We start from the raw sequence: 288,358 nt of genomic DNA on the forward strand, positions 1-288,358 counted from the left end.
CTGAGCGGTACCAACGAGACAGGAATAAAATTTTAATCTGGTCAGTTATCAGTCCTGAGATCAGGACCTTTGTCCATGAAAAAGGATGATGTTCTTGTTACCTGTCTCTCCTAATTTTAATGTTATTAAAATTAGCCAGAAAAAAGGTAAAATACATAACAGCTTGGCTTGTCTCTCCTTGTACCTCAAAGTAATCATGCAGCTGAGGAAAAAAAAGGAAAAATAATGTGAGGATCCTTGCTATTATACATTAATTTTGACAATAAATATGGAATATACTTCTGAGTGTATATCTGGCTGCTGAAACTTGGTGCCTTTTTCAGTGAACCCCACCATGTTCTAGCAAAAATGTTATGGTAAAGAAAACTTTTCAATAGAGAAATAAGACAAAAGCAAATACATTTATCATATTTTTAAACCCATTATGGTAAGTTTTGGAAATCTGAAATTAAACAAGTGAGGCCAGAATTTGAAATATTTGATTTAATGACTGCACAATTTTAATACATAAAAATAGATACTTAGTAATGAACAACTTTAAACAAGCCAGTTTTCTTTTGTACAGTACAAAACAATAATGGAGATAAAAAAAATTTTCTGGGTTACAAGGCAAGACAAAAGAACAACAAAACATCACTGAGGAAAAGTTTTAGAATTATCGGAGACTTATTTCATAAATACAGTGCAATGCTTCAATTTAACAAATACAAAATGTACTATTTATCAACATCAGGAAATATATAAAATGTCATTGAATGACTATCTTATTTAAAAACTGATGCAAATACAATAGCCTTTATAGAATTCTGAGGTAATATTACACAGTAAGTCAAAAAAGCTTCAATAAATAAAATTAAACCCAAGGCAAAGTGCTATTCAGTGAAAATAAGATAAAGCTTTTGTTTCAACAATAATAGATAGTTATTAAAAGTGGGCTTAAGCCATACAAAAATATTTTGGCTAATTTGCCATGTTTTCAGATCAACTGTATAGCTATTTATTCATTAGCCAAACTTCCATGAATCCAATTCTACAGAGAGGGGAAAGGGCGGAGGTGTTTGTTTCCAGATATCTTACTTCCATCCACATTCAGCTGCCAGAAATTTAACATTGTTTGAAGATAGCTAGCTCATTCAGTGCAATGGTGAAAGTTTCATTTATATCTTAACATCTGAAGTCCTACAAATTAAAGTTTATTTAAAAAATCTCAGTTCAGAAGAAACAATGTAAAATGCACAAGTTTCAAGTGCTGCTTTTGACATTCTCAGTGCTAACCTAGGTTTGCTCCAGACTGAAGTCTATGGAAATTTTGTTACAGGTTTTAAGGAGACCACAATGAATACAGTGCCAAATATTTTAAAATATCCTACTATTTATCTCTGCTTTAATTAAAGAGTAAAATCACCAGTAGTCACTCTAGGAAATAGTATAAAAGAGAATTTAAACTCAGCTATTGAAGAAAATCCACAACAGCTTTGAAACTACAGATTAGACACATTAGCAGGTCCATCATGTGTAAATCTGTTGGTTGTATGTAAATAATACAGAGAGGAAAAATAAGAGTAACATTTTACTCTTGTTGCAAGTAAGTAATTGAGTACAGACACTACAAGATATTAAATATCCATGGCCCAGCATAAGTCCATGGGGAAAGCTGAGAATTAGATGTCGAGGTGTCTTGAATCATCTGGGTCTCATGCAGCTGGAGAGAAAAATCTATAGAACACAGAGTAGCTATTAATATTAAAAAAAAAATACTATTGTGCTGATAAATTCTTTCCATTTAATGTCTAAATCCCAGACTTATAATTACATCTGCATTTTAGAACCAGTTTCCTTCCCAGCATCTAATTTACTAGCTCAGAGAAGGCATACCAAGAATTGTTTTCATGTACTTTGTGCAGCGAAAACCACAAAACACTGTCCTTAAATGCTGGCCTTCGAGATCATGAAAGCTTGAACATTCTTCTGAAATGTTATTGCATTCACTTTTGTCATAGCTTACTTAAGACTTTCAACAAAGTTGCTGAAAAAAAAATGATAGCATGATACACTATATCAGATTTCCACCTGTCATGGATTTCATTCTTTTCCTGAAGTATTTCACCATATGTGGAACTTATTTGCAGTATTTAGTTTTGTTTACTATAACGCTACAGTAGATCTGGTTAGTTTGCTGTCAAGGAATGAACATGCAAGTTGCTTAATACCTGTTATTTGTACCTGAATCCCCTCAAGCTGAAAAAATACTTTTTAACACCCTTATACAGTCAGGCCTGTTGATATGTAAAAGCTGAATATAGAACATCTAAAACCTCTTATTCATAAAAAATACTTTTAGGTAAATGGCACTATCAAACCCTTGTTTGTTCACAGGCCGTTATTTACATGCTGCTTAGATAGCCTGTTTCGTTGAGGAGGAAAATCAGAGTATTAAAACTGCATACATTTAAAAAATACTAAAATTCCTATTTGACTTTCTGAAAATATGGCTACATGCTGTATGTTAATTTTGTTTCTGCTGTTCATGTTAAATGAAAACATTCTACCACTGGGATTAGCTAAGAAAGAAATATTCTGTGTATTATCTCCCAGTGCGATACCTGTGATGTAAAGCATTTATGATTAATGATAAAGTGCTATTAAGAAAAAACAGAAACAAACTGTAACTTAGAAATCATCCCAGTCAGGTTCTGTTTATCAAATAGACTAGTTTTTTTCACAAAAAAAAAGCTACTTTCTGTGGCAAAGCAAGCAGTAAATGTATTGCCATTTGGAAAAAAAAACAACATACACTTAATATTTAATAATAATAATAAAAAAAATCTAAGTTGGGTAAGACTGCCACAGTATCAAGAGACATAACAAAAAGCTTAAAGGCACAATTAGAAGAGAGTGAATGCTACATAAAGATGCTGTTCTTGAAGTATTTTATTCTAGACCAAAACCCTCTGCATTTGAAATTCCAATGATCAACTTTTGCTTCAGTTCCTTCTTGTTCTTATAAGGAGGGAGACAAAGCTGGTTGAAGCAGGTATGTGCCACAGGTAACCTAAAGTAATAAAAAAAACCCCAACAAAATGCATTTAATAATAATGCAGTAGGAGCAGAACACTGCCAACTGCTTACACATTTTCAGTTAAACATTATTTAAATAAGAAGTCATAGAAACCCTGTAAAAGTAACATTTATCCTAATGCTGCTGGTTCAGGTTCTGTTGAACCCAAGTAACACCACTGTTGGTCACATGCACCTCAGGTTAATTTGTCTGCAGCTCCCCCTCCCCTTTCTTTTTTGTTAAGTTGGGAACATTTCCTTCCAGATTTTGCAAACTCCAGATACCATATGACTTAAAAATTAGTTTTTCTCTAAATACAAAATCTGGGTATAATCAGAATCCACAACATGAAGCAGGAAGGTGAGTCTTGGATTAGGTATAGAGACACCTAGATAAACCACAGTCATGGTAAGGATACTGAACTCAACGTTCAGCCTGGTAAAATTCATCCTTACAGACAAGTGTCAGTGCAGAGCACCGAGGAGCTGATTGAAGCCCTGGAAAAACAACAGTTCACAAGTTTTAGTCTTAGCTGCACAAAAACTTTTAATTATGAGTTTCTTCTGAGAGCTGAGTTTGAGTATCTGCTGCGGGTATCTCATAGGACTGTCTGACTGGAAACAAACTCTCCTCCTAGCTGGAAGGACTTAGTTTGATAAGTACTGTTCTTCAGTAGTAGCAGCATTTGTTTTGCCATCAGTATGAGATGCCACTAACATCCTGCCTCATAGCCACAGGCAATAAGCAGCTATGGGATCTTCTTGCCCTTTATATCCTTAAGTGACACGCAGGACAGCACTGAGGATATAGACCTGTTCTACAACTGATTACTTGGGGTGAGAGAGAAGACAGACAAGGAGCTAAAGCTCAACCTGAAATTTGGAATTAACCTAACTGAAAAAATTTCTAAAACTTGGACACTTAAAAGCTACATTCTTGTATGAGACTGAAAAACTCTACTTTTGTTTTCACTGAAGTCCTTAGCCTTTTGAACAGCAGCAGCTTGGCCTTTGGTCATTAGCAAGCATTTTTGAAAGGGGGCAGAATTCTCCCAGATCTGGAAGCTAATTCCCTCTCCCTGCCCTTTATACCAGCAAGAAAAGATCTGTTAAACAGAGTGGGGACATGTGCTTCAGAATTTGGAAAGTTGGGAAACTGGATATTAATTTGGCAATTCTTACTGCTACTCTATTCTTTGATCCTACTGTGGGAACGATGCATTGCCAACACGTCCGTGTTCCTCGCTGCACAGGCAGACTGATTGCAGCAATTATCTTGCAAAACACAGACCTGCGTAATTTCAAAATGCACGCTATTTCAAAACACACTCCCATTTTTAAGAAAAAGAACAATTTATAAGAGAATGAACTTAAACAGAGAATCAACGTTGACTATTTTTCTTCATTTTTCATCAGATCCTCATGTTCCTTTAACATGTTACTGGAAACAGTTATTATTTATTCATTGAATAAAGCATTAGAAATATCACATACTTTCTCCAATCTGGAGAAGGAAAATACCAGCTGTAATGTGTAATGCAGTATGTGGAATTTCTCAAGTCGACTCAATACAAAATAAAACACTACCAGAAACATAAGAAGTTGTAATAAACAATTCAACCTTCACAATGAAATGATAAGGCTGCTTAGTTCCTATTTCTTATGAGCAACCTCTGTAACAGCCATATACTTACCCAACAAAGACCCTAAAGGAATGCTACATCTTCTCCAGTCATAGATGTTACAATATTTATTAAGGCCATAAAGAAAGAATGTGTTTTCTGGAACTGCTATACATAATGACAAACAAACTCAATGAATTCAGAAAGATTCATAATGATTCACAGATATATTCATTAGCTCATCTGTCATGTTAAGAACAATTAAACAAATACTTTATTTTAACTCATAACATGCAAGGAATCTCTATAAGAATTCTTGGCCTCAAGTGTAAATATTGGCTGGAGAATCAATTTTATGTTAGAGGGTCACTTGCAAAATTTATGCAATAAATAAATGGGTATAACAACATTGTGAAGACAAACTAAAGGAGCCTATGCAGCTTCTTCCTTATACATTAGCTTGTCCTTCTTTAATAAGACATTCAAGTGTTATAAGGGCTCTCAGGAAATAATTCCACAAAAAAATTTAAAAATCCAGAAAACTACTTACCAATTAGTGGACGTTTCACTCTTTGAAATCTTGAAATTCAAATCAGCCATTCCTCCCACAGGTACTCTATCACTTCCTGTAGCAAAATGCAGCAGCTTCTTCTGAAGGTCAAGAGAAAATGCAAGTACTACATCCCAAAAGTACCTATGTTCAAGGCATAAGGAGAAGAATACGATGTAAGATGAAGTATCATGACAAAACAGCGAGGAATAATAATACAACCACAAGTACTATAAGATGGAAGTCACTTATTGAGAATTTAAATTATGCACTATACAGGACATCAGTAGTATCCTAATACGCAAGGTTAAATAAATTCCTAAGGACTTGACAAGTGCAATGTTTTATCAATTTTGGAATGGTGTTTTCTCAAATGATGCCCAAACCCACTTTTCTATAAAAAAATAAATGCCTTCTACTCTCTAATATAAATTCCTTAGTATCAAATACAGTTAGAAGTTTAAAAGAATTTTAAAGACTGGATAAGAAAGACTCAGATTTCACTATACAGGATCTGAAGCTACTATTTTTAAACTATTTCAATTTCAATTGATCATAACCTTTTAAAAGCATTCAGCAAGACTTGATGCCTTTAAGGACCTAACTCTTCCTACTTAGAGATAATTTAATGGTGTCTTTGTCTTGTTTGGAAATAATTTATTAAAATTTCAGTAATTCTCAGATTATCCTTGAAGAGATTATTCCAAACAGTCTCCCATTCTATGATGTTCTTAAAGTCAGTAATTAAAATGAAAAAATCTAAGCCTACCTTATAGTAAGATCAGTTTTTTGGTAGCCCTCATATTGGGTACTTCGCTGTAAAGCAGACATATCCAGCTCGGGACTGCCACAGACAAGAATTTCAACCTCTTCTGGACGAAGTAGCTGCCAGAAATTAAGGATAAAATATTTAATTTTTTTTAAAGATGAGAAATAATGCTACTAGATTATTTTTTTCTTTTGGCATTAAATTATCAGGATCTCATTAGATATACAGCTATAACTTAGATACATCCTGTTTCAGAGAGCAACAAAGTCTTCATTACTTTGAAGAATCTCTCACTACTGTATATAGTAAAAATGAATTTAATAGATAATAAGGTTTTAGCATATTTTTGTTGCTCATTTCTTTTGCACTCTTACATTTATTACACTGACTTCTTTGTCATCTGAAAATTACAAACAGGTCAGGAAGAAAAATAAGTTTGTACATTGGGAATTCAGAGGGATGGTCTTGATCTCAATTTTGGTTACAACTTCCATTTCGTTGACACTGAAGAGTCTCAGTGTAGGTTGATGAGTGGCAGTGGCTGACAGAACTCAGCTCTTAGCTGTACACATTGCTGTGCAAAGCAAATACACATAACAATAAACCATGTTTAACAATCACTAAACTTACACCTGTGGAACCTATTTATTCAGGTGCTACAAAATCACTAAACAACACCTAAATATGTCATGGCATTTAAATGGATTTTCATTCTCCTTTCAGAACCTTCCCTGCAATCAGTAACATCTGATTTTGCTGCAAGTGTGTCATACTTGGCTAATTCCAGAGAAATTAAGAAAATCTCATGAAAAAAAAAAAAAAAAAGGTGGTATAAATTACAAAAGGCATTCCAACAGCCAAACAGGACTGGATATGAAAGAATGTTTAAACTCAACTACACTCTGTTTTCTTCTTGCAAAAAGTAATTGATGTTTTCAGAGAAGTCACTCAAGACACAGCAGGCATAGTTACTCTGCTGCTTACAACTACAGGAAATACAGAAAATCCTTGTAAATGTTCACACAAGAGCCTGTGAAGTGTTGCTGAATGCAGAATGCATATTGATAAACTTCACTTGTGGAGCTTTATTTATCTGTTTCCAATAGAACACTGTAGAGAACAGTTGCTTATCTGTTCCTTCTGCTTACAGAATCATAGAACCACAGAATGGTTTGGGTCAGAAGGGACCCTAGAGATCATCTAGTTCCAATTCCTCTGCACGGGCAGCAGCACCTCCCACTAGACCAGGTTGCTCTACATTGATTAATCAAGATTCCTCATGAATCCTAAAATCATCCACTGTAATTTGTTTAATTTAGGTAAGTCAGTAACATATTTGAAACGGAAGAGTTATGTTTCATTTTTTTCTTACCAGTAATGCATACGAAGCACAGACACTATGAAATCCATAATAGAAAGCTGCAAATTGTTTGTAGATTGTTTTGTTGAGAAGAAAATCAACATAGAGCTGCACATACTCTAAAGAAAAAAAACATTTTGTTACATCATGATAACTTTTAATTATCCTTTTTTGTGCTCTCTCAAATTGAGTGTACTGAATTAAGAAAAATGAATGAATTTCATTTTAGATACAATTAAATTGGTAGGCATACCAGAAAGGACTACAGTAATTTCAGATTCATGCTTTGTTAAAGAAAAGCTAGATTTATAAGAAGGAAAAAAAGGATAAACTTTAATCTACCAAACTGTGCAGTTAATATGTATTGAAGTACCTTTCCTATTCTGATTTGTGACTGCAATTTTATCTCCATTTGGCTTTAAGTTGTAAGATTTTATAACACCAAATTCTTCCTGAAAAACCTGAAGAAAAAGAGGAGCCAAGGTCAGTACTGGAAAATACATTCATATACTGAAAAATCAAAAAGCTTGTATTTATTGTGTCATGTGTTTCCCCAGTCTCTTTCTTTAGAACATGCTATAATTCTGATGGTTGTGGCATTTAAAAAAGCTAAATGTTATAATTTTCAACAAATTGCTCAAGAAATTGGTTTTTAAAGTAGAAAAATTGACCCTATTACCGAGTGGCATATTGAACAAACCTGCAGGTTCCAAAGCCACAGTTTTGCATACAAGAGAACAATTTAAGAGCATCAGATACAATTAAGAAGGTATTTGTTCCACTATAGCTCACTAGGAATTCAAAAGTAGCTGCTTTTCAAAAATTCTCACATGGTCTGACAATAATATAATTCAAAGCTGAGGAAAAGAAGGTCAATATGAGTCCAGTACACATTTATAAACCAGCATGAAATTTTACTAGCCAGCATCTGTTATGAAACAATGCATAAATTAAAAAAGTCTTTCTTGATTGAAGTAGCAATTAGACATAAAGCTATGGCAAAACTATCCTAAATTGAACAATCTATCATTCAATTGAGATTTCCTGGACAAAGCGTATAAAGCAGATAAAACCAGCACAGTAAGCTCTGACTAACCTCTGGGTTAGACAGAACAGAGATTGGTATGCAGCCAGGTGAGTTCCACGACCCAGGTCACCGTTTGCAAGGTGATGGTGTCAGAGCAAGCAAAGAGCTGGAAATGCACAAGCAGGTGGCCACGCAACCCCAGCAGGCAGCACCTAGACCCACCTGCGCCGCCAAGGGACAACAGCTTAACGCCCTGTAACAGAGAGAGCCTCTGTGTCCCCTGACCCCCAGGACTAGGCTGGTTCTTGAAGCAAACTTCAAAGCCCATGTAATTACATCCCAAAAAATTGGTAATCACATGGTGGTAAGACCACTCCATTGCAGAAACATTGGTAAAAATTACCGAATGAGTTAAGAGAATCACTTACAATTGTGTATTTAATTACCTGAAAGGTTGAGTAAAAATCCTCTTCAACATTGCCTTCATAGAATAGAAGTTCACTTAGTCCATGGGCCAGTTCCTACAATATGAGTAAAAACTCTTTACTCAGTCTACAAAATTAAGTGATGTACGTTGCAAGGACATGCTAGTATCATCATTTAATACAGAAAGTATCTTAGAAAAAACTGTATTTATGCAACATGCATACACAACAACACCACAGCTTAATTAATATGCATACTTATTGTTATTTCAGTATAAACTGTTATGTTTCTTTTTTTTTTTATGTTTTCTGTCTTAGAGACAGAAAGTGTCTCTAGAATGCTCATATCAGATTTCGGTATTCTAAATTTAAGTAGATCAACAGAAACTCTGGTATGCTAGAAAACATGGAGAATTTATGTTTTCAACAGAAAGAAACTTTATCAGCCTGTGCTGAAAAAAAGGCTGTTTTCAAACAGTTTATAACTCAAGCATTAAATATAAGTAAAACAGGTTTGAAATCGGTAATTTAGTCTCTTAAAAACCCATAATACTTACTGGCATGATCTGAAACAGGTCATCTAATGTAACATCACAGATGCCTACAAGTGTGTTATGATCACAGGGAACAATGGGAGGACTCAATAATTTCTTGTAACAGCAAGGTGGGAACCGAATATCCAAGGTGATGCTATTATATACAGCAAGTCCCATAAGCTATACATGTCAAATGTTAAGGGCAAACTCCACACAACCTTTAGAGCTAATGTTCTAAATAATTTGGAAAAAATATTTTTAAATTTTATTCAGCATACTCAAATACATGCTAAACAATCAGAAGAAATATAATTTATTTAATTTTTTTTGGACTGGTAATTTTAAATGCAGGTTTTTTATAACAATTAATTAGTAAAATGGTCAAATGATGCATATTGACAGAACACTTGAGTTTTCCTTATAATATTCTATACAAGCATTTATAGAATAAATTGTTCCAATGTATTGTTATGAAAAAACTTTTAAAAAAGAACTGTAGGTATATGTTTTTAATAAAAAAATTCTAGAAAGAAATCAAGATAAGAATTTTTCTTTTACAGAAATCTAAAAGTAGAAAGACAAACCTGCACTGGCACTGCAGCTCATCAGCTAGCACATTTAAGTATCTGGCGAAACAAATTTGAAATTATACCAAAAATTAGAAGAAACCAGTTCAGGATTCAACTTCTCACTAGAACAGAATACTTCAGTTGGAATGATCATCTGGCCCAACTGCAATCAGTAAAATGAGGACATCATAATCTCATTTTAGTGAGCTTATAAGCATATATTATCATTAACCATTTGTCTGAGTACTTAAGAAGTGAGCACAACAGAAAACTCAAGAAATGCTCAAGATAGCATGTGGTTTCTGTTCAGTAAAAAAGGCCCTATACTGATCAATGAGTACTTAAAATATGAGTGATACAGGGTCATTTATTTTTACTGAATAAAACTCAAAGGTGTTAAGCATATAAAAAATTACAATTTATACACAGATAAAAATTGCATGTGTAATCTTAATTCTAGTATTTTCTGACTGTATGATGTACCATGTACCCACATAACACCATTTTCTTATTTTTAATTTACTTGCTTGAATAGCATTCTTTTTTTATACATTTAAGATGAAACACACTTGTATATACAACATCTGAATGAGCTCTAATCAATGCCTTATTTCATCCTCACACCAGCTCTTTAAATGGCTGTTTGTTTAGCACTGTCTAGCAGACATAAAAGGATACAGCTCCAACCAACCGGAATTCAGAATAGTTATCACACTTAAAGCTGCTGAACCAATGGCAATGCGAGTCCTTGTGGTAGGTGAACATGCCTGCAGAACAGGAATGGTGGACTTTACAAAGCCTGAGCTTCAATAACAAGTTGCACAAACCCTCACCTTTCTGACACACGCACCCTTAGAAGTGCTGCTAGCAATGCCCATATCCCCACGCTTGTCCTCAGCTCTGTCTTCCCACCCACAGCCAGAGCCTGCAGGAGCTTGGGCAAGTACCACCAAGGACAGCACCAAGCCAAAGCAGGTCTGTTGGGTGCTGGTGCAACACATTCTTCCACGCCTCTAATCACAGATATTCTGCACTGTCTCTGCCCAATGTGTTTTTTCACTGTATGTTATCAGCAACTTTGTCTAACCAAAAATCGTCTACCGGCAATGTAAACCCACTTCTTCTTCCCTTCCTAGGTCAATATCAGATGACAATTTTTAAAAATGCTGGCATGAATCCCATGATACAAATACTATAAGCTTTACCTTAGAACAGAAACCCATAAAAGATTTATCTTACATGTACCCTAGCCACATATTTTCTGCCAAAAAATTGTATGACAGAAGTTAAAAAAAAAAAAACCCAAACCACAAATACAAAAAGATACCCACTGGTCTAAATGACCAGGTGGATCATAATAAAACAATGACTACATTCTAGTTTGGTTGCTATTTGCATCAGATCCAGATCGTTCTGTTTTAAAGAGCAAAACAACATAAAAATTTATGTAAGAAACCACTGAACAGCTTTAAGATGCCTCAGAGAAGCAAGACACAATCTAGTTACAGTGTGCGCTAAGAGTGAAATTAACTTCAGCAATGCACAAGTTAATTGGATAAAATATGATGACTGGTTTGAATTTGTTGGGGTAGAATGGGCTGACAGTTCACTATTGTTTCCACAGTCTGTGTACAAACCAAAGCACTGATTAATTCTGAGGACTTCTTGTACGCAGTAGCTCCCCACATTCATGTTTGAAGATGAAGCTGGAGAAAAGATTTAAATGAAAAATCAAACTCCTTTTGATTAAAAAAAATAAAAATGCAATGAATGCCTCATAGTCATCTAGTTCTTATGAAAAATTACATGTAAAATTATGCTTTCATATTCCCCCCCTCCACTCTCCTGAACTAAATTTATCTATTGAACTATAGCTCAAAAAGGTGCTCAAAAGGTTTTGACAGTGCCTTTACCAGAAGCAAGAGAACAGTTGTATGTAAGGCACAGCACGGTTCACATACTGAAAAATGGCAGTGATGCTAGAACAAAATCCCATTTATTGTCTGCACTGAGATGAAGAAAGCATCACAACACACATTAGGAGGGCAGAGCTAGTTTGGAGTTCTTTAGTTTCAGGGATTAAACCTGGAGCATGAGCTAACGTGGAAAGGGTAATAAGTGATTTTTTTCCTATATTTTTCCTTTCAAGCTTCTGACATTCATTATTTATGACACAAACATTAAAGACAGCAGAGCATACAGTCCCTTTCCAAGGTACAAGAGCATTTCTGAACTCTTCCCACTCTTTGCTGGTAGTCATATGAATGAAAGAATTTACGCTTTAAAGCAAGGAAGCCTGCCTGAGCTGGTGAGAAACATTACACTCAGATGTTTCCAAACTCATCAGTTACGAAGCTCTGCTGACAACACATTTTGCAACAGAACTGTCAAACTTATGGAACACTTTCTCCAGGATAAATTGTTTCCTAATTAAGGTTGTTACCACAAAATGTCATCTCTCTACACAGACCCCTTTTTACTAGAAAAAGGCTATAAGCAAGCAGTGATCTCTGCAGATTTGAGGACATATTTATGTCTTAAAACTCTGGACCTTTAGAATGAGTCCTATAAACAATGGAGGATCATGGACCTAAGGGACATGAACACTTCCAGGCAAACACAGACCAGCTATTGCATTTTATCAATGACTATCAGGTGTTATGCTGAAGTCTCTGAAAATCAATATTTCTAATTTAAAAGCCAGCCTGGGAACACTTTAACCTATTATAACATCAGTAATATATCCATACAAAGCTGAGGAAAGCTGACTCATTTGATAAATATTAGACTGGGATGGAAAAAAGCCTCCCAGATCCACCTACAGCAATGTAAAAGATGAAGATTGAATTGCTTGTTTATGAATGCTTATTCATGTCTTCCAATCTCCTACTTACTCAAAAAAAATCTTCCTTTTTTTTTCTCTCCTTTGGACCTGCAAATATCATTATGGGCTCACAGGCCTGGAAACAGCAGAGGCAGGCTACTTCGTTCAGTCTCACATCTGCCTGTACTGTCTCTGCACCTGACTGAAGGACCTCTCTCTTCTGAGAGCATCTCAGATCACTTAAATCATACTGGTCACAGATACTCCAAACAGAATAGATGATGCCAAAGATTCAAGAATGAACTAGCTGCTGCCTATACTAATCACAGAAATGGTGCTAGAACTAGCAGGCGCTATCACTGCAACTATTAGTGCAAATGGAAAACAGTGACACACAGGAGGACACACACAGTTAGCAGTTTGCCAGAACTGAGCAGCACAATAACAACATTCAACTGTAGCTAAGGAAAACCAGGAAAACTTCCTAGGAAGCAATCTAGAAATTGCTTCCTAAACTAGCAATTGAGACAGTTGATTGTAATGTAAAAACAGAAAATGCAGCATGCCCAGAAAAAGGCAAGGATGCAGGTGACAAACAAATACATTTGGCCTTATCTCCACTCCAATATTGGCTATGCCATCTATTTCAGAGGCTACTGTGTGTCTTTTTCTGTTTGGAAACAGGAATATCATATTCCAAGTACAACCAAACTACATATTAAGCTAAAAGGAAGAAAGTTATTATTAAATTACATATACTTGTGTGAATTCTAGAAAATTTTGAAGGGCAGACAACGGTCAGTGTTTCAATGGTTTGCATAGCTTTTGCTTATTCTTCTTAGATTGTTACTAAGTCTAGCAATACGCTAACACTCAGGAGAGAAACAGAAACAATCCTGTCAATCCCATTTTATTTATACCAGATTATTGTTGTCCTGCTCCATAAAATAGTTGATAGCCTCCTCCCATCTGCCCAAAGGTAAATCAAGATTCTCTCTTTGGATAGCAATATAAACACTGTATATAATAACACATATATCAGAGGAAGAACTTCAAGGAAAACTTACTGCTTGTCTTGAATTCCTCTGCTTTGTATCCAACATACTCACTAGCAATGAGCAACCATAAACATTGAGTTGCCAGTTTCTGAAAATAAGATTTAGCATTGCTAAAGTCTTAAAAAGCTGAATCTTAATTCTAAACCTCTCCATTGATCAGAGATTAATTCACTGTCTATTTTTGTCATACCACTGAAGCAGAAATCTCAGTTTCTCAACAATGTCTGAGCCTCCTTGTCAAAACTAAGATCTTCAAAACTCTTTGGGTACTTCCCACTCCCTTCCACCTTCCTCAATAACAACACTTCTTCTCATCTATATTCAGTTCTAATTTGCCCACTTTTATTTTTTCATAAGTTAGTAACTCTTCTGCCTAATGCTGGATTAAGGAAGAATTCTTATCCATCACCATTTTGATAATTTAAAACGAACAAATTTTCACATTATATTTTAGAACATTTAGGAGGACTCACCGTAATCTGGGTGAAAAATCTGGCGAATCAGAAGAAGAAACCATTCTTTTGTCAGGCCACCCATATCAAGCCCAGCTTCCCCTACAAATGTGACTTTCAACTTTTTTTTCAGATCTGTCCTTTTCCGTGATAGCTATTGCAAAATACATAGGAAAGAAGAATAGGGAGATTTAACATTTTATCAATACCTCTAGACACATCTGTCTTTACTGATCCTGCTTTCTTGATACAAATTACTAGTTTAATCTCCTACAAATAGGTCAACACTATATTAAAACAATGATTGAATTGCAGAAACAAGATGATGGTGACTACTTGGCATCATCAAGTGCCTTGCACATGGTGCCAGTCTCTAGGCTTGGAAAAAAGTTAGATAGTATGCAAACAGACTTCTAATAAGCTACTAGACACAGTGAACTGAGTTTGTCTGGAATACTTTGGACCCATAAATTTTTTCACCTACACAGAGGACATTCTGCCAGGACAAAATGATAGATTAAAAAAAATAATAATGTGGACATCCTTTGGAGATACTTAGAAAGGTGGTAGCTAAAATTGTCAACATTTGGACATTGTTCTGTTCAGCATAAGATGCCTGCCAGCAAGTATCAATTGTTTTGTAAAGCTGTTCTTTAGACAATGGTAACAGGCTCTCTTCATTCCTTTATCCTAAGGGACAGCATTTCATTCACGTATGCAAAAGACCTGCAAAGAATTAGATTACTGCCTTTCACATCTAGCAGTGATCTTTGAGATTAAGTCCCTATCCAATTTTTCTTGAAATCGTTACTTGATGGCCAGCTCCAGAGGAAAAAAAAATAATATTTAAACCAGTGAGGAAGATGTATGTACTAAAATAATGTCCATGTTGCTAGCTTCTCAAGTAGATTACTGTTGCATGAATTTTATAAGTATTTGTATTATTTGACACAAACTATTAGCTGAAGTGATTTTCCTTTGCAAGTTATTTTCTTAGATTTGGAACACAATTAAAACATCTTTCCCTCACCTTCTACTCCCCACACTTTTGACAATATGAATAATCTAATACATTCTTATTCATCCCTGAGATGGGCAGAAGAGCATTTCAGAAACAAATAGAATATTTTGATTATCAGAACTTTTGAAGTTGCTCTTGGTTATTTCAGTATGGTAAATAAAAACATACAATGCCTGACAGAAAGCAGTATGACCACTCATATTTATAATATGTTGGGAGAAAAGGCCGTAACAGACAGAATCTAATCTAGGAAAAACAAGTTTAAACTTCTGTTTTCTGAACCGGAACAATCAGAACTTGTTTATTCTTGTTTTGTTTTCACCACTTGGACTTACTATTCAGTACCATTGGGCTGTTTGTAGTGTTGAGAAAGAGCAGACAACTAGATTTCAATGAATAATGTTAATTAGCAAGCTTCAGTGGATACTGTAGAATTGCCTATTTTAATGGACACAACTGTTTCATTTTTAAAAAAGGAAAAAATACACTAAAGAACATGAGGAATCAGTTAAAAATCAAGATAAGTTAAGAAAAGAAAGCCTAAAGTAAATGTTATAGAGAAGTTAGTGAAGGAAAATAAAAATATTCCAAGAATTAGAACAGAACAAACTCATTATTGATTAGTCACTTACTATTCACATTCCTCGCATGGAACAAAGGCCTACATAACCTGATAATTATGCACTGCTTTCTTAAGACAAAAATTGCAAACACACATACACACTGCATGGCATGCAAACATGTTCATTATGGACTTAGCTGTGGAGGAGTATGAGGACAGAAAATGAAGTTCAGAACGTCTAATCTGTTCTGCAGCACTGCTATTGTGACAGCAATTCAGTTATTTTTATTTAGTATTATACAGTTATATTCCTGATCTCTTAGTGCTGAAAGATTTAAATATGACTTACAAGCTGAAATCTCAGTGCAGTAGCTACTCTGCATCAACACACCATTTAATTACAGATTGTGTTACCTCATCAAGTGAATCACTAACAAGGTGCGTCCTCCTCACTTTCACATTTAGGAACAACATATTCATGTCAGGTTTCTGTCTTCGAGAAACTTTATCTACAAGGCTTTGCTATTTAAATGAAAAAAAACAACGTAACACATGCACCATCTGCATTTAAAAAATAAAGCACCACACTTGTTAAATGTAAAAAGTCCTTACTATCTTGCATTAAATACACTACCCTAATATGATGGCTGCTTCAATATCTTCCAAGAGATGGAAAGCAATTTTGTTTTACTGTAGATAGCTTTTACATAGTATTTGAACCAACTTATCAGGAAGTTTAACACGAAGGCAGCAGTTGTTCTGCAAGCTTTCACACTCTCCAAACAGTTAAAAAAATACCCAATAAGTTTCTGGAGTTGAGCTTTACTTCACTATTCACTAGACGTACCCAGCAAGACAGGAAAGGACAGTGCTAGTGCTGCCACACTGAGCACAGAGGAACCAAGAACCACCTAGCACCTGAAGGAAGTTATGGCTGAACAAGGCAGACAACATTTCAAAACAAGAGACTGCCCAGAAGCAGTACCTCTTCTGTGACTTGTGTGCCATACAGCTGCATTTTGGTCTTCCATGACAACTTATCTTCACAGAATAAAATAAAGAACATTCCCAAATTCTCATGGAATTTTTTCTTCCCTCCTAATTTAACATGCTAGCACACTATGCTGGATTCTCAAAAAAGAAAAAAAAACAAACAACTTTTTGTCCACAACACTGGTATTTAGAAGCATCCTGAAACTAAGCACATTAAAATAAAAAATATTGGGAGGGTCTAGCATGGACATCTGCAGACTAGTAACAGTAAAATGGCTCAAGTTATTTTCCAGGGTAGTCCAAAATACTAGACGTGTGATGGAAGGCTGTATGTAATACTAGTCTAACAAAAACCTATAAACATATATATACACACATTATATTTATATATAAAAAATGCCAACGGATGAGACACAAACTTTTATCACTATATGACTTACCCGTGCAATACTTATCATCTGTTGTTCTGAGTCCCTTTGAATAATAACTTTTTTTGCTGCTATGGAAATAATAAAAGGGTATTGACAGAAAGAAAACCTAACAAAAGAAAAAAGGCAAATTATTCAATTTCTAGTATCTAGCATATTATTTTATTTCAAAGAATACTGGAGTGAATCTTTGCATTATTATTCAGTAACTACCTTCCCTCCAGTGATAGTAATTTGCTAATAGTTGGGTTTTTGTGTTGTATACATAGATACTCAGTTTAGCAGAACAAACTGTTATTTGCAAATGCTACTAGAAATCTTAATTAGTAATAATACTTATCCTCAGTAAAGCTCTTTGTTGTTGTTTATTACCAATAGGTCTAATAAAAACAAGTAATCATCTGCTTTAAATACTAAATTTTAATTGCTACACTGAGTTACAGAAAACAATAATATCTCCTTATTTAACACAGGAAAAACAGCTAACTCAGTGCAGCATTCCTAGGCACACAGGAGAAATAGTTCTGGTTTGGCTTTTTGGAGCAGGATTGATTTTCAAAGGAACTGATTTTCCACAGGTCTTTCAGATTCGATTCAGGGTTACAAGTGTTTAGGACTTCTAAAACACGTGATTCCAGCCACATTCCACTGCAATCAAATAACACAAATAATTTTGAAAAACTTCAGAAATCATTGAGACAGAAGACTTTTTTGTTACTGGTTATTCTTGTAAGTTTTTTGTTGGTTTAGCTCATGCAGCTCCTAGCAGAAGTTCATATTTAAATACCTGGAGCTTCTGACTCTATGTTTGAATGGTTTTAAAGTGAAAGAGGGAAGATATAGCTTAGACATCAGGAGGAACTTCTTCACTGTGAGGGTAGTAAGGTGCTGGAATAGGTTGCCCAGGGAGGCTGTAGAAGCCCCCTCCCCCTGGAGGTGTTCAAGGCCAGATTGGATGACACTTTGTCCAGCCTGGTCTAGTGGGAGGTGTTCCTGCTTATGGAAGAGAGGTGGGAACCTGATGATCTTTAAGGTCCCTTCCAACCTTAATAATTCTATGATTTTACACCTTTTTCTCCATTTGCAAAGGCAGAAGGAGATTTATTACAGTCAATCTCACACCCATGCATAGCAAGAAATAGTAGCTACACTATTTTGTCCCAAGAAAGTACAGTATTTAATGTGGCTATACATACACATAAAGGGTATGCATACCATATGAACACACATAAAGGGTATGTATACCATATGTACACACTATATATACACTATACGTAAGATAGATACAGTGTAGATATGGTGCTTTGAAATACTACTTAACAAGAAACAACCAGTTACTCCTCTCACCTGTGAGAATTCCCATAACATTGCCAGTTATGATATTCTTCCATAAGATCAATATGATCAAGTGTAGAATTATAGAACTCAGTATATGAAATAATGGGAGGACTGATCAGACTATTTGCAGCATCTACAAAGAAAACACAAACGTCTTTTAAAACACTGCCTGCCATCAGCACATCTATACCATCTAGACTAACCAGTACAAAAATTACTCCACCAAATAAAGAAAACCAATTCACATTTAGGCTGCCCATCATTATGTAGTATTCATATAATGTCAAGCAGCTAACACACTTTCTCTATTTGCACTTAAATACAATTCAGTTTTGATCAATCAGACAAAGTAGCCCATTTTGAATTACTAAATATTCCTTTTCCCAGGATTATGGAGTGAGCAACTCTTTCAGAGATAACTAGATAACACGTCTTGGGTTTAGATACAGTTAAGCTTATGTGTCTAAACTGTTGCTCTGGAATGCTTTTAAGGAAAAGTTTCAAGCTGACAGCAAAGTTAAAACATTCACTTTCCAGTTTTAATTTTCACTTGGTGGCTTAATTTTCTCCAGAAAAGGAGGAAGGGTTTTTACCCCTCAAGAAAAGGGGACTGACCTTCAGTCTGTTTCCATAGCAAACGCCTTAATCACTAAGCTATCGGAGATGAGGAAAAGGTTTGTGTTCACAATGGTAAAATTTGCTGGGCTCTAAGTTGAACTCGATGGGGATTTACTTTTTCTTTAAGCTGTAGTTTTGAACTTTAGAGGCATATGCATTGCCTAAATTATTTTAGATGCTAAATACTTCTGTGGGGGGTAAGCCAGTTACAGAAGAAATTCTGGCAATTAGACATTTAAAACACCTTCTTCTATAAATCTAAGGGAAACTTTAACCATTGTTAACTTCTGTAGATTGTTTGCACATACGATCTTCAGTTGTTGCTACAGGAAAATGATGCATAGCAATTACCCTCTACTGGAAAGCAAGTACAAAGACTTGACAATGAAATATGTTTCTTGTTGCTTACTACTTTTTGGTATTTTTTTGAATGTGCCATCATCTTTGTCAGTCTTCCCAAGAAGATGAGAGGTATAAACTATCCACCTCCCTATGTGTGTATATATATACACAGAAACATACATACATATACATGCACATACATATGCACACAAAGTTCAAGAAGAATACCTACTAAATAAAGCCAGGACTTTGGTTGCTGATGGGATCCACCAGGTACATTTCACCATAGGTGGAAACTCTTCAGGTTTTGCAGGAAACAGGCGTAAAGAAATAAATTGCAGTAACCTGTCCACCAGCTGCTTGAACCTCTTCTGTGAAATCCTAAATAAAAAATGCTGCAGTTACTCTCACAAGATCACTGTCCACACTACAGTTTATATTAACACATTTCAATGCTATTTTTTTTGTAAAAAATGCTTTTTTCCTATAGTTAAAAAATTTTCCAAATATAAACTTTGAAAAGCATGCTTTTAAATACTGGTACACAACAATGTTCTTCAGTGAACCCCTAACTATGCTTTTTAATGACTGTGATTTTATAAATAATGCAATAGAATTGTTACTTCTTCTTGACTTCTAGTAAATAAAAAGAAAACAAAACTCCTTAGCTATTCCACTCCACAGTCTGAGTACTGAGGAATTATGTTTTTCATTTTTTTTTTTATTTTGAGATACTCGGTTCAATTGAACAAACAGTGGAATGTACTTCATATACTTGTGAGTACACATTTCAAATATAGTGCTGTGTCACTTCCATGATATCACAACTGCACACACACATGTAGATATATTAAAGCATCCTTTTCTAAATAAGGGTTCTCCCATTTTAATGGTTTAGATTTCTAATATATGTTTTAAGAATTAAAACATCAATATGCCTACCACATCCTTAACCAAGAGAGTAAACCTGATTTGTATAACTAGACATACTACAGGATGTGGGGAGAGAAATATAATTTCTACCCTTGCAAAGAAGAAAATCCTTTACTAACAAATTCCACAGGAGACAAGGAAATTGTAAATATGGCCAAACTTTTTTTCTTACCCCAGACTGAACATTTTTGCACAGTCATTATAACGAGGGCAACCTGCATACCAACTTAAAAGCTGCTCTTTGGGCAGTGACTCCCATATGACTTTATTAGTAAGGTGCTATTCAGAGTTATTTCAATTAATTATGCATCTAACTATACACACTCTCACCACCTCTATTACACTACAAAGCAGGGACTCAATTTCATGTGTGGTTTTTATGAAATACAGTAAAGCTCCAGTATCTTTTGGTAATTATGCAAGATAAACCTTTATTTAAACAAAGGTCATACAGATGTTTGAATTAATAATACTATTTAAACACATACCTAAAAAAATAACAAGCATAACTTACTTTGCATGTGTTATGGAAAAATAACTTACAAAAGTTATTTTGCAATTAAGGGTTGTTTTTTTTTTGCATAAAGATATTCTGTTTTCTTATGGTATATCCAGCTTGCATCTATAAATCAGTATCACTTAGTGGACTATGTCCAAATGTACTTGGAAAACAATGAAAACAATCTCTTTAGTCAATTAAATTAATTTCACATAATTTATAACACAGTCAACATCCATGGAAATACAGTAACAATTTTAATCCTAAAAATGAAATGTTTAGGGTTTTATTTTTTTTTTACTTTTTAGACCAGTGCACTAGGAAATGATGGTCAGCTTCTGTTAAGGCTGCTATCTGTCTTAGCAAGTGAGCATAGATGACATAAGTAGATGTGTTACTAAATTGAGGATTCTGAAAAAGATTAAAAAGATGTGTTAGGTTAATAAAATGCATGAAGGGAAAAAAGTCATTAGGATTTCTTCTTGTTGCTAATACAATTAAGCAGGAAAGGAATTTACAACATCACTGTGACAGTCATAAAGCTATGAAAAAAAATATTCACAACTTCCACTTAAATTAAAAAAAACACACTATCTTCTGTCTTGTAAAAATATGAAATTTTGTTTTGTTTGTTTCAAAAGAAAGTCCACAGGTAATTAAGGCAGTACTAGAAATATACCCCATAAATTACACTCCTCCAAGTGATACGCTTTCCATCTCAGTAATAAGGGTTCTAATAGCTCCTGTCTTCCTGAATGTCAATCCAAACTTATTTTCCGTCTTACTTAAGAGATTACATATTCTCACTTTTCAGCAGGATAAATTCCTTTTAATTCACAGCTAACATACCACCCCAGAGAAAAAACTATTGTCTAAAAAAATTAAATTACTATCAGATCTTCTCAAGTAACAGCAGAAACCTCTCCTTACATGGAGAGGTTTTCCTACACTGGCAAAATTTAAAGGGGAAACTTCTTACAGCTGCAAATCAGCTACAGTAGCAAAGGTAATAGGTTAACAGACAGGTATCAGACAACACAGCCAATCAGACTGGAGAGAGTCTGCTGGACAAAATGCAGCACTGGAGAAAGCTACAGCAATATCAGAAAGTGCATGTAGTGAAACTTTCTGGGAAGATCAGAATTAAGAATACCAATAAAACAAACCTGGGAACAAGAAAGGAAGAAATATGAATAATTTTCTAAAACATTTGTCCTTTCAACCCACAGCATGATAGGAAACAATTATATGCCTGCTAGTTCAAAGTTTTAATCCATGCAGCCTTTCCCCAACAACTATGTTCCATTAAGCTCCCATTCCCCTCATGCGTACTCTACATTTCTTTTGTATTTTAATACATTGTTATAACAGGAAATGAAATGTGAAGTATCTCAGCTACACAAAGTATCTTGTTTGCATAGTATACTGGTTTATAGATTATAAGTTAAGCATACACATACTTAAATAAAAATATTGTATTTTTCTTACCTGTAAAAGTATACAGTATGCTCTAAGATCATCTTTTGTTCGTGGCCTATGAATGAATGAAATAATAAGCAGAACCACATGTATACATCATACACACGCAAGAGTGATGAAATCATGCACCCTATGATTTAACTTTGCGTTCCAAAACATATTTAATATCATATTTAAGGACCTTTACTGCTCTCAGAAGTTGAAAAAGACAAAGATCCAAACTACTCTCTAAAGGTGTTAAGCTATGTTAGCATAAGGATTTTGTGGCAGAACACAAGAGAAACTAGGTTTGAAAGGGGAGTGGGATGTAACCGGACTTGCTAGTGAGACTCCTGGGTGTAGCAGCCCAGCATTTGTGGGGCAATGTGCTAGTATTTCTGACAATCAGAAGCCCTACCACCACTCAAGGGTGAAAACCAAGAGCTCGACTCCCTCCCTAGAATGCTTCTACACCAATGCACACAGTATGGGGAATCAGCAGGAGGAGCTGGAGATCTGTGTTAGGTCACGGGGCTATGAATCCCAGACCATGGATGTAAGAGAGGAGGTCTGGAGGAAGGATGACTCTCCACCTGTCTTATGAGGAAACGCTGAGAGACCTGGGGCTGTTTAGTCTAGAGAAGAGACTAAGAGAGAGGGGATCTTATTAATGTATATAAATATCTGAAGGCTAGGTGTCAAGGAGGGGCAAATCTCTTTTCAGTCCTGCCCTGTGGTAGGACAAGAGGCAATGGATGCAAGCTAGAGCAGAGGAACTTCCACCTCAACAGGAAGACCAACTTCTTTGCTGTAAGGGTTATAGAGCACTGAAACAGGCTGCCCAGAGAGGTTTCAGAGTCTCATTCTCTGGAGACTTTCAAGACCTGTCTGTATGCACTTCTGAGTGACCTGCCGTCGATTCTGTGGTGGTCCTGCTCTGGCAGGGGGTTGGACTAGACGGTCTCCAGAGGTCCCTTCCAACCCCTAACGTTCTGTGATTCTGTGAGGGCCAAAAATAAAAAAAGAGCAGAAGTGAAGAGTAAGAGGTGTTCTAAAGAGAGAAGTCCATGCTGCTGTCTATCTTGAGTGACACCACAGAAGATTTTATTTTCCCCATCTGAGATATTTCCTGCCAGAATGCTCTGTACACTTCTACCACTGCAGCCTCTGTACTTCTTGCTGTTTATTTGATTTGAGGCTTTTAGATAACCACAAACAGGCATGTAGCACAGCAAAGGCATTATAAGGTGGAGAAAGGACAAGACAAGGGTCACAGGTGATTCATAACAAGGTGATCTCTCTTGCTAGATCTTTTTGTGAATCGAAGTATGTATTTCACTTCTATTACTTCTTGCTAAATTGTTGTAATCTTCCAAACTCATGCCTTTGGGCTATCTCTTTCTGCATCCTGCACTGCCTTTTCTATGCCATTGCCACACATGAACAACATTGTGAAGTAAACTTGGGTCAAGGAATTATCTAGGTTAAAACATCCTAATTGCTGTTGTGGTGTGAGCAGGGAAAGTATGTTTTACTCTAATAAATTCCTTAATTCATCTCACAATTCAGATGCCAGAAAGATCACCCTGGTAACAAGCAACTGAGATTTTTTGGGGAATGTATAGCTAGGTCTGGTTCTGCTTCTCAGAGACTCAGTTTCAGCTTATAAAATTCATGATACACTTCAGCAGATTTGCATGCCAAAAGCAGACAAGTTCTTATGAGTCAAGTAAATTGTATCAGAACATTTGCTTTCTTTGGCTGAAACAATAAAGACAAAAAGTATACCAGTCCTAAGTGCTGGCACAGCACTTAATGCAAGCATTTATTATAATTACCCTTTCCATTCTTGTAGCAGACCATTAATTATTCCTTTTAGGACTGACTTCTGAACATCTTGAGGCTATGGAAAAAGGAGAGGAAAAAATAGTTTCTGATGTAATTATACATATTCTATACAAGATACTGTATGAACAAGCAAGTTTGTTTTGGTTGTGATTCAAGCCAGGTAAGTATCTGCTATGATGCTGAGCTAGGTATCTTTCCTCTCAGACTACTAGCTGAGGCCTGGAGTTGTGCCAACTTATACAACGTGAATATAATTTTTAAAATATTCCCACCCTTTGTTTAGTAGGCTCAGCACCTACTTTTTGCTACCCCCATCTTCACATTTTTCTTATTTCCCACCATGCAGTGTCCTATCACATAAATGTCATATCTTGCAAGCAGTCTTTGAGGTGTAACACAGTATCAACTGTGCATTACTAGTAGCAAAATTTTCCTCCTCTTTCACTAGAGCAGTTTTCATTATTCTATGGCAATTCTTGTGGGACCATTTTAATTATGTTTTGAGAGGTTCTTCAGAAATCATGCCTATCTGAGAAAAACTTTTGGCATAAATTGCTTCTTAGCATATTTCTTTGCTGAAATAATTGTTATAATGTTTTAAAACATGGATTCTTGTCTTCTACTTACAGTATTTAATAAGGCATCATAGACAACGTTCACAAATTTTGCATTGATTCCAGAGTCCTCAGTGGTATTAAATGGAGAATTGGTATCTTTCTGCAAGTTAGATAATGCATAAAAAAATTTTGGGTTTGAAAAGTTTCAAATATCTTTGCTATCTTTGAAAATAAAGGTTGAAAGTTTTAAACAAAAATGCAAACAAACCAGATATAATTATTTCCCCTATCAAAATGTAAGAATCTAAGTTGCTTTTATCAATATTTGAAACACGAGGCTAAACAATAGTAAACCTAGACATTGTCAATATTCATGTAACTCCATTACTTTGTTGTTCTATTTAAAAAATGCAGGAGGGTTTCAAATAATAAATTACATTGAATTTTCATCTTCCGTCCTTGCTGTCGATCCATCATCACACAACAGCAACGATCGTAAGCATTCAGTATTTGCTAAGTAACTAGAAGTCACAGGTTACTTTGTCTCAGTCAGGCCCTACTGTCCATATTAAATATCATAAGAACAGTTCTGTAACAGGCAGGAAATAGAAGTTTAGAATTAATTCAGAATTATTTAACAGACAAATACGATCTTTCCCCACAAAACCAGACTATGCCACCACAACACACAAACAGCTATACTACTTGAGCATATACTACACTTTTTTTTAGGGACAAGGGGTTTCTGTTTCCAGATTTGCATGGGCCTTTGCATTAGCTGCATTATCTTGAAAGTTTTTAAACTGTAGTTTGTGTAGAAAGTAACTACACAGTCATAGTGTCACAAAATGAAGTACATACACTTGAAATATAGTTGCCTAAACTGGAATGAAAAAAATAAATGCAATAACAGATTGTCTAACAAAGGCAGGTGAATTAATGACAAAATTACCTTAGTGGCCTTTAGCAGCTAGCTGCAAGCCTTTAACTGATGTTTTTGCAAACACTTTGAAGACACAAAGCTGTGTAAGTACTAAGCAGTATTATGAATTATTTTCTACCTTAAATGCAGCATTTATCTCCAGGAATGAATCAAATGTTGTAGAATAAAAATCACGTACAGCTTTCCAGTCTCCTGATGACTTAGCCTTTTCCACATCATCCCTAGAAAGATTATATTAAAATATTGTTAATATAAGAGTTCTGTCTTTCCAATAACTTAGACTTTAGACTGCAATGTAACTCCAAGTTTTCCTCCCTAAGAACACTCAGAAGACAGACAAGTATAATATCAGAACCTTTCTAACATCTTCCTTGTCATGGTATTACAGAAGAACAAAAGCAGTTTGTGTTTCATACACCTGAAAAATATATCTTATTCAAAAAGTTAATTGATGGTGTCACAGTTCAGTATGTTAATACAAATAATTGGCAGGACAGAATTATGCATATACACTGACATGATAAATTTTCTGAGACTAACTTATTTAAGTAAGCAGGCTCCTAAAGTAGTGAAAATCACTATCATTTGTACGAAATTGTATTACTCATCAAATTCTCAAATAAAACTTGTACATATTCTTTAAAGGAACAACAAAATTTGTGGATTTACTCTTAAAGTTCTTTTAAGTATTACTCCTTAAAGTATCTGTATAAGAAGTCTTGCGTAATATCATACCTAAAAAAAAAACAACACAAAAAACCACAACAAAACAAAGAAGACAACACAAAACCCTAATCAGCATTTTACATAGAATTTTATTTTAGCTATCTACAATGCTGGTGATACAAATCCCACTTTGCTCCCCTCTGATAATTTCTTTGTATTAGATATCTTAAAAAGTCACCAGTAAGACATAAGAAAGATGCTAATGACTTTGTAATACTTTACTTGAAAGAATAAATTATTGATAACTACATAATTAGGCAGCAGTCAATAGATACAAAAACGTGAATATGGAAAACAATTCAGCTCTTCAGATCACCTACATACCAAGAAAGGATCAACTCTTGTCAATTTTTTTTCTATACGTGTTTCCTTTTCCACCAAATACACACACTGACTAATCAAAAAACATTTCTTTTCCTCACTGCATGCTCAGAATTTTAAACATGGAAAAGAGCAATGAAGAGTACATGCTCATACGTCTCTGGGAGCAACTGTGATTTTTATTCCCCCATCTGTCTGAAAAAAAAAGAAAGAAAGAAAGAAAGAAAGAAAAAAAAGACTCAAGCTTATTCCTAGGAATATATCTACTCATCTCCTGACCAAGATTATCCTACTCTAGAACACTCAGGTTTACTACAGCAGCATAATGCTACTCTACCAGTGCTAAGGCTAAAAAAAAAAAAAAAAAAGCCACAAGCTTTATTCCCAACAAATTGGTAAAAACCCATCTAAGAACACACCCACTTTCACTGCCAGTATATGTTCACATATTGTAGGTGGAATCCCAAAGTAGAACTTTGTGGTGTAGATCTGACATCAGGGAAACAGAGTTAAAAACAATCCAGGTGATTTACCTGTGGATTTCTGCTAGCCTAGCTAAGCTGAACGAGCATGTACTGAGTATCAAACTGTGGTGGAAGAAATTAAATGCAGATACAGTTTTGGTTAAGGGTCTGTGCTGATCTGGAAAAACAGAAGTGGAACACAAGACACTGTTTCGCATAAATTTTACTGTCCTTCTAGCTAAATCAGTGCTAAGGGGCAGTGTTTGCAGACAAGCTTTAATCTTAAAACTCTTTTTACTTAGACAAACTTAAAGCATAGTGCTTCTCATGGAGATGCACTAAAATAACTTACACTGCTTAAAATTGTGCTCACATAAGTAGCAAGTGTACTTTAAAAAAATAATAAGTTTTTGACACAAAACTAATATTAAAAATTATTGCTTTTTAATGTAATGCATAAAGAAAGGTTATCTGCACTTTCAGGCAAAGCTAGAAATAGTGCAGTTGACATAACCACTGCTCCAGGTCCTCAAATATGATGGTTTTTTCAGCAAAATTATGCTGTTTCCTAAAATGACAGTGCAAACATCACAGTTTTGTGGAACATAGTTATGGTACTTAATACATCACATTTAAATACATGTGTTTTAAAAGTCATTAAGTATTTAAGTGTCTGATATGCAGTGTTTCACACAAGATTGAATATGACCAGTACCTCAATAGATAGGACACACCATAATTGGCAGTACAAACAAAATACCTAAGACTGAAGGGGATTTTCCAGCCTACAGAAACCCATATGTATGTTTTTCCAAAACTAAACATCCACTGAATGTCAGTAATGGAATTTCTGTCTCTTAAGTACAAGCTTTGCCATTTTTTGAACAGAACATTTCAAGCTAGAGAAAGTATTTTGATAATTTTCACAGTAACAGAGTTATCAACCCCACCATCACAACCAGACTAACTACTATTACTATTCAGTCTTACTGAATTGTTCCTCCATTTGAGATTAACAAAATCAAATGTATGAATTATGATAAAATTAATGCCAGCATAACTTACTGAAAATCTTTCACAGTTTTGGTTCGGATGGGAAGGGAAGGTTCAGGAGGAATTGGTGCTTTCAGCTCTTGGGGTAGTGTATCTATAGAGATGCGCTGCTTTTGTCGTACATCGAGGCAAATAGGTGGTAGGTCTCTCACTTATTAAAAAAACACCAAACAATAAATATGATGCAATCATAAATAACAAGCTGTTAGCTATTAAAATATACATAAATAGGAATATATAGAGATACATAGGAGAAAAAAAACCCAAACAATAAAAAAACACCTCACACTGTCAGAGTCTACATCTTTAAACTCTACCCATTCAAGTGCTTTTCTTACCATGTGTTCATCCCAGACAGGATGGAAGCTTCCTCTAATTGAAGGGAAATAAAACCCTATAAACAAATCCCAATATCCCTAGTTCATAACCAAGGCTTTGTGAACAAAGTGTTTCCTTCTGCCAACAGAGGCAGAAAATTGGCCTGTCCATCACCTTTCTAAAGCTTTCTGGGTAACAGGAGTGTCTACTATTGTATAAATGATCTTGAACTGCTGGATAAAGTTACAAGCAAATTATTTTTCTGTTACATAAACAAAGTAAAGCAAGAGAGATTTTCACAACTGAATTGCACGCATGCTGCTGACAAAGAAAAAAAAAAAAAGCAGTACTATTCCAAATCATTATTAGGGAAAGCAGCAAAATAATGTACTTAAAGATGATGCACTGGTGTTATATCCATAATAATGCATCAGTATACCTACAGCAGCATTCACATCACAACAAGAAAACCTCAAGTTCATATATAATTTCATTTTTAGAAATGAGTGCTGCAGTATTTTCATTAAGCTAAGTGACTTCGAAAGTCAGATGCATAATGAAAGTGCCTATTCTGAAAATGACATCTACCTGAACCTATGAGGAACTCAAGCTAAGCAAGTTAGAAGACCATTAAAAAAACCAAACAACCCAACCTCAAAGGATGTAATGGAATTAGAAATACCCAGGGTAATATTTGCTCTTTGAAAGACAAACTGATCAGCCCATAACTAGTAGCTATTAGTCACAAATAGTAGCATTGTCCAGTGTTGTATTTACAATATATATTATAAATATTGTAATATACAATCTGCAACACTGGTGCTCCCTACAACTATGAAAAATCTCAAGCATAAACACACCAAAGTCCAACTGTTTTCTGATGTACAAGGACAAGTCTTTAGTAATTTTTTCCTACACTGTGATACAGAATTTTAGCTAGAACTGACTGAGGATTGTCTACAGCCTTCTAAAAAAATTAAATCTTTCTAATAAATTAAATGGGAAATGCAAGTTTTCTGTCTTGCAGAGAACTACTGCTGAAATGGTAGCAGGTTTAAACATTTCTTCTCAATAAATTTGGCTGCCTATTCTAAGTACAAATAGCTGTGCTTTAATTGCTGGGTCAACAATTAAATGAACGACAGATGCTCTCTATCAACCTCTCTCCCTTCCCAGAAAGGGAAAGACAATAAGGAAGAGAGACACTTTAGAAACTAAACTACACAGCTTTAATGAAAACAACAAAAGCCAGGACATGGGTCTTCTATTTGACTCATAATTGATCTGAGAACATTGTATAAAGTTTGTGTGGCATGATTTTGACACTAGGAGTCTGCAGGTGTGGCCTTTGTCAGAGGGGGAAGGTGTTTTGAGTTTGTTTCTGTTTTGTTTATCTGGCAAAAAATAATATAATCAAGTCTGTTTTGCCTGTGACAAAAATGGGCAAGTGGACTCCTTGTCTTCATCTCAAGCCATGAGTTTTTCATCTAATTTTCTCCCTGTTTTCTGTTTAGGAGCAGGAGCAATAGAGCAGCTTGGTGGTCATCTGGCAGCCTGACAAAGTAAACCCACCAAAACCATGAAAAAATATTCAAATGCAGTATACACAAACATCCATTTTTCTAACAGTACCTTCAATAACATCCTTAAAATGCTTTTTTTAGTTTGATTTATACTGCACTTTCTAAAAAGCGTTTATAAGAATTATGATGTACATTTGGAATAAAAGACATTGTATAATGTAACAGTCAAAATACAAACATATTAAACCAAAATCCTCCATGAATTGTCTAACTACCCTCCAAGCCTCTTCACTACAGTTCCAAGAACAATGTTTTTGTCTGTGGTTTTTTTTTTTATTTTTTAATTTTTTTTTAATTAAACATCAAAGTAGTATCACTACTCTGCTTATCACAGCAGGGAAACAGTTGCTAACAAAACCTCCAAAACCCAAAGACAGATTCATTTCACTCAAGCTAATGACAGACACTGTCACTAAGACTTAACTCAGCCACAATGCATCAGATGATAACAGATCAGAGCTGTCTTAAATCCCACAAGTATGGCATTGATTATAGATAGGGAACCTTGCCCACTCTCACAGCTGGAATTTAAAGCTTTTTAAAGAGAAGAGTAGTAATTTAAAAAACAAAGTGGACACATAGATGCTAAATTAACTCAAGCCAAAGTGCACAGCAATTCTGCCAAGCAAGCACTCTGCTATTGCATATGGGTCTTGGAAAGCAGGATGGAATGACTTAAAAGAAACAAAGACTGTGTCTTATTTTTATACTGTGAGAAAGACAAGTCATTTTAATTTAGCTCTTATTCTGTCTTCTCAATTTAAAATGGATTAAACATTGAATTATAACCAGCTGAATACACTGAAATGAGAAAAATATTCTCTCCACATCTGCAGAAGAGACAGCTGCTGACAGAAGCTGCTTCTCATTTCAGCAAATTGAGGCTGCAGGTGCTAAGCTGGTAACTCACACCCTGTCAGTGATGCAATTTTCTTTGAAATATATGTAGTTTAAATTAGATATACTAAATAGTAGAGATACTAATAGTATGTTTAATAAATACTGTCAACTTCAGTATGTTTTGCCATAATTCAGGTTTATTTGTAAATAGATTTGCTCAGCTGACATTGAAAAATATTAATTAGGATCTGTCACTTCAGTTCAATTGAGGAGAAACTTGAGACTTTATGTATTGAGATGTTAAGCAGCAAAAAGACACTATTATAAGATGAAAAAAAACCCCAGTCATTTCTGGCTGTTTGCCCAGTTACATCAAGTAAAAAGGATCAGCAATGCATGACTGCTTAGGGAATGATCAAAAACTTTGAGGAAGAAAATCTCACTGATACAAAGGAGAACTTTCTACTACAAGGAAATTTAGGGTGAATGAATTTAGAACAGCAGTTATTTGCAGGGTGACCAACACCTCTACCGGGAGAAAAAAATTTTCAAAGTAGGCAAAGCAAACAAATCTTACTTGGATTTGTAATATTATAAAAGAACTAAAGCAATCCAGTGTACATTCAGACTTCATACCAGATCATTGCTGCATAAGACTTGCTATATAAATTCAGTATTGTGGCAGCTATATAGCAAACAAACATTGCTTTAGCTTTCATGCTGTATTTACTAGCATCACCTTTTCCACACTTGTTTTTCAACAAAATTAACATTCTTTGAACTCAAGCCTAAAGTATTACCAGTACACATACATACACACACATATTCAGAAAGATATCTCATATATCAAATGAAAAAAAACATGAAACACGCATCATTTGTTAATTCCAGAATAGCAAAAGAAGCATTTTTAGCTGAGAAGTTTGCTTCAAGGATTATTCTTTCCACAGAATACACATATCTCCTCCAAACGTTTTGAACATGCCTTGCACTGTTACTAAAAATAATGTTTTTATACAGAGAGGTTACCCTGACCCTGAAATTATCAGATGTAACAAGAACTGAGGGCACTTCAAGAGACAGAGGTGTTTAGAGTTTACAGTTTTTGTCAGATACACAAAAAAAAAAGAAGAAAAAAAAAAAAAAGAAGAGTGAGAGGGCAAAGGAGACTGATTTCTTTGGTTTAGTGAAATGAGTTCTGAGAAAGGGTACCGTATTTTTCACATTGCTTGGCCCAATGCTAGATTTAATTTTTCTTTTTCCTAAGTTTTATTAAACAGCAGGCCTTCATATCGTAAGATTATATTAAGCAACCATTCAGACAGGAGCTGGACAGGAAATAATTAAGTCTTAAATAATGAAAGATAGTAGCTCGGAGTCTATGAATTAGCTACATGCGTGTTTCTGTTAAAAAGGCTAGCAGCTGAGTATTTAATATTGTTTTCCTCAGAAGCTGAAAGTGACCTCTTGGCAATGTTACCAAGAAAGACAAAACATTGTTTCTTTGAGAACTTTCAGATTGCAACAATGTTGCAATTGTTTATACACAATTCACTTACAAAGAATTTCCTTAAACATACATCGAGGCCATCAAAGGCCACCTGAATACTGTTCTTCCAGCTCTGTTAGCTCCACCTTAAAGCATTTTTTAAGAATCAGCAGAGCTCTGACCTGCTTTGCAGCATCTTCTTGCCTTACTCCAAGTATTGCTTTCAAGAACACCACTGCTACTTTAACTCCAGTAAATTGTGCAGCAGTGGGAGAATTCTTCACTGGCTGTCTCCAGCCACTTTCATTTCCTTTGTGTAGTACAAATTGACTAGAGCAAAGTACAAAATCCTGTCCGAGTTGTCATTGACATGTAATTGCCTTTTGTTTCAGCAATTGCCTTTGTTAGTATTATTATTTTTAAAGTAGAAAGTGCCTCCCTCCTACATAATAAAAATGGCTAAAAAAGAAAAAAAAAAGAAAAAAAAAAAAGAAAAAAAAAGAAAAAAAAAAAGAAAAAAAAAAAGAAAAAAAAAAGAAAAAAAAAAAAGAAAAAAGAAAAAAGGCCTTGCATTGACTTTTACTTTTGTGGTATAGCTAGCAAGGATACAAAGATCATTTTAGTAAGGAAACAAGTGCAAATATAAGCCATCTTTTTTCTTCACAACCTTGAAACTGAGAATACTTTTCCATAGTTTTGTTTCAAACTCACACTACTGAGATTTCTTAAGTAACACAGTCTCTTTCTTTATGGTCTCAAATTCATTGAGCACTATAAAGGCTAAGAAAACCACAGATAAATAAGGCTGAGATGGACCTGCTAAGAGGCAATATCAGTACAAACCTGACAAATGTTTGTACAACCTTTTATCGAAAGTCCCAAATTACTGAAATTCCATATCCTAGATTAAAAAAAAATAATGAAAAATTCCAGGTCTAACCACAATGTCATCTCATCAGCTTTCATGATTCTAACATGCCATACTGAATACACAACTCTACTTCCTACCTTTTCATCAATTATCATTACCCCATCATATCACAACAACCTTCCCTCATGCCTTTAAAGCTCTTCAGAACTCACCAACCTTTGTCTGTGAATTTTGTGTCATCACTAACCTTCATTAAAAACCAGCAACTGTCTCCCTTAAAAGCCTCTCACCCCTACCATCCTTCAGATGGCAATAGAAAAATCTCCACAAAGTTCTGACACGATTTCTGGAGAAACTGCCATCTGACTGCAGACAGACAAACAGAATCTGCAGACGAACCACTGCATCTGAAACATTTTTTAAAACTACAGATTATTCTTTTATCCTTCAGGCCTATTTGTTTTACTTAACCAACTTTACAGAGGGTAGACTATCATAAACATCACTGCCTATACACTGTACAGCATAGCATAATTTAATGAAACCTAGATTTCTAGATTTTCTGGCACTACCACAATACGAATATTGGCAGAACACCAAGGACCTTCTTAAATTGGTAACTAAGTAACACAGGCCTTTTATTCTCTTACCGTTTTTGATGTTGGGTATAACATGCTGTGTAGGTGAATTCTTGTTTCCGATGCCTTCTTTCTTTTGGTTGATAGTTGTGATTAAATTGCTGAAAGTGGAAAACTGATTTTTGGCTCCTCTCTCCAACCCCTGTAATGAAGATGACGGCATGCTGTATAGGGCTAATACATTATAGCAAGAGTAATCTGATTCATGAGGTATTGCAAAGAATAAATATCTTTCATCTTGAAATCAGATTGGTAATACCTAATTAAGACATAAATAATGATTCTGCAAGTTTGTTTCAAAATGAATCAGGAGAGACACCATAAAATTCCTTTCCACTACATTCAACAACTCAAGTATTAATTTTAAGGATACGGTGACATCCTTGGATTACTGCAAGGAAAACACAATGTGATAATGCTTTCAATGATACTCTAACTTTCTGTATCCTACTTTCTAAGTACTTTTATATTCCTTATCACATCCAACTCAGTTTAAACAGCTAAAAGTGTCACATTCTTTTTTCCAAAGAACCCTAATACACTGAAGTAGTTTAGACAAATTTCCAAAAGATTTGAAATGTGGGGCCAAAAATGCTATGTGAGCTAACCTGCTAATAGAATTTAAATACTAGCTACTTCAGTAAAAAACTCCTAATTATTCAAAATTGTCAGTATCAACTGCCACTGAAAAAAGGCTAGCCAATAAACATTTGTTAAAACAGGAGTCTGCACAAGCCTTTGCTAAGAAGTGTTGAGGGTTAATATGTTTTCACAGTAAACAAAAGCTTCCAAAGGATCGTGTCAATCAGCCTGTTTGACACCGAGTGCTATTAAAGATATTTACTTCTGAGAATTTGCAAAGCATAGGTGGGTTAAGGGGCTTCCTCAAGACAACAGAAGTTGCGTGATGGAGATTCTAATTTCCATCTCAGCTTCAAGTCATCAGCTAGTACTAGGCAAAATATCAACTCAAGAAAACATACACACTCTCCTGCACATCATTATTTTCAGCCTCAGATTAACCTAAATATTCAGTTGCTTGATATCTGGTATTTGTGTCCTCAGTTAGAAAAAAAAATAAAATTAAAAAGGCAAATCAAAACTGTAATTCCCTAAATAAGAATAAAAATTCTAGAATAATTAACATTAAAAAAAAAAAAAGGTACATTTCCATTTCCTTTTAAGAGTAGTAAATTTGGACTAAGACATGCAGCCAGAATTTTGAGGAAAGCACTTCACTTCCACCACAACATCCTGAAATACCACCAGAAGGATAACAACACAGCCATGCCACAGTGTATGCAAGCTGGGACACTGCCAGGAACTTAAAATAACTGTGGCACAAACACATTTTTCCATGGTTTATAACTCAGCAAATTATAAACTTGAACAATCCACAGAACTTCTTGCTTTTAAAATACCAAGTTTAAATTTCTAGCTCCAAATTCCTTGTATGCAACAAACATTCAAAAATAAGATGTAATTATCTCTATAATTCTATTTTATTCTATAACCTTTGAAATAGGATTAAGAAGTTTCTTGAAGAATCAATCAATCAGGGCGCGTGACTGGAGAAAAACAGAGCCTGAACAAACATGCCAAGACATGACTGACTGGAAGAGAACTTTTAAACAAATCCAGATCCAAGAGTAATCTGGCATGTTACAAAATGTATGCTCCAGCTAGAAAACCTCTGGAGCTTCTACTAGTCTAATAATGATTAATAGGGAATAGATATCACAGAAAATTGAGAAGAGGAGCTTTTATAAAACTGACTATTGTGACAGCCTTTTTGACTGACTCAGCTTTCTAGGTTTTACTCCAATCATCCCACTGAAACACTACAGTTGAACAGTTATTAAAAAAGGTGGTTCTTAATGCCACCTCCCTCAGTAGTCATCAGAAAGGACAAAAGTTGCACATACTATTTAAACTCCAACATCCTGCTCCAAGTGCACTTCCAATGATATTAAACAAACAAATGGACAAAGGCTTTATTGGAAAGCCCTGGGGGGATACTGGGAAACTACATGCTCATTAATGAGGATCTCTGACATCTCCTGGGAGAGTAATCTAGGACAAGTGTACAGAACCTTGCTATACAAAATTTTGTAGGAGGTCAGTGAGCCTCTAGAGCATAAGACTACACACATACACACATACTGTCAGCAGAAAACTGAACCAGCACATAAAGAATAAGTATATTTAGATGGAGTAAGTGGATCAAAATAATCTTTTTTTTTTTTTTTTTTTTTTTTTTTTTTTTTTTTTAAGAGCATATTAATAACTCACAGCTCTGCTGGCTTCTTAGTGGAAGTTTTCCAGAGCATTAAGCCCACCATAAGACAGGAGAGGTACTAGCATTATACTTGATAAATCTATATTTTTCATTATTGAAGTTAAATTAGCTGGTGAAAATAAGTCAAACTGTTTCCAAAGAGCAAATTCAGAGTGCTTTCTGAAAAGAGACAAAAGACCATCTAGAAGAGTTTCTCAAAAATCCTACTCTTTAGCCGTAACATAACTCTCTCAAGACCCACATATATGCTGCAAGCAATGGCCAGTGAGGAGTAAAATGTTTTCTTCTCTGTGCAGGAAGACATGGAGGACACTTAGATTACCTAAAGGCAGCTGCCAATGCAACAGTCTATGCAAGGAGTAGGATTTTCCCTTCTATTCATATCTTGGAAGATGTAACATAAGACTGGTTTTGCTTTACAGAAGCCTCTACTTGTTCCTGATTACTGATTACTTGCCCCCTGATTAGGGGGCAAGTTGTTTAGCTTCCTCCAAGTTTCTTTTCAGAATCTGAATGCTCACCTCCAAACCAGCACATCCTTAAAAATAATAATAATTTTAAAAAAAATAATAAAAAGGTAACCATTCTTCCACAATTCCACATGGCCCCTGGCTAGGAAAAGTCATTATATGAATGATAATAGCAACACTAACAAAATCCCTTTATTCCAATTTGCAGCCAGCTTAAACTCCAGATGACACGTTTCAGGCACATTCTCTTAGGAGAAAAAGGATACCATGTTTATCTACTGACTCACTAAAATTCTGATCCTTTCCACAGCTATTGTGAAAACCAGCAACTGTTTAAAAGACGTGTCACATCTTCATGTTGCCTTAGAGGAAGCCCTAGTCATGCCACATCAGTTGCACAAACCTATGGTGGGTCTTTAGTGCACTGAAGAAAATGTCTGTTACACCATATCCAGGGAGATGTTCTGAGACAATAATATCTGAGGCACACTTCACAGAGAAACAAGGTATAGTATCTATATCACCATAGTCATCATAGGATAGCCATAAATTTAGAAAAAATAGGCAGAAGGAGCATGAAAATTAAAGTCATCTGAAGTATCACTTTATTTGTATCAGACATCTATTTTTAAGGAAGGCAATTTTAATGGGGGAAAAAAACATGAATAAGCAAATTATTATTATTTTTTTTTTAAAAAGACAATTATCCCCCTTCTACCAGTACTACAAACTCTTCCCCAGTTTATGGCAGAGCTGAGAACATATTTCTCTCTTTAGAAGTATTTGAGAGGATTTGATTAATTGAGAACTTTAATAGAGGAACTTGTATTAAAATCATTCTATAAGTGATGAATCTCACAACATACTTCACAAAGCCCTGGAATTAGATGTGTAGGTTGGAAACAACTAGGGTTTAGCAGACCAAAAGTCCAATACTTTATAGCAACTCACAAAGGTATTGCAAAAGCATACCTGCATATCCTATTTGATATATCTGAATAAAAAAACCTGCATTCTATTGCAAACAGAGAAATCCAGGACTATGGAAACACCTGTTACATCTGTCCACAAAACTGTCCCTCTGCACATACTATTAAAACCCAATTACATGATGTGCAGCTCTTTGTAAATCCAAGATCCCATGTGCATTCACCAATCATACCTACCCAGATTTGAGGTCCACTTCAGCAGGTCAACTCAGACAACTTATGTGTTCAGAGGACACATCTGAAGGACATTCAGCTGCCAACAAGTTCTCCTGATTCTTTAAGGCAGTGGGAATTCTACAAGGTTGCTCGGTTGCACATGTTTTTTGTTAGCTGAATTAAGCCTGACTCATTCTAGACCAGCTCTTTTATCTTTTTAGAATAAAAAAGAGACTAAAGGACTGGGCATCTGCCATTCAAAGTTTGAAAATGGAGATTTTCAAAGGCAAAAATAAATCCTGGGCACTTGTCCATTACAGATTTATCCCACCAAATCTGTATTTGAATCACAAGAACAAACACATTTTTCCACATTCAGACAGATTTGCAAAACTGAAAGTCTTTCTAAAGACTAGAATGTTGTAGGCAAAACACAAAATTGGCAGATTTGCTGAAAGGAGTTTGCAGTTAGCCTACAATTACTTGGCTTATCATTACAATTATTTCATGACAGTCATAAATGTTAGACGCTCAGTCCTTTAAACACAAATTTTGAAAAATGAGAATTTCCAGTAAGTCGAATACTTATCAGAACTGTTGAATTAAAATCTCATAATTCTATTAATTATTACAGCATTGGTAAAATTTTTGCTGTGTTGCTGGACTGAAGTTACAGCAAGCTTTAACACTCAGCTATGTAAGATATATAACTCATGCCAGGAAAATTTTGTGTTTCATAATATTGTATGGTCAGCAAAAAAAAAATCGTAACTCCAGTAAAATTAAAAATCTCAAACGAGGTTTCCAAGATTAAATTATTCTGTCAAATACCCTTCTTGCAGGTTTTTTTAACCCATGTTAACTTATCCTTCAACAATGGAAATGTTTGTCCTCTTTCCTTCAACACAATTAGAAACCGCAAAAGACCTTTTAAGAAAAAGTTAAAAATACAGAAGTATTTTCGAGGTAGCTCTCTTGCCATGAAGTGTATTAAGAGCTGAAACACTCCACCCCCGAAAACCCTTAGCGAACATTCCCAGTGCTGCAAACCCTCAGTCATGACTAACCCAAAGAGCAGACCGTTGTAAAATGTTAAAGAACTATAAGTAGCTGGAGAATTTATAGCTTCAATATGTCACTGCTTACATATGCTCTCGTTATTTTTAAGAAACTTGAATGAAAGCCTCTCAACGGAACAGAACATGAAAGAAAACGAGCGTGATGCTCCCCCCCCCCCCTCGAGAATAAGGCAGTAGAGAAAACGACAGCGAGGACCGCAAAGCCGGTCCCGCAGCCCGGGGCTGTGCGGCCACCGCCCGGGCGCTGAGGGGTCGTCCAGCCCCGCCGGGGACCGCACACCTACCCCGGCAGCCGCGCTGGACGCCGACGGGATGGGCGGCACTTTCTCTCTCTCCTTTTCTTTCTCCCCTTCTTCCTCCTCTTCTTCCTCCTCCTCGCCGCCCTCTTCGGCTGCCGGGGGCACCGCGCCGCCCTGGCTCAGCTCCGCGCCCGGCGGGAGCCCCGCACCGGGACCGGCTGGGATGTCGGCGGCAGCCGTGGCGGCCGGCGGGCTCTGCAGCGACATGGCCCCGCTCCCAGCCGCCCCGCGCCGCTCTCCTCACGGCAGACCCTCAGCCCCCGCCGGCACCCGAGCCCCCGCGCCCTCTTCTCAGCCTCCCTCCCTCCGAGGAGTCCCCGCGGGCACTCCCAGCGCCGGCGCTCCGCTCCACGCGGGGCCGCCGCGGCACTGCAGCAGCCGGGCTGCTCCCGGGCGCTCAGACACCCCCGCACGGCGGGGCGGAGCGCGGCCCTGCCGCCCCCGCCGCGGCCCCGGCGGGAGGGGAGTGCGGGACGCGGCGCAGCGGGGGCGGCCAGCGCCCGGGCCCCCGGCTCCCGCGCCCTCAGCACCGCGCCCCCTGCGGGCCGCGGCGGGAAGAGCGGCCGCCATGTTGACCGGCGGCGCATGGAAACGCGCCTGGCGACCGGGGCGGGGGCAGCGGAGGACACGGCTGCGGGAACTCCGGGGCGCAGGAGCAGCCGCGGGGCTGGCCGGGCGTGCGGGAAGGGGTGCTGAGCGTGCGGGAAGGGGTGCTGAGCGCTGAGCTGCGCGCTCTAGCAGCGCTGCTCGGGGCTGAGAGCTGCGCGGCGGGCGCGCTCCCGCGGGCGCTTGGCGGGCCGGGGTGAGGGGCAGCCGCAGGCGCGGGGGGTGGCCGGGGCTTTGGGCAGCACCCACCTCTGGCACCCCGCGAGGAGGTGCTTCTGCCGACCGGCACGTCGCGCCTCCCGGCCAAGTCCTGCTCTCCGCATCCCTCTCGTGCGGGGAGCAGCCTCCTGCCGGGGCCGCGGGGTCAGGCCGGGCAGGGCCGTGGCAACAAGCAATACATGTAAAAATGCTGTGAAGGGAGCTCGGGGTGTGTACCGGCACGGCACTCCCGCTCCTGCCCCACGCCGGCCGGTGTTCCGTGTTGCACCGCTGGGAGGGACGGGGCTGTTAGTGGCACATCTGACATCCCCCGTCACCTCCTGGTATCTTAATCACGGCTTCCAGTCACACTCTTAACGAGGAAAATCGGGAAATGAAGTGTAAAAACTTCGACCTGTCTCTGTGTCACTGGCATGGCCACTGTGGTGCCAGCGCCCGTGCACTAGCAAGTCTTGGCCCTTTGGTTTGGTCTTGGGAAGACTAGCATGATACCTGCTACCAGAGCCCATATGGTAGCCCAGGCTTGCTTAAGCTTTGCTGTTGTATTAAAAAAAAAAATCTTTAGAAGATGTGCTGTGATGAACTGCTTGCAACACAACACCTAGGCTAGAAGTTACACAGCGTTTTTCTGTACTGACCTGCCACTTGGCTTGGTATGCAAAGGCATGGGAGTCCTGTGTGCGAGGGATGCCAGGCTTGTGGACCCTAAGCTACATAAGTTTAAGTCCTTCAAACTTCAGCTCCCAGATGAAACAAGTTTTTTTCAGATCACTCTAGTTTTGTGTCTGGATAATAGCTCGCCTCTCAGCTCTGGGATCAAAGGAGGGCGAATAGTGTTACAGACCATGTGAAACAAACCTTCAGAACTGTTTTCCTGATGGAGGTAAACCATGTGATAGTTTTTCTCAGCACTGGCATTACACAAGTAGCTCTTGCAGGTTGGAGCTGTGGGAAAGATCTCTGTAAGCTGCATAAAAGCAAGGGCATAATAGGTACTGCAGTGCTAATCTAATACATTGAAAAATTATTTCCCTTTTTGAAGGAACCGGCTGACCTGGACTTTATTAGGTTTCAATAAGAAATTGCTTTGTCTCCTTACCGAGTTAAATATGAGAGCTGGTTTTCCAAAATGTCCACTCCTCACTCTGCCTCCTTCCCAGTTGCTCTCAGCAGTTTGCATGAATGAGCAGCCTACTGCACTTAACCAAACCCCCCCAAACACTCACTCGTCTTTTTCCATTCTGTGCCAAGAAATAACATAATGATAGTAATTGCAACAACTTCAGAACAAGCTACATACACAGTGGCAGTCGCCAAATGGAAGTAATTGGCACAGCTGTTTTGTGGAGCTGTGCCAGCCTGAAACATGGAAGGATCTTCTCCCTTGAGCCTGCAGTGAGAGATGAAGCAGGGAATGTAGGAAAGCAAGTATACAAATGAAGTCATAATGTGTTTTGTGGGGTTTTTTTTGTTATTTTTTTTTCAGTTCTATTCAATAGCTTCAAAAACTGAAACAGCCTTTTAACAAGATTATTTCACAAAAAGCTAATGCAACATCAGAGACCTGAATTTTTACTTTCCATACTGTCCTGTGCTATTTGAAGCTGAAATGTTTTGTTGAACTAAATTAATTCAGTTGAATATTTTGACCCATGAAAATTATGAAAATAGGTACAAAAGTATTGTATCATCACTATTATTACTATTATTATTGTTATTATTATTATTATAAGTAAAAGGACCACATACTGAAAACTGAAGGGGGAGCAAACACATTTTCCTCCTTCTAACAAAGGCAGCATACATCTGGTGCCTTGGGTTTGTAACTAAAAGTATTTCGGTATCATTCATAGATCCACAGGGCAGTCAAAGATGTAACCACAGCTGGGAAGGGGGAGTTTAAACTGGCTTTCAATTTGCTAGTAGCAGGGAAGAATGCTAACTCAGTACAGCAGTGCTGCATGTAATGAGGCAATGCATGTATACTCTGAAATCATTTGTTGCCAAAGTGATAAACCAGGATAGCAGGCAATGGAACAGTAAGAAAAGAGGATAAAGACAGTCTGTCTTTTAGCAGACATGATTTGTGTTAAAAATGTTAAATGTTAAAAATGTTAAATGTTAAAAATTTTGCAAAATTTAACAGAAGTTTGCAACTGCCATTTTATAAGCCTTCATGAATTTGTTGGTCAGATGACCTTGGAACCTTGACAAAGGGCTATGCACACTCAATACCTTTATATTGAAAGTGTTTGCAGTTTTTTTTTTTGTTAAATCACCTTTCATAATATTTCCAGTTCTTTCTTTGAAGGTGAGAATGCTTTTGCTTACCCCAGTGGATGTTTTCCATCCTCAACTGTTATTATGTTCCCTCTTTTATCATTCAAAGCCCTTTTTCTTGGTTTTTAAACTCTTCTGAGCTTCTTAAAAACCTTAAATCCCATGGTGCCACCAGCTACTTCACAGTATTTTTTGGCAAGTGGAGGAAAGGTAAAGTTCAATCAAAAGCCATGGTCTGTGCCAAGTACATGCTGCCTGGGCCTACACATCCACCCTGGTTCCTGGATGAGTTTGCAGCCTGTGCTGGACCCCATGCTGGCCTGGCATGCTGCTGGCTCAGATGAGCATACGTGCACCTCAGTAACTCCCCTGAGTGATGATGGGGGGGACACAGGCAGTATGTGACTCAGAACATATTTTCTTGTACCTCTAGGAGAACAGTCCTGCCTGTGCAGAGTGCTGATCCTTTAAACCAGAAGACGACTTTCTTGAAAAGTTATTTTAAAATTGTTTACCAAGATATTTCTTCTAACCAATGAGTTTGAGTTGTCAGGAAGGGGAAAAAGTCAATGGTACATCTCTATGCAATGACGTGGCCAGGCACAGACCGCCACTAGGAATGACAGATGGAAACAAACCAAATGCTAACATTTGCTCACAAAGGATTAGTAAGCGCTTAAAAGTAATAAATGCACTCACAGAGACTGGCATTTGGAAGTGAGACACAAATTAAAAAAAAAAAAAACAACAAACAGAAAAGGACTAAATTCCCTGGTTGGTATTTTCATGACAAATAATCAAGTGTACCTCTCATGCTCCTCTACAGTCCGAAGTCAAAATGCAGCTGTAGCCAAGATCAGCCCTGGTTTAATTCAGTAACATTATGGATGGTTTTGGCCCATTATATATTTTCCCTGGCCCTCCAGTGCTTTACTAGTGTTTGCAATCAAAGAGTACCAAAGATCCCGGGTGCAAATTAGCACTTAAGGAGTTGAAGTGACCTGTGTCCTTTAGAAAATGTAGGCTGAATTTCCTGTTCAGTTGGTGATAAACTCTCATCACACAACTAAGTGGTGTCTCTGTCTTTTATTGAGTAGTAATGTTTCTTTCTCCTCATACTGTTTGAAGATCTTGTACACTTCCCAGTACAAAATATTTGGACCACTTAACAAATGTGTGTGCTGTGAGACAGACCCTGAGTGGGCACAAGGTGAAGTACAGGATGGTTGAAACATTGGAAGAGGAAGTAAAGGCTGAGACAACCCATTTCCTCTCTATGGGAGTAGGAGAGAAATAAAAGGTTGGGAGTTTTCCAAGACAGCAGGTTTTCAGCAAAACATTTCTGTTTCAACAGAAAGACCTGATTCATTGAAATGGAAATGTTTTACAAAGAAGCATCTTTTTATCAGTGACCTTTTAGTAGAACTCAGGCAAAATGCCATCAAAATCCACCAGTTACTCTGCTGATTCAGTTGGAGAGCCTGCCACACTTGCCATGTGAATCATCAAAATCAGTGACTGACTGACTTCTGTACTCCCCAGCCAGCTAACTCCTGAGCTGCTTTACTTTCCTGTGCTGCCTGCCCACACATCCCATTAGGGAAGATGGAAGTTCATATCTGCCCACAAGTCATGACTGTTCTGAGACTGAGCAGCCTCAGAGCTTGTAAGGGTTGACCCCAGTGTCCACTGACCTCCCCTACTAGCAGCTGTCTCTTTCCTTTGTAATTGAACTAAGGTATTAATTTGGGAAATTTTGTCTTAAAGGATCCAAATTATTGTGAAACCATCTGCCGTCACTGACAAGCTAGTCCAATTATGCTTGTTATTCCTACTGAGAATAGGAAATTATTTCAAACTTACTTGTCTTTCAGTCCCTGGATCATATGACTTGATCAATGAGAGAGAAAAGCTCCCTCTTTTCCTGAAGCACATGTGTAAGGTCCACACAAACTCACCTGAGCTAAGTCTACAATATTTACCCAATGACTAAGATTAGATGAAGTAATCTATAGCTCTCACATACTCTTTGAATCTCTTTCAGTACTTGGAAAGCCCCATTTTTTAAAGAGTTTATAAACATTTAGAAAGGTGGTGCAAAAAACTCCCCAGCTAATTCATCTGAGGCACTTACATGCAAGTTTCCCAGTTGTTGTTTTGTCTTGGCAGGTACTCAGTTGTATCTTTTGCTTTGGCAAATGGTAAACTTTTGATTGAAGATAGATCATCACATGGAATGCAACTTGCTTGGGTATTCCAAGTACAGAGAAGGAAGAGGTAACCAGCAGTTCAGTCTTACTTGCATCATTATATTTCCATTTTGGGTTCCTTGTCATCATTAAACATCTGTACCAGCTAACTGTAAAAGGCTCATGGACACTGGTGCCTAGGCCACAGCTGATTTTTCAGGTTAGCAATTAACTCTTTTTTTGTTTGCCTGAAAAAGCTGAGTATTATTTTACCCCTTGCCATGGAACAGGACCTTTGTATTGAAAGAAATTAGTAGCCTCTATTTTAGAAACTCCATGTCTATTTCAGGGATATCCTGAGTGAGGTTATCTGTGATAAATCAATGCAAACGCTAGAATCACAGGGAGACATGGCAAGAGAAAAAGTCACCAGGTGAAGAGAATGAACTTAGTGATCACGGAACTTCAACTCAGGCTTCTGTTTCTTGTCTCCAGAAAGTTGGTGTTGGTGATTCAGTCTTTAAGCTTCAGTTTACCTCACTTAAACTCTTACAAGATATGACAGTAGCATGATCTTCCCAAAGGTATAGCAAGGGACAGAAGTTAAGGCTAGGAGATAACCCTCTTTTTTTGGTCATGTCTGATGTAGAAATTATTTTAAAATGAGATAGAGGCAGATATTAGACACAGAATTTTACCCGATTTCTATTCAAACTGGAAATAAGAAACAAGTACGCCATGCTAAAGAAGGTTCAAAAGAGGCACCAGTATATAATGTTGAATTCTGAAAGTTGATTCTGTACCTTGTCATCATATGACCTATAAAATCGTAAAAGACTAAGATTTCTGTTTAGCATGGCTTTGCAAACCTTTGCTTAATTATGGATTAAGGAAATTGCCTGATTTCTTTCAAAAGAGACCATTCTTGAGATGCAATGACAGCGACAGAGAAAATGTCAATAATTTCGGTAAGAAGCGCATCCTCCGGAGGGCTGAGCCGCAAGGCGCGGTGCCGGTGAGGGCGGCGGTACCCGGGGCTGCAGCTCCCTCCAGCGCCGGCCCGGCGGCGGTTCCAGCCGGGAACGGAGGCGAGGAGCCGGGCTCGGCTGAAACAGCATCTCTCACGGCTGTGCTCTCGGTTCCTAGCATTTGGGAATTACTTATTAGCTCACAGACATGTTTCACGTATTTCACATGTTTCCTAGATAATAAGCGTGGGATCAGATCACGTGTACAATGACTTGCATAAGTATCTTGGAAAATGACTGGGCAAATGGCATAGGCAAAATTAATCTCTCATGTTAGTTTGGGCCACATTAAGCTGAGTGCTTGAACATTGTTCAGAATTTCACATCTTTAATGCAATATGTGATATTCCTTTTTTAATGTCCAAATGGGATGGGTACAATGCCTGCTCCTTCCAATATCTTGGTTAGCTAACTCTCATCATGTTTCCTACTTATGGCTAAATTTTATAAATAGGAGAGATGTCTGAACAATTTACAGAGGTCTTGAATCTCCCAAGGAGGGAGATTTATGATAGCAGATTTATGATGGTAATTAAAATCAGAGGGTTGGGGCAGTTGCTGTTTCTACTCATGCTGATGAATCTGCTCCTTTCCTGCCACACTTTTCAGGCTGATCTCTAAGGTATGCCAGCTCTCCCTTTTATCTGTTGCTACAAGACTATGGGAACCCAAAGTGGAGGGGGGGGGGGGCCCTCCCACAGTGCTAGTGGGCCTTTTCCTGCAGAAGAATAAGCCTTGAGGGCAATTTTCCCCAAGTCCTGTTTCTCGTGTGCAGCTGCAGCCAGGTGTGGATCTACCTGCAGATCTGTAGCATGGGCACTGATGTGCCCCAGCCAAGCACCTGGCTGAGCAGTAGCTGGTGGGTTCTGTGTCAAAAAAGCAGGTACCTGACTTTCCTAGGCTCAGCTTTCCCTCTTCCAGGGCTGCTTTACTTTTCCTTTTTCCCCTACTCAAGGTAAGTTGTTTGAGAAAGTCAGCTCTTTCAAATCATGTCCCAGGGCTTTCTCCCCTGCCTCCTATAAGCATCATCAGTTCCAAACCCAACTCTTCCCAACACTTTCAGAAGATTTTCTTACCTTTCCCACACTGCTATTGGTTGCAGTCTTCCCCTTGAACACGGCTCTAAACCCATTAGTTGTCTTTCAACATCTTGCCTAGAGTAGCTGTGAGAGAGTGCAGTGATAGGACCACCTTGCTGTGCTGTGGCAGCCACAGACCAAAACCACAGAAAGGAGAGAAAAACTCCTGACAAGACCCCAAACTGTGCTGTGGTGTCAGCATAGGCCCATTACGCATACATACTTAGATGTTCACCATACCTCTGAGGTGCACTGCTGAGGTTTCATAGCAGCTTCGGGGGAAGACAGCAGTTTCAGGACATAATCTTCAGTCAGCATGGACTCTGACACCAGAAACTCCCTGTGTGCCACCAACAGGCAGCGAGGGACATGAGCCATAATTATCTAGGAGCTCCAGAGGCACTCGTGGGGTGGGAGGGATGTGTGGTGTGCTGTGAGGCATGGATGCCATTCAAACACCCTGAACGACTGGCACATGGCTGCAGGCAGGGCACTCCAGTGCAGGTTGTGCTAGCATATTCCCCAAAGGCCTTTAAAAGAAATGCAAAAATGTAAGTAAATAAGATCTATATGTGTTTTATGAATACCAACTAGCTTCTTTTACATAAATAATCATACTCACTTAAAAATTGCTCCTTCCTAAGCAGTGTCTGCTCTAATAAAACCTCCTTGTCCAACATAAAGCACAAAACCCTCCTCTAGGTGTGTGTGAGACAAAAGGAGTGATGCAAATACAACTAATGTAGTGGCAACTGAATTTACTTAATAAATGAAAAAACAATGTTGTTTGATTCTGCTGTCTTCAGAGGCAAGGCTTGGTTTAAGTAATAGGATTGATATATCTGACTTCTTCCTTAAGAATTATTTTTTAAGAAAAGTTTTCCCCTTGTACTTTTCCCATGTGTTATAAAAAATGAATGTTCCACCATTGTTCATAAAGATCATCACCTCTATGTAACGTCTAATGAGCCACACTCACTAGAGCCCCCAAGACTTATTAAGGCACTAGAGAACACTGGAAAAAAAAAAAAAAAAGGGCAGGGGAAAAGTCTTGCAGAGTTTCCTGTGCACCCTCTGTCAAGCAGAAGAGGCAATAAGGAGACGTGTGAATCCTCCCCCATACCACAAAGCCTGGGCAGAGGCAAACAGAGGTGCCCACTCCTGCAGGATGTGGAGGGGAAGCCAGGTGAGGAGGGCCCTGCTCACTCCAAGAGGCTGAGCTCGCAGGAGGAACCAGCTGTGCTTATTGCACAGTCTCTGACATTTTCAGCTGATATTGCAGAATTTACTGTTATTGAATATAGAGGTGCCTGATTTGCTGGAGAGCACTGCAGGAGTACAGGCTCCTTCCCAAGACAGTGGTGCCAAGTTATAATGTCATTTGTATTCAGCCAAGTAGTTCTATTTATAATCTTTCAGGTGACCCAATCGCATACTTGGTAAAACATTTCTAAAGAAGGAGATTACTTTCTATATTTCCAGGGTATGAAGTCGTGTACTATATAAATATCTCAGCTTAACTACCCTCTACTTTGAATGTCAGTTAGGATCAGGTTAGTGTTTATACACTCCTGATTTTTAACAGTTTTATTCAGGATTTTTCAAATTTGCATCAAGCTGAAACTTGGAAAGTAATCTGTCAGCACAGATGCTAGTTTTATTCAAAAAATGGAGTATGTTCAAGCTTTTAAAGATGTCAAATGGTTTATTTATGCAGTGGCTGTGGATGCTGTAGTTTTCTGGCTCTTTTAACTATATCAAAGCTTACTGTACTGCCTCTCTCCCTCCTCCATTCTCCAGTACTACGGTCCTGAACAGTGAGGAATAAGAAGCGAAGTAATTGCAATGGAGTAATAATCCAAAGACAGTGTGCCCTGGAACCAGACATAAGCAACAGTAATTTTTGGCGGAAGAGAACTATCCTTACCAAGTCACCATAAAGAAAAAATGTTGAGACAACACTTGAAGTGAACATGTTACCCAATATAATGGTAATGAAAGAGAAGATGAAATCCTCAGCACTGTGGAGGGTCCCTAACACTCCCATTTAGTCAAGGAAGAAACTCCTCTCTGTGATTACAGTGACCTCCTCCTTTGCAGTAATCACCACAGAGGTTAGCTCTTCATCCACTGTAACATTTATTAAATATGTGTATCAAAGTCTAAAGCATTGCAATTCAGAAGACCTGCCATAGTATAGATCACTTATGTTCAATGATCTACAACACTCTGAATAATAAAAACCTGCCCCTTATAGACTAAGCCAAACCAAACATATATCCAAAGATGAACCCATTTGCTCCATTTCGCACAGGCAAGAAATGCCCTCTTCCATATCCTGAAGTGTATAAACCTGAGTTCTGGCAGAACACAAAATAAAACCAGATTATAAAACGTGGGACATTTCATGTTGAACATCCTGCCAGCAGCTGCAGGACAAAGCAGATCAATGTAAACATAACATACACTCTGTTGTGTTTCTTTTGTAAGTACCCTGAGACATAGGATGGGAGAGAGAACAAAGCTAGGGAGGTCCTGCCTATCAGAGATCTGTCTCCAGCACAAGTTTCCATTTGTAACAAATGGAGGCAAAATAAACATGCAAGCATGTTTAAATGTAAATAGTGTCTCATTATATAAAGTGTTTTTGCTTATTTTCTATGTTTTAAGAATACTTAGAGGATGCAAAGGTTCTGATCAGGTTTCTACTGCCCTTCCTCGTTTAACATGGTTGTCAGACTCATAGCAATATTTTTTTTTTTTTTCCCAGTGAGCAATTTACTCTTGGTAGAAGCACTTGTGCCAATACAAGTTAATGTGCATGACTGCTTCTTTATTTTGCCTCTTTTGAGGAGACATCTTCCATCTGTTTATAAAACAAAGAGAATTTGCCACAATGCCACAATAGTTACAGACAAATATTGCTAAGTTTAGATCCCTGTATTCCATTGAATCCAACTAGACCCAAATATGAATAAAGAACTGGCACAAGATTAAAAGCTTGAAGCATTTGCTCATACATAATACAATATGTCCACTACTCAATCATATTTTTTCCCCTGAAGAGTGGTAGAATTTCAACATTCATTTGCTCTAACTCTTTTAAAATGTTTTAAATCTGTAAATTCTCCTTGAATATTTAATCCATATAATGTTCAGCTGCATCAAAATAGCCAAGAGTTAACAACACACACCTACAGCACTCACGACATTTTAGTCCTTCCTGTCAGAATGAAGCAAAGTAAAGAACCTGAGGTAATTTCTTTGAGTTTCAAACAGCTGTGGATAAGAACTAATTTATGGTCAGGTTTTGAAATCATGCCAGCAGGAGGTTGCTCTTCAAACAAATGCTCCAGTATACTATTAGGAAGGTCACATATCTCATATCATCATTTGATGGGAACTTGTCAGAAAATCTCCTCCTCTCCTGCTACAGCTGTCCTTGTGAAATAGCAAACATGTTTTCTGGTTGTTATATGTACTGTGAATTATTTCTCTAAAAGCTTGTTTACAGGAAACTCAGGGATCTATTTTTTTAACTCTGCAGACCTGGAGGTTGAACAAAAAAATGTTTGTTAAAAAAAAACACAACAGCCCTCAGTGTGATACAAATCTGGATTTTTTTAATAATTTAAAAATGTTAAATTTATTTTACAAATAAAACCCCCCAACAAGCCTAAGCCCACAGTGGATTCTTCTTTATCGATCCTCTGTTATTGAAATATAGAGATTTAATTATTTCTTAATGTGCATAAAAATCACAGAATCACCAAGGCTGGAAAAGACCTTTAAGATCATCAAGTCCAGCCTATGACCTAACACCACCACACTGGCTAGACCATGGCACTAAGTGCCACATCCAGCATTTCCTGAAACACATCCAGGGATGGTGCCTCCACCACTTCCCTAGGTAGTTCATTGCAATGTCTAATAACCCTCTCTGTGAGGAAGTACTTCCTAATATCCAACCTAAACCTCCCCTGGAGCAGCTTGAGGCCGTGCCCTCTTGTCTTGTTGCTAGTTGCCTGGAAAGAGAGTCCAGCCCCCACCTGACTACAACCTCCTTTCAGGTAGTTGAAGAGAGTGATAAGGTCCCCCCCGAGTCTCCTTTTCTCCAGGCTAAACAACCCCAGCTCCCTCAGCCTATCCGTATAAGACTTTCCCTGTAGTCCCTTCACCAGCCTCGTTGCTCTCCTCTGGACCTGTTCCAGCACCTCAATATCCCTCTTGAAGTGAGGGGCCCAGAAGTGTACACAGTACTTGAGGTGAGGCCTCATCAGTGTTGTGTAGAGGGGGATTTTTATGGTCAAGTGGAGAGCTGGTTGTGCTTAAGCCAGGAAAAAAAAAAAGAAAGGTTGGTAAATCATTCATGAAAAGATGAAAAGGGCCAGCAGGAGGGTGTGGGCTCAGCAGTTGCTTGGTGCAGTGCCTGAAGGTCAGGCACCAGCTCCAAGGCTCGAACTCACCACACTGATGAAGGTACTGTACAGGAAAGTGTGAGTGAATCAACTCCTGGGGAGGCTCAAACAGGGCACCCCTGGGATTCTCAGCCCAAATTCATTTCTGGTGCCTGGCTGCCTACAGCACAGAAGGGGAATGTGCATGTAGATTATATTTTGCAAGAACTGCCCAAAAGAGGTACAGTGAATATTTTTTGCTTGTGGTGTGATTTGACACATGACATACCACAGCAACCTTCCAGGGAAAAGAATGTGATCTTAGAATGTATCTGATATAATTAAGGATGTATGACTTAAGTACCAGCTCATGGCAGCAGTCTGAAGTGATACCATTGGACTGAGATACAACATTGTGGTTCTGCTTCCCATTTAGGGAATTGAAATATGTGCTAAAAATACTGGTGGGCACACAGAAATGTAGAGTGTTATCACATGCAGAGGGAGAGATGGAATGTCAGTCCCAGTAGAAGTCACCACAGAAGAGGGAAAATGTAGCACTGAGTGCTTTAAGGTAACCCTTTTTGTGTTGCCAGTAGGATATGCTAGGTCTGGGTTGCCATTCTTTACCCCTCCCTCTTTTCTGTCCCTCACAGGAGGAGAAATTACCTGTTTAGAAGTGTATACATAAATAAAACATATATAGATAAGCATTTGGACCATATTAAGTGTCAGTTTTCTGCCACTCACCATATCTATATAGCTACTGAAGATGTTGTTTTCCTCCTTGTGTTTTGTCATGGGAATACACATTTAATGTTTAGCTGTGTTTAAATGTCTCTCATCTCTAGGGAAACATGGGAGGAAATGCTTGATATGCAAGGACCATGGTGACTCATCCTCCCCCCCCAAACCCACTCTGTGCCCTGTCTCTGCTATCCCAACTCTGGGTGGCACACAATGACTGTGGTTTAAGAGAGCAGTCAGAAGACAAGAGTTGCTCTGACAACATTTTTAGAAAAAGCATCCGTGACCCTGTTCAAAATTGTGGTTTCAGACAGCAGCATCTGCTAAATTACTTAAGTCGATACATGCAGGTTCTACAACGATAAGAGAGGAAGCAGAGAAATTCATGCATTTACTTGTGAAGGAGAATAAGGCAATAAACAAAATGTTCTGGATAAGCAACAAATTAACCAAAGTGATTAGATTTCAGCGTTAGAGAGCTGTAGAGCCATCTCCTGCCCATTTTACCCTTATGAGCATTTTCATTAACAACAATCTGCTTTTTAGTAAATTGCCAGTTATAATAAAATGATTAAACTTTTTCTGTTGCTTCTTTGTTGTTACACATTTTAACAATTCTTCTCATAACCATTAAAACTTGGGTTTTTCTACTCTCACTCAGGTTGCAAAATTCTCTTCATATTACTGTTAAACCACTCAATTTCCCTCTTCTGTCTGACTGTGAATAGAGCATCCATAGAAGAGGTAGAGGAAAAGTAAATATGTCCAGAACAGGTGCAGGAGAAGGATGATGCAACCGTCTGTTCATGCTGCCCACAGAAGCAATGTGGCACCTCAGGGCCATGAGCATGGATCCAGAAAGTAGGACTGAGAGAATTCCATGCCAAAACATTTACAACATCTGATATATGGAAGAGAGATGCTGAGTGTACGGAACTGTATGTCTTGCTGAACATAATACCATGTAAACACCAGCAGAGTTAGATTTACACATGGCCATAATTTCTTTGCTATAAAATCAGATGTGCCTTGTAATTACATCTAAAAGGTGTGCTCCCAAAATTAATCCCAAACCAGTACAAATAATAGGGATTTGTAAGGCTAATAAATAATTTTGAAAAGTTAGTCACAATTTTCTGATAATGTAAGTACCATTTTTAGTGAAGTACTCAGTGCCATATATGAAGTTTTTTAAAAAATATTTTACATTTTGTCATATTTTTAGGTTTATCATTACTCTATTCTACATAAATAAAGGGATGGTTATGCATATATTGGCTTAGATCAGTGAGTTTTCTGTAAGAGATATTTTTGTGTATTTTCTTTTATGCTATTCTTTTATACTATTCATAAGGCTACTCAGGAGAACAGCTAGCTAAAAAATCATCATAATTAATATGCACATGTACAATGCTCGGTCTGTGAAACTGAGCTGGCAGAATTTTTTATGAAGTTATGGGTAACATCTCTGTGCTGAACAATACATTTAGGAAGTGGCTGGCAGTTTTTATTCTGCCCATGAGAAGTGACACTCCAGAAGACTCCCTTTGTGGCCATTCTTCTCAGGAGTTTTACTGAGAGGGCAACTGGCTCAGCAATGCAACAGCTCTGAAGGGAGGGATTTTCCTCTACTGCCCCTGTGAGAGGGGAAAAGTGAGGTAAAATGATATTAATGTGGATTTTTTTATCCACATTTCCAAAAGTCACACTTGAGAAGCTAGCCGTGTTGTGTAAAGGCAGTATTCATCCCTGGTTCTGAAGCCCCTAAATCTGTTGTGCTGAATGTTGTACACAACTGGAATGAAAACACAGGCCCAAAGGAAGCTGGCAATCTATGCATGATACAACAGATGATAAATGAATGCTAACGGATGGAAATAATTGTGCTACAAGCTGCTTAGTGATTTGAAGAATTAGTTTGCAGGGAAGGTGAGAGGGAGTAAAAACTTACTGTCTTCTAGCAAAAAGATTGTTTCCAAATAGAAAGACTTTGCTCAGCATCTTTTTACAGTCTAGTTGGGGATTCCTCTTGACACTGATGGCTATCTCGTGAGTTTGAAGTATTTAATTTTCCATTTTGTATTTGTTTGATGAACTGTCGTGGGACTCTCTTGGATGGCCACAAAGTTGCAATCCCTAGATTATGGAGGGACCCTTAAATCTTAGGAGACTGTCCTAAGATTGAATCTGGTCCCACTAGAGCTCGTTGTACACAGTAGTGGTGCTGTGCAGGCAAAAATCTGGCACCTCTGGCTCTGGTGTAGATTTCTAAGACAAGAAACCAGGCTGCTGCTAGTATCCATGGGTTGTGGCAAATGCATCCCAAACAGAAAAATAGTCTCTTGGGTCTTTGCACCAAGGCTAACAGAGTCCCAATTCAAACCAGAGCTCCATAATACAAGTAAGGATTATTAATGGTAACAGACTGCTGTGCAACTGAAAACAGGTCAAGGACACAAGATGTCCTTGCCTCAGTCTCAGTAGTTTTCCATTTGCTCACGATGTAAATGTCTCCAGTGACTATCTGACTGATCTCTTGGCTTGTTCTAGTCTTGTGGGCAAAGCATTAGCAGTGATGGACTCGGGGTTCATGTGAGCTCAGCTCACGTGGTAAGTCAGACTCCAGACTCCCAGTCTGTGGGAGTAACACCACTGATGGCACTACCTTAAGGACAGTTATAGCACTGTGACCTTTATTCCCTGCTGTATAAACTGAGGTTCATTTAATCTAAGCAATTCTGCTTAAACTTTGTTGGCACAGTGACATTTCTGCTGAAAGATGCTTGAAAAAGGAGAGAAAAAGTGAGTAAAGTGAAATGAAACCAAACTGTACCTGGTATGAACCTTGTTTTCCTTTTCAAAGTGAAATGAAATGTATGTGATCTAATGAAAAATGATAAGATTCTTTTGAAATATATATAAAATGTTTCATTTTAGTAAGAAAAAATGCTGAAATATTTTTTTGCTACCAAGCAGACATGTGGATGACATTGGCTGACAACCTGTTACAACACAGTAGTACAAAGTGATTATTTTTTCAAACATTGTCACAGTGCATGTTGGGTTCTTCTTTCAGTTGAGATCTTACTATTAAAAAGTCAGTCAACTGAGAAGAATTTCTCATGTTTTGAGTGGTGATAAATCCTCCAGAACAGTGTTAACCAACACCTCAGGCAGTTTTTCTTGTTTGTGTTACCCTATATCCCACAATACAAATTGCTGAATTGGAAGAAGAGGCTTAGGTACACATTTCAAACATTTCCTTCCTGATTTTGGTTGGTATCATATGAGTACGTGAGAGAAACAACAAGAGATTCATCAATAATATAAGCAGTAAGCTACATCTCAGGTTTTAAGTTAAAAAAGAAACAAAAACAAAACAACCCTTCCCCCGGCTTATTCCCATGTAACTTCAACAGATTTTGTGAGAAGTCTTGGAACAATTTCTCTTTTCAACACTTCTAATTTAAGTTACTTACTAGAAATGAATATTTCATGGCATATCAGGACTCTGTTCTTCAAAGCTTAATCTCTTCAGTGCTAATTATTTTTAAAAGACCTATACTAAAGGCAAATCCTGTCACTTCTCTATATTGTCTGCATTAACACTACAAAACCAGCTTCATAAGACAGTTAAAGTTTTCATTTCTAGTATTGCCTCATTTTCACTTTTCAGTGTCTCCCACATAAAGAAGTGACACAGTTTGAAGATGCAGGGTTTGGAAACCCTGCAGTTAACCAGATACAACCTCATTAATAAAAAAAGCAAGAGTACTAAAATTTAATCCCTTCTTCTCAAGACAAAGACACCTTCCATTCCTGTACTGGAAATTCCCATAGTAGTATCCGTACACAAAGTAACATTTCACTCTCCTGGTCAGTTTGAAATAGTATGTATTGCCTGAGCAAAGAAGCAAGGTCTGCTTAGACACCTTCATGCTTGGAGTTAAGAAACAGAGTTGCCACTAGACCTGTACTTATTTCGCAATCTGATTTGCCCAGAGGTAATAAAATAACCCCTCCCCAAACCCAACACTTATGTCATATGCTCAAATGGAAAAACATGCCATACAAAGCTGAAATCTTTTCCATGCATCTTGGCCAATGTCAAGGCAATCCTGTGTACAGCCTGTCACCTGGGGTGTCAGTGTTTCAGACAGACTTTCAGAAGCTCTTGCCATCATCCCTTAATGCATTGTGCACACTGAGGAAAACACAGGTAAGGCAAAGTCCAAGCTCTTAATCTCACCCTTTGAAGTTCCCTCTTCTGTTTCTCATCCTCAACCTTCAGCAGCCCATCTCTAGTTATCTGCAATTAGGAAGGAGAGTCTTCCTTTGCCTTGGCTTCTGCCTGACTCTCTAAGTCTAGCCGAGCATTCCAGGTGGGCCCTCAGATTGAGATCTTGAATAACAAAAGCTGGTCACTTGCTGGCATAATCCTGCAGGTGAAAGCATTAAGGGCTGGTTGCTGCTCTGTGTTGTCAAAGCAGCATAAAGTAAGACCAGGGCAGCCGAAGAGCAGTGAATCACAGAATCATAGAATGGTTAAGGTTGAAAGGGACCTTAAAGATCTTCAGGTAGTGGTATGGTAGGAGTGACAGTGACAGTAATTTATCCAGAGTATTCATTGTGTTTCTGAGCAGCCCAAAGCTGGCAAAACATCTCAAAGGAGGAAAGAGTCAGTTTCAAGCTTCAGAAACTTTCAGACTTTTTGTCCTTCCACCTCTGAGCTGAATGACCTAGATCAATTTTGACTTTCTAGAACTGGTACTCAGAAGAACCACCCTTCACTGCTTCAAATATTGAGGCAGCTTTCCCCCCAGTACCTACATATGGCCCTTCCTGATCCACACCAAGTTTTATGAGGAATAAGTACAAGGCTTTGTAAGCCTTTCCCAGATGCCTGGCATCCTTATTTGTAGTAATCAGACACATGAAACTAATAATTCAATTCCAGTTTTATGAAGTGCAGGTTTCTATAACGATGGAGTTATCATCGCAAAACAACCTGCTGTTAATTATCAGACCCTATGGGTTTTGAGAAGTTTGTTAGTTTTAGAAGTGGACCTTAACTAATTCCTGTTCCTTGACAATTACTAGAGTGACTTTAGCCTCTTAAACACTTAACAAACATGATGAAACAGTAAACGAACTAAGATGAAAAGACATGCTGTGGGATTAGCTCTGCATTTGAACTGAGCTCTTAATGTATTATTTAGCAAATACAAGGATAAATGCTTGTAAGGTCATTCTTTTGAAATAGCAAAGTAAGTATGATGATTCGGGGAGACATAGTGTGAATAGGATTGAGTCATAAAGAAAAATCCCTCATTACATTATAGGTGAAAAAAAAACAGGGAATTTTTCATACACCCATACAATTCATTGCAACAATTTCTGCAACAAAGCTGAAATGTTATCTGCAGGTGGCCATTGGGGTGCAAACTTAATGTTTGTTTTTATGAATCATCCTGGCATGCACAGATGATCTTCAAATGCGAAAGAGTGCTCCTCTATTTCACTATCCTACAACACTACACTACAACACTATACTACATCATTATACTACAACACAATTGCAGTAGTCCTACAGCATTTGACCACATTGTTTGTGTTCCAGGGCCATGTCTGTGTAATATCTGTGTTCACAGTTATTTAGCTTTTACCCTGGCTCTTCCCAATTTTTCCTCTGTTTTATCCCACTTCTCTTGAGCTTGTGACCATACAAACTATATGAACAATTGTACTTATGTCAGGCTAGTCACCTCGTTGGATCTGTCAGGATCTCACTAGGCTGATAAACTGCAGCTCTATAGCTGTTGTCAGACATAACAAGGATATCCACTGGTGTCAGTGGAGGTATTTGTGAAACAAAGCACCTCTGAAAGGGAATAAGAGTATCTCAGAGTTGATCTGCTTGCTATGAATGTGGAATTTAGGAGGCAACAACAGGTAGAAATATTTAAAAGTCTTTTTGCATAATTAAATACTTATTTTGGGATTGTGAACTACAGGAAAACTGGGACCATAAATATGTTAACTCGATAAAGACTAGATTAATGAAAATTACTCTTCATGTGAAAGCTGAAACACAACAATGAAAAAGTGTATATTCCAGCAGAAAAATCCACCACTATTTACCTCTTTCATAGTTTATGCTAAGCCTATCATAATACTTAAATAAACTGGAAAGGAGAACATTCTTTTTTTGCAACTGTTAAAAATTACGTATGCTGTTAAGTTTGCCACCAGTTTTGGCAGCAAGTCCTTTCTCCTTCAAACTCTTGTGTACATACTTTCTACTCTTTTGTAATAGGAACTTTTAAAAGTCATTGATTTGGCTTGTTTTGCACGGGAATGGTGAAATATGGACAAGGTGGAGAGCAGCATTTGAAAGACATTGTTTGCAAGGTTGTGCAAATGCCTGAAAAGTGCATTCACTCTGGGAAAGACTGAAATAACCAAGGATAATAAGGAGATAATGGTCACACAGCTGCAGCTACAAAGTCTTACCTGGCATGTGGCTGAGTTTGTGTGCTGGCAAAAAGTACACCAGTGTTGTACATCAGCAGAAGCTTCAGGGGACTAGGTACAAATATATCAGTGGTCAGCATGCTTGCCTATAGCCTCTGTTGCTCGGGATATGAGGCCAAGAAACCTGTGGCCTGGTTCAACATGGGGAAGAGCTGTATCAGTGCTCTGTTTTATTAGGGCTCTTTTATCTTGCAGAATGGTTGCTCTAATCTCCTGGTCTGTAAAATGCTGACAAAACAGACCTTCCCTGCTCCCCTTAGCTGTTATTAGGGAAACTTAAACTGCCAGGCTCTTAGGTACTACTCACCAAAGAAAGGTAGATTTTTTTTTTTCTCTACTTCACATAGACAGAGAAACCTTCTGAACAATGGAAGCCTGACATTCAAGCACTCATGGGACATCCAGGTCAAGTTCTTGTTCCCTGTTAGGCAGAGCCTTTGCTTCACCCTTGGTCTGCTACTTTGTTGGTGCATGAGCCCTCAGCACTAGGCTGCTGGCCGTTCTGGAGCATTTCTCTCTCAGAGGGAGAGCTTTCTCTTTCTTACACACAACCAAAAATGGGATTTAAGCACTTCATATGTCTGGAGAGTCTGTGCTGGGATGCACTGGTTGGAGGGGGCAAGTTAGATCCCACGGACAGGAACAGTGATGCTGATCTGAACCAAAACACAGCCTAAATAAATGATTGTTGTTGCGCAGTTTGGACACATGGCTGACAAAAAACAGCCAGATGCAATTCAAAGATAATATTCAGGTGGAGTCCCACTTCCCTATGTTAAGGAAATGTGTGTTAATCCTGGTACTAATCCAATACTGAGCTATGGCATTAGGACGCATGGATCAAGTAGGAGAATGTCTGCTGCGACCATTAGGGTTGATTATTCACAATACAAGGACTTTGAGTAGCAGATGTAGAAAAAAGAAGAGGAAACTCAGGCCCTGCATCTCTGCTTCAAGCCTGTGATAGTTCCAACATATCCAAGCAATGCTGACAAAGTGTTTTGAAGACATTATTGAAACAATAAATTTGGGAGCACTGCATTTCAGGCTTCTTCAGGAGGATAGAAAGACATCCCTTTCCAAGCAAAGCCTGGGATAAAATTACATCAGATGCCATACCAGTCTTCAGCTGCCCTGAGCAGGCCAATAAAATAGGAAACTTTTTTTTTCCTGTCTTATGTTACAGCTTTCTCCCAGAAAACCTCAGATTGTTTTGGGGTTTGGTACTGATTTATTTTCCAGAAAACCTCAGATTTTTTTTTTATTTGGTGCCAATTCTAATGTCACTTTTTAACAACATGAAATAATTTGTCATTTGCAAAAAAAAACACAACACAGTTAAAATTGAGAATGTCATTAATCTTACTAGAAAAAAAAAAAGTTTCAAATTACATGAGATTGAAATATGTTCTGAAAAGTTGCCAAAGGGTCTTAAAAATGCAGTAGGAGGAGAGAGATGCCATCCCCTTAGTCGTCTCTTCCCACCCACAGGATGACTACATGAAATAGCAAAATAATCAGTTTAGGAGGGGTCAGAAAGGAGGTGTGGGGGGTGGAGGAATAGAGCAGAGGACCCAGCAAAGCCAGTATTCCCACCTCTCTGTGTTTCATTTCATTCTACAAAGCCAAAGATTGTTTACTTTATAAAACGAAAGCAAGTCCTGCCCTGTTTTGTTGGAAAGTGTTGATCTTTTTATACTAGTTATCTGCGCAGGCACATAGAAAATTTCAGATAAATCCTTGTAACGGGCTATTTTTTACTGTAAGGTGAAACAAATGGTTGAGGTATTTATTTCTTGAAAGAATAATAAATGAGTTTCGGCTCTGCATTTGCGGTCATTAGTTGGTGACAGTAATCAAAAATTATTACCTTGTAAATTGTTTCCATTGCCCATCTAGTTCATGTGTTAGAGGGAGGCAAAAGTGAGCAGGGCCACAGCAGTCAGTGGATTTCTCAGGTTGGCAGCCAACACTAGCACTATTAGTGTTATGTCTTTCTTTCTATGGTGGATGTGCACTGGAGATCTCCATCAGCTTTTGCAGCGTGAGTGGTGGCCTGCATCTTGTATCATAGCAGCTCCAAAGGGCTGACATGATTGTCTCTACTTTCATGTGTTCCCATCTTTGCTGCTAAGCCACAAGCCAGCTAATAGATTTATCAACCATCTGCAGAGGATTAGATGGACATCACTTGACTAAGGTTTCACAGCAAGCCCAGGCAGCTCATGGTGGCAGTGGCTCTGGCATGTGCTGAACTGCAGGGTGCCATGGTTCCAGCAAAGATCAGAGTGTATTTATGCATCCAGGCTTTACAAACCAGCCTTCAGTCACCATTCAGACACAAGGGACTTAAATGGATTTTGGCAGCTGGATCCAGTCCCCATATGCGTTACAATCTGGATGGGTCCAGACTGTAACTAAACCACTGCAAGTGAGTGGTGGAGACCTGGGGAACTGTGCCTGAGACAGGGACCCTCCATCACAGCAAACCCTGTGCCAAGAACTGCAGCAATGCAAGAAGAGAAGCATTCACTACCTATAAGGTGCTAGTTCTGTGGTTCATACAGTAAGAAAGGTTTTATTAACATAAAATTTGGCCCCTGCTCTCGGACATAAAATTTACAAAGCTGTAAAGCAAGGTGTCCAGTACTGTAGAAACCACATCAGAGATGAAAACTACCAAAGCGGGCTTTAGCTAGCTACACTGGAACTCTTTCCTAATTTGAAAGCCTTTGTCTAGGGAAATCTGCTGAGTTGTCAGGTGACAACAAGTTTACCTAGAACAGAATTTCTAGAATTTGGATGCTTAGTACAAAAATAAAGAAATAGTATTACAAACCTATCTTATGCTAAATACCTCTCTTTATCATTCACGGATTTTTAGATTTAATTTTTCTGTTTTCTAATGCTTGGCTTCCATTATGGTAGGAATTATACTACTGTCATTTGGTCAACTCTAGCAGCAATTACTTTCATTAAAATTGATGGAAGCAAGATTGGATCCAAACCTATTTACAGCAAAGCCAATGAACCAACCCAAACAAGCCCCATACCCTGTGATTTATTAACCATTTTCTCTGATGCAGCTTGTGCACAGCTCTGTGAGAACCATGCAAATTCTTTGCAAGGCTGAAGAAGGCAACTGCCAGATGGAAGACACTTCATTTTGGATCTACTCTGAGTCTTTCCAGGTCACTCAAACTTTAGCAACTGTTTAAGGAACTGTCTTCAGGTTCTCTGACTATGATCTGTTCTTTTCAGACCAAACATGGACATTCAAAAATTTAATCAGTTTTCCAACCAACACTGCAAAGGATTAAAAAAGAAAAATGTCCTTTATTCCCTACCCGGTGAAGGGAAAACCCACAATGAGGAACTGAAAAACAATACTCTGCTTTTATACAGAAATTCCAAGAAAAGAGGAGAAGAGAAACAAGTATAACGAAAACCCAAAGAGTGGTCACTAAGAAGGATGAAACATTATAGAGTTTTCAAGCTTGTCTTAAGCAGATAAACAGGCTGTAAGGAATTTTTGTTAGTGTTACAAATTTGACTGGAAGCAGAATTCTGTCACAGTAATGAAGCTGCTACTGCAAATATTTTAAAATGGAGAAATAATCTTTTAGTAGCTAATAAAAGCATACATATCTAAAGAAATGGTGTATTATCCAGGTCAGCATTATGTTTCACCTCTCATTTCCTTCTTTTCACACCTTCAGAACATTTCTTTCTTGCTGAAGGCTATAATCCTTGAGAGAGGAGGCAGGGAAGCTCTGCACAAGTGTAATAGTCTAAACCTGTCTTTTTTCTGCAGGTCAAGACCTAAAAATCTAATGATTTACCAGACAACACCTCTGCTTGAGGCCTTCTTGCAGCTTTTATTAATTAAAAATACATGTCTTTGATACAAAGTGAGATCTCCATGAGGTGAGAGGCATTGCATTCTTGAGTATATTTAACAGAGAGCAACATAATACCTGCAATTTAGGGCTCTTCTATATTACTTATATCTTTAGTGGCACGAATTTAGAAAGTATTAAAAGGTCTAATGACTATAAAACTGACATATGTTACAGCAAGCAAAAAAACCACCACAACAAAGGGAGATTATTCATTCTCTCTGGAATCTGTCTAAGGAAGTTATGGGTAACTCTTGCACTCTTTGGCTTTGGGGAAAGTCTAGAGCAGGAAGTATTGTGGGATGTCCCCAGGGAAAATTAAAGAAGCAAAAGCTACAAAGTAAGGGAAAAATCTAGATAAGAGAACTGATATAAATCCTTAGGAGAAAATAATCTCCTATTGGACTAGTAGTGTAGAAAAGGACTATGTTCTTTCTGGAATTAACAGTTTATTGCAGAAAAACATTAAACTCTACAGCACTGATGGGTTGCCTCAGAGCAGTTGTAGGGACCTCGTCATCAAAAAAGAAGAGAGAGGTGTTTTCTTTTTTTATTCTGCTATTTTGTTAGTTATGGCTATAACAGCACTTTAGACAACAGAAAAAAATTGCTAAACCACTTGGGGAAGCTGTCAGCATTTTGTAATTGACTATCATTTTGTGATTTATACAAAATGAGTGGGATTCAACACAGTGGGACTCCAAAACTTGCTCTCCTCATCACTGATTCCAGAGATGCTCCTGTAGTGGTGCTGGGAAAATCTACACTTACTCCTGGAAAGATTCTGTACTGACAACTGCAGTTTCAGCAAACATTCAAAGTAGTTATAGGGCCTTGTGTCTGACATTTTTGTGTAAAAGCAGAAGTTACCTGGTTAAGTCTATTATGGAACAGTATAGTCAGTTGTTTTCTGAGTACTCAGCAATTCCTCTTGTGTTTGCAAAATTAGATCAGGGAACAGACAACAAAATAATTTGTTAGCTTCAACAAAACTATCTATTTTAAGCTGGAGGTAAATATCAAGATAGCTTCTTGCCTTAACATTTTGGGCCAGGGTACAGTGAATGGTGGAAATCAGGCTAAGGTTCAACAATGCTGTAGTTCCCAGTGACTGACCATCTGACCTTGGGCTGAGCTGCCCCATGGTCAGACTCCAGCCCTTACACCCCAGCAAGGTTTCTGCTCCACAGACCTGCAGGTGGGTGCAAGTGACCAGCTGCCCTGCAGCTACAAGTTTTAAACATAACTTCAGCTATGGAAACCAACACCTTTGCTTGTATAAAGCACCAGACTCTGCTCAATTTTGCAAAAAGTTGTGTTTATCATGTTAAGTTTCTTTAGGGAAGATGGAGACTAAAATTAGTCTCCTTGAAGCTGTTTCTTCTGCTGCTGCAGCTTTTATAAGTATAGAATTTACTGGTGTAAAAAACCTAGACATCTGCCAAATGCCAAAATTCCACTGTCCAGTGTTTTATATCTATGTTTGCTTCAGTGTCATTCAAACTCCCGAGCTGACTGGTCCAAGTAATCTCAATAATCATTGCTTAAAAATATTACAGCAGCTCCTGGGGAAGTTCCCACATGAAAAATCCACTGCTGAAAGATGAGGATGGAAGAGGTTCTGTTAGAAATTCTACCTTCTGCATACACATCTTTAGGATTTTATGTGGACTGAAGCACACAAAGAAATAGCTTTGACCCACAGATGGCGATGAACACAATCTGTGCTTTCCAAAAGATAGAAAATTACATATTTAGACTCAAAGAAATGTCAACATATAGCTTAAGGAAAGAGGCTGTTTATGTTGAAACAGTATAATCAATTTAGCATGAAAAAAAGTGATCAGATTGGTATCTACCCATTTGTCAGGCTCCTGAGCATCCCAGGAAAGTGCAGACTCTGAGAAGAAAACTGCATCATCCTAATAAGGCAGAGCTGCCTGCTGGCAACATAGTCTGCATGCCTTCTATATGAACTAATGCAAACCATCAGGAGAGCTGCTTCTGTGCAGCTGAGGAGCTGTATCATCTTTCCATCAATAACAAAGTATGATCATCTCTGCAGGATTATTTGTGCTGAGTTGCACACAAATGCTTTGCTCCTATGCGTGCTCCATGAAAATCTCATGTTACAAGAAAAGCCACTTACTGATGTCCTGGGTTACCTTCTGCATCTCCTTCAATAGGAAAGTGCAGTGAAAAAAGCCCACAGTTATCATGACTGAATAGGAAGCATTTTTTCTGCAGAGGGAATATAAAATTATAGCAAAGGTTTGATTTATTTTTGACTCCATAATAAAATGATATTGCTTCTCAGTTTGACTTGTCAGGACCTTCCCTTGCTTAGATTTAACTTGATATGACTGAATCCTTTAGAAATTATAGCTTTGTAACAGAAGACAACAGCTCAGAAGAAGGGCACCTATCCAAACAGCCATGCCTTGGCCCAATGCTGAGTGGAGGTGGCAGGGTGCCTGCTGAGGTAGGAGCTGCTGCTCCCTTATTCTGAAGGAATATCTCTATTTCTTGATATATTTATAACATTCATATCCACTACTATAAATGCATTTCAGGAAGAGCCAGATCTCCCTACTGACATCAAGAGAAGTAACTGAAAACAGGCCAATAACAATTTTTGTATTTTAAAGCAGGCTCTGTGGCTGTGCAGGAAGGAGGAGATTTCTTTTTAAAAGCACAAATAAAATTAAAATAATTAGAAAGAAGAAGGTATGCAAATAATGACCAAATTATTAATGTTTTGGTGTAACTTCCATATTTTGTTGCCAAAAAAATTATATATCCTTCCTGCAGCAAGATTTCCATCTGAATTATTAGGAGATTTGCTTGATTAAGGACTGCAAGATCTGGCTTTTGCTCCAAAACCTCATTTTGATCTGTCAGCACTGTGGGCTTTTCTCATTCAATCAGAAATACCCAATATATGAAAATGAACACTCACCGACATCTACTTCATCTCACTGTTTTCTCTCAATAATTATTAAGGTCTATTCAAAACATGGAGACGTTTAGTAAAGGAGCTAAGTTAAAGGAAGCAGTGACTTCTTGTGCTTGCAATCATAAAGCATGGCTCTACTGGCCTCCTAATTGCTCTCTATGCCCTCTTTACACATCTCTTCCTGAAATAGTGTATTAATGGCTTGAAAGAGAAAGAGAAATTGTGGTAAGGGTAGGAGAATGTGCTGTAGGGCTCTCAGGTAAATAAACAGTGCAATTGAAAAGATTTTGATTGAACACGGGTATTTATCTCTGAGCAGAAGAAAGCATGAGCTTATTCAGCTTGCATTTTCTATGAGGTGTTTTAGTTTTATTTACAGTGAGGGACCACATCCCTCCTCCAGGACACTGGCACAGCCCTGTGTCATCTGCTGATCTGTGGAGTGTTGTCCCGGTGCAGAGATGTCCCGGCACAGAGATGTCCTAGGCCCTGGTTTTGTTTATAATCACTGGGGGTTCACTAAACTTTGATTACACTTAATTTTCAGTTCAGAAGAGATGCTCTCATTTGCTTCATTCAGGAAATGAAGATGGCCCTGACATTCACACACAGAATGAAACCTCCACCACAAACCTGCCAGTTACTGTAAGCAAGTCCTTTAATAGCAAACTTCTGCAAAATATAAGATACACAAGAGATGCAACAGACCAAGCACAAATACACCTCTATAGCTAATAACACAGAAAAGAATTTTATTTTTTTAAAATTTTGCTTTTAAAAACTCTTCTAATGAATGCATATACCAAGGAAAATTATTACGGATCTTTGATGTGCCATCTCTTAAAGATATGCCTTTTCTTTACCAACAAACACCACACATCAAACCTACCTGTGACAAGAGACAAGCTGGGTCTGACTAGGCATCACTTACAAGGTCTCCTATTTCACTTGTAATTCTTTAACAGTTTCAATTTCCTAGTCATATGGCTTCAACAGAGGGCAAATTTCCTGCACGAAGTATGGTTTCCAGGACAAATTTCCACATTGCTGGTTCATGTTGAGCTTTTCATCGACCAGCTACACCAGGTCCTTCTCCTCAAGGCTGTTCTCAATCCATTCTCTCCCGAGCCTGTATTTGTGCTTGAGGTTACCCCAACCCAGGTGCAGGACCTTGCACTTAGCCTTGTGAACTTCATGAGGTTGGCATGAGCCCACCTCTCAAGGTCCCTCTGGATGCCCTCACTTCCCTATTGACTGTTGTTAATTTCCATACAACCAACATCTTCTGCGGGTTAAAAGAGTTCCCTATTTCACCTCTCTGTCCAAATCAGACAAGACAATATCAAATGTCACACCAGACAGAAACTGTCATTTATGGCCAACTTTGCACTTTCCTCCTTTGGATAAAGGATTTCATTCCTCTGCACCAGACTCTGTCAGCACACACCAAACAACAGTGATGTATCCCTCAGTTCAAGAAGGACAGGGATCTGCTTGAGAGAGTCCAGCGCAGAGCTACAAAGCTGATTAAGGGAGTAGAACATCTCCCTTATGAGGAGAGGCTGAGGGAGCTGGGTCTCTTTAGCTTGGAGAAAAGGAGACTGAGGGGTGACCTCATCAATGTTTACAAATACGTAAGGGGTGAGTGTCAGGGAGATGGAGTTAGGCTTTTCTCAGTGATGACCAGTGATAGGACAAGGGGTAATGGATGGAAATTGGAGCATAGGAGGTTCAAGGTGAATATACGAAAAATTTTTTTTACTGTGAGAGTGACAGAGCACTGGAACAGGCTGCCCAGAGAGGTTGTGGAGTCTCCTTCACTGGAGACATTCAAAACCCACCTGGATGCGTTCTTGTGTGATGTGCTCTAGGTGACCCTGCTCTAGCAGGGGGGGTTGGACTAGATGATCTTTCGAGGTCCCTTCCAACCCCTAAGATTCTATGATTCTATGATTCTATGATCTAAGTGTTGATACACAAGGACCTACAGCTGAGCAACCTATTCACATGGTAAACTAAATTCAGGGCCTTATTCTGCTCACCCAGCCTGAAGAAATGCTCTGTCATCCTTCCACTTCTTACACTCTTGCTATGCCATCCAGAAAGCCTGGCTACTCCAAAGTGCCCACTCTTTTGCAAAAGAAAATGGAAGACACTAGAAAACGGAAGTACAAGAAAAGAAACCTCCTTAAAACCAGGAAAGGTGGGGGTTTTTATATTATTTTGAAGGGGACTGGCCACAGAGGAAAACTTTCTTCTTCCTCCATGTTGCTTGAGTTCTCTAAGCATGCTCTGAGTCCAGGCTCTGGTAGGGAGGGAGCTCACTTCTCTGTAACATTAGTTGTAGTGCAGGATTTACTAGACTGAACAGCTTCATACTGGTTGAGAGGTAGTTTTCTCATTTCATCACTGTCTTCACTCCCTTAAGTTTCTATTTGCTCTCTCTGTGTCACTATGATGAGAGAATACTGAGTCCAGTCCCAACCAATCATTCTGAATAGGTATTTTAACATTGTTGTGGTTAATTAACTTGTCAGATAGCAATCCAGAAGTAGTAGGATACAGAGGTCCCTTAGGCATGCTGCATATTTTATCTTTGCTGTATCTCTGATTACCATAATAGCTGTGATTTGAATACCGAGATTCACGTTTTTACACCTCGCTCTTTCCTTGCCAGTCCTAACTTCCATTTCAGCCTCCTCTCAGCAATGGAAAGGCCTGCCAATGCAACAGGAGAGAGCCAACGCTGATCCCTCTGTCAGTAACATGTCCTGGCTGAGTGTGTCCAGACTAAAAATTCATTATAGCCAAACTTACATATCCTCAAAAGTAACTTGTGTCACTAAGTACTAAAATGAATAGAATTCTCATCAGAAGCTTCTTGAACAGATAACCTTTAGATTAATGGAGAAATTTGAAGCAGGTGAAAAACTAGCTTTTCCTTATACTGGAGGGCATTTCTTATTTTTACTTGCACAAATAATACCTGAACTCTCAAAATGCTCATCCTTTCAGAGACCTGACAGGGCCTTTGCAATGAGGGGCTTCAGATCAACAGAGCTGGTGAGGAAAAAAATAAATATACAAATCAACATCAGAAAGGACTTCAGTAGAAATCAATGCCAGACTCAGGTGCCCTGAGCTGTGCCATCTTACACATCCAGAGCTGTCCTAACTCAGAGCAGTGGAGCTCTGCTTCAACCTGCTCTACAAATCCAGAGGCAGAGCTTTAGCTCAGCCAGGTGTCAGAAATCAGTCATGGTGCAGCTGGTTTCCAAGTCTCAGAGATGCAGAAAGGTGCCATGGTGGCTCCCATATTCTTGTAGATCAGAAGATGATGAGGGGTCCTCCTAATTTGTTATCAGTCTGACACCTAGCTGCTTCTGGCTGTGGGCAAGGAAGCTGTGGTTCATACCAGAATGTCTTTGCCACTCTGTGACAGCTTCATCTGCCATGAGGCAACACTGTCCCACCAGCTGAATTCATTATACTGCTCAAGGAAGGACTCACCATGCACAGGACACCCCAGTGCAAGCCAAGAGTCCTAGTTATGCTCTCTGCTGCCAGAAATGCTTGCGTATTTTATTGCTCAGGTGCCAAACACAACTCATTTTGGGGGCAGGAACCACAGCTCACAACTCCCATCTTCCCCATGAGTGCCCTAAGCACTAGCCTACAGTCCTGCAGCTTTTTCTGTTTGTTTATATTCATGCTTTCTCTCCTTTTAATTAATTTTGATTTGGTGGCACACGTTCAAAAGGAGAGGGGAAGGGTGTTCTTCCAGGATAAGTAGTTGCCTTGAAAATAGGATGTGTATTTGAATTCTCTCAGGTTGAGAAAGGAATTGAATGTAAATCCTCTGCTTTCTCTGCAAGGGCAGGAACCACTCTTGGCTATGCGAAAGGTGCACATCCAGCACAGCCAGAAAGCCATACCCTGCTCCTTGGAGGAATGGACCTTGGAACTGTCCCCAAAGCAGCGCCAGGACCAGTCTCCTGCAGGAAGGCTTCTTCCTGAAGCTTGAAGCCCATAGTAGGACATTTCACTCAAATTACCCAGGCAACTTCTTGCCGATCACACAGACTTTGCATGACCCTTTCCTCAGGCTTTCTGGCTGCTAATCTAAAAGGCTAGGAAGAAAAGTTATTTTGCTTAAAAATTGGTGTGGTAATAACGGTGAATCCCAGATTAAGGCAATACATACAAGTGCTATACTGACCTTACAGTTTGGATTAAATGGTTTTATATCTGATTTAGTTACTTTTTTGGAGAAAAGTGCTTTGCCCCCATAACTTCTTTTTGAGCAATGTTAGTATTGGGTTGATAGAGCAAGTCAAACTGCAAAAAAGGTTGTCTCAGGGCATTAGCTTTCAGAAAAAATGCAAGCATACATTCACAACCTGGATTCAGATTACTTGCTGAGTTTTGTAGGATACAGTGAGGGTGTCAAATGATGACCACTTTGGGTCACAGCAAAGGCCAAGGAGCTGGTGAGGCTGTGACCCTGCCAGTCCTTTAAGCCCTCCCAGTTCTGTGTGCAAAAGGTCAAAGACAACTGAACAGTTATCATGCTGTGCCATGTTGATTCAATACACAAACGTGTCTTTTCACTTCAGCTTTTCCTGTGCTTTGATAAAATAATAATAATAATAATAATAATAATAATAATAATAATAATAATAATAATAATAATATCAATGAAATTAAATTAAATTGTGTCTGTCCAAAAGAGAAGCCTGTTACTTTTTGCTGCTTTTCAATTAATTTACATTAACAGGATTTTTAGAAGTTCAACATACCACCGCTGTCCTGTAACAATTCTTCACAGTGTAAGATTCACTGCCTTATTTTCCTTCTTGGCCCAGAGTGAATTATTCAGCATTGCATGTTTCACAGTGTGAGTCATAAATGTTGAAATTGATTACACAGAGGCACTGGAGTAGTGTCTCATTTTGCTTGCTTAAAAGATCCACTGAAATTTGTTGAGACATTTACAACTCCCATGAAACTGAGGCTTCTCACTGGAAACTTTTTATTTTTCTCACCCATAGCCAGGACAGGAACTCTGGGGACACAAAACACATTCAGAACTAACAAGAACACTGAAAATCCCAGATATGATCCGAGAAGTGAATATGTGATGAATATTGCTTAAGCTGACTTCTAGCAGCGAACAGGTATTACCAGTATGCAGGCATATGATAATTCTCAGTACTGTGTAACCTCAGTGGCAGTCCCTGTTCCTCTGCCTACAAAGAATTTTAGAATTTAATAAAGTTTTCATTTACTGAAATTACTTCTTTTAACTCTCTAACACCCCTTTTGGTAGCAGAAGGTGGCAGTTGGATCCTCCCAAGCCTTTCTCCAGGATAAACAAACCTACGCTCCTTAGCTCTATTCTCCACAGACGTATGCTCAGCCTCCTCCTCAGCTCTCCATTTTAAAGGCTTACCACTGAATTAATCTATTTGTCAATAAATGCTCTTGTTTAAAGCAAAAAAATTGGTACTGAAATGGGGGCTCCAGACCAGATCAAGGAAGCTAATGGAACAACATCAGCAGCCCACTCATTAGACCTCCTACATAACCAGGGCTGGGCAGAATTTCCTGCAATGTGTTCCTCTTCCCCAACATCACAATGCAAATTAGAATACATCTAATTAAGACATAGAAGAAGCTTCAGGTAGAAGAAAATAAACTAATTCACATTTCACTGGGACATGAGGGTGTTACATCCATCTCTATTAAGAAAACACAGCAAAGATAACAACGCTCTGCAGTTCAGGGCCAGAACACAACCCCTACTGTAACAGAGGGTTTACATTTTATTATCATAGAACCATAGAAAGATTCATCTTTTAAAGAGCTGCCAAAACTCTCACTGGCCAGAACAAGTCATCTAGGGAATCATATTTTAAAAAGGTTTTGCCTTTGTGACAACCCCATCCCCTAATGAAGGACCATCCCTCAGGTGCCCCAGTACAGTTTACTCTGGGGCATCTTGCTCTGTGCCTGTGTCACACCTTGCAATTCTCCCTTTGTTGGTTGTATTTGCAGCACCATATTTTAATACTGCTCTGATGAGCTGGTTCCCTGTAATAACCTTTGGAACTTACCTTGTTGAAAAATTATACAGCAAAACCACTCCAGAGATAAGAGTTTTAAGGTGGGCTGGAAAAAATTCCCTGTAACAGATGAGACTCAGGAGTTTTTCGTTTGCTTAAATGCAGTATTTGTTTTTTCTGGCACTAGTGGGGAAAGAAAGAAATGCTGGGATCAGACAGAGAAAAGGAAAAGTATTTTTGAAAGATTGTGTCCTGGCTGTCCCTCAATTGCACAAGTTTCATGGAGAGGAGCACGGATGAGAGGCAGAGCTGCGCCTACCAAGAGAGAAGAGGAGGGCACATGCTGACAATAGGGCACAGCCAGATCTCCTGGTCCCTCCTGGTGTTGCACATTTGCTCTGCAAAGCCCCAGATACATGGAGGCCTTACTTACTGCATGCATTTTCAAAAGGGGAGTCTTACTGGTGTTATGGATGTCTATACCGTACAGTAAGGTGGGGAGGGATCTTCAGTGGAAGTGAGTAAATCTTTGTTGTAAACTATATCTTCCAGGCCAAGGCCTCAGAGGATTCCCAGCTGTTAGTGTAGCCTCAAGGGCTCCCCAGGACATAGCAGTCCTAAGCATGGTGGTCCCCATAGCTCTCCTGGAGTGGCTGCTTGACCCCACAACACCTTACTGCAATCCCTCTCTGGTGCTGAGCCATTTTGGTTTTAACTCTGGCAGGGAAGGTTTCTGTTGCATCAGTGCAGAGCTATTCTGTTCCACAGGCAGCCTCCCAGTCTAATGCATGAGTTTTAAAACCTCACTTAGTAAATATCAGATTTCATAGTTTCATTTACCATTTCCCAACCCAGTCCCAGCGCTAAGAACAAAAGCAATATTGGAACTTGGCATTTTTCATCAGATTGCTGCTGGTCATCACCCCCCTTCCACCTCTCCCAAGGCTTCTAAATAACAAGCATCACCATTGCCCCAGAAATCACTTCAAGCCCACATCGACATGAAGCCAGGCAGGGCTGTGGCACCTCTTCGGGAACACAAGAGAAAATGAGACCCAAAACACCCACAAACTGGTATAAGGTAGAAACTTTTTCAGGCTGCTCCAGGGTTTAAAGAGGCAGCTGCCAGGACAAAAGACTATGGAAGATGTCCTCTACAAGACTCACAGTAAATGAGAAAGGTCAGTGGTGACAAAGCTGCTCGAGAGATGGTAACTGTAGCTAATTAGATGGGCTGCTGCATAGCTGTCTGAAACTGAAGGAGTTCTCTGTGAGATATTTTAATTCTGGGCCCTTGCCAACCTTGTGTATTATGCCAGTGTAGTTCATACAACATAAAGATATTAATTTTCCCTTTCTTTCCTTATTCATACCTAAAATGTATCATTGTGTTTTCCATTAGGTCTTTTTTTCCTAGAAAAAAACAGTAGGTGAAGGTACATAGAAGATAGAGCTTCAAACTCTTACATGCCCAGCACAAGTGGGCATGTGAAAATTCAAAAATATTTTGCAGGTGGACAATTATTTCAGTATAAATTTTTTCATTAGGAAAAAGTTTCAGCATTTAAAATAGCCAGTTCAAACATTCTCCTAATTGATTTTTCCAGTTTAAAATTAAACAAAATTCCTGTTAGAGTAATTTTAGCTTCGCAGCTCAAAATCAGCTTCTCTGCTCCTTTGTTAGCACGTCTCTGTTCTTTCCCTGCTGGAGATAATCTGAGGGATTTGCATGCTATTTTCTCACTGACTCATTTTCCAAATATGGACATTTAACAAATATTATTTCTGCAGGCAGCCATCCCCTTCAGATCCTTCATAAAGGAAATTACTCAATCAATAAAGTTAATTTTTACTGCCCCCCCAAAGCAGCCACCCACCCCAGCAGATGTTCAGAAACAGACTAAAACACAGCCAGAAACCCACTCAGATCCAAACATTTCTTGCCAACGTCCTCCTGCAGCTAAGGTTTAAATTCATACTTCATCTATACCATGAAGCAATGCAGAGAGCAAGAGCATGTTCTGCTGCTTTAATTAGCTAACTGGAATTAATAAACAGTAGTGATGAGCTCTGGTCCATTCTCACTGTGCTTATGGTCAACCCACTTCTACTATAAACATTGTTTTCATGTTGAAACACATTCAAAGGTGATATGTGATTCTGTGATTAACTCTAACTAGGTGTCCCCTGTGTACCACACAAATTACTACAGTTCCACACTGAAAAGGTAGCAAAGACTTACTTGGAGATCCTGAGGAAATCCTGCATCTGTGTTACTTCAGCTTACATATGGGTGCCTGTGATGAGACTCTCAAAACTTGTTGATTTATTCACTTACTAAAATACCTCTCCTGTCTCTGCAGCATTGGTGGGGTCTCACTACCCTGGGCACTGCAGGGCACTATTTAGGTTACAGGTGTTGCCACTTAAGAGGCAAAATTAGCCTATCTCCCAGGGGTTAGTTATCTGCTGTGTGTCTTCTGAGCGGAAAGGTGGAGAGGGCAAATCCACTAACACCCCTGTGAGTCAGGGCAGATGCCAGGTGGGGGGTGCTGCAGCTGCCCTGGGACCACCTCTGGGTTTATCCACCTCACACAGGTGGTATGGGGATTTTCAAGAGTAGGAGCTACCTAGGGAGGATAACCTGTGCTTTGGTGTTTTGCTAATAGGGAAGGAGTGGCTGAGGACTATGACAGCTTTGCATTCAGACCTGAGCAGCTCCACGTACCTTTGAGCACTGGTTTGGCAACAATTTCCATGCTGCTGACACAATCATAGAATCATAGAATGGTTTGGGTGGGAAGCAATCTTAAAGATCACCTAGTTCCAACCTCCTTGCATGGGCAGGGACACCTCCCACTAGACCAGGTTTCTCAAAGCTCCATCCAACTTGGCCTTGAATACTTCCAGAGAGGGGTATCCACAACCTCTCTGGGCAACCTGTTTCGGTGTCTCACCACCCTCACACTAAATAATTCCTTCCTAACATCTAACCTAAATCTACTCTTTTCCAGCTTAAACCCATTACCCATTGTCCTATTACTACACACCCTGGTTAAAAGCCTCTCCCCAGCTTTCCTGTAGGCCCCCTTCAGGTACTGGAAGGCTGCTATAAGGTCTTCTCAGAGCCTGCTCTTCTCCAGGCTGAACAGCTCCAACTGACTCAGCCTGTCCTCGTAGGAGAGGTGCTCCAGCCCTCTGATCATCTTCATGGCCCTCTTCTGGGCTCACTCCAAGAGCACTTCCTGTGGTGGGAGGCTCCAGAACTGGACCCAGTACTCTAGGTGGGGTCTCACAAGAGCAGAGGAGAGGGGCAGAATCACCTCCCCTCGACCTGTTGGCCACACTTCTTTTGATGCCATCCAGGACATGGTTGGCTTTCTAGGCTGCATGTGCACACTGCCAGTTCATGTTGAGCTCTTCATCAACCAACACCCCCAAGTCCTTCTTCTCAAGGCTGTTCTCAATCCATTCTCCACCCAACCTGTATTTGTGCTCGGGATTGCCCCAACCCAGCTGCGGAACCTTGCACTTAGACTTGTTGAACTTCATGAACAACCAGCACCAGGAGAGCCAGTCGCAAAGAAATTAACCACTGTAATTTCAAGTAGAGCTGTTGCTATTAAAAGGACAAAGATGATTTACGGATAAACAGAAGAAAATCTTCTGTAACAGCTCATAAATCAGTGCCTGATTTGATAGGAGATCTAGCCTGAAAGGTTGGAAAGTGGTAACACCACACAGCCAGCTTCTCAGATACAACTTCAGGTGCAGAGCAAGTGGAATAATCATTGCTGCTGGAAAAATTAATGGCAAAAGCTCATGGCTTCACGAGCTCATTGGCTGCTTGAACTGAATTGATACCAAAAGTTTGTGAGCAAAATTGTTTTGCAATTTGAATACTTGTGACATGTTTCATGTATAAGGAGCTTAAAATGTGGAAGCCCAGCACGTTCCTACCAGCAGCTCCTGAATATAAATAGCTGCTTTGGTCTCTTTGTTCTGCTTATTGCAGAGCTGCAGAGTATCAGCTCAATTTACCTCAGTTTTTTTTCTACATAACTACCCAGCATAAATGCTATCAGAAGAGCTGCATCACCTGTTGAAAATATATCCTGGAGATGCAGGACATTTTTAGAAATCTTTACCACATGAAAGAGCTAGAGCTGCAAAGTCATGCTTGATGTCTCACCCTGCCTGGGTACAGAGTCACTCTATTTAACTAGCAACAACAGGGCTGATTACAGACTGCACACAGATGGAGCTTTCTAACCTTAAGATATCTCTCTACACCTCCTCCCCAGCTATAACAGCTGATCTACAGCAGCTGTCTCCTACATTTAAACTTAGTTTTTGCCTAACCACTGCAAAGGTGTTATTTACAGTTCAAAATCCTGATTTGGACACATCTGAACCCAGGGAGCAGCTACTCCAGACTGATCATTAACAGCAGTAAATTCTATGCTAAGAGCTTACAGCTCAACTATTGTCTTTGTACAGGAAAAAAGGTCAGATATTAGTTAACATAGAGACCATGTACAAAACCAGCTTTTTAAAAAAAAAAACCCTAAATCTGCTTTCCTTAGCTTCTACTTTGATGTACAATGCAATGAGCCACATTGCTCTGCTGAGAGCAGTCTGCTGTGTTGCTTTTCCTCATTCTTACTCAGAATTGCTTCAACATCTGGGCATTCCTGGCTTATTCACATACTCATGAAAGTCAGGGAAAATCTTCTTGCCACCTCTCTGTGAATTTTGCAGAAGCACAACTGGACCATCTAAAGTGCTGCTTGGAAGGGATCTATTACACTTGGAGCACCCTTAATGCAACCTTCATGGGTCATCATCACCAAAACTGGATTTTTCCTTCTTTTCTAAACATTACTGATGCATGTAGAGACACAGAATTAGTTCAGCTTCAGTTCCTCAAATTAAAAATGTATATGTGCCTTGTGGTCAGTTGCATTAGAGGTACTTGTACTTCAGGCTTTTAGAGATGTGTATAATATATCCTCTCCTAATGTGGCAGAAAACACCTTTGACTCACAGAATAAATGGAAACAATTGTTATCCTCTGAGTGGACTACATTTAGATAAGTTCTCTTAGCAACAGGCTACAACTCACTGTGCTTTTGCTCTTGGGACATGGTATCTTTTCTTAGAAGCTATTAATAGTATGAAGCACTATCTAATGCTTACTTTCTCACAGAAGTGCTTTATTTATAGTCACAACTGTACACTTCTTACCACATTATTTTCCACCACTACCATTTCCAAATAAATATTCTTATTCCAGTGGTTGCTTGTGGGCAAATAAAAGTAGACCAAGCAATATAACTGCTTCATAACGGGTGGCTTTCCTTTCTGAAGACTTACACTCGTGAAGTATTTAGCAACAAGAAACCTGTGAGTCCACAGAATGAGTCTTGCGCTGGGTTTCCCAGTGTCAGGTTGATGCCTACAACATGGAGCCTCCTATCTTCTGCCATAGCTAGGACAATTTTCTGCCTGTAACTCTATCGTAAGGCTCTGGGATGCTCTTCTGCTTTTTGCAAGGTCAAATTCTTCAGTAACTCAATGCTAACAGTCACTGAACTATGTCTAAGTTTCCTAGTAGTACATGTCATACCTGCTGGTCACCTATTTTAATCTAAGGCATTGCTTGTTAAGAAGAAGGATGATATTAATAATGTATTTGTTGGTGAAAGGTAGTATACTTTGAAATACAGTTGTTTATATATACCCCATGGACAAACATATTGTATACAGTGAAGCAGGGTGTAAAAGAAGCCTGGCTAGCAACAAGCCGAGCTGGTACCTCAGCTCAAACCCCACAGCCACTGCTTGTCTGCTGCCAGTTTCCACACTTATTGCACAGAGCTGCTAATAGCTTGAAGCCTGCTGTCCCAGCACAGTTCTGGGGCGTGTACTCAGCTGCTTGCCTCATTGCAGCTCTGTGAGGTGGCTGCCTGGTATTCCCCACTGTTGGCATGCCAAGCAATTTCCTCCGCGTGGTGCTACCTGTGATGCGACATCTCTGGAAATTCTTGGCCCCACCTGCTGTTGTGCGATTGAGCGAGCTGAGAACTAGGAGGGCTGAAGACACAATGCCTTACAAGCTTTGCAACTTTGGCCTGAGCCACTCTCCTCCTGTGACTAGTAGTAGATGACTTCAGAATAAAGAAAATTAATACACAGCCCTCTCCCTTGGAAAGGCAACTAGTCTCTCCTACCATATCTGTGCCCTTACCAAAATCCAACAGATATTACAGGGAACTTAAAAGGATTTAGCTTCCCTTCAGAATCTTTAAGCAATGATTTTTAGTTTCCCCATGTTAGGAAATAACCTATATTAAGGTTCATATTGATAAAGCATCTTACTCCCTTCCTTGATGAAATATTTTTTTTACTCCTGTGAATTTGTTCACCATTGAATAGGTCTTGGTCAGGAGCTGCAGGCAGAAATAGGAGTGTTTCAAAGTGGGATGCAGATGTTAAGTGACACACCACATGCAGTCACTGAAAGGGTTTTCTAGACACTTTCCTGCAAAGCGTGGGGACAGACCCAAATAGACTTCAGTGTGAATTCTGATTTCATGTTACTGTTACCTTGAAAACTTATCTTGCAGTTGCAGCTGAATGTGGTATTAGTTTATTGTGCTAAGTTGTTCTATTCAACTTCCACCTATGGACATGTTGCCATGGCAAAGTCACTTCTGCATGTTATGTTTTAGATACACTTTGGTTTCCTCTGATATGGTAGCCATCTATTTTCTGAATGATTTTCTTGCTTTAGATACGATCTGTAAAACAAATCAAGAACATGGTACCAGCAGGACAATTACTGTTTCCACAATAGCATCACTAAAATTCTATGTACATGTGCTGCATGTTACATGTGAGTACTTTTTAAGCACATGCCTATGTTTTGGATCAAGCATCTACGTAACACGTCTTTGGTTTCATGCTATTATGCTGCAACATAATTTCTTGTGGCTTTCATATCAAGTATAGAAAATTAAATTATAGCAGCCTTTGGTTGAAAATAAGAAAAGTGCAGATTTTATCCTTCATAGTATAACTTCTCTAAATAAATCATAGCATTATTTATTTATTTGTTCTTGTATTAACAAAAATTTTCACTAGCCTGTCACAGTCACCAAACATTTTTTATTTTATGTCTGTAAGTAAATTTTGAAAAGTGAGATTAGATGGGCAATGCTTTGAACACGCACACTCATCCTATCAAAGTATTAGCCAGAGATGTCTTCAAAATAGCAATTACTCAGAAAAAGAAAAACAAGTTACATATGGCTTACCTGAAGGAGATTTGCAAGGTTCTTATTGGTAAGGTACTCTGGAAGCACCTTTTCACTCTGGCAACCAGCAGAACATGAAAAGAGGGGTAGGTTGACTGCTGCAGGTTACAGAACTATTTATCAGTATAGATCCATGCCTTTTTTCTCTTTTTCCAGGGTTTTTCATTACCAGAGAACAACAATCTGAGCTGAACCTTTGCAGAAACAGAAAGGGTCTAGAAGAAATCCAGGAAACTGCTGTTTAACGTTATAATGCAACCAACGCTGGAGATGAACAAAGAATACATAGAAAAATACAGGTGCTATTCTGGATGCTGGTTGCTTCCATGGGGGTACCCACAGGGAATATGTCCCTTTCCTTTTTAATAGATTCAAATACATTCCAGAACTTAAGAGAATATGAATCACAGAATGACAGATTCACTTAGATTGGAAAAGACCTTCAAGATCATCGAGTCCAACCATTATCCCTGCTCTACCAAGTCATGCGCTAAGCCATATCCCTAAGCTGTCCAGATACCCAACTCTGGATGCTGTGCCATAGAAAATCTATAGAACTATTTAATATATGTAGTATAAAACCTAAGACATAGTCTCTACCCAATAGTGGTAGGTTTCACAATAAACAGTCGGAAATCCATTATTTGCAGTCATGCTAGCTCTTCTTAGACGTACACTAGAAATGTCATTTTTTGCAATGATAAAATTTGTTTACATCAAGGCTGGTGACAGTCAAATTGTTCACATGAACCAGATTCAAGTTACTGTGTTGAATTTTGTGAGTCCTATATAATTAGGCAAGTAGCGTCTTACATTGCAAGGAAATAGTTTATTTCTTAACATGAGTCACAGATTATCTGTCTCAGAAGAGACCATTAGATCTGCTGTTCAAAGCCATGTTTCTGCTGGGAGTTCTTAATGAGTAATAAGGTAGTTTAAAAATTCAACATAATAAACTAACAAAATGCAGGAGCAGCAGCAAACTTCCTGAGCCCACCCTTTAAGATCTTCAGAAATCTTGCTGGGTGCAGTATAAAGCCAAGATGAGCATATGGTGCAGTCTCTTTATATTTGCATCACTTTTAGTAGTTTAGAGGGAGGAGCATGGGAATAAAAGACCTTTTAGAAAGTAGTTAAGGCAAAATCATATCACTTTGAGAAAGACATAGACAGAAAAATTAGAGGAAGAATACTGGTTAGTAACCAGCTCTGCCAGTTCTACAGATGTGCTGGAACATTAAAGTCTACAGAGGCTACTGGCAACAAGACTGGAAGTCTGCAGGAGCACTGATACATACATGTTGTGCATCTTCAAACATCAAAGGATGAAATACAATCCAAGGAATTTGAAGTGTCTCTAAAACAGGCATTAAGTACAGTTCTTCTTCAGAATAGGTTCATTATTGTAATTATTTTCCATATAAAAAACTGCACTTAGTGTAGTTATTTGTGTACTGCAGGAAAGGATGGAACTTCACCTATAAATAGTTTAGAAAAGATACAGTGTTTTTGAATGTAAGAATGTTTTCTCTTCCTGTGTTAGTTTAATGGGATAGATGCCAATGCTTTTATGAATTATGAATGCAGCAGTCTTCATTCCAAATGAAGATGCTGGAAGTCTGCCACTGGAACGAGGTACTCATGTTACATACTGCCAGCAAATTTCTGTTTCTTTAATGAAAACTAAATTACTAAATCACTTTTCTTTTGGAAAACATTACTCTTGCCTATAATGATGTTGCATAGCATATTCTTCTCTAGAATGAAAGAGAAAAAAATAATCAGGATAGAAAGCAGTTTGAATCACAGTTCTAAGATGGAAACTCGTATGCTCTGCCCCTGATGTAAATAGCTGTTTGCATACCACCTACCTTCCTCCTCCAATAAAACATAATCTGGGTTTATGACTGATCAGGCATTTGTTACTAGTCCTATGCATGTTTCCCCACCCCCCCAATGATTATATTTTTTAGCTACCCGAGACAAAGTCATTATTTAGATTAATTTAATAATCAACGTTGTAATGGAAATCTTATTTGAGGAAACATTGCTTCCTACTTAGGAGTGGAATTTTGCACTTGAATACAATTCAATTTCTGTTTCATAAAGAATGGAGCAGCATTATGTAGAAGCAATATGTAAAGATTGCTTTTCTGTCCCTTGAGTGACACTAAGTCTCAAGAACACCTTTAGAAGAAGGGAAAGTATTAGTCTATGACCTTTGACAAATCTGGAGGTGAAATATTCAACATGAAAAAGGTTCAAAGAAAGCCAGGGAGGCTGCACTGCTCCTGCTGCACAGGTTACATGGCAGCCAATGGAGCCACACGACTGCTCTTTGCCTCTGTATCAGCAAACTGCAACACTTCTCACAAATCCTAGAGCAAATGAATTTCATTTAATCAGACATATAAGTTCCAATATGCTGTATACACCTTCACATTTTGTCTTCACAAGGAATTGTTACCTTCAGCTAACATCCAGAAGAATTTTACTAGAGGATGCAAAATATTTTTCATCTTGGTGAATTTCAGTTTAATCAGCAATCATTTCTATCACTTCAAAATCTGAACCACATTTCAGGTCTCATGCCGTGGTAATGCAGGTTTCACAGTAGCACCTCAGATAAAAGGTACGAGTTTTCCTGAGTAACAGCTCCCCCTCCATTGTTTGTCTTTGCAGTAACTCAGTATATAGCATGAAGTCTGTTAGTTCACACCACTGGCTCATTTATAAGGATATCCTCTAGTTTCCAATTTGCATGCACTTTCATTTTACATTACCTTAGAGTTAAAAAAACCCAAAAGCATAATAAAGGGTTATCAGAAGGAAGTGCACAGGACAATAAATACTACTGAAAACCACGTTAACTCAGGAAAACTTCAAAAAGGGAGAGAACAAAAAGGAAAAATTGAAGCTGACATGATAACAAGGAGTGAAATAAGGTTTTAAAAAATTGATAGAAGCTCTATGGGATTTAAAGCACTGAAATGTACTTTTTTTTTTTTTTTTTTTAAAGAAGGCACCACAAACACACAGTCACACTTGGTACCACTTGGCTATATTTTACAATTGGGATGCCAAATCCAGTCAACTTTGGTGTCAGGCAGGCTTTGCATCCATGAAAATTAGTGGTAACTCTCTCTGTGATGTTGGCAAGAAGAAAATTAGGCCATGTAAGTAACTTCTGATTTTTCTGTAAGGCAAAATATTACTGAATTCATGTTTTTACTTTGCATTTCTGTTAATTGTATGCTTGCATGATCAAGATATAAAGCTAAAGTAAATGCTTTAATCCAAAAATTACAAACTAGAGAGAAGTCAGATAAAACCAGAGATTTTTTTATTGCACAAAATAAATTATATAGAAACAATGCAACAAAACAACTCGTATTGTAGGCTGCACAACAGATGTTACAACATGAATATATTTATTGCTTTGAGAAAGGAGCAATTCAGTGCTAGTAAGCAGGTTAGTTATACTTCTTGCTCATCTAGATTTTTCATAAAATTAATCCAACTGGGCTAGAGGCATCTTTCAGGATACAGGTCAGACCAAAGTGTCATTTGTTATCTGCTGTTACAAAGGTGCTGTGACCATTTTTGGCATTAGCATGAAGTGCTCAATTTAACATCACTGGTACTGAGCCATACAGGTAGTTACATAATTAGAAATATAATTACGTAACAGATATATTTATACACAAGATTCTAAAAGGCTCTTTTACCAGATTTGCACGAGCTGTGGTTCTAAAATAAATCTTGCCTACAAATGTCGATGGAGCTTTGAACAGACACAATTCACTCTGCACCAAGAGGCAGGACCACGGGATTTTGCCAAAAGCCCCTTTTTCACCAACACTTCCCTCATGTAATTGCTCACTAGCGCTTATTCAGAGGTGTCTCATTTTTTTCCAGGGCCACATTTGGCTTCTAAGGATTTTAGCACAGATTAAAAATGACATTCCTTTGTAGAACTGGGTGAAATTTACAGTGCTTTTTAAAGTACTTCAAGACACAAAATATTTGGTTAAAAGATACAAGACTGTAATACTGGTGTTGTAGATCAAATGGATTTAAGTTTTTAACATGCTGCTTTGTGGACTTGGAGATGTCAGTCCCCAATGACTTCATATGGAAATTAGCTCTTAACAAAAATACTAAAAAGGACAATATTCAAATAATAAAACAGATCACTTGCAGATCTTTGTGAAATGTGCATGCTAATGAGACAGTGCCATTACAAGTGTTCATAATCTGAGGGAAATTCTCCCAATTTGACAATTAGGTATTTCCTCAGCTGAGTTTGTAACACTGAATTCTGCTGCTAGTGCACATACTCAGTGTTGCAAATCTTATTTGTTTTGGGGAAGGTTAATATAGTAAGATCAAATTTAAACAATATTAGCCACCCATGAAAGGAAATTCAGTGAGGAAGCAGGAACTCTGGGTCATTCCAAGTTTTAGCTTCAAGGATAATTAAAGAAAGCAGCTCCACAGAGGTCAAGCAGAAGAGCTTAACTCAGCACTAGGCCCACAGAGTAGAACCCTATAGAATTCCACTGAAATAAGTAACCAGATTTTGGAATGTACACTAATAACTACAAATAAATGTGGTCAACACTCTACTGTACTTTAATAAATCTTTGTGCTTTCCCACCCCCCCCCCCAAATCTGTGTTTATCCACTGTGTTGAATCAAAATACAGTTAAGAGTGAGGTTTCAAATAGCTGAAAAATATTACAAGAAGTTATTCTGAATTTAAAAGATGTTATTCCTACAAATGCTCAGAAACTTCAGTGACGCAATCATGTTCCATGCATGAACCCAGAAGTAGTTTCTGTTGCAGAAAAGTAAGTATGAAACTTGACTAATCTGACATACTTCTTCATCAGGGAAACTAGTTTTTAAATACTCTACATAAAATTTTGTCACTGTTTTGTAAAAACGTTTATAAGCATAACAATATACGACTGAATAAACAATGGTGCCCCAAAGCATCCATTCAAACATCACAAAAAATAATAGTAATTTTATAATTATTCTGAAGTACAAATGTTGTAAGGCAGAATGAAGCTAATATCAAAAATGAAAAACAGCACCACCAGTCTGTTTTGCAATCAGCTTTCTGATCAGATAGAAAATGTATTATCAGTCAGATATAATTGATTGAGCTAAGAAATGCATTTAGCCCAGCTGTACTAACTATACAGCTTCACACAGAATAAACATTCCATAAATCAACAGAAAATGAATTTGAGCACAAAAAATAAAAATATGTGATTCTCTAAGCAGCATTTTGTTTTCTCTTTTTTCAAAACATTAACATAGATAGATATTGGACTGATTATATATCTACAAGTGCTTTTCCTTTACAAAAATACATAAATTCTTAATAGTAGGATAGACTGTCATTAACAATGACCTGTGTTTTTTCACTTCAATTTGAATGATTTATAAGCTAAATTTAACAACCACAAAAAGGTTTATTTGTAATATGATGTTATCACTTTTGACAAAAAGCTTAAAACATTTTATATTTTAAAACAAATTAGCAACATAATATCACAATATGTTCTATGAGCTTCTAAGTACTGTGAGGGCTGTTATATCAAAAAATGGTAACTACTGATCAAATGCAAGGAAGCATTAAAACATTATGACTGCTCACCATAGGCTCCTTTCTTATCATAACTTGGATCACAGCTTATATAAGGACACTTAGGCCCCCATCCCAAAAAAAAAATCCAGTAAGAGTAACTATGTATCACCTATTCAGTAGCCTGGAACATCCAACAATTCAGGCTTTGCATTTTTTTTTGTAAATGCAAAACATTTTATTTTCAATAGTTAAGTCTGCAATAAGGGAAAAAATGATGCACTGCTTCATGTTTGTCCTAAGCTTGTATTTAAGAAAAAATATAAAAATGATCACTACAATTTTAGAATGAATGTTTCAGTCAGCTAAATAATTAAATTGTCCTATTACTTTCCAGCTTCTTTAATCACTATCCTGGAAAAAGAAACAGAGATATTTGGATTTCTTTATTCTTTCTATTTTATACTGCACAAGTAAAGTAATTGACTTCTTGCTAACCAATGGTCTCTCATCAAGGACAGCAATGCCATTTGCTAAAAAAATATCTATAAAAATCTGTAAAACATACTCATACTCAATATCTTCTCATTATCCTCCAAGTCTGTCCTTTTCACCCTCCAAATTATCACTGAACTACGACTAGAAAACACAAAAGTAGCTTGGTGAATATTTTGTGCTTTGGAAGGTTTACAGGATTGACAGCAGGCTGAAGTTTGTTATGAGTTCACAGGCCAGGTATAGCAGACACATCAGTAATGCAAGTCTTTGTGCTTTTCTTCAGGAACATGAGCTGACTCAAAGAGCTACTCTAGGTCTGTTAACCTTTATGCTACTCCTGTTGTTTTTTTCCTTTTCTGTTTTGTTTTGGAAACTGTTAGGTGTGCCAAATCCTTTAGCTTGGTAACACAACTACTACCAGTTCAGCTCTGCTTGACTGATTCCAGGTGTAACTCTTGACCACTGCACTCCAGGAAAGTGTCAGTGCCTTATTCCAAATCAGTTTCTGGGTGGCTTACCTTTGGTATTAAATAGGTCTAACTATCAGGCAATCAGACTATCAATAAAAATAGTTTATTTTTAAAAACAAACTTTTTTCATGAACAAACTAAATCTCTGACAACAAAGCATAATTTTAAATCAATTAGTATGTGATGTTTTTCAGTAAAAAGGGAGCATGTTTCACAACAGCAACACTGTTTACTATACTCAATATAATACAAAACAGAATTTTAGGAGCAGAATAGCATCATGAAATATGTGCCTTGCACTTTGATAATAAACTTCTTTATTACAACTTCATTTGGAATGCAAACCTCAGTATCTTAACTAGCAGGACAAATGTGTTATTGTTGCAGCAATTATGAATATTGTATAGCCACCTACTCTCAACTCGTACTTTGCTTTCCACTCAGTATCATGAAGAAAAAAGGAAAATGCACAGTAACTACTTTTGTTCACCTCATCCTGCCAACTGTTACATTATTAACCTTGTTAGAAGCATTTGCTATAAATACACATAAAATTTACTTCAAAGAAAAGTATGCCTAATGTTTCAGATAAACATGAAAAGTCAAGCTAATGTCTCTCTTTGGTAAAAATTAATGTAATGACAAAAAATTCCACTTGTAGACATCTTTCCTTCCAGAATGTCCCTCCATCCTGAGCCTACAGAACTGGGTCTCTTTATAAAAGTACAAAAGATAGCATGGATGTTTTCATTCATCTATAGAGCCTTTCCATTTCACTGCCACAGTCCAGAACTGAACAGCTTTAAATTGCTCCCTAGAGAAAGAAAAGACATCCTTCCTCAACTGCAGTAGAAAGATACCTGATTTCAGAAGACTTAGGGCACATACCTTGGATGGAAGAATCTGTCAGGAATTTATTAATTAATCAATTTCCTATTCTGGAATCTCACGGTTTAATCTGATCTAGAGACAGTGTAGACAATAATCTAAAAAAAATTAAAGCAGATCTACCTGTTGAATATCTTTATGAAGAAAAATATATTACCATAATAAGATCATCTTTTGGAGGACATTCCTGTAGAAGGATGCTTCAGCTGAGGTCTGAAGGCAAGACTACCCATACGTGATAAAACTAGTGGTAAATGAGCAGTTGGAAGCTTTTCACGTTTCCTTTAGGGTGAATCAATCCTCTTGTGTCTTCAAATTAATTCTGGAACATGCTCCAGTAGACTGCAATCCTTTCTGAAACAAGTGTCTTCAGCTGAGCACTCAGAGGAAGCATTATCTTGTTCAAACCAGTTATAAAGAATTCCAAATGCAGAACTGTGAAAACTTTGCTGAAATCCATGAATGCTGCCTGATGAATGAAACCTGTGAGCTGATTCCACAGGTGAAATTTCTCATTTTTAACTCTACAATGTTTCTACTTGTTGGGCATGAAATGGGGTGGGGATGGGACTGGGCAAAAGATGAGTAAGAACCTAGAATTAGTTACAAGACAGAGGGTGCCTGAACAGACATTTTAAGTGAGCACAGTAAATGAATATAACACAGGATGATATAAAATGAGAGGGGAATATCCTGCATGATCTATGCATTTTTGATGGAAGTAAACAGATGTCTTCAACCTGTCTAGGATAAGAAGAAGAAACTGGACTAAGCTCTTGATTTAAACATCTCTGTTTACATATTTGCTGTGGATAGGCATATAAGTCTTAGCTGCCTTCAGTCTTTTCTGGGATAAAAATATGTTTGATCAGTCCATGTAACTGACCAGTATTTTATGTAGCATAAGTAGGGCTCAGTCAGTTCATTTTGAGACTTCAGACTGGCTTTGAATACCTATCTGTTCTCTAGTCTTTCTACCTGACATAGTATCAGGCTGAGCTGGATGCTACTCCTTTCCTTTCAAGTTCTCCCAAGAACATTTTTTTCTGAGAAGTCAATGCCTCTTTGTGTCTTCAGTGATAAGAAAATGTAAAAAAAAGCCCCTCAAATGGAACTATAAAACTCCGTTACTGGTTCAACTAAAGGACTGAACCTTGGCCTATTTTGTTGCTTTAAAAAGCAGTAGAGAAGGAAAGACTATTTACTTCTCTCACAAACTCATGTCTAACAATTATCCATGGGAGAGATGAGATGGAACTCTGGATCACTTCTTTATCGGCAGAAGAGAACAAGAGCCTAGCTTGTATCTGAAGGGAATGTGACCAAACTCTTTTCTCCTCCAGATATACTGGAACTGTTTTTGTTAACTGCAGAAAAGTCAAGTCAAATTGTTGGAAACTGGAGGAATAATGGACAAAGACCCAGAATTCAAGGGTTCCTCATGCATAAAATGAAAGAGTTTCAATATAAAAGTAATTGATATATTTCCTACTGAGATAGGTGTTTTTCTTTTAAAATTTTAAATTGTCCACCAGAACACAATTCTTTTTCTGCTTGTTTACCATGAAATAAAGCTTCTCGATATAGCATGCTTATGAAATATTCTTGCTGAAAATATTAAGACCATAGATAAAATACAGAAGCAAATATTACCCTACAAAATGCAAATAATGGGCTTAAAAGGTATTCTGTATCAATAATCAGGCACTTTGCTTTATATAGCATTTTCAGTAAAGTAAAAATAATACTTTTTATAAATGTTTTTTGCAGAATAATTGCAAGCTAGCTGGGTATGCACAATATTCCAGCACTGCATACTCCTAGGACCCAAACACCAGTTTTCATGTGAACAGTACCTAATATAGTGATGAGTCACTTAGATGATTGTAGCCATCTTATTTGGTATTTCATCCAAATAAAAATATGTTTATAGGCCTAGGCCCTTAGCTATGGGCAGTGTAACAATGCATGATGGAAGATACATTTCTTGATTAATCATGTAATTCCATATTGTTTGAAAGATTACAGGATCTTGTTTGTAAGTTCTAGCTTATAGCTTGGTACTAGACAAATGCAGCATACAGCTATGCTCAAAGAAAAGTAGCTTATGACTTTTATTAATGAGTTACTTAGAATTAAAAGGAGACACAAGTTTTTAATTTTTAGGGGGAAAGCCAGCAAGATTAGGTAGTAGTGCAGAATTGTTTAGGTCTTATTACTCTGCAGCTAGGTACTGCCAATATGGGAAAGCCATAGAAATACAGTGGCAGCAACACTTATTTTATATTCCTTTTCTTTACAAACATGCAGTGGTGAAACTGTCAGGGAAATGCTCATAAAGTGTGACTCTACAGTCATCTGCTCTAGGGTGGCATATGGTGCAGTTTTAACAGAATGTTTAGGTACTCATTTCACTCTACCCCTCTTTGGCACACAAGAATCTGTACACACATTCTTATATTCCTATGCTGATCAGATATTCTTAATTGGCACAAATTAATTAAATATGCATATCTGTAGACACATGGCACGTATGTACTACATGGGAGAGAAATTTCCTGTGAAGAAGGCAATGCCTGTGTTATACAAGCTGCCCACTTAAGATACGTATTTCCCTGGCACTTAAATGCTACAAAACCTATTAAACTATAACAGCACTGAGGTGCTGTGCCATCAAATCAGAAATACATAAAGTGTAGGTGGCTAGATCAAATGCATCTAATGCCATGATTCTCAGCTGGGAACATTCAATCATATCTGTCAGCATTTTCCAATATTAAAATGAAAATTTGCCTTCTGTAACATAGCTTTAAGTTGCATTAAGAAGATCATTAATTAAATCAATGTTCAATTCTGATCAAGAGAATTCATGGTTTTCTGAACTGCGAATATACACAGTCATTAAACAGTCAAATATTGTATTAGTTGCCACTCAGAAGCCAACACAAAGTAGTCCTATTTCAGGGGTCCTGTTAGGTGGATGCAAACTACTGAATAAGATAACTTAAAATGGATTAAAAATAATGTGATCTACTCTTTTTAGAACAACTCTGTTCAAATTTGTCAAAACAGCAAGCACAATGGTTAAAAAAAAATAATAAAAATTGTCCTCTGAACCAAACAGAAGTTATGCTTAAAAATAGTATCATTAGTTTTGTGATAAACTGAAGCAGGCGCTTTACATCAAGTGAATCTACAGTGAAAATTCTGATATAAAAACACATGAAAGATATAAAACTGTAAGGTGTCTTTGTATGTGCATGTAAATATTTACAAATAATATCCTATTTCTTCCATACAAAACAAGTATGTATACTAAAGAGAAGAATGATTTGCAACTAGAATGCATGCTCTGCTCTTCCAAGCTGCTCCATGAGGAGGACCTCTCTATAAACAAAGAATCTATTTTTCCCTAGAGACTCTGCAGAGGAGAAGGGCCCTCCCTACATCTTGTTTCTGTCAAGTAGCACATCATAGGGTGGGCAAACAGATGACTGCTTCATGCAGCCACCGTGTGCAGCCCTTCCCATCTACAGTGTGGGCAAACCAGTGCCCTTATCAGTCAGCACATGGTGCCTGCAGAAAGAAGCAGCAGGTTTCTAAACATTTTTCTTCCCCAGGTTCACTGGCATCTGCACAATATGTGCAACCTTGACCTGCAATGGCAGGTTTCCTAATTGGACTGCTACTGATGGCATCTTGTTTCTGCATGTCATCTGGGCTTTGGAGTGCACTGGTAGAATTCAACCCAACTGTACATGGATTCCTCAAGTCATCAATGTTAGAACTCCTGCTAACTTTAAAGGGGCCAGATTTAATCCACAACATGCTTATTTCTCCTACAGAAACCTACTAATGCATACAAACATAAATTTACAAAGGAGTTACAGCCTTGCATCTATCTTTTATATTTGATCCCATGATAGAATTTTCACTTTGTCTTATTTAAGAATGACTAGCTCACTCTATAGTAGCTTCTGAAAAATCTATTTGCTTCCTCTTTCATGTATGCAAAAAACATAGGAAAGTATATAGTTATTTAAAAAACTAGCAGGTGTCTATTAAGAAGAAATTATATCAAGATACTGAGCTGTAAGTATCTCCATGGAATCTGAAGTGAAAAACTCAACTGACTTTTAAGCAGAGCAAAGACAATGGAAGACTACAGAAAACAAATCCATTACTGTGCTCCCTGCAACATTACCAGAATCACCAATAAACCTTCTATGCTAGAACCACTATGCTTGCAATACCTAAGGCAACAATCACTTTTTATCCACCACTACCAGGTCTTAGAAAAAAAATAATAAAAAATGACCTGAACGATTATTTTGGTCAGACTGCTTATTTTCAGTATTGCATTACCTCTAATTTTATGGATCTAGTTTTATGACATGACTTCAACTAATGAAAGTTTCTGTAATGCATTCTAAATTCCAGATAGTCACAAGACACCTATCATGTAATTAAAGATATATTTTTTTTTAACTCAGCATATTATATACCTCCAACCAATCTGAAAAGGAAATGTTTACTATGAAGGGCAATAATTATGTAACATTTTGCCTTGCTTGTATTCTTAGAGTGAAACTTAGTTGTTTCATAGACATTTACATTATTTTAAATGTTGTTTATAAGGAGGTTTTATTAGAAGAAATGTAATCTGACCAGAAGCCATTTTCAAAAAATAGCTAGTATTCCAAATTCCAATCTTTAGGGAAACCATAGAAAAGTGCAATCACAAAGGCAGCAATGCTTTTAAGCAATATTAGCATAATCTAGCTATAAGATTTAAAATCGCTGTCTTCAATTACCATGTTCTACATCTCTTGTTAAATGTAATTAATCTTTGTTCACTGCAAAAGGACTGTTGCTCACTCATGAGTGAGCTATACCTGGAACCATGAGAAGCTTATCAAGAAAAAAGGTAGTGGCCCAATCACCACTTTTCTAAATATATTTTCTATACAAAATATTTTCAAGGTTTAATCCTTAGTTATTTGTACAGTACTCTATGAATTAAACAACAATATTCAGTAAAATAGTAAGTGTGTGAAACTTCAACACAGCATGGAATGAGCACTCTGCCATTTTGCTAGTGTAATCAATATGAGGACCAGAAAAATTTTCTAACACACAAGCAAAAATATTCCATAGTTTTTGAATCTTGACTTGTACACTTCATGATTTTGGCTATGATTTGCAGCACACTTGTGAGATACACAAATATCTTATGCACATTTCAGTAGCAGAATGGCACTTGGCTTGCTCTAATAGAAACAACAGAGATGCAACTGACAATTTTAAGAAAGACAATGTCCTTATTTGCATGCTGAAAATCTGGTTGTGTCCCCCTAATCCAGGCACATCCATTCATTGTGCAATCTGTCGATGGGTAAACAAATAGTGCAGGATTCATCTCAGTGGGATCTGGCCCTTTGGTCTAACCGAAGTCAATTCTAGGTCGATACTGAAGTACCATAGGGTAAGACTAAAAAGAAAAGCAACAGAAAAACAACAACAAAAAACAGACAAGAAAACATGAGAAGATAATTCATTAAAAAATCAAGGAAAACACTGTTAAAGATTGCCATAAGAATAGCCAGAACTTATCCCTAAGACACATGTATGTAACAATCAGTTTCATGTATATGATATAATTCTATACATTTAAACAGTTAAATCCATACCTGTACTTCAAATCTATAATTAATCTCTAAGTCAGTCAGTTGCAATTATTCATCATTAATCTAAAATTCCTGTATCTGTTTTTACATATTGCATTATTTGTTTTATGACATACACACTTGGAATGCTCAGACAACTCTTATTTCTGTTGCTGTGTTTGAGAAAAGGCAATTTTGAAATTTCACACTTTCTAAACCAATGTCAATTTACAGGTGATGTATTTAATTTTATTTTCATGTATGTGGAGGCACCATAGCTATACTAGTAGTCAGCACTACTTAAAGGGAGCCAGGCTACTCAGGTATTTAAAAATAAATAAAACAGGAAAAAAAAAAAATCATAAAACAGGTTAAATTGCTGTCAACTGATTTATTTTTGAGAGATGAGAGCTAACATCTCTCCCAAATCCAAACTCCTCAACTTCAGATCTAGTGATAGATTTTTCTTAGTTGCTACTGGAGAAGGAAAAAAAACCAAAACTGCTTGGATTCCTGAACTGGACAAAACTGTTGTGGAACGGGAGGCAAGAGTGGGTGGGTTTCCACAAAGTGCCATGTTGCTGGAAGCGTTGTTTTACTAAATGTCTTATTTTTTCAGTCTTTCAGTAATTAATTTAAGTCTGATGTTTTCCTCTTAACTTCATTAGGATACTGGATGTTTATTATAGGAGAAAACGCAGGAAAATCTTCCTGTCTAAGAAGCTCTATGGCCATAACTACCTCTGCCACAGAGCAGAATGTCACAGCTAATTTAAAGGTGTTTTTCTTACAAGTCTGGAAACACAAAGAATTATTACAGGAGTTATCACTAAAACCAGAAATACTTTACTGCATCCCTCAAATGCAATACAGATGAACTTAAGCAACCAAAGGAGAAAGATACAACTGCAGAGACAGATTAATAAACTTGCCATGCCATGGTAGTGAAATGATCACCAAAACTAAATGTGATCATACTTGCTTGGAGTTTACAAACTGGAGTGCAGACAGCACTGGGTTTATGACAACATAAACCCAGAGGTATTCAACAGTAGCAGGAGCATTTTGGAGAGAAGACAGGGAGCACCATATGTAGCTTGCAAGTGCAATTAACAAACATATAGTTGTAGAATCTTAAGTGACTTGGTTGCAGATTCTTTTTTATAGAATTACCACCGCATTAATCAAATGCTATTTCACGTATTTTTCATTTTGATTACATAAATTGTCTCTAAAAGTACCTAACTCTAACTGGAAGTGCACACAGGCAGAGACAGAGCAATCACCTGGCTAAAATGGCTATGTAAGCCAGTAAGGCTTAGTGTTTTAACAAACAAAATTACAAAGCAACTATACAAACAGAATGCACTATGCCGGAACAATTCTAATTACTGAAGCAGACATGAATGCAGTAGGTCACTGTCATCCATAATGGGGAGTGACCCTCTATCATTAACTTTAACTTTTTGGTTAAGCAAAAATATTATTTTAAACTTCCAAAGTAACTTTCAGAAATTAGTCCAAATCAAAATTCACAATGAGGAAACTGAAATACTGTTTCACACAGGTATGAACTAGATTGATCAATGAAATTTACAAATCAACTCAGTTTGTGGATTCTGGTGGCTCTGGTTAGCTTTATACTAGAGATAAAGCATGATTTTATTTCCAATTTTAAAAGATGTGAAAGGAATACACTATTAGAAAAATCAAACATTCCTTTACTCCTTTAAAAAGAGCATATGAATTGCCATAAAGAGATTAAACTAATCTAGTCTCTTTTGATTCACACCCTTCAGTTTTGACCCCTTGTCAGTGACTGCCCAATGCTACTAGTTAGAAGGATGAGACAGGAAGAGGCAGATAACCTTCCAGGCTGATACAGTCTGATATCTCTAACAAAAAGATGCATGAACTAATGTAAAGGAAAAGAAATCCCTAAACCTTTTGAATGGATTCTATTTATCCATTCAATAAAGCTTTCTCTGAAGGAACGAAAAGGCTCAAACCTCACTCATAGTTTTAGCACTTTGTAGTGAGGAATTATAAAAATTCCAAAAGTTGGAATACAACTGAAGTGCTGACAGGACCTTAACGACTGTCGTATGTACAGTCGTGAGTGCCTCTTACCTGATAAAAAGTGCCATCCTGTGAGCAGGCTTGCGAAGATGAGCAGTTCTGACACCGAAACTGCGAAGGAGATGATTTTCTGATCAGATAAGAGGCATCCACAGCTGGACATATACATTTACCATTTAATGTTTGTTTGTTTGTTTTTTAATTTATTTAATTTAATTTTTTAAATGTAAAACTTAAAATTAATTTACTTATTTTAAACAGGAAAGACTTCTGTAATGAATAAATGGATAATTTCCCTTCATTGCTCTAGTTCTTGTAGGGTCAACAGGTGTGCCATAAAACCTCATGATGAATGGTACCAAAGATGGAGATAACGGATTTACTTAACCATTGAAATTTCTGTGTTATAACAAGACCCAACAAAGTTAAGGAGAATAAAATCATAGAAGTCCAAATGTTACTGGATTTATTGCCAGCACAATATAATTTTTTACAGGTTTTAGTTTGTCATCTCCGACTTCAGGGAAGTGATTTAAAACTACATAAAGGAAAAGATGAACACACATCTGATCACACTATGCTTATGTAAACACAACTAACAATTTCAGTCAGGAGTTGTCAACTTTTAGATTCACTTAAAGTTAAAAAAAACAGTTCTGAGATTTTAAAACTATTTTAATGAGTACAAATAATGACATTTTTGTCAAGATGAGAGCTACTCTTGCTTCCTAAGCAATACAACTCCCAAAAGTCCATTTTTGGAGGCAGAGGCTGCAGGATTAAAAGTCATGAAAGAATTCCGTTCTCAGTGTTGCCACAACGCTTCCAAATACTACAGCCAATGTTAACAAAAATATAAGATGGCAAACCAAACAAACACCCACTAGTTTTGGCAATATTGGAAAAAGTCCTACTTAAAGCTCCCTTATTGGTACAACACTGGAGATTCAGCAATCATAAGATTTCAGTGCAATATTACTTTCAAAATGAACAAATACTTGCCTATATACATTAACTCCTCTAGTTCCTATAAATATTTATCCTTAATCCCTCTCCTTCAGATTAAGGTAAAACTTTAAGAAACTTGTGAATTGTTAATTCCCCAGTGTGCTTAATCCTCTGTGTTCTCTGTGCCCCAGTGCTTTTTATTCTGACTACTAGGGAGCTTACAAAAAAACAAAACAAAACAAAAAAAAAAGAAAAAAGAAAGAAAAAAGTACAGAAAGTTTGGAATTTTTTATGGATCAGCACATTAATGTCAAGTGCTTAATCTTAGCTGCACTCCAATGTAGTCTCCACTGGTAGTGACAGACAACAAATCTGCATATACTACACGGCAATAAAGATTGAAGAACAATCAACAGCCAAACACAAATTAATGCATAAATGAAAGAGAAGAAATGGAAATATGACTTTTAACAACAACAAAAAAATTATATATATACAAGACAATATAAGGGCTACCAAATCATACTGAATATCAGACCTGAAAGAAATGTCTTTTAGTAAGTTAAATATTGTGATCTAAAATATACACATGCAGCAAGGAAAACTCATTTAGCTGTGTCATCTGGATGATACATGTTATACATCATATCTAAAAATAGGGTGCAACATGAACAGAAACAGTAAAAATACAATTAGATTTCAAAAATAATTTTTCAGTGCCACTTTCAGTTTATTGTCTGAATAAAACAAGTTTCTTAATAAGGAACTGCTGGATGCAGATGCTCCAACTACTGTAACTCAAAAGGTCACTAAAAGCAAATTTGCAGAAAAAAGCAAGCACTTGGGTTTTCAGATACTTGACTTAAAACTCAGAGCAGAACTTGCATGTAAACTTTGTTTACCTGTTATTTTAAGGTTTCAGATTCTACATAATATACATGCTGCAAGGTTTCACGCATAGGGTTTAACAAGAAATCTAGAAAACATGTAAAATTAATTTTTAGATAATGTTTTTTTTGAAGGGTCAGAGAATATATTTTTGACCAAGCTGTGAAAGCATTTATCCTCTCTATAAAGAATATACCAAAACATAATGTATTAATAATGTAATAACATTTACGTTTTCGCCTCTTAGTCTCCATCTTGTCATATAGATGAATTCCATGGTGTGATCCTTCCCCATGATTTCTCCATTGCATAGTACATCCAGCTTAAAATACAATAGAAAAAACAGTAAGACAAAGGGATGCATAATTTTAATGTCTGAGCTTTGAAGAGAATCTTTGAGGGTTAATCCCTCAACTCCTGTCACTATACAGTAATTCTATATGACCTTTATATCAGATTTGGATAAATACAATGTGCTGACAACATGCTACTTTGTGCAGTAGTATACCATTTTTTTTTCACTTTTGTGTTTTCATTTAAGATGTGGACAGAAGAAAGTCTGCTAAACTAGGTAGGAAATAATTAGCAGAAAACACTCCCTATATTTTTACCAAGACTACACAGTATCTCTTTGAAGAGATGTATCTAGAAGGGTCTTCTTGCTGGGTCAATGCTCTTCAAAATGCTAAAGTAATTTTTAACAGTTACTTTAAAAATAACTATAAATGACTAGGAAAATGCACTTCTGAGTACTCTAACATGAGTGCTGATTAACTGAAGGTAAAAGGAAAAGTAATGACCTTGTGGAAAATTACTCCTTTTAGCATACTTCTACCCTCCATGCGAAACCTTTGAAAGGTCTTTCATGACTGTAGCCATAATGCTGTTCTGATTTTTAGACGAAAAAAATGTCAGAATTTTGAGGTAAGCAGATACTATGTAACACAAGTCATTAAGATGCCAGAGACACATTAAAATAACATAATAAACAATACCAAATGCATCAAAATGATACTGTGACAAGCTCTCATGTAGAGCTCTGCAGTCACTTGGGCACCTAACTTAACACAGCCCTATTTCTGAGCAAAGTTGCTATTTGTGCTAAAGGCAGCCTGCAGTTCGTGCAGTCACTGAATCCTGTAAGAGAACTGGCTACAGAAATAGCTTGTGCTGAGGTCAAAATTCATGTATCCCTAGGAAAAGGGAAACAGAGTTAGGAGTCTCACACTTCCCAGCTCCATCCTGCATCACAACTTCCATCACATTAGGAAATCCCTCTGGGAGCAGTCTTGGCCAAGATCAAATCGCTCATACAACGAATACCCTCTTTCCATTAAACTCCACCTAATTCCAGAGAGTGTGCAAAAAAAAATTATCTGCATTTTGAAAGATTCAAATGGTAATATTCTTAATTTCTTCATAAGTACCGGATGGTTTCTTACATCTAAATAAAATGAAACTGCAAAGCAATTTAGTGTATGTCTAGTGGAGCTCTCCTTTTCCCCAGCAGCTACTCATTGTATTAAGTGACTTTTTGTTAGTCACATGGAAAGATAAAACCTTTTTTTTTTTTTAATATAAAAATATCAAAACCTAACGTAAAGGTGAGCAAGAAACTGAAGTTACTAGAATTGCGTGAGTTCCTTGATTAGCAACTTTAGTCACTGTGATAAAATCACAGAATCACAGAATGATGCCTTCTCATTTAAGGGCAGAAAACATGATTTGGAATATTGAACTGTACTTAGTGGTTGGGCTAAAAAAATGATCCTTAAGTTCAAAAATTATTACATTTCACATAAACCTAATACTTTACAGGGAAATAAAAAGACAAGCATCGCTCTTTCAAATGTACCTCATAAGAACTTGGAAGTTTTAATTTTAAGCTGAGAAACTTTTTGATAGTTCCCACAGTCACTCGAGTAGAACAGCGGATAAATTTCTTCATTAAACCCTAAAGCAACAACAACAAAATAGAAAAAAACATTTTAGAAATTCTGGAGCATGTAAGAAATCTTCAGAGCAAGAACAGCTATAATTAGTATTTTTTTTAAACCAGTAACTAATTTTACTGTACTCTCTTCTAATTCATAATCGTACCATAGCTTCACAAACAAGTTCATTTGCCCCACCTTTGTTTCAAAAGAAATCTCCAAAAGACACAGTAGGGAGAAAAGAAAGAAACCCAATCCACCAAAAGCCCAAGAAGAACTTAAATGATCTCACTGTCTCTGTAGTAACAATGAGGCTCAAACAGATGCTACATTTCTTAGAATTCCTTCAGTCCATGAGAGAGAAAGGAAGTTAAAACATCTTCAAATAGTCTAAGTAAAATACAGGGTAGCTACAAACCTGAGATGTATTCTATTATCACAGATTCTGTTATCCAGAACCTAATAGTTTTGATTCAACAGGAAAGCTGAAAACCTGAGACTCCTGTGTGCTGACAGATACATATATAGCGCATACACAGACAGTGATAACACATACATGTTTTCTCGCTGAATCAAAACTTTCTTACTGTATGAGAACTTGCAAAATTATACATGTAACATAGCACACAGAAAGCATAAGTTGAGTTTTATTAGACAAACTGTAATTTTTTTAAAATTCTTGAATTTGTAATTTAATAAAATATTATTCAACTCCAAGAGGATTTCTGAACACTTTCTTCTAGACTTGATATCGCTAGGTAATCTTCCTTTCAGCAACAGAAAACTAATATCCCTAATTCTTAAAACAGAAGTTAGCAGGTATTACTCTACACATTTTACAGATGTAAGACAACATGTCAGTGTTTACATCTCAGAGGATCTGGATCCCAGTCATTCAGTGCACAAGGTATCTGAAAACTAGCTTCTTGCTGGCATGGTAAGACAGAGATCCTGCAAGTGTGAGGTTGCTTACCTACAGCTAGCTTTTTAAGCACATTTGTGGTATGCTGTAATCTGTTGTGTAATGCAGTTATGTATCACCAGGGCTGTAGACTATAAAAGTATAATCCACTAAAACAAAATAAAATCCACTGTCATAGGAGGAGCTTGGTATGGAATAATATTTTTTGCAAAATTCCAAGATGCATTGAAATGCCTCAAACAAAAGGACTAAGTAAGAGTGGAAGTGGAGGCAGGTGATCACATTAAAGTCAATTGTTAATCGTTATAAAATTGTTTGCTTCCTGTAAGATGCTACTCTGCCAATAGTAAAAACATACAGATTATCTTTACTACTCACTTTGACCACATTATCTCCTGACTGTCCATTGTTGCGTAAACAGTCAAGGCAGATAGCAATCTGTGGGTCACTCCTGTGATAGTCTTTATCTTCTTCATTTTCATCACACTCTTCATCTAATTTGGGTTTATCAGCTTTTGGAATTTCATCTGTAAAACATGAAGATCATATTATTTAAGTATAAAATAATTAAAAGTCGCAGTAGCAACAAACACATTTAAAGTAATGCTTCATTTTCAAGAGCGTATTTTTTCACAGAATCACAGAATATTATGGGTTGGAAGGGTCTTCTGGAGATCATTAAGTTCAATCCCCCTGCCAGAGCAGGACCACCTAGGGCAAGTCACACAGAAACACATCCAGACAGGTCTTGAAAGTCTCCAGAGAAAGAGACTCCACAACCTCTCTGGGCAGCCTGTTCCAGTGCTCAGTAACCCTCACAGTTAAGAAGTTTTTCCTCATGTTGAGGAAAAACTCATCCATTGCCCCTCATCCTATCACAGGGCATGACTGAAAAGAGATTGGCCCCTCCTTCCTGACACCCACCCTTCAGATATTTCTATGCATTAATAAGATCCCCTCTCAGTCTTCTCTTCTCTAGACTAAACAGCCCCAGGTGTCTCAGCCTTTCCTCATAAGACAGGTGTTCCAGACCCTCAATCATCCTCATAGCCCTATGTTGGATTCTCTCAAGTAAATCCCTGTCCCTCTTGAACTGGGAGCCCAGAACTGGACACAATGCTCCAGGTGGGGTCTCACTAGGGCAGAGTAGTGGGGGAGGAGAACCTCCCTCAACCTGCTCTTCAAATTAACTTAATAAAATTTTAATTCCTAAGTTGGTGGATTTACAAATCTCTGAAAATAAAGTTTTAATATTGAAATTTCAATGTAATATGCAAACAGCAGGTTTCTGTGTCACAGCAATTAATTACACTGATGGCCCACCAATGGCTATGGCTGTCTACTCCTGTTTGTGCAAAGTGATGAAAACCCTGCAACTGCACATGCATCGAGATCACTCAGCCATGTAAACCTACTCAATTGTGTGGCACTTCACTGCCAAAAAAAAAATGCTTTTAAATAAACAGTGGAATAGCTAATCCCAACACTTGTATATCAAAGTAACATAGGTAAGCAATTCATACTGCTTGATGCAATAACCCAGTGGACACCTGGAATGTTATCATGAAGTAAACTTAGGGAAGATAAAGCTGAACATTATCCTCTTTTAACCTGGTCTAAGTAATGTCATTATAAAGATGTCAGACATCGTTTCTCCAAAAGAATTTTAGAACTAAATACCATAAAAGTATTTACCATTAAATTATGGGAAGAAAACAACCAGAAGAATAAATTGGTTAAAAGCATGTTACATTCTACAAATTTGCAAATTCTTTGTTACTTTTTTTGTGTGTATCAGAAAACAGCTTTGTAAACAGCCAATGACTGTCTATATTTAATACAAAAATTCTAAGTATTTTAAAAAAGAATAGTACAACAATATGTTGCAATAAACTAATATAATTTCATCAAAACTGTCCTGAAGTTCTTAATTTAATTAAGTAACACAGAAAAGAACCTTGTCCCTTATCGCAGATGCCTAAATGCAAATCAACAAAACTAGTGAGAAAGCAAAATGAAATGTTATGAACGTGAAAAGAAGGTATTATGAACAGTTGAGTGCAGAAGTGTACTGCAAGAGAGTTACTTGACAGTGATCCCTTTCTAAAAATAGCTATTTCTTTAGCTTACCAGAGCCTTTCAAAAATTTTTCAAAATGCCCAAATCTCAGAGGCTGTGTTATCAAAACCTTGATGTCAAATTAAAGGGGCACAAAACCAATTGGATGCAGTCCTCCCTTAGCACTTCTACATCGAGCTCTCAAACTTCATGGGTCAGACAGAAAAATAAACGAGAAGCATTTTGGAATCTGTATAAAACAACTGTTTAGTACATGTAGAAAGCTGTTTAACTACTTTTCATAACTATTCTTGACGATGTCCTACTTAATTAAAGGCTGGTCAAATTTAGTAACAGAAAATAATTGCAAAAAACTCAAGTAGTTCTGCATTTTGCTGTATTAACAAAATGAAAAATTCCAGTGGAAAAATCACTTGAGTGTAGAAAGTGAGAGCTTAGGGAAATGCAAATAAAAATAGTGGTAAAACAGCTAATGTTTGTATAACCACTGGTCAATAGCTGAGCAGCAGTACCAGAAGGCCCAGACTACATTTAGATACATTTGTTACGAGTTTCTGTTTTGCTTAACATACAGATGAGAGAAGAAAAAAATCATCACCTTGTCCATTTTCTTGAGGTTTGTTTTTCTTCCAAAATTCGATCTCTCGCTGCAGTTCCTCTAGTTAATATCAAAGAACAGTAATGTGAATTTTTAGCTCAATGCTACAGGTGTATCATTAGAAATAACCATATTCTCTCCATCAACCCAAACAAGTACCCAAAACCAAATTACAAACTTACGTTCTCGAAGTCCAGGCACCAGCTTAAATATAATTTCTTCTAAGGTGTTATCCAGCCTTTCAAAGGGAAAAAATATATTTCACATTAAGTAGAAACCAGCATTTTAAATATTTTAAACCTTTAACAAAAATTTTTGAATAATAACATGAACTGCATATTTATGGTAAATAATACATCCTGCAAAAACCCAACTGATTTTAACTTGAGCGACAACATGCATTAAAGCTTTTCTCAACCACCTCTTAAATGGATTTCTTTCAGAAATAACCAAAGAATTTCTTTTTTGTGTATAAACACAAAGTTAATGAGGAAAAATATTATACTTTAAAATTTTTATTATTTTTATTTGTGTTACATGCAAACAATTGTGTTACTAATAGGAACAAACTGGAAACTTTGTATCCAATTTTAAGGTCCTGGTCATGAGTAGTAAGCATGAAACTTATAACCTCCGTTACCATATTAAGTGTTCAAGCGCTTTGGTGATGAGGCTGTTGCAAAAAACTGAACAGACTATTCCCTACTCATTACAACACAGACAAGCCAATATTGGCAGGATAAATAGACCACAGAGAATCCATGCTGCTCTGACTAGACAGTTCTCAGTATCCAACATAATCCACTTAAACCATTTAAATCTGCCATGGGTTTGACTACAAGGCAACCATATGCAGCACAGGCATGTCCTCTGACATTCTGATATTAGTGCTAGAGATAGCTATTACAGTCCCTTCCAGAGGACACAGGGCATTTACCTTTGTTGCTTAAGCTAAAATAATTTTCTTCCCTTCGACCTGAATTTTTTTTCTAGTTACGCTTTCTCTCCCTGTCTCACTTATCCTTCAGATTCCTCTGTCTCTCATTCTCTTTCCTTTTCCTTTCTCTTACAATAATTGTATTTGGTATATTTTTAATTGCCTTAATTTTTCATCTCAATATATCTTTTGCTCTCTCAATATATTTGCATATATACACACACCTATGTGTATTTATAAATAACACACTACAGGCCTCTTATAAAACATATGACTGTTCTCTATCTTTTGTTCACTAGCAGCGGCAAAGTAAGAAGAAGATTGAATGATTCTACTGTTGAGGAATGCCTAAAAGCCATTTTAATAGATAACAATTATCTTCTTGTATAAATACATGAGTATTCCAGGTTCTCTTCTGTACAGAATTTGCATTTGTAATGGAAAGTTTACAATTAGACCTATTACACAATCAGCTTGTTTTGAGACTAATTCCCTGTGTTATCTGTCAGTTAATGGAGATAGTCAAACCGTAAGAATATTTTTGTTTAAGCCACAACCACAATCCTTTTTGTAATTGCTTCTTCTTACAAGGACAAAAAGATTTCAGCAGGTGAAAAAGACCTCTCCTAAAACAAAGAAGTGCAGAGAGTACTTCCTCACAGTAGGAAAACAAAATCATGGGATGTCTGAGCACTTAGCTTCTGATAGATGACAATATGTCTACCTTTTTTAAATGTTACACTGTCTCTTCTAGTCTCTCCTACCAATATCTAATGCAACTGGACATTACTGCTTTCGGGAACTTGGGAACTTGTCTTGGAAATTGAATTAATTTCACATTGTAAGAAAGCTCCAATCTTCACAACTTACTCATTATGAGAAAAGAAATAAGGACTTCAAAAGATAGCATCACTACCTTAATTCAAAGTCCCACTAACCATTCCTCAGGATTGTATTGTACATGCTGTTTTCCACATTTATTTTTCAGAATTTCCACTTAGCACTTTCTAATTTTTTTTCCGTGGCCCAAAACAAAAGTCACTGGTGATGCTAACATGCAAGAAAACCAGTACCCTTAGCAAATCTATTATGCCAGCAGTAAGAACTGGCTTCATACTCTAGGAAAATTATTTTCTTTCAAAAACTAAACAAAAAAACTATTTTAGCCTTATGAAGCATAAATACCAATCAATACGTTAAAAAATGCATAAAAAAATAATACTTCTCTGATCTTTAAGTACAAGGAAACTAAACTTAAACCATAGGGGAAAAAGCAGGAAAAAGATCCTTGATCTCAGATGCATTTTACAGTGTTCCCACTATCCACACTTATGAGCACTCTAACAAAGATTGGTATTTCTGTGACTCACATCAAACCTATTTCAAAATGAAACTACTTGACAACTCCCGAGTTGGTCTCAGTCATTTAATATTATACTTCCTGTTAATTCTGAAACAAGTATATTAATATTTTAGACATACCTCTTTCCACCCCCACATTTTCCAACCTTTGAACCAGAACACATAGAAAGGAGAGCCAAGCATTTATGTCAACTTCATATAGTTTGTTTTTTCACCTATTCTATAATATTGAATGAACTATATGATCAAAGCTACACTCTGATAATTGCTGATTATCTGAAATGAAGCAAATGGAAACTCACTCAGGAAAACTTGCATCCCAAAAGGCATGTTACCAAGGAAAAAAAAGAAGCTTTCCTTAATGGTATAACCAATGCAGACCCTACTGAATACTGATGATGCACAATTCTGCTAAATCAGGAAAGGGAACATTTTCCTTAGATTTTCATTTTAGAGCTCCATGTTGAATTTCTGACTTAGGCTTATAGTTTCAACAAACCCTAAGTCCTGCCAACTACAAGATACACCTATAAAACTCAAATAGTTAGAAGTTACTCAGAATTGAGTTTACAAAGTAGTTTATAAAGTTTATCTGTAACGTCTCAGTTAAAAATACTATCTTGAGTGTTCAACACCATTTCTCATAAAATGACTGCATTCTTAAGCAATGATGGGGCTGGTCTCTGCAGTCAGAGTATAAGAGATGTGTTAAGTTATGCAGGCAACATCCAAAGAAGATAATTCCATTACACTGCTCATGTGATCTCCTGAATATTAGTTTAGCAAATGTTTAAAACTATTTCATAAAATACAACCAGCAAGCTACTAGCTATATGCAGTTTGTTGGCAAATAAACCCAAAGACTCTAAAAAGGAGCTTCAGGAAATAATTTGCAGAGAAAATAGCTCTTCCCACATTTTTGGCTTGTGGTCTCAGCTTTTCTCACCCTTCTATCATTTCCTGCTTAAAGCATACTATTCATTTATTAAACATCCACTAGATGTTTCAGAAAATGCATTTTTCAGCTCCTATGAAATGACCCTGTCAGAAGAAAATAAATGTTTCTAAACTGCTTATTAGTAGTCTTAAGGAAGTCCGTAAAGCATCTCCTGTTAGGGCTGACAGAGTGCCTCAGACACTGACAGGAGATCAGAGAAATACTTATGGTAAGTAAACATCTACATAAACCCTTTTAGCCCTTCTCTTCCAGAAAATATTCAGATGATAAAGACTTCAGCTAATAACACCCTTTAGTGTTGCTGAATTTAATCTCTTTCACCTGTTCTCCTGGGATATAACTAAAGGACAGGAATTGCCATGCACACACAAATCACTCAAAAATCAAAGCAAACTATGACAAACTGTAGCAAACACAATGGCATTAGAAAATAAGACCAACTCTAGTAAATTCCAGAAGTAAGTACTTCTTTTAACATTGATGTAAGAATATTTCTTCCTAAGTTCACAACAGTATCACAAACCAATAATATTGGGGGGTGAATGGGGAGAGTGGAGGGAATGTTGGGAGTCATGGCAAGGAGTGGCTTCATCATTTAAGGAAAACATGAAGTTCTTCCACTTGTGATGACATTTCTTGATTTCTTTGGACTCTGTTTCAAGATAACATTGCTAAAGGAGAATCCAAAATGTCAAGAAAAAAAATTGTTAAAAAGTATGTACTGTTGTGATATAAAAAACGCAACTTCTCAAGCAAGGGTATTTTTAGTGTCGAAACTTTTTCATTAGTGTTTTTTCATTCATCTGACAGCAGATTTCAATTCAGATCGATAGATCTATCCCCTGGAAAACACTGTTATTTGAATGGTTCATTTTCTACATTGCTCTAAGAAGGAAAAATAAAAAGACGTATGCAGTCTGGAATGGCCTAAGTCATTTGAAAAAAGAAACTCTAGAATTTAATTTCATGTCAAGACTAACAGGTATCTAGTTAATTTGTTTGTTTCATAGAGGTACTAAAATATTTATTTTAATTTGTTCAATATACTTAGTCTTTCTGTGTCTTTCCCTTATCTTTCCTCCTTTGACTACGTCTGGAAAAAACCAACCAAATTTCCAATTTCTTGGGAGATGTGAAATTGACAAAATCTTATGCCAAGAGCAGTTGGTATATGTACTATGCAAATAAGAAAAAAACTTAATTACATTTCAGGATAACGATGTTAAGATTATTTTTTAAACTTCTTGTGTTTCCGTTTCAGCAAATGTAATGCAATGTCATCTTACCTTAACATTTCTAGTGGATTGGTCTCGTGCACTTGGTTCCCACACCTGGGACAGTCATTGCTGTCTTCAAAGTGTTGAACAATACAAGTCTTACAAACTGAGGGACAAAAAAAAAAAATCAACTTAGATCAAGATCCAAATAACACTGCTTGAATGTGACCTTATGATATCAGTTAACTACTTCATCCATCAAACAATATTATTTTAAAGCAAACACCTACAATGTATCTTATCCTCTTCTCATTCCCCAGAGCCATAGCCTGTTGTGCTCTGCCAAGACACCGAGTTCAGCAGAACAGGTTAGACAACCACTGCTTTGAAGTATGCAGTGTTTTTGCTACTTATAATTCTCCAAGCATCATAAAATACAAAACTCATACCATGTAACACATGTAATGAGAAGGTTCTGAAAATGTGCATGTTGGGGAGCTGCAGCCCAGCAGAGCCAATTGTCACTTCAGATGATTTGAAAATGACTTATGCAGATATATTTTCTTTCCAACAGTGTTGCTGGCAAATGAAAATACTGTTGTAAATGCTTCTTGTAATAGAAAAGTCCATAGAAACTGTACACAGGTTCAAAGTGGCTATGCACCTTCAATAGCAAAGACAGAACTTAAGAGTAAACATTTAATACTTGAATCTTAAAACAAAGTAACAGGATCATGGGCCATGACAAGCATGAAGAAAACCAGAACAACAATGTGAACTCAAAATCCAATAAACTGGAATTAAACTAAACAAGGTGCTACACTACTCTTGCTTCCAAATTATTAATTGCAGATTGTAGATTTTACTGCCATTAATATGAAAATGGAACCCAAGCAGATGAGAACAAATCTGCCTGCTATTATTACTGCATTACAACATTCTGGATGGAGATGACCTCTATCCTCTGTTTATTATTACTTCACATAAACTTAAATAAGAACTGCAAATTCATCAGTAAATGGACTGAAAAAATAAACGGACTGCTCCAATAGCAACGTGCTCTTGGCTGAAGCACTGTAATTTCTTTCATCAATCACCTAAAGAAATAAGAATACCTCTAAAACAAGCTAGTAAATCCTAATTCTATGACAACTGTTAAGTGATCTTGAAAAGCCTTTAACAATTGTCACCTCACAAGCAAAGTCTGCACTTCTCTTTGCCTTAGTATGCTCAGAAGAGTTACTACACATCCACTGACGCTGTAACACACACACATTAAACGTCTGTGTAGGTGTTTTTCCCAACTGCTTTAAAACATCAACTTCAGGACATTAAGTTCGCAGCTTTGGTTGAAATGATAACAAACTTTCCCCCTTCAGTCTGGCAGGCAGGATTCAGAGCTCTCTGGCTGGTTTTTGGTGTGCTCCCCATGCAAAATGGCTTCACTGGTGCAGGATGCTGGGCAGGTTTCACGTGATCTGGCAAAATGAGCTCAGGAAGGACACGAGTTCTGCCAAACAAGTGCAGTTTGTAGGGCACAGTGCTGTCTTCTGCACATGGGGACTCCAAAGCAGCCAAGAACACGGATGCTATGACAGCACCGTCTGGCCCTCGGGATATGAGCAAATTTTTTCTTAACCTTAAGTTGTGAGGCATTTACCGCTGGCTTACAGTTGTAAGAATCTCTAATCACAGAACTCTTATTGTATTGCAGATCTTTTAAAATTTGTTAATTAACTTTTGTTAAAAGTCTAATTATTCAACTTAATTGATTTTTGCACGTGCATTACCTAACACTTCCACAGTGTAATAAGTCTAGTACAAAGCAGCAAATGTGATATTCTATACCTAAAACATATCTGCATTTTCCTATGTACTTTTTAGAACTAATACTCTGAAATCCAAGCATTTTGCTGCCGCACCCACTGAATACAAAGAATTTAATCACCTACATAGAAGATGAACAGAGCACTTAGGAAAATACTTAAAACACAAGTCCTGGTAAGTTTTAAAATATATGTAGTTAAGATTTCTGTAATTTCTCTTCATTAATATGACTGAGAATCTCCTCTAGAACTGAAAATAACAGAAGTTATCCTTAAAATTGAAAAGATTCTCAGCTCAAAGATCTTAAGATGCACATGTTCAACCTGAGGGCAAACACCACAAGGTGGAATTCTTTAGCCAATAAGTAGCTCTTCAGCCATTCCAGTTTCTGTAACTATCTGAACTATCTTTCCTTCTGTCACCCACTTGAAATACAAAGAAGCACAGGAAGCAACTGACAGTACAGTCCAGTTCCTTCACTAATCAAAACCCAGCCACGTACACACAACGATATAACAGGGATTAAGTTCAGACAGTAAAATACATACAAGGATCATCTCTTCAAGAATATCAATCACCATTCTCTTTCACATACTGGCTGGATAAGGGCTAGAGGCTTCTGATTTCAACTAGCTATGCCAAGATGAAACAGAGGTGGGATTTTTCCATTTCTTCACCTGTGTCTCTCATAGACATTTTAAACTGTGTTACTTGCTTTAGATATCACAAATATATTATTTTTTAAATTCAAAATGGTTTAAGTTCTGTGTGATTTGCGAGTAAAAAGACAAGAAGGGAGCACGCCGAGCCCAGCGGTACCAGCCGAGAGAGAGCAGGAGAGAGGAAGCTGTGCCTCATCCCATCTCTGCTATTAGAGGTGAAGTGCTGTTTTTACCCCATCTTTTGGAAGATGCTCACATGGTATGATTCTTGCGGTGCCCTACACAGGGACAGGAGTTGGACTCGATGATCCTGATGGGTCCCTTCCAACTCAGCATATTCTATGATTCTATGATTCTAAGAACACGACATTGCTCACTAAAGAGTGTAACAAATCTGCTCTGCAGTATTTCCCTGATTCTAAGCACAACTTCCAGCACATACAAAGGTAACAGAGTCTAGCCTCATTTCAGGTGCAAAGCCCTGAAAGGGAAGGAGTGTTCTATAGTATAGTTGTTGTATAGTAACATGTAATATTACATGCTACATACAGTAACATATAATAACAAAAAAAGACCCTCTCAAGAGGGTGCATCCCCTGAGGTCAGGAAGTGCCACAAGTGGGTATCAGTCACAGGTGAAGAAGCAGCTTCACTTTTCCAAGTTCTATTTTTTGAGCAGATATTGAAGTAAGATATAATACTCTGCAAAAACATGTACTAAGGAATAAACAGAAACCCTACAGGTGTGCAGACCCAAGTTACTTGCAAGCAACCACTAACACCATTCAAATGCACATACAGAATTTGAATACCTGGCTAAACAACCTAATGTAATATCCTTACAAAAAATTCTTCCTTATCTTCAGCCCCTAATTACTGTACCTTTACTTTTTGATACTACAAGTAGTCCTGAAGAAGTTAAAAAAAAAAAAAAAAGAGAAAAAGCTCCAGATAAATCACAAGCATGTCATATCATTTGAATTTTTTAAAAAACAGCAGTAAATAACACTAATTAATATGAAATCCTGATATAAGTGTTCATGAGAAAGCTAGAATTTAGTGAGCTTTTCTTTCTGAAATAACCCATCTTGGGTTCCTGTCACTCATTACTGTGTTCTTCAGAAGAAGTAAAAAATAAGCCACTCATAAAAGGGCCCTACTCTAAACACGTGAGTGGAAAATCAAAACAGAATAAAATGTGGCACTAAGCCATGATGGATAATGTTCTTAAATTGATATCAATACATATTGTAATCACTGTAAAAAATAAAAAACATTTCAAACACAAGACTGCGTGCAGACATAGGGGTTAAACTGCATTTAGATTTATTTAACCAACCCAGAGATTTTTAGAAATAAAAGTCTAGAAAAGCGAATATTGCCATAAATGGAAGTAGTTCACATTGTTGAAATTTGTATTTTCCTCCATTAATGGAAGAGATGCCTTATTCCTATTAAAAAACAACAATAACCACAACAAAAACCTCAGGACATTTTTGGGGTATGATTCTTCTGTATTATTGAAGAAGATAGCATCAAAGCAATTCAATGCACAGATACTAGGGTCTGCACAAAGTAAACCAAACTCTACACATACCCATGAAGTGGGATGAGCCTGAACCTTACCCATTCCCACCAGCCCTGCTATGATTCTCCCTGGGAGGACCAGGTCTGACAGGAAGACTGGATCTCTCTCTGAGAGAAGTAGTTTAGAAAGCAAGGGGGTCCAATCCAAATCTCTCTGTGTTGTCCATTCTGGGTCATGACAGCTCTTCTTGGTAGTGGCAACCAGTATCACAAGGAGCAACAGTCACAAGTTGTTGTTTCATAGGATATTCAGAAAACTTCTTCATTACATAAATACCGTAGCACTAGAAATTGTTATTAAGAGAGGCTGTGGAGACTCCATGCTTGGAAATTTACAACTCAGCTGTACAAAGCCATAGCTTGACCTGAGGTAATGCTGGCCACTAACCTGTCTCATGCACGAAGTTGGCCTAGACAACCTTCAGATGTCCTTCCAACCAACATTTCTATGATTGTGTGAACAGTCTCCTATATTTTAGGACACTAAAGAATGTTCCTGAGGAAAGTTTATTTTCCAAGTTTTGTATGAACACACTGTAAGAAACAACTGAGTGACTCAGAATTCAGATGATGGGACATAGTCTATCTAGGACATACTAGGACATAGACCTAGACTGTTCAACAACTAGTTCTTGACTATTAAACAAGATCTCAGTACAGAAGACAAAACCATCCATTGCAAGTAGTAAAAAAGAAATTAAGTACTGCATTTTCAGAATAATTAATTATTTTGCAGTAATATAAGCACTTCCTTCCCAACAGATATGGAAGTTTGCACTGCTGATGCCCAAGCTGCTCTTACTCTTCCCAGTAAATGGTGGAGTTGTCTCTCTAACATTTCCAAAAACCCCATCAGAAACTTCTCTTATTAAAAGGCACATATTTCTCAGATCAGAACTTTACTTAACATTTTTCAGCAAACGCAGAATATGTGAATTAACTGCTGATTTGGCTACTAATGATCACATTAGTTCCTCTATGATCACTGGAGAACATCTATGTCAATACATGCTTTTCATCTTGTTCAGATTCATACATTGTACCTCCAGTATCTAATGAATTTATGCTGCTTCTTAAACCATTAATATCTGCAGATTTTGATCATCTGTACAAGTATGTTTTGAGCTAAGGCAATTAGTAGTACAATACAAATACCAAAGGACAGTTAGAATCATTGTATTTTGTGCTAATTTTCTAGATATGACTGAAAAACCACACCTGCACTTAAAAAAAAAAAAGAAAAAGAAAAAAAGAAAGTTTAAGTCTTTTCTAAAAGCCAACAGGCAAAATAATTTATCAGAATATCTTCCTGAATTCTGCCACACACAGATCCTCTTTTCCTCTACAGATATAAGACTTCCATATCACCACTTGAAGTTTCTTGTCTTCCTTCCCAACACTGTAAGCTTCACATTTTGGCAACTGACGTTTGCTTTCAAGGAACAACACCTTCTTTCCTGCAGTTCTACTTAATGAACTAAACATGTGGCAGCTTTTCTGTGAGGAGACTTGTGCAACTATATGGGAGCTCAATAAAATTCACATGTATTAATCTGGGGACTGCTGTATCGGTGAAGAGCTCACAAGCTACAAGTGAAAAAAAAGAAACAGATGCTGCTAAGAAAAATACACTCCTTCTGCCATCATTGTTTTGTAATCGGAGCAAAAGTAAATAAACAAATGAATTATCTAAACAGAAAGATACTATAATAAAAACAAATTTTCTTCCTAAGTCTGAGCTGATTTCTGATGCAATGTTTTTCCCCTCATCCCAGCCTTTTAGAAGTTACTGCTGTTTGTCAAACTTCAACTGTAAAAAAATTAGCTACTGCTGGAATTTTCTCTATTTTCTCTAAAGGGAAAGATAATTTAATAATAGCTAATATACCTCTCTCCTTCCTGTTTTATTTAAAATATTCCTTATAAAGACACTTCACCTAACTTCTTCCCTCCTAAACTTAGATCCCGTTACCACATAACCCAAACCAGAAGAAGAATACCACAAAGCACATTATAATCCTTAGCTGATAACAGACTTGGAAAAAGTCAGTTAAGCATTAGTTTATGTAAAAACTTACTCTAAAATTAATATTATTATAATGGTAAACCTTGTACTGTGAACAACACATAGGAATGATTTCCTTCAGTTGTCTATGTGCTTGGTATAATAGGGACATAACACCATAATGTAAAAATGAAGATAAAAACAACTGGAAGCAAAATGCCGTGCAGAAATTACATGAAATGCTAAGATCAGGCTTTTAACCAATTTAAACTTTTATTAAAGGTTTTTAAATGAGAAATGTACCAGAAAACACACAGTTTCCCTTACTCTTCCTTTAGAAGAATACAAATTTTATTTGGAAAGACACCAAATTCTCAAGAAGGTCCAAGCAAAATATCTTCAATTCAGAAATAAATATAAAAATAAAGTGTGAAGTTAATTTTGCTTGTGGAAGTTGGATGACCAAGTGTGACAGGACCATTCATACCTTTAACATCACTCACGCACCCCAGTGTTTTGGAATTATTAGGAGCATAACAAAACCTGAATATTTTTTCCTGGGTCAGTTTCACTGAGAGATCTACTCCCTAAATAAATATTTTGCCAACTTTCAAGTGTTTGTATGCATTGTGCCATGGCACACATAACACAGAGATGTGAGCCAGTACTGCCCCAACTGGTGTATCCATCATGCACACTGTGAACAGGTATGCTGCCTTCAGTTTCAAAAGCATACTTATATTATCAAAATACCACACCTGACCTAACAATCTTACTTCTGCTCAGTCAGCCCACAGTGACACGTTTGGTGCCAGAGGCAGCACAATCACCACTACCTCGGGGGAAAGAAAAGGGGCACCTTTACTCTGCAAGGTGTTACGCAGAGTCCACGTGCACTCAAGATGACCCAGATGGCAGACCAGTGTCTAGGAAAACCCATCAGGAACTGCACAGCATTTAATGCAACACTTCAGAAGTAAAGAAAAACCAGCACAGAGATCATACTAAGCATGTAACGCTTCAAGGAAGTATCACCTGTGATGGACGGAATATTTTGCAAAGTCGTACTTACAGGTATGGAGGCACTCAGTCACTGTAGTCGGCTTGATGAGATAGCCTTTACAGATATAGCAGGTGATGTGAGGATTGAAATCTTTCACCAAGTGCTTCCTCTGAGTAGCCATTCGTGGGGCAGGCAATGCTGGCAGCGTGCTCGGGGCCAGAGGAGCGAGTCTGAGAGGCGTCAATGCCCGTGGTTCACAAGAGCTGCGGCGCTGCCCTGTGCAGCTGGACTTTTCCAGGCATTTGCTCTGAATTCTGCAGGACTCACAGGAACATGGCTCGTAACTCCTGCTCCTGTGCCAGGCGAGTCATTTTCCTACCTGCAACACACGTGGAAAGAGAGAGGTGTGTAAACCCGGCGGCACAGAGACGATGCCCCGGAGGACAAGTGTCGCCATGAACTTGGCCGGGGCACCCGGGTCGCTCCTGACATGACAGCAGCTGCGCCGGGCGCTCAGCCGCCGCGCCCCGAGGCCGCGCCCCTGCCCCGCCGGGCTCCGGCCGGCAGCGGTGACAGGTGCAGGGGCCGCGGGCCGGCCCCGCCGGGCGCTCCGCAGGCCTCGGAGGGCCCCGCGGCGAGCAGCCCGGGGCAGCAGGGAGCAGCCCGGGGCAGCAGGGAGCGGCAGCAGCGAGCAGCCCGGGGCAGCAGAGAGCGGCGGGCGGGGCAGCTCGGCGGCGGCCCGGCTCGCTTCCGCCGCTCGCCCGACTCCCGTCCCTCCCCCACGGCACCCGCGGCGCCTCCAGCCCCCGCCTCGGACCCCATCGTACCTGGCGCAGCCCAGCGGCCTCGGGCGGGCGGCCGCCCAGCGAAAGAGAAAGGGAAACGGCGTGTGCCTCCCGCCCCCTCCGAGCCCTCCCTCCTCCCCTCCCCGCCAGGCTGCCGCGGCCGGTCCCGGGGCGGGCGGGACGGGCGCGCAGGCGCTGCTCCCCGCCGAGCCCTTTGCGCCGCGGCCCGCAGCGCCGCGCCGGGGCGGGAGCCGCTGGGAGCCCCGGGGGTCGCGGCGGCCGTGGAGGCGGAGGCGGAGGGCAGGCGGAGGGCAGGCGGAGGGCAGGCGGGAGCGGAGCGGAGGCGCTGCCGGGCACAGGTGAGCGCAGGAGCGGTGGCCGCGCAGCCCGAGCCCCCAGCCCGCTGCGCGACGCTCGCCCCGCCGCGGCCCTTGCACCGTTTGCTTGGAATTGACTTCAGTTTATGCTCGTGGAAGGATGAAACTTATCCCATTTTTCCATCCCTCAAGAGGAAATAACTAAAGAACTGGACTAAGTTAGGCCCAAATCCTGTAAACAGTTGTACAGCAACATCCCTTTCATCTTACTGTTTCCCCCAACACTGGACACTTCTAAGATTCTGCTTGACAAGGTGCTGGGCAATCTCATCTAAACCATGTTCCTCCCGAGAAAGGCTGGACCAGATGATCCTTGAGGTCCCTTCCAGCCTAGCATTCCATGATTCTACGTTACACTTGTGCTTCTCTCTAACTGGGGTTCATGAGTCAGAGAGTGATCAGGCATGAGTGAAAAGCTGTCTCTGAAATGCACCGTATTACCAGGAAATTATCCATAAAACTAAAGCTGCCTTAATGGTATTTTTCAGTTGCACTACTTCGAGAAAATTTCTTCTACTCTCCTTTTAACAATAATAACTGTTACAATTAAAGTTACAGTGAAATGGTGAATGCATGACAAACCTGACATACAGGAATTCAACAGAACATGCATAATTTTTCCTGATGAAATGTTCATCCTGTATGAAATTATTTCTCCACAACATGAACAAAAGTTGTTAAAGTTAAAAATATTTTGAAGCAGCATGTGGTATAGTTTAACAAAAATATGTGTTTTGATGGTTTTGGCTTTCTATCTTCCATATATATGGTCTTCTATAGTTGTTAACTATCGTTTGTATTATTATACCACAAAGACCACACTGCTGAGTCAAAGGTTAGAGAACGCTAAACTCTTTAACAGAGAAGGCAGACAACATAGACTATTTATATATCTCATGGGACTGTTTTAATTAGGAGTCACATTCTGTCAAGTTTAGCAGAAGCTGACATTTTTCAGAATGAATGTGAGTGGCCCGGCTTGAACGTGGACCAAGCATGACACTGCCCCATTAAACTTACATACATGCATTTATACAAGCAACTGCTGATGCTCTCCTGGCTGTTTCAAAATGACTGTGTCTGGTAAGATTTGTTTTAAAAATAAACTGGGTTCTAAGTGAGATTTTCAAATCATAGTTTATCAAGTGTCCCTATTGAAAAATACTTTTTTATAAATCAATTTATCAGCTGTGCTCATGTTTACACAACAATGGATACACAGTGCTCTATTCAACCACATTAAAAACACAGTTGCAGAATTTATTCTACTGTGTAGCCCATACCATAATAAGTGCACAGCAGTTGTGATACTTGCAAACATCCACAACTGGTTTAGATTTCCACAAGCCATACTGAAGTCCCTCTTTTAGGACTACCAGTTCCATGCCAGGTAAGTATTCCTACTTTATATAATGAGGAAGCAAATAATATTAAAAAATGCTTAAGATTTCAGTATCATTTCAAAATTAGTTAATTCCTAACATTGCATACAACAGGTTTATTTAAAAAATACAGGGTCATATAAGTGATATGAGCATTTTGATCTACGTATAGCAATTAAAAGGTAACAGAGGAATAGTGTTTGATTTAAACAAAGTGGTTATTTTCATGTTAGGAGAGAAACAGAATTAACAAAATAAGCTGAGCTGGTCACAGTAAATCTATATAATTTATCAGTGACAGCAAATGTATTACAGAGAGGGTATGTATAGCCCTCAACTCCATGATGAAAATACAGCTGCTCTCATTTTTCCATGTCTCTTAAAACTTCTTACTTTTCCTATTGACTGACTTGTACTTGGCAGTACTAAGGGTGTCCTCTAATGCAGTATTTACTTTTTAAAAAAAAAAAAAACAACCAACAACACTATGTCCTTTTTCACATATATGAGCTTGTCTAACACTAGAAAATAAAGACGGCTTTCTAAGTGTTATCAAAGTAAAGGAGTAGTTTGTTGAAATCCCAGAAGAACTACTGGATCATCCTAATGTGCAACAGAGTAATTCTTTAGATTTAATACTAATAAGATGCATTTTTTTAAAGAAACAGCCAGGGTATGCAAGATGTTGTGACCTACAAGCATTTCATTAATTTCACTCACTAATGCAGCTCAAACATTTTTGAAAAATAACAATGTTTGATGTCAGTTCTCAAGTAAATTACAGAGAGAAGATAAACATAGGTCAATACAGGCAAGTCCTCAGTAACATTTGAAAGGAGTAATTCTAATCCTGCAAGTTGACTCACATGAGTAAAATCTTACAGCCCTATAGAGCTACACTGCAGTCTGTTTTTAGCTAGGTCTCCAATTACCCTCTGGTTATCTTAAGAGTTACTTCTGTTTTGTAGATAGAAGAATTACGGGGACACACGTGGACTGGGAAAATAATGAAAATAAAATCCACATGTCTCTTAGACATTGTGGAACAATCTGAATTATAATTAAAGGGAAGCCACAGCATTCACCTTCAATGAATACTGTTTCTCTAGACAGCTGATGGAAATGCCACTTTATGACTTCTAAAATCTTGAAGGCTTCACAGATTGCTTAGGTTGGAATAGCCCTTCTAACATCATCCAGTCCAACCCTTCCACTCAAGCAGGGTCAGCTAGAGCAGGTTGTCCAGAACTGTGTCTAGTTGGGTTTTGAATATCTCCAGAGGTGGAGACTGCACTACCTCTTTGGGCAATCTGTTCTAGTTTTGACCACTCCCCTAGTAAACAGTTTTCTTGACATCAGATGGCATTTCACGTGTTTCAGCTTGTGCTCATTATCCCTTGTCCTGACAGTGGGCACTACTGAGAACAGTTTTGACTTCCTCATTTTCATTCCCTCCCATCAAGCATATAAATATATATGCTGATGTATATACTATTAGTGCAGCTTTGTTGAACTATTTTCAAGCAGAATTTAAAAAGAAATTGTAAAGTAACTACCTATGGGTTTTATAATAATTGGCTTCTGATAAAGGAGAGGGAATCAAATTAATGACTTTTCCAAGGGAAAGATGAGCAGAGCTGTATTCATAGAATCATAGAATGGCTAGGGTTGGAAGGGACCTTAAAGATCATCTGGTTCCTTGGAACACTAAAATACTAATCATCCAGAGCACACACTTTCTCTTCCCAACTACAGAAACACAGAAAACAACCAAGAAGCAAGACCATAGCAGTGGAAGAAAGAGACTGGCACTGCAAGGAAAAAAAAAAAAAAAAAATCACAACTGTGAAATAAAGTTAACTCACTTGATGGAAACAATTTATGTTTAGCTACTTGTATGCAGAGGTTGAAGTGAAAAAATACCTGGTTTTGAACATATTATTAGCTGACCGTTAAACATACTGAGGGAAGATCTTGTGACCAGCTTGGCATGCCTGTGAATAACAGATTTAAGAGCTGTGGTTACAGTCTTCATGGATTTTCTTAAAAAGTAATTTCCTTGTGTTGCCCTGATTATTTTGTCACTATTTCGTATTTTTCTTCTGAAGAATAGCTTCCATAGGCATGATGGTATGCATGAGACACAAACATCTCCAGGCACTTCCCAGAGAAAGTGAGACTAAGTTCTAAAATATCAGTGACCATTTTCTCTCTTCACTTAGTGTAGTGTCCAGCTGTGCAAACTGTGACCAGCTGTTGCTTTCTAGCTTTTTGTTTTGGGTTTGGTTTAGTGTTGTGGGTTTTTGGGTTTTTTTGGTGTTTTTTTTAGTTGGTTTGGGTTTTGGGTTTTGGTTTGGTTGTTTTTTTGTTTGTTTTTGTTTGTTTGTTTGTTTGTTTTCTGGGGGGGTGTATTTTTTTGTTTGTTTTTAAAGCACAGTAAAGGTACAGTATAAGCTGCCATGTAGCTAAGCTGATTCTTATAAGAATTCTTCATATGAGGATGACCTAATTGATGTTATTTTGGCTTCAAAGGCAAAACGTCTTCACTATAGTGTAGTCATTGCATTATGCCAAAACAACTTTTTTTCTCTTCTTCATACTTAATTGATTTTTGGTGACATGGTGAAGAGGGTTTGCCTTTGAATCATCAGAAATTGGTCACAGGGAGTGATGCAGTAGCAGGAAGTATATGAGATGCACAACCCAGATGCTTCTGTGCCTCCATTTGCCTATGTGCTTGGTTTCAAAACAATGATCTGCAGTGGAGTTAGGATCTGTAGGCAACTAAAATACTGGTGGTATCCTCAACCTCTCCTGATTTTTTCTTATGGCATGCTTTAGTTTCCAGCATACACTTTGGTCTTGTGTACTACATCACCTTTAGTTTTTTACAGGATATTGAAAAAAATGTTTTGTGATTTTGTAGTTTGTTCCAGAAGTTGAAATGGACCAGGCATTATTTCATAGTTGCCTGCAATTGTGGGGAACCACAGGGAGTGACCAAAATAGTCTTTTAGAGTCCTATGTTTTATATAAATTTATAGCAATTCTGTATAAGTACTTAGAGCAAGTAAGAGTCACACATTTTAGTTACAGCTTATAGAAGATGCATAATTTGAAACAAAACACCTTAGTTCTAAGTCAACTGCTCTCCATGCACCACAAAGATTTTGCATCCTAACTTTTTTCATCTCTGGCCAGTTATTTCACTTACAATCCATAGTTTGTTAGACTTTCTCTGAACTCATGAAAATCACAACTTTGTTGCCATTTCTATTATTGTATAATCTCTAATACTTAACTACTTTAACTTTATTGCTATCAAATTGTATGCTTCTGCCAGTTCAGTTTCCTTTTACTCTGCTTTATACAACAGTATCACCTGCTTATTCTTTGGCTTTTCCAGAGAAAATCTACTTGGGAATTAATGCTATTTCAAGTCTCCTTGCTACTGCACAATGGAAAAAATAAATCAATCAGTGACAATCAGAGCCACATTACAAGAAAAATTCCAGTGGGGTAACATAGGCCAGCCTGAATATTGGTGTTGTCTGCATGGGCAAGCCTGTGTCTCCTCCATAGATTTCCAGGATCTGTTGGTCATGGGGCAAACACTTTGCCAACTCTATCTATGTATTCATCCAAGGGAAAAATGCCTCTATAATAGTATAGTAATAGGTTTCAAGTTTTCTAATTGGGTCTCAATGAAGTCTATGTTTTTCCATAAGACACCATAAGGGCTACTTGCTATAATTAATTTTTCTAAATATATATAATTATTTTTTTAAATAATTGTTTGTCAGCATTATATTGCATTAGATACAAATATATGTTAAATAATATATAAATATATATAATACATTTTTTCACTCTTCTTTTTTTTTGCCTGGAAAGATCAAAATCACTTATTGTATGTGTATGTCAACATACACAGCTCAGCTAAACAATAATGCAAACTGTTCAAATAGTTTTATAAGAGTGTCATCTTTCAAACTCTGGGAAATGGAAAACAAACTATAAGAACCCTCCAATAACTCCTGCTAAAATTGTTACTAACAGATTTTGTTTCTTACAGTTAAGAACAGACAGAAATGCAAATGAAATTGTATAACACATGTCAAACAGCTTCACAATTATGCAATCAACTCCACTGCAAATTAAAAACAAGACCTGCTACTAGTTTTTAAGTCAAAACAAATTTAAAACTCCAATAAGCTCAAAAAAAGCAATCCTCAAGAATACCCCTTATGATGGCAGAACCAGCAAACAGAGACTTTAAGGGAAATAGAAAAGTAGCAACCAAATTACCTTATCTTTTACAAGACAAATTAATGACATTCACAATGTCTTGAGGAGTTAACTACCCTACTTCAATCAATTTTCAACAGTTCTGTTTCCAGCCCTCTCAAGAATAAAACCTTTAACTTAATAACACAATGTTGGATGAACTCCATTTCAGTTGAACTGCAAGGCAAGACTCTCATTTATGTCACTTTGTCTGCCAGTTGAAACAGAAGACTTATTTGGAGGAAACCTAATATAGATACTTGTGAATTTAATTTTTAACTTGTAAATAAATAAAGAATGTTTTTTCTGGATAAACTAAGAGAAAACAGAGCACAGATGAAGATACTCCAACCTTTGTGTCACCTCTTCATGTGATCTTTTTTGACAGCAATTTACCATTTATATAGACAAACTCTGTGCAGCAACGTGTTTTATGTGATCCAGTCCATCCAATCATATGACCACAGTCACAGTTGAATTTGCCTACTGAGTTAGAGAAAAGACATAGTCTCTGCCTTTCCCAGACAGTAAGCAAAAATGTAAGTTCTTTATGTATTTTGGATGTTTGTAACAGTTCACACTAACAAATGAGAATCACTGCGAATAACATTTTCCTGAAAGCATTATCTTGAAATATTAATAATTTTATCCAATATACTAATGGAAAAAGATTAAGCAAAACTGATACTTTTGCTTCTTGATTTGAATAATATGCCAGATTGAGGAAGAGACAAGCTCAGGATTCTAGCCAGAAGCTGTTCTCAATTGAACTATCACTCCTCAGCTCATAACTTGGCATCAGACACCAGATCTGCAGTCATATTAGCTTAGGAAGTTGACAATGCTGGTTTCCCAACTTAAGTCCCATGACTGCAGTAAATCAGAAACATTTGCATAAGCGGTGCCTATGTCTGACATCATAACTGAGTTTTCCAAAGAAAAGATGTGAAAAGCAATTCTCAAGTATGCAAAAAAAAGTTTGCATTTTTTTTCCCAATTACAAAATCATGGCCTTCAGACTTTGTGTGCCTATAAACAGCATATTCTGAGTTGAACATTTAATCAGGTTGAGCAGAAAATTAACAAAAAGTTGTGAGGCTATGTTTACCATCCCTTCATCCTGAGCTTCCTTGTTGTAATGCTTGGAGTCTGGCACAGTGCTAATGAGATCATGTGGCTTTTAGCTGAGTAGGCTACAGCAGTTTGGATTCCCCCTTTTTAGGATTTGGGACAGAAAAGAGCTGAGTCCCTCCCAGAATACAAAGAATATACACAATTGTGCTTTTTAAAAGCTGCACTGTCTGTAGAAGTTTGTTCTTACATTATTAACTTGTCCAATCTCATGAATTAGACAGGATCATTAACTACTTTAATAGAAAATTCTGTAGGAAGAAAATGATGGTACGAAACATAGGTAACACTCCAGAAGATTACATGATTTTGAGTCTAAGAAATCAATTCTTAAGCACACTAGTACAGGCTTGTAGAGATGCAGTTGTTTGAGTAAAACAAAATAATGTGTGTCTTGGTCCTTAAATATCTAATAGCACTTACTGAAAATGTCTGGCGACTGTTCAAATTGGATTTTTCTATTAAGATTCTTGCTTTGTATTTAAAAAAAAACAACAACCACATCTTTATTTCCTCTTCAAAAGGCGGCCATATAGCAAGAATAACATTTTTGCTAAATTCACTACATTCTCCTGCAGGGGTATCTCTACTTAAATGGCAAGTGAACTATGTTTACATTAATATTTAGGCCCTGATTCTATAAACACTATCATTCATGCTTCACTTTGCGTGGTCATAGTCCATGCAAGTCTAGCATCCAGCTCATTAGAGTGGGCTACTATTCACTTGCATCAAGCCTAGTATGTCACTCTATGCAGCACTATACGTACGCATCTAAGTCACCTTCTTACATTTTATAAAAGTGTATAAAAATGCATAATTCATTACTATTGTTTCATACCTCGCTGCTATTTCTAATCTGTATTGCAAGAGTTCTTAACCCTATAATTGCTGACAAACACTAAGAGATTCTAAGATAAGATTTATGCCAAATATAATACCTCAGCTTGAGGTTGCCAGGTGTTTGTTGTTTTTTTTTACACTATCAACACATAAAAAAAACCCCCAACCCAAACCCTTTTCACTTTCACAGTCTTTCATAATAATTGGTAATGAACTGTGCTGCCTGTTAAAGACATTTCAAGAATCTTTTTCTAAATTAGATAATAAACAGCACTGTAAGATATCATACAATATATGACCTTTCTATATTACTACAAGCTGTACACAAGTCCTGGTTGAGCCAGGATGAAGCCAATTTTCTTTTTACTGGCTTTTTTCTTCAGTCAACTCTCTGCTAAGTTAAGCAGCACATTTGATGAAACTAGCAGCAAGTTTTCCAGCTAGTGAACTGGTAACACTCAGTGTTTATAGTTACTGCTGAGAGAGCAAGGACACTTCACTCTACTTGTTGGATTTGCTACTTTGGACACTTCTAAAGCAGAAGGCTTGTATCTGCAACCCTCCCATGGGGAGAAGCAGACTAGACAGATGGCAAAACTGGCCAAACAAAGTGTTCCATCCATATATTTATGTAGGACTTGGTATAAAATCAGGGATCATGGAAGTCAAGGCCCTTTTTTCCCTTCTTATTCCCTTCTCTTCCATTCATAGCAGGCATCCAGGGAGGACTCCGTCTGTCCATCACCATTGATCCCCAGGCCCATGCATTCCTGACCCTTGTAACTCTCCCCTCAGCTCCTGTTTTGCTCTGCTGCTTTCTCCAGGACATTTTGGAACCGCTCACAGCTCAGAAGAGTGCCCTGGGAGTTGCTGGGGGTGGGGGGAGACAACAGGGATTTGCACATTCCTGTACATACTTGTATATGTTTGTACATATTTTCTTTTATCATTAGTATTTAATTAAAGCTGTGTAGTTTAGTTTTCAATCTGGAAAGTCTCTCTCCTTGTTCTCTCCTTTCCCTACCTGGGTAGAAGGGAGAGGGGATCGAGAGCATTATTGTAATTCATTTAATTGCTGATCCTGACTCAAGCTGTGACAACACACTTTGCTGACCTTTTTTAGATGTGACTTTTCTTCAGTGCAGTGATAAGTTTAGGTGAAACCTAGCTTTAAGCCTCTAGAATCTATCAATTTGCATGGCAAATCTCACTCCATTCCCTAATCTAATACCCTTGGTAGGCTTTTAAGAATAAAAGGCATAATACTCTTAAAATTATTTCCCTTAATCCCAAATGCATACATGGAAATATGAATTTTTGACAAGGCATTTGCCTTATGAGAACTTGTTGATACATATAATATTTAGCCTGCTCCTATCATCATCATGCTATTTAATAATTCACATTTAAATACGAGACCTTAGTTGCCACAGCTCAGTAGGAATAACATGAAGGAGATTTACATTTTCCTGCTGAGAAATCTGGAATGCTGTCTAGTGTTTTAATCTTGTGTCTTTTAAACTTGTCAGAAACACTGATGACTTCATAACCCTCTATCAGTCAGGAATACTAAAATATGTATTTTGGGGCTATATCTCCCACTAAGCAGCTACTTACCAAAATCATGAAAGAAACCACTGTTTCAAAATACATCAAAAAAAGATACCTTCAAACACAGAGTGCCAATTTACACTTTTATCCAGTATATTGTAAATGTCTACAAATTTCTTCATTGCATCAACTGGTCTCTGCATTTGAACCAGTGAAGCAATTCCCTCCCCCCCTTTATTTTTAAAATACATCATGAATAGTGAAAAAAATGCAAGAACAGTTGAAAACCCTCAAGGTGAGGTTTTGAAACTGCTTCCTATAAAGTCCTATTTTATGTTAGTGTCTCTCATTCAGTAAGGACAAACTAATTAATTTTAGTACAGACTCAGTAATAGTCCTGAAAATGACAATTTTTGGTGTAATTAATGTGGTGCTAACACCACCACATAACAAAGACTGTTATAAATAAGATAAATGGAAAGTATGTTGTTTTGCTGCAGACACATTACATACGTTCACTTAAATTAATTAGTCCAGCTGTCAGTCAGTCACTACTGGAGTACCCCAAGGGTTGAGAGTGGAGCTAGTACTGCTTAACATAATCATTAATGACTTGGTGATGGGACAATTTTCAGATGATGCAAAACTGGGTAGTTAATACACCAGGTAGTTGTGCCACCCTCACAGGGACAACAAAGGGCTTGAGAAATGGGCCTTCAGGAGTCTTGTGAAGTTCAACAAAGGGAAATGCAAAGTCTTGTACTTTCAAGGAATAGCTTTTTCACCAGTACATGCTTGGAGCTGACAGGATTGAAAGCAGGTTTGCAGACGATGACCTGGGTGTCCTGGTAGGCATGAAATAAAAAATGAGCCAGCAATGCATACAGGCAGTAAAGAAGGCCAACAGCCACCTGGACTGCATTTTGAAGAGTATTATCAGAAACTCAAGAGAGGTGGTGAGACACATCTAGAATGCTGATCTCCAGAGATCCTTTCCAACCTCAATGATTCTGGGATTCTGTGAAATACTAACCAGAATTACTCAATAGGTTTGGAATATGCTCATTATATGCAGCTGTAGGCTGTGAACAAAAGAGTTAGTAATTCCAGTTGAGTCTGAACTGTATCAGAGGTTTATGCCATGGTGAATGCTGGTGTCTTGTCTCATGGCTATGACATTGGTCCCTGATGAGTGTGCAGGATGGATACTAGGGATACAGCCAAGTATGCACTGACTCTGTAACCTCCTTGTCTTCATTGTCCTACGGGATCCACTGTGGTGAGTATCATAACTAAACAAAAGCTACTGGGTTATTCTAAAAATCATTACAGATTAGCATCATTATATTACACAGCAGCTCTATGTTCATTCCCATTTGCTCCATGGCATGTTTAAAAACTTTAAATTCTGAAGAAGTTATTGTATAATATCTGCTTCTATGGGTTGCTACGTTTCTTAGAGGTACCAGATTTTAACTCAGCATCTGCTTAACAAATTTACCTCCTAGCTACTAGGAAATATAATTGTGTTTTCGAAGTACTAGTTTTGGGGTAGAGCTGTAACTCCATTTTACTTATGTAACAAGAGTCTAAATCCTTTGTGAAGAGGAATCTCACACTGCAGAATATGTCCTTCCATAGTACAGAACTCTACTCAATCAACTCAGTTTTATATTCAGTGCACTACTTGGCTTTTGAACACCTATAGCCCAATTGTCATATAAGAAAATGTATTTTCAGAAGTGGGTAATTCATGCAGGACATGGGCTCTCTATTAGAGGTGGTTCAGGACAAGAATGAGGGTAACTAACTGCATGTAGGGTCTGGCCTATGTACCACCACTATCCAACCCTAGAGAAATCTGTGCAAATCTTTATTGACTCATAGTTTAATTGTGTTTATTTCTTGATTTTCTTAAAGGATCAAGGAAATCATCTTCCTCGGGAATTCTGGAGCAACTGTCAAGTAAAATTCTCCAGCAAACAGCTCTGTTGAGCAAAGCAGCCACAGAAGCATGTCTTCTGGTCTTCTGTGGGTAAAGGAGGAATCTATCTATTTTGGAACAGGGAGGGCCAAGGGAAGAGAGAGGATGGAGAAAGCTTGCCTCTACAGGAGAATAAACCAGAAGAGAATCTAAAGGTTGACTGCAGAATTTTAATGAAGACGTAAAAGAAAAGCTGATCAAAACAGAACAAATTTTTGAAAGCAAAAAGCAGATCTCCTCTTTAATGTAGCAAACTCCAGTAATTATGGGAGGGAACATACTGAACATCCAGCATACATGAGCATAACCTAGCCACAGAAGAGTCTAGGACAAGCTGGGTGCCATTTACTGAAACACCTGACACTATTTTTATTGCTATTTAACAAAGCTGGCTAGATTACACTTAGAGCAAATATATCCATTCAGCTGATACACCTCCAGCTGTAGTGGAAACATACAGTTAGAGTCCATCTGGTCTAAAGACTCTCCAGTCTAAACTGTGTGAAGAAAAGGATGCATTACTAAGCCTGTTTTACACAAAGTAAAATATTTCTAGCTGGTTTCCTAATAAATTTCTGATGTCAGCCACACAGAGAGACATGACTGCCTACAAATTAAATTTCCAGCCCTCAAATTCTAATACAATGTATTAATCACAATATTATTCTTAATCTGAATGTTAATTTGATGTGCATTTAAACCAGACACCTGATGTCTGAAGTGAGAGATATTATCTTTTTTTAAATAGGCATATTGAACACATAACCTACATATTGCCTCCCATTGCTTTTGATATTAGCTCCTGAAAATAATCATGGTAACTGCAGTTGGTTTTAGAACAGAATTTGCAAGGAATGAAAAAAGGTAAGTATCAAATTTTTAGCATATGGAAGCAAGTATAACATTTTGCAAGCTAAAATATTTGAAGATAAAAAGCTGGATTCTTCAGAATTTCTTACCTTTTATCGTACATGTCTGTGTATTTATAGCCATAGAATTTTATACACTTGCAAAATGAGAGTGGAACAGAACATTGTGTTTTAATTGCATTTTTGCATTCCGTTCTAAGCAAGAATAAAGGACCACTTAAGATGACAAAGAATCAGACCCATCAACTCATCTTTCTCATATTAACAAACATCTCATGAATGTGAATATTGCTGTCTACATAGCCTAACCCCACACAATACCTCCATGACTTCCTGGAACAAATTATTTTTGTCTGTATGATCTAATTAAATGTACTTTTACATCTGCTGTGATGAAGAGGTTGTTGGTTAATACACATCTAATACTGCTAGTGTGTTTTACAGCTACACATTCACTACTAAAAAGGAAATAAAAATGCAGTTAACGCTCATTTCCAAAGCAGCAGTTAATATTAACAATTGCTGAAACAGAAATACTGTCTCACTTTGTATTTGAAATTAACTGAAAGTATTTTTAGTTGCAAATAAAATAATGCTATTACAAATGCAAGCACACACATATTATACTCTGCAGTAAGGTTTAAAGATAAATCTCCATCACTGCACTCTTCACAGCATAGTTAGAAGTGTATTTGTAAACCACTCTTATTCCACACATGCACAAGTACCATGATCTTCCAGTAACTAGGAGAGAAGATGTAAAATAAAGGATGCCACTGGAGTCCACAGTGGATTGATAACATTTGGAGAACAAAGTGTCACTTCATTTAACTCCCATAAGCATTCCTATGTGAGAAAATTCCAGCACTATATTATCTAATAAAAAACATGCTGGATGCATGTGGATACTATGAAGAACAGAAGTGGTGTTCTGGTCTACTGCTATATTACCCCTCCTAGTCTTAAAGCCACAAAGATTGCATTAAAATCCCACGGAAGTTTCATTATCTTAGGTTAGATTGTGATAACCACTGCATGGGTAGAACATGCTCTTGAAAATGCCAAATTTCCACTTTTTCTATTACTTGCCTCACACCTCCCAAAGCCAGGATGGTTAGATAATATAAGTACCTTCTACTCTAGTAAAGTACTTCCAAAGCATTTGAATGAAGTCTTGACTTCACAGTGGAGTCAACGACTCATTTCACTAATGACACGTGAGCAGAGATGAGGAAAGAATAAGGTTTTCAAATAGTCAACATTGTTATGGAAAGAAAACGGCTCATGTGAGGAATACTAGACTGCTTACATCCCTGCAGACTCCATGTCAACAAAAATATCCACAACCTTTTCGCTGTATTCCCAGAACAGCACTGCTGATTAACCTGCAGAACTCTCAGTAGACTCCAGCAAAAGACTTTGTTTGGCTATAGACTAATGACAAATGTGATCTTCCAGATCTCATTTCTCTATAGAAGGAATGCATTATGTTAGACAGGAGTAGGTGGAAACATAAGTCATTTAGGCAAAACATCCAAGGCTCCTGCACAAGAAAATAAACATTATTTTCAGAAAACTGAGCATTATGCAATGCACACAACTGTACAAGCAGTCTGCTTTCTGCAGTAAAAGGAATGAAACAGAACACTCACTGATGTAAGCACAAACTTGTGTCCAAGACAAATCTTTTTTTTTAATTCATTCAAGTCTTGAGCAACTTCAGTGGGACACACCGCTTAAATACATACCTTGGATATCTTTGTGGATTCCCTTCTCACTCAGAGTTACAAATATTCATCATCTCCCCCCCCCCATGACAATTATACAAGGTGTTCAAAAGCACTAAGGATATTTATAAAAAACTGTCTTGTTCCTTTCTGACAAATATTTTGTTATTTAGATGCTAGCTATAGCATCCTGCAAAATAAGTGTACTGGGCCTGGCTAGGAGAGAGTTAACTTTCTTCATAGCAGCTCATATTGTGCTGTGTTTAAGATTTGTGACCAAAACAGTTCTGATAACATACTAATGTCCTACCTATGGCTGAAGAGTTTTCACAGCATCAAGGCCTTCTCTCTTTCTCACTACACACTGCAACGAACACTGCAGGGCACGCAATAAGTTAGGAGAAGACACGACCAGGCAGGTGACCTAAACTAACTGAAGAGATATTCCATGCCATATAACATCATGCTCAGCCACAAAATGGGAAAAAAGAGGGCTTTAAGAGGTTAGCTGTCTTTTGCTTAGGACTTGGCTGGGAATCAGTCTGCCTGTGGGAGGTGAAGAGCCATTGCTTTTGTTTTTTTTCCTTCCTTCTTCTTCCACTTATCCTTCGCTTATTAAGCCATGTTTTTTTTAATATTGACCTCCAAGTTTTCTTGCTTTTATTCTTCCTTTACTCTTCCCCCATTCCACAGAGGGTGTCAAGGGGTCAGCAAGCAACTCGTGGCCCTTATATGCCTACAAGGGCTTAATCCACAAAAATAACATCATCAAAATCGGTAATGTCCAAGCTTTCTGTTGTATTGTCCAGTGATGTGTGAGTAGGTATTGAGCATTTATGCACACCTGTGACACAACTAAGCCTGTATGTGTATTACAACCAGGTGTATGCTGTCCTTTTTGCCCTTAGCCCAGTACAGATGTACAATTGTATGACATGAACAACACCTCTGAGTGATGGAAAGAATGTGGGAGTAGACTGGGTGCCAGATTAACTATTTACCTAGGCAGTATCAAACTCAGTCTGTAGTTTGCTTATAGGTCAATCAACTATATGAGAATAATTCTGTGTAACACTATACATTCATTATGTGTTGTTAACATGCTTTGAACATACTTACTCCAAAATAAACCCAAGAAGTCTACTGAAACATGGCCATCTACTGCAGTTGCTTCTCTCCTTGGGGAGAGGATGTATCAAAAGCATGTGACAGACATCAGGCACATTGTGTAACACACTGCTTGGAAGATGTTTCATTTATATGGCAATAAACACAGTGTAAGGAGCCATACATACAGAATAATGATGTGATCTCATAACAGATAGATATTTATATCAAGATAGTGACTTTCTTTTTTCAGAATGGGAATATATGAGATACAAACAACAGTATTTTGGGGTGCCATCTCACTGATACTTGTTATGTTCACTGCATTCATAGTGAAGCACCAAATGTATTACTAAATATTTTTAATGTCCTCTCACTGAGCATGAAAACGCTGTATTACATCAAAAAATAAAAACCTCTTAGCAATAGATTTTTCTACAGAAATTTATGGGTAATGTACTGGCTGTAAGTTAGAAGTCATTGCAAGCAATACTCCCTGTTGACTTTAGGGAGATTTGAACTTGTGGCTTTTGGCTCTTAAAATAAAGGCTGCATCACTGTCACACCTGAAAAATGCTTTGAATACTGAAGTGGACTGCAGATCTAGTGTAATACACTTCTTATAGCAAACTGAGTCTCTTTATGGAGGCTTAAAGATTATTGCATATCTGAGGCAAAGCTCTTTCTTGCACAACTCTGGAATAGAGTACAAAGATGATCAAGAATATGCTTATTAACAAGGATGTTTATCAATTATAACAAAATATTTATTTTCTAGCAGTGATACGAAATAATCTGAAGAAAAGAAGCCTCAAAGACAGGAATCCTGATTTCTTAGTATTCCTAAGCATCTCTTATTTCTACCTTCACAATGCACATCCTTGCCTTACCTTAGGGAAAGCAAGTGCATACACTTTCACACAATATTTATTTTCCCTAACCTTATTATTTGCAAAATAAATACGAGATGTTCACCCAACTCTGGCTTTCTTCTTTCAGAAAGAACTCTTCTGGAACACTGATCTTAGACCATACCACACCTCAGCTAGTTTGCTTTTATTAGTTGTTAAAACAACATATTTTCTGTTTGTTTTTAAAGAACATAAAAATATAAATGGAGACGGGTTTAATAAAGAACAAATAGGGAACATTATTTTTACAGAAAACCAAATGGCCAAGCTGATATCTAGCCTACTTTGAGACCAACGTGTTATGCAAATATAGTACATAGCTCTCCCTTGTATCCAAGGGCTATCTTTTGCAGAGCTACAGGACTAACCACTGCTTTACTTTCCGTATACCTTTTGAATACTAGCCAAAGTAAGATAAAGGTAAAAGGTCATTTAAACTTTAAATAGCCTGGTATTTTACAATGGACCCTGTCATGCTTTTATAAAAGTGCTGACAAAACACACTAGATATGCTGTTCTTGGAAACGTCTCATCAGTCTAATAGCATCCTATTGCCTTCTTCATATACATATTCCCCTATTCTGCTTTTACTGAATTTGCAACCTGAATTCTGGAAAATTTCAGGCAATTGCATGCAGAATGTTCTCTGCCAGGGCTGTGTAGAATTAAACATCCAAATGTTACAGTAAAGACTGCCTGTACAACCTTTACTCTAACACATATTAATTCAAAAAGACCACTGTGATCATCTAGTCTGAGCTGCATTAAAATAACAACAAACCATAGGACTGACTTACTTGTATTCATTCCCACCTGAAGTTTAACAGATCACTTTAACTAAATAATTCTTCTTAATTTTCAAGATACCAGCACCAAGGAATCTACCACAACCACGAGTAGTTCCAGTTAGCAAAATAATAATAATAAAACCTTATTTGTAGTCTGAATTAGTCTGTCCTTTATTACCACATTTGCTAAGACACAGTAATTATATTTTCCTTTAATCTGCAAGACTGAACAATCTGTTTTTTTAAATATCAGTTACTTTATCTCAAATGTTTCCATTTATTTTACAACAGACAGTACTAAGGAATGACTTGATTACTGGCTGGAAGTGCCACCTTAGCTTTACTTTAACTAATCTGTGCTTCTTGTCTTTCTTGATAAAGCATGTGACTCAACTCCTGTATCTTTCTTTTAGGTCTTCTACATAACCTTCTCAACTTCTCTGCACCTCCTTGAAGTGCAATCACCAGAACCAAGTTCAGTATTTGAGTAGTGATCACAGGAGTAACAATCACAGAAGCAATGTAATTCAACGGCTGCTTGATATTCCACTTGCCCATTCATCCAAGACTACCTTCATTCTTTTCTCTCCCTTTGACACTGGCAGTTGATTATATCATGACCCTTCAGAACTCTTTCAGAAGTCTGTGCTTTGTGAGGGAAGAATAAGGCACTCTGTAAATAAAACCTACAAATAGTTTCTACTTTGTGATAACTTCTTTGCTATTTATCCTATTCTTCTATTTTATTATCTCAGATCTTTGAGAGACCTGAAATACACCCATAGAACCCATAGTATGAGACTTCTATTTGAACTCATCTGCTATCAGGGAGCTTCATTACATTTATATGGCGTATATAGATTTTAGAGTTACCCCCATGGGTTTGTTTTGTTGATTTTTTTTTCCTGCTATTTCTCTTATGAACACCTAAATACCTCATACTTATTTCTGTAGTTTTGAGCGAGGAAAGGAGTTGGTAAAATACGAATGCCTAGCCCCCCATAAGCATTCTTTGGGTTCCACCTCTTTTGTGATTCTTTTTAGATTCACACTTAAGCTGCACTCCAGTCTAACATTTGAATTAAATGTCTATTGTAGGGAAATAATGATTGTATTACTTTAAGAATATTGTCAGATTATATCTCAGGTTCATTTCTGCTGATGCACTGTTCTTATTCAAGGTTTTGTGTCATCTAGTTAAACAACTTCTGTAATCAGTTTCTCCTCTTTGCTCTCTGTCCTTTCTTGTGGTCACCCTGAACATGGAGCTAACAAACTTCTACCCACTGTATTTTATACCAGCTGAAAGTACTTAGCAACAGTGAAATCATAACTTGAATTTCAGTTCAGTGGGCACTAAATGGGTGCTTTTGTATAACAGCACCTAGGATTTGCACCTAGAAAAGATACATGGCGACACTGCAGTCTTCTTACAAAGAGAAAGCTTTTGACATTGTACTAGTAAATCTATCTACATAAGACTAAAAACAATCAAGCCATTTCTCTAGGATTAGATGACTGATTCCAGCCAGTCAACTTGTAATGCAAGTATACATGGTTTTAGCCTGACAAGTTTTTAGCTAGCCGAATTCTGGAAATAATGGCTGGTCAAAAAAAAGCAAATTTAATAATATAAAAGTGAAAAAAAGCAATTAAAGTTTTCTAAATTTAAATAAGCTTTATTTGCCTTTAAACATAATCTGATTTCAAGGGAAAGACCTTTTTGTTTCTTGTTTCATACAATTTCATAGATCTAAATTCAGAATTTCCACAAATAAGTATGAGTTGTGGCCCCTTAAATGAGCAGGAACATTTGCCAGTGCCTTCAGTGGGAATATGGAGTCAGAACTACACCAAGGTATTCTCTAGGTGAATACTGATACACTGTTATTTAAATGTACAGAAAATTTAAACAACTTCAGTATTAAGAAAATTAATTGCCTTTTGACTCCATATTTTGGAGATGGAAGAATGCATCTCAAGAGTATGTACATATGGTTTTCTTGATGATATATTAAGGAGGAAAAATATCACACTCAAAATCTTTTGTAACAGTGGCAAAAGAATCTAGTACTAGAGAGTTGCCCTGACTTTGTGGCTAGTTTTCATACAAACAAGTTTTCTTATGTATAAGATACTTCAACATTTGGATAAAGCATGAAAAGTATCTTAGTGGATACCATGTAAAACAGACTAGGAACTATACTAGTCTGAACTGATTTAAACATAATTTTTCTGGGAAGAAGTAATCTTCGGCCAGCACAGACTCAGTGGAACTATTTTATACACTATACTCTATACTAAGTGAGGTTTGTCTTCCAGATCAGACAGTGACCTGAATTCCAAGAAAAAAATGTTAATGTCATACCAGAACTTGGACTCTAGATTCTTCTCCACAATCCTGTGTTTTCTTCTCAGTGTATGTGAATTTCTTCTTATTCTGAAATGTATCTTCTACCTGGAGTTTCAATCAGTTCCTTGTGCTTGTAATATAAACAGGAATATGCAAAGGGGAAAAAAACAAACAAAAAGATACAATGAAAAGATAAAACCCAGAATATGCAACCTTGCTAGAAACAGAAGTGTTGCAGAGAAAAACATAAGACCTAAACATGAAAAGACTGCAAACATATGTTTACATAGACAGGAATTCCAGCCCCCCCCCAACTGAAAATATTTAGCACCTACTTGCTCACAGGAAAACAACTTTGAAAAAGGCTCTTAGTCACTAAGAGCAGTAGTCTCCTGTGCAGGTAACTGTAATCCAATTCACTCCTGCAGGGAGCTCCTAACTACAAAGGTACTTAAAACTGGTATCCCGCAAAGATCTGATCTACTGCCTTTTCTCTAGAGAAGGAATACAGTCTAATCATCTCCTCCTGCATCTGTGCATGGTCGAAAATATAGCACAAGCTGCTAAAGCAACTATTTTACTAGAGCTCTCTTTCTATGTTAGTAGCACTCAGAAAAGTTCTGGAGCTCCTGCTCTATGACCTGCTTCTGGGTATACTATGCTGATTAATTTTTGTACATGGTCAGACAAGAGCAGCAACTGCATAGTCAGCAGTTGGTTTTCCCTGCCCTGTTTAGTTATATAATTTACATGGAATCACTGCTTTTCTGTATTTGGTATAGGTCCAGGGATGACTGGTGCATACAGAGCTGAATTACTTCCTAGTGTGTTGCTCATATTAACATGATAAAGTAAGCAATGATGGGTTATCAGGTTTATTTGGCCATTATTTAAAACCAGTGTAGCTCACAAGATAGGTAGAAATGAGTGATTAAAAAGACACCATAGTTTAGCAGCTAAATTAACATTTGAGATGCAATGAAACACTTGATGTAACGCTACTCTCAGATACCTGACGGAATAGTCACAACCATTAATGCCAAAGTTTTAAAACTCACTTTTAGAGCAATACCACACTAAGTTGTCTGATATACTCTGACCTACAAATTGCTCCTGAAGTGCAAGCTTCTGAGTCATTTATCCATACTGGATGCTCAGCAACGTTTATGCTTTTCTTACTGGTAGGAAGGCACAGGAATTGACATTTCACTGTCAATTTCAAGGAATGTGTAGGTTTATTGCCATGAACAAGGTAAATCTCACACGCTCCAATAAGCAGTATCAATAACATCCCAGTAACTGAGGTATAAAATAAGAGAAGGTTCTTCTTTATCCAGGAATAAGTATCATGGACTTCTCTCTATTAATGCTACAGTTATGCTAGCTCTTTCCTAAACTCTGCCCATCTCTTCCCGCAATACCATATTCAGAACTCGTCCATAAGATCACAGTGACAGTTTCCTAAAATAATTTTGTGTTTTAATAAAGTATTTTAATGAATCTTGTTTGCTTTAATGACAAGAAAAATTGCAAGCTGGGTCTACTAGCAGCCAGATACGTGTGTTTTGCAAGTTAACTAGAAACCATATTCTGGTGTTACCATGGCACTGAGTCACAGCTAATATACTCTGTTTTGATTATATTAATATCTGCACTAACCATAGGCAGATATTTTCTCAGTTTCTTAAAGCTCAGGCGGCAGCAGCTTGTGTAAGAAGCTTAAACCACATAGATATGCCTCCAATGAATATTTAGCTTAAGGAATATAATAAAATCTTTGTTACCTCCAAGCAGCACACTCAAGTGTGTTATGGGAAAATATACCTGCATGACTAGCGCCTCTCCCTGAACCCTATTTGTCTATTAGATTCCTTTATCTAAGTACAAAATCTTTAGGCAAAACCAATCTTTTACGCATCTCAGAAACAAAACTCAACAGAACTCCGGATCTAGATGGGGCCTTCAAAGATTAGTGTAACTTTAGTAAAAATTACAGATTTCAACAGAGCTGAAGAAAAAATCTATGCCTTTGCATACATGAGTGGTAACACCGGTTTTAATACTATGAGTGTGTATTTTTTACCAATCAAACTAGTATAAAAGGCAGCTATGCTTTTTTACTCCCAGGTGTTTGGTATCACACACATGCATATCCGTTAATTACCCTAGTATTTCAGTGATCCCCAAATATTTTTAAAAAGAGACACTTCTCCACAATCCATTCAACAAGACAACACTGCTAGCCGTAACTTACAGACACAGAAACAGGAGAAAAACCTAGGTCAAAACCCTCTCAAGTACTCTTTAGTTTCATACTTTTACTTACATATATGTAAGTTTTAAAGTTCATTTTTTCAGGACACTCAGGACTCAGCAGCAAACAGCTCAGTTTCACCTGATTTAAGCTGTGCTGGTGATGTCAGAAAACTGACAAACTAGTGTGTCACCTGTGTCTAAATATGAATGGCTGTATGTGAAACCCTGACCTATATTACCTACCCAGATTAAAACAGTCATTCAGCATCCAGGGGAGGTAGAAACTACTCCTCCAAGGTGGCATTCTGCTTCCCTAAGCTGAGACCATTCTTTGTCTTCTTGCATTCCTCTGTGTCCATTCTACACTCTGCTGCAGACAATTCCTACTGATACATCCCCAAACACTTTACACCCATGCAGTGAATAAGGGGGTGCTGGGGAGAAAACCTTTTAAGAACAGAATTGAAGAGCACTACAATGGAAAAATTATGGTCACATCAACAGCTTAAAATAAGGAATGTCTTGACATTTTAGCCCTTTAGCCTTAAAATAGCTATATTAAAACAGTCTAATTTTTATACTTAACCATGCAAGACACCCCCTTTGAAAATATACAATAAAATGACATGGTAGGCAGCTACTATCACCAGTAGGAAATAAAGGAAATCTCTTTTTAGTCAGAGCATTACCTGTCAATAGTATCATATATTACACCCAAAAATGATGGAAACTGTAAATTCAAAGCCCAAATGTTCAGCAGTCATTTGCAAATATTCTTAATATAGCAAAGGTGATCAAGAAATCTAAGTATAGGAAACTAGATGGGGGAGAAGGGGACTCTCCACTGCCAAGAAAGAAATCAGATGCAGAGTCTGCACCTAGCAGTCTAGAACCAGAGAACACTGAACTTCCTCCAGCAACCCGTGCGCACATGATCCAAATCCACCTCTAGTGCAGGAGCCTAGTAAGTATCCAAAAAAGGAAAACCAGAGATTATGTTAAATAAGTATTGAAAAATTACTTTATTGAAGTTCTATTCATGTTGTTCTTCTGCCAATGTAATTACACACACATTAGCAAGACCTCTAGGTATCAGATTGAATTTCATGAGAATGTTTTTAATCAGAAAATTCACCTCTCACTTCTCAGTCCTGATCACCAAATCAAACCTGGAAACAAGGAATCAGATATCTTCTACACATAAAAAATTACAAACTTACTTACGATACAGCCTTTACCACAAGATGACAATCCAGCAAAAGGCCTCAGTGCTTTGGTGGTAATAACACATTTTCTTTCTGCCTCTGATGGAGCACTACTTCACAACTCCTCCCTATACTAATACCCCTTTTGTTTTTCAGGTGATTTGAGTGATATTATTATTATTACAATTCAACTCAAAGCAACCCTTCCAAATTTGTCCTACACCTACAGTTAACTGAACAGCAGAGCTGATCTAATGGACCAGTTGTACCAGGGAAGCACCACTGTGGAGTTTTTGATGCACCTATAAGTCCATTTAACACACTAGCCCCAAAGAAAACTTGTTTTTATTAGATTTTTGCTAGATTAGTTAAGCCTAATTTATTTGGGAGTTCAATGACTGCCAGGGGTCAGCATAAGAGGTAGTAGCAGCACTTCCATCATTCAATAGCAGTATCTATAGGTGTCTTCTGAAACTGCACCCTTAGTTCAAGGTTTGCTGCTATTGTTGGAGACCTAAAGAAGAGCTTGTATGCTCAATAGTATGTGTTTCCCTATCAGTTGATGTAATAAAAGCTATTATATCCTCAGAAGCCAGATGTTATAGAAAAGCTCCTCTGTTAAAAGTTTGTCACAGGTTTCATCCAGCTTCACACCAAATTCATTGGAAAAGCTCCTTTGAAATTAATGGGAATTTTCAATTGTAGACTAGTCCCATGTACATTTACATTCTAAATTTTCAGAAATGAATATTCAAAAGTTACACATCATTAGTAGATTTTAAATGCTTGTCTGTGTGAGACACGAACTGTCACTGAGTACATTATTTCAAATACATCAATTTGCATTCTGTGATCACTGTCCACACAAAACACTTGTCAATTTTGGTAAATATGTATTTGGGATGAAAGCATGAAAGTTTATTTTATCTATGATATACAAAAAGAGTTAAGATGGAAAGCTGATAAACATTGGTTTGATTAAGCAGCTCTTCAAAATCACTTTGTATGCAGGGAAATTCTACAGTTAGAATCAACCAAGAGTACTTAGTCAAAATAGCATTTATATCATAAAAAGGATCTCTTGTCTCTGCAGCTAGTGCTGATGATTCTTCAAAAAAGTAAATAACAACTTTATAAAACCAGGAGAGAAAGAAACATCTTTAACTTCATTCAATCCACACATTGGCTATTTAAGAGCTGATCTTCCATCTGAAAAAAAAGAACTGTGCTTTCATTATGAAATTAATCAAGAACCTGGTTTCTTACATGCTCTATTCTTCTTCTTGAGGGAGGAAATATGTACAATTGCACTTGCTTTAATTAGTGCTGATGACTCTCAAGACTTTTTTTTTTTTTTTTTTTTTGTGGCAGAGAGTCTATCTTTCTGTCAGATCTGATCAGCAGCACCTAGTACTGAAAATTGTCTTCAGAATATTTTGGTTTTGGTTTCTATTACTTTAATTTGCTCTGTTAGTTCACAAAGATTTGAATAGATGTAACACAATGCAAACAGTAATCTGAAAAATTTAAGAAACTTACGTAAACAGATAATCCCACCACATTCTACATCTGAAAGAAAAGTGATAATTTCTATTTCAGAAACTTTGAACACATACTGGAATAATCTAATAAAGAGACTTTGCAATGCATATTAAATAAATTAGGCAGTAATATTTTACTAGTATTGTTAAAAAGTAGAACCAGAACTGTGAAGTACAATATAAAGTCTGCTATAGAATGGAATTCCAGTGCCTTTTTTTTCTTCTACGTAGAGTTTCAGATTCAGGAAATTAGTATCTTCTTATAGGTCACAGAATCACAGAATTTTTTGAGTTGGAAGGGACCTTAAAGATCATCGAGTTCCAATACCCCTGCATGGGCAGGGACACCTCCCACTAGATCAGGCTGCTCAGAGCCCCATCCAGCCTGCCCTTGAACACCTCCAGGGATGGAGCCCCACAACATCCCTGTGCAGCCTGTTCCAGTGTCTCACTACCCTTGCAATGAAGAATTTATGCCTGATCTCTAACCTAAATCTCTCTTCTTTCAGCCTAAAACCCTTACCCCTTGTCCTCTCACTGCAAGCCCCGTAAAAAGACCATCCCCAGCTTTTCTGTAGGCCCCCTCCAGGTACTGGAAGGCCACTATGAGGTTCCCCAGAGTGCTCTCTTTTTCAGGCTGAACAACCCCAACTCCCTCAGCCTGTCCTCATAAGAGAGGTGCTCCATTCCTCGGATCATTTTTGTGGTCCTTCTCTGGACACGTTCCAACAGGTCCACATCTTTCTTGTGCTGGGGGCACCAGAGCTGGACCCAGTATTCTAGGTGAGGTCTCACCAGGGCAGAGTAGAGGGGCAGAATCACCTCTCTGAATCTACTGGCCACGCTTCTTTTGATACAGCCCACTGGGTTGGCCTTCTAGGCTGCAACGGCACATCGGTGGCTCATGTCCAGCTTTTGATCCACTAGTACCCCCAGGTCCTTTTCCACAGGGCTGCTCTCAAGTGTCACCTCCCCCAGCCTGTATTAATATCTTGGGTTACGTCAGCCCAGCTGCAGGATCCTGCACTTGGCCTTGTTGAACCTCATGAAGTTCACCTGGGCCCACTTCTCTAGCTTGTCCAGGTCCCTCTGGAAGGCATCCCATCCTTCTGGCATATCGACCGCACCACCAAGCTTGATGTCATCAGCAAACTTGCTGAGGGTGCTCTCAATGCCACTGTCAATATCATTAATGAAGATATTAAACAACCCTGGGCCCAGCACTGACCCCTGAGGAACACCACTTGTCACTGTTTTCCATTTGGACTTACAGACGTTGACCACTACCCTCTGGACGTGACCATATTGCCAGTTCCTTATCCAATAAACAGTTCACCCATCAAACCCATATCTCTCCAATTCAGTGAGAAGGATGTTGTGGGGGACCATGTCAAAGGCCTTGCAGAAGTCCAGATAGATGACATTCACTGCTTTTCCCTGGTCAACTGATGTAGTCACTTTGTTGTAGAAAGCCACTAGGTTGGTCAGGCAGGATTTGCCCCTGGTAAAGCTGTGCTGGCTGTCCTGGATCACCTCCTTGTCCTCCACATGCCTTAGCATGTCTTCTAGGAGGATCTGTTCCATCGTCTTCCCAGGCACAGAGGTGAGGCTGATAGGTCAGTAATTCCCAGGGTCCTCCTTTCTACCCTTTTTAAATATTGGTGTAACATGTCCTTTCTTCCAATCACCAGGGACTTTACCTGACTGTCATGACTTTTCAAATATCATGGACAGTGGTTTGGCAACTTCATCTGTATGTTTTGGCTACATGACAAAATCACAAATATTTATTTTATTCGGTTTTTTGTTTGTTTGTTTGTTTGTTTTTTTAAGAAGAACCAGAAGATACCATGAAAATAACAACCAATCTGTCCCTTATGGAAGTTCATGACACTTGAGAATTCCTGTGAGATTTTTTTCCTGTTAAACTAAGTTAAAACAAAACTGAAGTCTTATTTTTCTCAGGGCTTAATTTTGCTCTTGGTAGCATTCATGGTCTCCCTTACTCGAGCTTCACATGAGTCACAGAAATATGAATTTAGAATTATTCCTCTCTTTCACTCGTACTGTTCTTTATTTGGAGTAATATTTTATTTACAGTGTTGGCATTTGGACAAACATTCTATTAAAACTGCAAAGGAATTGTTTTGGATTTTGTTTGCACTGGGACCAAAACACAGTAAAGATTCAGGCAAAAAACATCTAAAATGAAAGCTATTATTTATTACTTATTTCCATAGAGACCAGAAGCCAAATCAGCCAGGATAGTGAAGTGCCGCAAATTTTACAACCATGGAATGAATGACAAACTGCTCCCGAAGACCTCATAACACAAAACCTAAGCTGTAACAGGTGAACTAAATAAACGCACAGGGTGGAGTTCAGAAGACAAAAATAATAAACTGGATGTAAGCAATTCCATGGCAATTACAAACTATGAACCTCCCTGCTGCTTTCAGATTGTATTCACTTGATGCGATCCCTGAGCACAGAACCATACATTTTTCTGAGGAAGCAGATAACTGCCAGAAAGTTGCCAGAAACAATGTATCTTTGTCAGAAAATAATTTTGTAACTCTGCCATCAATAATATACATAGAATGAATCACACCCATGAATCAGGAAAAAAACACAGCATCACCATTTAGGTCCCAACACTATTTCTTGCTACATCTCTGTAAGTGATTTAGTGTGTAGGAAGGGTTTTTTTTATAAGAATTTGCTTTGAGTAGAAGTGGTATGACTACAAAGGGGTTTTCCTCCTTGTTAAAAGAGCCAATACTGAAGCTCTGTGCACCAGGGCTCACCGCAGGAACCCGGTTTGCAGTGTAGTCCTGGCTCTTCAGCAGTCATTGCTCAATGGAACGTGTGACACGTTTTAACAACAAACTAGTACCAACTCAACTGCCAGTGAAGACTCCACGTGGGAGAGCAGTTCTTGAACCATAGCAGGCTGCAACAACCTAAAGCCTGGTGTTTGACTCTTTGTGATACATCAGTCAGTAATATAACAGCATCTTAAGGAAGTGAAGATCCTCCCAATAACTTTTATGGTCATCTTTAACCTCTTCTGAGAAAGTAAGTCTTCTTATCTTCTTCTAATTAGGTCTTTTCTTAAAATAGGATTATTATGGCAAACCAGCAGGCTATTTTTTAAACCTCAAAACATAAAAAACAGTGACAAACATAGGAAGAAAATTATTCCATAACAGGAAATAAATGACCGCTGCAGCATAGAAAATTACCAGTTTGGCCAGATGTCAGGAAAACTGCTGAAAAATGCATGAATTCAACTATTAATCATGGGATAAATGGTTTCAGCTTTAGGTAACCCGTCAAAATTATTAGTTTCATATGTAAGAACAGTGACAGCTGTTGATACCACAGTGGACAAGTAACAACTTGTATCTTTCATTGCAGAAGTGTCCTACACTTGGCAGTGGACAATTTTCATTTTATAAGCAATAATTAAGATAGAGACAGTAACACTGGTATTTCCCACATGCACACATGCGTCTAGATACACACAGTCTTGCCATAGCATGGTGGAGCTTGCTGACAGTGCTACCTACACCTGCTCTGCTCATTAAGGGCTTCGGTCTCAGTCTGTTAAGCTGGTACCTTTCATGGCACTACATTTACTGGAAAAATGTAAAGGGAAAAACACAACAATCAGAGCAATAAGTGTCACTGTAGGAAAAGTCTAAGGTACTATCCGCCAACATTCAAGAATATCTCTACTATATAAACCTAATATATAGTCACATCTCTAATATATAAACCAATACAAAACGATACATGTTGGTATAGTATCAACTTCTTCTAACTATTTTCTTAATACTTGAAATATTGAGACTAGTAACAAAGATTAAAATTTTTCCCAGACAACAGCAACAGATGTTTTTAACTGTGGATTTGGGGAACAAATGTGTACTTGGTGCAAAGTTTTTACCAGCTGAAGAAAGAATTCTCTTTTCCAACAACAGTATGTCTTTCTATGAGAATAGCTCAAAACTTTGCTTGGGTCTGCTGCATCTGTTTAGAAGAGATCTTTAAAGTAAAAAACAGTGAAAAGATTTTTTTTTTTCCATTGGAATGTTAACCATTCATTTCCAGTTGAGATATCTGGAATGACATATGAAGGTGCTGTTGGCACCAGTACTTCTGAGCAGAGACTCTGCAAAACAGGTGATAACTTGAGCTAATTTTTGAGGACTGCACTATTAATTTCAAATAAACATTATAACTTCAGCTCTTTTTTCTTCTTTTTGATAAAAGGCAGCGTAAGATTTTATATATATTCATAAATCTATTATGCTAAGAACAAAGCCTATGTATCCAAACATGGCAAAAATATAAGATACAAAGTTCAGACACTCCACTTTTATTTGCATTGCCCTCCACTGTTCTCAAAGTCCTGCAGTGCATCCTACCATAATCTGTTTATCAACCCTAAAAATGGAGCTGCACAGAAGCAACTTTAAACCAATCAATTTTATCTCACTTTACTTCGCACATTCTGCAGGCTTAAAAGTGGAACTTAGAATTTTTCACTTCTGCTTGGAAGCCTACAGCACATACAGAGCAGGGGAAATTGCTGGAGCAGACTGGAGAGTCCACTTTCAGTATTATTTCCTTTACTGCATTCAGCTGAGGTCTGGGCACATAGAATGCCATACACACAACATGTTTCTACCTTCTTTGTAAGGAAATTAAATTTAAAAGCATGAATATTATTTGACTGTTGATTTAAATGTCCAAATAGTATTTTTTCCTGTTTGTTAACTTGACCACCAAATATACTTAGGAGAATATCTATTACAAATGGTGTGTTCACAGTTGTGTGCAGTCTTAACTTGGTTAACTTCAGAACCTTCTGACAGTGAGCTGCTAAAAGCCAGAAAATGAACCCTGAAGTGAAGCAGTTTCACTGTATTTAGCTGCTCCAATCATGTAATTAATGCTATAACATTGTTTTTGAAGTGCCAGTGCACTCAGTTCTAGACAAACACAAATGGTAACATGCCCTTTCTCCCCAGCAGTAACAAGTACCCAAACCAACCTTTTCCATGACAGATTTATTCCTCCATTCCTATTTAGAGCATGACTAGAAGTACAAAACACAGGAAGCGAGATAGATACCTGATGCCAAAGGAGACAGAATGGTTTACCAGTAAGACATAACAAAAGTTCTTCATGCACTTTTCTACTGTAAAATCAAGTGCTTGTACGGGCAAAGCACCATCTCCCTGTTGTACACAGTGAGTTTATTTCTTGACAGTGGCAGGTATGCTGAGGAAAAAAAAATATAAATTAATCTTGTAAAATCTGTAGTTTTGCCTCTGTACGGGGAGAGACTGACATGACAAGAAAATGTGGAGGATGAAAATTCCACTTTGGAGCCAAGTTAGGAGTTGAAAGAGGATCCAGCCTCAATCGCACTTAAGACATCAACAGGCAAGAGGATCTGGATCAAAACTCTATCTAGGTACAACTGTAATATGCTTATTAAATAAACTGGCTTATTTTGTTTTCCAAATATGTATTTGTGTATTTTTTATTCTAACAGAGACTAACCATTTTTGCTTAATAAAACTAAGCCAAAACAAATCCTAGATTAAAAGCATCTGGGATCTGTCTCTGGCTCCAGGGTATGAACATAGTGACATACCATTTCAGGGATTGTTTGTTTTTTAAATTTTGCTCTAAATGAATACATTTTGAGTAACACAGTTACTTAATCCTTAGCATTCATAGCCGCTTTTTGAGAATCTGGCTAAAAGAAAGGGTAGCAAGTTGATACAGAAAGAGGTTACCATTCAACCCCTAAGCCAGAAACACTGCAACTGAGTGTTGCAAAAGTTTCACAGCTCGCAAACTAGCCCCAGGAAGCCTGCTGGGTTTCTGAGCACTGTCTATACTTACATCCCATTGCGTATCAGAAACTGACACTAACCTTTCACTATCTACAGCAACAACTATGCTCCCTCACAGTTGTGTGTGTGTATGAGAGATGATTCACTTGCTTTTATTCCATGGAACTGATGATTCATTCAATCGTCTCCAGATCATGTTAACATTCTAAACGTGCACATAAAGGAAGGAAAAATCAAGTTCTTAAACTTTGTTATGCTGAGACGTTTATTTTTTTGAGAGACAGAGAGAGAAAAGAAGAAATCAAACATGCAGAGAGGAACCAGAACAGGTTATGTTTCTGCTCACGGGCAAGGTTTGGGAAACACACCCAACCCACGTGTAAAACGAGCTGCCGTATTCCACCGGCGGGCTGCGAGGTGAGCTGCCCGCCCTGCCCGGGCCGGGCCGGCTCCTCTGCTCCGGTACCTGGTGCGGGGAAGGCACGGGGGAGCGGCGTCCCCCCCGCCACACGGAGGACTTGTGCCTCTCCTCCTCCGGTGACATCTTACATAATAAGCCAAGCTAATCACGCCGGAAGCGAGCCAAACTGCCACGGAGCATTAGCTGGGGATAATTACCCGCAGGAACAGATGCGTCGGACCAGAACCTACTCCTAGCTAAGTAGCCGCCCAGGCGTCTTGCTAGAAAAATCCTGGCAGGGGTGGAAGCGGCTCCCGCAGCAGACAGACGCGAAGCGCTCGTCACCCCGCCGCGCTGCGCGCCGTCCCCCTCAGGAAGCCACAAGCGTCGCGAACGGCATCAGCCTTTCCCGAGCGCGTTCCGCGGTCCCCGCCAGCACCGCCGCCCTGCCCGCGCCGCAGCCGGCTCCCTCCTCAGCGCCGAATTGGAGGAGAAAGTTACTCGGCGGCCCCTGCCCCTCGCGGCCCCGCTCGCCGCCGCCGCCGCCGCGCAGTTCAAGACCAATGTCACGTTCAACAACTTGTTATGACACGTTATCCCCCCCCACCCATCCACATCCCGCCGCCGCCTGCCTGCCCGGCGGCCCCCGCCCGCCCCTGCCACCGGCCGGCTCGGCGGGCCCCTTACCTTCCCCCTCCAGAGGCCACGGGCACCCGCGGGCGTGTGCGGGAGTGGGTGCGTGTGGCAGCGCGGGCGGCGCCGGCTGGGCGGGCGGGGGGAGGGCTGCTGGGCGGCGGGAGCGCGCCTCGCCAGAGTTGTTGGCGGGCGGCGGGGGAGGCTGCGGGGCGGCGCGGGGAGCGGCGCGGAGGGGAGAGCGGGGGGCGGAGGAGTTTCCCGGGGCTTGTTTACGCATTGCCGCCCTGCTCGGTGCACGCACTTCACTCTCTGATTGGACACAAACTGGGGCACAGCCTGGCTCGGGCGCTGCCGGCCCAGCAGCGCGGCAGCCCCCGGCGCCGCTCGGCCGCTGCTGGAGCCCCCGCTGGGCTGCGCCGCGGCGGGGCACGGGACGCGTCGCTACCCGCCCGCAGCCCACGGGCTCCGCCAGCGCCCGCGCCCTCCCTCCCTCCCTCCGCCGCGGCTCGGCGGCCGCGCCGCGCATGGCCGCGCTCCGAGGGCCCCGCCAGGCGCACGCGCCCCGCGGCCGCGCATGCCCGGTAAGGCGGTGGGGCTGGCGGCGGAGCGGCTGCCCGTGCCTTGCCCGCCCGAGGCCGGTGGCGGGGACGCCGTGGGGAGCGGGGCCGGGGGGTTTAGTTCCGAGAAGCTCAGCTTAGGAGCCGGAGGGGCCGCAAGAGCATTGGCCGCCCTCCTCTGACCGGAGAAGAGACGTGACCGAGCGGGGACTGGCGGAGTCGTTCCCCGCGGCGGCTCCGCGCTCCTTCCCTGCTCCGGGAGCCGTTATGTAACCGGCGGTTCCTCCCGCCGCCCCGCGCTGCGGGCCCGGGGGCTGCGGGACGCTCAGCCCGTGCGCCGGCGCTTCTGTCAGCGCTGTCCGCTGGGAAGGGGGGGGGGGGCGCTCCCCTGGGGGTGCAGGCGCTGCTCATGGGGCTGCCCCTTCCCTCCCGGGAAGATGAACTTGCGCTCTCCGGCTGCTGCCCCAAGACGCTGCCCCCGCCACGTAACGGGGAGCGCCGCTGCCCCTTCCCCGTCCGTCCCCGGGGGGACTCGGGTCGTGCGGGTGGCCGTCCGGAGGGTTCGGGAGTGCCCGTCGGAGAGGAAAGGGCGCGGGTGGTAAGGCGGGCACAGCGTGTCAGGTGCAGAGGCGCATCTTCAAGGAGCAGGGTTACTGCTCTGAACCACCCGTGCACGGAAATGCCACCCTGCTCCCGTCCCTCTAGGCCAAAGGTCATCGCAGCAAGCGGTAGTTTCTCCTGTGCTGATAGTGACTCACTCTATGCTTGGTAATTTCCAGTGGAATAAATAATTTTAACCAGGGAATCGATGAGGACATAACATACTTGTTACTCATACATTCACTAATTCTATTTAAGCAGCTTCACTCTGTTCCATTTACTCCCATCCCACAGTCAACAATGGCAATAAATGTAATATCAAAATTAATGCCATGGGAACTCTTTGCAATAGGAATCCCCAAGTTCCCCAAGGTATATTCTCAGTCTGCACCACAGGAATTTGACTCATTTTCAGATGAGTACGCTTTTTCATAAAAGTTTTCCCGAGGCTTCATAGTAAAGCACTCATCAGAATCAATATTCCCTGTAACCTGCTTCATGTTGCCTCTTGCACGAGGTTTGGGTTTGGGCCCCTTGCTCGAACCGTGAGCCTGGAAGCCAATACAGCAGTTGGCCAGCAGTTAGGATTGCTGATGCTAACTCACAGCTGAGCATTCATCTGCAAGTTAGCACCTTTCAGGAGTCCAGCTTTATTCTTAGATGGAAAGTAACAGAGCAGTTTTGAGTGGTTCTCTTTAACCATGCTGCTGCTTTCCAAGCAGCATTGTGTTATAAAAACATTATCTAGAGAAGACTTCTCGTGTGCTTGCTTACTTACATCTGTTTCCCTTTAAGCCACTTAAAGCCTTTCTGGGATCACTTACCAGGATATCTGAATTTAAGATGCTTTAGCATCACACAACCAGGTCTCAGCCTCACATTTATTTAGACAGCAATATGCATTGTCAGTAAGTGGATATTCAGAGGCTTTGCTGGTCAAACTAGTGTTGATTTTGACTGTCAGGTCAGAGGTTGGTTATAACAGGGTTTGTGATATTAAAGCAATGCATTCAGCTCCTTTGAGTTTCTACTCAATGGGGTTCACACAAGACTTTTAGCTATTGAAAGAACCTTCACTAAAAAAAAAACACAGAGCTGTCTATAATTTAATCTACTACTTAACATTCATTGAAACGTCAGACATCTCTAACTTGTTTTACCTGGGTCCTATCCTTAAAAGTTTTTTGGGGGAGGTTGATAAGTAAAACTCCTGACTATCAGCTCTCACTTGCAGAAAACAGCTAAATTCTTGGTCGTAAAAGAACAGTTCCAGAGAGTGCTTCTCATTGGGATCTTTGTTTATCTGGAAAATAAGAGGCAGAAAAAGAGCAAATTCCTTCCTAGTACCTTATTTTGCTTAAAGGTACTTGAGCACTCTGTGATTTTGCTGCAAAACAAATCCTGCATTAAAGCTTCTGTGAGCTTTCCCTGTTTCTAGGAGGCATGGAAGTACCAAATTATAACACCTAAAGAGAGGGCTGTCAGTGAAGAACAACTGATGCTGGAGTTGAAGAAGAAACAATATTGGAAGATAAATTTATAAAGTTATTGTTACAAATAGAAAATGCAGCTACCAGTGATGGTCTAGACATGGCAGGATGGAGCTCAGAATCAACTTTCTTTACCACGACAGCAAGGAAGACATACAATACAACCAATGCACAACATGCTTCAGTATTAAGATGGTTATCTTGCCAAATGTTCTCTGTCTACCTAAATGATGGATATAGGCTTCCCCTTTCAAGGTTTTCTTCATAGCCAAGAGGGCCACAGATTTAAATATAAGTACATTCATACAATATATAATAGTAAGTTTAGATGAAAGCACATCTCACATGTTTGCTTGGCTCCTAGGAGACACCAAACAGCTAAAGAAGAAAACTAATAATTGAAGTGCAAGAGTTCTTGCTCTGTTTTTTGCAATACAAGACATGAAAATCCAAACTCATTAAGTGGCTCTGAAAACCTCAAGTACAGATTGCAGCTTTGATATCTTAGATGACAGTGAATTTTTTATTATTTTTTTTTTTTTTACAGCTTCACAGTAAACTTCGCATACAGTAGAAAAGGGTTTGTCTGGTTCAAAACTTGTTTTTTTTAAAATCATATTTCTTTCACTTCCTCTGGTGATTTTGTTTCTAGTTGAGTGAGGAGCCTTAAACCATTCCCTGGGGCTCTCTTCTTGATCCCAAGCTTTTTAACATGTAGGTATTTCCTCAAGATGATGGCTTTTATAAGCTGTCAATTAATTGTTAGACAGTCACATCTGGATCTCCTCCTCTGAAGATGCATCTTTGGAGAACTGGCCTGAATGTGGTTCTCAACTGTAAAGTAAGTGTTTGGGAAATACTTTTTAAAACTAAAAATAAGCAAGAAAATAAATTAACTTGGTTCTCAGTAGTTGCTACATTTAGGGCTGCAAGTTAATTTAAAAGTCATTCAAAGATTCTGCCTGTCAAGTGAGCCACAATTTCCAGTGAAAGACAAGCCCTAACCTTTTGGCATACATTTATGTTTCAGAACCCTGGCTTTCAATTTCTGACTTAATATACATAAGTTGCATAGGGTGCCCTCTCTACCTCCTCAGGAATACTGCCAGGATACATTTTTGCATTTCCAAAGCTTACACAGGAATTGCAATCCATAGCTTTTAAATATCTAGCATTAATTATGTAGTTTTCTTTTAACTACAACTTCTTGCAAAAGTGAGTGATGAATCCCCCTCTCCCTTTTACCTAGAATTTGACTACTAAGCTATCTTGTTCAGCAGAGTACTAGGGCACTCCATGACTACTTCCAGTTGAAGAGAGAGCATCAACTCCTTATTTAAAGCCATTATGCTATTCAAAATTCTATTTTACACTATGTTTATGCTTTTCAGTTTCATTCACTATACATGTTACTGCGTCACATACAACAGGGTCTCTAAGCAATGTTACCAATTGTTTACTGGTCAACTACAGGCACCCTTAGGCTTTAGATTTACTGAGCACAACCTGTTGATCCTCTAAAACTAACCGCTAAGACTAAAGCATGAATTCTGCTTTTCTGATGGATATTTTCTTATTTATCTTGTATAAATGTTGAAAAACATTGATATTTGAATTACATGGCAGAAAAGAAGTACCCTCATTCATTTGGACTAGACTAAGGGAGTTCTCACTCAGTTGCAGAGAGGAAGGAAAAAGTCTAAAACACCTGCTCAGCCTGGCTTCAGCTCCAGCAGGAGGAGGAGTTGCCAGATGATCTATCTTCTGTCAGCTGGAATAGCTGCCTAATTTCAAAGTGGGTACAGAACCTACCACAACAAAATGGAAGTTTACTTTCTCCTCAGGACAAAGCTGTTGACCTCAGTGGGTAGACAGCATGTTTAATATAATTTATTGGAGCATTGTAAATATGGAAATAAATGACATACATCTTCTAGCTACAAGCCAGCATCTGGTACAAAAGACAAACACCTCCAATGTTGGAGCAGATCATAAGAACAGCTACAGCAACATCAGGGCTAGATCCTCAACTGGGTGTTTGGCACTCCTGCAACTCATCTCTAGTCACACTGTTCTTGAAACTTTCTCCAGTTGCTTCCATGTCACTACTTTGGTTTTGGTTTGGTTGGATTTTTTTTTTTTCTTTAACTAAACCATACTCTATAGCTTAGTATTATGGAATGTCAGAGAAAGGTGTTTCCAGCAGTAGTTTGAATTTCATAATTTTATGCAGTATGAATTGAGGTATAACTACATTATATAAAAGGCTATTACAACATGTCATTTTGTAGGCAGGATAAAACACCTGCCTGTGAATTACTATGGGCAATATCCCTCCAAATGGAGAAGGGTATATACAGGTTGTGTCCCAGTAATGAGCTGGGGGGTTCTGCTCAGGGAATTGCAAGAGTAGATTTTAATAGACTAAACCATTAATGTTCTGTTTGGGTGGATTGGCAGGACAAGACTGATAGCTAAGCTCAGTAATCACTGCATGTTTCTGAGAAAGTCTCTCTTCTGTCAGTGAGGAGCCAATCCCTTATCAAGAGATGCAGAGCATAATTAATGAATGGAGTCAATCCTTTAGCAGCACAGAAACCACACTATACAGTCACTTTTTATGCTGCTGAATGGAATAAATGGAGGAAAGGAAGATGGCAGGAACACTTTTCATTTACAGATGGGACATAACTGATTTCCTGCACTTCCCTTCTGTAGTCGGTGGTGTGCCAAGCAGTTCACAAATCAATTGAGAGAAGTAGTTGTTCAGGAGGAGGTGGGTCAACCCCAAATTCAGTTAACATGCATCCAGAATCATGGAATAGACATGGTTGAAAAGGATGCATACCCTTACATGTAAACATTTCTGGATTATCCTAAAGGAAAATATTCCTGCATTGGCCTTGTTAAAAACAAGTAAGTTGTAAGAGGTTTATGTATTTAGGATGAGGCAGTTGAGATCTCCATGTACATAACTAAAACTGTGGATACTGGAGTTTTCCTTTACAATGGGATGCAACAGTACAAAGAGAAGAGGAAAAAATGAAGGTTTGTGTGGCAAATTTATCCCACAAATTACAGATCTTCCTTGAATTTCTTTAAAAAGAAGTAGTCGCTAAGAATTCCTCCTACAGGCTAGAGCACAGATGGATTGAAAAGTTCATATATGAGAAGGAGCTTTTCTAATTATTAAGGCTCAACCTGTTCCTTATCAAATACTTGGGATGACACAGCACACTAAATATTGTATGGAAAAAAATACTTTTAGCATATACTAAAATGTGCAGTACAAAACTTCATTTTTTTTTTCTGCCCCATAGCATGCACATACCTTATTTTTATCCCTCTGCATGTACCTGATGGCACCATCACTTGCAACACAGTAACATTACATATGAACTTTTTCCCAGACAGCAGGGATCCAGCAGTTTTTAATCCTGAATGACTTTTAAAGCTATTATAAAGACTTATCTGAGCAGTCCAAACAGTTACTATTGAGAGCATAAGTTATTATTAGGTGATGTACATATATATAATCAAAATGACTCAGTGAAAGATTTACTTATGAGGTAGTTGTGTACTAGTATATTTTCTTGGCAAACAAAGAAAAGATTTTCAACCAAAAGATAAGGAAGTAGAATTTGACAGACTGCTCTTCAGACTTTTCATGAGAATAATAATTTTGATTGATCCAATACATAAAAATTCTCCCACTATGTGAAAATTTCCACTTGTTAAAACATGAAGAATCTATGGCTGCAAATTAATGCAGGAAAAAAATAGTGTTTTCATAATTTGGTTTGCCATATTCAAAACCAGGTTCCATAATGATATATTGAACATTATTTATTTTTATTTAATTTTATCTAATGAGGTGCATGATTGCCTTATATTTAAGTTCTGCTATTTACAGCTAAGTTTATAGCAAACTGAAAATATTTTAGTCCCATGACCAATTGTTATTTCTCCTGACTTCACTCTTCTTAGTTGGGCTGCAGCTTCATGGCAGGCAATGAAAGTTTTCACAGGTTGCTTTTATTTATTTATGGCTGCTATATCAAATACTTCACAGAAAGCCTTAAGTATCCTGTCTTTTCACTTAATTTTCAACTTTGCTTATGAGAAGCTGTCATAAAACTTCTTTACTGTGAGAGTGACAGAGCACTGGAACAGGCTGCCCAGAGAGGCTGTGGAGTCTCCTTCGCTGGAGACATTCAAGACCTGTCTGGACACCTTCCTGTGTGATGTGCTCTGGGTGATCCTACTCTGGCCAGGGGGTTGGACTAGATGATCTTTTGAGGCCTCTTCCAACCCCTAAGATTTTTTGATAAATATGGCTGCTGGGAACATGGGAATGCCCTGACATTCCTCAATAAGCTGAATACAGGCAATTGCCTCTAAGGTAGCTAGAGGGAAACCACACAATTGCAGACACACTCAGTCCATCAGATTAGTGAAAAGAGGTTTCTTGCCAGAGGAGCATGCCTGAGACAACCCTTTCTCATTTCTGGTAGTTAGTCTGTAAAGACTAGGGGAGGGAGGCCAGGAAAAAGTACTTCTTTCATCATGTACCCCCTTTCTTGATGTTTTTAAATATTAATTACTTTCTTTGTAAGTGAACAAGTTGTTTTCTGAGCAGCAGGACTGTAGCTGCCTGTTCCCTACCCATTTTTGTCCTATAGACAAACACTGCCCCTTTCCCGATGCTTCCAGATGCCTGTTTACTCTCCTAACCACAGCACACAAAGAATCACCCTCTGCCTATCTGCATTCCTTACAGCTCTCCCCCTTGGAGCTAAGCACATGTCAGGGACTAGGCTGGACTAGCTGCCATTAATTGTAGTGGCATTCATCTGGGTTGTTCTCCTCTGACCAGTTGCTGATTTTCGCAAAACTTCATGTTCACAGACTTTGTCAGATATAATTAGAACTTGTCAGTAAACTTGAACAGCATCAGGGAAGGGAAGCCATCAGATGGACAATCAATGGGACTATAGGTCTTATTTCCTTCAGACACCCAGCTGAGCTCCAGTTAGATCTTGCCTTCAAGTTCTCCTAATATTCACCACACACTTCGCTATAATGCTGGTTAAAAACCCAAACTATGTTTTCAGTAACCTTATGATAAACATATCAGTGTTTTTAATTGAAATTCAAAGTCATGAGAAGAAGCTTTAAGCAGCCAAATTTATGGACATTCTTAGTGAAAAATCAATGGAAGCAGGTGGACATCTGAAATTAACACTGAATCTATTTCCACTCAGTCAAAACTGTATATAGAAAGAATGTACAAGACAATTTGGTGAAACTGAAAAAACTTTACACCCCCAAATTGTCTGTAATGGAAATTTCAAGATCTCATTTAAATTCCTGCCAAACTCAGGATCCATATGCACTGCTGTGGAGTTAATTTGAATTTGGAATTTAAGGTGTTACTTCTTCACTGGTGTATAGCATGCTTGATAAAGACAGAGTCACAGTTGCAGAGATGAAATGAGAAAGAGCAGTAGAGCATGAGGAAACAAAGATTGGAAAAAGAAGAGAAGCAGAGAGAGAAGATGCATGTCAGGTGCCTGTATAATTCAAGTTCTCAGCTGCACCAGCAGCTTTGCTGCCTGAGAGCTAGCTGCAGGTACCAGGTCAGCAGCATGCTTTTTCATGCTGTTAGGGAATTTCATTCACAAACTCTGGAGGGAAAAATCAAGAAAGAAAGAAAGAAAAATATCAATGCCACTTTTTCCATCTGGTTGCCCACAAAGATCACCTGAATGAAATCTGCCAATGATGCTAAATGGCTTGCCAGGCTGGATGATCATAATTATTGCAATTTCCTTCTTCCTCCCTCTGTGTGTAGTTTATACATTCTCTGCTACATTCTGTCCAGCCCCACATATCCTTAGTTACTGACACAAGTCACTAATTTTAAACATGCTGTTTAAATTTATAGAGAATCGTGCACATCACCCAGAGAGAAAGAAAAGGCTTAGTAATTGTTCAGATACAGACACTGATGGAAGAGTAAATAAAAACATGGATGCACAAGCCATCTGGTCAACTGTACTAAGTGGGTGTGTTCTCTCTACCCAGGACAATATTCTTAATTTACAGTTTTATACCCCTATTGCAATGCTCTGGTTCAAGGAGGCATTTTAGAAACACAAGGAGAAAGGACACCAGTTAAGTGTAAATACAAGTCTTGTAGGCTTTCTTCCTTTAGAACACTATATTATGTCTATATATTTTCTTGAAATAGAAAGGAAGTTATTAAATATCTTATAACCTATTAAAAAATGCCCTCATACATTAGAAATTAGAAGGAAATATATTGGTCCTGACTGATTTTATTTCCTACTTGGAACTAAGTATTTTTTATAATCCTGTTGTTGCCACCATACAAAATAAGCTGGTCAGACCTGGGTCGGCAACCAACATACAGGTAAAGCTATCTATGCATAGGCAGAAATGCTCACAATAAATCAGAATTTTTAAACAAATATCCAAAGACAGATATTTGAATGTCGATATATTCACTTTCAAATAATTTCACTAAAATGTGAAGATTTTATTTTATACATGGAGACGAGCAAACTTCATTTTGCTGTGACTGCAGCACTTTGGACTTAAGGTTTCAAAGGCCAGACGTCACTAACTGGAGTCTCATTCAGAACAAAAATCTCCTATGATACAACCAAGTTTTAGTGTGTATTAGAGATGAATTCTTTCAGTCAAGCATCAAGATAAAACAAGTGAGTCACAGTATTTAGTGCAATAATTAAATGAGATGGCTTTCTAAATGAGAGCTCACCCTGACCAATGGCAGTCTTTAGTGAAGTCTAACTGCTTATCATTTGATATTTTGGTATCTCCAAAGCCTCAGAAACCTAAGCAAGGCTGGCTTGAGGCCCCTCTTTCATTTTTTTACTTGGTACAGCAGTTCTTAAACCATCAGATGGAGCCCCTCTCCTTCTCTCTGCTGGATGATCCCCTCCATGATGTGCAGACACCTCTGGTGTAGCCCCTGCTGCACAATGCAGAGGGACCAGAAGAATGGGGAAGACTTAATGCAAAATACACCTTATTTCTTATAAAAAAAGCCAAGCAAGTACTGATCTTCTGTTATCCCTTTGTGACTCAATACATTGTTTGGACTGCAAAGGCACTTAGGGTGACAACTGAAGTTAGGTGTGTCCTTGCAGCACTATCACAGCTGCCTCACTCAACAAGGTGCAGAAAGAGGCATACTGATGTGACAGATAGCATAACTTATGTGAGTGTAAGCCTGTCTGGTAGATAGAAGACTTCTGTCTCCAGAACAGATTTTAGGCACCTTTCATCAGCCCAAGTTTAATCCCTCCTGACAGCACACCTACTTGAATGCAGTCTTTCTTTTTGAGAAACTGCAGCCATTTTTCCTGAACAGCTTTTACCAAGAGTAACTAGGTAAGTTGTAGACCTAGGGATGTGAAGGGTGCTGCACTGTTACAGGAGAAGTCAGATTCCTTTATCCAACAGATTTGACGCAAGTCCCCCATGATATTCAGCTAAAGGAGTGGCTTCGTGACTAATGTGATTAGGTGATCCAGTTCATACATGCTTTATGCTTAGCCAGACTCTTGAGGCTGATAGTAACTTCTGGTAGCTATTACCGATGATGTATCTTCTGAGAACATGCATCTACTGTCAAACCTTTCTCAGCTGCAAGTGAGAAAATTTTTTGTTCATTTGTTTTTCCCATTAGCAGCATAGTCCACATAGCTAACAGCTTGGAGGTGTTGTTTTTTTTTTTGGTGGTAGTGGGGGTTTCTTTATGCCTTGTATAATATCTCTAGCAATTTCAGTAAGCTCCGGCATCTTGCCTCCTTCTACCACAATCCCCATTTAAGCATTACTGCAGCACATACTGCTGAGTCCCACTCACCTCTCCTTTTCAATCCCTGCAGCAGCTCCTGATTTGTTAATCTTTGCTGTCTGCAGGGAAGGTACCTTAGCTGCCTTGCATTCATTCTTCATTCAGCAAAATGTGGAACAAATGTTCAGTGACAGCCTGTTGCACACCAGTTTAATAGTGCATAAAACAGAAAGGCTGCTGATAGCAGCTTTTGGAAATTCAGCATTTTGTATTTAAAGCTATTCAGCTTTACAGTAATGCAATCGTTCACTCTGCAGCTAGATTTCCAGAGATATGTGGCTTTATGTAAGCAGTATTATTTAAGATATTTTTGTGTTTCCAGTAGAGGCCCTTGTAAACTAAGAAGTTTATTCCAGATGTTGCAACAGGAGGAGTTAATAATGCAAATATCCCTTCAATGTCAGAGTACTTTGTGCTCCATGTTCTCTAGGAAGTCACTAACGTTTTTGAAGATGCAAAAAACCAAAGCTATTTAAATCAATAGTAATAATAGATTTCTCTAGTGCATATTTCTACTTAATGAGAATTGTTAAATGCTTTTTAAGCATTTTATTACCAAATCATGTCTCTTCTGCCTACTAGTGAATCTGTGTTGCTGCAACTAAGGAAAGAAGTATTTGTAATAGAGGGGAAAACCACAACCAATTTTTCAAACTGCAAGTGCAGACTTGGAAATATGTTGTCCCAAATTTCCTTTTGTCTTCCCAGCCTCTCCCTCTGCTCTTTGTTCACTTACCCTTTTAGGACTCTAAGCAGCCCCATTTCTCCAAATTTCTCTCCCCAACACAGGATCTTCACTGTCAGTTACTTTCCTCCTATATTTCTGTTGTCCTGCCATACCTTGAAGGGGTTATACATTTTCCTTCCATAGCCCCCATGGTGGCTGCATGGAGGAAATCCCTCCATCTCTTGCCATGCAACTCATGAGCGGTTCAATGCAGCATGAAGATGTGTAGAACTATATTTCCTATGAGGATCTCTGCCATCCCCATGCTGAGTTTCTGCCCTGGCAGCTGTAAGTAGGCTCTGGAATACCTTGTGTAACTACATGCTCTGCCTACTGCATGAAAGAGCTCCATTTTTTCCTGGGGCTGAAGATGGCAGTGCAAACCTATTCCTATCCCTTTCTCTTAAAAGGACTTAGTAGATTTTTTTTTTTTTTGTCTATCACAGGATAGCTGCTTTCCCAGCAGACTATGCTCAAGAATGCTGTAGAATGCAGGCCTCTCTCCCTGCTCAAAGAGTATCCCTGGGATTGCAGGAGAAGATACTGGGTGTTTCCAGTTGTTATTCTTCTTCCTGTTACAGTAATAGTCCCATTGACAGCTGACTGAGCCCAGCCAGGAGACATTACTGTAAAAGAACAGACAGTAAAGAGCTACAGAAGTCAAGAGCATCTTTTTACACACATTGGTTAATTTTATAAGAACATTTGAGGGTCAGGCATCATTCCCTGCCTCTATTCAATTCCTGTTAAAGTTCTTAAGCATCTTTGAAGACAGGTCTTAGCAGAACCTTACTTTTCAATTTGTACATTAAACTTACAATGGCATTTGAAGAAATACTTTTGCATATGGTTAGTTTCTAATCTTCTAAGAAAAAGACAATCAGATGCAAATCTTATTTCCCAACAGCATATAATGTCATCTTAATAGAGACATCTTTGAGACAGTATGGTTTCCCTAATAACTAAAAACAAAGTTGTCCGTAAGGAAAGGGGTGGAAATAATACATCACTGATGAAGTAATTCTACTGCAACACAGTCAAGGAATCTTCAGATTGCACCTAGCCATTGCAGATTGCACCTGCAGCTGGTAGCAAAGGTAATAATGCACCTCTGAAAAGTGGCTGTCTTCAGTGGTTTACCTCCCATTTACGTCTGGCACACTGACAGTATTGATGAAGGGACACAATTTGGGATATCTCCAGCCCTTAGTGAACATGAAGCAACTATGCACAGGAAAAAAAAAAAACACTCTCAGTTCAACTTTCCTCCATGCCCAAGGATTGAAGTGGAGCAAGAAACAGGTGACCGATCTTTAAAGAGCCACCACTTGCTAAAGGAAACCAGAAGAACCCAAGGGATTGCTAGTTGAATGTTCTCACCTTTCATCAGTACTGTAACCAAGAGGTGAGCAACATGAAGCAGAAATGTTTTCTCTATGCAAGGTTCCTTACAGCAACAGGCAAGAAAAGCAGTTTTGTTTCAAGTATAAAATATTATAGACATGAATATGTTCTCAGTTTTCCCTTTTAAAACTTTTCCTCAATGAGAAGTAATAGTAAAAATGTTAATTTTGGACAGAGTATAATAGGAAAACTGCTAATTTTGCATATAGAATATTGTAGAAAAACTGCACAATTATCAGTTCTATAACACTAAGACATTAAACAATGTTTTTAAAAATATATCTTTTCTTTAAATTGATTTATGTCATGAAAACACATTTAATATTTTAGGAAAATAAAATTTAGTAGCTCATAATAAAATAATGATAGATCACTGTAGTTAATTTTTTTCAGCATTCTTGAACTGTTGAACAACAGAATGAGAACTCAAAAGGCAATAACATGCCAAAAGGATGATGACAAGCTCGACATGAGCCACCAATCTGTGCTCACAGCTCAAAGGGCCAACCCCATCCTGGGCTGCACAAAAAAAACAACAGGGCCAGGGATGTGATTCTGCCCCCTTGCTCTGCTGAAACCACACCTGGAGTACTGTGTAGAGCTCTGGAGCCCTCAGCACGGGAAGGACATGGAGCTGTTGGAGAGGGTCCTGACAAGGGCCACAAAAATGATCAAAGGGCTGGACCACCTCTGCTATGAAGACAGGCTAAGAGAATAAGGGCTGTTCAGCCTGGAGAAGAGAAGGCTCTGGGGAGACCTTATAGCAGCCTTCCAGTACCTGAAGGGGCTAACAGAAAAGCTGGGGAGGAACTTTTCTCCAGAAAGGGTAGTGATAGGACAAGGGCTAATGGTTTTAGACTACAAGAGGGGAGATTTATATTAGACACCAGGAAGAAGTTCTTCACTGTGAGGGTAGTAAGGTGCTGGAATAAGTTGCCCAGGGAGGTTGTGGAAGCTCTGTCCCTGGAATAGTTCAAGGCCAGGTTGGATGAGGCTTCGTGCAGCCTGGTTTAGTGGGAGGTGCCCCTATTTATGTCAGGCAGATTGGAACCTGATGCTCTGTAAGGTCCCTTCCATTCGTTGTTTCATTTATGCAAACATGAAGCAACAAATTACCTCCATCAAGACAAAACCAAGGCATAGAGTGCAGAAGAGAATCCATATTTCAACCTTTGTTCATCCAAGGACAAGTGAAGGTTTTCAAAGTGCATTCTGGTTTGTCAAAAGCATTCAAAAGTGTTTGGAGTCACCAGAACGCCTGTGACCCGGAACACCTACCACTTATTTTGTGTTGACTGAACTACATTAGAGGTAAAAAAACTGGATGCTGTTGCAAGGGAGGGGAGGAGGCAGCACTAACAGGCCACTTTCCAAACAGATTTCCCAGAAACAGAGCAATTAATAAAGGGCCCTAGAAATGCTTTTTGTACACTTCTATTTTTTATGTCATGAAGTGTCAAATGAAAGCTTAATGAATCATAAAATGCAGCATTTTAATGATTATTTCTTCATGTCTAATCCAAATATTGCTAAATACACTGGGTATTATTAATACACAGGCAGCATTTGGATCTAGCTTCCCCTTGCCCAAGATCATATACATAAAATAAATAGTTCTGTGAGCAGAGGAGCTAATGGAGCCAGTTTGCTGTGAATTTTATCTTGGAGCTGAGGTCACTGGCAAAATTTAAGTGAAATGTTTCCTGGAGTTGGGATGCTCATAACACAGCACCTCTTGTGAGGACTCTCTTGTGTCTTGTAAGGGGCTTTCCCTTGTTAGGGGCACTCAAAGCCTCTCTCTCTCTCCCCTCTGTAATGGGCTCTTGATTGTTATGAATTTCTAAGAACATAAATTGTTTGGAAGCTGCTGCTGCTGCTCTCTATTTTTGTTAAAATTTGGTAGTGGGTTAAACAGCTGCCACAGCAGGACAGACAGATGCATGACCACATCCAAATCACATGATTGCATGATTCTTGTTTCCTTAGAAAACCTAACAAAGAATTCTCAGACCCACAAAAAGGATATCACAGAGAAAGAGCAATCTAAGCAATATATTTACAACAACTTATAAGCACCCCCTGCTCCTATCCACAGCAAAGTTCTTAAGGCAAATATTTTTTTCACTAATTAGAAGCATCTTAATGGCTCTCATATACCACAACAGTTTTGCTTTTCATGCAGCAAAGGACAGGCTTCATCATATCAATAAGGCAATACATTTCATTAAAGAAATGTTACATAGTGAATGATATGTTACTGTAGAAGCAAAAGGACATCAATAAATGTCCATCTTAATTTTCAAGTTTTTCTCAGACACAACTAAGGTATTTCTGTATCCTCATTCTCCTACCTATCTGAGCAGTCTCTAAAGTTTTGCGTTTGGGGTTTTTGTCTCTTGTAAGCAGTAGTTTTCTTTTACACTATATTTTTTTTACTAGAAACAGGATCAAAGCAAATTTTCAGAAAATATCTCCTTGGTTCTGCAGAAGCTCTGCTTTGGAAAATCATCTCTTTTGATTCCCTTCTTTTTCCCTCTGTGTGAGCTATTTTCAGTATTTCCAACAAGTTGGCAGTCACAACAAGTTATCGAACCTGGAGGGTATTAGGTCCGCAATCAAGCAGCAACAAGTCCTAGATGAGGTTCTCTACAGATAGCTTCATCATGTGAATGACACAGGAATCAAAACACCCTGAGTATACTGAGGCAATTTACTTTGAACCAACAATTCAATATTTTTTAAACAAATACATATTTCTGATGAAAACTCTAAATGGGCATCTCTTCCACATGAAAATTTCATATTGTTCTAGGAATGTTTATGCAGGTGATAGAGGACAGTGGTGTATGACACCAGGAAGGCATGTTTGCCTTAAATAAAATCTGTAATGCTAATTATGACACAACAACTCTTGTAGTCCTCTTCCAGCTTTACACACACCTCACATCCTTTGTTTTTTTTCTTTTCTGCCAGCTGAAGTTCTTGCTCATTCCCCCTCCCCCCCTGCCTTTTTCTTCACCTCCTTCTCAGCCACCACCATGGAGCAGAACAGCAGCTCAGAGGCTGGCAGAGAGCTTTTGAGCTGCCCGGCAGCTGGGGCAGATGCTCTGTCATCCCCAGGCTGGAGCAGCAGTGCTGTTATCTGAGCTGCTGTGCATCTGCACAAAGCATGACACCCAGCACTTGCATATGTGCCAGGATTTTGCATAGCCTGAAAAAAGCTCGCTGTTGTTTCCACTGAAGTGAGCTTAGGTGAGTGATGCTTGAGGTAAACAAGTCTTCAGCTGTGGAACCCATCCCTGCCAGCATTTACAGCTTCTCCCCCTGCAGCAGCTGTCATGACTGCCTGTGCTGCACAAGCCTCATTCACATGGGAACAGCACGGCTTGAGGGGCTCAGTTTAGGAAGGCCATGCAAAGCACTAGTGCAGGTTTGTTTTTCTGATTGTCTCCTCTCCCAGGGAAACAAAAGTGCCAGGAAGCAGCAGTGACTGCTGTAATTGCTGAGAGCAGAAATAAACACATTCAGGACTGATCTACTAATAGCTGTTACCCCCCTTTCTCCCAGCCCAGCCCATTAGCTGCATTTTGCATCTGTTACGTGGAAGTCTAAAAGTAACTGGACAATTCTGAAACCTGAGCAACTGAAAGTGTTTCAGTTCCGCTCTCCCAGGGAGCTCAATCCATCTCTGGCAATTACACTGTGGTTAAAAAATGAACTTTTTCATTCAACTGAACATGTACATTTTTCAAAATACACACACTGGACTCAGAACAACCCAGAAACAGCAAGGTATGAATGCAGACAGTAACTTTACTTCTCTCATATACAGGGTATTTGTTACTTTATCACATTTGAATTATTGTTTTCTCATCTCTAAATGGCAGCCTTCCAGTTGCTGCTATCTCTTGAACTGCTCCTTTGTATGATAGATCAAATACAAACATCAGCATGAATTAATATTTCTATTTTTGCACCAAGCACCAGCTCAGAAAATGACAAATATGATAGCACAGAACCAGACTTTAATAGAGGGTGCTGATGATCAGAATTACATTTTTCCTGGTAAGACATGAAAAGATCTTGATGAGATGTAAATGGAGTAAAGTTCCTTGTCATGTGCAGCTTTGGGGATTCAGATGAGCACTGATTGGAATTTGCCCTATTTCTTAAAATGAGATATTAAATATCTCTGTTCAGGATTCATCTTGTTTTCTTGTTAGAGAAGAATATGCTCTCAAGAGACTTGTTACATTCCACACCTACACACTCCCTTCTCCCATGTGGTTTTCTCTCACATTCACATACAAATAGCTGTCTACCATTATTCTACAATGAAAAAAATCACATTTGGCACTTGAGTCTCCTATAAGACGGGAGGGTAAATTCCACACACCTTTTAAAAATAAAAAAGGGCTCCTTCATTTATACTTCACAGTTTGAACACTTCATAGTGCAAAGGGCTCGATTATGACTCAAGATCCCACTCTGGAAAGTTTTTTTTTCCCCACAACATATTTATGTTTCCATACATCCCTAGGAAGTCAGGATTTAAATCCTTCCTTTCCCCATTTTTCTTGCTTCATTACACAGCAGCAGAGCTCACAGTATAATCTGCATCAAGTGTTCCTCTTGATTCTACCTTCCTAACAAGAGGCATGTGGAAGAAAGTACAGTTTATACTGCTCACTGTAATAGAGCTAAGACAATGATGGGCAAGAGAGGCAGAAACTATGCCAAGAAAGATTTCTGCAGGAATAGATCTTGCAATAAGTATTTAAGCATTAGAACCTCCATTTCACTCAAGTGATCACTAGAAGGGGTATATCATCAAAACTGGTCAGATATGCAACTGCCTTTTGGAACAGCAGAGCCTGATTTCTAGTTTTAAAAAAATTAGTGTTTCAATAACTTATTTTATTTTAAACCAGAGTCAGAGCAGGTGAGGTGACAGTACTAATTCCTACTGCTCACACTAAAAGCTGAGATTGTCAAGCAGGACTGACAAGCTCTTTAATTAACAGTACAATTTACTCTCTTTGGGAAGGTCCACCCAGTGAACAAACTGAAGTCTAAGATATGTGCACTCTATTTAAAGTCCAAACATAGGCCCAAGAAGTTACACATATGGTGATATACATAAAAATGAACAAATATATAGACATATATGTTTGTATATTAACATATATAAATGTATGTAAACATATGCATATAAAAGGATAGTTAAAACAGCTTTGTACTTTCCTCTGCCCTTATAAAAAACACTACAAGGAAGCAGCTGGTATTTAGCATTATGAACAGCACAACTTTGAACAGCCTTCTTTTAGTCTTCAGTTTCTGAATCGTTGAAGACATTCAACACGAAGAGGCATTTGATGTGACTTCCCCCCCCCGTTCAGGGGTAGGAAACCCTGAACAATGATACAGCAAGAAACACTACCCCAAATATCTTGCTTGGATTTGGTTCTCCTTCTCACTTTACAAACCAACATTGCCAATATCAGTTCCTACTTTTCCTTTTGGAGGGGACTTCAGGAAGGGACTCTTTTGACTGGTATTAGGCAGGCTGTCATACAATCAGCTGCAAGTTCTAAAGCAGAACTCCAAGAAAGCATTTCTTACTGCAGCAAGATCTGTAACTTCACCATTTTTCAGAAGGCAAACAGCACACCTTTTGAAGGTGTCCCATGTCCAGAACATTTATCACTGCCATCTGCAGGAATACCAAGTTGTGATGCAGCCACAGTGCCAGAACTTCTCTGCAAGCACATAGACACACAATCCCACCATTGCTCCTTACTACAATTTTGAGTCTGGCACCTGTGGCCCCGATTTTGCAGTAATGTCTTTTTGCTGTTTTAGGGTATGGGGGGTGGAGGTGGTGAGAGAAGGGAGGCAGAAAGGGAGAGAAACACTTTCATCTGAATGAAGTACTTTCCAACATGATATTATCTGAACCTGGAGGATTAAATCCTCTGCTGACACAGACTCACAAAAAAATCAATTGCCTTGAAGCATTGTAGCTGCATTAGATCTGACCCAAAGCTGCTTCAGTTGTCTTCTGGTCATCAGATATCACTAGTTACTTTTGACATCACTAGGACTCCTCCCTTTCATCCCCAGGAGGCAAAACCTGATGTGGAGTTACACAACTGAATACACCTCCTCTATGTGATTTACTTCTTTGTGATTGCTGAGCACTTGATGTATGAGCCCTGTTTTTTTTTGTTAGCTTTGTCAGACTGAGCTGCCATAAAACTCAATAGCAGTTAAATTTTATAATTATGTAGTTAAAACCAGGAGGGAAACTTTCCAGTCTCAACAGGAAATGGTCTAAGGTAATAGCTTTGATGTTTTCCTTGAGTTGTCTCTCAACTACACCATTCTTCTGTTTGGGCTTGATTATTATATTTATTTTTTCTTTTCCAGCTAAATAAACCCATACTGTGTGGGCTGTTTATAGAGTAATGGTAACTTCATCAAGGCTGTGTCTGATCACTATGCTGGGCCCATACTAGATAGAAAGGCATTTATGCATCTCAGAATGCCCCAGAGAAGCTGGCAACTTGCAGCCAAAGGGGACAGAAATAATCCTTTTAATAAAGCTCTGCAGCAGGTTCTGTAGATGCCACATGGTATATCCACCAGCAGCAGTTTCTGAGAGTAGAGGGAGAGAGCACCAGCAAGCATATCATCAGCAGGGTTTGATAATGTAATCTTTCCTTTGTGGAAGAGGCATGGTCTGGATTCCCTGCAATCCTTTCCATCTCAGCTTTGGTGTATTTTTTTGTTGTTTTGTTTCTTGTTGGGTTTTTGTTTGTTTGTATTTCTTTAATCCACAGCTGAGGAGCTACAGGCTTCTCACAGGTAAATCACAATTCATGTTGTGGTGTTTGGCTGGATTAACAATTACATGTGGAAGAAAAGCAAACCTCTCATGAATTATACATAGTTATAGGTTTGATTTTGAAAGCTCTTGACATTGACGGTATAAATAATTTCATTAGTCTTTTGTACAACAAACCTTTCCTTTCTTCTAATGAGGATAGTGCATTTTAATTATTACTGTGTTACCAAACAAGGCCACAAATTAAACCTGATGCACTTAGTTGGCAACATCAACATATTTCAATTTAATGGAAGCACGTTAATGGTTAAGTTTGGGGAACACATCCTGCATGCTCCTTCATGGTTTCCATCTCCTTTTCCACAGCCAGAGCCATAAAACAAAGTGCCTTTTTATTCAGCAGGGCAGCAAGTGTCCAGGAGACCTCATGTACTTGCAGGATGTTGTTGCAAACTTGCCACCAAAGGACCTTTGTAGTTCACCAGAGGGAAAACAGTCATGATGTATCAGGGTGACCTTCATACTAGCCATCTATCTTTACTGCCTATGAAGTATATATACACCACCAAATACTACTATGGTCACAAAGAGAAGCTAGTAACATCTCACTGACCTTTGACTATAGTTCTTGCATCCCTTGGTAAGTAATTCACTATAGGACTAAGTTGCCAGGTTTTTCTACCCTGAAATACACAGTGGAGAAAAAAAAACAAACAACCCCTCCCCTTGTCCTTACAGGTAATACATTCATGACATTTTTCTTTGAGGTAATAACTTTATTAATACTCTAAAAAAATACACATTTTATTTCTGCTGCCTACCACAGAGAACGCATCTGTGTCATCCTCAGCCTTGGAACTCCCTCATGTCCCCCCAGGTGCAAAGCAACTTGAATTTTGTTTCTTACTGCTAAGCAGCAAGGAAAATAGATTGGTTTGCAATAATTTAAAATGTAGCTTTCTAATAAGAGTAGCCGAAGAACTATTATTTCATGAAGTAGAGAGTTGTGAAGTTAAAGGCTAGTCTAGCAAGAGAAGATTTGTCCTGTGGGTTTACAATTCTAAACTCTTTTAGAAGATGTGCAGTTCGGCACAGTCCAGAGTGCTTGGGCAAGCTTGCACTTCAGGTGCTTTAATCAAAATGAGCAAAAGAGAGGGGCTCAAAGCTGAAGAAAGAAACTGTTTGGGGTTCAGTGGGTCAGGAACACTGTGAAGGCAGGACAGATTCCCAGGCAGACCAGAGCAGGCAGACAAGAACACAGCTTTGCATGCAACTGGATATGCTGTGAGCAGGTAGCATCCTAAGGATAGAGCTGATGATGTAGTCAGAGTTTAAGTTAACTCTTAACTTCATTACTTTGATATTTTCTTTGACTATCCATGCGCCTTTGCATCAGTTCCATATGGCAACCTGGCATTCACCCTCCCTTTATCATCAGTGGTAAGCCTCCAGTGAGGGCCTTTCATGTAATACAGAGTGCATTTCAGAATTTTATATAAGGCTAAACCAGAAAATCCCCATGCAAAACTTCTCATTTTGGGCTTTATAATACAGAAAATCTGTTCAGAAGTTTCCTCTGGTTTACTTTTTTTAAAAAAAGTACTAAAATATTCTGATGTGATAACGTAATTCATAACATTCCTGACCATAAAATTCTGTATCAGCCCAAGTTGTGATTTTAGCTTTCCTACTGAATGGGCAAGGATAAAAATTAGCTATTTTAATGAATCTATGGAGTCAAATATTCCACATCTTCAATTCAACATTGAAAGAAACCTGTAGTTCTCTCATCATTTTGTTTCACAAAAATTATCAAAATAGAAGAATTATTGAGTCACTCAGTTTACAAATTTGGCAGCCACACCAATGAATGCATAAAGCCTTGCTGTTAAATAAGAGTTAGCACTGATTAAAGCAAACAACTCTTTTCACCACTAAAACTGCGTCTGGATGAACTTGCATGCGTGTGCGTGTTGTCCTAAAAGCACTGAGAGGAGTGCATTTGGAAGCACACAGCGAGTGAGCTGGGACCGCTGTACAGATTGCACAGATGTGCAAGCTGAGGCCTGATGCTGCGTGCTTCCACGAGATACCATACACTACTGTGCAACTGGATAAAAACTGGAAGAAACTATGACTTGGGTTTTCTAGGCACAAGATCTTCAAGGGAACCAACATTTGGTCTGAATCTGGTGTACGAGCCATATCTCCAGCCAGAGCAGAAAATCCAGAATAAGGCTCCATATGCTTGATCCTGCTGTCCCCCAGATTCAGAACAGATGTGCAAACCACAAAAGAATCTTACTTGATTAGCATCTCCTTGGCCAGTCATCCTAAAACAGTGGCAGAAAGGAGGTGGTTTGAATTTCTGACCTATCTCTTCTTCCAGCGAGACACTGGAAAGCCAATTCTGGACCACGGTCAGCACTAATGCCGCATGCAGCTATTTTGGTGTTTATTTTTCCTCAAATGTGCAGCTTTCCTACACAATGGGATGGCTTGAGCTTCTATATTGATGGACATAAAGGATGTAGAGAGGGTAGGAAGGTGTGCTGTCCTGTCCTTCTGCATCTGCTGCCAACTGGAAGTTTCAAACTGGCATCTCTATCCCTACCATTCTGCCCTGCACGCTTGAGGAAAGTGATGTTTTGCCAGTGTTACAGAGTGCTCCTTGTCCCCTTTTGAATCCTTCCTTCAAGCTTCTCTTTTGCTTTAGCAGTAACACAAAGCTGACAGCTGTTTGGCACTTGAACATCACTGCCATCAACCCCCCTGCAGTGATGGCTGCTCATCATCCCTGGCTGCTTGATTTCCTCTCCATCACCTATCAGCATGCCTGGAGAGGCAATGTCACCTCCCTGCAACAGAGACTAGCTTTATGCTCTGCACCTGGAGCAACAGGACCTCAGGTAGCAACACCAGCTCTGGAAGTGGTACTTGCAGCCCCAAGGGAAAGCAGAGCCTCTCATGGATCAGACTTTTAACATGCAGAAAAAGAGCTACCTAAATCTTTGATCAAGTGGAATTCTGGATGTTGTTTGAATTCATAATTCTTTGGACAAAGACTTCAATGCCTAAGCTGTTCAAAAGCCACAAGACATACTTCTGACTCAAGTTCTGCAACTGAAGATGGAGCTGAAGTTAAGTACATTTCAGCAATATTTTAAGAAAATTTATCTTGGGAAGAGGTAAAAGGTAGAGAAAGCTTTCACTAATTCATTTTGTACGTAATGGTGACAAAAGGAAAATACTTTGGTATTTAGCTGACGTTTCACAGAATCACAGAATGTTAGGGACTGGAAGACACTCTGGAGACCAGCCCCCCTGGCAAAGCAGGACCACCACAGAATCTAGGGTAGGTCACTCAGAAATACATCCAGACAGGTCTTGAAACTCTCCACGGAAGACTCCACAACCTCTGGACAGCCTGTTCCAGTGCTCTGTCACCCTCACAGTAAAGAAGTTTCTCCTGCTATTAAGGTGGAACTTCCTGTGTTCTAGTTGGCATCCATCGCCCCTTGTCCTATCACAGGGCACAACTGAAAAGAGATTGGCCCCTCCTTCTTGATGCTTACCCTTCAGAGATATTTATATACATTAAGAAGATCTCCTCTCAGCCTTCTCTTGACTAAACAGCCCCAGGTCTCTCAGCCTTTCCTCATAAGACAGGTGTTCCAGTCCCTTAACCATCCTCATAGCTCTGTGTTGGATTCTCTCAATCATAGAATCATAGAATCCTAGGGGTTGGAAGGGACCTCGAAAGATCATCTAGTCCAACCCCCCCTGCCAGAGCAGGGTCACCTAGAGTACATCACACAAGAACGCATCCAGGTGGGCTTTGAATGTGTCCAGTGAAGGAGACTCCACAACCTCCCTGGGCAGCCTGTTCCAGTGCTCTGTCACTCTTACAGTAAAAAAATTTTTTCGGATATTCACCTTGAACCTCCTATGCTCCAATTTACACCCATTACCCCTTGTCCTATCACTGGTCATCACTGAGAAGAGCCTAACTCCATCTCCCTGACACTCACCCCTTACATATTTGTAAACATTGATGAGGTCACCCCTCAGTCTCCTTTTCTCCAAACTAAAGAGACCCAGCTCCCTCAGCCTTTCCTCATAAGGGAGATGTTCCACTCCCTTAATCATCCTTGTGGCTCTGCGCTGGACTCTTTCCAGCAGTTGCCTGTCCTTCTTGAACCGAGGGGCCCAGAACTGGACACAATACTCCAGATGCGGCCTCACCAATGCAGAATAGAGGGGGAGGAGAACCTCTCTTGACCGACTAACCACACCCTTTCTAAGGCACCCCAGGATGCCATTGGCCTTCTTGGCCACAAGGGCACATTGCTGGCTCATGGTCATCCTCCTGTCTACCAGGACCCCCAGGTCCCTTTCACCTACACTACTCTCCAGCAGGTCAGCCCCCAAGTAAATCCCCTGTTCAAGAGGGACAGGGAGTCCAGAAAAGGACACAATACTCCAGGTGGGGGTCTTGCTAGGGCTGAGTAGAGGGGGAGAACCACCTCCCTTGACCTGCTGGACACACTCTTCTTAAAGGACCCCAGGATACCATTTGCCTTCTTGGCCATAGGAGCACATTGGTGCCCCAAGGATAACTTGTTGTCCACCAGGACTCCAAGGTCCTTCTCCACAGAGCTGCTTTCTAGCAGGTCAGCTCCTAACCTGTACTGGTGCATGTTGTTTCTTCCCAGGTGCAGGACTCTACACTTACTCTTGTTGAGTCTCATCACGTTCCCCTCTGCCCAGCCCTGCAATCTGCCATTCAGCAAGACTTGGGCAATGTTCATATCATCTTACGCAGCTGGCCACACTTGTGCAAGATCATGCAAAGGACAACATTGCAAGACTATAGGCAGGGCTGGATCAAGAGACTTTGAAGATGCTGGAGCAACACAGCAACATGACTGAAATTGTGACTGCCAGTTTGCATACATCAGATTGTACTGTAGGAAACCTATGGAGTTTTTAATCTACATCCTTTCTTCTGGTAAATTAACACCTACTTGTACAAAAAGGACTAATTTTCCATAGGCTGTCTCTTGTCAAATCAATTTCACCTGGGCAGTTTAGTACAACATGATCCTCTTTTTAGTCTTTCTTGCCTGCTTCATTGAGATTCCCTGAATCTCATTTGCTAGCATGTTTTTGCAGCTATGAATAGTAAAACTAAAATCAAGCATGATTTCCCTTTGGTAAATCCATGCTGACTACTCCTAATAACCTCCTTCTTTTCCTTGTGCTTAGAGATGAACCTCCAGAATGAGCTGCTCCATCATTGTTCCAGTGATAGAGGTGAGGATGTCTAGTCTGTAGTTTCCTGAATCATCCTTCTTGCCCTTTTTGAAGACTGGAGTGACATTGGCTTTCCTCCAGTTCTCAGGCACCTCTCCTGCTTGTCATGATCTTTCAAAAATGATGGAGAGTGGTAGAGCAACATCATCAGCCAGTTTTCTAAACACTCATGGGTGCATCCCATTGGGGCCCATAGATTTGTGTATATTCCATTTACCTAACTGATCTCTAACCCAGTCCTCACTGATCAGTGGAGAGTCATCCGTCCTCCAGACCTCCTCTCTTACATCCAGGGTCTGGGCTTCACAAGGGCTGGTCTTAAAGACTGAAGCAAAGAAGGCATTCAGTAACTCTACCTTCTCTGTGTTGGTTCAACAGCAACCAAGTGCACTGATCATGCAACAGTTTTCAGACAACTGAAAAACAACCATTGGAATGGATAAATCAGCTCTCGTTTCTATTTCTACATCTTACAAAGTATTTTTACTTGTGCATCTAATGCTGGATTGTACATAAAAATGAAATAAATTTGGGTTTGGAAAAAAAGATAAGGGGGAAGAAATGCTTGCAAAGCTCAGATCTGAAAGAAAACTGAATTACAATTACTGAAGTTTCCTCTTAAGTTTTCCTGCTCCTACCACACACACACACTTGTGCCCTGTAGCTCTTTTCTTATACTGTCAGGTATGTTAGCTAGTGCTTGGGAGAGCACTAGAGAGTTATTTTGATGTGACAGAATTTCTGATTGCTGCTGAGGTTATTATGGTTTGAGAGCATTGCTTCCCCCTCTGCAACCTCTGACTATGCTTTTTGAGGGCAGGGAAGAGGAAGGGGATGTCAGCTGGGCTGATGCAAGGGTATTTCAGAAGTTACCTGAAGTATCACTCTTTTCTCCTCAGGTTCAAACATGATATGAGAAAATGGGAAGACACAAGAGAGAGCACAAGCTTTATATTCTAATAGATATTACCAGTAGATGAACTCCTAGCTGTCAAAAGTAACAGCATCATCTTTCCTAGTGAAACTGCTCATTATTAGTTTTAGTATTTGTTTTCTAGCCATATTCTGAAATATTTATTTAGGAGTTTTGGTGATCTTTCCTAGCATCAAGCACAGATGCAAGGACAGCCACAGAAAAACAAGAAAAATGTAGACCCTGAATTTATGTAGCAGTGAGTTTTAGGGTTGAAGGGAGTGGTTGCACAAGCCTGCAATACCATTACATACCTCAGAGTGAGGTTACAGCCATGTTATTTTTAGGGAATCACTGACTGGTATTAAGTGAAATTCCCCACTCCAGCCAGTACCAATTGCTTTATTTAAGGGAAGGAGCTTCTGTGAGCTTCAGTTCCAGTTCTCTGCCTGTGCAGTCCCACTTGCAACCCAACTGTTCTGTTTTGTGCCTGCAATTTGTTTAGAATTTTGAGATCTATCTAATTATTCTAAAGTACTCAATAAGTAGTTTGCATACCTGTCACACTGGGTGCAGGTAGAAGAGCCTTAGAATCAAAAGACACAAGGAAACATGGAAAGGCTGTTGAAGGATACAACTTTTCTTGAAGGACAGCATAGGGAAGTTGCAAAAATTTTATTGCTACTGTTTCTTTCAAATAGCTACAGATGCCACTTGTGAAGTTTTGTTTTACACGGAACTGCAAGGAAACCTTCACGTCTTTATTGTCAGCCTAGGCCATGATCCTGCAAACATGTAAATGCTCATGTTCCTAGAGCAGTCAGTGCAGATGAAGCAAAGCAAAGCCACAGTCCTTCAATGGCAAAGTAGCACTCCTATGGCTCCCTTTTTCTCCTTTATCAAACCATGATGAAGAGCCTGGCACAAATCAACATTTTTTTCTGGCTGCTTTTATATTGCAACCATTGCAGATAGAAGACAGTAAACTCTGCCTTCTCAGCAGCCCAATAACTAGTAATGACAATAATAACTAAGTAACTAATAATGACAATACAATCCTGTTGCTTGCTTGGAGGCAAACATTACCTGCAGGTAGCTGAATATTATTTTGAGGCTGTTGCAATGACCATCCTTTGTGCACTAGGAGACAATAACTTTACTTACTGAAAGGTAAGTCCTTTCTCCTTATCATTCTGCACATTATCAAACAGCTACATAAGAAGACTAAGCATCAGAGACTATCAGCACAAATCAAATAGAACAAGTTTATATCTATAATTTTATGCTTTACTTGTTGACTTTACTGGAAGGGCTGACTGCTAAAACAACACACAGAGCAGCATGATGACATCTAGTTATTTAGCAATACTAAAGTATTACTTTAGTACCTGGAAGCCTCAGCCATTAATTCCAGTTGCAGTGTCCAAGGCCTTATTTGAGGTACTAACTCAGCTGTCAGCTAAGTGTTATTTCTTAGTGAAGACAGGCATGGTTATTGTACATAGCAAGTTCAAGTGAGAGTAAACTCAGTCTGCAACTGCATGTGGCTGTAGCTGTGTTAATGGACTTGTGCAGCAAAGAACTATGAAGTTGTAAAATAAAGTGTTTTACAGGGAAGCAAAGGGCAGAGTCAAGAGAGTCATCAGAGCAGCCAAGTGAGATTTAATTACTTCAGTAAAGCATGCATTTTAGGTGGTGTATCAGTTTTTGGTCCCTCCTTTCCACTAAAACTAACAAGACAGTATGAGGTAGATGCATAGTGCAGTTGTGACAGGAGAATATATAGAAAGATACTTCATTTTCATGACTATGTCAAACTCTTAATTTTTAGCCATCTCCATTTTCTTTTCATTCTCCACTGTAACCATCGTGGTTCTTGCCTGCTAATCTCTGCAAGTTCACACAGTAATCTAAGTGGAACAACTGCTTATCACTCATCTTTCTGCTCATTTGTTCAAGATTCTCATGGAAGCATGTCTCAAACAAAAAAAAATCATTCCAGTTTTAGTTTGTGAAAGGAATACCCCCACCTGGGAATATTTCAGTTCCTTCCCTGTGAAGGGATTGCCTTGGAATACCCCACCTCAGCAGACAACCAAGCATCAGTGGAATAAGCTGCCTTCCTCAGTTTTCTGTGCTTGCTAGAATCTCGTATCAACATTTAAATAAAGAACAGATGCCAAATATCACATGTAAATTAGATTAAACACTTCAAATTTTTTGTTGTATCTCTTTAGAAGTACTTTTGATTGACAGAAGTACTTCCAATTGTTACTATTTCTGTATTTTATGTTTAATGCAATACTTTTCCTTGGCAGAAAAGCAACTGTTTGCATAGAAAGACAAAGCTATTTAAAGCAATTTATCCACATGAGCATTTATCCAGATATTTGTATGGCTCCTGGCTGCACAAATGTGGTCTTATACAATAGGATTTAGCAACCTGCAAACAGATTTAACAAGAGCCAACCAAAAGCTCCCTAAGCAAACCTCCACACATGACAAATCAAATACAGAATTCAAAAATAGAAATTCAGTATAAGGTTTATAGAGTTTTATGAACAAAAAGAATTCTCCATTGTGTTATATAAATCCCTGAAGAATAAGGGAACAGGGGAAACTGTTTGATAAATGGAGATAAAATTTATATTCTGGGGTAATTCAGTGACTCAAAAACTCACCCGAGACACCACATAGCCGGGTTCAAAACCTTACCATGTCCTGTTCCAACAGGAGCTTTGAACCTGTTTCTCTTTCACCAGGGAAAATACCCTAACCAGTAGTTATTTGCTGCTCTGCTTATCTATTATGGCAGCAGAAAGAATTTAAGGTAAAACAAGTATCCATGAAAAGGAGATTAATCTTTTTCAGTGAATCAATATTTTTGTATGGAAAGCTGATACATCAAAAAATCCTTATCAGTTCTACTCCCAATAATACTGAGGATCTTTACAGGCAGGGTGTGAAGAGGGAGGCAGCCTGAGGCTGGCAGCACAGCCCTGTCCTGTGGGAGGTTTCTGCCTTGCAGAAAGCCCCTGCGAGTGGCCAATTGACTTTGAGGTCCAGCTTAGAAACAGTGGCAGGAGCAAGCCTGCCAAAAAAAATTCTCAGAGATAAAGACACAAAACCAGCATGAAAACATGATAGGTAATAAATATCCATTAGGATGGATTTTTTAAGATCTGAGGGACTACAGGAGAGACAAGTACCTAGATCTTTATTTGAAGGTAATAGACCTAGGTTACTTGAGATTGTGATTTGTATTTAGGTTTGAGAGTAGATAACATTAAGGGTGTGAATTGTAGCAGAGCAAGGATCAAAAAGTGGATGAATAGCTGGGTGGGTGTTATATGAAATTTACCGTAGGCAGAGGAGAAAAATGGAAAGCAATCAAAGTGAAATTGCCACATGTGCAGCAGCAGTACCTAAAGCAAGAGCAACAGAGACATGAGGAGGTGAATAAGCTTACATTAGGTGAACTTGGAGTTATTTGGAATTGGAAAACTAGAGTCTTCAGAGAAGGATTAGCCTCAGGATTTTGAGATGAAAGCAGAAAATGAAGAATTATTTGGAATAGAAAGAGAAATTACAGCACCTTCTCTTTTGTATTAAAGAAATACAAAAGAAAAGGAATAGGAAGAGCCGAGGAGCACTTATATGTTTACATTAATGATAAAGTTGTCTCGAAGAAAAAAAGATCCTCAAAAAAGAGTAAGACAGCCTGCAGATTATTTTCTCTGAAGATCTTAAGACTTGACATGACCTCTGACTTTGCTTTGGGCTGAAAGCGGTTCCCAAGCTCCTGCCTTCCTTGAATTTGGAATTTCAATAACTTAATGTAATTAGTGTAAAAATTACTTTTCACTGTACCTGAAAACACAGATCTGGCCTTTACTGCAATGAGAAATACTAGAATTGGTCTTGCAGTGACATATAAACATTGGCAGCAAGAAGTTTTATCTCAAGTTACTTGGGGCAGGTGTCTTAAAAGTTTTTATTACCACTTTGAGTGTCAAAACTTTAATACCACAGCTTAATCACATAACAGCAAGAGAGCTATATTACAAGATCACCAACATTTACTGGTGGAGTCGAAGAGGGGCTCCATAATCCAAACAGTAACATACACTTGAAGCCTGATGTTGGCTGCTGTATACTCATCAACAATTAGACTATACTGAATTGAAGGAGTCAGGCTGTCACATCAGTAGAGCCTGCTGAAAAAAAACACGAGCTGAAGATAAAGCAACAAGATTTGTCCAAGTGGACATCAACTATTAGGCTGAGAAAACAAACTGGACATATGTAAAGGTAAGCTAACCATTGGAATGCTCTCCACCAGCTGCAGAAAAACTGTGAGCATCCAGATCAGCACAATGCTACAAGAACTGCACTGTGACAATGAGGGCTATCAGAGCACAGGAAATAGCTGTGCATCACACTTGTAACTTCCAGCATAACTCTCAATTCCTCTTCTCCTAAGTCCATTATGTGGACATAGTGAAAACTATAACATTTAAATATAAATGCACAATTTCCATTTGCTCTGGAATGTCTCTGATAAAACAATTTCAAAGTATTTTCTTCTAGAAAAAGTTGCCAGGATGTTTTCCACTCTGGAAATCCCTGTATCCTTTAAGCTGTGAAATCTGCCTCTTAAAGGTAAGAAAAGTTCTCAAGGTTTGTCCCAAGACAGCAGCATGTAAAGTTTCAGCTCAGGCTGTTGCTTACTGTCTTCTTAAAACTAATTTTGAGGTACCTTGTAACTCCCATTTCTCCACTAATCCTTTGTGAGCCACCTTGCACAAGTTCAATCCTTTCTTACTATATCTCTACCATCCTCAAATAACACCCCTATGCTGTTCCTGTATCTCCTACCCATCACATCTGCTCTGTGCCAGGTTATCAAAAGCCCTATAATATCATGAGATTAAAGAACAGAAGGAACAAGACAATGAGTTCTTCTGACTAAAGAAGGGATAGGCCACACCTGTGATGAAGACTCTAAGGTAGATATTTTAAAATTCTAATCTTTTCATAGCCTGTTGTTCACTGCTACAAACGACTCGCCTTTAATAAGATGAATCAGCAAGTCTTACAAATAGGTTAAGGGGAAGCTAAACAATTTTTGCGTCATTAGGGCAGTCAGCTTGCCACTCATAACTGGTGTTCCCATTGTCTTCTTCTCCATTTTAGACACCCGCTCACCATATTCTTCACAGGCAAGTTCTCCTCTGCGCTTTTCCTTTTTTAACCGTACTCAAACATCTTTTTAAAAAAACATGGCTAAGGCCTTTCTTTCAGGAAACAACATCACAAAGCAAAACACATTGCTCACCCTGAGATAATGCTTGGCGGTGTGTTTTGTACAGCTGACACCCTTGACATAGATCCTCTCCATGTCCATCCAGGAAGATCAGGACACCTGTGAGAGATCTCATTTGACTTCCAAGAACAATTTATGAGGTAGATCAACTGTTATATTCTTTTTTTAAATTGAATTTTTAGGAGGACTGAAGCAGACTGCTTAGTGCCCTGGTAAGTAAAGCCCCTTGATCCATGGAAATCTCTTCAACTCTGTTCTGTCTAGGTTCCCACATCCAGCTTATCAGCTAAGTGCCTTCCAGCCTGGCATTAGAAAACACAGCTAAGTTCTGTCACATGCTGTTTATTCCCATCTACCTCCTAGCCGTGTACAGTAGAGTCTCATTTTGGTAGTTTTTTTTCCCCAAAAACATGCATACTGCTTTATGTTTGTGTTGTAGGTTGGAGAATGTGTCTCTTGTTCTTAGGATTTATTTTGTTGAAAGCTGCAGTGATCTCTAGCTTGCAGAATAACATTTTTTCTGTATCTCAGAGTCTCTCTCAGGAAAGATTCATCTCCTTTACAAACTTGCGTGTGAAAGCACACTTACTGACCATGGGAGACCTGGAGGCTTGGCCAACAACTCACTAGGATGCAAGTGTAAAGAAGTGGAAAATATCTTAATGTAAAGGCTCTGAGACAGAAGTCCCTGTTCAGTGCAACTCTTGCTGAGGGTGCTACGGACACAGCTACTCTGTGGCTAGACACAAGAACCACCTCTGTGCCAGCTGTGGCACAGGGTCAGGTGAACTACACAACAGAAGGAACATCCATGCAGGGCCACAAGCAGCTGCCTACAGCCATCCCCAACAACTCCACTGCTTGTGGAGTCCAGGGGAATGGTCATGCTGCACAGACCTGCCTCATGTGAAGTTCAGAGAACAAGTGGTGATGGCTAAGTGTGCACATGGAGTGGAGTTAGCTGTGCACTCTATTGCATGGAGCAGACCTACCATTTGAGAACAAAATAAGGCTATATGCCTCTGTTCCCATCACAAAACATGACCCTCATTCAATTTCTGAAACACAGAGGAAGAATACTAGAAGTTTTGCACATTAAAAATTAAGGTCTGCAGGAGCTTACACAAGTATCACCACATAAAGCATAAGTGCAACAAAAGGATTGCTCCCACCCTCAGAGAGTTGGTGTTGGAAAGGTCTCACTTCCTTCAGTTTTCCTAACTGAGCTCTGTTACAGTTCAATGCTGCTCTGGGAAACAGCCACTTTCTCCAGGGAACTATTAACAGTTCCTCTCCCTTTTTCACTGTTGTTTGGGATGCAGGGCCCTTCTGCCTGTACTCTTCTCTCCTGAGAAGCTCTGCAGAGCCCAACAGGAAGCTAACACCAGCAGACCTCACCCACTTCCCAAAATTGAAAAAGTGCATTTTCAACACAACAGCCGAAATCCCCTTTCCTCCTCAACTCCTCAGCTTTCAGCATCTTTTCCTCATATTGAATAACAAAGTTTTCACTTGCCAAAGCATTTTCAAGTTAAAGCAAACTGTTTCCCCTCTCCCAAAGCCATCCACTCTCTTTCTGCTTCACATAGCATCACCACAGGGCATCAGTTCCGCTCCGCTCTTCTAAAACACTCCTTAAGGCATCTTCCTGCAGATAATTGAATCTGAACTCTAGATATCTGCAGGCACAACCTACAGTGACAGATAATTAAACTACCAAGCAATACTGTATGTGCATGAGTATGGACCTGCAGGATCTTCCTGGCCTAAAGCCAGTGTGTAGGCCCTATCAAAGATTAAAATAGAGGTTTATGCACTCAGTGGTCAAAGCTGAGGATAGATGTAGAGGCTGTTTAAAAAATAAAAATTCAGTTTCTGGTGGAGAAACAAAAAGAGGAATACCACCACCATGTAGCCATGAAATAAGCATGTCCCAGAGGCATACTCAATAGGCAAGTACCTACACAAGATGCAGGTCACCAACAATCAGTTCCATAACCCCCAGCTGCCCATTTTCAAAAGTAAGATAACAAATATGCTATAAGTCTCCAAGATTTACAATCACATTAATAGATGCTCACTCCCCAGAGCATCTGAACTTCTGCTAGCCTGTGCAAGAAATGAACTCCCAGAAAAGCCTTTGTTGTCCTACATGGAAGCATGCCCCTACAGAGATTTGTTATCTCTCATTATTCATTAGAATCCCTGCCTAGACCAGTTACATTATTTATGTAACTTGTTACAGAAATTTCTCCCCCACCATCCCCATCTTTGCAGTTCCTCACTGGATGGGTGCCCTCACCACCATGGAAGACCAGTGCTTGCTTGTCAATGTCATAGCACCGCCAGTTCAATCCACTACTTATTTTGCTCCATTTATTCCAGTGCCTTGTAAATGGCTTTTTGACTGCTCTTTTTTCTAGGTAAGAACATCACCAAATCATAATTATGGAGTTCCTACAGATATGCAATGTTTGGAGAAGATGAGATAGCTGAATACAAATGGACTGTGGGGGGGTCCTAATGTCATTCAACATCCCACTCTGCTACAGACCTCTCCAGTGCAAACTTTCAAGGCAGTGATTCTGACTTTGGAACAGCTGAGAGGTGAGCACTTAGTTAACAAAGAGCCTTATCTTCCCTTTTCTGCCACAGCTTGACCCTGTGGCCTCTGGCAAGACTGAATTTTTTTTTGCAGTTTTCCTTTTCAGCTCTGCTTTGCATGTGCCTCCCCAGGAAGATGGCATGTACCTCTCCAAGTGTAAAGCAGCAGAGGATGCTTTCTTGACACAGGACATGTTTAGCATGAACCTGGGAGTAGCAAAGGCAGATCATCCTCCTTGCATTTATTTCAGGAGCCAATACCTGGTAAGTTCAAGGCTGTATTAATGTGTGTTTTTCCTCTAACAAAAGAACTCTAAAGCCATCTACCACTTGCTACTGGTGCTACCAAGCTGAGTCACTTTCATTACTATTTTAAAGGGTGGGTGGAAGACCATGTGGATCTTTACTGCTTCAATCAAAGGAATTTTATTACTAAGCACTATTGCCTTTTCATTCTCTGCTCAGTATATGTGGCAATGCCATCTGACATTCATGATTAATTTATTCATTTTTGGAAGAGAGGTATTTTATTTTATAGCCCTGCAGACACATTGCATTTCCATGAAGAAAAGGGGTGTGTGGGATAAAACAAAGCAGCTTCCAGCACTAGGCTTCTGAAGTAATTTATTTTAATTGAATTTACTTCCACAGAGCTGCCTTCAGAGATGCCAGTAAGAGTAGATCTCCACCCATGGAACTGCACATGCTCTTCCTCCACAATGTTTACTGGGCAGGCACTGAAACATGAGTCTGCAGCTTTGCTGTCTCAGACCTGCCAGGAGAGCTGGCATATGAGCAGAGCAGATGTAACTGGTGGGACTTCAGAATAAATGAGAAGTAGCTGTACTTTTTTTTCCTTCAGAGAAGGAGGAGTGAGAAGGCACTCGCATCCCCTTCATGAGAACCTCCGCTCCCAACATGAACCTTGTTGTTAACACCAGTCTAGCCCTGGCTGTCATGCCCAGAATTCCTAATGATTCCAGGGACAGTTTTATTCAGAGAGAAATGCACCCCTCCATACGATACTTGCACCAATGCATGCACTATTTTAGCTCATCTTTTGCTTGCTTTTAATTCAAGTTAGCAGGAAAATGCATGCTTACAGAACAATAACCTGATCCCAGACTAAGGCAGCCTGCATTAGGGCTAGGCACCTGTCAAGGTGCCCTCGGAGCCATGCTCCTCACATGCCAGCACCAAGGTGGCAAGAGTGCTTGGAACAGACACAGGTAGTCTAGACTCTCCTGCCCTGGGGTACATGCAACACTGCCAAGGCCATGCTGAGACTGTTTAATCCTATTAAAACCTGAGCTGGGAATACATGACACTCATTAAAAAGAAAATAGCTTGCTTTGTTCCTAAGACTGTGGGATAACCCACAATTACTGATCTCTGCAGGCAGAACTTGCCATCCCCTGTTTCACTGTCTGAAGCAATTCCACAGCCCTGCTCTTTGCTCCCATATTAAGACAGGTCTAGGATCCCTGCTCAGCACAAGCAGCAGAGCTAGAGCACATATATTTCCAAAGAGGATTTGCAAATGTGAGTACCCAGCTAGTCCTTTAGCTACTGCTTTACAGAGCTCTGCACACAGAGGCAACAGCCAGTTGTTGCTGTCTCCACAGTGGTCTTCTTGCTATTAACGTACCAAACAGAAAAATGAGCATGTCATCTCATAGCCCCCGTGCTGAATATTCTTAATTCTTTCACCATTGCTGCTAGCTTTGCATGCACACATGAAAAGGACGGGATGGAGCCTTCAGGCAGAGGAGGGGTGGGCACAGAAAAGAAAATTTGCAAATAGTTGTGCAAGTCAGCAAATATCTGCTCAAGAACAGTAATCACTTAGGAAAGGTAGAATAAAGGTTTAAGAAGATGGACTGTGCAAGCTCATTCAGATTAATTTTGTGTGTGTCTGTGTGGAAAGTGCAGGAATTCCATAGCACATGGAGACATCTCTTTTGCAGTATCCAGCTCAAACACAGGATTGAAGATTTGCAATGGTTTTAACTATCCTGGACATTAATAAATTTGACATTAAAACAAATATCTGAAGCATGAAGATATTGTTCCCTTTCAAAATTACTTTAAGATACTTGTGCTGCAGTGCAGCATATCAAATTGGTTAGATATCACCTTACTAAAGAAGTGATGAAATCAGTATTGTTACTTTTATTCATTCCACCTATAACGAGTTGAAGCAATTCCTCCCACTCATGCCATTCAGAAAGATGCATACACATGTATCCAGGTAACCATTGCTGACACTTCAGAGCTCACTGCAGATGTGTGCCTGGGCACACATCTCCTGGGAGCCCACAAAAGGATCAAGAAGGATGGGTTCAATCCCCCTGAAGTAGTAACACAAATGAACCTACAGAAGCCAACATGCTTGTCTGCCCATCTTTGCCAGAGAAGACCAGTGAGGGTGTTCAGATAAAGGAGTGCTTTGTTCATACATGGAGCTATGCAAAGCAGAACAGGAAACAACAAAAACCAGAAAGAGAAGCAGGACAAGAGCAGCAAGGAGAGACTCATGTATGTAACCAAGAAGTAAATGTTTTTCATTCCTTCATGCATATTTCTTGTAGTTTCTCTGCATCCTCAAGAACTAGAGCATTGACTTCCTGTCTTCTAAAAGCAAAAATCCTCCCCCCAGTGAAATCCACGAAACCTGTTATTTAAGGAGACTACCAGCTAATCCTGTTTCCCTCCCCAGTCAAACAGACTGCTGTTGTCCCTTCCTCTTGATGCTTTCCTCAGGTAACTCCCCTCTAGATCTTCACTGAGTATTAAGTCACTGTGTTGCTGAAGACACGATCACCACAGATCCTTCTGTACTGTCTGCATTCACTGACATTTTACACAAACAAAGCAGAGGTTCCCCATTCCCTATATAAAATAATTTTAAAATAAAATTTTAAAGAATTGTTAGTGTGCAAGACAGAATATGAATATATTTTTTGCCACAAAAAACCCATTGCAGAACATTTCCTTCACATAGCCAATTATCAGTGTTTTTCCAGAGCCTGCATTTCTTATTTCTTGAGAAGGTGCTTTATATGTTCTCTGAGGCAGTATTCTTACTCTCCCACATATCCTTGCTGTTGCTATGGAAATCATTCCTCTGTAAGCCAATGTGCAAATGCAGGTGTCATTGCTGGGTACAGAGGCTAAAGGTGGGCATGAGTCAAACTCTGCTGTGCATTATTCCATCGCAGCCGTGCTTCTGCTGGGGGACAAGGCTAAGGAACAATTAGCATCTGTAACAAGAGCCCCTGTAACAAGGAGTTCAGGAGAGAGGTAGCAGGGTATTAGCCATACTAGATAGTCACAAGAAGGCTATGGCTGACAACTTCAGCTGTGTGTGATTTAGTTATCCAGCTCACCTGCTCTCAGTGAAATGACAAGATTCAAGCACAGGAGGTACAAAGCATAATTCATGGCATTTTTAAGCATTTGAGAGGGAAAGGTAAGTCTCAATGCACCATCATAGATACAAAGCAGTCAGTATCCTGCTGGATACAGGTCTGTAGACCTGTGGCCATTCAGAAAGGTTGATGGTAAAATTAGGCTTTGACAAGGAGCTACTGTTGGCTACAGAGAGTGAAAAAAGAGAGCTGCTTGGAGAGCCATCTGACTCCAGGGAAGCAGCAAGGCCAAAAGGGAAATACACCTACAAAAGTCAAGCTCTTTCACACCTTCCTTGTTTGGCAACACTTCTAAACAAGGTTTTCTTGCTCCTTAAGACCTACAGATAAGCACTAAAGAGGACACTGGAACACTCATGGTCCAAACACAGCTTGACGTCAGCAGCAATTTTTCAGTAGCAACTTCTGCCCTCTCACAATATAAGAAACAGAAGAACCTATTGCCCCCAGGACTCATTAACCCTTTACCATGAGTGCAGATGAAGCCCTTGGAGCAGAGACCATGCGCAGAAAGCCACAGAGCTCCTCCACACTAGCCAGAGATGAACACCCCTCTGCATGTGGGTATTTGTGTGAGCATTTTAGCTTCCAGAGCACTCCCAACATCATTTCTTTCTCCCTTCCCTGCAGTGCTCGATAGCACTTTCCATGGAAATACTGGAGTAAATATTGTGTCCTAGGGCAACTCCCATGCCTTGGTGGTTTCCTAGGTCAGTATCTCTCCTGAAGCCTGAAGGGAGAACCAGGATCAGGGAGAAAACAAAGGTTTTAATGTACTCAGGTTTACAGTAGGTTTAAAGGGAGTGGGATTTATCTGGACAAATGTTAGAGTCACCACATAAGTGTTGGGGTTCATGGTGTGTTTTGTTTTTAAATGTTTTTCTCAAGTGAGGAACTACAAGTCTGCAGCACAGAAAGTTAAATGCATCAAAAAAACCCAAATTTACATTTTTTTCCCTCTAATCCAGCTGAAAGAACTGCTCCTGGAGAGGACTGTCAAATGGTCTCTCACATGAACCTCTTACACCTTTTCTCACAGCTCAGCAAGAAACACAGATGTCACACCCATCCTTTCTTCTTTTTTACTTTCTATCACAGACACTAGGAAACTCGTAAAAGCCTAGCAAGTAAGTTAGAGCTACAAATTCACATACAACAGTGACATTTTTATGTTTTTTGGGTCAGTCACCCTGCATGAAAGCCAGCTAGTTGAAGAACAGAATCCAAACACTCAAACAAAACCTGAAAGTCTACACATCTCAGATCACACTGGCACCAATCTCAAAGCACAGATCCTTTGGGATACCATTACATATGACAGTCAATCATAATTAACAGTCTACCACATATTACTGTAAACAAACCAAGCAGTTCTCCCTCAACTATAGCCCAAAATAAAAGTAGAACTTACTTCAGTTCAGGTCCAGAGAGGAGACGGCTACCAACTGAAAATGCTCTGCTCCACAACATCTTACTTTCCCCTGTAGGACTAGGCAGATCTGCTCTCCTCTCTTATTAGCCAAGAGGTCAGGTGGCCTGTGGTCCTTAGTAGAAACACCTGCTAGTTCAGCTCAGCTTGTTAGCAGAGTGCAGGGATGACTGGGATTTAAAACAAAAAAATACAGTTAATGAATCTTTGTAACATTTGTTGTAATTCTAAGTAAGCTGTAATGGGCATTTTCATGTTATTTTTCTGGTTAAAACCAGCTGCATTCAGACTTGATCAATACCATTCTAGTATTCTAATAAATTTACACAATTTTATGAAAATTTAATAATATGCAAAGAGCAGTGTTTTCTAATTGCTTTAAGAAGATATGGTATGGATGTGAATAAATTACATTAAATCATGCTGTCCTGGAGCAGTATCTTGTAATTTATAAGTACCTACCTTATTTAAATTAATACCACACAAGTCTCCAACCCTGTGGATAGGTGTCTTTTGTGTCATGGTATGTATACACTATGCCTCAAATGCTTCCAAACACATGACATAAGAAACTAAAGGATTTTATTTCAAGAACAGCATAATATGCTAGAATATGTTATCAAAGATTGGAAGTTATGGGTTAGAGATTTACCTTCACTGTCTTATTAGAAATGTTATAAAAGAAACAGCAAAGGAATAGCAAAGAGCAATTTATACATTTGCATTTATTTTAATTAATAATTATTCCTTTTATTTTTAATATAATGGTATTCATGATGAATCATGTTGTCAGTGTAAATTTAAGAAATATAATTGTGAATGAGTTTAGCACAATCTGTTTATGACATGCGTAAGTGTAGACGCAATGCTGCCATCAGAGGGACTGGGAAGGATTCTTCCCATCTGCTTGAAAGCCAAACCACAGATCCTCTATAAATTTAAATTCTGAACAAGTTCCTGAATTTGCTAATCCATTAAGGTAATTTCTTCCTTCTCAGCTGCATCACTTCGTGTAAACTGCTTGTTTGTCGACATCCAATTCACAGGGTTAATTTGAGCTGAAATGATCCTTTAAAATATTTGATACTCTTCTTTAAAAGGTGTAAGTGAATTTAGAAATCCACATCAATCAAGTGATAGATTGGCTTCAGTAGTTTTCTAAGGTAATTTCTTTGGCAACAGAAACCCAAACCAGAAACCACACCAAACTCCGAGACAAAATTCTTTAAGTGGAACATTAAATTAGTACATGAAGAGAGGATGCACATCTAAGGAAAGCATCAGAGAGAGGGGGAGAGACTTTACTGACTCAAAGTTCTACTAACTTTCAGTTTTACCTTGGGACAGATACTATTCTGCTTTGCATCATAAAAGCCTGGCAAAATTACCAGAAAAAGGACTTTTACCTCTCATCTCTCAATAAAAACTGCACCTTAATTTATGTGTATGATAACAGGGGGACACAATATAAACACCAGTGCCAAGTTCTAGAATTAAACTGCAGGGAAATACAAGGGTTTTTCATCAGTAGAGAAGCAGGATCTTGTATATCAGACTGCATGTGGGATGCACCCTAAGGTGTAAAAAGCTCCCAGCTGTGGTTGCACTGCCTCTTTATACTGATTCTATACACATAAATACACTCCATTAAATCTTGTCATCAACACATCAAGACCAAAACTGGTGCTCTCTTGGCTGAGTATTATGCAACTTGGCTTCACTTGAGCAGCAGCACACACTGAAATACAGCTATAGGAAGGGTATTTTCATCTGACTAGTCTGTTAGGGGACTAGTTACACTCCTTGCAGTGAGACACAGTGGCAGCTGCCTGGTTCTGGTGTATCTACATTAGAAAATAATAATTTGATCCAAAGGAGGCATCAGCAGGGTTCAGAATTACTGGTTAGTAGCAGCAGTTCCTGGTCAAGGAGTATGGCTCCAGATATTAGTATGACAGCACAGTACTCCAGCCACAGTGGACAATGCAAAACTGTCCCCATGTGACAGGAAAGATGACACTGTCCACAGCACACAATTTTAGCAATTAGATATTTGTTATGAATATATAGCAGCTGCAGCTGGGAAAAGTTTCTAGTGTGACAGGCTTGCATTCCCTGTATAGACAGATCAGAAGGGAGAGTCAGCAGCTGCTGAAGTTATTAGTCCTCAGCCAAAACTCTGAAAGCTTCTGACCCCACAGGTTTTCCCTGGACTTAGCGGCTCCATGAACACGCAGCCACAGAGGCTGCAGAGGTTGTGCTGCATTTGCTCTGTTAGGGAAGAGTGTTCACAGCTCCATGTTCTGCTCCCAGGAGTAGCTGAGTTTGTCCACTTCAAACTGATGCTTCTAACAGTTACTTGACTCCTCTTTCTCTACTTGGGACTGTTATGGCTAATACCTCCTGTCATTTTCTTATGGGTACTGTTAGCAGCTATTCCCTTTCATCCCTCAGGCTCAAACCATCTTAATGAGGCAGGATATATGCTAAGCTCAAAGAGTTCACTACACTAGTTCAGCCTAGCAATAATCTCACACATTACTGCCCTTGCAATCTGGGAAGAGAAGATTATAGAAACTCATCTGTGCTTAGAACAAGCAGCATTTGAAGAAATTTTCAAAGAAGCTGTTTCCATTTCTGTCCTGTGAGCAAAACTGGTATTAATAACTTGCTCCTGTCAGCTGGGAAGTCCTGTGTTTGAGTGTTTTTGTTTAGTTGACAAATTTTGTCCTGAAAGGGAGGTGGAAAGCCTTGAAACAGAAATAAGCTGTGCACTTCAACCTGGTGATATTTGTGGTCATTTTACTGCATCTGGCAATACCATCCATACAGATGCTCTGTTTTGTATGATTTGGTTCTTTATGAGCCACGTCACTGGCTGACAGAACACAACCAGTAGAACATAAGTGAGACAAATTTGCCATGTGCTGGTCAGAGAGAGGGTAAAATGGTTATTTTTTGTCTTAAGTGAATTGGGGCAACCAGGGTCAAGTCCAGTATAACTACAATACAACCTTCTATGAAGATGCTGAAGGTCTGTAGACTAATTTAGGATTTGGGGATTTCTGCTTTTAACTGATGGTACTCTTTCATAGCAATGGAATAGCTCAAAGGCTTCTATTAACATAATCTCTGTTTTGGACATACTAGCTTCAGGTTTTTAGCTTGTTCAATTGAAAGCTGATTATGGGAGAAGCTTCAAACTCATCTATGGCATCTCATGTAAGTTATGAACTGAAGACCTTACTACCTGGAAAGAGAAATAGAGAAAATATCCTGAAATACAGATGATGCACGGATAGGACTTGCCAGTCCATTCCTAAAGCCTTGAATCATTTGCTTGGATGAAATGCTGGAAGTATGACAACCTAAAATGAATTGAAACATGCAGTCAAATATGTTTGTAAATTCTGGATTTGAAGAAAATTTTAAACAAGATATTTTTTACTGCTCTTACAAGTACAGAATTATAGCTCTTTCTAAGAATGTCTAAGCCATTAGACATTCAGTATCTGTAGCATAATGATGCAAAATAAAACACAGGGTATGTGGGGGTAGCAATTTTCTCCACATTTCATAGTTCATAGGATCTTGCTATGTTTCAATAACCTGTAACCCATTATTTCACTTAAATTTTATAGACACTATACATAGATTGAATTTATGTAATTTGTGGTTATTTCTGTCAAGATAAAATTGGCAGATCCTTAAACTGTGGTTAGTGCTCTGTACTTCACATATCTGTCAGCAGGTGGTCAAAACCACCAGCTCATAAAGGAACCAGTCTGCCTCTGTTACTGGCTCTGACAAGAGGACATGACTTGTGATTTGCAACACAAAACTCACTACAACAATAGAAGCAAAGCAGAGTGGGTTTTCCCCTACCAAACTCTCTCAGCAAGCATATGTCCCCTTAGGGATGTATATCCTTAGGTGTTCTCAAGGCCTCTCTGGGTACGGGTACATAGCCTACTTGGTGCAGCAAGCATAGGGATAGGCTGGGGTACAATTTGCTGCAATGTGTTATGGCTCTGGAGCTTTATGACCATACCTTGCTCTTACCAGTTGTGAGGCCACCTGTCTTCTGCTGACAGCGTGCATGGCTGGTGTGTGACTGCTGGAGAACCCAGCCCCCACGCTGGCAGCAAGCCTGTCTCCAGGGCACCCCGGTGGATGATTTGACTCTGATCCCACCAAGGGAAGGACTGCAGGACTCCAAGGATAGACGCAGGGGAAATTTACAAAAAAAACCCAGCCTCCAGCACAATAAATAACTCATATAAACAAATCCTCAGAGAAGCATTTTGTGGTCTGTCTGAAAGTGCTTACAAAGGAAGACTACAAAAGAATAAGGAACTGGCACCTGACACAACAACAAAATTCTAGCAGGAATTGTTAAATAAAGAAGCATCTCAAAATAGATTCTTTTCCTTAGCAATTTTGAGGAGAATTTGAGTCCAGATTTGAATTTATCCTGGAAGTAAACATGTGATCATTTAATGATGAATAGTGCATATTTTCATATCAAAAGTCAACAAAATATAGCATAAGCTTCTATTAGTCCCCAAGTTTTGTGTCAAGAAATGCTGTGATCACTACTTAAAAGAAAATGCTTGCCTAAGAGAAAGTACTCATTAAGTTATTCATTGTTTGGGTTTTGCATCATTGTTTGGTGTAGGTTTTTTTCCAATACAAGATTTCTGCTGAGCTTGGATCACTACCTCATTCTATTTTCTCGAGGTTTATTTTCTTGCCAGCCATCTCTCTTATTGCCTGCTTTCTTATGCATGGAAAAGTCAACTGGTCATGTTCACTGGTTGGCCTGCTTCTTTCTCAAACAACTGCCTGTGCTGAAAGAACAGGATAAAGTTGCTAAACCAGAATATGTGGAGTGGCTTTTAAATCCAGAAAGGCAGTCTCTAACACAAAGCAAATGAAAAGTGATCTTTCTGGATCTACTGGAAGTACATCTCTTCCTCTAGCTCTTAAACCACTATTGTGATCTGAAGCCAGACTTAAGTGCCTTCCACAGAGAAGCTGAGTGAAAAGCAGGTGAACCGGGGGAGTCACTTTTGTCACATGTTCCAGCCTTGACTAAGCCTCCAGCAATCTCTAGCACTGACAAGAAACAAGAAAAATCATGTGAGATGAACTGACAAAGATGAAGCAGAACTTTAAATGTTACTTTTTTACATGTGGACACCACCACTTACTTTTATGAATTTTTTATTGATTCACCTGCAATGATGCAATAACAGTTTAAAATAACTTCTTAACATTCACTTGCCACTAGGATAGTGAGGAGAATTCTCTGGATTTCAAAATCTATTGTGTACACTTTGTCAGACACTTGTACATTTTATCTCTGGAAAGAACCTTTGTTACCATGGAAAGGATTAAATACGAAAAACTCCTGCACAGCACTGCTTCTTGCAGGTTAGTATAACTGCACATCTTTCTACGGTGATTCACTGGGGGGACCTGAGGAGCAAGGAGAAGTCACAGTCCAAAATGAACACATCAGTCTGCCTAACACTGCTATCTTAGGGATAGCTATGCCCATCATTACTAGATTAATATGGTGCTGTAATTGAACCTAGTCATAGAACTGCTTAAATAGTCATCTGTTCAGTTATGTATTTCTAGGTTTATGCTTAAAAAAAAATACCTATAGACACCATGTGGACTGATTCCGCCCAACTGTAGCTTTGCCATGAACATCGAGATGCACTCGGGCCAAGAACCTGCAAGTTACCTGATTCTCTTTCCAGAATTTCCAGAGGGACCTAAGTCCCTCATGATTACTGATGGCTAAGCAATTGCCAAGTCCAGTATGTTTGGCTTTATTTTCAGTAAGAAGTGGGTACATTAGTCTCTGAGTGTACTAGATACAGTTTTTGGAAGCATACACTTCATTGGAGTGCTCTGTGCCAAGTCAGTGGCTTTGGGACAGTCCAGCAATGCAAAATGCCTTATTTGCGTAAGGAAGACCAGCACTTCACTACAAGAATAAAAAAACTATGGGATTGCTTCAAAATTATGCAGCCCACATGCCCTGGCATTTACAGGTCACAAAGGTACATAATTTCCCAGCTCTTAGTCTGAGGTTCAAAACTTTCCTTTTTAAGCTTACCTTTTTAATTTTATTTTTATTTTATTTTTTTTTAATAAAAGTGTCATATAGATGTCAATGAAACACTTTATGAACACTCTGTGAAGGCTGCTACCACATGTCCTTGTTGTTATTCTTAGACAATAACAAGCAAGAAAAATGTTCATCTTTTCCCCACATTCTGAAGGACTCATTAATATAGACAACTGAGATCTTCCCAAGTATCAAATAAGCATATTAATTAATGAACATGTGAAACAAATTACAAAGAAAACATATACCTGAAGGGACCATTCATGTGCTTGTAGGTGCCTGTAACGGCAACGGAGATAAACAGGAGGTGCACAAATAGGAGAATACATTCTTCACACTGGATGGAAAAAGGCCAGTCTGGAGCAGAGTGGAATGCATAGAGGGATTTAAAGCAGGATTACAGATGCCTGTGGCAACTGCTCTCAATATATTATAGCTAGATCAAAGAAAAATAGAATGCTTTGATAAGAGATTAACAAGTGACGTTCTCAAATATACAGTTGTTATTAAAAATATAAATTACATTTTAACCCTGTAGTCAAGGTATTATGTTTTTTTCCAGTTTTATTTATAACTGACTTCTGGCACTCAGGGTTAAAGATAGCTTTTTCAATGTCTTCATTTTGGTACAACCAGCCAACAAATAAACAGCAATCATTATCTTTATGCATGCATCCAGCATTCTGACATAGAACATGGGCTTGGGGTTGGGGGGTGTCAATTTTAGAAAGACTAAATGACAAGCTGCAGCAAAATAGTAAAGAGCTGCAAGACTGCTGCCTTCTTTGAGTTGCTAGCTAAGTATTTACCAACTTGTAAAATCTGAGTTGCTTTCATCTGTTTCTAGAACCATTTCTTGCCTTAGAACATAATGAATACATGCAAACTGTTGCTTACACAGCTCAGTAAAAAAAGTAGTTTTTTGAAAGGTCAGTGGAAAATCAAGCAGTAAAGTCAGAAGTTATTACAAATGTGAATATCCCTCCACCATTGTATATGAAATGTGAAGGTGGTTTCTTATTTTTGGTCAACTTACAGCTAGCGTGGGAAGATGCATTCTGACTAGTCCCTTTCAGCACTAGAAAACCAGGAAACCCAACATGCAATCTTCATTGGCTCTGATACCGCAGAAGTATTTTCAGGTGCTTGATGCTAGATTGAGCAGGAAGGGCAGAACTTCTCTGAACGTGAGCATTTTAATGCTGCCATTGTCTAGAAATTATTTCTTTGGAAAAATGACCTTCACATGACTGTTTCTCATTTCTGATATATTTTTTTTTCAGACAGTAAAAATCAAATCTGGCACTACAGCCTTACGATTTCATATCCAGGAACTGCTTCATCTACACAATTTTCATCTGAAGGTAAAGTACCATTTTTCAGTCTAGTTCCTGGTTGGACACCTCATAAGTAGAAAGTCCTTTGCACTTGCAAAGTGCATTTAGTAGTTGACTTTCTCAATCATTTGGCACTGACAGTTCAAATGTTTTACCTAATTAATTCCTATTGTTCAACAGGCTGGAAGTATATGCCTTACTGTGAATGATACTGTAATGCCTTGAGACCTCATTCTACTAAACATTCATTTCCAATGAGAAGATGCTTTCATCTTGTCATTAACAATTTATGATTGATATAGAATGTGGTGCTCTTTCTTCCTTAAAAATCCCCAGTTAAAGCAGCATCATTTCCAAAATCATCAGCACTAACCTACACAATTTTCCATGAAATCTGAGGCATTAAACTGAGGGAATAATAGGTGCATGTTTTGGAATTAATTTCTTCAAGTTTTACTAGAGGTGGCAGCTCAAATTCAGTCCATGTGTTTGTGCTTCTGGGACAGAGGCTGCACATGGCAGTAGCCCTCAAAAATGAAAAGACCATTGCAGGATTTAGTGTACATCAATAGTGTTCTTATTGCTGGGCAGATAGATGTTCAAAACATGTGGCAGTGCTTTGTTTTGGCCCCTTTCAAAAGATACTTTTGGACTTATTGCTGATTTATTCATTGACTGACTTTTGATGAAATAAACAATTCTTATAAATTTAATCTGTTCAGGTCCCTGGATCACCTGGTAGAAATTTCTGATAGGAAGTGACGAATGTCATATACCTCTCAAATATTTTTCTTCCCCTCAGAAAAGAGGGAAGAGTTTTTTCCTGATTTCTATGCTCAACAACTAAAAGAGGAAATTGTGAAATAATTGGATATTCATCTGTACCTGGATACAAACTAAGCAGTCTATCATGCCAAGCAAGAATATGTAAATGTCAGAATTTGACTGTGACCATGAGTTTGACCTTTGACAAATAAGGCTCAAGAACATTGAAAAGGAGGGTAAATGTTCTCCTACAACTATTTGGGCTGGAAATCAGACGAGTTGCTGTCAGGCTGAGATGTCCTGTACTTCTTCACTTCAGGGAAGCTGGGGGTCCAGTGGAATGTAGATGGACATGCAATGTCTCAACATTTCTCTTCTACTTCCCGCCAAAACTAAGAACTGCAGAGAGACTGTATGAAGAAAACAAAATAACTAGCCAAAACTGTACTATGTTTCACAAGCTGCAATTTCTTGGCAAAGGACTGGGTGATTTCTTATTTCCTGCAGACTAGTTCTCCTGCTCATGCTGCTGAGGGGGAAAGCAATGCCCTTTCCCCTTCTCATCATGCAACATGATACAAAAGCATAAGGTTACTCAACAGAATTGAATGTCTGCTCACTTGAAATAACGACAGCATGGTGATCTGAATCAGAGCATCAGAGAAGGCAGCAGCCTTTTCCTTACATTTAAACAGGAGCATCACTAAACATACCTAGTTTTGCAGTTGCCTGGCAAGAATGCTTGGCCATCTCAAAATGTGGGCATAGGTAAATGAGAATGCCCTTCAGTTCTCTCAGTTTCTTGTTTTTTTTTTTCTTGTCTCCATCAGTAAAAGGAAACTATGTGTCTGATTTTACATTTTTTCACATGTAATTGAGTGTTTCGTTTGGACTAATGCTATCCCCCTAGATGCCCTGAGGGAAGGAAAAAGAAGGCTCTCCCTGGTGTTTCTGTCATGTCATAGTGTGACCAGCCTGCCTCTACAGTGGCTTTGCTACACAGATGGTCTAAAAAGACGAAACAAACCAAAAAACTCACAGGAAATGTCTTACAGGATGTATGAGTTAAATAGGGGTAGCGTATGGGCTTAGTACAGCCTAAGCAAGAACCGGCTAGTCACAGCCTGGTGACCTTTCCAGCTCCTTAATTTGGATAAAAACAGATTTTTGGGGAAAAGGCCTGCCCCATGGTTTCCTTATCCAGCTCACTTGGGTGTGAAGATGCCTTTGTTGAGACAAAATAGCTATGCGGGAAATTATTCGTATTTTCTCTTGTGAAATAACAGCTTACTAAAAATAGCACTTACAGGTGAACACATTGCATTTTGCAGGCCCAGAGACACCAATTTAGATAATTCACTCTTCTTTCCTCTTTTTTTTTTTTATGAATTACCTACATTTTCTCCTGAAATAAAACAGAATACAGAAATTCTATATCAAAGTGTCGTAATGGACTCCTGTAGAACTTCTGTGTTACCAAAGGGAACAAGTTTTTTTACAAGTTCATCATCTAACAGAGTTGCTTCGGATTATGATAGTTTTAAGGAAAATAAGAGTTTGAGGTTTCTGATGTGTGTTTTGTTTTTAATTACTCTCTCCTCTAAAGTTAAACTCAATTTGCTTTTTCAGTATATGCATTGTACCTGTAACAAACTGATAAAAAAGAAAAAAAAAAAAATTTTCCATCTGTTTTTGCAGTCACAGAAATACTTACTCTCTAGCCCCAGGAGGATGACCAACATGATATGATGTAGTGAAATTCCAATGCTTCTTCACCCTCACTGGTATTATGGCAATCAAAGGAGATATTTGTTAAAAATAGCATGGAGACAAATTCAATAGCATCTCACTGCCAATGAAACCTCATCTCATGAAGGGGGGAGGGAGGGAAGGTTTTCAGAAAATTTATTGTGAAGCAGATTTATGTATTTACATTTTAATTGCAATATGCTTAAAGCACACACACAGAAAATTCAAATCTAAAAATCCAAACTAAACCAGAACCAAAAAACCCTCCACAAAACTCCAATCATTAGAGAGTTGTTTTTTCCACACAGCAGTGATTTTCAAAATCTGCTCTACAGGTTTCTAACATTATATAGGACAGAGTTTCAATTAGTGAGAAAAAGAGAGGCTACTATGCCTGAATACACATATTATACCAGTGTTGTGACATATTATTGTTTTGCTAAGAGATTACAAAATCCATGTCCTATAAAGACATTCTCATATATTTAAGTAAAATCCATTCACTTCTTCCTCATCTTGATTCCCTGAGCTCCCTTTATTCACAAGATGCAGGAACCTCCCTAAGGTTGTATCCACTTGGGTTGCATCCAAAGATGCCTCAGTGCCAGTAAAGCAAAGAATTGTGAAAGAGAGCAACAGGCAGGCTGACCTGATACAGTTCTGGGAAAACAGGAGGAAGGGTTAACAAAAGCTTAATCAAGAAAGAATTGGACACCTTGCATGCAACAAATGCCAATTCATATGGCTGGATGCAGACCAGATCTTTTTAAACAAGCCTATTTCCACGAGATGAAAGGTCTGGTTGAGAGTTGCATTCATGTTAATGCAGTTTACTTGGGTCTTGCCAAAGCATTTCATTTCATGGCATATGTTGGTATGATTCAAAAGCATGCGTTCCATGGAATTAAAAGGATGCACTTTGGAAGAACTAAAAGCTGGCTCACTGACAGATCACAAAGTGGTGAGAGTAACGAGTGGAACTATTTCCAGCAGATTCCCACAAGGATCAGTTCCTGGCACAACATTCATTTAGTATTTTCATCACGTGTCCAAACAATGATGTAGAATCAGTCCCAAGATGGTTGGGGGCTGGAGCACTTACCAGGTAAGAAATGGCTGGGTGAACTGCACTTGTTCAGCCTGAAGAAGGCAAGGTTTCAGGGAAACTAAGAGCAGCCTACAAGGAGGTTGCAAAGAAAGCAGAACCGGGCTCTTTACAGAGATTGATAGGAAGACAATGAGAGACCCTGATACTAATGTGAAACAGGGAAAGTTTCAACTCTCTCTCTCTCTATATATATATATATATAACTTTATATATATATATATAACTTTATATATATATATATATAAGGAAAAAAAATCTCTATGAGGCTACTCAGGCATTGGAAAAGCATGGCCAGGGATGTTGTGAAACCTCAATTCTTGGAGGTTTTTCAAGATCTGAAATGAAGCCCTGAGAAAACTCACCTGAATTCAGTTTTCTCTTGGATTAGATGACCTCCCTATTATCTTCCCTACTATCCCATGTTATTACTGTAATTTGGTTGATTCTGCCTGGAGAGCAATTCAGGAATCTCTACTTTTGCTATGCAAGGAGAGAAAAGGAGTTAGGACCTGTTTGTTGTGGTTTTTTCTGCATAATCAAGGAAAAATCCTGTGCATGCTATGCAACATTTCAGAGGGATGTTTGTATCTCTAAAAGCTATAGCATCCTCTTACATTTACACAGCAGAAAGACGTTGCACTACCGGGATGAGAGGGAGCACTTAGCAGCTTTCAGGCACAGGTATATCAAAACTCAGTAAATAACTGGAGGCTTTAAGTTATATAATGTGAAATTAAAAATAAATATAAAGTTTTAAAATGTCACAATTTCTCAAGAGTGAAGGTGAATTCACCCTTGCTACCAGTCAAAAGCACTGGAGGCATGCTGTCACTGTAACGAGAACTTCTGCAGTTCTTTAAGCACTTTTCCTTTCCTCACAAACTTGGAGTTGTTCTGGAGTATTTATGAATGGCAGAAACCTTTTAGTCAATTCCATATTAATACAGAAAAGCCTTTTTGCAGCAGCTGAGGGAATCTCATACTTCCTTGGCCACACAAAAATGTAGAACAGAGTATTGGCACATGATGCTGGAGCAGCAGGACCCCTTTGACAAACCCATTTGACCATAGACAACAACCCTTCTGCTGTGTTTGCTGCATTTATTAACTAAGGCCCCATTAAGGTGAATTAGCCAGATTCATGTATTGTACAAATGCGATAATGATAAATTCAAGGCTTCAGATAAATATAAATCCCCTGTTTTTAAACAGAAATCACAGTATTTTTTTTCCTATTGTGTGAAATCTCCAACCCTAATGTCATTTAAGGAGGGTTTTTTTAAGCCCTACAGTAAGTGATGCAACTATTGACTCATAGCTGGTTTGGATTTTGACACCAGAGGACTGTGCTGGCCAGACAAGCAACCTGCCAGACTATGACTTCTCTGTTTCTTCGATAACAAGTGATCTGAAGAAACGGAAAAATATCCTCATTCTTTAATTTAATAACTTCTCATATTCTAATTTTGTAGTTAAAACTAACCTTATATTCCTAGGTGAAATAGTTTTGGGTTATTTTTCCTAAGGAGACAAAGTGTTTCTCTTTAACAGGTTCATACACAAAAATATACATTGATGAAAGTCTTGAAGTTGTTTTAAATGTGGCAATTCCCTGATCACTTTAGAAAAAACCAGACAGACATATTTATCACTATGTTGAAAAAGTTAGAACATGAGTGGTGTAATTTGCATATTATAGTTAACTCATACCCAAATTGCTTTGTGACAATAAATATCAAAGAACACATGTTAGACAAATAAAAATGTTTCTTGCCATTACACACTAAGAGATCACTAATCCAGGAACAGTACGCTAAGGGTTACTGCTTCTTACATGTACCTTGAGTATGATTTATCCTTGATTGCACACACACAGAACATAGTTTGCTGGATTAATACACTCTTAGGTGCACAACTGCTCCCCAGCAACTGATTATTTTTCATACCTTTACTTATCTTGCAGCAGGAGGTCAACAGAGACAGGCAGGCACGAAGGCATTCCGAAGGGCAACATCTTCAGAGGCAAGGACAGAGCCAAGGACACAGTGCTGGAAAATGTAAGATAGCCGAGTACAGCAGTGACGGCACTGAAAGCATGATGGTAATACACTTGACAGGAGGTGGCAATATCATCTGAATCACACATAATGCTTTCATGCTACCATTAACCCGTTTAAAAAATTAGTCACAAAAATTCTTTACAACAGTCAGACAGCTCTTTTGATACTGGCGACATGGTGTGCCATAGAGGTTTTTTTTCTGTCATGCTGACCCTACTGCCTTTTTGTGTTTTAATCTGAGAAGTTTTTTGGTGACAATATCTGATTGCCTTACACCTTGCAGATCATTGCTCTGCCCTTATCCTTTAGCAGAGTGGTAAGAGGTTTTCATATTCCCGTTACACATCTCCTACGGACCATCTGCTGTTACCACCCTAATGAGAAATCACTTGTTGAAAGGTGATTAAGTGGTTACAGTCCAACACAAGGTTGCAAGCTTTTATATTACTTCCCCCTCCAATATTAAGCAATGGCCATAAGCATCCGGCTGAGAGTCTTAGCTGATATGAATCATTGCATTTCTACTATTTCAATGGGGTTACCTTGGTTTACATGACATTTAGCTTAAGAGCATTTACTGTTAGGTTAATTTAGATTCCAGCCTTTGGTTAAAGTGGGTTTCTGTGTGCCACCCTTGCTACACAAAAACTTGGGATAATCAAGGAAAAGTATTTTCTGTTATTTATTATTCTTTTAGTCATCACGGAGAGGATACTTCAAAGATACTTACTGAATTATCTCTAAATAAGCTGGGGTTTTTTGCTAGCACTCATGATGTAAACCTTTGGTTTGTGTTTCCTCTCAGAGCACTGAGGTTTACTGTAAAGCTACGCTGTCTCTAGTTTTACATACAATTTGCAGAAGAAGACTTATTCACTGAAACCTTCCATTTTAGGTTTTGCAGAGACAGTTTTATGTATCAGTCTGTTAAAAGAAAGGAAAGGAAAAAATCCAAAAACAAATGGAAAATTAAGATTCAAATACAGTGGGGCGAGAGGTGTTCCACAGCTTCTTAAACAGTTTTTGTTCTTAAAGCAAACCACTATGTTTCCTGCATAATTTCTCTGCTGTGATCTGTTTCCACTAAACCAGCAGTGGTCTTTGCAGCCATCCTGTTAGGGCTGGTGACCTCAAGAAAATCTCTCAAATAAGTGTAACATAACGAGACAGACCAAGATAAGCTGTTACAGTACATATGCAAACAAGAAAAAGCCAAACCAAGCTGCCTTTTATCACAGAGAAATACAGCATGAGGACAAAACTGCTGTGAAAAAAAGCCCGGCAGTGTGATTCAGGACATACCACTCCGGGGGAATGATATCCTGGCTGTACTTAGGTTTGGAAAAAAATGTTCTGAAAGGTTCCCTTGCTGCCACATACTCTATTTTAGTTCTGGGGCTCATCCTCTAATGTCATATATATTCTGAGTTGTAAAGAAACCACCTGATGCCCAGCTTAATTTCAGGGAAAGGGAGGGCATAGGTATGATGGGCACTAGAAGACAAGTTTGGATATACTCAGATTACTGGGGGATAGTTCAGAGGAAAGACACCTTGAAAGGTCAGTGTCAGGAGCACAGCATGCTAGTGATGCTAATGATATAAACAACACCCAAGATAGTTAGGTCTTGATTTGGTGAAGAGCTTATGTACATATCATACTTGAAGCACCTGAGCAGTTGTATTCATTTCAGCCAGGTGACCTGGCTGCCTACAGCCAGGCGTATGCCTCAACAGGCAGGAGCTCCAAGCATCACAGAATGACAGAACTGATTTTTATTGGCATTTATCCACACTCCTTAAATGCAAAGATTAGTACATCTTCCTTTTCTAAAATTTCTTTCTGATGCTGTCAGTTCTCCTGCTTCCAGGCTACTCTGATTCACGGCACACAAAAATCTTTTCCAAGGGACTCACTAAGTCCTTTTCCACAAAATACACATATCATCTGTATATATTTGTCTGTATCCCATCTTATCTCCAAAATCTAACAAATCGCTTCTGTGCCCCTATTCTCTCATATCCAAAAGGAAAATATTGCCTGAGAAAACAGTATTACTTCTATTTTTTGGGGTGCATAATAGGACATCATTTATTATTCTGCTTATGAACACTGACAAAGTCCCAGAAAAATGCAAAGCTTGCTGTTTTGAGTTCTTACACTGATTGTAACTTATTATGTCATAGGCCCATTTAGAACCAGAGACATCATTCTGGCTTAGTAATCCCTTCAAAAATTTCCTTCCAACAAATATAGAAGACTGTTATCATGACGAGAAAACTCCTTTCCCCTAACACTGTTTATCATCCAAGAATAAATAGCAATAAAAAGAATGGCTTTCTGAGACCTAAAGGGTCATAATCCCTTTATCAGGAAGATATTACTACAAGTATTGTACATGAGCCACTTACCCTTACAGTCATGTGAACATCAGTTTGAAAAAAAAAAAGGAAAAAAAAAGAGAGAAGATGAAGTTATAATGCTACATCAATAGACAGCTGTCCTAGTGGGCACTATGGACACAGAATGGCTGGCATTGCTGAGCCATGCAGTCATTGCCAAAGGAATGACGAGCTCACATTTCATTCCGATTCACATACTCGGTGTGGTCAGACTGTGAGGCTCACCCTTTCCCGCCCAACTGACGCCCCCTCCCTGCCTCGACACCAGATCTGGCTTGTTAACATGTCTGGAATGAGCGCGAGCCTACCTCTCAGCTGGCAAGCTCAAGGGCTGTGCTCGGATTCCCAGGTTGGAAGATTATCTCATTCAAGCACAGTTCTCCCAAAGATATATAAGCAAAGCTTGAGTGGTGGTCCCTGCAGAGCTGGCCTGAGCACTTGGGAGTTTCAGCCATACAGGAGTACAACCTTCAAATGCTGGCAAATATGATGATGAAAGTAGAAGAGCTGGTAAGAGCAACCTTCTTTTATTTATTCCTAATTACTTTTCTTTCTAGACTGTTGTTGTATCAGTCAGAGAGACACAGCCTTTCCTTTGTGGATCATGGAGGTGCCCTGGCAGGTTAACCAGCACTGCTGCACTCATGGTGCAAAACCTGTACATACTATAGGGTATTCTACTATATTCTCACTTTAACTTTTCCTTGGGAAGGGGGCTCACCCCTGATTCAGCTACACAGCTGTTCGCATTTTGCATCAGAACATAGTTTCCCAGTAAGAAGAGACTGACCAAAATGTAGCTATGTATTTCCTTTAACAATTATTTTAATTTTTATTTTTTTAGAAGCTATTAAGTTTATGATCACACTGATTAACTTCAACCAAGTACTAAGTAAAGTACTAAGAGGATATATCAATGAAGGAAAACCAGAGTATTTTGTAATGTTAAAGGAACAGTTTAATAATAGATTATTTTCTAATAATAAACTATCAGTTCCCACACCCACTGCTCTTCATGAAAAATATTTGTGTATATCCCATCCACCATCATGATAGCTGCTTTGAAAAATAATGTCTAAACCAGGCCACAAGTAATGGGACATTCCACTGGAAGACTTGGACTAAGGGTGCCTGAATTAATCAATAAACTGAGAAAACAGGAACAATCCAGTAAGATGCTGGAATGTTATACAGAAACTGTTTGGGATTTTTTTTCCTCCCAGATGGCTATGTGAAGATGCAAATGCCATACAGCCTAACTAGTTAATGGTGTCTTAAATTTTTGGCAAGGCCCTGACAGCCTCTCTAGCATTAAATTCTATAACAAATCCAATTTTATAAGGTGATTGAATGAAAGGCCAGTCCAGAACACATTAATTTACTGAACCACTCTCAAAATACACAACAGCCTCTACTAAGTTTAACAAGTTATCTCTTTGTACACACTTAATCGAGCATCAGAAATATTTCCAAAAGCTATTGAAAGCTTCTGGCAGCTTCTGCAGAGAAACTGCCTTCTGCTATTTTGCTGAGTGCTATAAATGCAGACTTTGGTACTGACAGTAATGGGCATAACCAGTCTTGAACTTACTCAGCAAGACAATTTAACGGATGTGTTTCAATAGAACTTTAAGATCCCAAGGGAGAAAGCCTCTCCAGCCCTCTACCTGTTCAGTCCCCCTGCCCAACACTCACAAGATACTGGCGGCTGGTCAGGGTGACTCTTTCTGCCACAGTCTTCTGCTGAGTCTGACGCATGTGAGTGAACAAAGAAGAAAACCCTGAAAATAAAGGATGCTCTTCCCAACTCTCTGTGTTTTGCCAGAACAGCAGCACCTCAGCCCCAGCCAAGCAGGGACTGAGGCCTCATGGACACCCACGGGGAGTTGCTGGGTGGATGCAGGAGATCTGCCTGCAAGGGAGGCTGCTCTAGCCATTCGAGTGCACAGTTAATTCAGGCACAGGCTGAATGAGGTCTGCACTTTGTTACACCCTCTACAGCAGGTCAGGAACGGCATGCAGTTAGTCTCTAGGTAATCCATGTTCCCTGGAGTTGGCTATTGCAGTCATGAAACTGCTGCTTATATTATATCACACTTGCTTTTACAGGTGACTGGGAAGAAAGCGGACGATAAAGAGACTGGCAGCTTCCTCCCTGAGGACTTCAAAAATGGAGAGTATGAAGCTGCTGTAAGATTAGAGAAGCAGGATGACCTAAAGACAGTCTCTGTACACTCACTGAACCAAGATGATCTGGCTTATGAGAAGAAGAAAAAATTAGAAGCAGAGGTAGGCTCTTGGGTTTTGTGCTTGGCTTTTTAGCACCCTGTGTGCACTTTTTGCTGCAGCCCCTGAAGGTTTGCTTCTTTCTAAGTTAGAAATATATGTGTGGTGAGCTAAATAATCCCCTAGGAGATCACCACCAGAGGAGGTTGGCTTAAAGTCCGTTGAAGGCCATGGAGATCTGCTGAGTCCTGTAAGCTATGGCTGCAGGCAGTAATGCTGTGAAGCAGAACCCAAAACTCCCCGTATAATGTCTTACTGACACCCTGTGAGCTCCCTCCTGCCCACAGTCACTGCTTCCAGCTGTCCGTAAAGGGGGAGCAATCAAAGCCAGTAAGATGCCTTCAGCTTGCACATCTAATGAGTGCTGCCAAAAATAGCTAACCCAAGAAAGGTATAAGAGTGCGTTTCTGAAGCCAAAAGCCTTATCTACCATGAAGTTATTTTTATTCTATGTGTTATGCTAATCAGTATGTTTGGGAAAAATAATTACAAATAAAAGTCATACTGGTCTACAGAAAAATACCATTTTTTATTGCTGGAGCATGACGATTCTCCCTGTATCCCTAAGAACTGATGCTTTTTTCCTCCACAAGTACAGTAGCTGTAATATATTAAATTCTTTGGTGAATAAGCAACCAATTGGCCTAAAAATTTCAAGTTATTGGAGTTTGAAGAAATTTAACTAGAAGGGAGTGTAAGACTTTGTTCTGAAAAAAGCAGGATGAGAAAGTAAGCCTCAGAAATACTAAAATAAACACCACTGACCTTCACCTTCAACAAAGAGGTCATTTCTTGCTACAGAATTTTTTTCTGTTCCTCCGGAACACAGAACTTTTTGGGTTTCCAGCTGATCCACAGTCCATTCAGTCAATGTAATTATTTTCCATCAAGTCAAAGATCTACAGATTAAACACTAAATCCAGAGAACAATAAAAATAAGAGGTGGAAATAACTTGAACAAGAATTCAGTTGGAAAAAATGCATACCATATGACAGGGTCTCACCAATTAATTTACCCTTAATGATACCATGAGACAGAATCTGTCCTCTTTATTTGTCCTGAGTTACCCCTTGTTTGTGCATCCCCCTTCTGAAGTCAAGGACACCTCACAGTACCTTGGATCTCAGTTCAGACAACACATTTGACAGGGCTAGGTTATCAGTTGGACTTGATGATCTTAAGCAAAACCATTCTATGATTCGCCTTGATATTAGCAGTGCCCCATAGTGACTTCATGCAGGGATGTTTTTTACAAGCAGACTTCAGGAAATCTTGAACATTTATTGAACTGCCTCTCCAAGGATACTGGAGACATTCTTTGTAGCTTACCAAAATGTAACACTTGCTGACTGAAATGTTAAGATAGGTATGAATGTTACTCTTCTCACAAGGGTATATTTTTTATCAAAGAGGATTAAGTTGCAATAAATCAGGGGCTACATCATAAAAGGGGTTGAAGAAAAAATACTTGGTGGAAGTCAGATAAAACTGCAGGGGCTTCCCAGCTCTCATAAGCTGCATATGGCTTTTCTTAAATTGTTGGGCCAGATGGGACTGCAGTGAAAAAGGTAAAAAAAAGACAACTTATTTCAAAGATCATCCATTCTTACATGAATTCAGATTAATAGTAGCACACACTGTCCTGCCACTCTGAGAGGTGGTCACACCCAGCTCAACCTGCTGTCATCCCTGATTTGTTTTAGCTGAAGAAGAAGAAATTAGAGGAGAGGTCAAAACTTGAAAACTTGGAGGATCTTGAAAAAATTATTCAGCTGAAGAAGAAGAAAAAATGCAAGAAAGTGAAAGCACCCATTTCAAAGGAGCCTGAACCAGAAGTTATTGTAAGTCATTTTAAAGTACCTTCTTCTGGAAAAACATTGATGGAGTTTTGCACCACGTGCATTCATGCTCTGAATATTTATTTCCACCAGACAGAACCAGTGGATATACCTACATTCTTTAGAGCTGCACTGGAGAATAAGTTGCCAGTAATTGAAAAATACCTGTCAGACAAAGGGGATCCAAATGTCTGTGATGAGGTACAATCTTCCTTCTTACTGCAAAGCTTGCAACAAAAGAGAGGCTATTACACAGCAAAGTAACTTCTACCACTAGGTTTTCTAGCTTCCACACTTTTGAGGAGAAAAAAGGGTGGGGGTAGTAAGTAAATGCTGGAAGTTTTGTACATCAAGTTTTCTGGTGATAATGGGGCCATTGGGACCTTTCAAAGTCATATTAACTCAAAAGAATCTTTATATTTAAAAGAAAGCTGTTGGTGATCAGGAGATCCTGATTTTCTGAAGCAGGTAGTCTTCCAATGCTACAGATGAACAGACTAGAAATTTGTCTGCAGAACCCAAAGAAAGTGATGCTGCCTGCTCTCCTGCTCCATAATGTATAAGCTGCATTTGCAAAAGGATGTTGGATTGGCAAACTCAACAGGCATAATTTCAAATTGGAATGCCATAATGCAGATATTCCTCACACCCTTTAAAATACTGGGTAGGCAGTTCACAGTATCACAATGCTAATAACATTTAGCAGATTTCAGGTCTCAAAAGTATTAGCTTTGAAAATGCATCAGCATAGAGTATGCATTTGCCAACATTTTTGGAAGGGGAGAAAACCTTTAAAGATATCTCCTTGTGCCATATTTAATATTTGGCTTTGCATTGTTTTAATTGCCAGTACAAACGCACTGCATTGCACAGGGCATGCTCTGAAGGACATCTAGAAGTCGTGAAAAAGTTGGTGGAAGCTGGAGCCCGGCTTGAACAAAAAGACATGGTATGCAGATCAACTTATGCTTCTTTCAAAAAATTTGCGTATTGTTTTGTAAAGCGCCAAGAGGAGCACTTACAGAAGTGCTTCTTTTAGGAGTGTTAAAAGGCTTTATAGCATTTTGTAAGATTATCCTTAAAATAACACTGCTGAGAAGATGTTTCAGGAGGGGGTGTCTGCCTCCCTTTGCCAAAGCTGTTGTTGGAAAACACAGGAAGTGGAGGAACACACTGGCCAGCAGGTTGCCACAAACAACAAAGCCTAAGGCAGAGAGCTGAGGTCAGGCTATCACTTCAGCCTGCTAGCAGGTGGTGGAGATACCACTGTCCCACGCATGTGTCCAGAGCTCAGCACAATGCATGCATTCTCCACCAGGATTTCAAGGCTGCTCCCAGGAGAGACCCTGCTCCCCTGGGACACTGGCCATGAGGGTAGCTGGGTATCAACAACTTCTGCAGCTGTTTTTTTGCTGTTCCCAGCTCTTCTTCCCTTTGGTAAGCAGTTGGAACAAGCAAGCCTTGCTTCCCCTCCCTTAACCCAGCACTGTTTGTGGAGAGCGTAAGGAACAGGAGGAATGACTTGCAGAGCAGGACCTTCAAGAGACATTCCACCCCTCCCTACAGAGCTGAGGGCAGAGACGTTGAATACTGTAGGGGAGAAGGGTTCTGATTCACTTTGTGGATCAGCTAAGTTCCTTTCCTTTCCCTTAATTTTCTATGCGTTTTAGAACCCAAAAGGCATTGAATAAAAAAATGCTAACTAGCATATACCAGCCAGAAAAAAATCTGGCTTAAGGTAACTTCTAAGTTCACAGAACAGAAAAAACACATCCTCGCTCACAGTAGGATTGCCAAGACCCCTGTCTTTAAGAGCAATATGCAGCAAGCATGAAGAGTGAGAAACTCACAGTACTAAATGAATTAGGGCAAAATAAGAAAGCTGTTACTAGAAACAACTCAGTGATCACAGTGAAGTGATTTAGGTTGAATTGCATGGAAATTACTTTGGATTAATTTATAAATTTGATCAAAATGGTTTGCTTTTAATATAACAATGAATTAAATTAACTTCCACTTCTTTTTCCTGCTGCAGCTTGAATCTACAGCCCTTCACTGGGCATGCCGGGGGGGGAACCTGGATATTCTGAAATTCTTACTGGACAAAGGGATAAACAGAAATGCTAGAGACAAGGTACGTGCTTCTCGGATGCAGCAGCTCTTTAGAGGAAAAGCTGACCCTTACCCCAAGTAGATAACATTTGGTAGCTGTTCTTCAAGCAGTTGTTACCTGTTCCATGTCACTGACTGCTTGCTCCTCCGACCCCTCAGCTGCTCAGCACCCCTTTGCATGTGGCTGTGAGAACAGGTCAGTATGACTGTGGGGAGCACCTCATCGCCTGTGAAGCGGATCTCAATGCCAGAGACAGAGTAAGTACCAACATTTCTGACCTGTCAGCTCTCAGGTAGCATGAAGCTGCTGCCTCCATTTGCCTGTAAAAAGCCCTGGCTATGTGGTTGGGTCTGTACCATGGTGCTGGACTGGTGGGACTGACACTGTGGCTCATCTCTCCTGATTCTAGGAAGGAGACACACCGATGCATGATGCTGTGAGGCTGAACCGCTACAAAATGATCAGGCTTCTGATTCTGTACGGAGCAGATCTCACTATAAAGAACTGCGTAAGTAATAGCAAAAAAAATGCAGTAATTCTTTAGAGTAAGTTTCCTTACAAAGCAGTTTCATAGGTTTCAAGGCTGGGAGAGATGATTGTGAACAGACTTAATTAAGATTACTTCAGAGCTAATTAAAGCAGAACTGAAAGGGAAAGTCTAACTTGGGGAGGTCAGGGAGAAGAGGAAAAACCAGTATATCTTCTAAAACCAGAACCAGCTGCAACTTAAAACAACATCACATCTTTCTCTGATTTTAATTATACACAGCCTACACTTGCTCTCTGCACAACTCCTGAGCTTCAACCACCACTGAAACAACAAAGATCTTGAAATCTCCTTACTGTTAAGCCCACAGCCAATGGCGAGCCCAAGCACTTCATCTGGATGACTGGCTTTTAACTTGACCATTGGGCAATAAATCCCTGTGGCTCAGCAGAGCTCCAACTTCAGGAGCCCCACATCTCACTCCTTGCTCATAGCCACCACCATAGCAGCAGCAGATGCATTGCCAGAACTCTACGACCACTTGTTAAGACACAGCACATCACAGCCTCCTTTCCCCCAAACCCAAACCAAGTAGCAGTGAGTTGACAGTGAGTTTTACCAATGCCAATGTTTTTGATTGGCAATTAATCAAAACTTAGGGGGACAAGAAACCAGTTGCTGCAGCACTTTGTACTCCCTACTTCCTGAAGCAGCACCACTTCCAGCATTATCCCTCAGGGTAGAAAATGATGAAAGGCACAGCCCTGAAGGCCAGACTTGCTCTCCCACACTTCGCCTGCATGAAACAGTTGCTTCTGTTTAATTTATATGTGCTTCATAACCTAATTAAACCAGTACAAACTCTTATCTGAATTCTCCATTAAATGGAAGAGTGGCTTACTGAGGTTTCATCTAAATCTATTTCTAACCAGTTTAAACTAGATCAAAAGAAACACCTGCATGCTCTGCTAGTCATGGTATTTGCTTACATGGCTCAAATCCACTGAAACACAGAGAGATCTCTTCATGAGTCTGAACAGGGATGGGACTAGATCTGTAGAGGAAAAGGACTTAGGTCTCAGGAAGGCAAGAGTTAATCTGACTTGTGTCTGCAGAAGTGTCTCACCTCAGGCAGATGCACTGCAAAAATATTTAGGGAAAAACGAAGAACTTGGTAACCAGCTGAAATTAAATCTTGCTTCCTCTGTTTTTTTTTAACCAGCAAGGGAAAACCCCTATGGATCTTGTTCTTCAGTGGCAGAATGGCACCAAAGAGATATTCAACAGCCTGAAAGACAAGTCCTCTAAGAGCACCCAACTGGGCAAGTTCTGAAGAAAGAAATCAGACCACTCTCTTTTTGCTCATTTTAAATGCTTCTAGGAACCTGGAGGAAAATAGCCCTGAACAAAATATTTTAAATGAAAATATTTATGGCACTGGATTATTTGAGGTATTTTCACTGAAAACTGAAAAACAAACATGCAAAGAAATTATTTTAAAAGGCAGGTTGAGTGTTAAAATTCTACTGGTTTTAAAATGGCTTTATTTATTACTATTATTTATTTATTTATTTTAAAATAATTTTTAAGGATTCCCAGTATTATTGTAGCTTTTTTAATAGAGCTTTATACCCTAAGGCAATCTTTGCCAGCAACATAAGTCCTTTAGTCTTAGATGCTAGTATTTCCAACTACACTAGGAACTTGCCTCAAGCCTTCCAATAGCTCTAACTTGCCTTGCCTCTGCCAAATTCTTACTGTCAAAATAATATGTTAAATGTGTGGTGATATGTGGAAGAACAATGGAAGAAGGTGTACTGAGATGTCAAGTGGATTTAAAGAAGCAGTTGAGTAATGAGATTTACAAAGGGTTTGGCAATTGCGATCGATAGAGAGCTCAAGGGGAGAGCTCCAGCCAGATGTAACTGTTTGGACTGTGGGATTCAGATGCAGTGTTATGAAGGGGAGAGGAGACAGGATCAGGAATGTGAATTTTTTTAAGCTAGACTACTGTGAAGATTAATGGTTGAAAAATGCAAAAACAGATTTGTATATTTGTAAATTTGTACTGCTTTTTCTGTACATTTTGCACTGATATATTTCAGATTAAATAAATGGAGGGGTTATTTTTATTTGCTGGAGTGGTAAGCATGCACAGGGTAATTGTCTCTCTTTAAAGAAAGTTCTCACCTTGGCCTCTGTAAAATTCTTTAAAACTCCAAGAAAAGTCTCAGCTGCCTAGCACAGTTAGCCCTTGAGCTGCCTCCCTGCCACTGTTAGATAACTGCCGTTTCTTACTTATTTTGTTAAATGGAAACACATATACAAAAGCAGAAAGACAGTACTTGAGTAGCTAGTAAAATAAAGTTTTATTACTGATTTTGATTTAAAATCTCAGTTTCTCAGTAAGTCAGTACTTCCTCTGTGGAACACATGAGACTGCTTCAGCGAGCCACCCCAAGGAAGACATCAAGTCCTGCTAGGAAAGGGAGGTACCTCTCCCTTTGCTTTAGAAAAAGCAGAACACCCTTAGCAGCACCACCAGCAGGGGCATTAGTGTCTGATCTCATGGGGACATTACATGCTGCACTCAGCTGAAACCCCAGTGTCCCATGGCGTGGCCTCCCAGCAAAATACGCCAGTCTCCCACACACCTTCACCAACCCCTGTCAGTTGGCTTTTAGCCAGCAGGCTTTACAGACTGGCCAAAATTACACCATGGGCAGTGAGGTGGGGTCAGGAGTGGGCAGTGATGAACAGTTGTTCCTGGAGCACCAGTTTTGGAAACTAAATGAATTTAAGGGAGCAAGCAGAAGAAATACCTATTCTGTTTGCAGCCATCAATCCTAGGCTGCAGCCAACAGCTTTAGACAGATGAGACTTTTCTTACACAAGCACCATAACTCACAAGTGTCACCCTGCCAGCTGTAGGCTTTGTGAACACGCTTTTCTCCATAAAAATTACTGCAAACTTTTGCTCTCTGCCTTTCTCTGCAAGCCACTACTTCACTCCTTGTCTCTGCACAATTATTCAGAGACCAGGAGCATGCCTTGCAGGAAACAGAAAGGACATCAGATCAGTGCTGGCTAGCTCAGTTTGTTTATTGACCTAACTGAGCAGCAGTTCATTTGTTCAGGCACCAAAATGGCCAGAACAATGTGCTTCAGGAAACTGGGGGAAAAGAAACTTCTCAGTCAGCTCCTGAAGCACTGAATCTACTTAAAGGGCAAAGATGCAGACTAATTTTTTTTTATTTTTTTTTTTTAATCAAGTCAAACAAGTAGCAAGAATGATGTCTAGCATTCAAATGCCTCTTTCCATATAGTTACCAAACAACTTCTCTCATCCTCAAGATAGGTTATTCTCCAGCCAAGGAAAAGATAATGTGTAATTCAGAAAACTGCAGCACACAGACACATTCTGTTTCTCCTCTGGTTAGAGCCCCATTTTGGAGATAAATCCCTAAATGCTAAACTACTGCATATGTATTACATCCCAATGCCTATAATAAAACAGACTAAAGTCACAAAGTCAACAAGTAAAATAAGAACATAGGAAAAATATTTCATGATTTGTTGAATAAAGCAAAAGCTGTTGTGACTTACACAAGCATTATATAAAACTGTAAGCTCAAGAACTTTATCCGTTCTTCTCAGTCCAGCTAATAAGAGCTCAGAGATGACCCACTGCAAGATTTCTGCAATATTTTACATGCTACAACTTTCACTTCTCAACTTCTTGTCAGATGCAAACAGAGAACTAGAATGTCCACAAGAGTATATTGAGTATAGTAGCTTACATAATTTTATATTGGTTTTATCAAAATACAAATTTCAGTCAATATTTAGATGAGCTCTGAAAATGCTTTGCTGATTATAAATCTGTTACAACTGCTCTTCTGGCAGCCAGATTAGGTTTACTGTGGCATTAACAGGAAGGAAAAGGGAAAGGCAGGAGGCAGCAAAATTAACACTCTCACAGGCAACACTCCCAGATCAGGACATACAGAAGGAAATGACGCAGTAAAAATGATGTGACGTGGAGACTGCTCAGGCCAAGGTGAGACAGCTGTTACGCTGTGACTGCAACTCACACACTCAGTGTAACCTGGGGCTCTTCCTTCTTATGTGTGGTAACTATCTCATGCTACTGTTGGGTTCCGAGAGAGGTAGGACAGGGCTGGCCTCTGAGATGCATGTCTAGCAGGTCAGAACAGTCAGTCCTAATGGAATACAAATTCAAGGTATCTCCTAGCAAGTACCAGATGCCGAGATCTTCTTTATAGCCATTGATGATGAAACAGAGTGGGAAGCAGATTTTATTTTTTTTTACTGCTCTACTACTCTCCACAGGCCACAGGAGGTAAGCTTTATCTACTGGCTCGTGTTTGTAAGGTTTAGTACTTAGAGGTGAGTTGATGAGTTTAGAACTTCAGAAACTATAAGAGCTAGACTTGGAAAGTATGCATTCTTAGAAACATTTTTAATAAAAAAAGGAATGCACTTGCACTTGTACAACTGAAAACTTCCATGTGTTAGAAACATAGTATTGAGTTTGCAGTAATTCCAGAAGATCTAAGACAGGGTGAAGAGACAGTCTCCTGACCTTGGCCAGAAGCCCAGCATGACCCTTCAGATGTGGTGAACCATGATCAAGCAGTCTCATTCCCACAGCTTTCCTCACTTGAACACCAGAAGAATAATTCTTCTCCAGGCTAAATAAAGTAATAAGGGAGGAACAGGGCTGTCTGGAGGATGGGGGAGGACTCAACGCTTGGTAAAGATGGGATGGAGGCTCCTGTTGACAATTAGTTCAGTCCTCAAGCTTGAGTCTTAGCTTTTTTGCAGGCTGGCAGTGTGGTTTCTTCGTCCTCAACCTTGCGAGGCTTCTTCACAGTGTACACTACCCCACAGGCACTCTTCCGAGTTTCTGGAACATACAAGCAGAAGCTGCAGTACCTCAAATAAAATGACACTGCATTTAATGCCTACTCATTGCAGGCATCCATGTCCCAACGTGTTTAGTAGCCAGTCACTCAGTATACACAGTGGGTAAGCAACTCGCATGGGCAGGAGCTGGGGATATGCTGCATTATGGAGTGGGGAACCTAAAGGGGGAAAGCCAGTGGTGAGTATGGTGTAGAATTACAGCAAACATAAGAGAAAACTGAGGTCTGCAGGGGCTGAGGGGCTCCAGACACACAAAACCACAGGAAATCAGAATTAATCAGTTCTATAGTCACAGAAGGACACATTCTTGAAGCACTGTCACAAAGCAATTCTGAGCAAAACAGGCTATTCTTAAAAAGTATTAAAAAAGGATTCACATACCCCAGGATGCTTAAACAGACTGTGCTGGCAGAGGCTTCCCTATACATACCAAGGAAGTGGCTTTACGATATTAAAAAATGTTCTATTTACAGAACCCTCAGCATTACCATAAAATACTACTGTGTGATGTTATCAGGCTCCTCATTTGTTTTGACAAACGACCTAGTGAGCCAAATCCAATTTCAGAACTACTGGTCAGAAGCTTCTCTGCAAAATCTGAGGTAGAAGAGATTCTCTACAAATACCGTTAGCAGAGAGACTCTGCCAGAACCTTGCCAAAATATTTCAGCTTATGCTGGGCTAGTATTCTTTTTGGGACCGAGAAATGACATCTGCTGTTTAATTTCACAGGTAAGACAAACTATGGTCTTGAGAAATTCCACGAAAATTCTTACAACACACTGTCTCCATGGGCATAAGTAGCAGACTGGAAGAGGACCCTGTTCACAGAAATGCCCTCATCAAGAGATCAAAGCTACCTGCTGTGAATTCCAGCAGGTTCAAGCCCCACCTCTAGCTAAACAAGATATGCAAACCAAATCCTACTGTGCATTTGAAACTTAGAGTAACTTAAGTTGCTGGAAAGGTGACTAAAAATCATACTGATCCAACAAACTTTGGCAGAGCCAGATGTGACTACTTAGTCACAAAGTTAAACTGCCATCAGAACAAATATCAAAAACCAAGAAAACACTAAGGAACAATAAATAAGCAGGTGAAAGGGAGTGTAGAGATGGAGAAATCAGTGCTACAGTGGGAAGCAAGGGTCTAAATTGATTGCTGAAACACAAACTGTGGCATCTCTTTGCTGCACTGACACCAGGACACAAAATAAAACTAGAAACCTTCTGATTTCCAGTGCAGGGGGCCACAAGCTAAACTTCCACTCTGCTAATATTACACACGAGCAAGTAGAAGAGAGCTACTGTGAACTTCCTCTGCTGAGGGCATACAGCAGCAAGTTTTATTTCACCAAAACACTTCAAGCCATTGTACACTGTATAAAACATTTTTTTTTAAGCAGCAAGCACCCAGCGTATTTGATTTTGCATCAAGTCTGAAATGGTTCACACTGAAGACCAAGTCAGAAATGGACCACATAATGAAACGTGAGAAAAGGAACATGGCAAAGGTTGCTTCTGCACTCGTGCCACAAGAGGGTAAACACAAAACAAATGCATCCTGGTATTCTCAAAGTCAATGATGTAGTTTCTGCTGGTGTCACCAAGATCAGCATTCAACCCTTTCTGAAACAATGAATAGGTTCAATATGCAGTGCAACAGGCAGATCTGTTTTGGCTAAACAGTTAATGACTCTTTGATGTTCTTAAGGGAGTACTCCAGCACAGACAGCACCATCAATTCAGCCACTGATTTGTAACATGGCAACAACGGAAAACAAAACACCTTTGCTGCACAAGCTCCTCTTCATGCATTGGACAAGGGAGCTAAAATCCCAAGCTGACTTGCTCTGTAAGGTCTTAGACCTTCTGGAAATATGCACTAACACGAACTTAGTTTAATAAATGCAAATGTTATTTAGATAAGCTTGCATGTGCCTTTGACTTACCTCCATGGAGCATGGTGGCTCTGCAGTTGGTAGACACAGCTGCTTTGGCTTCACTTTCTGACAGCCCAAACAGCAAACCTCTGTCACCTTTGCTCAGGATCAAAATGCAGAGAAAGGAACAAACAGAATAGAGAAGTCTGTCTGCATGATACATTTGCTTACTCTACAAATAACTAGGAATTAGCAAAGCTGTTACTCAAAGTGACATTTTGCATAAGGTTACCCAGAGGCAGGGAACTGAGGCACCCAATTCTCCTGGCTGCAGTTCCCCAGCAGCCCTCCTGGAAAGCTCCTGGCAAGGTTGCTTTTTTCCAGACAAGCAGCTGTACTTTTGAAAATAAGTCTGTCAATACAGCAACATTTCTATATTTCCCAGTTCTGGGGAAAGGGCACTGTCTGCTATGAAAGCATTATGTTGAAAAGCTCCATTCCACCTACAGCAGGGATGACACTAGATTAGGCATATTAATTTGGTGTTGAGCCTGACTGCACTTTTTAAGAGGGAAGGAAATGTTGCACATAAAATCCTTCCTAGCCACACACCCTCCCACACAGTTCTCATGACTCAGAGCATGCTCCTCCCTCCAAGGGACAGTCCAGATATATGCCTGAGGGCAGAGAACGGGGAGTAGTAAAAATGAATCTGAATTCCTGAAAAGGAAGGAAAGACATTCTCTTTGGTTTCTAGAACACAATGACTTATTTAACAACACATATGTAACCAAGGACTGGAAAATTCAGAACAGAAGTAACCAGCAACTCAGACAGGAACTCTTCTTGCTTAATATAAATATATTTTTATCTCTTCTTCCTCCCAAGATGTGGCACCTTGGAGATCATAATAATTTCTGGATCGGTTCATGGTGTTCACAGATTTTTATGTTTTTTCTTCATTTTTCCCCTTACACACACACAAGATAAACACACACTGAACAGACAGACATTACTATTTACAGTGACTGCTTGTGCCACTTTATGACAAAGAGCTGTTGTTTCTTCCACACCAACTCAGAGCCTTGATGGATTGAATTGGTCATCAATAAGCATCACTGCATAAAGTTCAAGGACTATGAAGGAGGGAAGTATTTAAAAACCACTCTGAACTTTCATGCTACTAATAACTGCTGTCTTTGACTCAGAAAAAGGATACAGATTAGCCACGTCATAGGGACCTCGTAGTTCCAGAGGCTAAAACAAAACAAAGAAGGTGGGATATGTGCATGCACTCTCTTGCAGGCTGACAGAGTGTGAGCATGCAGGACAGTGCTATCAGGAAGGCAAAACAAAATGCTACATAATAGCAAGTTGCTGAAGATACAGCAGGAAATCAAGCAAATACTATTATTTTGCAAAACAGACTCCCCATTTGGGAGAAAACTGTCATGGAAAATACTATAGCAGCAAAAAAAACCCCACCCAACCAAACAAAAAAATCCCACAGTACAGTTAGTTACTAAAACAGATTGATTAAAAAAAACCCCACAAGATGGCATTCATACTAAAAATCACAATTTTTATATGCTTAATATACAATTATAACTGTATTTTCAGGCACAGATAAATCCTCACATTGTTCTGACTTCAGCAAAAATCTGGGACTTACCCTTTCAGCTGCACTAGATATAACAATGTTCTGGAAAACAAAAGAGAACAAAGATTCATCTGTCAGATAGCATCAAGAAATTTAAAAAAAAAATAATAATCAAGCAGCAAAGACACTGAGCATCAGCTAAGTTCAGGCTTGGCACAAGAGTATCTGATGCTGTCAGATGAAGTGGTGTGGATCTTAATTTGTGGACACAAATATACCCAGATTATCTCCGTGTCCCCTAGAGAGAGAAGGTCACAGGGACAAGTCCTCTCTTGCAGTTACAAACCTCTCACGGATGTGGGTTGAATAAGCACCACACCTTGAGGCAGGATAGGCTATGCAGTATAAAAGCTAGAGTGATGGCATTAAGCAAGAACCCATCACTGTGTCCCTCGTAGTGGACTTTAAAAGGAACTTAAGGGTAAAGAAGAATTGCAAAGTTATACTGTGTTAAGAAGTCTCCCTTTATTTACACTAGTTGAAAGAGGCCCCACATAAGTGACGACTTGGTTTGAGATGGACTGAGGAGTCCAGGATCCCACAGAAGCAGTTTACAGATAGTGACTTTAGACAACTTCATGCTCCAAAAATTTTCAGTCTACTCTCTGTGTTGTGGTACAACTCAATCCTAACCTCAACATTCATGTTGGCCTTAATCAAACTCACACTGGTTAAGGAAACCAGTCTACAGCTAGGCAGTGGCTGCCAAGTCATGCCCTAAACTCAATTCCCTCGACACTGGCAGCCACGAATATTGCCAGGCAGAGGCAGCCTTCTCCCTTCTCTCTCAAACAGAACAGGTACATGACTGCTTGGGTGCTGGCAGACAACACAGCTCAGCTGCCAGCACTCTTCTGATGTTAAACCTCCAAGGATGCACACCCAGGGGGAGACTGTTTTGCACAGGTGGAAACTGTAGCATCAAAAAATTATTCACCTTTTATTCTACTGAATAAAAGGCTTTGGCAATTCCTGCTTGAGTGGGTGGAAATAAGAATTGTACTGAGGCAGTGACTTTCCCTCTCTGACGTCAGTACCACCAACACATCACACCACCTCTGGTTACAAGGTGGGGCTTTTGATCCTTTCCCTGCACTGCTTTGCTTCTCCTGCCACCCCCACAGCACAAAGAGCAGGGCAAACACTGGGAGAAAATGCTTTTGGTGCAGCTGGAGAGCTATTTGCATGGAAATGACTGCATGTTCACACTGTGTTTACCTCCTGTGATGAGGAGGAAAGGATGGGACAGGTAACTCTGCCTTACCAGAAGCAAAGCCAGAAACAGAAACAATACATACACCACAGCAACTTAACAGCACACATCATGATGGAGCCTAGGACATTTCTTTCTGTGCAGTTCACCTTTAAAATGACTGCACTACAGATCCCAAGGGGGCTTTTGAGCTTCAATGGTGCTGACTGCAAGAGTCTACTGGAAAAATTCAAGTCTGCTGCTCTGAACTGTAGAAACCAACGCCTGTCTCCCAGGCTCAGAGAAGCTCCCAATGCAGCAGTGCAAGCCATCTTGAACATGCATGGGATCGCAGTTCACTGCTGTGTATTGGAGATACACTATCAGCTTCAAAGGCAACTGGCTTCCATTTTGGGGATGTGTAAGACAAGAGAAAGAGACAAGAGCTGATAAGAAAAGCACTGCTAGCAAATGAAGGACAGGCAGGCAAAGGCAAATCCAAGGGAAAGGCTAAAGGGAAGAACTCAAAGGCAAAATATTATCTCCCCAGGTAAAGGAGACAGCAGCTGTTCAGTGCACTGCTCCAGGTACTGTACCCACATTCAGCTATCAAAAAAGGGAGGTCAGGGACTATGGCTATGGCACACCTTTTGTCTGGCAAGGCGGGCTCATTCCCTGCAAATTTTAACATGTTCTAAGGACTCTTCTGAACACCATTTCTAAGGACACCAGTAAATTTCTGGAAGTTTCTCTGCCCTACCACAATAGAGGAGAAACAAAAGGATCCAAAAGCTGCTACATGTTCAGCAACTATAGGTTACAGAAGGCAAGAGCTGTGTGCCAGGTGACGATGCAAGCAGCCTATGGACCAGCCATCCCACATCTCATTAAAAAAAGGCCCTTACATAACTGATGGAGACAAATTGCCAGTGATGGCTATTAACAATTTCTGCAGGTCCACCAGGTACTGAGTATGGAGGCAAAAAATAAAGACAAGCTAGCAGTCCTCTCCCCAGCTCTTCCAGTGCCTAACAACAGCTTATTATGCCCAACTCCAGCCGTTTCCAGGCACAAATGATGCCCTAGATTAACAGATGCAGAAAAAAGGGCACTGTGCACAGATCAAGTGCCCAAATGTCCCACTTGCTCTCTTTGTGACTACAAATCAGTCAGCGCTCTCCAAATCAACAACTGCATGAGAAGCACATCTTTAACTGTACAAAGAGGAGCACTAGCAAAAAGGAATCCAAAAGGAAAGGGGTTCTGTGAACATGTATCTCATCTCCAAGTCAGTATTTTGTGCGATGAAGTCCCAGAGCTGGCCTTCTCGGGAAAGGCCTGTGATTCTGTGAAATACTCACTTTCTTCTGTAGTAGCATGGGAATTAAAGTTTGACCCACTGTGCTGTCCTATAAAATAGGCTGCTAGGTCTGAGGGAAACTGATAATGATAGAACTCCTTTTAATTGGCCTTCCAAGCTGTATATCCCACTTCAGACTAGGTCTGAAGGGTAATGCCAGTCTTGGCTTCTCTACTAATGAAGTGCAGCAACGGCCATTTCCAGTAAAGGTGGTGGGTGCTAAAATCTCTTTTAACTTGCATATGTATTATGAGATGCTTTCCTGTTAAAAAAAAAAACAAAAAAAAACATGGCCTGAGAGGACCCAGAATGACACGCAGCTTAGTCTGGTAGCCAGGGAGGAGATGAAGTATGAAAGCAATGGATTACAGGCATCTCAGTTGCAAGCATTACTCTTTCCTTAGGTTTCAGTAGCAGGGAAGAATGCAGCTGATCTGACTGCAGCACACCAGTCAGCCATCCAGCTAGCTGTTGTGCCTGTTTTGTACACTGAGAAATAACTGGTTTTTTTAAATGGCTAGTCAATTTCATTTTTTAATTATTATTTTCTACCCCCCATATTCAAGACATACTATCAAAAAGAGCTTTTCGTCAATCAGAAATATGAAATGGGGCAAATTAAGGAGACGCACAGATTTCAGTTCTAGTGCAACTCCTAGATTTCTGGCACTTTGGGGATTTTTCCTTTGGTTTTGGGGTGTTGCATACAATAACAACAGATAGGTTGTTCTGAAAAAACGATCTAACAGTTTGACAGCTTAAGAAGAAAGCATGAAGTGCTGCATGGCTGGAAGTATCTGGAGCTAGAATAATTGTGTCCTCGTAGTAGGCAAAGATTCAGTCACAGCTTCAGAAACTCCTGTATCAAACTCATTTAAAATGGCTCAGTCTGTACAACTCCAGAAGAATCCGAATGGCATTAATTGGCTTGCTTTGACTTTGAGAGCTTACCTTTCCTTTGCAGATCTGCATCAGGCTGATCGCATTTGAAATTGTGTATCTTCTCATTGTGGAGTCTTTGATGGCAGGCGTGTAAAGAAGTTCAAAGTAAATGCCTCGATCTATTGCCTTCACATGAAAGAGAGTGATCAAAAATCAAAAGGAGAGAAGCATAACAATCTAACCACTGCTGTCTATTACTGATGCAGCTTATTCTCAGTTTAACTGTATTATATATATAAAAAATTAAGGAGGAATTGTTCCAGACAGAGCACAGCATAGCAGGGGGGAGGTGGTTTCACTGTACACCAGATGCATGTACTTGAATCTTGGCAACCAGCAACTTACAAGTTGTAATTGGCTTTCCACTACCACAGAGTTGAGGGAACAGGTAACTGCTGGTCAGAAACAAGTCTTTAAACTTTGGCCCCACAGCCTGCTGTCAGGAAGAGTCCTGCTTTCTACAGTACCCACATCTTGCAGATGAGGAATTTGTCCTTACATAAAAGCAGCAAGAACCCTTCTCTCCTGTCTCACAGCATACTCTGGTATTTGTGGCAATGTTAAATAACAGTGACTGACGGGAGAGGTTCCAAATAGTAATACTAATATAATTTTCAGGTGCTTTAAAATCCCTTGCTATCTGTCAAAAGCTTAGTATTCTTGATTTGGCAAAGGTTAGGCAACTTACTATAGGACACACTGAGTTAGTGATAAAGACAATTCAAAGCTAGGAGTTTCTTGTTCCCTGGCCTATACTACATTTGTCTGAAATGCTACTCTATACTTTATGTTCATATTATTAAAAAAATGCTGCAATGTTAATACTTCAAGAGAGTCCAGTAACTGAATACAGATGGAATTAATTCAGCTCCCATCCATACATGACCTCTGAATGCGGACACAACAGAAGCTATCACAACAAATATTTTACACAGAGCTGGTCCAACATCTGCAAACAAGAAGAGAAGCCTGAATTTATCAAAACCACAACCAGTGATGGCAATACACCAATTTCCAGGCAAGCAGATTTTTAACCTCATCCCCACCAGTTCACCTGCCTTCCAAAAACTGACTGACAACTGACTGTCCAGGGATGCACAAAACCAGTCTGGCAGACACACTGCCTTGAAACTGGGAGTGTGGAAGATAAGAAGTAGGTTGTAAGGAAAATGTATCCAAACAAAGGGCTGCAAGAGCCACCCAGCTCCTCACCTAGTCAGCTGCTGGAGTTTTAGGCAGCAACGGTACTTTCAAACAACATTTCATACAAAATTGCTATTATGAATGGAATTTTTGAAATTCTCAAGTCTGTAGTAAATGCCAAAGTATTACATTTGTTCTGTTTCAGGAATAATTCTAGTTAATTTTTAATTTTTATTCAAAGTTAAACTTTTTGTAGAATAGGAGTTAGGATTTCTAGCAAATTCCAAACTTAAATTTTTAAGCACTAAGGACTACATCAGCCAAGAATGCCTATGTGGAATGAACCTTTACATATACTCAGAGGAAAAAAGCAGTTCACCTAAGAGCATGTTCAGATTAAGCTTTCTGACAAGCTACCAACAGTAGGCAGAACTGTATTAACAAAATATCTAATACGTGCTGATAGTCACTTTGTGTCCCAAAGCAGATATTTAACAATTCCACATTAGGTTAATTTGCCAAGACATTATTTCGGCTAAGTATGAATTCAATACAGTTGTCCTCCAAATACCTGGCACGACACCTTTCTCCCAAATTAACACTGGTGTTCACATTCTCCTGTCTTTTAAATCATAGGACTGTTTATCTATTCTGACACAGCTGTACCACTTCTGGCTTGGGAGGCAGCTTAGTCAGCTATCATACCACATCTCACTGCCTTGCACAGCAGCGGCCTTAAGGCTCTGTTTCCATTCCTTGGGAACGCCACTTCTGCGTTCTTAAGTGGGGGACAGCAGGGAGAAAGGACATACATCACTGTATTAAATGCTGCAGTGGAGGCCTTGAAGTGAAGGACATACAAAATGACACTACACGTTATGTAAGAAAATAAAAGAACCACTTGGATGAGAATGGTGGGAAGGAAATGGAAGGAAACTCAACTCAGACTGACATTAAATACAGCATTTAACAGCAAGAAAACAATTTAGATGTAAATTTACCATATTCACAGGGGGCCTTCGGAAGTAGAATGGCAGCTTTTCTGTTACATTTATGCACACCAGATCCACATCTAGGGTCGTGCAAGCAATCTGCAGCAAAGGAACAGGAAAAGATTATTACACAAGCCAAAAAACGTGACTGCACTGATACTCTCCTTCATTTCTTAACGCAAGGAATGTCTCTCCAGGGTGAGTTCCATTTTAAAATGAAGAGGTACGATGCCTTGCAGATACATCAATAAAACAGCAGGGCTACAGGTGCACAGCTTGAGCATTTTGGGCTTGAAACCTAAGCCTTCCGTCACATACTTAACTACTTTTCCAATAAGATAATGACTAGCCCAAAAGCAAAATTACTGCTTCACTCTTATCTGACACAGGACACGCAGAAACAATGCTGGCTTTTGGCAAATGAATTTGCAGCTAATGAAGGACAACCCCTGTTTACATAAGGAAAGCCCAGGAACTGTCACTGTCCCTACTCATTAATCTGTAAAACAGATGCTACACTGGAATTAAGTATTTCTACCAGAAGCAACCAACAGGCTGAAACACAAGCAGAATGTTAGACACCACCACAGTAGTGGTGCACCATGCCCAGTATTGGAAGCTGATCCACAGGGCCTCACTTTCCTGGCTGGGTGGGAAACATGCAGTCCTTCCTGAAAGCCACACCTCTAGAGAAATCTGAAGAGGACACAGGAGGTCATAATTTAAAAGCTTAGCTTTGACCTCACACCACAATTTACAGCCTGTATTAAAAGAGGGAAGGAACAAACAAAGAGTGGAGAATCTCCACAATGACCTACAGAGAAAATAAAGTGCATATAAAAGAGGACCCTTGATTTACATATACCCACATGCACATGAGACATGTAGAAATTCTATATGCCTAGCCCATAAAGATGATTGCACAGGGCCAGATTAATGTCTGTAAGCAGCACTGTAAAAAAGAAGATAAAATGGGCTCAAGATGTTAAAAAGGAATTTTCTATGTGCAGGGGAACTCTCGGCTTTCAGAAACCTGCCAGCAATTGCTCCAAATACACCTGGGCTAGGCACCAACCATTCACCCCTCCTTGCACCAGCACGGAAGTGGTGGGGGCTGCGAGGAGTCCCAGGGCTGGGCTGCAGGGCAGCCACATTCAGCTCGACACGGAGCAGGCTATGGCTTTGCAAACTAGTCTTCTGCTAGTTCGTTTACATGGAATTTGGAGAGATATGAGAGCAGAGGCCCAGCTTTAGGAATGTTTCTCAGCTTTTAATAGCACTTTCTCCTAGACAGGAGAGTCACAGAACACAAGCAGGCAATTCAAAGATCCAGCCAACTACAAGGTTTTTGAGGTTAAAATGTCTCTGCCAGACCTTTCAGACTAAACTTTATCTCCATGCTCTACCTATACCGACTCTATTTCCCTGGACATGGTTGGCATCTATTGTATCAAATTAGACTTGCAAGCATTAAGTTTAGCCCTACTAGAGCCAGTTTTAATCCTTTTATGTGGAGTAAAATCTACCATCTACATAAAAGTAATTTATGGGAACATGCACAGAACAAACAGTTCTGAATCATGTCCTAGAAACTGTATCAGTGAGGCTATAGGAAATTCAGGGAGAGAGAAAGCTGAAAACGAAGGAGAGGAGAATACAAATCAGAAGCATCCAAGTTGTCCTGTGTGATGAGAAAACTAGCTTCCCTAATCAGCTCCAGAATCACTGGAAAACTCTTCCATTTTGCAAATTGAGCATAGTGGGAAAGGGATTGACCCATATGCCAGGATAGCTACAGGATCCCAGTGACAAGAACATTTCAGAAAATAGCACCAAGGAAAAACAAACTCAAGAGTCATACAAAATTCTGTGTAAGGAGGAATTCCTGCACTGCATGGAAAGTTGGAGAGGAAATTTCTCCAAACACTCCAATGTTCAGCGTAGCTTTGGCTCCTGCACAAGTCACACATGCAGGCAAGTTAAGGTTACCCCGCCTGCTGAAAGGATCTGAAGTGCAAAAACTTCACACAGAAAATGATACGCGGCAGTTGTGCAGCCAGGTGCTTCCCCGGCCGCACGGCAGGCAAGAGCCCCATCTGCTGGGAAACTCCAGACAGCCAGGAAGATGTAATTCGCCACTGCTTAGATGGCCTCAAGAAACCTTTGGCAAACATTGTAGGAATAAATGTTGAAATTTGGCTTTGCACTACATCCTCAGACTTACACAAGAAAGTTTTTTAGATACTGGTGATCTGCTAATTGCTTACAAAGAGCAGACAGAACTAACATGATTAAAACAGTCAGAATTCTTAAAAAGCAAAATCTTTTAAAAGCAACAGGCACAGACCTTATTACTGGCATGGAGTGCACATTCCTGTTGCAGCCCAAAACAATCCTCTTGGGAGACTTAAACAAGAAGCATGTTCTACCATTATCTTGGCAACCACAACTTCCTTATACCCCTGAGGATATAAATTACTTGGAGAATTTGAGCACATCTTTCAGTACATGTCACTACCACAATCAGAAACAGAAAAGCTTCCCTGGCTTGTGAGAAGAGGGCACAGACTGGTTTAGGGCCATGCTAAAATTAGAGCACATCTCCAATGGTCACATATTTCTTACACAAAAAAAGAAAAATCCCTTCTATGGAGAATAATCCAAGTGCCAAATTGTTGGTGAGAAAGATTATGCCCTCAAGGTAATGCTGAGTTATCAACAGCCAGTTTTAAAATATAAAGTTAACTTGTGGTGCAAGATCCACCCTAGAAGGCTTTATCCTTAGCAGTGAAAGATCCATGAGCTGTAACAGGCAGAGGTATGTGCTAGTTAGATGACTGTACTTACGTGGAACAGTTTCTCAGTCTTTGGAAATACTGCTATGATGTCATATAACCTTATATTTGCAGACGTTGATCTCTACAAAAGGAGGAAACAATCACTACCTTGAATTCTGGCAGATGCCAAAGCTATGCACACTGATTATGACCAAAATTATGAGAAGAAAATACTTCCAAAACAAAGCAAATAATCACCCAATTACATAGGAAGTCTCTGCTATAAGCGCTACTGTGAAGTTAATTTGTTCTCATTTTAAGCCTTGTCCCATCCATATAGTAAGGCACTCACACCTTTTTCTTCAATCATGCAGCACTAAAACAGACATGGAGGTTGCTCATGGTCTTCTAGTTTATGCACAGAAGTCCAGTAATCAAAGAAAAGTTCAGAAATCAAAGAACCAAGGAACAGAACAGTTGTCCTATAGTGACAAATGACCAACAGAAGCCATACCCAGTCTTGTAAGTCTGCATCTCTTCACGATCACATCATTTGCTAAGGTTTTGATCAGAGAAATAACTGCTGAACATTCTATAAAATCCATCAAATTCTCCCCATCCAAAGTTACATTAACTCATTCATTGAAAAAAGGAAATGCAAACTGGAAAATTAATATAGTGAATATACTTACCAAGAGATTACAGTGGGAAGGATCAGAAACAACAAGTGTTAGCCGGGTTAACACTTTAATTCTTTTAGACGTCCCCTACAAAAAAAGAAATAATACATAAGACTTCAAAAGCTCCAAAGCAAAAATCTCCAGTGACTTTCACCCTGTCCTCTACAAAAAGAAAATGGGGGCTTGCTCATATTGCCTACACAAATTTTCTAAAGTCTGTAGTAACACTTCCCCATTTTATATTGATCTACTTGATATTATTCCTGCCCTTTACAAATAATGATTTACTGTGTTTCTCTAAGGAAGGGGCAATAGAAAGGAGAAAGAAGGGAAGAGAAAAAGTAAAATAATGCAGAAAAACTGAATATGCTTTAATACTGCTATGGTTCCCCGGGCAGGCCACAACTGCAAGCAAAAGCGTATGTCAGAGATTTGAAATACAGACTTGGTTCATTAACATCAAAACCAGGAAGTTATTTCCAAAACTTCAATTTCAAGAATTATACTGTAATTATTCAACTACCAGAAGATAAAAAATTCATATAAAGCAATTTCTTCAATAAATTCCAAGATAATGAATAGAGTGTACTCTAATTTGAGTCTCTCATTCTTCCAATGCTGGAAGATCTAACAACCAAGCAACATACAAATTTCTCTTTTTTAATGAGCATATACAAAATACATGAAATAACATATACAAACAAACCAAGGTAAAAAAACCAAACACAAAACAAACCCAGATTAATAATACAGGAATAGAATTTAACTAGACATACTTGTACAAGAGGCAAAGAAGGAAACAACTCTGAAGAAGATACTGGCTTCACGATTTCCTTAAAAGAGAAGAAACTGAAGTTATTAAAAATTTTATGAGTTAAGCTTACAATGCAAACAAAAGCTGTGCTTCACTCCTAAAAAAAATATATGCTAATAAAACTACTTCCCAGAGACAATACATGGACCATATTAAAAGTTAACTCCAGGGTAATGACAATTAATTATAAAATGGGAGTTCTGTCACAAATGCAGACATTTGAACTTCCATCTAGATGTGCATTCTGCAGATAAAACTGTTTGGGAACATGTAACAAGGCACGTAAGTTTACAAAAGAGAACACTAAGAAAACATAACCCCATCAAAAGTTACCTGTTTCTTTTCTTTAAAATCGATGACATGATTAAGAGCAACTGCAGAATATCCCACTGAAAAAGTAAACACACAGTAAGAATGTTTTGTCTAAAGGAACTACTGGAAACAAATTCAAACTGAAACCTGCTACACACTCATCACTTCAATGCCTGAAAACTGATAACCATATGCTGTCTACCTTTCACATTATTTCTTTCTGAATTCACAAAAAAGTGAAAAAATAATATTTTTTTTTAAACAAATCTGTTTGCCTTTTAATATAGTCCAGCCCTGACAACACTTACTCGATGGGAGAGCTTTATGTCCTAGCTATTTATGGAAAATTAAGTACATTCAGGATAGTTGTTAAAACCGCAGACAGTGCAGAGGTGGGAGAGGTATAGTTACAGGAGAAGGCAAGAAGCATGCAAACTGATGTTGGCAAAACTGATGAAAGGGTCTTCTTCAGGAGGAAGATGGTGCATTTGCCAAGGACAATTCACCCCTGGACAGGCAGCACCCGGCTGCACGACAGGTCTGCAGGAAAATGTTACGCCGTAAGAAACTGTAGGTGGAAAAATGCATTCATACTGGGGAAAAACAACGGCTACGCTGGGATAAACAGGCAGAGACAGCTCTCCTTGCTACCCAGCACTACGAAGAACTCGGTCCTGGTCACTTCACTGGCAGAAGACCTCTAGTCGAACAGCGAGAGCGGAGAGAAGCAAGGGGGAACGAGACCCTCCAGGGACGCAGATGGCGAGGTTTAGCCTCCAACGAGGGAAGACAGCCTGGAGCCCCCGCTGTGCCCACACCAGCCCGGCGCAGCTGCGCTCACCCCTGCTGCCCCCTGCCCGGGCCCGGCCCTCCCTCCCCGGCTCAGGCCCACGGGCTTCGCAACGCGGCCCCGGCCCCGGCCCCGGCCCCGGCCCCTCCCGCCGCGCTCGGGGCACCAACTCACAGTGCGCGGCGGCCTCCAGCAGGCTCTGCAGGGACTTCTTGTCCAGCCCCTGCGGGAGGTTCAGGTCGGCGAAGCCGGCCATGCTGTGCGCGGCGGCGGAGCTGGGCAGGGCCCCGCGGCCGGCACCGCCCCCGCGGCAGCCTGGGGCTTGTAGTCACCTCCGGTGCCGGGCGCGGCGGCATCCGCCGGCTGCGCTTAGGGACCCGCAGCAGCGAGGGCAGAGGGTGTTCCGCACCCTCGCGGGTGATCTCCGGCCGCAGGCGCTGCGCCGAAGGGCTGTGGTGGCCCCGGAACGCCCGTGTGGTCACTTTCTGAGATCTCGGGCGCGGCTCTGAAGAAGATCAAACCTGGTTCTGAAGATCAAACCTGGCTCTGAAGAAGATCAAACCTGGCTCTGAAAGAGATCGAACCTTGTTCTTGGCCACTCTGCCCAGTCGAAGCCGAGCAGATCGAGGCACGGCGCTCTCCTCAGAGCCTTGTCTCGTACCCACCAGGTGGAGCAGTAGCCCTGCTCGCCGGTCGTGTTTAAGCTAGTTGAGCTCCATCCGAAAACTGGTAGTAAAAACTCACTGGAATGCTTTCTAGTTGTTGAAAGGTCTTCTCTTCCCTATGTTAGCTAAAAAAAAAAAAAAAAAGAAAAAAAAGCCCTAAGCTTCCATGTCAGGAGATATCCTCTAACATGCAAAAGGACTAAGAAATTATTGTAATAGACCAGTAATCAAATACATATTCACTGTGTAGCACAGTTACACAAATATCGTTCTACCATTGATAACTAGCACAGAATATGTAAAATACAGGTAGTAGTTACTAGTAGGACTTTTTTGTTTGGGTACTTCCAGCAGCTGCTGAAGACAGCAGGTTTGCCATTCCTGTCCAGCTTTGGGCAGCACACAAGGGTCTTGGCCAGGCAGAGAGTCTTCAGCTTCCTCTGTCTTCAAACTGGGCTAAATGTTCATGAAGGGAAGCCATAGGATATCTGGAGCTCTGAATTCTTCAGAGGCAATAATGCTTCTAGCTAAGGCGTTGATGCTGCCAACTGCTCGGTATGTCCCTGTTACAAGGTCTGTTCTTGGTGCAGCTTGTGTCAGCTGTGACTGGGTAGTTGTGGATTAATTTTTTACCAAAGAGACCACACAGTTTGCTACGGATGTCTGAGAAACAACAGAGCATGCTTGGCATGTTTCTGGCCTAGTTGTCTGAAGAGTTAGAAAGGCTGGGATGGTGGTAGCAGAGAAGCTACTTGTGAGCTGCAGAGACTAGACTAGTTCAGGGCAGCTTTGAGGGTCAGTAGAAAACAGCCTGCCACATCTCTATGACAGGGAAAACACACATCACTTTGAAAGGGAAAAAAGCCAAAAACCCTGCTGGTAAACTGTCTTTGTTCTTGACACATTTATGGCAGCATTTTGTTCTTAACAGAATTAGGTCAAGATATTTCAGTAAAAGAGCTCTGTTTTGGCATACCTGTGTCTGCAAGGTGCTTGCCTACTACATTAGATCAGTCAGTATTGCTTCTCTGCCAGTCATTTAAACCAGCAGCACAGCCTTAGTGGTATAGTCAAGGCTTTTCTTTAATGTGTGTGAAAATGGAAGAGCTTGAGGGATTATTCTAGGTTTTCTTTGAGTGTACAATGGAACTTGATTTGTCATAATGAATGTAAGAAGCAATCCATAAACACATATAAATTACTTTTGAATGTCCCTACTGCAGTAGTGTTCAGAGACATCAAAAAGGACTAAGCAGCTTTTTTTGTCTAGCAATATACAAACAAAACAAACCCTTTCTCAAGGCACTTAAAAGTGAGAACATTTTAAAATATATACACGCAGAAGATCTGCAGAACCCTATTTGCTGTAATGGTATAAGAATCTGAGTATGAAGCACTTTCTGCATCAAGTATGAATCGTGTTCTCAGACCAGTGTACAACCTTATTTCCTACATTAATTACTCAGAGCTTACTACTTTTGTTTAGGCCATCCCCAGTGATCTACTTAAAAATATCTTTGTGGTTCTCACTGTTAAGCCACAAGCTTCTAACATGTTTTGTTTCTTTTGGTGTGCTAGTACACATTAGATCTCAGGAGAGTCCTTTCAGTGAATTTTTATGCATAACCCTAACAATTCTTCTAATACGTTTTCAATGGGTGGCCCATGGTAGCAACTGTTAGATTTTTTTTTGCTTTAGTTCTGTGTTTAGCACTTTTAGGAAGCTAGGCTGTTATTTGGTACCGTCTCAGCAACTCAGTAACATGAACATCATGGTCACTTTTATCATAACCTCATAATCTCAATAAACTCCTTTGTAAAGGTATGGACTACTGTATTTCTGAGCAATACAGAATTTTGAGCATAAATTTAATCTTAACTGTTTGTTTTCTTTTCAGATGACAGGTTGCTGTTGTTAATATTTGCTGGTTCCAAAAAGGGAAGACATCATTTCACATTTCACATCACACATTGCACAGATGCGAGTATTTATTTTGACAGTGATAAGAACTACCAAAGTTGAGAACAGTTGCATTTCTGTTTTACTGCCACAGAGTGGTGAAGATTTATTTTCACAAAGACAAGAAAAGGGAGAAAAGAAAACTGCAGCTGCAACATCTTTGCTAGAAGTGGGCAAGAGTGTTATTTGCTAAAGAGTACATGTGGAGAATAAAAATCAGGCTTCAGTAATATTGGTCCATGGAATTCTAACCAGTCTCTGATAATATTTCCCCAAGGCAGAAGAAACATATACCTATACTATACTGTTCCTCACAGCAGGTCCTCCACAAACTTATATTGGTTTATAAGAAAAGAGAATTAAAACAAAAGGAAAGAAGAAACAAATTACAACAGAGAAATAAAACAATTTATTAAGATAGACTGGATGCTGAGGAAATTGTATTCTCTTGGCTATCTCTGATTATGTTTATCTTACCTCACTAACATGGGAGCAAAGTATTGATACCAATACCCACTGTTGTATTATACACTTAGTATGAATGACAAATGCAGGAGATGTTATGTGATTAACATGATTCCTGGAGAAGGGGAAAAAAATCAAATGAAGTTGTTAATTATTTTTGGAGAGGAAGAAAATCAAAGAAAATAAGTTCCCTTGCCTTTGCTTTTTAAAAATCTGGAACATTTCTATATAACAAAAATGAAATATCAAAGATGAGATTTGCAAATAAAGTATATTATCAGGTGTGAATAAAATAATTCACTTCAATAAGTGCATGAAGAATGAGGGGTGAAAGGGCCTTAGCAGAGTCAGAGATATACAGAAACGTGAAGAGGCTTCTATACATAGACAGCCTAAATTACTCAAAGGACAGGATGTTACGAAGCTCAGCTCAGCCAGAAAACTAATTTGATTATACTTACTGAAGCCTAATAGCAGGTGAAAAAGTAGTATCTTGGGGAGGCAGTGCGAGAATAAATGTCAACTTGTTACTCCTGACACCCCATCATCCATTTCTCTAATTTCTGTATGCTGTCTGGAACAGCATGTTAGGTTTTGTTAAACAGGGTCACTGAAGACAAAGGTGGGAGGTTCACTTGGAAGGATCAGCTCCTACATTCATGTATTATTATATCAAACACAAAGAACAGATGTAGTCCCATGGAGTGATGGATACTCTCTGCTTTCCCAGACACTGGGTATGTGAAAGCTTCTAAAGCACTCAAGGAAATCACCTCACCAGATTCAGCCCAGCCCTGAAAACTGCAGTGTAATTCTATGTGTGTCCCAGTGAAAAGCTTTCAAGGAAAAGATTTCAGAGAGGTATCAGTTACTTCATCTTGCCAAGGTTTTACATTTTCCCTGCAACAGTATGTAACCCCTTTCTGCAGTGGTATGTAAATCAACTCCAGGTGATTTGCCTCTTCAAATATAAGATCATGAAAGCAAATACAAAAAATGGTAACATATGACCTCTGAGAAGAAAAGAAATCAAGGGATTAACTTCTAATGAAGTGTATGGGAATTTAAGGTACAGAACTGAAGATGATGCTAAAATCCTCCCTTTGGGTTGGAATGGGTAAGAGTAACAAGCAAATGCTCCTGCATATAATCCACTGAGTACACTTACAGAGTCACGTTTCAGAAATATATTGAAAAGCTGTCAAGAAGAATGACTGATTTAATGAACTGTGTCAACACATTTGCAGGAAGCACCAGGTTGTAATTTGCTGTGCTTTAGTGACATTTTAAGCAACTGAAAAAATGCTTGTGCACTGAGTATTAAACTGTACAATGTTATCATTTTTTATTATATGAATCTATTTCGAACAAAAATTATCCAGTTCCTATCTCCTTACCTGTACTTTAGACCCTATTTTAAAAAATGTATTAATACAATAAGGAAATAGTCTGCTTTCTCCATCTTTTGCCTTGGTGCTTTAACTTATTTTGCTCTACCCTTGCCATTTCTAAAGATCTTCTTCATCCTAATATTTGCTTACCTGGGGAGGAGGGACAAAAGACTTGCTTTGTCACCCTGGAGGGGTAAGTCACCTGAAGCTTAAGGCCTCTGAACACATTCTGGGTGGTTAAACAGGGAAAGCTTTTATTGTGAGTGGACACAATGAGGCAACTAACATGAAAGTGTGGGAGAATACATAACTGAAGAGGAGAAAACTGTCAGCTTGATAATGGTCAAAGAGCTGCCCAAATAGATCTCCTACTTACCATGTCAAACTTGCTTATTTTATTAGCTTAGCTATACGAAGATGTGGGTGTGGAAGGGAAAGCAAGCCACTGAATTCCCAGTGCCTGCTGCATTTCTGAGCACAGGAGACTGGCTCTCCCTGTGCTCAGATTGTGAGACACATCTGACCTCAACTCCTCAGTTGCTCATGGAGAGCTGGGCCACTGCAAAGTCACTTATGATGAAAAGCCTGCTTTCAAGAAAGGTGATGCTGACAGAAGATTTCATTAAATCAATAAATTCTGTGAGCCTTAATTCTGTGGATTTATGTTTCAGTAGCACCTATGATTGTTAGATGAGTTTTTTCCCAATAGCTGGGTACTTATTAGGTCTCTCTTCAAGGCAGATTTTTTATTTGGATGTTGGGAGCTTATACTGCAGTCTCCCTTATGGCTGGGCTACACTCGCAGGTCTTCCCTCTGGTGCACACTTAAACTTGTTACGGTGTTGCTACTTGCAAGACCTCCTCTTCTTGAGGTATCACTGACACTGGATAATGATTACTGATCCACCTGGAGTCAACGGTCCTGCTTGCATCTCTTCTCTCTCTCTAGTTCATCTGGCTTCTGTCTCCTGTTGGAAATGTAAGGAGAAACTCAGAAGCAGATTATTTTTGTGTTTATCCTTTTCACCTAGCATGTCACCATACCAAGAGGTGTATGCTTCTGCTGGCATCCCACGAATAACTGATAATTCAGTTAGTTTTCACCCCATTTGCAGGCAAGGGTATGACTTCCAGAATGGAGAAAGCTAGTGAGTCCCAGAAATGGGCTAGTATCCAGAAGTTCAAGGAATATCTTCAGAAAAAGCAGATACCTGAAAAAAACGGGGGTTTGGTGGTGGAGGTAGTGCAGTTTCTAACTTTGCTGAAAGAGTTACACATGGTATGGTGAATAAATTGAAAATGCTGCTATATATAAATATTAATAAAATAGAAAATATAGTAGAGATATTGACATTAATTTAGTAGGAACGAAGAAATTTTGAAACTGAAAATCAGGAAACTTGATGATGCAAAGAAATACTTCAGAGACGACCCTCTTGTTTGGGTTAGATCTTAAAAGAATGGCCACTATTAACTCTTCAAGCAGTAGCCGGAGTCCTGCTATGCCCGAATCACTCAGCAGGCACATTTCGGTAGCAGGAACCAGCCGATGCAGATGCGGGGCTGCACCCGAGCAAGCACGCCGAGGGGCTGTCACCCCGGCTCAGCAGCCCTCGTTTCTCCTCTAGCCACGTCCACCCGCCCGCAGCTTCTCGGGTGCGACCTATAGATGCACATATCTTTGTATCTCTATCGATGTATAGAAACATATATATATAGGGGCGTTCCCGAAGCGTTCCTCGCTTGGAGCGGCCGCGGGGGAGAAGCCGGAGAAGAAGCCGACGCCCGAGGGGCAGCGCAGAGGGGCTCTGGTGCAGGGGCGCTGCCCTCGCCTGCCGCTCGGAGCGGGAGGAGGGAGCGGGGGCGGAGCGGCTCCCGGCCCGACCCCCGCCGCCGTCGGAGCAAAGCAGCCGCGGGCGGGAGCCGGCGGTGGGCGCGGGTGGGCGGGGAGCTGCCACTACCCCCGCCCGCCCGCCCCTCTCCCTCCCCGCGGGCCGGGGGCGATGGCGCCGTGCCCACCCTCCAGCCGCCCAGGGAACGCCGCGGGCCATCCCGGCGGCTCCGGGGGAAGTTGAAGGCTGGGACCGCCTGCGGGCCGCTCCGCCGCTGCGAGTTGACGGGCAGCACCGGCTGCCCGAAGAGGAGCCGGAGCACAAGCCCCAGCCACCGGGGCAGCGGGTGGAGCGGGCGGGGGGGCTTCATGGGCAGCTCACGCCAGCATGGTCCTCGCCCTCAACAGCAGTCACCTCTACGGTAACCTCCGGCCCTTGGTCCTGGAGGACCCGCGGGCGCTGAGCGGCGGTGGGATGATCGCCGGCTCCTGGCCCCCGCGTAGCCTGGCAAAGCTCGGCCCGTCTCCCCCCCCGTCGGTGCTGCCCACGGCGAGCCCCCTCCCTGCCAACGACTCCCAGTGCGGGGAGCAGATCCTCAGCTACGGCAACGTGGAGAAAGTTGTCATCGGCGCCGTCCTCTCCCTCATCACCCTGCTGACCATCGCCGGCAACTGCCTGGTGGTCATCTCTGTCTGCTTCGTGAAGAAGCTGCGGCAGCCCTCCAACTATCTGATCGTCTCGCTGGCCCTGGCCGACCTCTCGGTGGCCCTGGCTGTCATGCCCTTCGTCAGCGTGACCGACCTCATCGGCGGCGAGTGGATCTTCGGGCGCCTCTTCTGCAACGTCTTCATCGCCATGGATGTCATGTGCTGCACGGCCTCCATCATGACTCTCTGCGTGATAAGTATCGACAGGTGAGACCCGCGGCCGTCCGTGTTCCCCAGCCGCTCGCTGCGCACCGCGGGGCCGGCACCGCGCCGCTGCGCGGGGACCGAGGACAGCGGTCAGCGCTGGAGACTTGCGGGTCCACCGGCGTCTCTTCTGCCTCCTTCGGCAGCTGTAGACAAGCTAAAAGCAGGGACAGAGGCGAGAGCAACCCTTGCAGCCTCTCCCTCCCGAAGGAGCTCTCCGGAGCGGTGCGTGCTGCCTCCCCCTGTCCCAGCCCAGGTGCCCAGGTATCCCTCTGGGTAACCTCCCTGCTGTCATTTTAGAGTTTGAATGTCAGAGCAAAGCTGGAACTAAACTCTGTCCCTTTACTGTGGTTCTTTAAAAACAATGTGGCCGCTTTAAAAATAGTGACAGCCGCTTTAAAATTTGCAACGTATGTCTTTAAACTGCCTTATACCACAGCTAGATCTGAGCTGAATCTTCCGAACCTGGTGACAGTGTAACCTCACCGGGTTCAGTCGAGTTTTACCAGAGCAGAAAAGAGTCAGAATTACAGCTAATTATTATAGTAGAATACTAGAACAGCTCAATTTCAACAGATAAAACAATTTTTGACAAATAACCTTTTATTTGAAGGAAAAATGTCTTTCAAATATTGGTGGGGGTTGGGGTTTTTTGTTTGTTTGGGTTTTTTACTTGAGTTTCTTCTGCCTTCTTAAAAACCAACTATACCCACTGTCATATAGCTTCCAAAACAGACAGGCATTGGGGCAATAAGGAGGTGTAGACAGATTGCAGAAGAGGACCTTAGGCATTCCTTTATGATGTAAAGGCCATACCTAAGATATCACGTTTGGCCATGTCTAAGCTCTTCTCTGGAGAGGGAGGCTAAGATTCCTTTATTTCATGCAGGTCCCATTGTAAAATAAGTTTCAGCCTGTAACTTCCCTTTTCCACTGTCTAAAACCTTTGCTGAGAATTTTAGCATCAATAGGAAGACACTTCAGTAAAACTCAACACAATTAGCAGAAATTGGAGAACTTCCTAACCAGATGGTAGAACTAGTTTATCAAGTCTGATATCTAACAGCAGCCTTGGCTGTCTACTTCAGAAAGTTTTGGGAAATAACTCTGCATTAAGTTTCTGCAAATAAAGTCTTTCAGAAGAGTTTTCCATAGTAACCAGAGGTTGTTTCATGCGTGAAGAGTCACAGTTTGTATTAATTTCAAAGCTGTAATTTCTGCACAAGCATCCCCTGCTCCCTCTGACTTCTCTAATGGTTAAAAGTTACCTGAATTCTGCAAAGCATCTTGCAGCAATGAAATCCACTTACAGACTTTAACTGAATATGAAAGAGTGGACTGTTGTGGGATTTATTTTTTTTTCTGTTGTTGCCTTGAAATTTGCTGACTTTAAACTGAATTCCAGTATTGTAAGAATAGGTTTCTCTACCTTTCCATAATTATTCTTTTTTTTTCTATCCTATTTATTTTTAAGATGGGTGTTTTCATTTTTCCACTCTCTCCAGATGAAGTAATTCCCTTCTTTGATCATTCTTGATGTCCATGTCTGAGCTCTCTACATCCATTTCTAATAACCTTTTAAAGACAAACTAACCTAATTGAGCTTTCTTACCCAAGTAAGGATGTGTGACTGATTCACACTCTATCACTGGAGTAATTTAGTTTTACTCTTTTTCATTTCTTAGCTTAACATTTGAGGTCACTGCTGTATGCTGAACAGGAGCTTTGACTGATCTGGTCACAGTGATGATTTAGTCTCTTGCTGTCTTCTTACAATTCTCTCTTCTCTCTCTCCTCTCCCAAAATACTGACAAGAGGCATAGCTATGTATTCAGAGCAGAATATAAGCTATTATGAATGACTGATTTTCATTAACAAGAATACAAATAGAATGCAAATACAAGATGAACCAGGAAATCCCAAAGCAGGGGAGGAGTGAATGAAATCCACCATGCTACATCATCAGTGTCATTTACACTTAAACCTCATAGTACATTAAGCGGTCCTAGGGTCATGTGCGAGACATTTGCTTAGAGAGAAGGGTTAAGATAGGGCAAAAAAGAACGTTTTTGAAGAATAATTATGAATAGCACTGCCTCCAGCTCTATAGAATAGCTTAGAAAGCCTTTGTTGTGATCCAGAAAGGTCTCTCCTAGAGGGAAAGAGGAGGCCATTTATTTGCAAGCAGTGCAGAGACATCAAATAAGTTAGATATTTTCAAATTTGCGTTGTGCTAAACCTCTGGATTCTTCCTGAAGTAGATAGAAGAATCAGTTGAAAGTAAATAGCTGAAAGAGTGTTACTATTGAATTAATCTTTTTAAGAAAATATATTTGTGTGCAAACAATTAAGCAAGGTTTCTAAGGAGAGATAGTATATTCTATCAGGCAGAAAAATACGTCTGGTAAAAAAGGCTTTGAGGCTGTTTCAAACAGGACAAAATGAGTAAATTGAAGAATCTTTTTGATTTTTTTTCCTTTGCACAAATATGTGCTACTCAGCTCATGCCACTGAAATGTAAGCAGCTAGCAGGCCTATTCCACAAATTTTGCTACAAGCTGTGCAGTGGTGGATGCATTTTTCAGCTGAATTTATTAGTTGGAAAACTCTGAAAGATGCAGATTAGCATGGAATCTACAAGTAGACTGTTTTCATTTTGTTGAAAAAAAACATCTTTTATTTATTTATTTTTTTCCTAGCCAGACACATAAAGTACTTCTCTTATTTTTTATGTTGCTTTCACTCCAGGTTTTAGAAATGTTAAGACTTTACAGTATATGTTATTATGCTATTATGGGGATCTCTTAACTGAACAGAGTGCACAAGAAAGAAGCTAGTCTGAAAAAGTAATTTTATCATCCACAAATAACTACATTTGTGGAAAGAATGAGATATTGTTCATAATAACAAGATTGGAATATTATGCTGTTTTTCAGATTGTATCTTTCCTTTTATATCACAACATGAAAACCTCTGTAGATCTTTTATCAGAGTGACCAGAGATGAGTATGTTATTTTTGAAGTATCTCTATGTTATTTAAGCCCCTGCTTTGGAAGAAGGCTGTCTGCATATAGGTGGGTCTGTCAGAACTAAAACAAATGTGACAGAGAGGTAAGAGTATTTATCCCTTTTCAAATTTCAGGATTAAACAGGCAAGACAGCATGATACCCAGACAATCAATATTAGTTTTGCTATAGTGGCCAGCCATGGTATGAGGGCTAATTCTGGAGAAAGGTAGGAGTTACAGAGACTTTTGCAGGATCATTGTACCTCAATTAATGGTAGTCTCCTTCAAGCATTTCTTATTAGTGTGTTTGTTTTTGTTGTTTTCGTGGATTTTTGTTTCTCTTAAGGCTCCACTGTTCTGGTCTCAAATAAATTATGCCACATTTAGATTCTTTTGCATTTAAGAGTGAGCAAAGACTAGGAATGAATTGTGAGGGATGGATACAAACCACATCTTAATGGGTGAATGAACATATAAAAGGAATTAATTGAATTTAAACTTGTGTTGTTTGCCTGCTGATTCATCATGTTTTTCTGACCCAAGATAGCTACAGAAATCCTGTTTTGGAGAGTATCCACTGGATAACTGCATAAGTAGTAATTTTAAATACAATTTTAAAATAGCTCTTTGGCTTGGAAAGTGATAAAGTAACATAACTACTCAGATAGCCTTGATAAATTATAACTCCCCACACCCACACAAGTAATGAAATATTTTTTAGGGAACTTCTCCAGTCTGTATCTTAGCCAACAATTCATGTGTATTCCAGACTTCCATTAAATTGATGAGAATTTAGAATTTGTATGCAAATGATACCAAAGTTTACTTTTTTGGTAATTCCTTAGATTTTTATATACAATAATCTGTTCTCCCTCCCTGTTTGGTATCTTTTGCCATACTCCAAGTAGTATGAGTACTTATGCTTCAGCTTAGAGTATCTCAATTCCTAAAGCTCACCCCTTGCAAGTGTCCTTGGTGCATATTTGGAAACCGAGGAGTTCGGTGCCTCAAAGAGTAATTCAGGACTAAATTGAAATAAAGACTTTAGTGCTTTAAATGGAATCAAGGTGCCTAAATTCTGTATACATCCAAAATGGAAAATGTGACCTGAAAACCTTGTCAGCAATTTCCTAAGACAGATGGCACCTAAAAGCCCTGCGTGGCTTTCCTGTAGGAAACTCTTCTTCTGCTTTCTTGCCACGGGTGGAAAAGGCTTGGCCCGTTCTGCCAGCCCTGCTCAGTTCCTTCAGAAAATACATGTAGACTACTTATGTAGAGATAGGTATCAAAAAATCCTGTATGTAATACATTTTGGATCCATAATAAATGTAGGCACCCACATGCAGTGCCCCCTGAGACCTTGTTCAGTTTGTCACAGGCTTGAGAATAGCAGAAACCTTCTATATATGCAGAAATAAGTCAGGGATCAAGAAAAATCTAAAAGGAATGATAGGAAAAGTATGTGATGGAGTTACTACAATTGAAGTCTATATTGCAGAAAAAAGTTTTGGGATTAACATGGTAGCTACTGCCTAACTACCACCACTGTCACAAGAGCCATTCTTTCAGCTGGTCAACCTGATAAAGAGCTGTACTCTTTCTATGTCTGTAAATAACTTGTCTAGCTTATGAAAGATACAGACAGCACTGATGCACTCCAGTGGAGAAAAAACAGATTTGTTTTTATTCCTTTCCATGTAGTTTTTCTAATTTAGTCCACTTACAGAACATTCCTCAAGTTGCAGATAATCTCTTGCTGAGCACTTCTGCAAGCCCTGGTTTATCATTTACATTGAAAAGAGGTGTAACGTACATTTTTGCTCCCACATCCTGAGATGAAGAAGTTGACTTGGAAGTGGGTTACATGAAGTAGTATAAAGCAGTCCAACCTGTATCTCTCACTGAGAGCCAGCTCCAAAGGAGAAAATGAAGCTGGGGTGTTCTGCTGTACTAACATGACCACACTTCTTTAGGTACCTTTCTGAGGTCTCCCTTTCCATGTTATGTAGGCAGCCTGCAAGAGGTGCAGTTACTTACACTGTAACCTGTTCCTGACCATAGGAATTGTTTTGTTATGTCTTTGCATATCCAAGGAAGGACATTACAAAAATAACTTTTTTAAAATTAAGAAGAAACCAGGGAGAAGTCTATTCTTACAGCGGTACATTGTGTCTTGATGAAAAAACTGGCACCAAAGTTTTCTCCTGAGATAGGACAAGGAAATGGGTGGGTTTTTTTGGTACTGCCAAAAACTTAAACCCAAGGTTTTTAGCTTGTGAAAGTGTAAATTAAAAATATAACCATGAGTAAAGTTGGTTATCCCTTTTTGTTTACAGTTTTTTATGTTACTTAAATGAGACTGCGGGAAGCGGAGGTAGAGAAGGTATCACTTTTCCCACATTGGGAGCTATTTGTCCTGCAAGGTAGAGCAGGGGAAAAAACTGCTCAGGAACCAAAGGAGATGAGGCAGAGTTTGTTGTATCTCAGACATTAACTGAGTATTCTTGCACTGGAGAATACTGATCAGTAACTTTCCAGGCATTGGAAAAAGAATTTTTCATCAGCTGTACAAGTACCTGCAATCAGACATGTGGCCTTTTGCTGCTGCATGTTAAATTGAACCACAGATACAGAGCTTTCTTTAAGTACCTTTTTTATAAACTGGTTGCTTTTCATGAGAGGTGCATTAGAGACTAGGGACAATGTATTTCAGCATATGGTTTGCTGATCTCCGGAGGGGGACACTAAAAAAAACCTGTCTGATGTCAGTGTGTTTTTACTAGTTAGAGGTCTGTTCCGATACTACAAAATGCAGGGATTTGCAAGTCAAAGTAAAGAATACTGGCCTAGAGGATTTTAAAAATTAGAAGATGGCAATAGAAGGCATAAGCATAGATAACAGAAGTATATGCTATTATCTAAACTTGTTGTAGAATTTGCAACATTACTGTCATCATGAATACAAACTATGAAAACATGTTGTGACTGTCATGAAATATTTCAGATACAGAGTACCATTTGCCAGAATAATTTCCTGTAAACAGTTCTCCATGTGGATTGTTAAATTTTATTTGCCATAGAAGTTGACATTTAACAAAGAGTTGAAATACTAAATCCCTGAACAAAGTCAGTGTTGTCTGGCCACAAAGTACTTGGAAATATTTATATACGTGATCCAAAACAGCTGCTGACAAGATGCAAAGCTTTTATTTAATAGTCTAATAAGATGCTTTGATGCTAAAAATAACAGAGCTTTGGCTCTAAAGACTTAATTTTTCCATTGTTATGTGCTGCAGTTTCTCTTTTAGCTTAAGAGTCTGCATTTGGAGACCCGCTTCTTAGCAAAAGCAGTTTTAGCAACAATAGTGCTTGTAGTTCCTCAAGAGTCTATTGTCCCATATTAAAAGCTATTTTTGCTAAATGAGTTTGGTAATTAGCAGAACACAAGCTTCATTTTTTCAAAAATAACTGAAATAAAAATAGCATAGTGGACTGTTTGCCTGTGAATTAAACAACACAAGAAGGACCTTAAAATGGCCATATGGCCATTACTTTCTTCATTCTCAAACCTGCTGGTAAAAATGAATACAAATTATGATAAATGAACTATTAGGTGCTGTGGTTGTGAAGGGCTGAGCATGCAGTTTAACCCACCACAGTTTGGGTTTTGCTGCAGTTATTTTTCATCACTAGATATTTCTCCCCTTTAACCTTCTCCTTCTGTTAAAGGGCACCTGGGGTTGTGTATTTAAGGATTCTGTGTGACTTCAAAGGGAAGAAATATTTGTGAAGTTAATATTAAATTCCTGCAACAGTTCTATTTCCAGATTATAGAGAAGAGCTTGATCTGAGCAATTTATTTATTGAAATTGAATTCCAAAATATCACCGAATAAGACATTTTCTGCGGAAAATGACAGCAAGCAGGAGGATTACATGTGAAAGGAGTACTTGGAATCTGATGTATAAACACGCTCTAAATAAATATGTTAGTTAAAATGAGTGCTAAGGAAATATATGACATATGGTTGAGAGATGTGGTAGCTACAGTAGACCTCATGTTCATTGACATGAAAGATGATGAGATATAACCTGATTCTGTACCATATACTGAATATACAATATACTGCAAAAAATATCAAGAAAAGGCAAATAATTAGCTGTTTGGATAAGTTACAGGGAAGGAATCACCTTACTATCTTCTGATCAGTCCCTGCTTCAGAAGTTTCTTTTGGAAAGGACTGTGAATAGCAGTTTTCTAAAAGGTTCTTGAATTGCAGATACACAGTTTGATCTAACTGCCTGCCTTCCTTCCTTGATACCTTCCCCTCATCCTGTGTGCTTTCCAGCCCACTGCTGCCCCTTCCAAAAGAGGTTATTATTTCTTCCTGTGACAGGACCTATTCATATTAGGACGTGAGACATGCTGTTACTACTGTAGAGGAGAAGCAACTCCAAAGTCTGCATTGTTAAATGCATGTATTTTAGGGGTTCAGAATAGAATGCTTTGCTATCCAAGTATTTTATTAAACTGAGTTGATTTTACTAGAATATCTATTTTTAAAGTAACACTTGTGGGTTTTTTGGATATGTCCTTTTTTGATATTTAGAACAAGCTGTCTCTGTTCCTTTTGTTTCTATGTGAAAAGCAGGGTTCAGTACACCATTGTGTTTCTAACCAGTCAATTCAGGATAAAAAAAACCAAACACCCAAAAGAAAACCTTTGGATTTTTCCTTTATAAAGTTCAGAATGAAGGCAAATTTTTAAGCTTTCATGAAATACAGTATGGCTCATTTCGTTCCTCACACAGCACTGCTAGATACCTGTTAGTGTGTTGACTTTAAGCAGAGATAGCTTATTCTGGCTTCTAGTGCATTGACTAGAGTTGTAGTTAGTTGCTAACACTCTGGAATTTCATCACAAACTCCCTACCTCATGTTTTGGGTAGTTTTGTTGTTGTTGGCTTTGTTTTGTTTTAATTGACTCAGCCTTACAACATTCTTTGCTTTGTTTCCTGCGATTCTCAAGTAAAGCTTCACAGATCTAAGTTAAGTCAGCCAGAATTTGTTGGTGTTTGAGGAAATACAGTGCAAAATAATTACTTAGATGCTTTGGCTGCTACAGTACCTCAGTTACAATCCCAAAGTTGCCATTTTTCACTTCTGTTCTTAGTGGAGTTCCTTTTTGCTTTCAGACCTCTTTTCATTGAGGGTTCCTTTTCCCAAAGTTTTAGAAATCATACAATCAGAATCATGGAATGGTTTGGGTTGGAAGGGACCCTAAAGATCACCTAGTTCCAACCCCCCTGCATGGGCAGGGACACCTCCCACTACACCTTGTTGCTCAAAGCCCCATCCAACCTGGCCTTGAACACTTCCAGGGAGGGGGCATCCACAACAGAATCACAGAATTGTCATGGTTGGAAAGGACCCCTGAGATCACCGAGTCCAACCATCAACACACAACCACCCTCAAATCCAAAAAAACCCAACAACAAACCACAAACAACCACACACACCCCACCAAAAACCACCCACAAAAAAGCCCCACAACCTTGGCCACTAGAGCATGCCCTGAAGTGCCTCATCTACATGTTTCTTGAATACCTCGAAGGATGATGATGCAACCACCTCCCTGGGCAGGCTGTTCCAGTGCCTGACCACTCTTTCGGTATAGAAATTCTTCCAAGTATCCAATCTGAACCTCCCCTGCCACAGCTTCCAGCCGTTTCCTCTGCTTCTTTCATTATACACTTGATGGAAGAGGCCAACACCTACCTCCAACAACCTCCTTTCAGGTAGTTGTAGAGGGTGATGAGGTCTCCCCTCAGTCTCCTCCAAACTAAACAACCCCAGTTCCGTCAGCCACTCCTTGTATGACTTGTTCTCTAGACCCTTCACCAGCTTGGTAGCTCTCCTCTGGACACGCTCCAGCACCTCAATGTCCTTACAGTGAGGGGCCCAAAACTGAACACAATGCCAAGTACAGGGGCACAATCACTTCCCTAGTCCTGCTGGCCACATTATTCTTGATGCAGGCCAGGATGCTATTTGCCTTCTTATAAGACATCTAATTAAACCTGCTGTAGATTTAGATTTTCCTGTGTATCTAACACAGTTTATTGATATACTGTGGGTTTTTTCCTGTTGAGTTTGGGCAAAAAAAATAAACTTGAGGTGAATTTTCACGATTTTTATATACCCAACCCAATGGAACACAGCAAAATTTTTTTGTCATTTTTGACAAGTTCAGAGCTAGCTTCAGGCCAGTACAGCTATGGACACAGCCAAAAGTGTCAAAGTAGATGTGCTGTGTGTTAAAATTAACTTATGATCACTATGCAGGTGTTCATTACGGCTGTCATGGAGAAGCAAAGAGGAGAATTTTTATCAGGTCCTCCTAGTATTTTACTTGTTTCTTCTGAGGGAGGAAGAGAACGAAGAGGGAGGAGGGAAGAAGTACTTTAGCAGGGGTTGTTCCTTAAGTGCTTTGTCTGGAGATATTATGTTTAGTTTGTTTGTATTCAAGGAAGGAAGAGAGGGGACATAAATATCAGCACATTTAAATAACTATTCCCTGAAGATACTTTGTTTTAACATAGTGGTATTATCAGTTCAGTGAGCTGTAATTTTTCATTTCATTCATCGCTTATACTGTGGAAGTTTCTGAAATGCTTCATTTAATTGTACTAAAGACATCAGTAATGATTTTCTAATCAAAATTGTAGGAGGCTTTCATTTTGAAACAGCATTATTACTTTCAAAATAATTCCTTTTAAGATGATGTTTCATGTCAATTCAAGCATGACGCATGTAGTGAAGTTGGAGAAAAATCACCTTAGCCACTTCTACTTTATGAGAGTCTAAGAAGGGTTTTCATTTTTTTAAAAAGGCAGTTTTTCATAGCTCTGAAACCAAGCCCCCACACATTTTAGTTCAGGGTTTCTGTTAGCTTGCCTCAAGCAACACAAAAAAACCTGGTTGTGCAACTAAAGCACCAACCTGGGTTTGTGATGACCCAGTGATTGGGGTCTATAGGCTTATTTTGTGCTTCTGGGTAGGCCACTTAAACTTCACCTGAGGTGACAACCTGATATGCTCAGGGCAAACCCTGATACTCACATTCCCCGATGACTCAGAGCAGAGCTCTCTGCAGCTCCCTCTGTGTTTAGACTTCCTTCTGTGAAAAACAAGGGGCAGAGGAGGTCTGGACCTTGTGTCAGTAGGGTGCCAGGGAGCAGCCAGTGCGCTCAGGGACTTGGGACTTTGTGTTGTTCAACTGGACATCCCTGCACTGCTTTGGCAACCTCCAACTCACAGCCTGGTGTCCCATCCCCAATCTGAGTCTTCTCCACTTGTCCTAAGAAGCTATCCAGGCCTCAGCTGCATCCACACAGGCACTTCCCACGTGCATCTGCAGACACTTCAGTACCCTCTCACAAGGTCCTCCCTGGGGTTTTCTCTAGTTTCAATTTCTTTGTAGCACATACATACTGGGACCCACCTTCCTGCCAGATACAAAGGGGTCATCTGGTGTGGGGGTGTGTGTGTGTGTGTGTATGCGCCTGCACACACACTGGAAGAGAAGATAGTAGACTGATACATTGGCCAAAATATAGACACAGATCCTGTAGGCTATCAGACTGCCTCATTGCTCACCTAAGGGATGTTTGTGCTGGTGTCTGGCAGAGTACAGAACTGAGAGAAAATACATTGCCAGCAGGCTGCTTTGGTGTCATGGGGCCTGTCTTTGCCACAGGCCACCACCAGTCAGGATATCGGAGGGCAAACAATCTGAACTCTGGTAATAATTTGTGAGTTTGAGACCAAGAACCCTTTCTGAAGGCAGGAAAGGGAGGGATGGGGAGTGGGGTCAGGAAATAATATCTTAGAAGTACCACAGACTGGCAAAAACCTAAAATCTTGATTAGCTTTGACAATTCCCCTCGATGTGAAGGACAAAAGGGGTAAGATGAGGGAAACCTGAAAGAGAACACAATGAGGATTTGGTATATTTTCCAGATCCTGATCTGCCAAATGTATGCTTTTGCATTCCTCTTTTTTTTTTTTTTTTTTTTTTTTTTTTAATTTTCCCTCAGGAACTGCCTCTGTATAACACACAGTAGGGATTTCACCTTGGCTGGGTCTTCAAGAAACCACATTTTTGCTTAAAGTTACTTCCCTGCACATTAAGGGAAAAACAGCAAGTAAACCTTTTCCTATCAGCAAATATCAACTGTATGGAGTAGCTCTGCCTGTCATCTGGCAAGCCTGGGTTATCCTAATGACATCTGATTCTTAGTTTTCCTGTACTGCTTAGCCAATAGGATCAAATTAAGTCCAGGGAGTTGAATTTATCTTCAGTTATATAGGTGGCTCCAATGAGAAAATGTATAATCTAAGGCTGTAAATCCTCTAATCATGAAGGCATTCAGCAAAAGATCAAGGTTAATGCCTGTCTTCTGACAGACTATGTGATTGCCAGAAGGACAGTGAGGTTTATTGTGCAGAGGGTAGAAATTTTTGGAGGTAAGGATCAGAACATGAGATTAACTTCTCAAGAACTAAGACCATCATAAATATGACTTCCATAGCTAAGACATTCCTCCCCAGAGGTGATGAAAACCACAAAGCTGGAATTCAGACATTTTGAAGAAGTTTAAAAATAGGAAGTCTTCCATTAAAGCATACAGCTTAATTCTAAATATTATTTTGCCAAAGCCTTTTCAATTTTTAAATGCATCTAGGTTACAGGAGTCTGGTGAAGGATGGAATGGCCTGAAATCCATCCACAAATGAAAGGCAAAGTGTGAGGACAGGTAAAATAAATTTGCCAAGGTCTGAAAGGAAAGAGAACTAGGGTTTCAGAAATTGCAACTAAGATAGTAGAAATCAAATGGAAAGACACCGCACATCTCTTTCTGGCAATATGTTATGAATTTCCTAGAATGGGAGCAGAATACAAACACACCCCCATCTATGGGAAGGATGACTTAGATCAGTAGGCAACAGTGAAGAGGGAAAAATACAGAGCTAAGAGAGAAACAGAAATAAGGAAGGGCAAAAAAGTGAAGTAAAAATAGAATAAGTGAAATAGAAGAATGGAAAATGAGCTGAAATAAATAGGAAAAACACAAAGCTGTAAAGATATGCAATATGAGAGGAAAAAAGTCCATGAAAGTGCAGGAAAACTGGGAGAAATGGAATCTTCTGCTACGCAAATTATATTCCTTTAGAATGAACAGATTTAATTTTGATTGGCTTAATCCTCCCCCACTGCCAGGAAAGCCTACACTTGAGTTCCATCAAGAGGAAGTCCATACAATGATTTTTGAGAAAAAGGAAAATCAAGTTAGAATATTTATTATGTACAGTAAAAGTAGAGTCCTGTATCCCACTCTAACCATGGGAATGAGTATCTTCCTTTGTAAAAATAGTTTATTTATAGGAAATGCATTTAATTGAAAGGAAGAACAGGAATAATGGAAATTGTTAACCTTGCTGAAAGCAAAGAAATATTTCATTCTCCTTCTTCCAAGTAGCAAAATTAAAGTATCACTGTTTCAGTAATAGTATTTAAATTGTATAAAACATGAAGCATAAGCATCTAAAACAATGGATACAAAACCATACATTTAAGATCTTTCATTTTATTGCATTCAGCATTGACTGAGAGGGAAGAAGTAGATCTTCAACTGTTTCTAGCAAATACAAATAAGAATTGGAAGTTAGACACTGTCTCTTTAACTTTTTATAAATTACGTACTAATTCACTACATAGAAAAGATGCAATATTTAACTAGATGGAGCACAAAACTAGCTGAACCAAGTATTTTCGTCTCCAGAGTAATGGTTTGATTTTGCTAGTTCTTCGGTCTCACTACCATTGAACAGTATTTAATGTTTAGGTTTTGAAGTGATCTAATATATACTATGAAAGCTGTCATATATGCAAATAAATTAATCCCTTTGTTCACTTCTGGGAAGGAGAAAAGTCTTTATTTTACTGCCTCTGAAATTTTCTTCTCTTCTGAGACAACAGATTGCCAGTTATCATGACATGGTTATGAGGCCAGCCTGTATTGCAGAAAGGCAGAGATCAGTATTAACAAGGTTACTTTTCACATGATAAAACCGTAGTTGTGCACTGTAATTCTCATGACTCAGCACTTAGATCTTTTTATGTTTAAATCCCTTTACTTCCACCTTAATTACTTAAATATGTAATGGGAATAATATTTCCCTGATCAGTTTGTTTACTGTATTCTATTTAAATGCAGGTCTGTGGGAGAGAACATCTGTTACTTAGTGTAAACACAGTCTCTGAAGAGATACTGGTTTAACATAGCCATAACAGAAAGAATAGATTTGATCATTATTTCAACTTATTATTTTATATTTATCTCACTTGTTAATATATCAAAGCATAAGAAAAAAAGACCTACATAGCTCACTATGCTAGGAAGAGTTATTTCTGAAGCCTGGGCAGCTTTTAGGACAGGGCATTGTGCTCCTGCTCTTGCGGTGTCTCTTAATGTTGCACTGAATTGTACAGAAAAACTAGGAAAGATCATGAGAGAATCAGAGCCACCAAAGGAAGATCAGTAGTAGAGCAGAATAATTCTTGAGAATAAGTTATTATTGCAGGTGAGACATCAAACAGGATTCTATAGCTGTGGGTTGGCAAAGAAACAAATACAAGGAGATACATATTGAAGCTGGAAAGCTGTTGTACTAGAAAAAGAGCACAAAAGCAAGGCAGTAAGTATTTTTGTGTCTTTGAAAGAAAACAGTTTTATGACTCTTAAAATACAAAAATAGGAAGAACTGAAAGAACCTCAGCTCTTAGTCAAATGGTAAGTGACAGCAGAAGAGTATGTCAAGATTCCTGGTAGAAATAGCTATAGGAGGCATCTACATAATTTTCAGTGTTTCTAGTTCTCTTCCAGAGTAATCCAATCTGCTTCATAAAAGCAAAGTCAGACAGTGAAAGATGCTAGGCTGATTCTGGAATAATTTTATTTTAGATTAGGTGTGTTCTCAGAAGTGAATGTGGACTAATTATAATGGAATTCTACCTATTTATAAAGTACACGGAGACCAGAGGCAGAGGAATTACATGCATGTGCTTCAAAAGTGTCATAAGTGATCCTGATGTTGTGGTGCATTCAATTATTGGGTTGGGCAGGAGCTTCAAAACAGTTTGATGCTGTTAAGTTTTCTATTGCTCTGTGACTTTGGTCACAGTGAGAAGCAAGTTCTGTTACTTCTTTAACTTTTAGCCACATAACAAAGCTAATAAACATTCTGGACACAGGATGCCAATTTGCATCATCCTGTTACTATTATCTTCCCATTGTTGAAGATGATGTAGCTGTTAAGTCTCAGTTTGCTTTCTGGATATTTCAAAAGGTATCAGGACTAGACCCATCTCAAAGTTTCCAATGTAGCTGTGAGCAGTTCACCATTTTTACAGCTTAAACGTTACAGCTTTATTTAGCGTTCTTGGGAGCAAACACAAAGAAAAGGAAAGGAACTTTCCTACTGCTGAAAAAAATCAGTTTCACATCATACCAAAAAAACCTGCTCATGCCCGGTTCACCTGGAATGCCACCATGCCTGGCACTGCTGCTTTTTTTCGTGGAGAAAAACTTGGCATCTTCTTCTACATATATAGAATTACTAATCAATTCAGCCACAAGTGGAGAGTTATTCAAGTGAAGGTGATGAGAAAGATCTTCCTGAAAACTTCTTGTAGATTATAAGTAGATGACTATGTGAACTCCGCAGTAGTGCAGATAAAGCAAACTACTTTTCACTATTTAATAGATTAGTGAATGAAATAAATGTATTTAGAAGAAAATAAACCAAATTGAACCTTTCGTATTTTTAAATATAGTAACATCTCATGGGACATGGTTACACTCAAGTTTCACAACCACTGTGAAAGCAGTAATGTATGGCAGCCATCACAACAAGCACATAGCTAAAACCAACATAAATGGGAAGAGGGATTACAAAGATTGACAGAGAGATAAAATGATGTGCCAGAAACAGATATCACAGTCTGTGGATGCCTGTTCCCTCTGCCATCTACCATTCTACTTTCCATGCACGTTACATCTTAGCAGTTGCTGTAACATTTAATATACTGAGCACACTGTAATATGAAATGTCTGTGGGACATACAGTTCAAGTGACAACAAAGACTTCTAGCCCTGTAGGGTAAAAACTATTCTGAGTGGTCACTGTAATGCATCAGTATCAAAAAAGCCAGAATGAAAATAAGTGGCAAATCAACTGCTCTCAGGAGCAGACCTATACAGTTATAACAGTTTTACATTAAATTGTCTATAACAATTGCCTGTCATTAAACTGCAACAATTTAGAGGTATTGGGAAAGAATACTGGATCACAGGGAGCCAAATTTTTATTAAAGGGCAAAAAAAAAGGACTTATTCATTTACCTTTTCTATTGTTGGTGTTTTGTGGGTGAGCGTGGCAAAAGACAATCATTCACAATAGCAGATGACAGCACCTCACAAAGGAGGGAGCTTTTTGCCTCCCTCCTACATTTGAACAAAGCTCCAGAAATAGGATGTCAAGGGATAATTTTTCCTTCCTCGCGCTGGGTACCCTGCGTGCGCCTCACACCTGAATGGGATTGGGGCACAGGAGGTGGTTTCTGATCCTCCAACAGGGAAGAGAAGACACTGAAGAAATAATAATAAGCCAACCCAGAATGGGGATGTGCTTGTGCATTTACACACACTTGTTTAAAACAAAATTTACTGAGCCCCTCACCTATTTGCCTTCTGTTTTGACTATGTTCTCTGCTCTTATGAGCTCTTTGAGCAACGAGCTGTTTTCTAGATTCCAGTGATGCAATACATGAAAAGTTCCAATAATTTTTGTTGTTGTATCCACGAGACACTAGTTCCAAGTTCTCCCTACTAGTTTTTCTCCTTTCACCCAGCATCCTTTCTTCTGAATGGCTGAATGAGAAATGCCATGACCAGTTTATAAGAAAAAAGGGCTATACATCTGCAATACTGTGCTTTTGGGGAGTAACTTAGTTATAGACCTCACTGTGCTGGGTGCAATATTGACAGATTGCCTGTCTGGCAGAACCATATAGTCAATAAACTTTGAGGAGGAACAGTAGAAAATATCCTTCTTAGTAGAAAATGTCCTTCTTATCCAAGTGAGATGTGGGGCACAGTTTCTTTCCCACCAAGATCAAAATGAACATCTGTGGCATATAAAAGGAACAAATATCACAATAACAAGACATTTCTTCCTTGACAGGGGTAGCTAAGATACACAACATGGATTTTTTAGGGAATTTGACTTTAATCCTTTCCAGCAGTAAGGCTGCAAGGTTTTTGAGTGATATCTTAAGTTCAGCTGGTTTACATTTAGTAATATTGTTTTGCAAGGCAGTAATTAAAAACTAAGGATTGAAAAGCATATTTTTGCAAGGAATTTGGCACAATGCTTTTGAAGGTCATGAATCCATTAAGTCTTGGAGACTCCATAGTATATTAGGCAACAGCAGTGATTTACATTATTCTGAACTTGCAAGTAAGTTTTCAAGGATAATGGATTTCATATAGAGAGAAAAAATATGAAGTTTCTTCATTTACGCCTGCTCACTTCTTTTCCCTATCATACTGCATTTAGCAAAATGGATAAGGCAGAAAGGATGGTGGTGTATTTTTATGGTAATGAATATTTTTTAATTTCAAATAGCATTTTTGCAGCTCAGATAGCCTCCAAAAAAAATGGTGCTAAGGCAAAACTAATGAATTTCAATTCTTTTCAGTAGACTTCTGCTTTCATGAATTCTTTTTGTTATATTCTGATGCATGAGGATACATCAGTAGGTGCACACAGCATGCAGCCCACAGATCTGATTTTTACAGAAAACCAGTTAAACTTTTCTAGATACATAATAAAGCTCACCTCATAATCATGTTTTATTTAATGACTAACTGGGTAATAGCTAGAAAAATATACACTTCAGGAAGGTGGACCAACTTTTTAAAATAGCACATTGTAAGTGACAAGTAAGCTTTCTGCACAGAAGATATATTTGACTCTTTTGTAGCTAAATTCTGCTATTCTGAAATTGATTTCAAAGGTGTGCCACTCCTGTCCCAGAAGGGCTGCAGCTAGTAATGTACCCTTGCTACAGTTACATTGATGACTTGTCCCTCAGGTAATTAAACTCTGGAACTTAACCACATTAACCCTGCTCTTCTACATCTTGAAGCACCTCAGGAAACTCTCAGTTCCTTGGGACTCCAGTTTGTTTTGGCCATGATGCTGTAGAAGAGAAATCTTCGTGGGCTCTACAGTATTGTCACAGCCACCAGAGCTAGTGTGGTGACTATATTCTAATGCTGATAGTGAGGTGTACATGAAACAGCCTTTTTAAATACTGTGGTCCATGTATCACACTGCTCCAATCCCAGCCAATTTTAATAACTGTTCTTAGCTCATAGTCACAGCTTCGTCAGCACAATACTGGCCTATTGTAATTTACTTGTGATGCTGATAAGAATAGGGCAAAATAAACCAGTCCTGTCCTTTGTGTAACACTTGCCATAACAGTAATATGAAATCAATGATGTTGTTGAAATGTTACTCATCAGAACAGATAATGAAATGATGCTTCTTTATCCTTCCAAAACTGTAACACACCTGCGTTCTTGTATAAAGCAGCAGCACTGGCCATAATTTACTGCACTGCAGTAAAATCAACAATGCAGCATTCTGCAGAGCCAGACAAATACTCATATTTGATTTTGTAGGTAAATAGAGAAAAAAATGCTCCAGCCCCCCTATTTTTAATCATGTTACTACATTTCTTATTTGTAACCCTCCAGAACCTTCACTGTGTAGCTAAACAGTGGTACCTCTTGAAAGCAAAATGTTGTTCTGAAACCTGATCTGAAATGTGTTCTGTTACGAGTAGTCAAGTCAATTACACTGATTTTTCTTATGTTGAGGGGGAGGGAAGAAAGAAAACAATTTCAGAAATTAATGGTAACTCATAGGTAGGTTTCTGTTCAGTGGAAACCAGATTTCAAAGTAAAAATGGTAAGTGTGAAAAAAAGCATCCAATTCCATCTAAGAGAAACTTCCCATAGCTAGAGTGGAAATAAAAATATCTTCCATAGTTGAGTATAAACACAAAGCTAGGATGTTGCTTTCCAGCTATATAGGGCAAAAGTGATATTTTTTATTATTATTCTTAGGAAAAAATTACATAGTTTAAGCTGTCACAACTTAGGAAATATAGAAGTTTTCAACACACTTAATTTTTGTCTTCTTCTCTGAAAACTTGACATGTTACATCTTTACAATTTGCCACCTTAATCTTTGCTTCTAGTAAAACTGTTTTTTTCCCCAGGTCTTTTTTAACTGACACTGATAGACTGTTATTTTGTTGAGAGCTTTAATGTTGAATAAATGTAATTTATTTCTTATTGAATGATGATACAAATAATTATTGTAGTATTGAAATAATCTGCTCTTGGCAGAAGTTTGCAGTCTGTTGTTCCCATTTGAAACATGAAGGCAAGAAAGAAAAGTTATCATCTCAGTTATAATGACAGGGGTCATGACAAGGTGCTGGGCCAGCTCATCTAAACTGTGTTCCTACCTAGAAAGGTTGGAACAGATGATCCTTGAGGTGTCTTCCAACCTGGCATTCCATAATTTTGTGATAACTGTTGAATACGTAAGGAGGATGAATGAAAGGTGAACTCATGCTGCTTTTGACTTAATTATGCGTTCAACAGAAAAAGTGGCAGGTTTTGTGGAGTGCATGTTCATCTACGTTAGCTGAATCAAATTTAGGTTTCATAATTTCCTTAATAACAAAAAAATTACATTATCTGTAAGAAGACTGGACAAATTCATTAAAATCCCAATCCTTTGTAGCCAGTGGGAGATTTATTTCTAGAATAAAAGACCTTTTATAGAGTATATTTGCACTATAAATTTTCAAGCAAAAACTTCACAGGTTTACAGGTTTAAAAATACAAGCTAAGAGAGAATTGAAAAATGTAGAATGGAAACCTTAGCGAAAGAAATTTTATTTTAGGGTAGACTACATGAAATAACTGTTATGAGTTAACCACTGCACTATATAGTAACTCTATATTATCGTTCTAGGTACCTGGGAATAACGAGACCTCTTACGTATCCTGTAAGGCAGAATGGGAAGTGTATGGCCAAAATGATCTTGTGTGTTTGGCTCTTATCTGCCTCTATCACTATACCCCCACTCTTTGGCTGGGCTCAAAATGTAAACGATGAAAAAGTTTGTTTGATCAGTCAAGACTTTGGCTACACCATTTACTCCACGGCAGTTGCATTTTATATTCCAATGTCAGTGATGCTTTTCATGTACTATCAGATTTACAAAGCTGCCAAGAGGAGTGCTGCCAAACACAAGTTTGCAGGTTTTCCCCGGCCAGAAGAAATGGAAGGGATTTCTATGAATGGAGTTGTAAAACTGCACAAGGAATCTGAAGAATGTACTAATTTTTCACGACTCCTAAAGCACGACAAGAAAAACATTTCCATATTTAAAAGAGAACAGAAAGCTGCCACCACTCTTGGGATTATTGTGGGGGCTTTCACAGGCTGCTGGCTGCCCTTCTTCCTCCTCTCGACCGCCAGGCCCTTCATCTGTGGTACAGCCTGCAGCTGTATCCCACTCTGGGTTGAGAGAACATTTCTATGGTTGGGTTATGCAAACTCTCTCATTAACCCTTTTATATATGCCTTCTTCAATCGGGACTTGAGGACAACTTACCGCAACCTATTGCAATGCAGATACAGGAATATCAACCGGAAACTATCAGCTGCAGGGATGCATGAGGCTCTGAAGCTTGCAGAAAAGCCAGAATTTGTTCTGTAAGGTCACTTATCCGTTGCTATGATAATTTATTGTTTATCATCTTAGCTTTCCCCCCTCAGGTCCAAAATAAGAGTTACATAAAGACACAGGATTACTGAGCACTGTTAACACAGTCATTAAGAAACTGGAAAGTAGCAAGGTTAATTCCTGTACAGCCCACCAGTCTTGGCGAGCCTGGAGAAAAAAGAAGACTAGCTAAGAACTTGGGTGTAAGAGGAATACCAGAAAAGGGTAAAAGGTAGTGTGGCATGGTTGAGTTGCCAGTGAGGGAAGAGCAAATTTGGCCTAACCCATTTGTTTGGCCCTTGGCCTCAAGCAACTTTTAGTAGGTCTGAATTTTGGATGCATCTTGTGTCCTAGAGATTTTTTTCTGTAATAAAGACCTGAGAATAGAAAAAGTTCAGCATAATTCATTGCTTTCCACTTTGTTGTAATAAAAATAAACCATTTAGGAACAAGCTGGATCAGAGCGCTTATGTTGCTAAGAAATTATCTTTATTGTAAAAAACATATGTCCATTAAACATAAATTTACTGGATTACCTGGAAAGAAACTACCTTTTGAAATTTAATGTTGCCTTTGCATAGCATCAGTGGGACTGAAAGAATATGTTATGATTCCAATGTGAATATAAGAGTTTGGGTAGAGTCACATGGACTGACATCTACTGCTACATACAGTTGTGCAGCACAATTAGCTGTAGTGCTGCTGTGTCAGTTACACCAGGTAAAGGTTTTATCTTATATTGCTAACATAACAAATATTTCTGTTTACTATTTATTTCAGGTCTGGTCTTTGTCCATCTTTTATTTTTTAATTCTCTTGGCTTTATCAGTTAAGCCCTTCTCTGAGCTAGATGGAGACTGTCTATGCTCAGGTCTTAGTTTCTGTTGATGTACGTCTAGCCCTTATTCTGCTTCAGTTGTTCGTTTATTGTCTATTTGGAAGCTTTTCTACCTTACTGGGATTTCTTTCCTTTCTGAAGTTGGTAAGAAAAAAAGAAACTGGGGACTCTATGACATTCAGAGACATCTGGACTTTATTCTTACAAACTGATTTTGGTCATCAGTTCTGCTTAAAATGATGTAAAGCCTTGTCTTGTGTAATAATCCAGGTCATTTACTGTTTCCAGTTCAAGTTGTTGTTACCCTTTACTGCTGCAGCCCATCCAAGTACGCGATCCTACTTTTCCAGCTTTGGTAACAAAGCTCTTTCCTCAGTGGAGCAGAGTAAAATATTGTAACAATATTTTTCTGTATAATTTAATAAATGCATTAAGCATATTAATATATTAGTAGTAATATATTAATTTAAAATACACTACTTATGTAATATATTACTATAATAACATAAAATAACAATAAACCTATAACAATTCAGAAGAACAAGAGACTTTCTGTGGACCAACTTTGCACTTCACACCATGTTCCAGATAGAGCCCAGGGAACATTGGTGAATTAAGACTGTTTCTGAGCTCAATCTACTCTTCAGATATTGAGTCATCCTTGAGGCGATAATGTGTTTATTATCAAATTGCCTCAGTAGCAAATCACACTTTAGGCTAACTTGTGTCTCCACTTTCTGAAGTATGAAGCAAAAAAACTTAAATGAAATCAGTGATGTTAATTTGGACTAAGTAGTTATAAGTTTGTGCCAGATCCCTTGTTCAAAGCATACACCAATCATTGCAAACTATTGAGTATCTAAGTGGCAGATACACAAGACCTTAATTGATGTGCTGGCCTATGTGTACTGAGACAAGCTTAAGGCATTTTAGCTGCATTTATACACTGAACTGACTTTGTTACCTATCAGAATGGTATTTTTTGAGTTCCTAGAAGAAGTGAGTAGTTTTTGCAGGCCTTCTGCAAATTTTTTTCCCTCTGTGAGGGTCTATAGGAAAATATACAAGTAAATGTATCTGTGAAGATTCCAAGCGGAATTGCAAAACTCTGAAGCTGATTGCAGAATTCTGGGCAGAAGTTTCAGCCATTTTTATTCTGCAGGAAAGTCTGAGAAATTGCATTTTCTATGAGTAAGAAATTAAGTATTTTTAAAATTAAATATAGAAGTGTCGTTTGAGTCAGAAATTGACATTTGTCCAGCTGTCACGGAAGACAACTGCTCAGGGAAATCATCCTCTGGGACTCCATCTCTCCTTTGCCATCTGTTTCAGGTATTGAAAGCCAAGGATTGTTATGGTTTTTGGCAATCTTTGAAGCTTTTAGAGATAAACAGCTACCTTTCATCTCTAAATATGTTTGGAAATAAAAGAAAAATGCAAGAAAAAAAAAAATCAACGAACAAGGTTTTTGTACAGCCAAAATGAAACACACCTATATGGTAAATGGAAGCTGTTGTCGGATGGAGATGTATTGGAGGGGAGAAGTAAAGAAGTTGAGAAGATTAGAAGAATGTGCCATTACCCAAGCAGATGGGTAACACAGCACTGAGAGGAGGAGAAAGCTTTCAGACAGAATTCTAACTGAAAGAGGCTTGGATGAGAAGCATAAGGAAATAACTGCTTGGGTTCAAGAACAGGACTTTTAACTTTTTAGGAAGACAAATAAATAGAACTGCATCAAAATACCTAGCTTCAGCAGTAGCACTTTTTACAATTAGATACTTCACTGCTCATCTGACCAAGGGACAGCCCATCTATGGGTGAATGAGAAATCTACATCATCACATGCACAGCCTGGAACGTGCTAGTGCCAAACCCTAGGAGAGATCACACTCTTAGTTTGTGCATCCTGTCACATGATTCTAGAAGAAACTGAGGGAGGTGAATCAGATAAATGTTGTTGTGAGAAAAGTGGTAATAAAAAGTTCCCAGAAGCCAGAGCATAAAGAGGCCAACATAACACTAACTGAATGAAGACAGAGAAGGAGAAAGGAGAGACATGTGAAGCAAAGCATGGAAGCAGTTCTAAGTTTCAGACTTGTGTTTGGATAGCTACTTTTGAGAAAACATGCAAAAACAAAGATGCAGCAAGGGTATGTATCCAAGATTTTGAGGGCAAAACCACAAACCTTTCTAAAATATTATTGTACAATCCCAGTGAAAAGACTTGCTACCTCATTCCTCAAAAGAGACCTGGGCTCTGCAGGTCAGCAAGGCTCTGGATTTAGCAAAATTCTATTTAAATAAAATAAATAGCAGGATGAAGTGGATATTGAATTTCGGTCAAATCTGTTGAAATGTAAAAGCAATGAAATCTAAGTCAATGTTTCTCTTTAGGAAATGGTGCGTGTTGTCTAAATGCACAAGCTGTAGTCACAGAGGTATGTGGATAGTGTCAGAGGTACGTGTGACAGGTTAGCGACAGCTAACTTGCAACCCCACTCCTGGGAGGTTTGGAAGGTTTCAGATATCTCATCCTTAAATCACAGTCTGAGATGTGAAAAGTTCCATGTTAACTAGAGAGTGAAAGACTTGAAATACTAGACAATCTCATGCTTTCTATGAAGGTAGGTGTCACTTTGTGTAACATTTGAGTGTTTGACAGGAAAGGCTGGAGTGAGTCCTTAGATGCACAGGACAGCACAATCTGGAAAAAGCTATCCTAGACAGCAGGTTTGTCCATTAACTACAGTGCAGAACTGACCTTACTCCAGTTGGGTTTTTTGTCTGTGGAAACTCAATAAAGCATTTGCTATTAGCTGCAGTACCCACCTGCAGTATTTCCAATTAGAAAGCTTAGTCATGTTCCTGTACATCCTAGACCACCTTTCCGCCAGTCACTAGTTCTGAAATTGTTTCCACCACTGTGTGGTTCCTGAATGGGGATAGTGGCAGGAAAATAGGATCAAATTTTTCTTCAGTTTACTAGGCTGACAAGTTTTTTAAACAGTTACACATAGTTCAAACACACATTGTACTTGTGTTTGCTTTCCAGGATCTCACAAGGCTGTTCAGCCTTTTTGCTTCCTCATTATCTCTAGACTGAGAATTTATCCTTTTTCATGAAAGAGAGTAGTCACCACAATGCATGTTTACGTTAGGGCTTTTTTGGGTTTTTTTGCTTTTCTCTTTGGTGTTTCTGGGGAAATGCAACTGGCTACACTGGCTGAGGGGATGGTTGCTCAACTGTAGCATGCCCAAGCACTGGAAAACAAAAGGTGATACCAGGAAGTGCTCAGCAAATGATATAAAAATAATAAGCATAGTCTATGCTGGGAGATAAGGAAATCAGGAAGCATCTGTGCAGCTTCTGACAGCATTTAGACGGCCTCTTCATCCAGCTCAAGCAGCCAGTCACAGCTTTCAGCTGTAGCCTTAGTTCATAATTGCTGCCAGATATATCTAGATATTAGCAAAGGGAGATGCCAGTCAGACCTTCTTTACTTTATGTCTCTTCATCTCTAAAATGTGTGTAAAGATCCTCAAGAGCAGCCACTGAGTGAGTCAGTCCCCTAAAAGAGGTGTGCCAAATCTATAATTTATCCATAAAAGTAACACTAGCTTTAAATGGACCCCAGGTGAAGGGGTCCTGGATGAGCCTCCTTTACCTGAAGCAGTCTTTCTGTAGCGTGCCTCATGTTAGCAGGCAGTTTAAAGGTTATAGTTTATCAGGGGGTCCTTTCCATCCCTCTAGTCTTATCTTGCTCAGATGCACCATACTTTGTGTCATGTTTCCTCAATAAAAAGGGCACAAAACAGTTTATGGTAAGGGCTCTAGATTCGTAGATTTAGACTGAACAATTCTCCTCAGTGTAAGCAATGCCCTTGGAGCAGAACTTGCAATCATGGTTTTGTAAAGAGTTTGATTTGGCTAGATTTGCAGCCTTCCCTGCCCACCCCATACGCTCCTATCTCTGTTTCTTTCTATCGAGTTAATTATCCAGAATCAAATCAGTAACTTGTTGCTCAGAGGCTCTCAAGTGTCACACATGACGCTTTCTTCATTGCCATTCCTGCTGACAACTCTGTAAATGCTTGGCTTGCCTGCTGTGAACTGCTCTGCCAAGTAGCAAGAGTGGTTAATGTACAATAGAACCAGGCAAAAACAACAGAGAGGATCCCCCGTGGTATTATTCCTTCTTGTTCAAATAAAACTCAAGGTTTTGTTGCAGTATCAATGCATAATGAAAACTCTACTGTGCTTACTCTTGTGGTACTGCTTTTTTGGGGAGCAATGTCTGTAGTGGAAGTCTTGTTCCTAACATTTTCTCCCAGCTCCCACTGTCTACCAGGCTGTAGGTTTAATACTGTAGCATTGGCACTTAGCAAACTCCTCTGTTTAGCAAGGGTCCTACTGGGTAATAATAGAAATAGCAGAGTAGTAAAACACATGATTTTATGATAATATCTCATTATTATACATCTACTGCTTCACATTTCAGTTTCATGAAAAAAAAAGTTTTTCACTCTCTGTTCAGATGATTTACTAGCTAGCACAACCTGCAGAAGGATATGTCAAACAGTGCAAATAAATCTACTGCAATGTGATACAGAGAAGGGAATTATTTATCAAATTAATCCTATAAATAGTGCAGACAGAGTCCGTTCACTCCCTCCCTTCTGCTTTATGACAGGATAATGGATTTCTTTGCAGCCCCTGCTCCAAATACCGGGGCTAGCACAGCATCATTAGAAGAACGTTGCTGAGGTAAGTTTTGGGATCACCAGCCAAGATACTGTAGATGCAGAACTGGAAGATGTTTTGAAGCAATGCCATTTATTCTATTGCTTTCCCTATCAATTTTCTGTATATTTTTTTCTGATGTTTAAGGAAAAACTATTCAAAGTATAATATTTTAATAGAATGTGTAAGATTCATGAAATCTTGTTCACGGTGTGCTTAAGAATCAGTTCAGGTCTTTTAAAACAGCGTTTCTCAGGAAGATGCAGGGAGAAATTTCAGACACTTAGGTTGTAGTCTTAAAAGTGCAAATACAATAGAGCACACTGACCCCTTGTTTCAAAGGAATGAGGTTGGAATGATGATGATTGGATTATTTTATGTCTGCATGTTTATAAGAGGAGGGCTCAAGCAAATAAAACTAATAATTAAAAAAATAGCCTAAGAAATGCTGCATTAGAAGAGCAATCTTTGCAGTCTGCAAGGAATCACATCCATCTTTACTGATTTTTATCTCTTAAGTAATTATTGCCACTAAAGAGTGGATTCAGAATCAATCTGAGGTGAATTGATACTGTTTTCTATACCCACTTTCTAAACATCTAGTGAAATAGGCCTGTCATTCCCCATACCCCCTATCCTGGCACATCTTTCAGCTGCCCTGCTGAACCCCTTATGCAGCAGTATTTCCAATAGTGCAGAATGGCTTTTACTCACTGAAAACTGAAAGATGCTTATAATTGCCAGATTAAGTTCTCTTCTACTGCTGCAAAAACTCCCACTGAGATGATGTTTTCTTGAAGATATTTATATACTCTTATCTTGAGGGATAATATTTTGATGATTTCTAACTTTGTGACTTTACTGATTGTAATTATAATTTCTGTCTTTTGTGAATTTCACATAGAACTAGTCAAGTTACTTCAGGAAAAAAAATGTATATGGATATATCAAAGTTTCCAGTAGAGATGAATGCACTTTTGTAAACCAGCATTCCATACTGAATAAATATTTTGCTTTTAGTTTTCTATCTACTCAGTGAAAAACAACAATATTTTGTTAATTCAGTAGTCGTGTGGTCTTGCTAGTTCCATAAAGTTGTGTGTACAGTCTACTTATTTTTACTTTCTGCAACAGAAGAAAAAGAAAGGCACTGTAGCATGATTGCTCAGCCTTTCTGGAGAATCTTTTTTAAAGCATGGAAAAAATATAGCAGAATTCACCTGGATAGACTCACTAGTGCAAGGTCTCCATGAACAGTGACACGTGTTGGCTTGTGCTTCCAGCAGAGGTTGGAAGGCTGGGCCAGATGTGGGGCTTTCAGTAAAATCAGCTGTGTTTTCTGAGGTAATTTTGCGCTTCTGCCACTGAATTGTGTAAAACAGACTGGGAACTTTATCAGTTCTCACAGCAATCCAAAATGTGATGAGTACAAAGAACTTGAAAACCACCACAATTGTCTGTTTTCCTCTAGCTTCTTCTTTTGTACTCATTAGCCATTGATATATTTGCCTCTTAAGAAATGTTTCAATTTATTTTAGTGGTATGTGCATCAGGACTTTTATTTGCTTTGGGACGCTTCTCATCTAATTAATTCACTTTTTACAAAACAGGGGAAGTTCTGATTTCTCCAGGGAAAAAGAGTCATGACCAAATGTGTATCAAAGCAGCCAGAAAAAGCCAAGGCAGAAGTGGGACAAGAAAAATGAAGAGTTGGCTTCTGAAGAACTAGATAGATTTACGAAATGTACTTCATCTCCTTTTGATGGGAATGTGCTAAAAATACATTTCTATTGGAAGCAAGCACATCTCACTTGTTATGGAGAAAAGTGCTGCTATATACAAAGGAAAATAGTTTTCTGCTTGAGAAAGCCAAAATAGTCTAGCAATAAGAGTTTGGCACATGGTTTGGGAAAAAAAAAAAAAAAAAGGCACCTAAACCTCAAAGATAAACTGCTGTACAGATTTCCACCACATAAACAATTTAGAAGAACATTAATTTATGTTTACTGTGCTTGTGCATTGTATTATCAGTATTAATACTCAGGGACTGTCAGTAATACTGAATGTATTTGTTGTACTACAAAAGGAGGTTTTCAAGCAAAGGGTAACTCTGTGGATGCTTTTAGGGCTTGTGTTAACAAACACGATCCAGAAAGACAACAATAAAAACTGTTTTTTGTAAAAGCATGATGTACTCAGTGAATGTTCACTTGTTAACATAAACAGTTTGTTTGTAACAAACATTACAAAAAAAGCTGCCTTCAGTTATGCTCAGGCAAAAGGGACAGAATTAGAACACACCACGGTTAATTTAAGAATATGATTGTTTTGCTTTAATCTAATTTTTGTGATCTGACCAAATATATTTTTAAAAAACCCTTTCAGTTCAATGCAAGTAACTAAAAAAGGGTTGAGAATTCCCATAGCACTTTGCTTTTTGTCTTACTGGCTGAGAAATGCAATATTTTGGTTTTTAAAATGTTTCTCTTCAAATATTAATTCTGGAATCCATACAGGATCTCAGATACATCATGTATGCTACCATTTCTCTATTGCTACAAAATGAATAGTCAAAGCATTTGCCTCTATCCATGTGCGGAACACAGAGAAATAGAACAAAAATATTTTAGCTGTTATTTCTGCCAATGTTTTCTTTATAGTTAAAATAAACCCCTCTGACTTGACACAAATTAAATTGGCAAGTGTTAATGACCATTTATCCCAGGGAAAATTAATTCAAAGGATTATTCCTTAAATATGCCTGCAAACAATTTATTCATTTTTTAGTTTCTCATCTTAATTTCCCCTCAGAGTTTATAAGCTAGGCTTGGTTATACAATGCACTATGCAGTTGGATACACCATTGCTAAAGGCTACCTCCTTTAAAAGCATCTCTTGCCTTATTTCCATAGCCATATGATTTATGATAACTTAGTCTCCTTCTTGCAGTTTAACCAGAATGCTGCTAGTAAACCCTGAACTGATTTCATGTACCATTACAGCTTTGATTTCCTTTATTTAAATTAATGTAGAAGTTCATAATAGTCATCTAAATAAGGAGCCAAGCATTCTACCACACACCAATTAATTCCTTATCAGCAAGAGATAAATGTGGATGCAAATCGATCCATGCAAAGCCCATGTAAAATCTAGGACAGAAAGCCTGGCCCATCTTCTCACTGTTCTGGCTCCCTAAGCTAACCTTGCACTGGGGAAGCATCTTTTCGCTGCACCAGGCCAGCAAGACTTACTGCAGTACTTCACTGATAAAACTAACCACTTCAAACTCTGCATTTGATACAAAATAAGTCTTCTAATTTGCTTTACTTCCCTCATGTATTAGAATGGTACTTCCTCATGAAAAGAAGGCAACAAATATATTACCACCCAATAAACATTTTTTCTCTTAATATCCATTAAATGCCCAGAATCTTGAAAAATTATGAAAAGTTTTTTGAATAAGTTGTGGCACCCTGGACTTATAAAGTTGCAGTTCTGTCTGATATTTTCATAAGGAATTTTTCATCCTGAAGATTTCAGATATGTAACCAACACAAAGAACACTGGGAACTGCAGAATACTGATACTTTGTGATACAAGGTGAAGCTAATTCTTTTTCTACTGTAACTACCAGGTCTGTCACCTCTCTCCAGCCAACACACAAACCCACACATTAACTAGAAGAGTCACTCAAGGTTCGGGACGCATTCAAGTCTAGCAAAAAACCACATATAATATTTTAGAAAATTAGAAAAAAGTAGAGCTGATCAAAAGATGTGAAGAGATTAGATGCTTACTAGGATAACAAGTTGAGCTTTCAATAGTTTCTGCAGCCAGTATTACAAAGCAGCACATGAATCTGCCTTACACAGAGATAATCCAAGTCCCTGGGCTGTAGATGAAAGTCTAACAGAGTGAATAATGCCAAAACCAGACTCATAGCTTTGGATCTATAGAAAATGCCTTTCTAGCTTGGCCACCAAACTTGTTCTGGGATGTGAGGGTAAGCATTTTCACCTTGTCCTAGGTATCAAAACATTTGTCAATTTTAAGAAATAAAATTAATTTCCTATAAGTTCTGCAAAACTTTTTATCTTTTAGTATGAACCCCAGCCTGTCTTGTTCTCCATATATATTCCAGGGGTCAATGGACAGCTGAGGTATTTGGTGGACCAGCTTACTATGCCCTTACTCTATATCTTCTGTCCTTTCCTCATCATCTGTTTTTTGTCCAGGTTGATCTGTTCTTTACAAAGTTGAAGTCATTTCCTAGCTGCTCCCTTGATTTTAGTTTAAAGCTCTTCCTAAATTAGCTAATTACTTATGTGACAAAGTGATGAATTTGCTTAAAACCTTGGCAAAAAATAAACACAATGATAAGAGAAGAAAGTTTTTTCTTATTATCACAAGATGAACCTTCAAAAAGTTATGTGAAAGCAAGAAAAAACATCTCTATGTATAATATGAAAAGTCAGATGTTCTTGACAATTTTAATAGACAAAAAGTGAATTTCATATAATATTTCGGTCAGCTGGGATTTTTAATATACATGAGGCAGCATAGGATTCTACTGGAACTCTGTATATTTTAACTCATATTTTTCCCTCAGATCTACTAAAACATAAAGACAGTTAAGTTAAGAGATTGTTTGCCACAAATAGCTTGCCAAGCAATACAAAGAAATGAAGCTCCTCAAATCCTAAGTGACCTGTGATGAAAATATTTAGTGTCTTTGGTTGTAATAGGAATCTTAGTGGAAAAAAAAATTGCTGCCATTTGCATTGCAAATGATTCAAATTTGTACAGCAAACTAATTTAGTAGAAAAGAAAATGGAGTTCTTCTGTATTTAGTACTGAGTTATATTAAACTTTTAAAATATGTAAGCCCAGAGGGATATTAAAATATTAATTTAGATAGTATTTAAAAAGTAATTACTTTTATACAATAAAATAAGTTTACTGAATACTAATCTCTGTGTCATGTGCTTTCTTTGAACTAATGCTACAGAAAATAGATTATCCATTGTTTAAGTGATTTAAATTTAGATTAATGAAAGACATTTTCATCTACAAACAAGTCTATTTTTTTTTAGCTTGACTCGTTTAAAATCCTTACTGCACCCAAATTAACATTAAAGAAAGATGCCTACACTAGATATACAGCACTGAACTGAAAGAATGAGATGGGATATTTTAACAACCCACCTGACAAAAGGGTGGTTTGTTTTGTTCAGCACAAAACCTTGCTACAAACAACACTGGCTCAGGCCCTACTGAGCAGATCAAGACACTCCTAAGCAAAAGATCATTTAATCTAGTCAAGCTTTTTAAGGGGAGATCAAATGCTCAAAAATTTTATTTGCATTTCAGTCCAGAGAAGATTGCTCAGACCAGAAAGGATATTTTGTCTAATTTCTTGAATAGCATAATGTAAATATGGATTTGGATTTGCTTCTAGTTCTATTTAAAGAAGTCATCTAACATATTGTCTAGGAAATCCTCTAACATTAGTCTGGTTTATGAAAAATGGATTACATGATATTTCTTTTTAAAAATCCAAAGACTTTGGCTAGTGCAGTCAAAATTATTTTCATTTATAAACAAATAATTGTGTATGTTTGTATTTTATTTTCATTCACACCCATTTTATTTGTTTCCTCACAGAAGTGCTTATAAGAATACTTCATAGTTATTTTCTTTTTCTTAACACATTTTTTCCCCATAATTTGCAGACCACTTTCAGAGTTTTTTATAGTTAGTGACAGCTCAAAGGCCACAGGCTAGGAAGTACAACCTCTCAACCCCAACATGCTTTAGAGCTCAGGATAGCCTCAGAAAACAATATTAAGACATCTTATATGTTTCACTTAAGTGTTTTTTTGCTTTTTCCTCTGTTGTATCAATGCTTCTTTCTTTAGCCAGCGTCGCCTCCTACAGTTGATGACCTGTCTCTTTTTTTTGTTAAAAAGGCCGTGTATTTAAGTTAGATATTTACTCAAATAAGCAGAGATTATTTCCAGCTGAATCTAAATAAAGCAAAAAATGAGACAGCCACATACAATCATTTGGTTACTTTCTTCAGCATATCATTAAAGAGATTTTTGGAAGACAGAGAATTTTGAAATTGCTCTCAAAAAATCTGTTTGACATGTAACCATTTGAGTTGTTCTGAGTAAACTGCATCCCTTATGGTTTCAATTACCAGATTCAGAAAAGATGAAAGACATAAATGGCGACACAGACCATGATGGGAAATTGCATCAGATGAAAGCCAGTGCAGGATGTATTTGACACAATAAACAAAACCAAACAAGCAGGTTGTAACTGCACTTATTCTTGGGCAACTTCCCAATGCCTCAACCTAGATGTACATCCAGGGTGTGTACTTAAAAGACTTGAACGCATGTTTCCTCCCCGATGCTGTTCCTCCTGGTGTGTCCACAGGGAGGGAAGCAGGGTGCAAGGGCACTAAGAGAGCTGGGGCATATGCCAACATGCCTCCTGCTCCGGCCAGCTCTGAAGCACTCCACAGGCATGTCTGCCCCCACAAATTACTGAGGAACAAAGCACTCAGTGAGGCCTACAGACCTTAACCCAAAATCACATCATCAATTTTCTTCCCAGGACACACACCAGGTTACGATTAACTCTAAAAGTGATCCAACCCTTCTGAGCAGGTAGCTGAGAATGGAGCAGAGCTAAAAAGCTAAAAACCTTTCCCGTTCCCATCTTCCTGAGTCCAGCTGTCATGCCATCAAATGGAAAGGAATCTTTGTGCTATCCCAGTTATTAATTTATTCTTACCAAGCTGAGCATCTATTAACCTTTGCTCAATTTTTAGCAAGAATATGAAGCCTTTCTTAAGTTATTTCTAATGAAGTTACAGCCAGATCAGATGAACTGTGTAAGCTTCTTTCACAGTGTGAAGCTTCAGTTGATCTATGCTTAAAACTAAAAAGGCCAAAAACCTCTCAACTCTCCTAGGCCATTTACATATGCCCACTCTATATTAATTAGTTTGACTTTTACTGCTCTTAATCTGTCAGCAGAATGTTGATTTGATTTTCACTCTCACTATCACAATGGCACAGGTATAATAGCACTATGAATGGTGCAGTAGATTTACGGATTGAATAAAATATCACTGCAGAGTAATTACTGGTAGGAAACAATTTTAATGACGACTTACAACTAAATAGCAATTAGCTAAATAAAATTATTTTATTTGTTATCATGATTTATAGATGAAGCACTGGAGAAAAATGCTCAACTACAAGCTTCTCTCTCATCTAAAATTTTTTTAAGATTAAGATATGGAGAGTTATTGGTTTCTTGAAAAGGGCAGCAAGGGCAAGAATAAAGCAAAGAGAAAAACAGTAGAAAAGATGCTACCTGTTTCAGATCTCTAAGACTTCCCACACTCCATATCTTTGCTTTCAGATTCTGGTGTGATAACAAAGTAAAGCCAAACTTTCATTTTGCCCCACATATGACCTACAAATAGTAATTTAACAGGGATTCGGTATTTCTAGTAAAAATTTAGGCTAAAGGAAAACTTTTCTGGGGTTGAATGAAATATTTCTAGAAATGTGATCCAATAAAACCCCACCTGGCTGCCACCACAGCCAGGGATGTCTCTAAACAGCCTCTTCCTCATTTGACTCTAAGCTCCTGCAAGGCACAGAGGTCTGCTCGTGAGCCAGAGGACTGCAGAGCCAGCCCATTCCACCAGGAGATCTCTGACCAAGTTGCCAGTCCAGGCTGAGAACGTGGACTTCTGCACCTGCCTGAGCCAGAGATCTACATGTCACGGATCTGGTCACCTTTTAGAGATGGTTGTGCCAGTGGTAGTATCTATGTTTCTTATAAAATGGTCAGAACACTTACTCAGCACATGGAAAATCTGACATCAAGGCTCACATCAAATCCACAGCCTCCCTACTCCCAGAGCACTCCAGCAAGCAGGATATTCAGAGTGATAGACACAGTCTGTCTGTTCTGGTGAAGACCTTTTGCAGAAAGCAATTCCGTGTTAATTGTACCTAAATGGAGCCAAAAGGGTACATGAATCCATAGCCTAATACTTAAGACGTTAATTTACATTTAAGGAGTTTTTAATCCAGTGGATGTAAAGTACAAAACTGTGGGTCAAATTGCTGTAGCAGAAACCAGGAAACAATCTGTTTCCCACACAAGCTTTATCACCTCATCCTACAGAAACAAGCCTCTAGAGATTCTGTTTGGCCCACAGAGCTCAGATGTTATTTCCCTTAAAAGAGCATTCAACAGTGGAAAGGAAAACCAAGTCAAAAACCTTGATAATTTGGGGCTTTATTAAGACACAGCTGAAGAATAGCTCTGAAGGTGAGTATCACTATGTGTAGTGTATGTTATGAACACTAACTGTTTTCTATAAAAAGCCCACAATATAATTGTCTTTTCAATAAGAATAGGGAGCTTCACTGAGGTGTTTGAAAGAAAAGAGCACATAGATGCACATCTCCGGGAATGAACCCAAAAAATAGTAGGCATATCCCAGTTCCAGAAAGTAGTTTCAGGTATAGCACAGAGTATTATACTGGCTAGTTGAAGGAAGCTGCTTTGCTCTCAGATCCCCCCCCAAGACTCCCAGCCCCTCCTCAGACACTACAGAAGCAGCCTATATACCTAATATACACATTGGCAATTCATTTTGTCCGTCAGACATGTAAGAAGTTAAGCCCTGCATTAGATTTGATACAATTTTCAAAACATGCTAGAGCAAACATGTAGATTAAGTCATTGATATTATATTACTGGCTTTAATTAACTAAAATAAATAATAAAATGTTCTCTCTGAAGATCAACTAAAATGTAATGAAAATTAAGTCCATAGTGCCACTGCAGCTAGCACAGTGATAAAAATGTTATTTTACAGTGAATGGTTATGTTCATTAATATATCTTACCAGACAGAGACTTAAACCTTCATTTGCAACTTTTTATTTTTGTGTATTTGAAGATGTTTCCATTAGTGACAGCTGTAATTCCTTTGTTATGACGCACTTTGGAGTAATGCTAAATCTGGAAAATCCCCAGTGGTACTGTTAATTTGCATTATAGATAGTGAACTTCTGTAAGATGAAAACTAAAATCAACCAGGATGTCTATTTGAGTCATTTATCTAAAGCCTGTAATTCCATGTTCTTCTTGGTGCTTCAATTACTAGTTCGTATTTGCTTTTCAAAGGTTTTAATACCATATGTCCACTAGGTCTTAATATAAAGTACCCATTGAATCAAAATTTTTGATCCATTATTGATTATTCACTTAAAAATGGAGAAAATACATTTATTCAAAATCATGCTGACGTAATCAGCAGCTATTTGTTGCTAAACACATTATTCTGCATCTCAGAGCATGCCAACAGATGATAATAAATGCCTTTCCTCACATAATTTTGTCCTACATGGCTGCATGTATTCCTTTCAGAAAATTGACTTTAAACAGGTAATTTCTTCACTATGCTTCTCAATGTGTTTTTGCAAGGTTATTTTCTAATCCTATTAAAAGACTGATGTTCTTATTATAGTCTCCAATCTTTTAGGACATTTCTGGAAACCCTTTATCTAAATGTATTGCTACCATTACTTCTAAATTCTCTTTGCAACACCTAGGCCCTGTTTTCCAGAACCATCCAAATACCCAGTCTGACCTCACCACTATAAAGCCAGAACCTATAAGCTGAAACATCTTCTCTCATACTGCAATTAATCCACTGTGTCTTTGGCTTTCATCAGCAGTTGACATTTGCCATGCAAAAACATGTTTTAAATATGATCTTTCTTAAGGTTATTTATTAATTCAATTTCACCTCAGCAAGACAATCTCTTTGTCCTATAAACTTTATGAAAATGCAGGACAGTTAATTTCCCACTAAAAAAATTTAAAAATAGAGTGGGAAGTGAAATTGTTGTAACAAGGTTTGCAAGGAGAAAGAAAGACCAAACAAACCCAAAGACGGAGCCCAGAGAAGAAGTCCACTTTAGAGAGGGCTGAGATGTTATGAGTGTGCCCTGATTGTTTAGTACAGTGTAAGTCTGTGTACCAATTTACACATATACTCTCAAAATGCAAAATGAAAGTTCCCTCATGTGTAAGTGATGGCTGAGACTTCACAAGACTTCAGTAAGAAGGTACTGATATTTTGTCCATTAATGAAAAGCTGAGGAGGTGCCATGGATGTGCATTAAGTGCATCCTGAAAAATCTAACCTCAAGGGAGGGCTTTGTACCAGAAGCACTTAGTCAACTGTTACATTAATACTGATGGGATATTACTTGCTTCAGAGGGGCTTTACAAAGAATGCTCTGCATCCTAACACTGGCGAAAATACTTTCACAGAGCATAGCTGAAGCTAAAAAAGTACCTACTGCATGTCACGTATCAATATTTTGCAAAGCAATAGCTTGGATTTGGCAGGGTAAGCCTAGGTAAGAGCTCCACAAATATCAAATTACCATATTGAAAACTTGATAACTGACAGCTGTCAGCTGAACAGTATGACTTTTCTGGGTGAAAGATCTGCAGACTGTTAAGCAAGTTTTAAAATGTTATTCAAAATCATTCTGTTGCCAAAATGGAACACCGTAGCCTTTAAAATGCTCCCTTTATAAATGTCTCTGATAATTGACAGGATGAAATAACATTATTTAGTTTGTTAAATTATCAAATAGAAGATGCTGTAAATACATTGAATTCTCTCAATTTCCGTTAATTGACCTACGTAATTAGTTGGTTAAACAGCGCAGCAGGTTGCAAAGTGTATCCCTAGAAGAAAAATAACCCAAATAAGCTCCAAAAAATGATTTTTCTTTTTATCTGCTATGGTTTCATAAACTGCAGCTCACGGATACGCCTTTTACATTTAGACTTCAAACTCTTATCTGCAAGTTACAGCTTGTAGAGTCTAAACTGTGCTTTAGTGATCAAAGCCGTAGAAAAGACTGACTAGTTCTGATAAAACAGAGAAAGATTAGGCCTCTATTTGAGAAAATGATCCTGAGATTACTTGGGATACAAACTCTTAGGTTTATCTCTGTCCTCCAGCTGACATTTGATAAATATTTCAATCTTTGTAATTTGTAGTACAGAATTTTACTTGTTGGCTAGCAAAGGCTTTGAAAGAAACTGAAGTACACTATTATTTGTGGATTGTAGTGGAAACAAACAGCTGTGTGTCTTGCTGGTGCCACACAAATTTGTCTGCCAGCTGGCTAATTCGAATCCAAGAGGACTCATGAAGAAAACTTGTTCCAGTTGGTCAGAGCACACCTTTCTAAATTGTGGAATTTTTTCAGCATGTAAGTAGATCAAGATGATGCGTCAATGGTTAATTATGGGTTGCATAGTTGAGTCTGGGTCCAAGCTCTCTGCATCCCTATATCCTGGAAGCCACATTAGCAGCCATTCGAAGATCTAGTTTGTTGGCTGTGGAACGTCACAAAGAACCAAACAACAAAAAAGATTCTCCTCCTACACTTGCTTTGATCTGCCATGATGATGATTCAGCACAAAAGTTTTATACTTTGAGAAGTTCACTTTATCTTTAAAATTACTTTAACAATTGGTATTTAAACCAATTTTTAGTGGTAGTGCAATACTGTTAAACTAAAATTCTTAAACCACCTATTTCCTTAAAACTTAAACCAGCAAACAAGAACTCTTGGATAAAAAGATCAGTTGTAGTCTTTGCATTTGTATTTTCTGCCGTATTTCTCATGGCATAATTAGGTCTTGTGAGTTAAAAATTATTGATGTGTACTGATTTGCAGATGAGCAGAGTCTTTACTTTAAACTTGATACTTGTCTTTTCAAGATGATGTAGATGGTGTTCAGGAAGTTATATAGTATAATGCCTAAGTATTCAGAATCTTAAAATTTAGGATTTCTAACAGCAAAATTATATTTCTAATCAAAGATTAAAAGATTGCAGCTACAGATTAAAGCTGTTTTAACTGCTGTTATATGTCAAACTGGTTTAGAATGGAAACTGATATGTAATGACTTTTAAGAAAAATGCCATTACATAATTGATTTGTTATGGAACACAAAGGAGAAAGGATTGTGTTTTGCACTTCAAAATCTAACTGATTTATTAACCTGTGGTAATAGGATCTGTATTTAATGAGCTGAATTAATGTTTTCCTGGTCCCTCAGCCCTTCAGTGTTTCAGAACTCACTGGTAACAATTAATTGCACCATTTACCTGTAGATTCAAAGAGGGAAAGAAACTTTCCTGGTTTTACAGTGAATTTAACTGAGAAAATTCAAACCATGACAGTTTGTCTGAGACCATATTTACCAATATGGCCTCATATCTACCAACTGACCTGGCAGTTAAGAAGACTGTGGTGTCAGATTTGTAGTTTGAAACCTGAACTAGCTCAATAAAATGACACCGCAAAACAAACTAGCTGTAAACACATATCAGAGGCTGTCACTGATAAAGCTGTAATTTTTTGAATTTTAAAGAAACATTCTTTCCTAATACGTGTTCTTGTCTAACACTATAGATTTTAGACGAAGGATTAACTCTGTGATCATTCTTTTGTTTCAAGTATTGTTTAGGATACAACAGTATCAGAACAAGCTCCTCCATAAATGAATCCCTCATCAATGTCATCTGTTTAACAGAGTCACGTCATACATTGTAAAGGAAGCAGAAGTTTGTGAATGAGTGATATGTTAAATCTAAACTCAGTTGCCTACATGAAACATCCCCTGGGGGCAAAGACCTCCACATTTATAATTACAGGGAAAATATTGGATTTGTACATAAATCAATAGAACTTAGAAAATTCAAGATAAACCCAAGCCTGCCTCAGTACTCTCCACCATTATTTAAGGTAAAACAGAGACTGGTGAGACTATGTTCCAGAGGTTTCTGCACCACTGGAACAAAAGAAGGGTCCTATGGCCTTGTGCTCACACTTTCTTACATCAGCAATAAAGCTGGATCTTCAATGTAGGTGTGTAATAATAGCAGAAGCCACATTGAAGATGACTGCAAATTAAATTTTCTATGAGCTACTTAATTACGCCCTTTGAGAATGAATGGCATTCTGGAAAAACAACTTTTGAAAGGGTTAATTTGTTAACACATGCATTTGTTTTCTTGAACTCCACTGTGTATCACATTATGAAACAATTTTTCAATAAAGGGTAATTATTTATTATTTCTTATTGAAGATGTAGAGAATAATATTAATAACTGGTATTTAAATTTCCAGTCAGCATAGATAATTTAACACCTACAGGTTAATTATCAACCCCCTTGCATCTCCAAGCATAATTATTAAGGTTTTTTTATTACAGGCACAAAGAGCTCTCTTGCATCAAAACTCTGATTACATCAAATTATTTTCTAGTACTCTATCACAAAACAAAATCTTGGGCTTTTTGTGCTGACAATCCCAGATTCAAACTTCACTGTCAGCCCCAGTGCAGCACCTCCTGAATGGCTAAATGGGCAGAAATGGTCAGCATGAGAAAAGCAGGTAAAGGTGTATTTAGTGTTCACAACCTCTATAAAATCCAGAACAGCTTTTCTTTATGAGAGCCTGGGTGAAATCTAATGTGTTCATTGTGAAGATACTCATGACACACAACATGCACCCACCACAGCAGCACAGGCCTGTGGTCCTCCTGGGCAGATTCAGCCTCCTCCTCATCTAGGCTCAGCAGCACTGCATCCCTTTTATGGAGCTACTGCATCCAGCTGCTTGGGGGTTATATACACACAGCGATGTATCCCCACAGATGTAATCTGAGGAAATCTAACAGAAGCAAGGAAGAAAATGCAGGCTGAACTAGAAAGAGACCAGACAATAAAAGATGAATATGACTAAAAAATAGTAGCATATGGTGAAACCAGAATGGCAAAATTATTAATGTAAAAGGTACGAAGATTGATGCAGAGTACCAGAATCCTGGAGATTTCATGGTGAGAGAACTAAATTTAAATTGCAGCTGTTCCCAAAACAGAGACAACAGGCTTGCCAGGGAAATTTCCTACATTTTCTCAGGACTATTGGATATCTTTAGATATTGGGCATCAAATAAACCTACCTGAAGATGAGAAGATAACTGATTAACACATCAAACATGGTCAAGTTTGAAACCATTATTATAGTCCCTTTTACCTACAACAACATCTAGGCAACAACAGAACTTGGTGCATATTGGATTTTCATCCAACATTGGTGTTAGCTTGACTGAGAGATGAAGCCTTATAAAATTGTCCTTGCTCCAGGTTCTGGCATGCACCACTTTTACATAGTGCAAAGGTCAATGCTGCAAAGGTCTGGTGAAGTACAACTCCAGTGCTGGGACAGCTTGGCTCTGGGAAATTCCTGAATGCATTTATTGCTCTGCTGGCTATGCACCCAAGGGGTTTTGTGCATCAATGTATTTATATATGTGTGTGTATATTTGTTTGTTTATATCTGAAAAAATATATATACAGACTGCCATATTTAAAAGGTGGGCAAACTACATCGTTCTGCCTCAGTAAACTATTTAAACATATATTCAGTTCCCTCATTAGTGAGCAGAACATTTAAGCACACATTTAATCATGTCAGTCTCATTGAAATCAGTAAGACTAAGTGGAGTTCAAGTGGTCTGATGAAACAGAGACCCATTAGGCACAGATGAGGAAAGACAGGACAATTAAAATGGCTACATCTGAAACAGCTTCTTTTTGTTTGATATCGTCTCTGAGAATCTTATTTCAAAGATATAAAGAAATATAAAAACATTTGTGTGAGACCGTAACTGTGGGGTTCTCTCCACTTTATTAACACAGCAAAAATCAACTCGGCAGCTGTTTCTCACCAGAAAAGCACTTCTGGTACCTAGAGTGTGGGTAACAGAGATATTGATGGGAGATAAGGAAAGAAGGTGACCTCCAGTTTAGTGATAGCACTTTGAGCTTTAATCCTAGACCAATGAATTTTTAGGAAGTAACTTTGAAAAAAAAAAAAAGTGTTTTGTTTTTTTTTTCTTGGGGTGGGGGGGAGGGGTGGGGTATTTTCATATGTTTAAATAATTCTGTTATTTTTTTGCATATGCCAGTTAAACATAGAAATGATTCCTTTTTTGGTTTATCCTGCTAAGTTTTTCAGGTTTTTCAATCAACCTGTCATGTAACATTCCTGTATATTTTTTAACTGCCAGTTTTGGGTTTTTAAATTTACTTAATTAAAATAAAACATCTAAAAAATGCTAACTTTGTCATGTACATTAATTTTAAAATCATTATAACGAAGTTGTTAGTCTTAAATATTTTGTGAATGTTAGAGAATAATGGATATAGAAATAGGAAGATGGAAAGGAAATCATAAAAGTGAAGAAGGCTATATGTCCTTTAGCCATTTAGACAGGAGTAACAGTCAAGTGACATTCCTTTGCACTGACAGTGATAGCTCTCAGAATGAGATAACCATGGCTAAGGAACTGATTTTTCCATTTCTCCTAGGAAAACTTTCTGTAGAGAAATATTTTCTAACCAAGATGAAAAGGTCATGCACTACTGTAATTGCATTTCCAAAAGCATTTCACAATCAGATATAGTAGAAATCATCTTGCACAGGGTGAAATCAAATAACTTCAGATGAAGTATTTCAGATAAAGGACTTGTTTGCTTTGTAAATTATAGCTACTGCCTGGCTCTTCTCACCACCATCTCAATGATAGTTCACTGCTAGGTGATTAGTACAGTCAAACAGCCTTTAGATCTTTGAAGTAAATTCATTTATATACATCACGCGTGCAGACTTTGGCAAAATACTTCTATTAACAAGACTTCATTTCATTAATGACCAGCTCTGGGCATTTTGTGACCCAAATGCACTATTTCAGATGAGGAAAAATCTCACTATTGTTTGAAGTATTTTATAATATTCTAAATAACTCTCCACTTAATTAATAACTTCAGCAATTCATCTGCATCTGTGTTTTTAGGCTTTCTCCAGATCTCTTTCAATATCCTTTAGCCAGGTATATCAGATGACTGCACCATCTTTTTTTTGTAATTTCATCCACATCTCCAAGATCTCAACATACTATGGTAAACTTACATTTCAAAAAATATTGATTCCAGCAACTTTTTTCTCTCTATTGAAAGCAATGCCCTGAAACATTTTTGTAGATCCTCTACACTGCATTTAATCCTTGTACCGCCTGACCTTTTGTTCCTGCAAGTCGTCTTGTTACCCATTAAGTCTTTTTATTATTTAGTCCATCCAAGTAGTAATTGAATATCTCATTGCAATGTTAATCTCTGACATCACAACTCAAGTATCCTTCATCTTTATTGACTGCCCATCAGCTTCACCCTTCAGCTTCTGTCATAGGAGAAACTTTGATTTTTCTCCTGATATTTGTGCCCCAGAAGATCTCTCACAAAAACATCCTTCAGAGTCTCTTATACTTAGTTCACCAACACACATTGTAGAGATGAAACCCTGTAATTTCCTACTTAACAAGGAGGTGGGGTTCTTATACTGATTAGAACAACCATGAAAAAAACTAGGTGAAAACTGTAAATAATTTTCTCCCCATAGGGACTCTCTGTCCACTTAGGAAAAAACAGCTCTGATACCCCTTTAAAGGTCAAAATTCTAGTGCCAAAACTCTCACCCAGTGCAGAGGGTGAGCTGATGGCCTTTAAACTAGAGTGGGTAGAACCTATGTCCAAAGCAACAGTATCACAGAATCACAGAACAGCCCAGGCTACACCCTGGGGAAGAGATGAGGGCACCAGCAAAGAGGTGGGAAAGCAATCTTAGTTTGACAGAAGAAAATAACCTGGGGAAGAATAAAGCTGTTAATCTTCATTAGATCACTTTTCAGCAATGTGTACTTCTGATTTTTTACCTGAATGAGTCTAATTATATACCAGCTTCTATTTTCCATAAATCAGAGTCATCAGCATACTAAGTAGACAGCTGGACATGCTCTGCTACATAATCAACACTCTTTCTCAAACTGTACTTCTGGACATAGTATTTTAACCACTCTAGATTAATCCTATTAGTAAAAATCTGACATATACAGGAAGCTGTGGGTGCTCTCCAAAATATGTTAATATTGCTCGCATGACCGTTTGTAGGGAAATAAGCTATAATATATGGGATCCTTGTTATGGAAAATGAAACCTATAAAGTTCCAGCATTTACCTTATAATATAGGAAAAAATATTCAGTATTATAAACACACATTTAATCTTGTAAACGTGGATGATGAAGATTTCTACCCCAACATTTGTCTGCTTCCAATATTTGTAGGAGTAGTATCACATTGTTCATAAATTTAAAAATTTTCTCATTCTCTGTAGCCTGAGATCTGTAGGGTCTTAATTTGCAACAGCCTCACAGAAACAGCCCTTGTGCTTAATAAAGCAGCCAGGGAGTACAAGAGGAAGAGATGCATTCCATGTTGCATACAAGCAGCAGTAGAGGATTCATTCTAAGAACACAAACCTTACTTTAAAATTTGCAGAAAATAAAACTTAAATTTTAAGAAATGTATAGAAAACAAATTATAAATATATAAATCTATTCCACCTGCCATTTGACATATCACTGTCACTTTGGTGTGTATTTTGTCCCCAAAAGGCATATAAGTACAACTCTAGATGCTACAGTGTCTGCAGAGACACATTAGCATTCATGAATAGGAAACACTGAAGAAAGACTACTGTTTATCTCCTCTCATTGTTATTCAGCTCAGTGAATAGTTACCTTGCAAAGCAGGCTTTAGATCCCTTTTTCCCAATGTTTAACTGGAATTTAGATTTGAAATAAGAAATGTAGATACAGCGGAAAAGTTGCACAGAAAAAAATATTATCAAGTGTACTAAAACTTAACTCTTGATCATGATTCTTCTGTGCTGTACTGAAGATTTATGCTGAAATGCCAGTATTGATTGATGGCAGCAGAATAGTGACAAGCATAATTAGAAAAAATAAAGTGTGCCTGCAATAGATGTGGTGATGAACAGATACAGAAGTCCAGAAAGGGCTCAAAAATTTGTATAGCTAATTTAAAGGAGCAGAAATAAGAAAGATCTTTAGTCACAGTCTATCAATGAAGGAAAAGATGTATACATTATCTTACAAATCTTTGGGCTTTTTTCTAGTTTTCCACAAAATTCACTTATTAGGGAAACTTGCATTGCTCAGTGAAAAAATGAATCTGGTTAACAAATTCTCCCTCTTCATTTGGTCCTTCTATAAGTGGATAGGAGCAGTATCCATTGAATCACCTCCCAAACTCTGCAGAGGGATTGCTTATCTAAGTGCAATTTTATAATTTCTCTGTTTTAAGAGCCTCAGTGAACCTTAGAAAGATGTTACAAGGAATGGCCGAGTTGATCCCAGAGTTTGTTACTGCCTGAATAGGAGGTTTTTCTCCTCCCTCTCTTGGCAGAACCCATCCTGCACCATAGCCATGCTCCAGCACTGGAAGGAAGAGCCTGCTTCCCTGGGTGGCTGTCCAGGGGAAGGCAACAGCTCATGGAACTGCTTCAGCGCAGGATCCAGCAAGGTCTCGAGTTTCTCTTCTGCCAACAGATTGTTTAGATCATCTCACAATGTCTTGTCCAACTCTAAAGCAAACGGTTCTATGTGGCATTCATTCTCATGTTTTTTTACTCTGAGTTGTTCTCTCTCTCAAGTTCACAGTGTTAGTCATTGCTGATGAAATGCCTGAATTTCCCTCCTCCGAAAGTGCTATAGATGCACCCTTCCACCACCCATAGCACTGATAGTCCAACACCTATGTCCTTCTTCCACCAGGAAAAGTCAGTGACAACCCTGATTGTGGGTTTGCTCTCCATTTGTTTTGCTGTGGTTCTGCTGTGGCATACAGAGAAAACATAATTTCATCTTTTAGAAAGTAGTACTGGAATTAGCCATCCATTTTTCCACCTTGGAGTCAAAAAGTGTGGAGGGGAAACACCTCAACCCCAAATGCATTGCTTTTGAGTTCCGTCAGTTGAAGCAAAGGATACTGTATTATTTCAAGGACAAACCCTGTTCGGTGTGCTTTATCTCTATTTTTGTGTTCAGAAACACAGGAATAGCACAAGACCCATATGATGCCTAAGAGAAAGACACAGCACAGTCAGCATAAGGAGCAGGATCTCACTCTGCACCTTCAACTCCAAGAGATTTTAGCACTAATGTTAGTCCACTGATTACACTGCTACTTCCGTTTTTTCATTCTTGTTACATTCAGTAAAAGCTCATTTTAAAAATAAAAATGGCCACGCATAAAAGAGTTTCATTAAGACCTTTTAAAAAAATCAATAGTATTTATTCTTCACAGGTACATAATTTAAAAGAATGGTGTAGTGCTAGAAAAGGTCCCAAGTTTAAAAAGGCTAGATTGTTTTCTTTGGCTTAATTTACACTACTTTCTGTGCATGGTCTTGCTTCACTGTTATTGCAAAAGTCATTAGAAAATATCTGAGGAGTAAAATATGAAACTAGATTTGTTTGCATCATAATTAAATGAAGTTCCAGAGTGTGAGAATTTCATGAGCTCCCCAACTGAGGGAAGGGAATCCCAGAACATCACTGACAGCACCCAGCTCTGGACAGAGCACAGCAGCTGGAGTTGGTGCTGGTTGCTGTCTCTCCTGTTCCCAGCCACAGGTTAATTTAGAACCATGAACGTCTTTTTTTTGGTGCACACATTGTTATATTTTAGTTTTCAGTACTGTCTTCCTTTCTTGTTTCCAAGGCTAACAGCCCTGTCAGAGCAGGCCAGTGTGCTGGACCATGACATTCTCAGAGGAGTTACCTACCAGAGACCTAAAAAAGGAAACCAACTTTGTATACATAATCCAAATGTAGCACCATCTGAAGTTAATCCAGCAACAGAAAATGCAGAAAAATAGAGTCCAGTTGTTGCTGTTCTGATGCTGACACAGCTTTCAGGAGAACATCAGGTTTTATTTAAAATAATCCTGGCTCTTTTGTTTGGAAAGCACTTTCAGGTACAAAGTGACCCCAATGCAATGTGATTAAAGTGGGTAAAATATGGTATTTTAGAGTATTTTAGAGTAAAACATATTGCTGTCTTCCATCTGAAGAAGGTACACTATTAAAACTGCAAGTATGTAACATGCAACAGGTTTGATTTTGAAAGTAGAAAAAAAAAGCCAAAAAAAGATAATTACTCATGGCAAAAAGTTACAAAGGCAAGAGTTAATTCCTTTTGCACTTACTGCTTATAAGGAAAAGGCAGAGACAATACATAAAACAAACTTTAAAAAAACCACAATCACACGCTTTACAACAGTCAGCAAATGCAAAGATTTTCCCTTTACATCCTTTCCCTGTCAGTTCATTCTAAAACTGGGGCCAAAATTTCCAGCAGCCCAAGCTCCTGTCAGCACAGCAGAGGACAGAGAGCAAACCACACACTTCTTTCAGTCTAACAAAGCTCCACATCAGGTTAGTGCAAACCAGGAGCCTCTCCATCACCTATGAAACTCAAGAGCAAAACCAAGCTCTGCCCTGTGTATACCCCTCCTCTCATTTCTATAATCTACATGCAAGAAGAACACACGATATGGGCTAAGCCTAAGAAAAAGGAATAAGAGTTGTCACGAGCCGATGCCGGGGTGGGGGGGCGCTATTAGGGAAGAAGAACCATTTCCCACACTTCTGCTCTTGTCCATGATACCTTAAGATCACTTCTGCTTCTTCAAAGATTTGAATTCAGAAATGTTGCTGTGGTACCTCCTGTGTAACACAGCTGGGTGCCTTCAGATCTTACTCTAGGGATCCCAAGTCCTTATGCATATTATGTTTCCATGCACACGGTGGGGCAAGCAAGACACACCTGTCAATGCCTACCTAAGCACTGGTCAGCTACATGAGCCATAAAAAATGCTGAGACACAAGGAAAGCAAAATAAAACCCCTCTGAGGTGTTACCTCTGCACACTTCAGTTACAGAATTAGAGGAGCCTCTTGTGTGTACAGTAAGAAGCACTTGGTATGAAAGAAAAGTAGCCAAAAAATATGGTTAAAGGTATGTTTGACTGGCACCACATCAAAACAGCTCTCCACCTTCTGGAGGTCCCCTGCATAGGAATCCACAGCAAGGGACCTGCATCTGATTTCTCTTTTGCTTTCATAGCCAGAGCATTGTGAAGCTGTGCTGTTTAAGGGAGGCTGCCACCAACTCTTGTGTTGCTGCATGTTAACCAGGGAATACTGAACCTGAGAGGAGCCAAGTAATTTGGACTTTACTTCATCTCCCTCATCCTTGAGAAATTCAAATGAAGTCTAATCACTTAAGCATAGTACTTCTGAGTATGTTTTCTAAATCCTACCTCTATTTGCATACATATAACTAGATTTAATAACTAGTTAACAACAGTAATTGAAGTTACTATGAAAAGGCTGCAACTGAGTAATTGGTTTTCTTTTTTTGCTTCTTTATTATGACTAGTACTCATGTATAAAATGTGATCCACCATATGGCCTACGAGTTTTGTACATACCTGAGCTATATGTAGTTTGAACATGCTTTTCATATGCAGCAGATTGCTTATTATAGAGAACTTTGAGTCTTTGCAGAAAGACTGACTTCAAGTGTTGCCTGTAAATCACTGAACTTTCAAAACGAGGCTCATTTGCAGGATTCACAGTGACCCACACTTTTAGAGATACACCAGTATTATGCAGCTACATTCATCTCAGCAAAGGAAAATTATTGTAGCAAAATTACCTGTTTTACTATACTTTAGTATCTGGGAATTATTCCAAATGAATAAATGTTGAGAACTTCCATTAATTTATCATTCTGCATTAAGCGTGATTTTATAAAGATTTCAAAATATTCCCTAGAACAGTTTGCCCAGGTGATAGTGCTTCAACTTCACCTCAGGACAAATGAAAATAACAACACTATCAAGATAAAAAAATAACGGAATAAAATGAGAGTTAGAAGCTTTGGAAGTGCCTGCACAAAAGGTAAAAGCTTGTTTATGAAAATGTCTTCTTACTTTTGGAGATGTGTGCATTATCTTTTTGCCTCCAAACGCAGAATCTCAAGTGCATCCTGCCAATTAATCTTATTTTTAAGTGGTTGCAAAGAAGTTTATCAAGCAATATTCTTTGGATTTAAGCAAATAATGATAATTAAAAAAAAAAAGATATTCTGTTCAAAACATGTGACCACTTTTTAGACTAACATTAAAAGCTACGTTGCTCTAGTAAAAGTGATCTAGCAATACTAGAATGCTAAGCATCTCAGAATGCCCTTGAAGGCCCCTTGCCTGCACAGCAAAATAAAAACAATATCTATGGACGAGTATCAGGTGTCAAAGCATACAAATTCCCATACAAGATAATTAAGGAAGCTTTTTATCTAAATCCTGATCTGTGGAATCCAAGCTGGCATTAAAAATAACTTTTATGTGACCTGGTATACTATCACAGTCTTTTTAGGGGATGGAAAAAGGAGTTTAATTCTCTCAGATGTAAGAACTGAACTTCTCTTTCTCACATCTAATTTTTCTAAATGTCACATTGATGAGTTTTCTGAAAAGGAGGCAAGAGAGGAGGAAAGGAGTAGCTAGTGCCATATTATTTTGAGAGAAGCCCTGTTCTGTCAGTGAACATTAAGGCATTTTCTGAGAAAGGGGGATACAGAGATTTGCAGTAGCTGAAAGCCACAATGTCCACCTAAAACATTTTAAAAATCAAGTAAAAATGTCAATAATTTGAAAGGGAATTTGATTTAGGAGGGGGAAGGAGAGTTTGATGAGCCATGGCTGGAATTACTCTTGAAGAATCAAAACACCATCCTAGAAAAGTTTCACATACGGACAAGATCAGAAAACATAAAATTCACACTCAGAAACACCCCCTGACGTCTCCGGGTCAGCTCTCCATGAAATGCAAAGTTCTTTGCAATATACTAAAGGGTAAAATAAAGGCCAACGTACTATTTTCCCCTAACATTTCAAACCTTTCTAAATCATTAAATGAGTAACTGTGATTAAGCTGCATTTGAGAGACAGCACAGAGATACAGGATACTTTAACAAACAACCCTTGCTAACATGAGCTTTGCTAAGTGGGAAGCTTTACAGCTCAGAGCTGAAAGATGAGGTATTATTTTTCTCATTTCATCAGCTGTACTGAGTATTTCTGTCAATCCTGCCATCCTTAGGAGGGATTGGCAGATCTGGCCCTGACATTTTGCTGGTTTCTTTTGTATGCCTTTATTGTTCAAGCTGATTTGCAATCAGGAGGCAAAGACAGTAATCAAGCAAATGAGCTCAGTCAGAGCACAATGCTAGTTGCGATTTTATTCCCACAGAGATTGCAGTGAACACCGTTAATCAGATGTTCTTGTGGGCAGGAGAAAAGAAGAAACCACAAATTTATGTAAGAAATGGCAAAAATGTTATTTTAAGCTGAGCTTAAAGAACTATTTATGGGAATAGGCTCAAGCAATCATTCCACATGGGAGAAAATTGCATAAATGCTAATCTGTAGCAATATTACACATCATCAACATCCAAGTCTTTCAAAACAATTCTAAATCACACAATTCACTCTGTTCTTTATGATTTTTGTCTGGGTTGCAAATTTGCTTAAGCTCTTGGAAGTTCTATCAGTCTTCCCGTGCTCCCTTTTGCTGCCAGAGCTTCCAACTAACACATGTTAACAGGTGATCTTTGCTACTTCACCTTGAGTCAGCAGCCTATACAATTTAGCACCCATAAGATCAGAAAACAGGAATACCTTTCTGTCCAGGGAATGAGTAGAGCTCTTGCACAAGCAGAAGACTTAGCCTGTTTTGAATTCCAGGTTCCTGTTTTATAACAGTAACTTCTGTGACCATGTAAATTCAGAAAATTATTTGGAGTTTGTTTGCATCACTTGACTGCCTATATTTTCAAGTTGTGGGGCAAGATTAGTGGTTTTCGGTCTCAGAAAACACAAAATGTTTTATTGTCTTTATTCTGTGCAGGGGGGCTGAAGTAAGTTACAAACCCAAGATGTGCTTCCTGCAAATTATAGAAATGTTGTACTGAAAGTATTTGTACTGCTTCCAAACCTACAAGTTTTGCCAACCCAAACTCCTAAGAGAAACTCAAGTAGATAATCTGTAAGGGAAAGAGAAAAGTTAAGGGTTTTTTCCAGGCTGCTAACAGGCTCCGCATTGAAGATTCCTGACTCATGGCTGAAATGATGTTGAATCATCAGGCTGAAATAATAGAGTCATAGAAAGTCTTGCATTGGAAGGGACCAATAAAGGTCATCCAGTCCAACTCCCCTACAATAAGCAGGGACATCTCCAACCAGATCAGGTTGCTCAGACCCCCATCAGGCCTGACCTTGAGTGTCACCAGGGATGGGACCCCCACCACCTCCCTAGGCAAGTCAGTCCACTGATCCACCACCCTCATATTAAAGAACTTTTTCCCCAAAGTCCAACCTAAATCTACCCTTCTCTAGCTTAAAACTACTACCCCTTGTCCTTTTATTACATGTTCTTGTGAACAGGTCTTTCCCAGCCTTCATACGGGTCCCTTTCAGGTATTGGAAGGTCACTATAAGGTCTCCCTGAAGTCTTCTCTTCAGGCTGAACAACCCCAACACCCTCAGCCTGTCTTCATAAGAAAGGTGCTCCAGCCCTCTGATCATTACCATTGCCGTCCTCTGAACATGCTCCAACAGGTCCAATCCTTCTTGTGTTGGGGGCTCCAGAGCTGGACCTGGTACTCCAGGTGAGGTGTCACCTGGGCAGAGTAGAGGAGTAGAATCACAGAATCACCTCTCTTGATATCTGCTGGCAACACTTCTTTTGATGCAGCCCAGGATGTGGTTGGACTGCTGGGCTGCAATTGCAGCCATTGCAACCGAAATCTTGCTCTCATGTGAAAGACTGGATCAGAGAAAATTCTTTTGGCCTGATGAAAAGATCTGTATAGAGCAACTTCAGATGAGCAAGCAGAATAAAGTCATGCTGTGGCCCTGAGACATGCCAATTAAGTTGGATACTATATCTACTTGTTAGGATAAGTCAGACACATTCACTGACAAAATAACAACCAAACAAACCCCAAGCCCTAAACCCAAAGAGCAGCTCTGGCTTTTCCAGAGTGCAAATCCTTCAAAGGCTTGTGAATCACAAGAGCCTTAAACACAGCCAGAACATGTGGAGCAGTCTGAACACCTGCCTCGTTGACAGCCCTACATCTGCAGGGAACTCAGCTCTTGGACAAAAGATTACCAAAAAAAAGCATAAAAACCTGAGGTTACTGAGTGTTAGCATGGATAAGTAATTCTCAGGTCTTTTAATAATACACATAAATATACATTGACTAAATAAATCTCACAGTGAGGAAGTGGATACAAAGACATTTACAAGCTATTATGAGAGGATTATATTGAAGTGCTGAAAAAATATTACTCTGATTTGGATTTATGAAATAGTGTAATAGTTGCATTGGTCCCTTGAAGGTCTCACTTGAACAAGCATATAATTATTTTTAGTTCTTTTTCTCTTATTTGTAGAGCATACTGTATCTATACCCTCAGTAATTGTAAATAAGTGGTTCCTTTTCAGCTCATATTTATGGGACTTATTTTATTCCCACATGAAGCTGGTACTGATCTTTAGTAATTTTCCTTCCTGTTCTTACCAGCTTAAGATAATAACATGGTTATAGCTTTAAAAAACATATTTATTAATTTATTCTAAATGGCTCAATGGTTAATTAGCTTTTTTCTTTTTAGAACATTATGGGGCAGGTGGTAGTCTTCATTTTACTGTTTAGCTATGTGGCTAATCCTGCTGAAATATTCAAGGCTGATAGTAAGGGATTTGCATTCTCCAGCAATGCCAGGTAGTAGCAGCAGCAAGCTGCCCCTGATGACTAGGTGAAACCTCAGAGGGGGTCAACAAGACAGCTCAGGTTTCACAGGCAAGTCAACAGTGGCCTTTTTACATGGTAAGTGTAAGATCATAAACTCAGAAAACTGGGATTCTTCTGGCTCCAGTACTAAGATGAACATCAGTTGAACATTATTATTTTAATTTAGGATATGTTGCACATATCCACAGTTTTAATTTAGTTCTTCAAATTAGAAATTGAAATACTTAGAGACCTAGTATTTATGCTTGCTGATGACTTAAGTCAGGTTCTTTCTCTCCCATGTGTTCCACATTTTCTCTTCAATGATCACTTGTGTATTAACCCCTGCTTTTGGCTTTGGGATAATCTTAGATTCATTTTAGAGTTTGCGTTTTTTATTTAAAAATAAAAACAACTCCAAACCAAACAACAAAATACCTGACATAATTTGGGAAAAGAAACTCAAAATCCAAAGCACTGCAAACCCTCTGTAGTCTTCTACTGCTTTTCTTTAATAACGACAAATTAAATAGGCTTGGTATGATCTGTGCTAGTGCTACTTTAAATGTATAAAATATAGCTGCTTAGCAAGTCAGATTTCAGGTTGTAAAAACATACATTCATGTATGGAAAACATGATTGTAGGGTTCTTAGATGAAGCCTTCCTTTCCATAGCCATGATATTAAATCTTTAGTACTTCCAACTGCACGTGTTTATGGGCTTCTGTATTTATATCACTGCAAAAGCTATTTCTGCACTTCCTGTACACTACATCAATACCTTCTTTTTTTCCTATTTCAGTCCTGTGTGTTTTGGGGATGTGGACTGAGCTCTACTCTTTGCTAATCAGCCATAGACTTGTATCTTTCAAACTCTTCTTACTATCAGGGACAGCAGTTGCTCATTTAGGCTGAAGATAAAAGCAAAAGACACTTTTAAAATAACTGTGTGACAACACCTGTCCCATGCATCTTACAAAGCAAACAAGTAGGATGGGATCAACATAAAACAAGAAATAGGAAATTCAGATTAAGCATTCTTACAAAAGGTTTCAAAACATTATCCCCAGTTAGTCCTGTAATAGAAAAGCCCATCTGTTCTGTTCAAACCTAGTGAAGTCACCTGGCATAATATATCTCCTCTGTCCTCCTCATTGCCCAAGGAGTCCTTCTAAACTGATGAAGACACACAATGATGTAATGTTGACTTCCATTCTTACTTGAGTTAATAAATTACCTTAATGGATAAATGCTTTTAAATTAAGATCTTAAATATTTAATAAATTTTATCATGTTAAAAATTAACAAAGAAGGGAAGTTAAAATTGATTTATCATGAGATCCAGGTCTTTTTAAAATCAGATACATTAACAAGGATAATAGTTTCTTTCTTAGTCTAGATGAAGGCAATTTATGAGCACTAGGAAAATTTGCAGATTGCCTGTAGGTAGAACTTGGCATCTGTGTAATTATGTGGGTTTCTGAAGGCATTTAAAGGCCAATTGACTGCTTTTAAATCAATCTCTAAACTGGTGACAACTAGAATATGAAGATTTTGTGGCCAAATGAAAGCTATATGTCAGTGCTGCCAATTCTGACCAAGAAATTAATGAGCCTTGAAATGTCTTCCTTGGATATATTTTATATGCTACATATTAAAAATCAATCACAAAATTGATATTGGAAAAGACTAATTAATCAATATTAAAAGAAATGAAAACATTCTAGAGCCATTGGATAAAAATTTGAACCAGTGAATGCTTTAATTATAGGAAGCAACTGACAAAGCTTGCCTCGTTACAGGAATCAGATCCAGGAAAAGCAGGATTTCTTGGCCTGTTCTTCATATATTTTTTCATGTGTGCCTGCCAGTAGTAGCACTCTGGCTTTCTATCAGAAAGGCATTACTGTGCACACAAGTTCCAATCTGCTCATAATTACAGACTTCCCCCACACACTCTAGCACAAGCACTGAATCATTCCCAGCATCCTATTTTACTGCCCATTGTATTTTAAAAGACAGAAGAAGCCATTTCTTTCCTTCCTCCATGGCATTCATATTATATATAATAGTGGGATATGTATATCTCTCTGTCACCCTTCAACGTTACAGTAAGTCCCTGTACATTGGTCCAGTTCTTTTCAGTTCCTACATTGCAGTGGAGTTTCTTATGGTTGCTAATGATGACTTTGGCTACGTACATTAATTAAACTATATTATAATATGACTCAAAAAGACTTTCAGTAAAAGCTGTTTTGAATGAGTGATTCAGTGTACTAATGAGCAGAACTGCAGACTTCTCACAGAAGAAATACACTGAAGGAGACTTGCTGGCTGCTTCTCGTTCACCTTCTCTGGCTTATGTGTACCAGGAGGCATGCCATTTCATACTGCATGGCACAAAGGCTCCAAAGAGCAGAATTTAACTCCTTAACAACACTCAGACCTTCTGTGTCCTCTCATGCAGTTCTACTGCCCTTGACCACTACCACCAGGGTGCTGGAAGCAGTGGAGCAGTTGTTAATACACAGACCTTTCTGGGTGAGTCAGCCTGTTTAAAGCACAAAACCAACCCACCAGCACAGCTATGCATGTTGCATGATGCTGAAAGCAAAGAAAAAAATACAGGACACACTCCCATAAAGTCTGTCATTAAGTGTATCATACCTTGATCTTTCCTACAATTTTCTGTGTTGTCTATTATGAGCTGTATCAATTAATGTCTTTCATGCATTATAAATCTGATGAATCCAGTACAATTTTCACCCTAAGTGTCAGAACAAACTACTACAGAAGACATTTTTCATCACAGAAAATTGCAAATTCCTTTTGATTAGAGCATAACGTTTAGAGCTTGGCATTTGAAGAAATAAGGCACTATACTACTCTTTGTTGGAAGAAGGAAAAAAATAAACTAGTTACTAATGTTGCTAGGCAAGTATAATTTAACTCACTGTAACTTACCAAAGTAATGAAGATATACTGTCTTTATGCAAAAAAATTGCTTTTAATTAACAACTGGGCATTTAGCTACTCCTAAATGATCTATTTCTACTAGTCATTGAATCACAGAATTATAGAATCACAGGCAGCACTAAGAAATCATTGCATGAATTCTACTTGCCTTGTTCCTGGCAGATTTTTTTTATATCTTGTTAAAAACCTCTGATGAGGTAGATTCTCTAACTTTCTTAGTCAAGTTATCCCTATGCCTAATCTTTCTCAGAACCGCAGAAACAGCAAGTTACACTAACGTTATTTCTGACTGGGTTTGATCTTGAAAATTCAGGCAATCAATTCCCTTCTCTACTAAGAAATCAAACAACTCTGATCTCCAAACAGAAAAGTTTTACCATCACTCATGAAAAAAATTGAAAATACTTAGATTCCGAAAGGAAGTTAAGATTTTTCTCCCTACGAATTAGAAAGCTCTACTGAAATGTTGTCCTAGATGAAAAAAATATTTAACAGTTTCATTATTCATTTACTTGGAAAACTATACAAGTTTTCAAATAAGCAACTATTTTTCCTGGTCCAGTTGTTTCGGTAGCTGTGATATGCTCTCCAGCAATATTTTTTTACGGGTGAGTGAGATCAAATGTCTGAACTCATCATAGTGTATGTATAGAAGCAATCTTTGGGGGGCACTGAGATCTTAAAGAAGAAGGAAGAGAGAAAAAATACAGGATAGGAAAATAATTTTGTCAAGAAAATGGTAATATTTACTCTGAATGTGTTTGAAGTGGAAGCAGAATGTTTCAATTTTTTTAACTTCCCAAAACATGGCATTTTCAATTATCTAAAATAGAAAAATGAATTGTCATCTTTTTAGCACAATATTTGATGGCAGTTGCAGTTTGGGATCTCATTCATTTTGTGGCGTTTAGATTCCAGGGCTTTGTCATCTTACAGTGCAATCCATATTCCTCTCTGAACAAACTGCAAGGTGTGTTATAGAGGCCAGAGGATAACACTGTTAGGTACACAGTAGGGCTTATATTTCTCAACTTTAAAAAATAATTTGAAATTATTTATTTAATGTTCTGATGCCTTTCAAAATGCTGTTAGTTATTAAAACATGATTTACATTCTGCCCTATGACAGCCCAAAATTGTACCGATAATACACCAGATTTTATGTTATATTTATCACTTTTCTACAGCAGAGCAAAATAGAAAGGAAATATAGCTGATCATGACTTACATCCAGTTCTTAGTGCTCAGGTATATAATTTAAAAGCCTACTATGGATTAACGGTCTCTTCATTTACCTCTTGACAATTTGCTGACATGAGTTGACCACAAATCATTTTGAGTCACAGACATATCTTTAACGGAAAACTGACAAGGGCAAGTTAATATCTCTAAAAGAACAGGGAGTTTGAAAATTGAATTTTAACTGTACTGTGGACAATAAAATAACCTTTAGATTACAGGTACCACACATTACAAACCCTGGGACAAATTAAATGGGAGTGCCTCTTTGGTTC

The 288,358-nt window shown here is 38.9% G+C and overlaps 5 protein-coding genes across 14 annotated transcripts; 2 read left to right on the forward strand and 3 right to left on the reverse strand.

The window, feature by feature from the left end:
* Positions 1-468: 468 nt before the first annotated feature.
* Positions 469-39,892, reverse strand: HECTD2 (HECT domain E3 ubiquitin protein ligase 2). 3 transcript variants are annotated; one of them, XM_051618172.1, is made up of 22 exons: positions 39,370-39,892; positions 34,105-34,234; positions 28,366-28,504; positions 25,908-26,010; positions 24,917-25,006; positions 24,280-24,344; positions 22,472-22,517; positions 21,285-21,394; positions 19,784-19,932; positions 18,601-18,724; positions 17,266-17,362; positions 16,247-16,354; positions 14,271-14,403; positions 11,553-11,621; positions 10,594-10,682; positions 9,368-9,526; positions 8,832-8,906; positions 7,732-7,819; positions 7,371-7,477; positions 5,999-6,114; positions 5,230-5,373; positions 469-3,052 (listed from the first exon to the last, which is right to left on the reverse strand). In XM_051618172.1, exons 1-22 carry the CDS (start codon positions 39,589-39,591, stop codon positions 2,932-2,934), a joined length of 2,484 nt encoding a protein of 827 aa, XP_051474132.1. In that variant the 5' UTR covers positions 39,592-39,892; the 3' UTR covers positions 469-2,931. The 3 variants fall into 3 exon arrangements, 2 of the variants coding, with proteins under 2 accessions (XP_051474132.1, XP_051474133.1); XM_051618173.1 differs by lacking the exon at positions 11,553-11,621; XR_007889377.1 differs by lacking the exons at positions 469-3,052; positions 5,230-5,373; positions 5,999-6,114; ... (8 more) ...; positions 17,266-17,362; positions 21,285-21,394 and having other exon boundaries at positions 18,628-18,724.
* A 42,131-nt stretch (positions 39,893-82,023) lies between these two features.
* PCGF5 (polycomb group ring finger 5) lies at positions 82,024-196,512 on the reverse strand. 6 transcript variants are annotated; one of them, XM_051618175.1, is made up of 12 exons: positions 196,442-196,512; positions 183,374-183,561; positions 132,940-133,054; positions 112,899-113,208; positions 105,815-105,911; positions 101,454-101,509; positions 101,272-101,331; positions 98,973-99,121; positions 97,594-97,692; positions 95,971-96,060; positions 93,954-94,013; positions 82,024-91,648 (listed from the first exon to the last, which is right to left on the reverse strand). In XM_051618175.1, exons 4-12 carry the CDS (start codon positions 113,008-113,010, stop codon positions 91,601-91,603), a joined length of 771 nt encoding a protein of 256 aa, XP_051474135.1. In that variant the 5' UTR covers positions 113,011-113,208; positions 132,940-133,054; positions 183,374-183,561; positions 196,442-196,512; the 3' UTR covers positions 82,024-91,600. The 6 variants fall into 6 exon arrangements, with proteins under 6 accessions (XP_051474135.1, XP_051474141.1, XP_051474139.1 ...); XM_051618181.1 differs by lacking the exon at positions 93,954-94,013; XM_051618179.1 differs by lacking the exons at positions 183,374-183,561; positions 196,442-196,512 and adding an exon at positions 144,890-145,192.
* Positions 196,513-199,356: 2,844 nt separating this feature from the next.
* On the forward strand, positions 199,357-207,238 carry ANKRD1 (ankyrin repeat domain 1). The gene is made up of 9 exons (XM_051617864.1): positions 199,357-199,467; positions 201,067-201,246; positions 202,948-203,085; positions 203,176-203,283; positions 203,933-204,031; positions 205,118-205,216; positions 205,354-205,452; positions 205,605-205,703; positions 206,905-207,238. Exons 1-9 carry the CDS (start codon positions 199,432-199,434, stop codon positions 207,013-207,015), a joined length of 969 nt encoding a protein of 322 aa, XP_051473824.1. The 5' UTR covers positions 199,357-199,431; the 3' UTR covers positions 207,016-207,238.
* Positions 207,239-210,146: 2,908 nt separating this feature from the next.
* On the reverse strand, positions 210,147-225,450 carry RPP30 (ribonuclease P/MRP subunit p30). 3 transcript variants are annotated; one of them, XM_051617865.1, is made up of 11 exons: positions 225,351-225,450; positions 224,408-224,463; positions 224,037-224,093; positions 223,273-223,347; positions 222,651-222,722; positions 219,813-219,902; positions 217,678-217,794; positions 214,187-214,216; positions 213,734-213,771; positions 212,584-212,663; positions 210,147-210,612 (listed from the first exon to the last, which is right to left on the reverse strand). In XM_051617865.1, the coding sequence occupies exons 1-11, from the start codon at positions 225,430-225,432 to the stop codon at positions 210,503-210,505; spliced, it is 807 nt and encodes a 268-aa protein (XP_051473825.1). In that variant the 5' UTR covers positions 225,433-225,450; the 3' UTR covers positions 210,147-210,502. The 3 variants fall into 3 exon arrangements, with proteins under 3 accessions (XP_051473825.1, XP_051473826.1, XP_051473827.1); XM_051617866.1 differs by lacking the exon at positions 225,351-225,450 and adding an exon at positions 224,981-225,212; XM_051617867.1 differs by lacking the exon at positions 225,351-225,450 and adding an exon at positions 224,695-224,973.
* Positions 225,451-231,875: 6,425 nt separating this feature from the next.
* Positions 231,876-253,656, forward strand: HTR7 (5-hydroxytryptamine receptor 7). The gene is made up of 2 exons (XM_051619436.1): positions 231,876-232,403; positions 251,595-253,656. The coding sequence occupies exons 1-2, from the start codon at positions 231,877-231,879 to the stop codon at positions 252,343-252,345; spliced, it is 1,278 nt and encodes a 425-aa protein (XP_051475396.1). The 5' UTR covers position 231,876; the 3' UTR covers positions 252,346-253,656.
* Positions 253,657-288,358: the final 34,702 nt, after the last annotated feature.

Source organism: Apus apus, chromosome 4, assembly GCF_020740795.1.
Source record: "Apus apus isolate bApuApu2 chromosome 4, bApuApu2.pri.cur, whole genome shotgun sequence".
NCBI classification, from domain to species: domain Eukaryota; kingdom Metazoa; phylum Chordata; class Aves; order Apodiformes; family Apodidae; genus Apus; species Apus apus.

Excerpts from the sequence above, each read along its gene's own strand:
- HECTD2 (XM_051618172.1), bottom strand. The coding sequence starts at position 39,591 with ATGTCGCTGCAGAGCCCGCCGGCCGCCACGGCTGCCGCCGACATCCCA. Across the intron at positions 9,527-10,593 it reads AATTCCGGTTGGTTGGAGCT|CTTATGGGACTTGCTGTATA; the intron begins GTATCCTTTTAT and ends TGACATGTATAG. Across the intron at positions 7,478-7,731 it reads CACAAATCAGAATAGGAAAG|AGTATGTGCAGCTCTATGTT; the intron begins GTACTTCAATAC and ends TTTTTTCTTTAG.
- PCGF5 (XM_051618175.1), bottom strand. The coding sequence starts at position 113,010 with ATGGCTACTCAGAGGAAGCACTTGGTGAAAGATTTCAATCCTCACATC. Across the intron at positions 105,912-112,898 it reads GACTGAGTGCCTCCATACCT|TTTGTAAGACTTGTATTGTT; the intron begins GTAAGTACGACT and ends TTTGTCCCTCAG. Across the intron at positions 94,014-95,970 it reads GGAGACTAAGAGGCGAAAAC|TTTCGGTGTCAGAACTGCTC; the intron begins GTAAATGTTATT and ends TCTCCTTCGCAG.
- ANKRD1 (XM_051617864.1), top strand. The coding sequence starts at position 199,432 with ATGCTGGCAAATATGATGATGAAAGTAGAAGAGCTG. Across the intron at positions 205,217-205,353 it reads ACAGAAATGCTAGAGACAAG|CTGCTCAGCACCCCTTTGCA; the intron begins GTACGTGCTTCT and ends CCGACCCCTCAG. Across the intron at positions 205,704-206,904 it reads ATCTCACTATAAAGAACTGC|CAAGGGAAAACCCCTATGGA; the intron begins GTAAGTAATAGC and ends TTTTTTAACCAG.
- RPP30 (XM_051617865.1), bottom strand. The coding sequence starts at position 225,432 with ATGGCCGGCTTCGCCGACCTGAACCTCCCGCAGGGGCTGGACAAGAAG. Across the intron at positions 222,723-223,272 it reads CTTCCCACTGTAATCTCTTG|AGATCAACGTCTGCAAATAT; the intron begins GTAAGTATATTC and ends CTCCTTTTGTAG. Across the intron at positions 210,613-212,583 it reads AGCCACCATGCTCCATGGAG|AAACTCGGAAGAGTGCCTGT; the intron begins GTAAGTCAAAGG and ends TGTATGTTCCAG.
- HTR7 (XM_051619436.1), top strand. The coding sequence starts at position 231,877 with ATGGTCCTCGCCCTCAACAGCAGTCACCTCTACGGTAACCTCCGGCCC. Across the intron at positions 232,404-251,594 it reads TGCGTGATAAGTATCGACAG|GTACCTGGGAATAACGAGAC; the intron begins GTGAGACCCGCG and ends TTATCGTTCTAG.